A 288,358-nucleotide genomic window follows, 5' to 3' on the forward strand; every position below is an offset into this window, starting at 1 on the left:
CACACTAAACAGATAATTCGTGTCCGTGTCTAGTTCCTTTCATAACGCAGCAAAAATTAAACGTTGGCTAGCTAGCACAAATATATTGTATTTAGCTGCTACAGTACAGTTAGCTGGTCGTGTTGGCTAGCTAGCAATGGCTACTGTGTTGACTTTGTTTGAAAAAACGGCTAGCTAGCTAGCTTCGTGCTGCGGGCCTACCTACAATACCTAACTACAATCTAAATACATAATTAAGCCTTACTCGACGAAGCCCAAGCTATGTATAAAGCCAAACTTACCCGACGCCAGCTGACATTTGTCTTCTGCAATCAGTAGGTGTAATTAAGTACATTAGCTACTAACTACCTAACGTTGATGCATCAGATAATGAGGTTAGAAAAACGGCTGAATGGTAGGTAGCTAGCTGGCTTAATTACAGGTACTCTTAAGCGTGAAATAACATTGGAGACAACTATCCACCGTTGCTAAACGTTACCAGTAGCTACCCGCTAGCTAGCTAGCCTCGTGCTTCGCCGGGCTCCGCCGTAAACAATACTTACCTACAATAATTACCTACAGAAACCTACAATAACTACCTAAATAACTACCTAAATAAACTACCTACAATACCTAACTACAACTACCTACCTACAATCTAAATACATGGTTTAAGCTTTACTCAAGACCATATAAGAAGCCATCACTGCTCTAGAGGAGATCTGCATGGAGGAATGGGCCAAAATACCAGCAACAGTGTGTGAAAACCTTGTGAAGACTTACAGAAAACGTTTGACCTGTGTCATTGCCAACAAAGGGTATATAACAAAGTATTGAGAAACTTTTGTTATTGACCAAATACTTATTTTCCACCATAATTTGCAAATAAATTCATTAAAAATCCTACAATGTGATTTTCTGGATTTTTTTTTCTCATTTTGTCTGTCATAGTTGACATGTACCTATGATGACAATTACAGGCCTCTCTCATCATTTTAAGTGGGAGAACTTGCACAATTGGTGGCTGACTAAATACTTTTTCCCCCCACTGTATAAGCTGAAAGTAGAAGCCCAAGTGTTGTTGTCCATTAGTTTACTCCAATTAGGGGAGGGATGGTAGGCTTAGGGGGAAATAATAAAGGAAAAAATATATATATTTTTTAAGAGATTATATATATATATATATATACACAGTACCAGTCAAACGTTTGGACACACCTACTCATTCAAGGGTTTTTCTTTATTTTTACTTTAAAAAATTACATTGTAGAATAATAGTGAAGACATCAAAACTATGAAATAACACATATGGAATCATGTAGTAACCCAAAAAGTGTTAAACAAATGAAAATATATTTTATATTTGAGATTCTTCAAATAGCCACCCTTTGCCTTGACAGCTTTGCACACTCATTCTCTCAACCAGCTTCACTTGGAATGCATTTCAATTAACATATGTACCTTCTTAAAAGTTAATTTGTGGAATTTCTTTACTTCTTAATGCGTTTAAGCCAATCAGTTGTGTTGTGACAAGGTAGGGGTGGTACGACAGTCCTTCATTACTTTAAGACATGAAGGTCAGTCAATCCGGAACATTTCAAGAACTTTGAAAGTTTCTTCAAGTGCAATCGCAAATACCATCAAGCGCTATGATGAAACTGGCTCTCATGAGGACCGCCACAGGAATGGAAGACCCAGAGTTACCTCTGCTGCAGAGGATAAGTTCATTAAAGTTACCAGCCTCAGAAATTGCAGCCCAAATAAATGCTTCACAGTGTTCAAGTAACAGACACATCTCAACATCAACTGTTCAGAGGAGACTGTGTGAATCAGGCCTTCGTGGTTGAATTCCTGCAAAGAAACCACAACTAAAGGACACCAATAATAAGAGAGTTGCTTGGGACAAGAATCATGAGCAATAGACATTAGACAGGTGGAAATGTGTCCTTTGTTCTGGAGTCCAAATTTGAGATTTTTGGTTCCAACCGCTGTGTCTTTGTGAGACGCGGTGTGGATGAACGGATGATCTCTGCATGTGTATTTCCCACCGTAAAGCATGGAGTAGGAGGTGTTATGGTGTGGGGGTGCTTTGCTGGTGACACTGTCTGTAATTTACTTAGAATTCAAGGCACACTTGGCTACCAGCATTCTGCAGCGATACACCATCCCATCTGGTTTGGGCTTAGTGGGACTATCATTTGTTTTTCAACAGGACAATGACCCAACACACCTCCAGGCTGTGTAAGGGCTATTTTACCATTAAGGAGAGTGGTGGAGTGCTGCATCAGAGGACCTGGCCTCCACAAACCCCCGACCTCAACCCAATTGAGATGGTTTAGGATGAGTCGGACCGCAGAGTGAAGGAAAAGCAGCCAACAAGTGCTCAGCATATTGGAAAAGCATTCCAGGTGAAGCTGGTTGAGACAAATGCCAAGCGTGTGCAAAGCTGTCATCAAGGCAAAGGGTGGCTATTTGAAGAATCTCAAATATAACATATAATTTTGATTTGTTTAACACTTTTTTGGTTACTACATGATTCCATATGTGTTATTTCATAGTTTTGATGTCTTCACTATTATTCTACAATGTAAAAAATAGTAAAAAGAAAGAAAAACCCTTGAATGCGTAGGTGTGTCCAAACTTTGACTGGTACTGTATGTATGTATGTATGTATGTGTGTATATATATATATATATATATATATATATATTTACAAAAATATATATGGGGATTGGAAATGATGCAGACAATTACATTGATGGAAGCCACAATCTATCTGCAAAAGCTGATCTACCCCCCTATAAAAATACAAAATACAAAAAATAAAAATATGTCCCTCCACTTCTAAAACCAAAGTTGCGACCCTGACTGAATGTCACGTTTCCCCAAAACGGTGCACACTGTTCTTCAACCGCCATAGTGGTACATTTGCTCCCGTTTGGTGGGTGTGGCCTGATCAATATAGGTGTGACCAACACCTTACCACTGCTACACCTGGCTATCAGTGGAGCCTTGTCTGGCAGCAAAACAGTTAATTCAGCCTAATTTACTGCCTTAAAAAAAAACATAGCTGATATGGCTGACTTGCTTAAACAAATGTGGTTTCTACTGACAATTGAGATGTACAAACTATGGCATAAGGGGATGACGGGCGGATAAGAGGCAATCTGTATTTTCGATTAAGATATTACAAAAATTGTCAAAGACTCCAGTCACCCAAGTCATAGACTGTTCTCTCTGCTACCGCAGGGCACGCGGTACTAGAGCGCCAAGTCTAGGACCAAAAGGCTCCTTAACAGCTTCTACCCCCAAGCCATAAGACTGCTGAACAATTAATCAAATGGCCACCCGGACTATTTACATTGACACCCCCCTTTGTTTTTACACTGCTGCTACTCGCTGTTTATTATCAATGCATAGTCACTTTACCCCTACCCACATGTACAAATTACCTCGACTAGCCTGCACATTGACTCGATACTGGTACCCCATGTATATAGCCTCATTATTGTTATTTTATTGTTTTACTTTTTATTTATTTTTACTTTAATTTATTTAGTAAATATCTTCTTAACTCTTTCTTTAACTGCATTGTTGGTTAAGGGCTTGTAAGTAAGCGTTTCAAGGTAAGGTCTACCTACACCTGTTGTATTCGGCGCATGTGACAAATAAAATGGGATTTTACTTGAATTCCGTTGTTTCCAGCCAATTGTTCATTTTGGTACAGCGCCTCCCCTCAGCTGATTGTCATACACGTGGGTCTCGAAAGACGATTCTCTTCCTCAATAGTGTGCTGCAAAATTCTACTAGATGAAAAACCCGAAATTAGTATGAAATCCTAGAATTTAAAGCATACAACATTTTCACATACTATAAAAAATTATTTTTTCGCATACCCAAAATGCCTATTTAAAACGCAAGTACGATTTTTTGGACAAGGCCACGGTCTAACTAATGGGCTCCTGAAACGCTGTAGCCGCAGATATTCTAATGGATTGGCAGTGCATTGAATCTGCTTATTTTAACTACCCAGCGGCTATTGTCCTCCTACCTCCACCGCAGCAAATGAGCTACCTACTACCAAGTGCCAACACAACAGCAGCACGTCCTAATCAATGTTGTTGAGGGGTGGCGTTTTCATCTCACTCACCAACTTTCACGGTTTCGTGACTCGTCGTGAGGGATAGAAGTCATGGAACTTTTGAATTGAATCGCCTTTGAGGACTGTTTACCTCGAGTTACCACTACATTTGCCTACAGTTTTGGTAAGTTATGCACATTTTCTCGGAGATGTAGCTAAATATTGGCTAAATGAAGAGAAAGCAAGTGGGAGCGCTGCGCGCACATGCATACACGTGCCAACTTTGCAAAACAAGGCACACTTCAGAGGACTAGTGATTCCTTACTCCCTTTGTAATGATTTTCATAGTGTTTATGGCTACAGACTTATCAGGCTGCTCTACTCTTGTATGCCTCATCTTGGTGATTGAAGTCCATTCATTGAAATTAATTTGATAAAGGAACCTCAATCTGCACAGATGAGTTATGTACGCCCAATTGTATGATTTCATTGTTTGCTCAGAAATGAATCATTTGCTCAGGACAGGGTGTCACAGCCAATGCTATCCATGTTTGAATTCACCTAGACTTCAAATCTAATCAAAGTTTATTGGTCCATACACAGTTTAGCAGATGTTATAGGTGGTGCATCAAAATGCTTATGTTACTAACTCCTAACAATGCAGTGAAATGTCTATATATATATATATATATATATATATATATATATATATATATATATATATATATATTTTTAAAGAAATGTCGGAAAAAATCTAACAACCCAAATATCACTAACATTAATCCAAATGCAATCTATACTGAAAACGGATGAATTTACACTAGTTACAGATTGTAACACCAGATAATGTGATTTAACCCAAAACATTTGGTATCCATTATACTGGGAGTTACAGGTTAGGTCAGCGGTTCCCAAACTAGGTGGTCGCGGGAGAATTGGCAAAATCCAGGAAAAATATATATCTCGTCTTTGTATCGCAATCATTGTAATGTGGTTATCCTTCAAAATCTAAATGGAAAGTATTCAAATCTAAAAGGTCAAATTCAACCAGAGAGCACCCTTAGATCAAGGGAAAAGGCTGTACTTGACCGTTACACTTGAATTATTCCCACAGTGAATGGCTCTCTATGCTATGAAACCAAACACTATTGCAGAGACTTTGATATTACCGGCCGCAATTGATATGGTGAAAACAATGTGTGGGGTGACAAATGCACAGAAACTCACATCATACCTTTGTCAGATAACAATGTTAAATGAAGAGTTTATGCTATTGCTAGCAATCAAGATGAAACTGATTGAACGACTCAAACTCCCCAGCTTCCTCGCCAAATGGACATTAGCTATGAGGTCCAAGATGCGCATGCATTGACTTTTGCTCGCTATACATGTTGGGGGATGCTATTCACAAGGACATTGTTTTGTCTCACGATTACCGAGCATGAAACGGCACAGGGGATGTTCAGTGTGCTGCGTGGCTATATTGACGAGAAACAGATTCCATGGGATCGAATGGTGGGCTTTTGCACATATTGGGCTCCATCTATGGCGGGCAGTCCGCTACACTCTTGTTATGAATGTGTCCCTCTGCCATATGGACGCATTGTATGATACACTGAGGGCAACTGCCGGCAAAGCACTAAACACATACCTCGGAAATATACTGCAGCAGTTAACTTCGATTATAAACTACCTCAAACCACATCCACTGCGCACACGCCTGTTCGCAAAACTATGTGGAGATATGGGATCAGAGCATGACAATGTTCCATTTCACACCGAGGCTTGGTGGTTATCGAGGGGGAGTGTTGGAAAGATGTTTCGCATTGAGCGAGGAACTGTTGTCAATCACAATGGATGTAAAAAAAATAATTTAAAAAATGACTTGGTTGACTTTCTGTATAATTAAAAGAAAATGTCTCCTTGCCTATGTAACAGACATATTTGGGGAACTGAATGCAAGCAGGCAGGGGAAATACAAAAACTTTCTACGGATGAGTGACCGAATCAGTTTTTTCAGAGGAAATCATTCTTATTGGGGAGAGAGTCTTTCAAAAGCGAACCATGCCCCTTTCCCTCGGCTGTGCATGTTTCTAAAAGAAAACCGCATCAGTAAGTGTCCCCCACAAGTGATGACTGCTCACTTCCAATGCTTGCAAGAGCACTTTGGGACCTACTTCCCAATCCATTTGACTGTGATTCTGGCTCAGTTGACATGCCTGTAAGTGAAATCGAACAGCTGATTGATCTGTCATGTGACCAAATGCTGCAGACAACGCATTCACGGGTCACTACGGAGGAGTTTTGGTTCCTGACTCAAACGGAATACCCTGCTGTCTCCCTCTGAGCATTACAACTCATGGTACCCTTCGCCGGCTCATATCTGTCTGAAGCTGGATTCAGTGCTATCTTCTGCATTAAAACCAAATATCGATCCAGGTTGGATGTGACAGCAGTGATGAAGAGCGTACTGTCGACCACGCCCCCTGACTTTGAGAAGCTCGGATGCAACATTCATCAAGCACACCCATCTCATTAGTGGTGGTGAGATAAGAGACGTTATGTCAGACTGATTTGCAATTGACTGCCATAGCCCCAAATAAAAGTAAACATTGGCTGTTTAATTAAATAATTTGTTTCACATGGTTGGGGTCATGAGAATTTTCAGATATCAAATAGGGTCTGCCAAAAAGTTTGGGAACCCATGGGTTAGCTACTGCTTGGTGTAATACAGAGAATTTTCGACCAAACTTAGCTTGGCGATACTGTCTTCGTCCTCGATTCGTGGAAACGGGAGACTCATAAAACGTCTGTGTCCACAGTCCCCAAGTCCAGAACAGGCAATGGGAGGCGCACATGACTACATGGAACTCTATTCTACATCAAGGAACTCATGCAAGCAGTAAAATTAGATTAAAAAAACAGATAAATATACACCTTATGGAACTGAGGGGACTGGGAGGCAACACAAACATAGGCACAGACCCATGCATACAAACACACGATAATATACGCACTATATACACATACACATGGATTTTGTGTTGTAGATATGTGGTAGTAGAGTAGGGGCCTGTTGTGAATGTATTGTAATGTTTTAAAAATTGTATAACTGCCTTTTAATTTTGCTGGACCCCAGGAAGAGTAGCTGCTGCCTTGGCAGCAGCTAATGGGGATCCATAATAAATACAAATACGGGGGTTCGTTTGAGTTTAGACAGGGCTCTACAGTGCGACCTTTTTACTCTCATATCCTAAATACAAGTATTTTCCTGTGCGACCTGGAATTTTTATTTAGGAGCACCAGTGCGTCGAGAAAAATGTAAGCTACACTATGCAGAAATTGCTCCGCAATTTCCTGGTTGCTAAAATTCTAATAGTTCGCCTAGTAGAGTACCAAAGTATGAGTCATAATACCCATAAAACCTAGCAGTCAAACAAGGAAATGGTTCCAATTGTTTTTCCACCACTCATTTTTCCCAAAGGGAATTTTAAAAACCCTTAAAATAAGGGCTGTGTTTAATGTAGGCTTACCCCGGCGTGACGTTTTGATAACCATGCAAATCTCTCTAGGACAAGCTGACTTTTATCAATATATTTGCCTGTATTTACCACCCAAAAATGAAATGCTGATTAGCTGCTAATGTGGCTATCATAAAGAACTACAAATGCCAAGATGATCTGGACGAGACTGCCAAATCGAGGCAAAGGTAAGAATCGCTGGATTAACTATCTGTTAGCTACATTTAGTAATGAATTGACAATTTTGTGAACTATCTTGTGCAAGTTTTAAATTGACACAATACCTGTTAGCTAAGGTGCCAGCTAGAGATGACGTGCAGGAGCTTGCAGGGATTTGTAGTCTTGCATGATGTCTACTTTGATGCTAATTAGCATTTTTGAATCTGAGTAAATGGAGCCGAATATATTGATGTGACCTTGCCCAAGAGAGATTTACATGGTTATAAAATCTTCACGCCAATGTAAGCCTCCACAAAACACAGCCCTTATTGTAGGCCCTGTGTAGCTCAGTTGGTAGAGCATGGCACTTGCAACGCCAGGGTTGTGGGTTCGTTTCCCACAGGGGGCCAGTATGAAAATGTATGCACTCACTAACTGTAAGTCGCTCTGGATAAGAGCGTCTGCTAAATGACTGAAATGTAAGTGTTTCTAAAATATCCTATGGGAAAAATGAATGGAACCATTTCCTTGTTTGACCGCCAGGTTTTATGGGTATTATCACACCTCCACAGTGGGGCTCTATTTCAGTTTGTGACAAAACAAGCAAGTATAGTGTAGAGAACCATCTAAACCACTGTGAATATATATTTTCCATCACAAAAATATTGTATTTATTTTCAGTCAAGCTTCATCAGCCGTATTTGAATCTTTCTGCCTGTCAGTTGTCCATATTGTAGCGATCCTCGCTATATGAGCCCTATTGGTGCGATGCGTAGGGTGTTTGTCTTTCACGCCAGCGACCTGGGTTCACTTCTCTGCCCCGCCGTTCACTACATTGGTGTCAGAAGGGGGATGGCATCTGTGAGGCCATCGGAATGCACTGCCTGGACATGTGAGAGGCTGAGTAGTTGAAGCATTGGTGACTTCCCGTTCAGAGGGGGCAGTGTAGCGATCTTTTCTATATGAGCCACATTACAATTCCCACCAAGTGAGTTAACCCTATTGGAGCGATGCGTAGGGTGTTTGCCTTTTCATACAAGGTTTGCATCCCTGCCCCGCCGTTCACTACACTATAATCACCAGCAGCACTCTATCCGGAAAGGCATGTATTTGGGGTATTGGCACAAGTATGGTTAAATGGTTGGTTGTTTGAAACCATGGTGTGGTTGGAGAGGAATGCATTGAAAGTGAAATCCACTGCATTTAGTCAGACGATTATTCCAGCCTCCAAATCAGCAGTCTTCGTGCTTGAACTAACCCAGTGAGTCATCACTTGGATTAATTGAGAAAAATCACCAGTGAATTAGCCCAACGGGTCGTTCCATTTGATTTCAATCACTTTTTGACCGCACCCCTTTTTGATTTTAACAAAACTTCCCATACATGTTTGCCCATGGTAGAAGTGGTCAGAAAGTGACATTTTGGACCTGAATGGCAAAATATTTAGGAGTTGGAGGTGCTCAAAGTTGACCCATTTTGCATACCCCACCCTACCATGAGACATTAATGTCTTCATCACTGGGAATAAGAAACAGTTGAGTTTGATATAATTTAAAAGCTTACAAACAGGTTTGTAAACTATATATTAAAAAAAAAAAAATTGTCAATGTTTTGTCCTAAAATCTATCTAAACTCGTATTTTTCATTTTCACATATGTTGTAGCTTAGACCATATTTTACATCATCTGAGGTGTTTGTGTTGTGCCCGCCAATGGTTGAGACGCAGCATACTATTGAATACAGGGTGGGTGTCATTTCAATCAGTTAGAATTCATAGAATGAACATATCCCTTCATATCACTGCAATTTAGCTGGTACATCATTGAAATTGATTTGACATTTTTACTTCCAATTACTACCACAAAGATGGCTGCCGTTCCACCCACTGTCGAATGTCAACTTAAATGGGAATGTCTATTCTATTATCTACAGTGCCTTCAGAAAGTATTCACACCCCTTGACTTTTTCCAAATTTTGTGTTACAGCCTGAATAAAAAATAAAATAATTGAGATTTTGTGTCACTGGCCTACACACAGTACCCCATAATGCTGTAGAGGTGCGTGGGTAAAATCACTGGGGAAGCCTATGTGTTGTGATAATTGTGTTGTTTACTCTATAACTTGTTAATTCATATGCCTTGCGATGGTGATATAGGCCTAAACATTTACATTTTAGTCATTTAGCAGACGCTCTTATCCAGAGCGACTTACAGTTAGCACATACATTATTTTATCGAACCCACAACCCTGGCGTTGCAAACGCCATGCTCTACCAACTGAGCTACATCCCCTGCCGGCCATTCCCTCCCCTACCCTGGACGACGCTGGGCCAATTGTGCGCCGCCCCATGGGTCTCCCGGTCACGGCCGGCTACGACAGAGCCTGGATTCGAACCAGGATCTCTAGTGGCACAGCTAGCACTGCGATGCAGTGCCTTAGACCACTGCGCCACTCAGGAGATACAAGGCAGACAATAAGACACAGTGGCAGAATAAATTCAACCACACCTTTTTGCACAAAACCGGATAGCAACCTCTGTCCAGTGAAGTCCACAAAGCATATTGCATGTACAGTAACAGACAGTTACATGACCTACAGCATGGTTAAGCAAGTTAATGTTTCCGACATTTTCGGACTACTAAACAACTATTGATTTACTGCACGTCGCAAAGAAAACAGGAGCTGCCTCCACTATTCCAGCACCATTTCAACTTAAAAATGTCATCAAATCACCTCTGCTTAGTCTAATACGGTGACAACTAAAAGATACCAAAAACAATTTAGTCCGATCAACGTAAGCTAAATATGTGGCTGTCCATGGTTCTTATTTCTGTGCGTGTGTGCTTGCGCGTTAGTGCAAGTAGAAAAACATGTTGACTCACCCTACTTGTAGAGAAATGCCAATGCCATCCTCTCTTTCATGTTGAAAAAACATTCTATCACTCTGTCATACAGTACACACTTTTATTTTTTGTTGTCCTAGGCTACCTGGCTAACATGCTTGCTCGCTAGTGTCCATTCATGGGCAATGTTAGCTAGTTAACATTAGCCTCTACATCTAGCTACATATTGAACTTCCATCCTCTCAGGCCAGGGGCACAACAATGTATGAATTAATGGTTGGATCAGAATCGCCGTTATAATCATTGGCCAGTACAAAGAATTAAGTAAAACCACAAGTCCAAATCCCTATCTCCATCCATGGCTAATTTAGGAAAGGGACAATTTTAGCTAGCTAGCTAGACACCGGAGGACGACAACAACACAACGAGATGAAACAATTCAAGTCTTTCTGCCAATGACGTATGCTCTCAATGGGATTTGATAGGAGAGACACCAGAATCCAAGCTGGCTTCATTTTACATTTTTGTAAAAAAAGAAATTGGTGTGCCAGAACCATTCACAGTTGAGCTCGCTCAGTTTAGCTCAACGCTGATTGGCTAATTTCTCATACTTTTTTAAAATCAATTGAGGCCAAATGCTCGCTGGCTTTCCTTGCCTTCAATGGTACGGGTGGGAACAACGTCATACTCGTTTGGACCAGCCCGCATCAGATGGCCTACACGTAGAGAGAAAGAGGGGCACTGTTTCGCTCGCTCGAATGCTTTCTCCTGTGAGATACATTCAGCTTCTTGTGAATTGAAGGAAAATTATTAAACACAGAGACAAAATAAATAATACTTTTTTATTGGTCAATTCTTTGGGGAAGCCTGGCTTCCCTTGGTATCCATGAATACACCACTGCCATAATGTAAATCCCTTTGTTGTGGTAAGCCTAAAGAAGTTCAGGAGTAAAAATGTGCTTAACAACTCGCATAATAAGTTGCATGGACTCACTTTGTGTGCAATAATAGTGTTTAACATGATTTTTGAATGACTACCTTATCTCTGTACCACACACAATTATCTGTAAGGTCCTGTAGTCAAGCAGTGAATTTCAAACACAGATTCAACAAACACCAGGCAGGTTTTCCAAGATATTGAATATCCCTTTGAGCATGGTGAAGTTAATAATTACACTTTGGATGGTGTATCAATACACCCAGTCACTACATAGATATATTTTTTTTCACCTTTATTTAACCAGGTAAGCCAGTCATTTACAACTGCGACCTGGCCAAGATAAAGCAAAGCAGTGCGGAAAAAACAACAACACAGAGTTACATATGGAATAAACAAAACGTACAGTCAATAACACAATAGAAAATCTATATACAGTGTGTGCAAATGTAGTAAGTTATGGAGGTAAGGCAATAAATAGGCCATAGTGCAAAATAATTACAATTATAATTTAGTATTAACACTGGAGTGATAGATGTGCAGAAGATGATGTGCAAATAGAGATACTGGGGTGCAAATGAGCAAAATAAATAACAATGTAAATAACAATATGGGGATGAGGTAGTTGGGTGGGCTAATTACAGATGGGCTGTGTACAGGTGCAGAGATCGGTAAGCTGCTCTGACAACTGATGCTTAAAGATAGTGAGGGAGATAAGTGTCTCCAGCTTCAGAGATTTTTGCAGTTCGTTCCAGTCATTTGCAGCAGAGAACTGGAAGGAATGGCGACCAAAGGAGGTGTTGGTTTTCGGGATGACCAGTGAGATATACCTGCTGGAACGCATACTACGGGTGGGTGTTGCTATGGTGACCAATGATCTAAGATAAGGCGGGTATTTGCCTAGAAGGGATTTATAGATGACCTGGAGCCAGTGGGTTTGGCGACTAATATGTAGTGAGGGCCAGCCAACGAGAGCGTACAGGTCACAATGGTGGGTAGTATATGGGGCTTTGGTGACAAAACGGATGTCACTGTGACATCATTGATATACACAGAGAATAGAGTCGGCCCGAGAATTGAACCCTGTGGCACCCCCAGAGACTGCCATAGGTCCAGACAACAGGCCCTCCGATTTGACACAATAACTCTATCTGAGAAGTAGTTGATGAACCAGGCGAGGCAGTCATTTGAGAAACCAAGGCTATTTAGTCTGCCAATAAGAATGCGGTGATTGACAGTCAAAAGCCTTGGCCAGGTCAATGAAAACGGCTGCACAGTTCTTTCTTTTATCGATCACGGTTATTATATCGTTTAGGACCTTGAGCGTGGCTGAGGTACAACCATGACCAGCTCGGAAACCAGATTGCATAGCGGAGAAGGTACGGTGGGATTCTAAATGGTCGGTGATCTGTTTGTTAACTTGGCTTTCAAATACTTTCGAAAGGCAGGGCAGGATGGATATAGGTCTGTAACAGTTTGGATCTAGAGTGTCACCCCCTTTTGAAGAGGGGGATGACCGCGGCAGCTTTCCATACAGGCGTCCTTCTTAACTCTGTTGCCGGAGAGGAAGGAAACCACTCAGGGATTTCACTATGAGGCCAATGGTGACTTTAAAACAGTTATAGAGTTTGGTTGTGATAGGAGAACTTAGGATGGATCAACAACGTTGTAGTTACTCCACAATACTAACATAATTCAAATATTACAAAACCTGCATCCTGTTTGCAATAAGGCACTAAATTAAAACTGCAAAAAATGTGGCAAAGAAATTAACTTTATGTCCTGAATACAAAGCGTTATGTTTGGGGCAAATCCAACATAACACATCACTGAGTACCACTCTCCATATTTTCAAACATAGTGGTGGCTGCATCATGTTATGGGTATGCTTGTCATCGGCAAAGACTAGGGAGTTTTTTAGGATAAAAAAATATATATATGCATTAGAGCTAAGCTCAGGCAATATCCTAGAGAAAAACCTGGTTAAGTCTGCTTTGCAATAGACACTGGGAGACAAAATCACCTTTCAGTAGGACAATAACATTTACATTTTACATTTTAGTCATTTAGCAGACGCTCTTATCCAGAGTTAGTGAGTGCATAATATATATATTTTTTTCATAGATGCCAAACTTTGGGTCGGATTCCCGGACATCTCCATTGAACATGCTTTTTAGTCTAGGACTAGGCTTAATCTGTGTCCGGGAAACCGGCCCATATAGTTCAAGTAAGTAATGCTACCTGTTCCATGCCACTGAGGAAAATTACATTGAGACAGAGAACCAATTGAGAAAACATTTCAATGGTTCTGAATGACAATCAACCAACATACATTAACAGCACACATCATGATTAATGTAAATGTAGACTAAAACATTGCATTTGATAAAAATACGTTAAGTTTTAATTAAACTCTGAAGATTAAATCAGTCAGACAAAAATAATTGTACAGAAAAACAGAGCATTATATCTGGGGACCATCACCACCAGCATGACTAGTATCTATGTGGACCCTACTACAGTTTAACCAGCTCAGCTATAGACTACACCAGCATGACTAGTATCTATGTGGACCCTACTACAATTTAACCAGCTCAGCTATAGACTACACCAGCATGACTAGTATCTATGTGGACCCTACTACAGTTTAACCAGCTCAGCAGTACTGTTATAGAGAGAGAACCCAGGATAGAGGGGCTGAGTGATTGTTGTCTGGACTCTGTGGAGGAGGGTCATTGTGTCAGAGACACTGTAGAAGGACAGAGTACCTGCCTTGTGATCTAGGTACACTCCTACTCTGGAGTACTGAGGGCCTGATACTTTAGTCCCAACACTATTGTGTCTGAACCAATAACCAACACTAGAGCACACTAAATTCAAGGACTTGTCATCGTCTCCAAATGCACCATCTGTCTATGTTCTGCTGATGTCTTTATATGAGACTGCTGTAATCCAGTGTGAGCTGACAGGAATATTGTAAGAACTGTTCTCTGGTCTTGGGCTCTGGAGGCAGTACAACATCCACTGTATTCACTGTAGTGAAGATCTTGGTCCATTCTCCTTTAAGGAAGTCTTCTAGTTTCTCTCTCAGTTCAGACACAGTCTTACTCATCTCCAAAGTACTGAAGAGGACGGACAACAATGCTGGAGAGTGGTACTGGAGAGAGACTGATAACTCTGGAGGAAATGGATGTGATCCTCAGTGTGTGAGAGCTGCTCCAGCTCAGTGCTTCTCTTCCTCCGCTCAGCTATCTCATGCTCCAGTTGCTCCAGGAGTCCTTCAGCTTGACTCACTTGAACCTTTTCTTGGGCTCTGATCAGCTCCTTCACCTCAGAGCGCCTTCTCTCAATGGAGTGGATCAGCTCAGTAAAGATCTTATCACTGTCCTCCACTGCTGCCTGTGCAGAGCGCATCACTGAGCCTCTTCTGACTGGAATGATCCTTAGAATTCAATTTTCCCTAAATGGCACGAAAAAATGTCAACCTTTTTTATTTTACCACCACAAAATATACACTGGAATTGCTTACCAAGACGACATTGAATGTTCCTGAGTGGCCTAGTTACAGATTTGACTTAAATCGGCTTGAAAATCTCTGGCAAGACTTGGAAGTGGCTGTCTAGCAATGATTGACAGAGCTTGAACATTAAAAAAAATAATAATGTGCAAATATTGTACAATCCAGGTGTGTAAAGCTCTTAGACTACCCAGAAAGACTCACAGCAGTAATTGCTGCCAAAGGTGATTCTAACATGTATTGACTCAGGGGTTTGAATACTTATGTAAATGAGATATTTCTGTATTTCATTTTCAATAAACGTGAAAAAAAATTGTAATCTATAAGTATTTTGACTTTGTCATTATGGGTTATTGTGTGTAGATGGGTGAGGGGAAAAATAGATAGATATTTAATCAATTTTGAATTCAGGCTGTAACACAACAAAATGTGGAATAAGCTAAGGGCTATTAATACTTTCTGAAGGCACTTTACAGTGCATTTTAGGGGCATTTTCAGCTTCCAGGAATTGTGTACAGATCCTAGCGACATGGGGCCGTGCATTATCATGCTGAAACATGAGGTGATGGCGACGGATGAATGGCACGACAATGGGCCTCAGGATCTTGCCATGGTATCTCTGTGCATTCAAATTACCATCGATAAAATGCAATTGTGTTCGTTGTCTGTAGCTTATGCCTGCCCATACCATATCCCCACTGTCACCATGGGACATCTGTTGACATAATCAAGCTGCTCGCCCACACGACGCTGTCTGCTATCTGCCCGGTACTGTTGAAACCGGGATTTGTCCGTGAAGAGCACGCTTCTCCAGCGTGCTAGTGGCCATCAAAGGTGAGCATTTTCCCATTGAAGTCTGTTACGAAACCGAACTGCAGTCCGGTCAAGACCCTGGTGAGGATGACGAGCACGCAAATGAGCTTCCCTGAGACGGTTTCCAACAGTTTGTGCAGAAGCTCTTAGGTTGTGCAAACCCACAGTTTCCTCAGCTGTCTTGGGTGGCTTATCTCAGACGATCCCGCAGATGAAGAAGCCGGATGTGGAAGTCCTGGGCTGGCATGGTTACACGTGGTCTGCGTTTGTGAGGCCGGTTGGACGTACTGCCAAATTCTCTAAAATGACATTGGAGGTGGCTTATGGTAGAGATATTAACATTAAATTCTCTGGCAACAGCTCTTTTGGACGTTCCTGCAGTCAATTGCACGCTCCCTCAACTTGAGACACAACTGCACATTTTAAAGTGGCCTTTTATTGTCCCCAGCACAAGGTGCACCTGTGTAATGATCAGCTTTTTGATATGCCACACCTATCAGGTGGATGGATTATTTTGGCAAATGAGAAATGCTCTCTAACAGGGATGTAAACAAATTTGTGCACAAAATTTGAGAGAAATAAGCTTGTTATCCATATTTTCAGCGATATTTTATTTCAGGTCATGAAACAGGGGACCAACACTTGACATGCTTCCAATTCTATCATTCCTCTCCCCGGTAACTATTCCCCAGGTCATTGCTGTAAATGAGAATGTGTTCTAAGTCAACTTACCTGGGAAAATGAGAGTTAAATAGAAACGTTTAGTTTATATTTTTGTTCAGTGTAAAATGCATTACTTCTAAACATAACTCTCTTTTCCACTGTAATGCAGTGATATTCGATGGCGTGAATAAACAATATTCAATATCATTCCAGTAGCCTATTCAATGTTTTCCAGCACAATAACCCATCCTGTTACACCTGTATAACTTTGCCACATATGGCACTTTCGAAAGGGTGTCTGAATCAAAAGGATTCTTATATGGGTACTCCTGAAACATGTCACTAACATACAGTACCAGTCAAAAGTTTGGACACTTACTCATTCAAGGGTTTTTCTTTATTTTCATTATTTTCTACATTATAGAATAATAGTGAAGATATCAAAACCATGAAATAACACACATGGAATCATGTAGTAACCAAAGAAGTGTTAAACAAAACAAAATATATTTTAGATTCTTCAAAGTAGCCACCCTTTGCCTTGATGATAGCTTTGCACACTCTTGTCATTCTCTCAACCAGCTTCATGAGGTAGTCAACTGGAATGCATTTAAATTAACAGGTGTGCCTTCTTAAAAGTTTATTTGTGGAATTTCTTTACTTAATGCGTTTGAGCCAATCAGTTGTGTTGTGACAAGGTAGGGCTGGTATACAGAAGATAGCCCTATTTGGTAAAAGACCAAGTCCATATTATGGCAAGAAGAGCTCAAATAAGCAAAGAGAAACGACAGTCCATAATTACTTTAAGACATGAAGGTCAGTCAATCCAGAACATTTCAAGAACATTTGAAAGTTTCTTCAAGTGCAGTCGCAAAAACCATAAAGTGCTATGATGAAACTGGCTCTCATGAGGACCGCCACCTATTCCCCCTAAGGAGACTGAACAGATTTGGCATGGGTCCTCAGATCCTCAAAAGGTTCTACAGCTGCACCATCGAGTGCATACTGACTGGTTGCATCACTGGCTGGGATGGCAACAGCTCGGGCCTCCGACCGCAAGGCACTATAGAGGGTAGTGCGTACGGCCCAGTACATCACTGGGGCCAAGCTTCCTGCCATCCAGGACCTCCTATACCAGGCGGTGTCAGAGGAAGGCCCTAAAAATTGTCAAAGACTCCAGCCACCCTAGTCATAGACTGTTCTCTCTGCTACCGCACGGCAAGCGGTACCGGAGCGCCAAGTCTAGGTCTAAGAGGCTTCTAAACAGATTCTACCCCCAAGCCGTAAGATCAAACATCTAATCAAATGGCTACCCAGACTATTTCCATTGCCCCCCCACACCCTCTTTTACGCTGCTGCTACTCTATGTATAGTCACTTTAATAACTCTACATATTACTTCAACTAACCGGTGCCCCCGCACATTGACTCTGCACCGGTACCCACTGTATATAGCCTCGCTATTGTTATTTTACTGCTGCTCTTTAATTATTTGTTACTTTTATTTCTTATTATTTTTAATTTAATGTTTTATTTTTGTTTTTGTATTTATATATATTTTAAATTGCATTGTTGGTTAAGGCCTTGTAAGTAAGCATTACACTGTAAGGTCTACACGGTTATATTCGGTGCATGCACATTTGATTTGAAAGGAAGACCCAGAGTTACCTCTGCTGCAGAGGATAAGTTCATTAGAGTTAACTGCACCTCAGATTGCAGCCCAAATAAATACTTCACAGAGTTCAAGTAACACACGTCTCAACATCAACTGTTCAGAGGAGACTGCGTGAATCAGGCCTTCATGGTTGAATTGCTGCAAAGAAACCACTACTAAAGGACACCAATAATAAGAAGATACTTGCTTGGGCAAAGAAACACGAGCAATGGAAATTAGACCAGTGGAAATATGTCATTTGGACTGATGAGTCCAAATTAGAGATTTTTGGTTCCAACCGCCGTGTCTTTGTGAGACGCAGTGTAGGTGAATGGATGATCTCCGCATGTGTGGTTCCCACCGTGAAGCATGGAGGAGGAGGTGTGATGGTGTGGGGGTGCTTTGCTGGTGACACTGTCAGTGATTTATTTAGACACCTCCAGGCTCTACCTAATTTCTACCAGCATGTTAAATATGCAACCAGAGGAAAAAAAACTCTAGACCACCTTTACTCCACACACAGAGACGCATACAAAGCTCTCCCTCGCCCTCCATTTGGCAAATCTGACCATAACTATATCCTCCTGATTCCTGCTTATAAGCAAAAACTAAAGCAGGAAGCACCAGTGACTCGGTTAATAAAAAAGTGGTCAGATGACGCAGATGCTAAGCTACAGGACTGTTTTGCTAGCACAGACTGGAACATGTTCCGGGATTCTTCAGACAGCATTGAGGAGTACACCACCTCAGTCACTGGCTTCATCAATAAGTGCATCGATGATGTCGTCCCCACAGTGACCGTACGTACATACCCCAACCAGAAGCCATGGATTACAGGAAACATCCGCACTGAGCTAAAGGGTAGAGCTGCCGCTTTCAAGGAACGGGACTCTAACCCGGACGCTTATAAGAAATCCCGCTATCCCCTCCGACGAACCATCAAACAGGCAAAGAGTCAATACAGGGCTAAGATTGAATCGTACTACACTGGCTCTGACGCTCGTCGGATGTGGCAGGGCTTGAAAACTATTACAGACTACAAAGGGAAGCACAGCCGCGAGCTGCCCAGTGACACAAGCCTACCAGACGAGCTAAACCACTTCTATGCTCGCTTCGAGGCAAGCAACACTGAAGCATGCATGAGAGCACCAGCTGTTCCGGATGACCATGTGATCACGCTCTCCGTAGCCGATGTGAGTAAGACTTTTTTAAGCAGGTCAACATTCACAAGGCCGCAGGGCCAGACGGATTACCAGGACGTGTACTCTGTAATACCAACATGTTTCAAGCAGACCACCATAGTCCCCGTGCCCAAGGACTCTAAGATAACCTGCCTAAATGACTACCGACCCGTAGCACTGACGTCTGTAGCCATGAAGTGCTTTGAAAGGCTGGTCATGGCTCACATCAACAGCATTATCCCAGAAACCCTAGACCCACTCCAATTTGCATACCGCCCCAACAGATCCACAGATGATGCAATCTCTATTGCACTCCACACTGCCCTTTCCCACCTGGAAAAGAGGAACACCTACGTGAGAATGCTATTCATTGACTACAGCTCAGCATTCAACACCATAGTGCCCTCTAAGCTCATCACTAAGCTAAGGATCCTGGGACTAAACACCTCCCTCTGCAACTGGTTCCTGGACTTCCTGACGGGCCGCCCCCAGGTGGTAAGGGTAGGTAACAACACATCTGCCACACTGATCCTCAACACGGGGGCCCCTCAGGGGTGCGTGCTCAGTCCCCTCCTGTACTCTCTGTTCACCCATGACTGCATGGCCAAGCACGACTCCAACACCATCATTAAGTTTGCCGACGACACAACAGTGGTAGGCCTGATCACCGACAACGATGAGACAGCCTATAGGGAGGAGGTCAGAGACCTGGCCGTGTGGTGCCAGGACAACAACCTCTCCCTCAACGTGACCAAGACAAAGGAGATGATTGGGGACTACAGGAAAAAAAAAAAGAGGACTGAGCACGCCCCCATTCTCATCGACGGGGCTGTAGTGGAACAGGTTGAGAGCTTCAAGTTCCTTGGTGTCCACATCACCAACGAACTATCATGGTCCAAACACACCAAGACAGTCGTGAAGAGGGCACGACAAAGCCTATTCCCCCTCAGGAGACTGAATAGATTTGGCATGGGTCCTCAGATCCTCAAAAAATTCTACAGCTGCACCATCGAGAGCATCCTGACTGGTTGCATCACCGCCTGGTATGGAAGGCCCTCAAAATTGTCAAAGACTCCAGCCACCCTAGTCATAGACTGTTCTCCCTGCTACCGCACGGCAAGCGGTACCGGAGTGCCAAGTCTAGGTCCAAAAGACTTATCAACAGCTTCAACCCCCAAGCCATAAGACAGCTAATCATGGCTACCCGGACTATTTGCACTGCCCCCCCCACCCCATCCTTTTTACGCTGCTGCTACTCTGTTAATTATTTATTATCACTTTAACTCTACCCACATGTACATATTACTTCAACTAGCCGGTGCCCCCGTACATTGACTCTGCACCGGTACCCCCCTGTGTATATAGCCTCCCTACTGTTATTTTATTTTACTTCTGCAATTTTTTTCTCAACACTTTTTTTGTTGTTGTTTTTATTTTTATGCACTGTTGGTTAAGGGCTGTAAGTAAGCATTTCACTGTAATGTCTGCACCTGTTGTATTCGGCTATGTGACCAATAAAATGTGATTTGATTGTAAGGGCTATTTGACCCAGGAGAGAGATGGAGTGCTGCATCAGATGACCTGGCCTTCACAATCACCCGACCTCAACCCAATTGAGATGGTTTGGGATGAGTTGGACTGCAGTGTGATGGAAAAGCAGCCAACAAGTGCTCTGCATATGTGGAAACTCCTTCAAGACTGTTGCAAAAGCGTGCAAAGCTGTCATCAAGGCAAAGGGTGGCTACTTTGAAGAATCTCAAATATAACATTTATTTTGATTTGTTTAACACTCTTTTTTGGTTCCTACATGATTCCATATGTGTTATTTCATAGATTTGATGTCTTCACTATTATTCTACAATGTAGAAAATAGTAATAATAAAGAAAAACCCTGGAATGAGTAGGTGTGTCCAAACCTTTGACTGGTACTGTAAGTAGACTCTTATATGATATGCTTGTGTATGAATGTGGCCTAATACAGAACTATATGTTTGACAGTATATATTGTCACATGAGAAACAGGAATTGTATAAGATTGGTCTAATAATTTTCATATGGGACTTTCTTATTTTTTATTTTTTGGATTATGTGTGTATTGCTAGGTATTACTGCACTGTTGGAGCTAGAAACAAAAGCGTTTCACTGCACCTGGGATAACATCTACAAATCTGTGTACATGAGCAATACACATTTGAGTTGATATTACAAGGTTATTGGAGCTTACTGCAGCCATAGCTTTATAGAAGTCTAGGTGTCTTATGAAAACCCATGTTGACATTTGTTTATGTGAATTGATTTGTTAGTCATCTTAGTCTCTTACCTTTCGACCTATCTTTAGCATTACATGCTGACTAGACCGGGCGCGAGCGTCCGCCAGCCATCGCGCGCATGTTGATTTTCTACACCCACACCAGACTTGATCAGGACATGCAGGTTGAAATATCAAAACGAACTCTGAACCAACTATATTAATTTGGGGACAGGTTTGAAAAGCATTAAACATTAATGGCAATTTAGCTAGCTAGCTTTCTGTTGCTAGCTAATTTGTCCTGGGATACAAACATTGGGTTGTTAATTAACCTGAAATGCACAAGGTCCTCTACTCCGACAATTAATCCACAGATAACAGGGTAAACAGAGTATGTTTCTAGTAATCTCTCCTCCGTCAGGCTTCTTCTTTGGACTTTATATGGCGGTTGGCAACTAATTTCAATGTGCATTACCACCACCAACTGGACTGGAGTGTGGACCTCAGTTCATCTTTCAATCACCCACGTGAGGTGGGACTTACAGTGCGTCAAGCAGCACAAATAGAACCAAGTTCTATTTTAGCGCCTGGGCTACGCAGAAGCTCGCGAACGGTGTGGGTGCAATGATTGAATAACATGTATGTGTACATTTATTTTGCGACGTGAGCGGTGTGGTCAGCATGGTTATAAGAAATAATGTTGATATTTTATTCAGTGAGAAGCCTATTTTGAGCGTTTGTCAGCATGATACTACCGCCCAAAGTAATTAGACCGCCGTTGATAACCGATGATGGGAGTGTATCATCTTTATCTTCATCGTTCAGGTTATTTGAACTCAATCATGAAGTTTTTGATTTGATTTTCCATTTCTTTTGCGTTGATATCAGTGATTTGAGGGACAATAGAGCGCTGAGTACCAGGCCATTGGCGACTTGTTAAGCTTATTGCTTTGTGTCAACTCCATGTCTTTCTTCATAACGTTATCTGTCACAAAGGTTGACAGTCTTTGTTGACACTAACAAAGTCACTTTATGGAGGAAGAGGTGAAGCGAATTATCTATATATTATTAGTAAATACATTAAAATTGGTAAAGGCGATATAGTCCTATGTCTGCTCTGGTTGGCTGCTGTATTGTCCTGACTACTTAACCCCTCAAGTCAGATATAATGTGTTTATGCCTTCCAGCGGTGCGCTTAACCCTGAATACCACAAAAGAGGGAGAAGTCTGGCTCTACGTTACCGTTGGCTCTACAATAGTTCAATCGCATACCATTCTAAACAGAAACCTATACCCTTAACAGACATACTTTACGGTATGTTGCCTGTAAAAAAATAAAAAATAATAATCAGGCAATGTTTTTGTGAATACAATTCATACAGTCCCATTTTTACCACATGCTTTGGCTGGGATAAGCCTTTTATACCTCCCGTGCATTTGCCGGCAAGTTAAGCAGTGGGAATAGGTGTAGGCCGATGTGGGTGCATGTCTATTTTATTAAATCCATTTAATATACACCATCACAAAGAAATCCATTATTTATTCATTTGTTTAGGCAAGTCCTAAAACATAAGACTAATGTGTTTTCAAAAGAATAGAAGAGCATATTTTGAGTTTAATTATGTTAGGGTACTAGGGGGTAACTAGCAACCCCCTCTCCCTAAGAACAAAGTATAATTACTGACACAAAAAAGCAACATTTGGAAAAATTATGGTATGTGAATGAAGGTCATGCTTAGGCAAATTAACTATAAAGGGAAATAAATGGCTACAGTTTACACTTTTTTTTGTTATTTCATGAAATTTAGTTTTTTTAGAAAAGGGGCGTTTTTTTTTAAAGTACCGGGGTAACTGCCTCCCCCCATTTAATCATTTTTATTTATAATTTCTTTAGTAAGTAATGCTTAAAAGCGAAGTTGTCTTATTTTAATGATTCAAATAAAATATGGGGTTAATGGTGTTGCACATGTCACCATTAATATCAGCACTATGAAGACATTTTATGTAAAGTCCCTCTTTTTAACTCACCTGCACATTCATTTTCTTTGTTCTTTCTTTGTTGTTCCTTTTCCATACAATCCATTATATACAATTGCATTAAATATTATTTGAATAATGCAAGATTTTAAATCCCAGCAGGCTTTATAATGACATTCAGGAGCAAAAGGTTTTCAATAGTTGTTTTTAATTCATAAAACAAATATTCATTTAAATATAATATTGGAATGGAATATATATAATATTAAATAACATTGGAATTTAACATTTAATAACCATAACAAATTAACTCAGTGTGACATTGATGTGGCAACTCTCTTATGCTCTGCTATTGCACAATTCTAATTTATACCTGACGGTCACAAATAAAGCTATCCCCAGTAAAATTGGAGCACAACTCATGAGCCTACCTCCTGCACTGCTCACACCTAATCCAGTCCCCACCTGTGACTGATAAGAGGGGGAGAGATGCCAATTGAAAAGCTCTCTCTCCAGCTACAGTTGAAGTCGGAAGTTTACATATACTTAGGTTGGAGTCATTAACTTGTTTTTCAACCACTCCACAAATGTCTTGTTAACAAACTATAGTTTTGGCAAGTCTGTTAGGACATCTACTTTGCATGACACAAGTAATTTTTCCAACAATTTGTATACAGACAGATTATTTCACTTATAATTCACTGTATCACAATTCCAGTAGGTCAGAAGTTTACATACACTAAGTTGACTGTGCCTTTAAACAGCTTGGAAAATTCCAGAAAATGATGTCATGGCTTTAGAAATGTCTGATAAGCTAATTGACATAATTTGAGTCATTTGGAGGTGTACCTGTGGATGTATTTCAAGGCCTACCTTCAAACTCAGTGTCTCTTTGCTTGACATCATGGGAAAATAAAAATAAATCAGCCAAGACCTCAGAAAAAAATTGTAGACCTCCACAAGTCTGTTTCATCCTTGAGAGCAATTTCCAAATGCCTGAAGGTACCACGTTCATCAGTACAAACAATAGTACGCAAGTATAAACACCATGGGACCATGCAGCCGTCATACCGCTCAGGAAGAAGACTCGTTCTGTCTCCTAGAGATGAACGGACTTTGGTGCGAAAAGTGCAAATCAATCCCAGAACAACAGCAAAGGACCTTGTGAAGATGCTGGAGGAAACAGGTACAAAAGTATCTATAGCCACAGTAAAATGAGTCCTATATTGACATCACCTGAAAGGCCGCTCAGCAAGGAAGAAGCCACTGCTCCAAAACCACCATAAAATAGCCAGACTACGGTTTGCAACTGCACATGGGGACAAAGATCTTAGTTTTTGGAGAAATGTCCGATGGTCTGATGAAACAAAACAAAAATAGAACTTTTAGGCCATAATGACCATCGTTATGTTTGGAGGAAAAAGGGGGTCGCTTGCAAGCCGAAGAACACCTTCCCAACCATGAAGCACAGGGGTGGCAGCATCGTGCTATGGGGGTGCTTTGCTGCAGGAGGGACTGGTGCACTTCTCAAAATAGATGGCATCATGAGGAAGGAAAATTATGTGGATATATTGAAGCAACATCTCAAGACATCAGTCAGGAAGTTAAAGCTTGGTCACAAATGGGTCTTCCAAATGGACAATGACCCCAAGCATACTTCCAAAGTTGTGGCAAAATGGCTTAAGGACAACAAAGTCAAGGTATTGGAGTGGCCATCACAAAGCCCTGACCTCAATCCTATAGAAAATGTGTAGGCAGAACTGAAAAAGCGTGTGCGAGCAAGGAGGCCTACAAACCTGACTGTTACACCAGCTCTGTCAGGAGGAATGGGCCACAATTCACCCAACTTATTGTGAGAAGCTTGTGGAAGGCTACCTGAAACGTTTGACCCAAGTTAACAATTTTAAAGGCAATGCTACCAAATACTAATTGAATGTATGTAAACATCTGACCCACGGGGAATGTGATGAAATAAATAAAAGCTGAAATAAATCATTCTCTCTACTATTGTTCTGACATTTCACATTCTTAAAATAAAGTGGTGATCCTAACTGATCTAAGACAGGGAATGTTTACTAGGATTAAATGTCAGGAATTGTGAAAAAATTAGTTTACATACACCTTAGCCAAATACATTTAAACTTCCGACTTCAACTGTATATGACATAAAATGCTGTGTAAAATAGCTAAAAGGCTATAAAGTTGCATTAACTGTAAAGCTATCAGTCACTAGTTTAAACAATTACAACTGAAATTAAGTTACGTTGATCTTTATGTGATTTACTGGGGGGGGGGAGGCTAGTTACCCCCTTCTACCCTACTGGTTTGTGCAGGCTATGTGCTACATGGCTGTGCCATGCACATGAAGTCAATAATTATTTTAACAGACAATACACCTACCCTGATCACAGACAACACACACAGCCTATATTTTATAGTAGGCTAAGAATATAATGGAATATAGCAGAATAAAGTACAAGTATTTTTCCCACACAACTTTTGTCAAGGGAACGTGTAAAAAAAAAAAAGGTGATATTTTGAAATGGAGCCAAAACCCATGCTTTTTAAAAATCCATATTCTGTCTTTCCTACCCTCACTCCTCTGTTAGGGAGCAGGCGTATGGTCTTACATTGAGAGTATCTTCATCATGGTACCGATTTTAGAAAATAATAGCTATCTATTTTCAAAAGCATGTCTCGTTTAGCACTAATTATTGTAGCGGTAAGGACCGAAATTGACTATTTATAGGCTATAGAAAGTACAGTGTTGAATAGGTTCGCGTCTGCTGTCTCTGCACTGTCTTCTCTGTGACCTGACCTGATTTTCCCCCCTTCTATTGCACCAAGCTGTGATTTGCTGTTCAAGACCTCTGTATAGTCATGATTGCAACTGAGCCGATAACAAAGGAACTTTGATCAGTTGACGTGTGGACTGGGGTGGTTGAGTCCCAAACTCTGCAAGTTATATTAGAATTTAAGCTAGTAGTGCTTCACTATTGCAACATTCTGAATGGGGGCCCAATGCTCATTTCCAGTGAGGGTGTTAAAGGAGTGGTTCACTATTGTACAACTTGATGTTCGATGGTTCCTCACCCTGAAAGTAGTCTATGGACCAAGCTAAACTGTAATCCATGGTTGAGTTTTCTTTAAACAGCCACCACAAACTTAAGCTAACCTTAGCCATGTGAGCATGTTTAAAAATAATAATATCCAAATCACCTGAAATCAACTCCATATTTGGTTTGATGTTTCTTAAAGGTGATTTGGCCATTTAAAAAAATGTTGGCTCAGCTTTCCTTTGCTTTCAAGATTGTTTTTCTTCATCTGACCTGTTTAGTTTAGTGTGATTCATGGATCATAGGAGTTTCCAGTGGATATTAATTATTTAAACTAATTTCTGAATGACCTTACTCCTTGTCATAATTATATTGTCACACAAAGTCAGTGCCTTTTACCATGGAACAACAACAAACTGCCTTTTGTTAAAGGAGCAATCTGCAGTTGCTACATCCATTTTTAGACCTATTTTATTAATGATATCCATTGATTCTTGAAGAGTTATAACCTATACATGCTTCATGAGCTTAGTTTAACGGTCAAACGCCATCAGAACCCAAAATATATTCCACTCAATGACCACTGAATTTAGGTCTAAGCTTGTTTTACTCCAATGTTTGTAAACATAATATAAATAAACTCTGTATAGCCTTGAAATAGGCTTTATTGTTTAAATTTTAGGATTGCCCCTTTAATAAAGACATTTAAACTATCACTTGGTACTTGTTTTCTGTCATCATGATTGCAGATGATGACAGCTTTTTATTAAAGGGCACAGACAGTCAGGCAGTCAACTGAATTCAATTGTATTAAGAATTGCTGCAACTTCCAAACTAATGAATTCATGGATTTTGTCTTTCTCCATTGGCCTAAGTTCTTTTAATTTCCCGCAGAATGTTACATTGAGCCTTAAAACGAGGCTGCTTGCTCTTCAGACACCTTGATTTACTGTGTGTGTGTCTGCTGTGTGGGAAGTTGGCGGGTCACTAGGCCTTGACTACTAGATAAATTGACCCAGAATCAATGGACCCAATTCTTCTCCATCACCATTCACCTGACGACCGAGGTCAGCCTGCAGGCGCCGGGCCTGCCACAAGGAGTCGCTAGAGCGTGATGAGCCAAGTAAAGCCCCCCGGCCAAACCCTCCCCTAAACCGGAGGACTCCCGATAACGGCCGGTTGTGATACAGCCCGGGATCGAACATGGGTCTGTAGTGACGCCTCTAGCACTGCGATGCATTGCCTTAAACCGCTGTGCCACTTGGGAGGCCCCACAGCAGGATTTTCTGCTGCCATCCGCACCTGTGGTTGTGGACATCAGTGGTCAGCTTTTTGCCCACCCGCAACCGCCCGTCTATACAGTGAGCTCAAAGTATTGGGACAGTGACACCTTTTTTGTTGTTTTGGCTCTGTACTCCAGCACTTTGGATTTGAAATGATACAATGACTGAAGTTAAAGTGCAGACTGTCAGATTTCATTTTAGGGTATTTTCATATCGGGTGAACCGTTTAGAATTATTTTTACGTAGTCCACCAATATTAGGGGACCAAAAGAATTGGGACAAATTCACTTATGTATTAAAGTAGTCAAAAGTGTAGTATTTGGTCCCATATTCCTAGCACACAATGATTTCATCAAGCTTTTGACTCTACAAACGTGTTGGATGCATTTGCTGTTTGTTTTGGTTGCGTTTCAAATTATTTTGTGCCCAATAGAAATGAACGGTAAAAAAATTTTATTGTGGCAATTTGGCACACATAAAGTTAGGCCCTAAAGCTTAGGCTTACACACTAATGTCAGATAGCCTAAAAAGAATGATAGAAAAACTTCAATGTAGCCTAAAGATATAAATTGCACAAGAATGATACATTTATGGATTTTATGGATTATTTTCTTTATTCAACACGACAGCTATCCACCCGTCTTCATCATACAATATTTCATGACATGGCCAGCCTAGTCCTCATTGTTTTCCCAGATTAGGTGGCCTGTATCTAATATCCCATAGTAAGTGGGGTATTTCTGTTGATGAGAAAGAGGAAGTCAAATAAACTTTGCTTATGTGACTGAGTCTGTTCTGGTGCTAATCTGTGTTTCCCTCTTGTCTTCTGCTTTTCTCAGATCCAGAAAGCAGGCATGACAGTTGGACTGGGGAGGAGCGAGCCAAGGCGTCAGTAACTTCCTTGTTGTCACACACCCCACTCTGAAGAAGGGATATGCAAACTCTCAACTCTGGACAGTTCTGTCAGGAAATTCCTCATTTTGCCAAGAGTTACCCTTTCTCTAGGCTGGTTTGTACAGCTGGAAAAGCTTCTGTTTCCACAACTGTCCGGAGGAGCATGACTGGCTGTGTATGTTCCTGATAAAGACCATCCCATCCTCCACCTTTTTAAATGGTCTGTGATCTGAAGCTCCGTGCCAGGAAGGGACAGCGGGGACATTCTGAGTGTCACTATGACATCTGAGGACATAGAAGCTGCTGTGGGTCGTGGGACAGTGCTAGAGTCTGCCTTGTCAGCCGAGACCAGAAATAACCATGTCACTTCAGACTACAGCATGTCTCGGAGTCAAAGCAAAGCACGCCCACATTCTCACCAGCCAGAAGTTAGCCACCAGGACAGCAGAGGCTTCTGCTCACCCCTCCCTCTGTATCTGAAGTTATCTTATGACAGAGGGCAGGGGATGTTTTTGGATGCAGGATGCAAATGCTGGGATCACTCTAACCCTAAACATGCTAGTGCCGTAGACCAGCTCAGCGCCACATCTCTGGGGGAGCGTGGGATGGGAGGGTTGGGTTATAGGGCCTGGGAGGCTGATTGCAGAAGGACCTGGCACCCCAGTGAGAGACCCATCGTATCAGTCAGAGGGCACAGCGCAGAGCTTCTGGCCATCAGCCTGCGGGTCTGCAGGGGGCTGCTCGGCTATTCCGGGGTCAGACTCTCTGAGGTAAGCATGTTTGTTCTTAACACACAGGCTACAGAACCCTCTGTTATCAGAGCTCTGTCCAGCTGCAGGGGCTTTCTGTTATGAAAGTGTTGGTTTAGCTCCCACACACAAAAAATCTACTCCATCAAATAGTGTTACAATCTTGATACATTCTGCAAATATTTTTGTAGTGTGCAGTATTTTGCTCATTATTGGGCTTCAGCAATTCAATCCCTCCCAACTAAAACACAACAAATCATTGGTTCATTTGATTTAAATGTTCTGCCTGTTATACTCTGCAGGAAGAGTGAACGGAACCACACAGTCACAATGTATTTTTGTCCACCGCAGTCCGCAGCAGTGGAAAAATGATTTGGGCCCAGTTAGTTCTGATCCCAATATTACTGAGAGCCTGAGCTACTGTTCCATTTGAAGTTATAGCCATGGAAATCAGTAATATCCACAGAGCGAGAGAGGCCCAGTTCCGTGTTATGGTTAATTTCCTATGGAACACGTGCCAAATGTGGTGTGAGGATTTATTACGGAACCGAGAGGATCTGTCACCGAGCGTTTACAGTTGAAGTCGGAAGTTTACATACACCTTAGCCAAATACATTTAAACTCAGTTTTTCACAATTCCTGACATTTAATCCTAGTAAAAAAAATTTTTTTATTTTTTTATTTCACCTTTATTTAACCAGGTAAGCCAGTTGAGAACAAGTTCTCATTTACAACAGCGACCTGGCCAAGATAAAGCAAAGCAGTGCGATTAAAAACAACAACACAGAGTTACATATGGGGTAAAACAAAACATAAAGTCAAAAATACAACAGAAAATATATATATACAGTGTGTGCAAATGTAGCAAGCTATGGAGGTAAGGCAATAAATAGGCTATAGTGCAAAATAATTACAATTAGTATTAACACTGGAATGATAGATGTGCAAGAGATGATGTGCAAATAGAGATACTGGGGTGCAAATGAGCAAAATAAATAACAATATAGGGATGAGGTAGTTGGGCGGGCTAATTTTAGATGGGCTGTGTACAGGTGCAGTGATCAGTAAGGTGCTCTGACAACTGATGCTTAAAGTTAGTGAGGGAGATAAGTGTCTCCAGCTTCAGAGATTTTTGCAATTTGTTCCAGTCATTGGCAGCAGAGAACTGGAAGGAATGGCGGCCAAAGGAGGTGTTGGCTTTGGGGATGACCAGTGAGATATACCTGCTGGAGCGCATACTACGGGTGGGTGTTGCTATGGTGACCAATGAGCTAAGATAAGGCGGGGATTTTCCTAGCAGTGATTTATAGATGGCCTGGAGCCAGTGGGTTTGGCGACAAATATGTAGTGAGGACCAGCCAACAAGAGAAGTACAGGTCACAGTGGTGGGTAGTATATGGGGCTTTGGAGACAAAACGGATGGCACTGTGATAGACTACATCCAATTTGCTGAATAGAGTGTTGGAGGCTATTTTATAAATGACATCGCTGAAGTCAAGGATCGGTAGGATAGTCAGTTTTACGAGGGCATGTTTGGCAGCATGAGTGAAGGAGGCTTTGTTGCGAAATAGGTCAGTTAGGATCACCACTTTATTTTAAGAATGTGAAATGTCAGAATAATAGTAGAGTGATTTTATTTCAGCTTTTATTTATTTCATCACATTCCCAGGGGGTCAGAAGTTTACATACACTCAATTAGTATTTGGTAGCATTGCCTTTAAATTGTTTAACTTGGGTTAAACGTTTCGGGTAGCCTTCCACAAGCTTCCCACAATAAGTTGGATGAATTTTGGCCCATTCCTCTTGACAGAGCTGGTGTAACTGAGGCAGGTTTGTAGGCCTCCTTGCTCGCACACACTTTCAGTTCTGCCCACATATTTTCTATAGGATTGAGGTCAGGGCTTTGTGATGGCCACTCCAATACCTTGACTTTGTTGTCCTTAAGCCATTTTGCCACAACTTTGGAAGTATGCTTGGGGTCATTGTCCATTTGGAAGACCCATTTGCGACCAAGCTTTAACTTCCTGACTGATGTCTTGAGATGTTGCTTCAATATATCCACATAATTTTCCTTCCTCATGATGCCATCTATTTTGTGAAGTGCACCAGTCCCTCCTGCAGCAAAGCACCCCCACATCATGATGCTGCCACCCCCGTGCTTCACGGTTGGGATGGTGTTCTTCGGCTTGCAAGCGTCCCCCTTTTCCTCCAAACATAACGATGGTCATTATGGCCAAACAGTTCTATTTTTGTTTCATCAGACCAGAGGATATTTCTCCAAAAAGTACGATCTTTGTCCCCATGTGCAGCTGCAAACCGTAGTCTGGCTTTTTTTATGGCGGTTTTGGAGCAGTGGCTTCTTCCTTGCTGAGCAGCCTTTCAGGTGATGTCGATATAGGACTTGTTTTACAGTGGATATAGATACTTTTGTACCTGTTTCCTCCAGCATCTTCACAAGGTCCTTTGCTGATGTTCTGGGATTGATCTGCGCTTTTCGCACCAAAGTACGTTCATCTCTAGGAGACAGAACGCGTCTCCTTCCTGAGCGGTATGATGGCTGCGTGGTCCCATGGTGTTTATACTTAAGTACTATTGTTTGTACAGATGAACGTGGTTTCTTCAGGCATTTGGAAATTGCTCCCAAGGATGAACCAGACTTGTGGAGGTCTACACATTTTTTTCTGAGGTCTTGGCTGATTTCTTTTGAATTTCCCATGATGTCAAGCAGAGAGGCACTGAGTTTGAAGGTAGGCCTTGAAATACATCCACAGGTGGTACTCCAATTGAATCAAATGATGTCGATTAGCCTATCAGAAGCTTCTAAAGCCATGACATCATTTTGTGGATTTTTGCAAGCTGTTTAAAGGCACAGTCAATTTAGTGTATGTAAACTTCTGACCCACTGGAATTGTGATACAGTGAATTATAAGTGAAATAATCTGTCGGTAAACAATTGTTGGAAAAATTACTTTTGTCATGCACAAACTATAGTTTGTTTACAAGACATTTGTGGAGTGGTTGAAAAACGAGTTTTAATGACTCCAACCTAAGTGTATGTAAACTTCGGACTTCAACTGTAGATTGTATGTTTTAAATATTCAGTACAAATAAAAATGTAAAATAATAATAAAAAAGGTCACAAGTTGCATGGACTCACTCTGTGTGCAATAATCGTGTTTAACATGATTTTTGATTGACTACCTCATCGCTGTACCCCACACATAGTTATTGGTAAGGTCCCTCAGTCGAGCAGTGAATTTCGAACACAGATTCAACCACAAACACCAGGCAGGGCAGCTATTGGTACATTGAATGTCCCTTTTGAGCTTGGTGAAGTTGTTCATTACACTTTGGATGGTGTATCAATACACACAGTCACTACAGAGATACAGGCGTCCTTCCTAACACAGTTACCGGAGAGGAAGGAAACCGCTCAGGGATTTCACTGTGAGGCCAATGGTGACTTTAAAACATTTACAGAGTTGAATGGCTGTGATGGGAGAGAACTGAGGATAGATCAACAACATTGTAGTTACTCCATAATACTAACCTAATTGACACAGTTAAAAGAAGGAAGGTAGCCTGTACAGAATAAATATTCCAAATCATGCATCCTATTTGCAACAAGGCACTAAAGTAGTACAGCAAAAAATGTGGGAAAGCGAATTAATTTTAAGCAAATTAACTTTGGCAGTGATTACAGCTGTTAAAGGTGATTCTAACTATCAGTTCATTGTAACAGTAGATTTTAGGCTCCTTTATTCAGGGGGTTGAATACTTACGTAATCAAGACACGAGTGTTTTTATTTTTCATGAATTTTTTACAAATATTACAAATGTTCTTCCACTTTTTGACATTATAGTATTTTGTGTAGATCGTTGTCAAAAAAGGACAAATCAATTTTAAACCCACTTTGTAACACAACAAAATGTGGAGAAAGTCAATGGGTGTGAATACTCTCTGAAGGCACTGTAACAATCGCCCACCAGTGTTAGGGTTTTACTAGAGAGATTTTACAGGTCATTTGATTATCATCAGTCTAGTAAATTTATTTTAGTTCGTTTTGAATTGTTGGTTGTTTACATGATCACAGGTTTTGGGTGCGATCTAGTGACCACAAGCAGTATTTTTGGAGGACTTCTCAAGTTTTGCTGGCATTTGAAAACTTAGATTGTGAATGAACTGGCCCCAAGCCAAATTTCTTGGTCGTTATGCAATTGGGATATCCGGTTAGGTATCAGCTATATCCTGTCCTTCCTTGACCTGGATAAACGTGGTTTTGTGTGCCTGTGTGTGTGAACAGTGAACACCGTTAGGGTGAGGCTGTATACTGTAAGTATTGCCTCAGCCTGATACTTTTTCCTTATACTTTATCAGTTCATTGTAACAGTAGATCTTAGGCTCCTTTATTTAACATTGTGATCTAGTATGTTAGCGTACTTCCATGACTCACCACATGGAGGCAGTACTTATATCATCTGAACCTCGGTCCCTCAATCGCTCAATGGAAGCTAAAGGAATACCTCCCCTCCGAAAATGATTACATGAATAGTCTATATCGTCACCATATCAAGGGAAAACTGTGTTCAGCGTATTGAAGCGTGTTGTACCTAATATAATTACAGTAGTGCAGTGCATTTAATTTGACAAAGTATTGATCAAAGGCCTTGATGTGTAAGCAAGTCCTTTGTTCATGGGATCACTTTGGTGCTTACAAGGCATGGAATGGATGAATATTCCCACTTGAATGAAATGGATGGACTAAAGGTCTGTGTTTAGGTAAATGTCTTCACCTCCTGCCACACAGCTACTGATGATAGAGGTTGCCGGACAAAAACACAAGTGAAAAATATGAAAATAGGTTCATTTGGGGTCAGGGTTAGTATTTTGAATTCTGAAAAGCTGAAATGTAATGGCTTATGGTGGACATTGTGTGACATTCTGTGTTGCAGTGTGAACAAGGTGGTAGAAAGCGTTTCAACAGAAAGAAAGCTGACATTTTTAAGGGTATTTTCTAAAGGGTTCTCATGCCAATGGCGTGCAGTGCTGGCTAATGACCAGGATCAAGTGGTCCGGCATCCCAGGGTGACATGTTCATCAGCTTCCCACAGACTCAGGGAACATTAGTGGGCAGCCATATTGCATGGGTGGAGAGATGATTGGCCCACACACTTATTATCAGAGACTTGATTTAATCAGACTAATTAGACATACCAAGTAGGTTACTAAATAAACATAGAATAGATACTGTGAACAATCTGTTAACTTTGTGCCAAGTGCTGACCGGCGTACATCGCAGGCCCCGCAGGGCAGGTATGCAACATTTTCTCTTTGCTTCATTGCAAAATGTGTAGAATTGTAGGAAGTTAGCGGTACGCCACTGCAAGTGCTTATCCCTGTGATTTTCAGGAAGGTGCATCTCTAACATCAGTGTTATATAACAGCTTGTTTTGATCCCTCATCTGTTAAAGGAAACTGAGATTCTGGCATTTAAAACATTGTTCTACTTACCTAGAGTCAGATGAACTTGTGGATACCATTTTTATGTCTCTGCGTGCAGTATGATGGATGTTAGTGGTAGGTTCGCGAGCCGATGCTAACTAGCATTAGTGCAATGACTGGAAGTCTACAGGTACAGTAGCAATGAAGCCAAATAGGGCAGGATAGAGGCCAAACAGAGCAGGGTTTGTTGTGTCATAGCCTGCGGGAATAGTTATTTATACATTTGTGGCCAATGTAGAAAAACAAAACATATTTCCCCCATATCAGTGTGATATAGATAGAATACATAATTAGTGTAGAGCTTTGCAGGTTTCAAAGGTTGTTGTTATTAGTGCAAAGATCAAAAACAAGAACTGGTGGAAAACATTTTGATAGAACAATTTTTTGTATTTATATCTTGATCAATTAAAACATGTAGAATTGGTCTCCTTGCGGAAATTTGGATGACTTTACAATTAGGCCTTTATGAATGATGTCCCTGCATGAAGCAAGGCTCCACCTTTATAAAATGGAGGCTTCTTAAATCATGTTCTTGCATTAATCAGGCTACTATCTTAAAATCGATTTGAATAGGAAGTTAATGTAATTCCGACCACTCTGTCACAGTCTGTTTAAAATCAGCTCTTCAGTTTCTGATAAGATCTCTCATTTTAAATGGGGTATTTGCCTGATAGCCAAATAAGGGGTGCCCTCATCCCTCCCAAAGGCAAAGCTCACTGAGTGGTTGCGCCTTCCTTCCCCGGTGTAGGTCTCCCGCTCTCTCTTTCTCTCCTCTTACTCTGGGATCTCCTCACTGACTGGGAAGGATTTTATATCATTTGTCTGATTTTTCTCCTCTAGCCTACTCTTCATTGACAGTCTGAGTCACAGTAAGTATACAAATTACTGATGTTGAAACTTTAAGGTTGAGTAAGTTAGAATTTGGACCACAAACGTACCCACATTTCGATTATATGTAAATACACTGAACAAAAATATAAATGCAACATGCAACAATTTCTAAAACTTTACTGAGTTACAGTTCATATAAGGAAATCAGTCAATTGAAATAAATTAAGTGGGCCTTTTAATTTATGGATTTCACATGAATGGGAATACAGATATGCATCTGTTGGTCACAGATACCATTTTAAAAAAAAGTAGGGAGGTGGATCAGAAAACCAATCAGTATCTGGTGTGACCACCATTTGCCTCATGCAGCGTGACACATCTCCTTCGCATAGAGTTGATCAGGCTGTTGACTGGCCTGTGGAATGTTGTCCCACTCCTCTTCAGTTGCTGTGCGAAGTTGCTGGAACTGGAACACACTGTCATATACGTCGATCCAGAGCATCCAAAACATGCTCAATGGGTGACATGTCTGGTGAGTAATTATGCAGGCCATGGAAGAATTGGGACATTTTTAGATTCCAGGAATCAACAATAGCTTGTAGTTTGAAAAGACCACCTGAAATGTCTGCCTGTTTTGGTGGGATGGAGTTTTGGCCAGCCTGGTTAATTAGTTATTAGACCCATAAAGAGTTCCAAACCTCTCTGTCAATAACAGCTAGTTTTCAGTTTTCCCCTCCCCACTCAGACCACTCCCAGACAATCCTAGCAAAACATTTTTTTTGAGAAATTGCTCTTTGCTAAGAAGCTATTTTTGTTTCTGCTACATTTTAATTGAAAACAGTCACAGTTAAGAGACTTAATTGTTAGTCAGTAATTATTTGATATTGAGATCAAAACTGCTGCATTGGGCCTTTAAGTCGCCTCGCTCCCGCTCACTCTCACACGCACTCTCACAACATGCACACACACGCCAATTAAGCCTGAACTTGATCAAACGTGTACAGTGGTGTTGGTATGGGCAGTGGTGTAAAGTACTTAGGTAAAAATACTTTAAAGTACTACTGATGTAGTTTTTTGGGGTATCTGTACTTTACTATTTATGTTTTTGACAACTTTTACCTCACTACATTCCTAAAGAAAATAATGTACTTTTTACTCCAAACATTTTCCATGACACCCAAAAGTACTCATTACATTTTGATTGCTTAGCAGGACAGAAAATGGTTCAATTCACACACTTATCAAGAGAACATCCCTGGTCATCCCGACTGCCTCTGATCTGGCGGACTCACTAAACACAAATGCTTTGTTTGTAGATTATGTCTGAGTGTTGGAGTGTGCCCCTGGCTATCCGTAAATTTAAAAAACAAGAACATTGTGCCATCTGGTTTGCTTAATATAAGGAATGTTTAATTATTTGTACTTTTACTTTTGATACTTAAGTATATTTAAAAACAAAGACTTTTACTCAAGTAGAATGTTACTGGGTGACTTTCACTTTTACTTGAGTCATTTCCTATTAAGGTATCTTTACTCAATAATGACAATTGTGTACTAATTCCACCACTGGGTAGGGGAGGGTCTGCCCGTGGATTGGTTAAAAACAGCTCCTTGTGAAATTCAACAGGGGATTATGATCTATCCTAGAGGATAAGAGCAGTAAAAGTTGTTCATAGTTTCCATTTGGTTTCCAGGAGCCGAAATTGTACATTCCTCTGGATATTTCACTGAGCCTTTTACATAACCTAGTTACCTAGTTCTGTTTTAATAAAAACATCACTCCTTTATTAGGAAAGGTATTCAGCCTTTTTGTATTTTACTTAGCTACAGTGAGGGGAAAAAAGTATTTGATCCCCTGCTATTTTGTACGTTTGCCCACTGACAAAGAAATTATCAGTCTATAATTTTAATGGTAGATTTATTTGAACAGTGAGAGACAGAATAACAACAAAAAAATCCAGAAAAACGCATGTCAAAAATGTTATAAATTGATTTGCATTTTAATGAGGGAAATAAGTATTTGACCCCTCTACAAAACATGACTTAGTACTTGGTGACAAAACCCTTGTTGGCAATCACAGAGGTCAGGTGTTTCTTGTAGTTGGCCACCAGGTTTGCACACATCTCAGGAGGGATTTTGTCCCACTCCTCTTTGCAGATCTTCTCCAAGTCATTAAGGTTTCGAGGCTGACGTTTGGCAACTCGAACCTTCAGCTCCCTCCAGATTTTCTATGGGATTAAGGTCTGGAGACTGGCTAGGCCACTCCAGGACCTTAATGTGCTTCTTCTTGAGCCACTCCTTTGTTGCCTTAGCCGTGTGTTTTGGGTCATTGTCATGCTGGAATACCCATCCACGACCCATTTTCAATGCCCTGGCTGAGGGAAGGAGGTTCTCACCCAAGATTTGACGGTACATGGCCCCGTCCATCGTCCCTTTGATGCGGTGAAGTTGTCCTGTCCCCTTAGCAGAAAAACACCCCCAAAGCATAATGTTTCCACCTCCATGTTTGACGGTGGGGATGGTGTTCTTGGGGTCATAGGCAGCATTCCTCCTCCTCCAAACACGGCGAGTTGAGTTGATGCCAAAGAGCTCCATTTTGGTCTCATCTGACCACAACACTCCTCTGAATCATTCAGATGTTCATTGGCAAACTTCAGACGGGCCTGTATATGTGCTTTCTTGAGCAGGGGGATCTTGCGGGCGCTGCAGGATTTCAGTCCTTCACGGCGTAGTGTGTTACCAATTGTTTACAAGCTAATATTAGGAGCACTCCCTTTAAGAGTGTGCTCCTAATCTCAGCTCGTTACCTGTATAAAAGACACCTGGGAGCCAGAAATCTTTCTGATTGAGAGGGGGTCAAATACTTATTTCCCTCATTTAAAATGCAAATCAATTTATAACATTTTTGACATGTGTTTTTCTGGATTTGTTGTTGTTATTCTGTCTCTCACGGTTCAAATGAACCTACCATTAAAATTATAGACTGATCATTTCTTTGTCAGTGGGCAAACGTACAAAATCAGCAGGGGATCAAATACTTTTTCCCCTCACTGTAGTTGACCCCCTCTCAATCAGAAAGATTTCTGGCTCCCAGGTGTCTTTTATACAGGTAACGAGCTGAGATTAGGAGCACACTCTTAAAGGGAGTGCTCCTAATCTCAGCTTGTTACCTGTATGTAAGACACCTGTCCACAGAAGCAATCAATCAATCATATTCCAAACTCTCCACCATGGCCAAGACCAAAGAGCTCTCCAAGGATGTCAGGGACAAGATTGTATTAGTATTTGGTAGCATTGCCTTTAAATTGTTTAACTTGGGTCAAACGTTTTGGGTAGTCTTCCACAAGCTTCCCACAATAAATTGGGTGAATCTTGGGCCATTCCTCCTGACAGAGCTGGTGTAACTGAGTCAGGTTTGTAGGCCTCCTTGCTCTCACGCTTTTTCAGTTCTGCCTACACATTTTCCATAGGATTGAGGTCAGGGCTTTGAGATGGCCACTCCAACACATTGAGTTTGTTGTCATTAAGCCATTTTGCCACAACTTTGGAAGTATGCTTGGGGTCTTTGTCCATTTGAAAGACCCATTTGCGACCAAGCTTTAACTTCCTGACTGATGTCTTGAGATGTTGCTTCAGTAAATCCACATAATTTTCCTTCCTCATGATGCCATCTATTTTGTGAAGTGCATCAGTCCCTCCTGCAGCAAAGCACCCCCACAGCATGATGCAGCCACCCCTGTGCTTCATGGTTGGGATGGGGTTCTTCAGCTTGCAAGCTACCCCCTTTTTCCCTCCAAACATAATGGTCATTATGGCCAAACAGTTCTATTTTTGTTTAATCTGACCAGAGGACATTTCTCCAAAAAGTACGATCTTTGTCCCCATGTGCAGTTGCAAACCGTGGCTTCTTCCTTGCTGAGCGGCCTTTCAGGTTATGTCGATATAGGACTTGTTTTACAGTGGATATAGATACTTTTGTACCTGTTTCCTCCAGCATTTTCACAAGGTCCTTTGCTGTTGTTCTGGGATTGATCTGCACTTTTCACACAAGTACATTCATCTCTAGGAGACAGAATGCGTCTCCTTCCTGAGCGGTATGACGGCTGCGTGGTCCCATGGTGTTTATACTTGCGTACTATTGTTTTTTCTGAGGTCTTGGCTGATTTCTTTTGATTTTCCCATGATGTCAAGCAAAGAGGCACTGAGTTTGAAGGTAGGCCTTGAAATACATCCACAGGTGGTACTCCATTTGAGTCAAATGATGTCAATTAGCCTATCAGAAGCTTCTAAAGCCATGACATCATTTTCTGGAATTTTCCAAGCTGTTTCAAGGCACAGTCAACTTAGTGTATGTAAACTTCTGACCCACTGGAATTGTGATACAGTGAATTATAAGTGAAAGAATCTGTCTGTAAACAATTGTTGGAAAAATTACTTTTGTCATGCACAAAGTAGATGTCCTAACCGACTTGCCAAAACTAGACATTTGTGGAGTGGTTGAAAAACAAGTTTTAATGACTCCAACCTAAATGTATGTAAACTTCGGACTTCAACTGTAGATTGTATGTTTTAAATATTCAGTACAAATAAAAATGTAAAATAATAATAAAAAAGGTCACAAGTTGCATGGACTCACTCTGTGTGCAATAATCGTGTTTAACATGATTTTTGATTGACTACCTCATCGCTGTACCCCACACATAGTTATTGGTAAGGTCCCTCAGTCGAGCAGTGAATTTCAAACACAGATTCAACCACAAACACCAGGCAGGGCAGATATTGTTACATAGGTAAAAAAAAAGGCAGACATTGAATGTCCCTTTTGAGCTTGGTGAAGTTGTTCATTACACTTTGGATGGTGTATCAATACACCCAGTCACTACAAAGATACAGGCGTCCTTCCTAACTCAGTTACCGGAGAGGAAGGAAACCGCTCAGGGATTTCACCGTGAGGCCAATGGTGACTTTAAAACATTTACAGAGTTGAATGGCTGTGATGGGAGAAAACTGAGGATAGATCAACAACATTGTAGTTAACTACACAATAATAACCTAATTGACAGAGTGAAAAGAAAAAAGCCTGTACAGAATAAAAATATTCCAAATCATGCATCCTATTTGCAACAAGGCACTAAAGTAGTACTGCAAAAAATGTGGTAAAGCGAATAAATTTTAAGCGAATTAACTTTGGTAGCGATTACAGCTGTTAAAGGTGATTCTAACTATCAGTTCATTGTAACAGTAGATTTTAGGCTCCTTTATTCAGGGTGTTGAATACTTACCTAATCAAGACAAGTGTTTATTTTCCATTATTTTTTTACAAATACTAAAAATGTTCTTCTACTTTTTGACATTATAGTATTTTGTGTAGATCGATGTCAAAAAAGGACAAATCAATTTTAAACCCACTTTGTAACATAACGAAATGTTGACAAAGTCAAAGGGTGTGAATACTCTCTGAAGGCACTGTAACAATCGCCCACCAGTGTTAGGGTTTTACTAGAGAGATTTTACAGGTCATTTGATTATCATCAGTCTAGTAAATGAATTTTAGTTCGTATTGAATTGTTGGTTGTTTACATGATCACAGGCTGTGGAAACTGAGTTCTCGTAAGCAAGCAGCATGGCTGCTATTGGGTGCGATCTAGTGAACACAGGCAGTATTTTTGGAGGACTTCTCAAGTGTTGCTGGCATTTGAAAACTTAGATTGTTAATGAACTGGCCCCAAGCCAAATTTCTTGGTCGTTATGCAATTGGGATATCCGGTTAGGTATCAGCTATTTCCTGTCCTTCCTTGACCTGGATAAACGTAGGTTTGTGTGCCTGTGTGTGTGAACAGTGAACACCGTTAGGGTGAGGCTGTATACTGTAAGTATTGCCTCAGCCTGATACTTTTTCCTTATACTTTATCAGTTCATTGTAACAGTAGATCTTAGGCTCCTTTATTTAACATTGTGATCTAGTATGTTAGCGTACTTCCATGACTCACCACATGGAGGCAGTACTTATATCATCTGAACCAGAACCTCGGTCCCTCAATCGCTCCATGGAAGCTAAAGGAATACCTCCCCTCCGAAAATTATTACATGAATAGTCTATATCGTCACCATATCAAGGGAAAACGGTGTTCAGTGTATTGAAGCATGTTGTACCTAATATAATTACAGTAGTGCAGTGCATTTAATTTGACAAAGTATTGATCAAAGGCCTTGATGTGTAAGCAAGTCCTTTGTTCATGGGATCACTTTGGTGCTTACAAGGCATGGAATGGATGAATATTCCCACTTGAATGAAATGGATGGACTAAGGGTCTGTGTTTAGGTAAATGTCTTCACCTCCTGCCACACAGCTACTGATGATAGAGGTTGCCGGACAAAAACACAAGTGGAAAAACATGAAAGTAGGTTCATTTGGGGTCAGGGTTAGTATTTTGAATTCTGAAAAGCTGAAATGTAATGGCTTATGGTGGACATTGTGTGACATTCTGTGTTGCAGTGTGAACAAGGTGTTAGAAAGCGTTTCAACAGAAAGAAAGCTGACATTTTTAAGGGTATTTTCTAAAGGGTTCTCATGCCAATGGCGGGCAGTTCTGGCTAATGACCAGGATCAAGTGGTCTGGCGTCCCAGGGTGACATGTTCATCAGCTTCCCACAGACTCGGGACATTAGTGGGCAGCCATATTGCATGGGTGAAGAGATGATTGGCCCACACACTTATTTTCAGAGACTTGATTTAATCAGACTAATTAGACATACCAAGTAGGTTACTAAATAAACATAGAATAGATACTGTGAACAATCTGTTAACTTTGTGCCAAGTGCTGACCGGCGTACATCGCAGGTCCCGCAGGGCAGGTATGGCAACATTTTCTCTTTGCTTCATTGCAAAATGTGTAGAATTGTAGGAAGTTAGCGGTACGCCACTGCAAGTGCTTATCCCTGTGATTTTCAGGAAGGTGCATCTCTAACATCAGTGTTATATAACAGCTTGTTTTGATCCCTCATCTGTTAAAGGAAAACTGAGATTCTGTCATTTTAAGCTTGTTCTACTTACCTAGAGTCAGATGAACTTGTGGATACCATTTTTATGTCTCTGCGTGCAGTATGATGGATGTTAGTGGTAGGTTCGTGAGCCGACACTAACTAGCATTAGCGCAATGACTGGAAGTCTACAGGTACAGTAGCAATGAAGCCAAATAGGGCAGGATAGAGGCCAAACAGAGCAGGGTTTGTTGTGTCATAGCCTGCGGGAATAGTTATTTATACACTTAGTGGCCAATGTAGAAAAACAAAACATATTTCCCCCATATCAGTGTGATATAGATAGAATACATAATTAGTGTAGAGCTTTGCAGGTTTCAGAGGTTGTTGTTATTAGTGCAAAGATCAAAAACAAGAACTGGTGGAAAACATTTTGATAGAAAACAATTTTTTGTATTTATATCTTGATCACTTAAAACATGTAGAATTGGTCTCCTTGCGGAAATTTGGATGACTTTACAATTAGGCCTTTATGAATGATGTCCCTGCATGAAGCAAGGCTCCACCTTATAAAATGGAGGCCTCTCCAATCATGTTCTTGCATTAAACAGGCTACTATCTTAAAATCGATTTGAATAGGAAGTTAATGTAATTCCGACCACTCTGTCACAGTCTGTTTAAAATCAGCTCTTCAGTTTCTGATAAGATCTCTCATTTTAAATGGGGTATTTGCCTGATAGCCAAATAAGGGGTGCCCTCATCCCTCCCAAAGGCAAAGCTCACTGAGTGGTTGCGCCTTCCTTCCCCGGTGTAGGTCTCCCGCTCTCTCTTTCTCTCCTCTTACTCTGGGATCTCCTCACTGACTGGGAAGGATTTTACATAATTGTTCTGATTTTTCTCCTCTAGCATACTCTTCATTGACAGTCTGAGTCACAGTAAGTATACAAATTACTGATGTTGAAACTTTAAGGTTGAGTAAGTTAGAATTTGGACCACAAACGTACACTGATACACTGAACAAAAATATAAACGCAACATGCAACAATTTCTAAAACTTTACTGAGTTACAGTTCATATAAGGAAATCAGTCAATTGAAATAAATAAATTAGGCCTTAATTTATGGATTTCACATGAATGGGAATACAGATATGCATCTGTTGGATCTCGTCAAGGTTTCTCTATGCATTCAAATTGCCATCGATAAAATGCAATTGTGTTCGTTGTCCTTAGCTTATGCATGCCCATACCATAACCCCAAAGCCACCATGGGGCACTCTGTTCGCAATGTTGACATCAGCAAACCGCTCTCCCACACGACGCCATTCATGCAGTCTGACATCTGCCCGGTACAGTTTAAACCGGGATTCATCCGTGAAGTGCACACTTCTCCAGCATGCCAGTGGCCATCGAAGGTGAGCATTTGCATTGGGGCTTGTCTTCCCCAGTAGTTTTAGCAAATGATGTGGCTGAAATAGCCAAATTCACTAATTTGGAGGGGTGTCCACATACTATTGTGTGTATAATGTGGCAGATATATTTGTGACATTTTAAAAGGGCAATAACAGTTACATTGCTCATTAGAAGATAGCAGACTAGGCCTCCCGAGTGGCGCAGCGGTATAAGGTACTACATCACAGTGCTTGAGGCATCACTACAGACCCGGGTTCGTTCCCAGGCTGTGTCACAACCAGCCGTGACCGGGAATCCCATAGGGCGGTGCACAATTGGCCCAGCGTCGTCCGGGTTAGGGGATGGTTTGGCCGGGGGGCTTTACTTGGCTCAGTGCTCTAGCGACTCCTTGTGGTGGGCCGGGCACCTGCAGGCTGACTTCGGTCGTCGTTTGAACGGTGTTTCCTCCAACACATTGGTGCGGCTGGCTTCCGGGTTAAGCTGAAGGGTCAGTACTATGTGTCTGTGCTATGTGTTGTCAATGTGTATTATAGTGTTTGTGAAGTAAATATGTTGGCTATCAGCCTCTCTAAACAGCATTCATTGCTGCTTTCGATAGGCCCAAGCCAGCTCTGCTTTCCTAGATAAGAGGACAAGGCCTGGCCACAAAATATTTAGTCAACGCTGGAAAAAGTCTAGACATCCAGTTAAGGAAATACAAACATTACCTTGTGAAGACACAGGAAGCGTGGTGGACAGGAGTTTGGGAGAGGCTCTCTGTCACCCTGAAAGACAATACAAAATAGGCTTGTCAGTCATTGACTTTGACTAGAGTGGATGAGTGCACCGCATTCTCTGATTGTCCTCATGTTCTAACCTCTATAGTAGGAGAATGATCCTTGGCATTCTCGTCTGTGTTTATATCTCTGGATCGGTTGGTTTACACTGTCTGAATGGACGGCTTATTTATCTTTATGCTGAGATACTGTAGCTGACTAGCTGTAGTATAGAGCAGGCTGATGCTTTAATATAGACCAGGCTCTCTATATAATGTAACAGGGAGGGTCATTCTTGAGGGTGGTCTTGTCTGCAAGGGGTGACATGGGGACCCTCAAAATTGTCAAAGACTCCAGCCACCCTAGTCATAGACTGTTCTCTCTGCTACCACACGGCAAGCGGTACCGGAGCGCCAAGTCTAGGTACAAAAAGCTTCTCAACAGCTTCTACCCCCAAGCCATAAGACTCCTGAACAGCTAATCATGGCTACCCAGACTATTTGCACCCCCACCCCATCTTTTTATGCTGCTGCTACTCTGTTAATTATTTATGCATAGTCACTTTAACGCTACCCACATGTACATATTACCTCAACTAGCCGGAGCCCCCGCACATTGACTCTGCACCGGTACCCCCCTGTATATAGCCTCCCTACTGTTATTTTATTTTACTTCTGTTCTTTTTTTTCTCAACACTTTGTTGTTGTTTTATTTTACTTTTTTTATTAAGTAATAAATGCATTGTTGGTTAAGGGCTGTAAGTAAGCATTTCACTGTATTGTCTACACCTGTTGCATTCGGAGCATGTGGCAAATAAAATTTGATTTGATTTGGTACTGGAGCATATGTGTGGGCGCTGTTTCTTTAACCCTGCTTTAAAGAGTTAGCTGATCTGAGATCTGGCACTAGAGGATCCAAAAGTTTCTGTTCCAACTCCTGTGGAGTTGGAAGTATCTGCCTAACTGGATCCTGACTGGCAGTTTTATGCAGCAAAAACTTCATCTCTAAGGGTTTTATTGGCTCTTTTATTGCTTTTTTAGAGGCAGTTTACTCGCTCATTGTCGGATCCTTACAAGGCACCCCGACCTACATCCACGATATCTCTGTCTCTTTCTCCTGCAAATGACAGGGATTTGGGCCTTGTCGGGTGTCTGTAGGATATCTTTCTTCGTCCCATACGAGGTGAGTAATCTCTGTCCTGATATCCAGAAGCTATTTTTGGTTATAAGAGACGATGGCAGAAACATTATGTACATAATAAATTACAAATAACACGAAAAACACACATAATAGTACAATTGGTTAGAGGGCTGTAAAACGGCAGCCATCTTCTCCGGCGCCATCCACAAGTTGGATGGGTTCCGCTGGTGTACAGCAATCTATAAGTCATACCACAGATTCTCAATTGGATTGAGGTCTGGCCTTTGATTAGGCCATTCCAAGACATTTAAATGTTTCCCCTTAAACCACTCAAGTGTTGCTTTAGCAGTATGCTTAGGGTCATTGTCCTGCTGGAAGGTGAACCTCAGTCCCAGTCTCAAATCTCTGGAAGACTGAAACAGGTTTTCCTCAAGAATTTCCCTGTATTTAGCGCCATCCATCATTCCTTCAATTCTGACAGCTTAAAGTGGTCCTATGGACAGATACTCCAATCTCCGCTGTGGAGCTTTGCAGTTCCTTCAGGGTAGGGTTATCTTTTGTTCTCTTTGTTGCCTCTCTGATTAATGCCCTCCTTGCCTGGTCCGTGAGTTTTGGTGGGTGGCCCTCTCTTGGCAGGTTTGTTGTGGTGCCATATTCTTTCAATTTTTTAATAATGGATTTAATGGTGATCCGTAGGATGTTCAAAGTTTCAGATATTTTTTTATAACCCAACCCTGATCTGTACTTCTCCACAACTTTGTGCCTGACCTGTTTGGAGAGCTCCTTGGTCTTCATGGTGCCGCTTGCTTGGTGGTGCCCCTTGCTTAGTGGTGTTGCAGACTCTGGGGCCTTTCAGATCATGTGACAGATCATGTGACACTTAGATTGCACACAGGTGGACTTTATTTAACAAATTATGTGACTTCTGAAGGTAATTGGTTGCACCAGATCTTATTTAGGGGCTTCATAGCAAAGGGGGTGAATACATATGCACGCACCACCTTTTTGTTATTTATTGTGTATAATTTTTTGAAACAAGTAATTTTTTTCATTTCACTTCACCAATTTGGACAATTTTGTGTATGTCCGTTACATGAAATCCAAATAAAAATCCATTTAAATTACAGGTTGTAATGCAACAAAATAGGAAAAACGTCAATGGGGATGAATACTTTTGCACTGTATGTATGGGAATACTTCGGAACATATTTTCTAAATTAAAATCACTTTCAGCTGATTTCTTAGTGATTTTAGTCTTTTATGTCCAACAATGAAAACATTGTATACATTTTCTTTTGCTCATAAACATTTTGGGGCCAAATAAAATCACCAGGCCACCTATTGGAGAACCCTGTTATAGAGGGTCTTCTTATCCTGGGTGCTGTGGCTTTAACAAGGCAAGTATGGTGTTATTGCACTAATGATATTGAAACATGATCTACCTAATGATTTTAGGATTTATGTTATGAATTTTATTTATTCAGCCCTTGGAAGATACATTTACCATAACTGGATGAATAATTCTGAATAATTTCTTAATACATTCAAAACCAACATGCAGTTCATAAAATCAAAAGTATTCAGTGCTGCTCTGACTTCAAAGTCTGTGAACTGACCTAACAGAGTACAATGTTCCATTCCCTTTTATCATGCTGTCTCCAGAGTTGACAACCTCTAAACTACAGTCTGGCAATAGTGCAGTTGAATAACTGTGCTGGGGGGTGAGCTCCTGTTCAGGTCCTTCATTCAAACCATTGGATCCAGTCCAACCTCTTTCATATTCAGTCGCCACCTGAGTATGCTGTAGGTCTTGTGAAGAGCAGGGACAAAGTAGCAGGTTCATTCTGCTCAGAGGAAGGGCCTGGCAGAATAGTGGTCCGTGGTCACTAATGGCTGAATAATGGCAGCTGGTTTCACAGAAGAGTTTTCAGAGTGAGATGAAATGCTCTTGGAGGATACTGAAATGAATTTGGTGGTGGTGGCCGGCCAATAAGGTCAAGCTGTTGCTTTAGACGTTTTCCTCAGATGCAAAATTGGTTTTGGACATCACAAGGAGGACATTATAAAAACATCCTCTGATCTTTACACATTTTACATGACTCTAGGTCGATTTAAGGTGTGTTAAAGTTAGTGTGTTACTTGAACACCTTGTTTATACCAAATTCTCGATCAGCCTGCCCTTAATTTTGAGGCTGCAGACAAGAAGCTGTGGGGTAATAATATACTGGCAGTAAAAGTGTCCAAGCTGTATAAATGGATCATATGTTAAACATGCATGCTATGCAAAACCTCCAAGGATAAGGGGATTCCTCGATAGACAAATAGACGATAGTAGCTAGAGGAGCTTCACGTTAACTGGTCTCCCTAACCAGGGTTAACTGGTCTCCCTAACCAGGGTTAACCAGGTCGTTATTGTAAAAGACAATTTGTTCTGAATTACTTGCCTGTATCTGGCTAATTAAATAATTGTTATAAATACATTTATTCTCTTCTGTCCACAGATCCACCATGCGCTGAGTGTTGAGGACAACCTAGTCCACCCATGCAGGAAGCTCCTAGCCTTTGCTGGATGTGTGTGTCTTAGGGTGGAATGGCCTCCATACCGCTGCCCGGCTCAGCCTAGGTACGGGTACCGTGCCAGCTCCCAGAAGACCTCGGTGTATGCCCGTCTGACTGGGGCCCTGCTGGAGGCCACCGCCGCCATCGGGGCCCGCAGTGCTCTGCCCAGAGTCACCGTGGGCTCCACTGGCCACGCCATGCTCAAAGGTAAGAGGGTGTGCATTATTGGAGGCTAGTGTGGGTTGGTGTGTGTGTTATACAGCAGGCTAGGTTGTGTGTGTGTGTGACCATCCAATGTGCTGTTTAATCTGAGAAGTCCCTCTGTGGTTTTTATTCTCATGAGAATGCAGTAAACCGATTTACTATAACTATACTGTAAACATTTTCAGATTCAATTTGTACCACACAGTTTATTGCATCTTAACAGGAAATGGTTTGAACTTCAGATGACCTATGTAGAAATTCAATTGTCTTTATTTTCATCTGACTTCACTCTGCGTCCCTGGCTCGTGTTCCTGTAGGTCGTTCCTGATATTTGAACTGCAGTTTAATAGAATATAAAACATTCTCATTAGTTCTGTATTCCCCTGTGGCCTGCTGTCATTTTCCCACATACTGGCTAGCTCAGCTCCGGACAGGTCACATTGGGCCATGTGAGAGAGGAGAGGAGGGAGCTGGCTGTCTAACCTAGGCTAGGCACTCGGCATGTTGGGCCCTGTGGTCACACATACTTTGTGTTTTAGACTTTCACAGGTTTCACAAGTATTGGGTATCATTAAAAATAGAATAATTGATTAGTTATTTTGAGAACCTTAACTCCCTGCTTTCAGAACTGTTCATAAATTATGTTCTCTAAAGTTAGAAAATGTATCTTATTGTCATTCTGGCTTCTCAAACTAACGTGGACAATTACTGAGACTTGCTTAAAAAAGTATGTGCCAGACTCTGATGTGTGTCTGAAATGGTTTTAAATTTTATAGAGCTGGCAGAGGTGGGGGTGTCATCATATTCATAAAGAACAACTTGAATGTTGCTGTGTTTATTAACACCTCTGTCCCCAATTTGAATGTCTTGTCCTAAATGTGGGCCTTGTTAATAATCCCCAACTAACGTTAGTGGGAGTTTATCGCCCTCCCTCTGCCCTCCCAATTGCTATTAGCAAATTGTCTGACTTGATGTCGAACTATGCTAAATCTGAATTATTTATATTGGGTGATCTTAACCTGGATTGGTTGATACCAGCATCAGATAGACTGAAAGATATTGGTACTGAACTAAATTGAACTCAACTGATAACTAAACCAGCCTGCCCCAATATAAAACACCCTGAAAAGTCTACTCTTTTGGATATCATTCTGACAAACGCCCCTCATAAGTATACAGCCAATGGAATCTTTAGTAAGAGCTCAGTTGACCATTGTCACGTTGCCTGCATTAGAGATAAAAAGCTACCTAAATCGTGTCCACGCATTATTACAAAGACATTTTAGAACTTTCAATGAGAAACATATCCTGTATGTCCTGGGGTTGTATGATTGGGAGGGTTTTTCCTCCATCTTTGATTTGGATCAGGCCCTTAAATGTTTTACCTCTCTGTTTAACTCTGTTGCAGATAAGCATGCCCCATATAAGACATTAAAGGGTAAAGGACAGATCAAACCCATGGCTCACGCATTAATTGTCTGAAAGATTTCATGAAAGAAACTTGGCTTGAGCTAAGGCTAGATTGACTGATTCTACCTCTGACTGGCGGTCCTTCAAACATTTGAGAAATAGATGTCTTACCGTGGTTAGAAAAGCAAAGTCAACATACTTCTTGAATTGTGTATCTGAGAGTGGTGTAAATCCAGCTAAATTCTAGAAAGGGGTGATATCTTCGGGGGGAAAAACTCTGCCCACGCATTGCCCAAGCAGGTTATGACAGCCTCTGGTCCCATAAGACACAAATTACATTTGTGGTGCTTTTAATAACCATTTTGCCTCAGCTGGCCATCTATTTAAAAGAATGGTTTCTGAAAACACCTCAAGTTCCACTAGAGGGAGTCCTTTATTCACCTCTAAACAGATGGCAGAGAATGATGCACTTCCAGGCACTCACTCTTAAATGTTGCTTTGTACTCTTCTGAATAGGGAGTGACTGAGCTTTATCCAAATATACAGTGGGGTCCCGAATTATGTACACCCTTGATAAAGATGAGCAATAATGACTGAAAAAAAAATTATAATACAGAGCTAGATTGTATGCTCAAACAAATTGGGAAATTATAGTATTTTATACTAATACAATTGCTCAGAGAAGAGATTTTGTTTAACAAGTAATACAAACAAATCTCAAAAAGGTAGGGGTTAAAATTGACACCCCTAAAGATTCTTATAAATAAAGTAGTCAAAAGTAAAGTATTTGGTCCCATATGATGAGTGAGGAAGTTAGAGGGTCAAAGATCATACCCCCAAGACATGCTAACCTCTCACCATTACCAATAACAGGGGAGGTTAACATGTCTTGGGTAGGATCCTTGACCCTCTAACTTCTCACTCATCATTATTCACGATTAATTCAGGATTATCCAGAATCATGGTAGCATCCACGTTCATGTAGAAACATATTCTACTCTTATTTACAATAAAAGTGACTCCAAAATGACACACTACGTTTTTTACCATTCATTTCTATTGGGCAATAAATCATTTGAAACACAACCAAAATTAACTGCAAATGCACCCAACAAGTTTGGAGAGTCACAAGCTTGATGTAGTCATTGCGTGCTAGGAATATGAGACCAAATACTATATTTACTTTATTTATACAAATCCATAGGGGTGTCAATAATTGTGAGAAAAAAACTTGTTAAACAAAATCTATTTTTCTGAACAATTGTATTAGTATAAAATAATAATACTTTTTTTGGAGCATACAATATAGCTCACTATTTGAATGTATTTTATACAGACATTATTGCTCATCTTTAAGAAGGGTGTCAATAATTTCATACCCCACTATATATCTGAAAACCATGCTTGCACATGGTTGTGAGGTATGTAGCGTGTCACCTCGGGGATCAGCAGAGCAATGAGAGCTGGAGAGGAGCTGCTGCCCCTGGGCTGCTTAAATGTGGACAAGTGCACATCGCCGGTGCGGTGTGAACAACCACAGAGCTAACAGTAACGACCGCGCTGCTCCCGCCAGTCGCGGCTCAGCCATGAAGGACTCCCGCAGGATGGACTTCAAGCTGATCAGTAAGAGTGCTTTAAATTAAATTGTGCTTTAGTCTTATGGAATTTACTTTACTATGAGTGGGTGGACTATACGGTGATTGTGTGGAGGCTCTCTTCACTTAACTATCTGCCTGCCCCTGTACCTTAGCAGCCTGCTCAAGTGTGTGTGAGATTTCTTCAGTTTCAATAGGCTACTCCTGTGGGTTGTCACTTGCCTGTGTGTAGTCTCCACAGGCTGATTTCTGTCTCCGGTACTGTCACTGACTGTTGCTACTCCTGTCGGTCTGTCTGGGTTTTTTTTAGAATCATGGGATGTTTTATTTTGGGCTCCAACGACCTTCTGTTGTAATGTTGTTTTGAAAGATCTGGATTTGTTGATTGGAAACAGTATTTTCCTGTCATGAATTTGTTGTGTAACTTGAGCTTTAGAGAGAAACTCTGGTCAGGTGACGTGGTTATCGTCTGTATCTGCTGATGTACTGAGTCATCGCCTAGTTGTGATTGTCATCAGGGCCTTATTAATGCAGGGGCTTAAGCCCGTAGGGGGCCCTTGAGGCAGAGAAAAATGGAAATGTATATATTTTTACTTTTTTTTTACTGCATCCGCCAACCAGAGGAGCCCGCTCTCAATGAGTGTAGATAGCCTGCTGCCGCTCTGCTAATCATCAGATGGGGGGAGGAGATGAGGTAGGGGGCCCACGTGGGTAACTGGGGCACCCTGCCTTGCTTTGGGAACTGATTCAGGGCCGACCCTAACCTTTTGGGGCCCACACCTCGCGGGCAAAACATTTTGGTCGCCCCCCTCTTGACGGCAGAGAGAAATTCACACATTTGCCATGTGGCGTAGAGAAAATGGTTTTAGAAATGTTTGCTAATTTATTGAAAATATAATACAGATATCTCATTTACGTAAGTGTTCACACCCCTGTACATGTTAGAATCACCTTTGGCAGTGGTTATAGTACCAATTATTCTCAGCCTCAGTGCTCGTGCACGATCTTGGCTATTTGCATTGCATATATGGTCAGTCATCCCTTTAAAGCCTGTGGGGAATATACAGCGCCGTACCATGAAATACAACGTCGAAACCCAAAAAACACGATGACTGAAAAAGAGGCGCTAGTGTCAGAGATTGAGTACAACCAAAGGGTTTGGCTTCTCAGTTGTGGCTTGACCAGTAAAAATAAAAACATAGCTACAAAGAAAAGACCATTAAGACGATTAGTTGCTTTAGTAATGGCAAATATACTTCAAATGAGTAGGCAACACTCACCAATAAGCCATCCATCCTCAACAGCTCCCTCCTGTAGGCATATAGACCAACATTGCTGTTCTGCGAGTTGTGCGTACCACCTAGCCACCTTGCCACCACATTCAGCAACGTCTTTTGCGCATCACATAACCTATCACCTGCACATTAAGAGTGGAAGCCTTTTCTGTTCACATAGTTTAACTCGTTTTGGGATGGTGCTTTTATGTTCGTATTTGGGAACGCATTGATGGCAAAGAAACCCCTCTTGACTTCAACCTGTTGTGCGATGATGTATGGAAATTGTATGTTAGTTCGTTTTGCTGATGATTGCATCCAAAGCATTGGCTCATCGAGGGCTGTAAGATGCCAATCTGCAAGCTCCCGCTGAAAAGTGCTGTTGCCAAAAACCTGAGGGTGGATAGCACTTGGATGTGCACTGGAATGGCATGTGTATGCTTTTTTAAATGTATGTCTTAAATCCTTGAAAATATCCTATAAGATTGGTTTTGGGAAACGATATCTGATGAGCCAATCTGTACTTTCTGCAAAAAAGTCCCACCTGTCTCTAAAAACACGCTCTCTGCAAAATGCAGCATGTGCCAAATCTTCCAACAGAGCAAGATCAGTCAAAACTGTAACTAAGCCACTCAGGAATGTTCTTGGTAAGCAACTCCAATGTATATTTGGCCTTGTGTTTGAGGTTATTGTCCTGCTGAAAGGGGAAATTTGTCTCCCATTGTCTGTTGGAAAGCAGAATGAACCAGGTTTTCATCTAGGATTTTGTCTGTGCTCATCTCTATTCCGTTTATTTTTATCCTAAAAAACTCCCTAGTCCTTGCTGATGACAAGCATACCCATAACATGATGCAGCCACCACCATGCTTGAAAATATGAAGTGAAACTCTGATGTGTTGGATTTGCCCCAAACATAACACTTTATAATCAGGACATAAAGTTAATTTCTTTGCCACATTTTTTGCAGTTTTACTTTAGTTCCTTATTGCAAACAGAACGCATGTTTTAGAATATTTTTTATTCTGTACAGACTTCCTTCTTTTCACTCTGTCATTTAGGTTAGTATTGTGGAGTAACTACAATGTTGTTGATCCATCCTCAGTTTTCTCCTATCACAGCCATTAAACTCTGGAACTGTTTTAAAGTCACAATTGGCCTCATGGGGAAATCCCTGAGCGGTTTCCTTCCTCTCTGGCAACTGAGTTAGGTAGGATGCCTGTGTCTTTGTAGTGACTGGGTTTATTGATACACCATCCAAAGTGTAATTAATAACTTTACCATGCTCAAAGGGATATTTTTATTTTTACCCATATTCTAATAGGTGCCCTTCTTTGCAAGGCATTGGAAAACCTCCCTTGTCTTTGTGGTTGAATCTGTGTTTGGAATTCACTGTTCGATTGAAGGGACCTTACAGATAATTGGATGTTTGGGATACAGAGATGAGGTAGTCATTCAAAAAATCATGTTAAACACTATTATTGCACACAGAGTAAATCCATGCAACTTATTATTTTACTTGTTAAGCACATTTTTACTCCTGAACTTTAGGCTTGCCATAACAAAGGGGTTGAATACTTATTGACTCGACATTTCAGCTTTTCATTTTTTATTAATTTGTAAACATTTGAAAAACACAAGTCCACTTTGACATTATGGGGTATTGTGTGTAGGCCAGTAAAAAAAGTAATAATCCAATCCATTTTAAATTCAGGCTGTAACAGAGCAAAATGTGGAAAAAGTAAAGTGGTGTGAATACTTTCTGAAGGCACTGTAATTACCTGCAATTCTACACATTTTGCCATGACTTATGCCATGTAAATGATATCTGAGTGCTAGTGACTAAGAAAATCAATGGGGGCCCCTTGGAGGTCAGGGCCCCTTGGCACATGCCTTGCGTGCCTGGTCGGTATTCGGCCATGGTTACTACAAGTTTAGATAGCTGGCTAGACTAATTGACCAATCTAAAAATGGTTTTCTGACATGGCTAATTGAGTGACTGTCATAACAAGAGAAACTGCTGATGCACAACATTTCGAAATTGCACCTGTATCCCACTATTCTAACTCTCAACGGGTGGGGGGGTGGCACTGTGATTTATTAATCCGGCCCTGATTGTCATCACAGCAGCAGTGAGTAACATGTTCAAGGTTCTGTGCTCTGCTCGGGTCAATATACTGTAAATAGCCAGGTGATTCATCATACCATGGTTCATGCTACGGTAATTGAAAGCTTCTCTTGACCAGCCTTTGTAATGGTTTACATTCTGTTATTCTCCTGCGTCATGCTATTAAGCGTCCCCCGATTTGCTCCTCTGACTCTACACAGAGAAGATACCAAAGAGAGGCAAAGGGAAAGAGCTTGATTTTCTTCACTGAGGTCTGGTTTCTGGCTTTAAAACACCCTGTCCTGAATATAGCTCTGAAGTCTATTGTCGGCTTACAGACTCTGACACTCCACTCCATTTAATCAACCTCCACCAGTGAGTCATCGTGATCGATTTCACTTTTCTCTAAAGAAGGAGGAACACAATCTCAGTCAGTCTCAGAAGGAAGCAGAGATAGTGGTAAACAAGGTTTGGCCCCTGCAGGGCTCCAGTCTAACATATTTTCCTCTGGTGGCACTGGTGCCATTAACTTTTTCAGTTGGTGGCACCAACACATTATTTGATAGCACCCCAAAAAATGTGTGCCGTCACGCAATAGAAAAAGAGTAATCATCTTATAAAGTCATTCAGTGCTTTTATTGAGGGTTAATAGACTTCTGATATGGTATTCGATAAATTAGTTGTTTAAACTAACCTGTCTATGCAGGAATGCATGGCTCAAGATATTTTGATGTGCAATATAATCCATTGATTGACATTAATTTTAGGTTGACAAATAGGCAATTTTTATTTAATTGATAGCCATGGCTATCCAGAATTTTCTGAATTTTCCTTTGTTCAATAGAAATGAATTTGCCTACATCTTTATGTGCACTAATATCATAAGCTAATTTATTTTGGGCTAATTCACCACCTGAGTAAGTGGAACCTTAAAACACATTAGCTAGATCGCTAATTCTAAACTTAATATCCACTGCAGGTAGCCATGTATTAATCTAACAGTAACTTAAATGTCCTAATAAACTAGCCTAGGCTACATAAAAACAACAACATTTTTAGTCATTTAGCAGACGCTCTTATCCAGAGCGACTTACAAGAACAATTAGGGTTAAGTGCCTTGCTCAAGGGCACATCGGCAGATTTTTCACCTAGTCGGCTCGGGGATTAGAACCAGTGACCTTTCGGTTACTGGCACAACGCTCTTAACCACTAAGCTACCTGCCGCCCCTACCCAATGAGGCCTTCACTCACAATGGCCGATGCACATTTTACACGCTCCATATCTCAAAGCCATATCAAATATCTTGGTTGTAGAATAGTTGCTATGAGCTCAATATAAAGCATTGTGAAATATATTTTTTGAAAAAATAGGATGTTTGGAGTGAGGTGAGCATGTGGAATGTGCAGCTCGCATCGATGTGACCAATTAAAAATGTTTACACACACAGCTAAGTCAAAGGGTTGCAAAATGCAACTAAATGGTCGCAGTTTGGAGCCCTGGGCCCCTGTGTACTAGTGTTCATCAACAGGCTCACAGAAAGACACAAAGGGACAGAGAGCCAGAGTGGGAGTGCGATCACAGAGGACATTGGCTTCTCAGCAGGATTTTATTGTATTTTTATTTTACCTTTATTTAACTAGGCAAGTCAGTTAAGAACAAATTCTTATTTACAATGACGGCCTACACCGGCCAAACACGGACGACGCCAATTGTGCGCCGCCCTATGGGACTCCCAATCACGGCCGGTTGTGATACAACCTGGATGTAAGCTACAGCCTGGGCCAGCCAGCTAGGCAGCCTGGGGATGCATCCCAAATGGCACCCTATTCCCTATATAGTGCACTACATTTGGCCAGAGCCCTATTGGGCCTGGCCAAAAGTAGTGCCCTACTATATAGGAATAGGGTGCCATTTGGGATGCATCCCGGGTCTATTCTAAAGCAGGATATTTGCAGACACTCAACAATAAGCCCTGCTTACCAGGCTTTTATGCAAGCCTTATGCAGTGCATTGAGTAGGGCATGCATCATACATAAAGATTAGGGAGAGGGACACAAGGCTTCCACATGCTTCGGTTTGGCTGGCAAAATGAACGAGTGTGCTTGCATACTCCCTTTAAGACTTTCACTTGAAAAACAAGAAAAAGCGGCAGTACTACGGTTTGTCTATCTTCAGATGTCGTAGCCAGAATACACTTTATCAAAATAGTCAGAATTTATCTACGATAACTCAACAAATCGGTCATTAATTTTGATGTTTTTGCTGAGGAGAGCTTAGTTGTGCAATTTTACATCTTACTAAGATGTTTGGTGCATAATCACAACTTGTATCTCGTTATGTTAAGTGGTAAAATAAGTATAGCTAGCAGATAATAACAAAAGACATTCCGTTTTTACCTGGCTAAAAGGGAAGGAATATAATGTCTATTGTTTATAGGAAACTCATTCTACAAGGTGTGATATTAATTAACAATAATTTTGATCCAAATGTGTAAACTGTTCAAACAGATCCGGAAGGAAGGTGGGTCATTTTAAATATGCTATTGGGCCATAAACAGATTTGGCTCAGTAATCTATATGATCCAAATAATGATGAACCGTGCTTCTTTTAAAATACAGTGCATTCGGAAAGTATTCAGACCCCTTGACTATTTCCACATTTTGTTACGTTACAGCCTTATTCTAAAATGGATTAAATAAAACACATTAGCTAGATCCTGATCAATATACCCCATAATAAGAAAGCAGAAACTGGTTTTTAGAAATGTTTCTAATTTATTAATAATAAAAACAGACCCTTTGCTATGAGACTCAGAATTGACCTCAGGTGCATCCTGTTTCCATTGAGCATCCTTGAGATGTTTCTACAACTTGATTGGAGTCCACCTGTGGTAAATTCAATTGATTGGACATGATTTGGAAAGGCACACACCTGTCTATATAAGGTCCCACAGTTGACAGTGCATGTCAGTGCAAAAACCAAGCCATAAGGTTGAAGGAATTGTCTGCAGAGCTCCGAGACAAGATTGTGTCGATGCACAGATCTGGGGAAGGGTACCAAAAAATTTCTGCAGCATTGAAGGTCCCCAAGAACACAGTGGCCTCCATCATTCTTAAATGGAAGAAGTTTGAAACCACCAAGACTCTTCCTAGAGCTGGCCACCCGGCTAAACTGAGCAATCGCGGGAGAAGGGCCTTGGTCAGGGAAGTGACCAAGAACCCGATGGTCACTCTGCCAGAGCTCTAGAGTTCCTCTGTGGAGATAGGAGAACCTTCCAGAAGGACAACCATCTCTGCAGAACTCCACCAATCAGGCCTTTATGGTAGAGCGACCAGACAGAAGACACTCCTCAGTAAAAGGCATATGACAGCCCACTTGGAGTTTGCCAAAAGGCACCTAAAGGACTCTCAGACCATGAGAAACAAGATTCTCTGGTCTGATGAAACCAAGATTGAACTCTTTGGCCTGAATGCCAAGCGTCACGTCTGGAGGAAACCAGGCACCGTCCACACAGTGAAGCATGGTGGTGGCAGCATGGGGGTGGGGATGTTTTTGAGCGGCAGGGACTGGGAGACTAGTCAGGTTTGAGGGAAAGATGAACGGAGAAAAGTACAGAGATCCTTAATGAAAATCTGCTCCAGAGCGCTCCGGACCTCAGACTGGGGCGACGGTTCACCTTCCAACAGGACAACGACCCTAAGCACACAGCTAAGACAACACAGGAGTAGCTTTGGGACAAGTCTCTGAATGTCCTTGAGTGGCCCATCTCTGGAGAGACCTGAAAATAGCTGTGCAGCGACGCTCCCCATCCAACCTGACAGAGCATGAGAGGATCTGCAGAGAAAAATGGGAGAAACTCCCCAAATACAGGTGTGCCAAGTAAATGTGATATTTCAGTTTATTTTTAATACATTTGCAAAAATTTCTAAAAACCTTTTTTTGCTTTGTCATTATGGGGTATTGTGTGTAAATTGATGAGGGTAAAAAACTATTTAATCCATTTTTTAAAAAAGGCTGTAATGTAACAAAATGTGGAAAAAGTCAAGGGGTCTAAATACTTTCCGAATGCACTGTACTTTTGGCCATGTAGTGTATCGAATATTGAACATTTAATTAAAAAAACTTTGTTGCATATGGTCCTGGAAATATTTTTTACAAATGACGTTTTTTGATTTGTCATTATGGGGTATTGTGTGTGTGTGTGTGTGTGTGTGTGTGTGTGTGTGTGTGTGTATATTCCCCATATATATATATATATATATATATATTTTTTATATATATATATTTTTTTAAATCCATTTTAGAATAAGTCTGTAACGTAACAAAATGTGGAAAAAGTGAATGGGTCTGAATACTTTCTGAATGCACTGTATGTGGAAACCCCTTCAAATTAGTAGATTCTGCAATTTCAGCTACACCCGTTGCTGACAGGTGTATAAAATCAAGCACACAGCCATGCAATCTCCATAGACAACATTGGCAGTAGAATGGCCCGTACTGAAGAGCTCATTGACTTTCAACGTGGTACCATCATAAGATGCCACCTTTCCAACAAGTCAGTTCGTCAAATTTCTGCCCTGTTAGAGCTGCCCTGGTCAACTGTAAGTGCTGTTATTGTGAAGTGGAAATGTCTAGGAGCAACAACGGCTCAGCCGTGAAGTGGTAGGCCACACAAGCTCACAAAACGGAACCGCTGAGTGCTGAAGCGCGTAGCGGGTAAACATAGTCTGTCCTCGGTTGGAACACTCACTACCGAGTTCCAACTGCTCTGAAAGCAACGTCAGCACAAGAACTGTTCGTCGGGAGCTTCATGAAATGGGTTTCCATGGCCGAGCAGCCGCACACAAGCCTAAGATCACCATGCGCAATGCCAAGCGTCAGCTGGAGTGGTGTAAAGCTTGCCGCCATTGGACTCTGGAGCAGTGGAAACGTGTTCAACTGTAAAGTTTGATGGAGGAATAATGGTCTGGGGCTGTCTGTTTCTCATGGTTTGGGCTAGGCCCCTTAAGATTTCCCTTCACTGGAACTAACACTACAGCATACAATGACATTCTAGACATTTCTGTGCTTCCAACTTTGTGGCAACAGTTTGCTGTTTCAGCATGACAATGCCCCTGTGCACAAAGTGAGGTCCATACAGAAATGGTTTGTTGACATCGGTGTGGAAGAACTTGACTGGCCTGCACAGAGACCTGACCTCAACCCCATCGAACACCTTTGGGATGAATTGGAACGCTGACTGCGAGCCAGGCCTAATCGCTCAAGATCAGTGCCCGACCTCGGTAATGCTTTTGTGGCTGAATGGAAGCAAATCCCTTCAGCAAAGTTCCAGCATCTAGTGGAAACCCTTCCCAGAAGAGTGGAGGCTGTTATAGCAGCAAGGGGGGGACCAACTTTATATTCATGCCCATGAGCAGGTGTCCACATACTTTTGGTCATGTAGTGTATAAAATGTTGCCCCATTTATCAAGTTTGTCAAAAATAAGAAAGAATCAAATAGTTGTTTTTTCTGTTTTCTGGCTATAAAGCTGTGCTATTACTTATGCCACCCACTTCAGTATCATTTAAGTCAAGGACCATTTTTAACCCCAAGGCCTAATGTACTCGGCAGGATGCTGTTTAGTTCGACTGAACTTTAGACCACAGCATGATGGAGCACCTCAATCTCACAATGTAAACTGCGCAGAAATCCACACTCGCACACAATGTTCTTTACCGAGAGCAGTTGAGAGACCGCTCCGGATGCACAAATCAACTAATAAAAATAGGAGAAAAAAAATTGCAGCCAGTTATTGCGATAGTCATGGCTACCTGTCGCATGTCTCGAGGGTTACCTAGGACATCCAGCGGTAGTGTGCGACGACTGATGATGTCCAGAGGAGCATGTAATTCCCTTTCTTTATTGTATTTCTCCACCATTACCCCTGCGCACAATACCAACCGAACACGCTGCCATTTATCCCTATGAGCAGAGAGAGCAGAGCTGTGGTGTGTGTTCTCAGGGTGTGCAAGCACACGAGACACAGAGCTAATGGCTTCTGAACGGAAACCCAAACGCATACCCGGACGGTCAGGTGTTCAGTCTGCTCACTCTTTCTACCACTCAGGTGTAAAGTCTACACACCCCTTGCACAGTTTTCAAATTTTGCTGCCTTAAAATTACATCTTAAAAGGGATGCATTACATTAGATTTTTGTCCTACTGATCTACACAACCTGTTCCACGTTTAAGTACATTTAAGTAAAAAAAACAATTAGAGAAAATGTTTTACAAACATATTTTTTAAAAATTAACTTGAAGATTTCTTGATTGTGGATGTCGTCACACCCCAGAGTTAATACTGAATGGAAGTACCTTTGGCAGCAATTACAGCTGTGAATAATTTTGAATAGTATTTTTACCAACTGTGCACTACTGTCAGGGCAACATACAGTACCAGTCAAAAGTTTGGACACACCTACTCATTCCAGGGTTTTTCTTTATTTTTTACTATTTTCTACACTGTAGAATAATAGTGAAGACATCAAAACTATGAAATAACACATACAGAATCATGTAGTAACCAAAAAAGTGTTAAACAAATCAAAATATATTTGAGATTCTTCAAAGTAGCCACCCTTTGCCTTGATGACAGCTTTGCACACTCTTGGCATTCTCTCAACCAGCTTTGAGGTAGTCACCTGGAATGCATTTCAATTAACAGGTGTGCCTTGTTAAAAGTTAATTTGTGGAATTTCTTTCCTCCTTAATGCGTTTGAGCCAATCAGTTGTGTTGTGACAAGGTAGGGGTGGTATACAGAAGATAGCCCTATTTGGTAAAAGACCAAGTCCATATTATGGCAAGAACAGTTCAAATAAGCAAAGAGAAACGACAGTCCATAATTACTTTAAGACATGAAGGTTAGTCAATTCGGAAAATTTCAAGAACTTTGAAAGTTTCTTCAAGTGCAGTCGCAAAAGCCATCAAGCGCTATGATGAAACTGGCTCTCATGAGGACCGCCGCAGGAAAGGAAGACCCAGAGTTACCTGTGCTGCAGAGGATAAGTTCATTAGAGTTACCAGCCTCAGAAATTACAGCCCAAAAGTAACAACATCAACTGTTCAGAGGAGACTGCGTGAATCAGGCCTTTATGGTCGAATTGCTGCAAAGAAACCACTACTAAAGGACACCAATAATAAGAAGAGACTTGCTTGGGCCACACAACACGAGCAATGGACATTAGACCAGTGGAAATCTGTCCTTTGGTCTGATGAGTCCAAATGTGCGATTTTTGGTTCCAACCGCCGTGTCTTTGTGAGACGCAGAGTAGGTGAATGGATGATCGCCGCATGTGTGGTTCCCACCGTTAAGCATGGAGGAGGTGGTGTGGGGGTGCTTTGCTGGTGACACTGTCGGTGATTTATTTAGAATTTAAGGCACACTTAACCAGTATGGATACCACAGCATTCTGCAGCGATACGCCATCCCATCTGGTTTGCGCTTAGTGGGATTATCATTTGTTTTTCAACAGGACAATGACCCAACACACCTCCAGGCTGTTTAAGGGCTATTTGACCAAGAAGGAGAGTGATGGAGTGCTGCATCAGATGACCTGGCCTCCACAATCACCCGACCTCAACCCAATTGACATTGTTTGGGATGAGTTGGACCGCAGAGTGAATCAAAAGCAGCCAACAAGTGCTCAGCATATGTGGGAACTCCTTCAAGACTGTTGGAAAAGCATTCCTCATGAAGCTGATTGAGAGAATGCCAATAGTGTTCAAAGCTGACATCAAGGCAAAGGGTGGCTACTTTGAAGAATATAAAATGTATTTTGATTTGTTTAATACTTTTGGTTACTACATGAATCCAAATGTGTTATTTCATAGTTTTGTTGTCTTCACTATTATTCTACAATGTAGAAAATAGTACAAATAAAGAAAAACCCTGGAATAAGTAGATGTGTCCAAACTTTTGACTGGTACTGTATATCCATTGTTTTTGTCAACATTGCTCAAGCTTAGTACATTTTGTTTGGGAATTATTGGTGGACAGCAATATTTAAACCTTGTCTCAAATTTTCAAGCAGATTTAAGTTAGGACTGAGACTGGATCACTCAGGAACCCTCAACACCTCTTGGAAAGCCATTCTTGTATGTCTTTGGCATTAAAAGGCGACTGCACTTCCTGATTTGGCCTTGTTGTTCATCAATGCTCATTAAGAAATACTAGCGAAAATTGGGAAAATTACCCAGATTAATTCCCTAGTGATATTGCAGTTTACATGTCTATTCATGGCTATACCGACTCCAGGATAATCTTTTTTCAAGTCGTGAGCAAAAAATATGTAATTTTATTTGGAATGGCAAACCAGAAAGTTAAATGGGTATATTTATATAATGAATATGAGTTTGGAGGGCTAAAATGATTAAATATCAAGGCATTAAACCTCTCTCTTAGTTTATATTATACCGAAACTGTATCTAAATCCAAACTGGTTTTCCAGTAGGCTACTAAGAGATGCACATCCAATGTTTAAAATGGGGCTTTTTGCTGTTATACAGATGAAAACCATCAATTTCCCGTGGATTGACAATTGAACCCTGTTTAAAGTATTCCCTCCTTTTTAAATGAAGCCATACAGATTTGTCTACAATTCCAATTATATCCTCCAAAAGAGGCAGAACATATATTACAGCAAATAATATGGCTAAACTTCAATGTACTGATAGAGGATAAACCAATTATCTTGGAGAAGGTATCATTGTAAACAATTATGGTAAAATTGTTACACAAGCAATTCATTAAGGTGTAGGGAGATGTATGCTCAATACAAAATTATAACCAACTCATCGCAGCTCTGCCACAAAAATGGAAGAGGCAATTACTTAAGAGAAAGGAATGAATTAGTTAAAAATCATAAATGGCTTAAAATGACCAATATATATCGTAAAATGTATCAGTTTCACTTACGGTCAAGAGGGTTGACAATGATGCCGCATAAAATTCTAGCTATTTGGGAAAGTATTATCGATGTTCCAGTACCATGGCATCGGGTTGATGAACTGATATACAAAACAACAATTGACGCATCAATCCGTTTTCAATTTAAGCTATTATATAAAATTCTTGCTACAAAAAGAATGTTCAGTATATGCGGCATTGAACAGTCTGCACAGGGCTGAGGAATATAATGGAGAAGAATGTAGCTGTAAACAGGGAGTACCAGAACCAGATCAATGTGCAGGGGGTAAGAGTTATTTAAGATAAATATGTACATGAAGGCAGGGTAAAGTGACTAGGCATCAGGATAAATAATAATAAGAGTAAAATAAAGAAGAGTAGCAGCAGCATATGAGTGTAAAAGTGTGTTGGAGTCATTAAAACTCATTTTTCAACCACTCCACAAATTTCTTGTTAACAAACTATAGTTTTGGCAAGTCAGTTAGGACATCTACTTTGTGCAAAACACAAAACATTTTTCCAACAATTGTTTACAGACAGATTATTTCACTTATAATTCACTGTATCACAATTCCAGTGGGTCAGAAGTTTACATACACTAAGTTGACTGTGCCTTTTAAACAGCTTGGAAAATTCCATAAAATGATGTCATGGCTTTAGAAGCTTCTGATAGGCTAATTGACATCATTTGAGTCAATTGGAGGTGTACCTGTGGATGTATTTCAAGGCCTACCTTCAAACTCAGTGTCTCTTTGCTTGACATCATGGGAAAATCAAAATAAATCAGCCAAGACCTCCGAAAAAAATGTGTAGACCTCCACAAGTCTGGTTCATCCTTGGGAGCAATTTTCAAACGCCTGAAGGTACCACGTTAACATGTACAAACAATAGTACGCAAGTATAAACACCATGGGACCACACAGGCGTCATACCGCTCAGGAAGGAGACGTGTTCTTTGGTGCGAAAAGTGCAAATAAATCCCAGAACAACAGCAAAGGACCTTGTGAAGATGCTGGAGGAAACCGGTACAAAAGTATATATATCCACAGTAAAACGAGTCCTATATCGACATAACCTGAAAGGCCGCTCAGCAAGGAAGAAGCCACTGCTCCAAAACCGCCATAAAAAAAGCCAGACAACGGTTTGCAACTGCACATGGGGACAAAGATCGTTCTTTTTGGAGAAATGTCCTCTGGTCTGATGAAGCAAAAATAGAACTGTTTGGCCATAATGACCATCGTTATGTTTGGAGGAAAAAGGGGATAGCTTGCAAGCCGAAGAACACCATCCCAACCGTGAAGCACGGGGGTGGCAGCATCATGCTGTGGGGGTGCTTTGCTGCAGGAGGGACTGGTGCACTTCACAAAATAGATGGCATCATGAGGAAGGAAAATTATGTGGATATATATTGAAGCAACATCTTAAGATATCAGTCAGGAAGTTAATGTTTGGTCGCAAATGGGTCTTCCAAATGGACAAACCTGACTCAGTTCCACCAGCACTGTCAGGAGGAATGGGCCAAAATTCACCTAACTTATTGTGGGAAGCTTGTGGAAGGCTACCCGAAACGTTTGACCCAAGTTAAACAATTTAAAGGCAATGCTACCAAATACTAATTGAGTGTATGTAAACTTCTGACCCACATGGAATGTGATGAAATAAATAAAAGCTGAAATAAATCATTCTCTACTATTTTTTATTTTTTGGGGGGTGTAGATCAGCTTTAATGTTTCAGATAGATTGTAACTCCCATCAATGTAACTGTCTGCATCACTTCCAATCCCCCATATGTTGTTTTTTTTCTCGCAAATATACACTGCTCAAAAAAATAAAGGGAACACTTAAACAACACAATGTAACTCCAAGTCAATCACACTTCTGTGAAATCAAAGTGTCCACTTAGGAAGCAACACTGATTGACAATATATTTCACATGCTGTTGTGCAAATGGATAGACAACAGGTGGAAATTATAGGCAATTAGCAAGACACCCCCAATAAAGGACTGGTTTTGCAGGTGGTGACCACAGACCACTTCTCAGTTCCTATGCTTCCTGGCTGATGTTTTGGGCACTTTTGAATGCTGGCGGTGCTTTCACTCTAGTGGTAGCATGAGACGGAGTCTACAACCCACACAAGTGGCTCAGGTAGTGCAGCTCATCCAGGATGGCACATCAATGCGAGCTGTGGCAAGAAGGTTTGCTGTGTCTGTCAGCGTAGTGTCTAGAGCATGGAGGCGCTACCAGGAGACAGGCCAGTACGTCAGGAGACGTGGAGGAGGCCGTAGGAGGGCAACAACCCAGCAGCAGGACTGCTACCTCCGCCTATGTGCAAGGAGGAGCAGGAGGAGCACTGCCAGAGCCCTGCAAAATGACCTCCAGCAGGCCACAAATGTGCATGTGTCTGCTCAAACGGTCAGAAACAGACTCCATGAGGGTGGTATGAGGGCCCGACGTCCACAGGTGGGGGTTGTGCTTACAGCCCAACACCGTGCAGGACGTTTGGCATTTGCCAGAGAACACCAGGATTGGCAAATTCGCCACTGGCGCCCTGTGCTCTTCACAGATGAAAGCAGGTTCACACTGAGCACATGTGACAGACGTGACAGCATCTGGAGACGCCGTGGAGAACGTTCTGCTGCCTGCAACATCCTCCAGCATGACCGGTTTGGCGGTGGGTCAGTCATGGTGTGGGGTGGCATTTCTTTGGGGGGCCGCACAGCCCTCCATGTGCTCGCCAGAGGTAGCCTGACTGCCATTAGGTACCAAGATGAGATCCTCAGACCCCTTGTGAGACCATATGCTGGTGCGGTTGGCCCTGGGTTCCTCCTAATTCAAGACAATGCTAGACCTCATGTGGCTGGAGTGTGTCAGCAGTTCCTGCAAGAGGAAGGCATTGATGCTATGGACTGGCCCACCCGTTCCCCAGACCTGAATCAAATTGAGCACATCTGGGACATCATGTCTCGCTCCATCCACCAACGCCACGTTGCACCACAGACTGTCCAGGAGTTGGCGGATGCTTTAGTCCAGGTCTGGGAGGAGATCCCTCAGGAGACCATCCGCCACCTCATCAGGAGCATGCCCAGGCGTTGTAGGGAGGTCATACAGGCACGTGGAGGCCACACACACTACTGAGCTTTATTTTGACTTGTTTTAAGAACATTACATCAAAGTTGGATCAGCCTGTAGTGTGGTTTTCCACTTTAATTTTGAGGGTGACTCCAAATCCAGATCTCAATGGGTTGATACATTTGATTTCCATTGATCATTTTTGTGTGATTTTGTTGTCAGCACATTCAACTATGTAAAGAAAAAAGTATTTAATAAGATTATTTCATTCATTCAGATCTAGGATGTGTTATTTTAGTGTTCCCTTTATTTTTTTGGAGCTGTGTATATATACTATTATTCTGACATTTCACATTCTTAAAATAAAGTGGTCATCCTAGCTGACCTAAGGCAGGGAATTTTTACTAGGATTAAATGTCAGGAATTGTGAAAAACGGAGTTTAAATGTATTTGGCTAAGGTGTATGTAAACTTCTGACTTCAACTGTATGTTTTTGTCGGTATGCGTATGTAGTGTATGTGAACGTGTGTGGTTTTCGTGTGAGAGTAAGTTTAGTGTGTGTGTATATATAGTCTTGCGTGTGCATAGTCAGTGCAAGATAGGGTCAGTGCGGATCCTCCAGGTAATCATTTAATTAACTATTTAGCAGTCTTTTGGCTATTTCGAAGTCTTATGGCTTAGGGGTAGAAGCTGCCTCTGAGCATGTTGATCCGAGAGTCGATGCGCCAGTACCATTTGCCAGACGGTAGCAGAGTGAATAGTCTATGGCTTGGGTGGCTTGAGTTTGGCAATTTTTGGGGCCTTCCTCTGACACTGCCTGATATAGAGGTTCTGGATGGCAGGGAGCTCGGCCCCAGTGATGTACTGGGCTGTCCGCACCACTTTCTGTAGCGCTTTGCAGTCGAGAGCGATGCATTTGCCATACTAAGCGGTGATGCGGCCAGTCAAGATGCTCTCGATGGTGCAGCTGTAGAATTTGAGGATCTGAGGGCCCATGCCAAATCTTTTTCAGCCTCCTGAGGGGGAGGAGGTGCGGTCATACCCTCTTCACGACTGTGCGGGTGTGTGTGGAGCATGTTATGCCTTTAATGATGTGGACGCCAACAAACTTAAAGCTGTCGACCCACTAAATTGCAGCCCCATCGATGTGGATGGGAGCTTGCTCTCTCCTCTTTCTCCTGTAGTCCACGATCAGCTCCTTCGTCTTACTGACGTTGAGGAAGAGGTTGTTGTCCTTGCACAACACTGCCAAGTCTCTGACCACCTCCCTGTAGGCTGTCTCATCGCCGTCGATGATCAGGCCTACCGCAGTGATGAACTTGGAGGGGACTATGGGGTTGAACGCTGAGTTGTACTCTATGAACAGCATTCTCACATAGTTATTTTAACTTTATGGAAGGCCATTTTCACTCCTATTTGCTGAGCGAAATGTGTGTGCGTTGCACCCATATGCAGACTTGACAACAAATGTCCACATGGCAGCTGGGGGCGGACCACAGCGTGTTGTCTCTGGGCAATTGGGCATCATTGGCAAAATTTAGCATATAAGTACTCCATACCCAACTCTCCAGTAAGTTGTGACGAGCTCACTTACAAATACAACACTGAAGAATGCATGAGAGCACCAGCTGTTCCAGATGACTGTGTGATCACGCTCGCCGTAGCCAATGTGAGTAAGACCTTTTAAACAGGTCAACATTCACAAGGCTGCAGGGCCAGATGGATTACCAGGACGTGTAGTCCGGGCATGCGCTAACCAACTGGCAAGTGTCTTTAATTACATTTTCAACCTGTCCCTGGCCGAGTCTGTAATACCTACATCTTTCAAGCAGACCACCATAGTCCCTGTGCCCAAGAACACCAAGGTAACCTGCCTAAATGACTACCGACCCGTAGCACTCACGTCTGAAGCCATGAAGTGCTTTGAAAGGCTGGTCATGGCTCACATCAACACCATCATCCCAGAAACCCTAGACCCACTCCAATTTGCATACCGCCCCAACAGATCCACAGATTACACAATCTCTATTGCACTCAACACTGCCCTTTCCCACCTGGACAAAAGGAACACCTACGTGAGAATGCTGTTAATTGACTACAGCTCAGCGTTCAACACCATAGTGCCATCAACGCTCATCACTAAGCTAAGGACCCTGGGACTGAACACCTCCCTCTGCAATTGGATCCTGTACTTCCTGATGGGCCGCGCCCAGGCGGTAAGGGTAGGCAACAACCTAACAATCTACCACACTGATCCTCAACACGGGGGCCCCTCAGGGGTGCGTGCTTAGTCCCATCCTGTTCTCCCCGTTCACCCACGACTGCATGGCCAAGCACGACTCCAACACCATCATTACGTTTGCCCACGACACCGGTGGTAGGCCTGATCACTGACAACAATGAGACAGCCTATAAGGAGGAGGTCAGAGACCTGGCAGTGTGGTGCCAGGACATCAACCTCTCCCTCAACGTGATCAAGACAAAGGAGATGATTGTGGACTACAGGAAAAGGAGGGCAGAGCACGCCCCCATTCTCATCGACGGAGCTGTAGTGGAGCAGGTTGAGAGTTTCAAGTTCCTTGGTGTCCACATCACCAACAAACTCTCATGGTCCAAACACACCAAGACAGTCGTGAAGAGGGCACGACAACGCCTATTCCCCCTCAGGAGACTGAAAAGATTTGGCATGGGTCCTCAGATCCTCAAAAGTATCTACAGCTGCACCATCGAGAGCATCGTGGTCCTCTGTAGCTCAGCTGGTAGAGCACGGCGCTTGTAACGCCAAGGTAGTGGGTTCGATCCCCGGGACCACCCATACACAAAAATGTATGCACGCATGACTGTAAGTCGCTTTGGATAAAAGCGTCTGCTAAATGGCATATTATTATTTATCCTGACTGGTTGCATCACCACCTGGTATGGCAACTGCTCGGCCTCCGACCGCATTGTGCTACAAAGGGTAGTGCTTCCTGCCATCCAAGACCTCTATACCAGCCGGTGTCAGTGGAAGGCCCTAAAAATTGCCAGCTGTCCTAGTCATAGACTGTTCTCTCTGGTCCTGCACGGCAAGCGGTACCGGAGCGCCAAGTCTAGGTCCAAAAGGCTTATTAACAGCTTCTACCCCCAAGCCATAAGACTGCTGAACAGCTAATCAAATGGCTACCCGGACTATTTGCATTACCTCCCCTGCTCTTTTATTTTTACTTTTGTTTATTTAGTCAATATTTTTCTTAACCCTTATTTTTCTTAAAACTGCATTGTTGGTTAAGGGCTTGTAAGCATTTCACGGTAAGGTCTACATCTGTTGTATTCGGCGCATGTGACAAATAAAATTTGATTAGAAAACTCCTATTTACACTTAATCAATTATGACACTAAAATTCATGTTTCTGACTCATATCGATGACACATAGGCCGTTTTAAAACCAGATAAGTTGATTCTAATGGGCAATTGACCTTTAAGATTTGTGTACAGTAGGCCTAATTGTCTCACTTTAAAATAATATCCCAGAGTTGGGTATTAAACTTTTTACCTGGGCTTTGCTCCCTCATATGTATTTTTATCCTGACAAATTCCCCAGTCCCTGTTTCACTCTATGATGAGTTGTATTGGATTTGACCCAAACCTGAAGTTTTTAATTTAGGCCAAAAACGTTATTTCTTTGCCATTTTGTCTTGCAGTATTATTCAACAGCCTTGTTGCAAACAGAATGGATGATTTTGAATGGATTTTTTAACACAGGCTTCCTTCTTTTCACTTTGTCATACAGACCAGTAATGTGGAGTGAATAAATGTTGTTAATCCATGCACAGTTTTTATCAGCTCAGCCAATTAATTCAGTGGCTGTTTTAAATCATCTTAACCCTTGTAGTGATGGCCTTGAGCAGTTTCCATTTTTTCTCCAAGCTCAGTTAGGATGGATGGCCAGATATTTGCAGTGTCTGGGTGATATGATACACCATCCATAGATTAATTACCATACTTGACCATACTAAAAGGTATTTCTTAATCTCCCCTGATCTACACCTGACATGCTTTTAAAGCTCATTGGTGGCTCTGAGGTTGAATTATTGTTTCATTGTCCAATTGAGGGACCTTACAGAGACAGGGAAAGTTGTTCTAAAATCACAAGAACCACTACTTTTGCAAACAGATGTTGTGTAGATCAATGGAGAAAGAATCACAATTGAATCCCTTTTTAGATTGAAATTTAAGGCAGCAAAATGTGAAAACTGTGCAAGGGTGAACTTTCACTATAAATGTGGGATGCTGAGGGCACTGAAGTTTGTCTGAACTACAGAGTTTAAGACATGTTTGTCTTATGAAAGACAGTGGTGTTCAGCTTTCTTACCATGTTTAATAATACCTGGGCATTGACATTGAAGGTAACATTTTAGGTGACTGTGTACATCTCTTTGTCTATGTCTCTCTCTCAGAGCGTCAGCTGTGGAGCAACATGTCGGTGTCCAGCGCCCTTCCGCCCAACGTGATTGGCATCAGCAAGGAGCTGGCCGAGCTGTGCCACCTGATCCAGTTCCCCGAGGAGATTGCTAGGATCCTGACGGAGCAGGAGCAGCAGCTGTACCGACGCATCTTCCCACTGGACTACCTCTGCTTCCTCACCAGGGACCTGGGCAGCCCCGACTGTAGCAAGTGCCTGCACCCCAACCTCAAGGCCTCGCTGTCGGGTCCGGCCTTGCCCACGCAGACCCAGAGGAACTCTGTGGAGAACCTGGTCACACGATTCAATGAGGTGAGGCTAGTGTAGAGAGTATGGGCTAATGTTACTATGCTTTGAGTGGTCAATAACAATCCTTGTCCTAAATATCTAGTGGATGGGCTTCAAATAATGAAGGTCTTGATGATTAATTAAGTTGGGTCAGGTGTGTTAGTGATGGGCTAGAACAAAAGCCTGCACACATTGTTGCTCTCCGGGACCAGGATTGGTGATCACTGCTGTACTAGATTATCAAAGATCTTACTTAACAGTAATGTTAGTTATAATTTTTTTGCCTTGTGGAATTGACCACCTCGTTGTATAGTGCATCTTATTCTGCCAGTTTGTTTCTCATACTTGCATTGATTACGCTCATAAATGGAGCCCTTTGAGCTCCCCTCTACACTGATTGACATATCAGCCACATCAGAATGAGGTCAATCCCAAGCACAGAATACCGAGCGGAGGAGTGGAAATGATGTCATCTTTAAGTTGCATGCCTTAACATCAGCTCGTTTTCATTAAGTGAACAAAGCATAGGGATAAAAATAATTATATTTCCCCAAATGTGCATCCTAACAATTTTTGGGCATGTGGCAGAGCTAGAATCAAATGAGTGACTCTTCCCAACAGAGACAAACCAAGTCTGACAACCTCCACAGCATGATCAGATGGACTCACTGTGTGCGTGGTTACCTGCTGTGCCCCAGTTCCCCGAACTGGAGCAGATAAACTGGGGAAGTTGTTGGGCCGTTTGAGTCGAAGTAGCTGTCTGGAGCGGTTAACGCTGACAAACACAATATGGTCCTATGGTGAGTTTGTAATAACTCTCTGTCAACCTTGATTATGTAATAGTTCCATCATGGGAACACTGAACCCTCATAGTGCAATAGCACACACAACAAAGGAAACAAGTTTGTAAGTACGTTGTGTACGTGTTTGATCTCAGGTCAAATGGTGTTGTTGACACTCACACCAAAATTAGAATTCCATTCCATTGTTATTGTGTAGCCTGTTTGACGCCAATATGATGTACTATAAATCAGAGTGCCGCTCAGTTTTCAGTCCAGTGGATTTGGGTTGTCATTCTGATGTAACTCCTGTGTTGTTATCAAAGGGACACAACATAACAGCTAAAGTCTATTTTAGATCACCACCGACTGATCTCCCACCATTAATACTGACTTATCCATGGGAAGACAGGAGTTGTGCTATCTGGAATATCAGCTGCTCTGCAAAGTATGTGCCTGCCTCTAATCTACTTGGCCTACCAGCACTTTCATGTCCACCACCAACAATGTTTATAACGCTGAGAAACATAACTGTAATGTAATGCAGTCCGTTTGGATTCAAATAGTTCTATAATGTACTGCAGACACTTGGAGAGGGAGAAGAGGAATGTTTTTGCTTCTCTATCACTTTGGTACTGTCTCTCAGTGACGGTCGTTCCTGGAAACGAGGGAGGAGGAGGATGGGTGGTTGATGTCTGTGATGGGGCTGTAACTTTATTTAGTGTTTCTGAAGTTTTCTCTCTGGGGGAAATCAAACTGCAACCCCGGTTCTCCAAACCCATGGTTCGGTATGTATTGCGGTTTTGGGGTAACGGTTCGGTTTCGGTACAGCCGGAAAATAAAATGCCATTCACAATGTTCAGCATTTACAATGTTTCTTGCATTGTCTGTTGTGACTGGATTGTAATGTTGGGCCTCAAGTTTCCACTCAGATGCTGCGTTTGTATCCATGTGGGAGGTGGGAATTTACCAGTTGTGAAGACATAAATACCAGTTGGATGCATTCATGTGATTTGAACTTGTGTCAACCATAAACTAAAAGTACAGCCGTCATGCTTGTAAACAAATTATAGAGTTCAAAAACACATTAATAGATTGCTTTTTATAAATAACTTTTTGTTGCATTTAACTGTTGAAAATGCTGTTTGAGACGCCATTTCATTAGTAGGTGACATCAGAGGTCACCATGTGGGAGAAGTGCTTGCTCAGGATGATAGACGATTTTCCCAGTAGCGCTTACCAGTTTGAGGGACGTTCAAGTGGATTTATGTCGTATGTGGTAAATTCCCTCTTCCAACTTGGTTACGAACGCACCATGACAATGCCTCCTTCAGTGCCAGAGGCGCACTTGTGACTCATAAAGCGGGGGTTTCTATAGCACGGTACATCTCCCACTCTAGGGTAATGTAATGGGTTGTCACTGAAGGAGTTATTTTACGCTGGCTGGGTTGAACCTGCAAAGGCCCGTCACATCATCGGGCGAAAGCGGGGAGGGGTGAGTGCCCTTCTGAAATCAAACGTTCCATTCCACCCGAACAGGCTGAAATTCCAGCCATTTTTTTCAAACAGCTCTTACACAAAAAGGGCATTATCATTTTCACAATTTCAGAATGTTCTTTCGACCTCATAGTAGGGCTGGGACGATATCAGTATTGCGATACCCGTTTGTATCGTAGCAAGGAAGCAAAACACTTTGCAGATTTAACTTCTTTAGGAATATAGCCCTAATGTTGGAAACAAACATAATTATAATCGAGTCACATGTATTTATTTTCCAAACTATAGCACACTATTTTACATACAGCAGGATTTTAAAGGACCAAAGAGTTTGGTCTGCTTCGTGTGTTCAAATTTGCCATGGAAATAATATCGCCATACTGATATCGTCCCGGCCCTATCTCATAGTGTGTGTGGAAATATTTTTTTTAAAAACAGGGAAATCACGTTTTTAACTGCACTGCCCTTTTAAAAAATGTAGACAATGCCTGACTGACTGCACTACCATAATACCCATGGCCTATCCAGAAACAACCCCTAGCCCCTACTGCCCAGAGTCTAGTCACTTGTGGAGATCTGAGAGGGATTAATGGGTGGTGACATGGTGAGAGCACCACCTTACCCTCTGAAAGGCTTGGTGGAATTTTGGCGGTATTGCTTACACCTGTCTAATCCAAGTGTCTAGGGGTAGGGGCTAGGGGTTGCTTTTGTACAGAACCCCACAACCCTTTGTGTGTGTTGTGGACCTACAGCACGACTTGAGGCATTGGTTGGATTAGGGCTGATACAGTGACCATATTACTGCGACACCGGCGGTCACGAGTGATGATTGCAGTGAAATTCCACGTGACCTTTTAGTCACGGTAATTAGGCTTCTCCATGATCTGATGCTGCTGATGTTCATTAGTAGCCTACCAAACTTGCTAACTACCTGGTACTCCACACTCTATTGTCCCTCTAATCACTTTGACATCAATGCAAATGTATCGAAAATCTAATCAAACAATGTTGTGCAACATTTCTATAGGCTATGCGATTGCATGAGAAAACAGAGTGATGGCCTCTATTAAAAAGAGGAGGATCCCATCACCTTTCTATAGGCTAGGCCTACTATATTTCTCAACTTTCTTAATATTAAGTACATTGCTTCTCTTTAAAACAGGAGTATAGCCTACCTGGCTGGCATGAACTTGAACCACGGGAAAAGCATCCTCCATTCGCTATTTAAGTGCATAGTTGACATGTATTTTTTTCCGCTGCCCCTGTTTCGAGACAGGTGCATGATAATGGTCCATTCTAAATCAAAACAAATTTTACACATACAGTACCAGTCAAAGGTTTGGACACACCTACTCATTCCAGGGTTTTTCTTTATTTTTACTATTTTCCACATTGTAGAATAATAGTGAATACATAAAACTATGAAACAACACATATGGAATCATGTAGTAACCAAAAAAGTGTTAAACAAATCAAAATATATTTTATATTTGAGATTCTTCAAAGTAGCCACCCTTTGCCTTGATGACAGCTTTGCACACTCTTGGCATTCTCTCAACCAGCTTCATGAGGTAGTCACATGGAATGCATTTCAATTAACAGGTGTGCCTTGTTAAACGTTAATTTGTGGAATTTCTTTCCTCCTTAATACGTTTGAGCCAATCAGTTGTGTTGTGACAAGGTAGGGGTGGTATACAGAAGATAGCCCTATTTGGTAAAAGACCAAATCCATATTATGGCAAGAACAGCTCAAATAAGCAAAGAGAAACGGCAGTCCATCATTACTTTAAGACATGAAGGTCACTAAATCCGGAAAATTTCAAGAACTTGCAGTCGCAAAAACCATCAAGCGCTATGATGAAACTGGCCATCACAGGAGAGTGATGGAGTGCTGCATCAGATGACCTGGCCTCCACAATCACCCGACCTCAACCCAATTGAGATGGTTTGGGATGAGTTGGACCGCAGAGTGAAGGAAAAGCAGCCAACAAGTGCTTAGCATATGTGGGATCTCCTTCTAGACTGTTGCAAAAGCGTTCCAGGTGAAGCTGGTTGAGAGAATGAGGTGATGGGATAGTTCACTCGACTTGGAAAACTACAAGGTCAAATCATGACATGCGTGATCTTCAGGTCGGAAAGTCGGAGCTCTAGAAAGAGGCCCGAGTTGGATTCCGAGTTGGTTGACCATTCAAAAATATTTTTCCCAGTCTGAGCTCATTTTTTTCCGAGTTCCCAGTTGTCTTGAACGCACTGAAGTCTGACATTTCCGAGTTCCCAGTTGTTTTGAACGTGGCATCAGATTGTAAAAATGGTACCTCAGGGTTGCCAGCTCAGACCACCCTTTCCAGGGGTTTTATTTGTATTTAGCATATAAACTTCTCCTTTGTTTGCCCCCCATTTATTGATAAATCACCTATCATAGTAATATTTGCTGCATCATATCCCCACACGATACCTTCCCCCATGGAATTGAACCCCCACCAACCCGCCTAAAATGGTTTCATCCCTGTTTAGCTTTCACGCTACGGTTAGGCTAGGCAGAAGGCTTGTATTTGGTGTGATGATCTGTGAGGTGTGCTTTGTGATTTGTCAAAAATGGTAAACAACTTGTCAAGTCATGTGCTCCGGTTCTTGTATACACTGTAACAAGTACATTGAAGATTTGTAATATGCTGAGAAGTGGCCAAACAAAATATTTTTCAGGCAATGGGCGCAGCCATCTTTGACTTTGTTTATTTGCGTCTTATAGTGAATGGCATTCTGGGATTAGCGAGTTTTTGCTTGTCAAACATAAACAAACATGGCTGCCATCCTAAAGAATTTAGATGCTGTTAGCTTAGTTAACACGCATCTCTTTTCTAAACAATATTACATTTCTCCCTTGTGCTCACCAGAGATGTGGTACATTGTAAACTAGTCTAGATGTTAGGTCGCTAACTTATGTTTTTTTTTTTTGTCAGCGCAACATGTTATTTAGACTGGTTTATGGAATGAGTTTGGCTGTGGATGTGTTCCGTGTGATGTTTGGATGATTAAGTTTGCGTTTATCTTTTACAATAAAAGGTGAAATTGAGGAATAAAGTTGTGAAGACCTATTTCCCATCAGTACAAAACCTTGTTTAGATGCTTTTCAGACAATGTTGTTTAGATGTGTTTGTTGCATCATACGTTCTGTTGCTACTGTTCCAATCACATATTTGTGATGGTACTCTGCAAGGATCACTCAACAATGATCACAAATATGTGATCGTACGCGTCAAAGGGTTACCCAATGACAGGCATTCCACATTTAACCCCATCCTCATGTGAAAATCGAAATATCAAGTAGTTTTTTTGGTTTTATATGCAAAAACGAATTAACCAGCCATTTTCAGTTTTTTTTCTATTCAAAAACAAATAAATAAGCAATTTTCACGTTCCGGATTGCTCCATTTTAACTAAGAAAACAAATTATCTAAAGGTACAATGACCATAATCTTATCTCAGGAATCTTGACATAAAGTTGTCCAGGACGTAGGCTAATTATCTTGATCGCAGTAACAACATAGACACCAAAATGTTCTGTCAATTCTCCAGATCAACAATAATTCCAGCACTTTGGCTGTTGTTCAATCGCGTGCAGTATCACACCCGCTCTTTATCACTTGACTGTCATTAGGGCCGTAGCGGTCATGAAATGTTGTCTGCCGGTTATTGTCATGCAAAAGTCTTCCGGTCTCAGTCCCCTGTAGCTCAGTTGGTAGAGCATGGCGCTTGCAACGCCAGGGTTGTGGGTTCATTTCCCACGGGGGGCCAGTATGAAAATGTATGCACTATTTTATAGTATGCACTATTGTATGCACTACATAAGCTTCTGATGTGCCCATTTTGGAACATCAACATTTAAAAAAGTCTAATAAATCAATTTAATATACACCATCACAATCAATACATTATTTATTTGAGTCAGGTCTAATGAAACATGATATGAAGAAAATGTATTTCAGAAGAACAGAGTGAGTTGTAGGCCTATGTTATCTGGCTATACTCCATGCCGTAGGCTGGCTTGTTCATTTAGCTGACAAGATATGCTTTTATTTTATGGTATATGATTTTACAGTAAGATTAATATAAATAGAAAGGATATTTTTCCCATTCCGGAGCGAGAGCATGTACAGTGAGGGGAAAAAAGTATTTGTTCCTCTGCTGATTTTGTACGTTTGCCCACTGACAAAGAAATGATCAGTCTATAATTTTAATGGTAGGTTTATTTGAACAGTGAGAGACAGAATAACAACAAAAAAATCCAGAAAAACGCATGTCAAACATTTTATAAATTGATTTGCATTTTAATGAGGGAAATAAGTATTTGACCCCCTCTCAATCAGAAAGGTTTTTCTGGCTCCCAGGTGTCTTTTGTACAGGTAACGAGCTGAGATTAGGAGCACACTCTTAAAGGGAGTGCTCCTAATCTCAGCTTGTTACCTGTATAAAAGAAACCTGTCCACAGAAGCAATCAATCAATCAGATTCCAAACTCTCCACCATGGCCAAGACCAAAGAGCTCTCCAAGGATGTCAGGGACAAGATTGGAGACCTACACAAGGCTGGAATGGGCTACAAGACCACCGCCAAGTAGCTTGGTGAGAAGGTGACAACAGTTGGTGCGATTATTCGCAAATGGAAAAAACACAAAAGAACTGTCAATCTCCCTCGGCCTGGGGCTCCATGCAAGATCCCACCTCGTGGAGTTGCAATGATCATGAGAACGGTGAGGAATCAGCCCAGAACTACACGGGAGGATCTTGTCAATGATCTCAAGGCAGCTGGGACCATAGTCACTAAGAAAACAATTGGTAACACACTACGCCGCGAAGGACTGAAATCCTGCAGTGCCCGCAAGGTCCCCCTGCTCAAGAAAGCACATATACAGGGCCGTCTGAAGTTTGCCAATGAACGTCTGAATGATTCAGAGGAGAACTGGGTGAACGTGTTGTGGTCAGATGAGACCAAAATGGAGCTCTTTGGCATCAACTCAACTCGCCTTGTTAGGAGGAGGAGGAATGCTGCCTATGACCCCAAGAACACCATCCCCACCGTCAAACATGGAGGTGGAAACATTATGCTTTGGGGGTGTTTTTCTGCTAAGGGGACAGGACAACTTCACCGAATGGACGGGGCCATGTACCGTCAAATCTTGGGTGAGAACCTCCTTCCCTCAGCCAGGGCATTGAAAATGGGTCGTGGATGGGTATTCCAGCATGACAATGACCCAAAACACACGGACAAGGCAACAAAGGAGTGGCTCAAGAAGAAGCACATTAAGGTCCTGGAGTGGCCTAGCCAGTCTCCAGACCTTAATCCCATAGAAAATCTGTTGAGGGAGCTGAAGGGTCGAGTTGCCTAATGTCAGCCTCGAAACCTTTATGACTTGGAGAAGATCTGCAAAGAGGAGTGGGAAAAAATCCCTCCTGAGATGTGTGCAAACCTGGTGGCCAACTAAAAGAAACGTCTGACCTCTGTGATTGCCAACAAGGGTTTTGCCACCAAGTACTAAGTCATGTTTTGCTGAGGGGTCAAATACTTATTTCCCTCATTAAAATGCAAATCAATTTATAAAATTTTTGACATGCGTTTGTCTGTATTTTGTTGTTGTTATTCTGTCTCTCATTGTTCAAATAAACCTACCATTAAAATTATAGACTGATCATTTCTTTGTCAGTGGGCAAACAAAATCAGCAGGGGATCAAATACTTTTTTCCCTCACTGTATGAAGTGGCTATGTTGAGCTTAAAAGTGATCATTTGAAACAGGTCCTATTTGCTAGATTTAGAGTTATTTGGCAACTTTAGTTGTGAATATGATACAGACCTTAGAATGTCTAAGAAATCCAAACATGGTGGGACAGGCTTTTGATGATTTGAGAAAGTATCAAAAAAAAGCATACTCTCTGTTCCTTCCTCTGGCTGCACAGCTGTTCTCTCATCAAGTGATCATATTTTCACATCAGACTATTCTCAATTTAATCTTGTCTTTATCAATATGTAAAATTAGTTGTGATTTAGAAAGGCCAATTATCAAATTGACAGGAACAGGGGGAGGGGAAAAAATACATGTTATATGTATGCACTCGAATAGCGACCAAGTGCTTTCCCACCTGTCCGTTTTGTAGGCTACTTCGGTTTTTATAGCGGAGCATGTGCTTAATATGAGCAGCTGAGAAATACATACAAGAACACTTATTTCACTGCACGGATCAACCACTGGTTGAGGAGCATGCTCTCGCTGCCGGACAGTTGATATTTTGCCCAAATGCTGTATGCCATGGGTTCTCCAACCTGGTTCTTGCAGCTACCCAAAGCTAAATTTGGGAAACCAAGTGAAATCTGTTCGGGAACATCGATAGTAACATGTTTTCGCAACTAAACATATTTCACTAAACTGTTGACAGCCCATCTGCAGGCTCGAGAAAGGAATAAAGGAGAGAGAGGAGGAGATGGAAATGCATAGTGGTGAGATATTCTGTAAAGCTGAAGGTAATGTCACCCAATTAATTATGAAAATATCTTTTTTTATGTGGACCAAACCGAGGTCCCTGTACAGAATGGTACAAATACATGTACCATTACAGCCCTGGTCAGGAGCCTGCCTGTGGAACTGTTTATCTAACCGTCATTGTTTCGGGGGAGGTGGGGTTTAGCTGCAACATGACACCTGGCAAAACTTTGCTCCAACTGTTATTTCCAGGCCAGGGTTTCTGCCAGTACTTGGATAAAGCTGATATAGCTTTTGCCTTAGGCCTACTATTTTTGGTTTGATTTATATGCTAGTGCAACAAACAAGACCTGGTGCAATCAGGAGTTTCATGACTTGTTGTGGAGCCAACTACCAACATCTTTTTGTATTCAGTTGGAGATGGTGACAGCGGAACATGGGTTGAATTTAGGCTTATTTCCGTTTCAATGAGTTCACCATGGTTCATCATAAATCGTGCTGATGTAGATGCTGTGTAGAACATTAACCTGCACAGTGAGAAACTAATCCTCGTCCTTGGTCTTTCACTCTAGGGGTATGTCCAAAATGGCACCTTATTCCCTGTATAGTGCACTACTTTTGACCAGAGCCCTATGGGCCCTATAAAAGTAGTGCACTATATAGGGACTTGAAGTGCAGCCTGGCTTTCAAGGATCATTGGCAGGCCATGAAGTAGTCTCTTTTAACACTGAGAGGTGCTCCAGAGGTGAGATGTGAGCTTGTGGGGTCCATGTTCTATGTTCTAACTGTGAGATTTGCTGCATCTAATAGGTGAGCTTGTGGGTGACCTGGTTGATCCTGACTGCGGGTACCATGGAGAAGAAGAGAGAGGTGTTCTCCTACCTGGTCCATGTAGCCAAGTGCTGCTGGAACATGGGCAACTACAACGCTGTCATGGAGTTCCTGGCTGGACTACGGTATTTATGACTGACTACACTATAGTACAAATACGTTTATTACATATCTCACTTAGTCTTTCTACAGCATCTGTCAATTTTCATATTCAGAACGCACCTATTGAAAGTCGTTCTGGATAAGTGTCTTCTACAATGTACATAACACATTTTTTTTTAAACATAATGTAGATAAGATGTGGTTAGATCGATATAGAATTATTCTCTGCTCCAGGTCTCGTAAAGTACTGAAGATGTGGCAGTTCATGGACCAGTCAGACATTGAGACCATGCGCAGCCTGAAAGATGCCATGGCGCAGTCTTCGTCCGAGTACAAGAAGGTGGTGAACCGTGCACTTAACATCCCAGGGTGCAAGGTGGTGCCTTTCTGTGGCATCTTCTTTAAAGAACTGAGTGACGCGCTGGACGGGGCTGCCAGCATTATCAGCCTGTGCCACTCACCGCACGACTCACCAGAGGACTCACTAGAGGTAAAGAAGTGGGCCAGGCCCAGGCTTGCATACCAGGCTTGTAGCGTAGTCTGTGAATAAAGCTAGGTGGACAGACAACATCTGCTATCACCCTAAAGCTCTTAACACTACTTTGATTGCTCTTCCAAAACAAGCAGTTTTGACTATCAAAACAAGCAGTTTGGCTATGTACACTTTACATTTAATTGCTGTTATACCTGTGTAGTAACACTGTTATTACTACAGTAACAGGTTCACTTTACCCTGTGTTTCTCTTTCTGTGTAGTTTGTGACGGACTACGGCGGGCAGGAGCACTTCCTGCAGAGGGCGGGGCCAGACGGACTGCACAGCCAGGAGAAGGAGGCCACGGTCAGCAACATCCTGCAGATCATCCGCTCCTGCAACCGCAGTCTGGAGACGGAGAAAGGGGGCCACCACGAAGGCTTCTCTACCTCCCACAAAAACTCTTTCATGGACAGGAACACGAACCAGTAAGTGACAGGATCAGGAAGGCTCTGATCCCCAAATCCTAACCTTAACCTGGAGGGGGAAAACACAAAACGGACCCAAGATCAGGGCAAATCCTAAATTGTCAGGAAAGATCTAGAGTCAATCCATTCCTCTCTCCATTATACTGTGATGGCCTTCATCTAGGCTTTCCCTCTACTTGACTACACCACTCTACTGTATATTTACATGTTTGATTTAAAGGTTATTTACACATGGATTTTCTATGAATGTTTCACATTCTAAAGCAGAATTCCATGGATGATAAGTTTAGATTTCTACTTTGTGTTTAAGTGCCCTTTAACCTGAGAAAGTCGAGAATAACGTCTTCCACTTTAAATCGTTTAATGTAGCTCTTATTTGAGTGTGACTCATTTTAGATGTTATTCTGTGGAAGGAATGGTGACCCTGTCTGTTAGTTGAGGTCTCCCTTTAATGTCAACTCCTTTTTCTACTCGTCCTTTGACAGAGCGACACAAGGTCATAAGAAAAATTGACAGCTTTTATACTGTTCTGTTAGAGCCATAAGAGCCACTATAGCTCTGCAGACATTGTCCATGGACCACCTCAGTTCAGACTGCCATTGTTGCAGCTTGACCTATTTTGTAAATGTGTGAGCACAACTGAATGTTCTGTCCAGCAGAAGTGTAGTTATTATGAAATATAATTGTTGGGCTTTCTATCCTTATGAAACATGCTGAACGCATAGTAACTGCAAGACAAAGAATTATATTTTAAGACTGGATATCTGACATAAGACAACATGCAACAGTACAGCATAGATTATAATTAAGTAATAATGCACGAGGGGGTGTGGTATATTGCCAATATACCACGGCTAAGGGCTGTTCTTAAGCACGAAGCAACGCGGAGTGCCTGGATACAGCCCTTAGCCGTGGTATATTGAGCATATACCACAAACCCCTAAGGTGCCTTATTTCTATTATAAACTGGTTACAAATGTAACTAGAACAGTAAAAATAAATGTTTTGTCATACCCGTGGGATACTGTCTCATATATCAGCATTCAGGGCTCAAACCACCCAGTTTATAAAACTGTATAATCAAGTACAAGTGTTACTTGACAAGAAGCAGAATACTGCCCTAATTTTCAAGAAGTTGAAGAATCATATTTAATGTCAGTTTATCTGGGGACTGATTGTTTCGATGTGAATTCTTTGTTGAGATGGCACTTTCACAACTTTCCAGTTTCCTTTTGGCTTTACAAAGCTAATTACCAGATAATGTTTTTTTAAAAGAGCATAAATTATTGATACAAATCTAAAGAGTTCCCGGTACGTGTACGACACTGGAAGAGGAGAGCAGGTTTCCAGTGCCTTCCATACTGAACAAAAATATAAATGCAAGCAACAATTTCAAAGATTTTACTGAGTTACAGTTCATATAAGGAAATCAGTCAATTGAAATAAATACATTAGGCCCTAATCTATGGATTTCACATGACTGGGAATACAGATATGCATCTGTTGGTCACAGATAACTTTTAAAAAAAAGTAGGGGGGTGGATCAGAAAACCAGTTAGTATCTGGTGTGACCACTTATTTCCTCATGCAGCACGACACCTCTCCTTCGCATAGAGTTGATCAGGCTGTTGATTGTGGCCTGTGGAATGTTGTCCCACTACTCTTCAATGGCTGTGCGAAATTCCTGGATATTGGCAGGAACTGGAACATGCTGTCGTACACGTCGATCCAGAGCATCCCAAACATGCTCAATGGGTGACATGTCTGGTGAATATGCAGTCCATGGAAGAACAGGGACATTTTCAGCTTCCAGGAATTGTGTACAGATCTTTGCGACATGGGGCCGTGCATTATCATGCTGAAACATGAGATGATGGGGCAGGATGATTGGTACAACAATGGGCCTCAGGATCTCGTCACGGTATCTCTGTGCATTCAAATTGCCATCGATAAAATGCAATTGTGTTCGTTGTCCATAACTTAACGTCCATGCCTGCCTGCCCATACCATAACCCCACCGCCAACATGGGGCACTCTGTTGACAACATTGACATCAGCAAACCACTCGCCCACACAACACCATACACGTGGTCTGCGGTTGTGAGGCTGCTTGGACGTACTGCCAAATTCTCTAAAACGACATTGGAGGCGGTTTATGGTAGAGAAATTAACATTCAATTCTCTTGCAACAGCTCTGCTGGACATTCCTGCAGTCAGCATGCCAATTGCATGCTCCCTCAAAACTTGACATCTGTGGCATTGTGTTGTGTGACAAAACTGCACATTTTAAAGGGGAATGTTATTGTTCCCAGCACAAAGTGCACCTGTGTAATAATTATGCTGTTTAATCAGCTTCTTGATATGCCACACCTGTCAGGTGGATAGATTATCTTCGCAAAGGAGAAATGCTCACTAACAGGAATGTAAACAAATTTGTGCACAAAATTTGAGAGAAATAAGCTTTTTGTACGTATGGAAAATGTCTGGGATCTTTTATTTCAGCTCATGAAACATTGGACCAAGACTTTACACGTTGCATTTACAGTGCATTCGGAAAGTATTCAGACCGCTTGACTTTTTCCACATTCTGTTACGTTACAGCCTTATTCTAAAATGGATAAAATAAAATAAAATCCTCATCAATCTACACACAATACCCCATAATGACAAAGCAAAAACAGGCTTTTAGAATTTTTTGCAAATGTATAAAGAATAAAAAAACTGAAATACCTTATTTACATAAGTATTCAGACCCTTTGCTATGAGACTTGAAATTGAGCTCAGGTGCATCCTGTTTCCATTGATCATCCTTGAGATGTCTCTACAACTTGATTGGAGTCCACCTGTGGTAAATTCAATTGCTTGGACATGATTTGAAAAGGCACACACCTGTCTGTATAAGGTCCCACAGTTGACAGTACATGTCAGAGCAAAAACCAAGCTATGAGGTCAAAGGAATTGTCCATAGAGCTCCGAGACAGGATTGTGTCGAGGCACAGATCTGGGGAAGGGTACCAAAAAATGTCTGCAGCATTGAAGGTCCCCAAGAACACAGTGGCCTCCATCATTCTTAAATGGAAGACGTTTGGAACCACCAAGACTCTTCCTAGAGCTGGCCGCCCGGCCAAACTGAGCAATCTGGGGAGAAGGAGCCTTGGTCAGGGAGGTGACCAAGAACCCGATGGTCACTCTGACAGAGCTCCAGAGTGGTAGAGTGGCCAGACGGAAGCCACTACTCAATAAAATGCCCTCTTGGAGTTTGCCAAAAGGCACCTAGACTCTCAGACCATGAGAAACAAGATTCTCTGGATTTAACTATTTGGCCTGAATGCCAAGCGTCACGTGTCGAGGAAACCTGGCACCATCCCTACGGTGAAGGATGGTGGGGGCAGCATCATGCTGTGGGGATGTTTTTCAGCGGCAGGGACTGGGAGACTAGTCAGGATCGAGGGAAAGATTAATGAAGCAAAGTACAGAGAGATCCTTGATGAAAACCTGCTCCAGAGCGCTCAAGACCTCAGACTGGGGTGAAGGTTCACCTTCCAACAGGACAACAACCCTAAGCACACATCCAAGACAACGGAGGAGTGGCTTCGGGACAAGTCTGTGAATGTCCTTGAGTGGCCCAGCCAAAGCCCGGACTTGAACCCGATCGAACATCTCTAAGGAGACCTGAGAATAGCTGTGCAGCGACGCTCCCCATCCAACCTGACAGAGCTTGAGAGGATCTGCAGAGAAGAATGGGAGAAACTCCCCAAATACAGGTGTGCCAAGCTTGTAGCGTCATACCCAAGAAGACTCAAGGCTGTAATCGCTGCCAAAGGTGCTTCAACAATGTACTGAGTAAAGGGTCTGAATACTTATGTAAATGTAATATTTCATAAATTAGCAACATTTTCTAAAAACCTGTTTTTGCTTTGTCATTATGGGGTATTGTGTGTAGATTGATGAGGGGGGAAAAAACGATGTAATCAATTTTAGAGTAAGTCTGTAACGTAACAAAATGTGGAAAAAGTCAAGGTGTCTGAATACTTTCCGAATGCACTGTATATTTTGGTTCAGTGTGGTTTCCTGACCCTGATGGGAGATCTGTTTGTCCTCGGACTGGGTGGAAAAGGTCTCCGATGTATGACTCCATTTAGTGTCCAGTGGGGCCTCTGGATCCAGTCAATGGTTTTCTGTGGAAGTCCTCTCAACCAGGCTGATTGGAGGAAAGATGAGGGCGAATGTGACACCTCTCATCCTTCTTTCACTCCTCTGTTTTACTATTTGTAGCTAGACACTTCCTGTCTTTTTCTCTCTTCTTCCTCCCTCATTCCTCCCTCCACCTTAGCTCTTCCAGGAGCAGGTCTGATTCGAACCATGTCTTGTAAGTTAGTAGACTGCTGTTTTTAGAGGTTTCCCACTAACTGACTTTGCTTTAATTGTATGTGTAGAATTTGCTATTACAATTGCATGGTGCTTTTTATGCTTGTGCAACTGTGCTAAATATTTAAAATACAGTTTAACTGTTTGAGACTGGGTTGCATTCAATGGATTTGCTATCCTCAAAGTGATGTTCTTTAGGTAGATAACATGGCTGGGATGTGTTACACTCATTGAATAGAAGGTGGTGATGAGACAATCATTTCCTCTTTATATGTGCTAGAGAAGAGGCAGATGATTGAAGTGTTGTTGACAACTATTAACTGTTCTACAAATATCTACTGTTTGATCTGCTCCTCTATTTCACCTCCTCTCCCGACTCCTTCTCCCATCAGGTTTGTGGTGGGGGACCTGTCAGACTTTGAGGGCGACCCGTCTGAGCAGGCTAAGGAGGTGGCGTTCCAGGGCACCGAGGAGACCCACCGGGCCTTTAGCCACGGCACGGAGCTCATCCCCTGGTACATGCTCTCCCTCCAGCCTGACGTCCACCAGTTCCTCCTACAGGGATCCACCGTCATCCACTACGACCAGGAGAGCCACCTCACTGCTCGCTGCTTCCTCCGCCTGCAGCCCGACAACTGCTTTCTGACCTGGGCTAATCCCCAGAGCGGCAGCCCCCCCGCAGATCCCCCAGGCCTGGGTCAACACGTAGTGAGCGGCCTGGCGGAGGGCCTGCTGGACCTCTCTGTGGTCAAGGCTGTGTTCATGGGCCACCAGGGGGTGGACGTGTACGCTGTGTGTCTGCAGAACAAGCTGTGTAACACCATGAGGGCCGAGGAGAATGGGGTCAGTCTGCTCTACGGGCTCCATACTACAGACAACAGGTTGCTGCACTTTGTGGCCCCCAAGCACACAGCCTGCATACTGTATGAGGGCCTGGTGGAGCTGGTCAACACCATGAGGAAGCTGAAGAAGTTCCCTGATAAGAGACTGCATTGGCTCAGGAGGCAGTACGTCAGCCTCTATCAGGTAAAACACTACTTCATTTAGATTGTGTAGTGGATAATATGGGATGGCAGGTATATTGAATCAGTCTAGAATACACAAGGATGTAGAATTCACTTGTTATGTCTAATGTCCTGTGAATCAATAGTCAAAAGGGAAACAGTGAGCCTCTGTAACATGAGCACAGATGCAAGGAAGATTATTTTGACTCACTTAATGCCAATAAGCCTTGAGTGAGCGATCTCCTCAGACTGCTGTGTGGTGTGTGTTTTTGTCGTCTCCCATCTACAATAGGAAGAGGGCAGGTACGAGGGTCCCACCCTAGTTCAGGCCATCGAGCTGTTTGGGGGGCGGCGCTGGAACATGGGCACAGAGGGCACAGAGAAGCCCAGCGTGCAGAAGAACATCTCCACCACCAAGAAGAAAAAGAATGCTCCTGTCAGGGTTAGGAGAAATATAAAAACAATAGTCTTAGTTTGAGAAATGTAGTCTTCATTTTGTCTGGGTTTGTGAAGATTTGTGTCACTGACAAGTGTGTTTCATAAATCACACAGAAATACAGCGGGGATGCTACCGATGACGAGACGAGCCATCGTAAAACCAAGAGCTGCAAGGACAACCTGTGCAGAAACGGGCAGGAGCTATATGACAGCGTGGACCAGGAAGAGTTAGGTAACCTGTCTATTAGTATTTTATTAGGATCTCCATTAGCTGTTGCCAAGACAGCAGCTACTCTTCCTGGGGTCCAAACATAAATAAAACATTACATCATACAAAAACATTGTGCATCATTTACATTGCTCCATTATTACTTTACAATTTTACAAAACTACATTACTAAGAATGTGTGTGTGTGTCTCTTCACAGTCCGTGTTGTGCCGTGAGGTGTTTTATCTGTTTAAATTTTATCGCTAGCTTGAGTGGGAGAGAGGTCAATGTAGTCATTGCTTTATATAGTACTGTGTGTTTCTTAGCCTCTGTTCTGGACTTGGGGCTGTGAAGAAACCCCTGGTGGCATGTCATGTGGGGTATGAGTTTCTGAGCAGTGTTAACTGATTGAACAGACAGGTTGGTACTTTCAATACGTCGATATCGCTCACAAAGACCAGGGCCCTATACTACTAATGTAGTTTGAGGAGTTAGCGAGGTAACTTTGGTCAACTCTGAGTTCAACTTGGGATAACTGGTACCACGAAATTGGCTCACCTTTTAGCCAGGTACATTTCTATGGCAACGAATCCTTCAGATCTAACCTGCTCCGTGGCAGGCTAACTCGGGGCTAACTATTGCCTGGAAGCCCGACATTGAATTGCATAGAATTCTACGTCGGGCAGAAATGAGCGTTTGAATCAGGAAAGTTTCCTCTCACGACCTCTACTAGCCAAAATGTTGAATAAAATGATTTTTTAACATACTTTACCGGTTGTCCGTGCGGTTGGTCCTTTTGGTGGAAAGTATCATTACATCAACTTTTCAAAGCGCTGGTAGTGCATTCAGAGTTCTATCACCTGAACCAAATGTTTTTCTATATCTAAAATTCTAAATCAAATAGCTAAATTATCCTTGGTAATTCCATATATCAGCTTAGCAGAACCCCCACCCGCGCTGCTCTGATTTGGGCACCAACTGTAATTTGCCCATGTTGTTCATTGCAGCACTTGACCATATAACTGGGCAGTAGTCCTAGGGGTGATAAAACTAGGGCCTGTAGGATTTGTTTGGTCGATTGTGATGTAAAGAAAGCAGAGCAGTGCTTTATCAAGGACGGACCTTACAATCTAGGGTTACATCAAGCAGTTTAGTCTCCTCAACTTGCTCAATCGCCACATTATTCATCACTAGATTTAGATTAGGTTTATTACACCACATCTCTCAATTCTTCAGAGACATGCAACTGTCCTCACATACACTCCCCTATGTATTTATTTGGACAGTGACGCTAAAATGTTTAATTTGGCTTTATGCTCCAGCATTTTATGAGGCGACGGTAAAGAATGTCACCTTTCATTTGAGGGTATTTTCATACATATCTGTTTTACCTAGGGCTGTGACAGTCATGGACTTTTGGATGATGGTAATTGGCCAGCCAGATGGCCACGGTCTCCGTAATAACGGTTTGAATAGTAAAAAAATATACATATATAATCGAGTGAGAAAGTTACAGATGCAAAAAAAACATGCTAACCTCTCACCATTGGCATTGTTTTGTATGATTTTTGTGCCTCTAACTTTTTTCACTCATCATTAGTCAAGATTCATTTATGATTATCTGTAATCATGGTAGCATCCACTTGAATGTAGAAGTGTTCAGAAACATATTCTATTCTTATTTACAATCGAATTGACTCCAAAATGACACTACCTTATTTACCATTCGTTTATATTGGGCACAACATAATCCGAAAACACAACCAAAACAAACTGCAAATGCATCCAACATGGTTGTAGAGTCACAAGCTTGATGTGTCATTGTGTACTAGGAATATGGGACCAAATACTAAACTTTTGACTAAATGTAATACACTATAAGTGAATTTGTTCAAATACTTATGTCACCTTCAAATGGGGTGACTAGATATATAAAGTGCTTTAATTTACAAATGGTAAAACACAGTGCCTTCAGAAAGTATTCACACCCCTCGACTTTTCCCTAATTTTGTTGTTACAGCCTGAATTTAAAATGGATTACATTTTAGATTTTTGCTCAATGGCCCACACCCAATGCCCCATAATGTCAAAATGGAATTATGTTTTTCAAAATGTTTACAAATTAATACAAAATGAAAATCTGAAATGTCTTGAGTCAATAAGTATTCAACTCCTTTGTTATGGCAAGCCTAAATGAGTTCAGGAGTAAAAATGTGCTTAACAAGTCACATAATAAGTTGCATGGACTCACTCTGTGTGCAATAATAGTGTTTAACATGATTTTTGAATGACTACCTCATCTCTGTACCCCACACATCCAATTATCTGTAAGGTCCCTTCAGTCAAACAGTGAATTTCAAAAACAGATTCAACCACAAAGACAAGGGAGGTTTTCCAATGGCTCGCAAAGAAGGGCACCTATTGGTAGATGGGTACAAATAAAAAAAGCAGACATTGAATATCCCTTTGAGCATGGTGAAGTTATTAATTACACTTTGGGTTTATCAATACACCCAGTCACTACAAAGATACAGGCATCCTTCCTAACTCATTTGCCGGAGCGGAAGGAAACCGCTCAGGGATTTCACTATGAGGCCAATGGTGACTTTAAAACAGTTAGAGTTTAATGACTGTGATAGGAGAAAGCTGTGGATGGATCAACAATATAGTTTCTCCACAATACTAACCTAATTGACAGAGTGAAAAGGAAGCCTGTACAGAATAAAAATATTCCAAAACATGCATCCTGTTTGCAACAAGGCACTAAAGTAATACTGCCAAGCAAAGCAATTCACTTAATGTCCTGAATACAAAGTGTTATTTTTGGGGCAAATCCAATACAACACATTACTGAGTGCTACTCTCCATATTTTCAAGCATAGTGGTGGTTGCATCATGTTATGGGTATGCTTGTAATCGTTAAGGACTGGGGAGTGGAGCTAAGCACAGGCAAAATCCTAGAGGAAAATCTTGTTCAGTCTGCTTTCCACCAGACACTGGGAGATGTGTCAACAGGACAATAACCTAAAACACAAGGCCAAATCTACACTGGAGTTTCTTACCAAGAAGACAGTAAGTGTTCCTGAATGGCCGAGTTACAGTTTTGACTTAAATCTACTTGAAAATCTATGGCAAGACCTGAAAATGGTTTAGCAATGATCAACAACCAATTTGACAGAGCTTGAAGAATTTTGAAAAGAATAATGGGCAAATGTTGCACAATCCAAGTGTGGAACACTCTTAGACTTACCTGGAAAGACTCACTGCTGTAATCGCTGCCAAAAGTGTTTCTACAAAGTATTGACTTAGGGGTGTGCGTTTTTATGTAAATTAGTTATTTTTGTTTCAATACATTTGCAAAAATTTCTAAAAACATGTTTTCACTTCGTCATTATGGTGTATTGTGTGAGAAAAACATATATTTAATCAATTTTGAATTCAGGCTGTACCACAACAAAATGTGGAATAAGTCAAGGGGTATGAATACCTTCTGAAGGCACTGTATGTATGAAAATACCCTCAAATAAAAGGTGACATTCTGTACTGTTGCCTCACATAAATCATTTGATCTCAAATCCAAAATGCTGGAGTATAGAGCCAAATTAAACATTTTAGCTTCACTGTCCAAATAAATACGTAGGAGAGTGTACCATCCCTGCTGATGTTTTATAGGGAGGGACACTTGCAGAAATGGGAATATTTGAGATTTTAAATAGTGTCAGATTTTGTTTCCTTTGGAATGCTCTTGTTCACTGTGTTTGACCATTTATACGTTGCGTGGAACCCTGTACTTTATTGATTCCATAGAGGACGGCTTCCCTGGACCTTTCCCCCCACCAAGCTGTAAGAGCCCTGGTTCACTGGCCTCTGGTTTCCTGGCCTCCTCCCCCGTCCTCTCAGGCAGCACCAAGGCCCAGCCAGGGTAAGACACAAAACCTGACCCCAGACCTGTTCCTAAGGGGAAACACTACCTTTCTATCACTTTATCGTTGATAATTCATCCGTAAACCTAGTGTCAAATACTTACATGGAAACCTACTCTTACAGTAAACCTTGTACCAAACACCTTATTTAATCATCTTTATCTACAATATAAAATACACACAAGAAAATCATTTTTAAATCTAGTGTTTTTAACTATAACAGTCACCAATCCCACTCCTCTTGTCCCTGTGCAGTGTGTGGAGCAGCAAGAGCTGGCATGGCCTAGGGAAGAGCTACTTCAAGGGCTTCCAGAACCTCATGAGCTCTGACAGCACCATGAGCTTCATCGAGTTCGTCGAGCTCTTCAAGTCTTTCAGGTGCTCCATCCAACTTCCAACCTCCTCTCTTTATAGGATACAGTAACTATAGTCTATATAGGAACAGTAACTATACGAGTCTAAGGTAGTGATTAAATTCAATACGCCTCTGTTATTCACTCCTACTGGGAATGCAGAAAGAATTCTCAATGCACAAGAGCACAATTATGTGCTGTGTATATCTTCCCCACCCTATACAACACATAGGCCTGCTACTTTCATAATACGTACAGGATATAGAAATTGTATTCCATTCAAACATTCAGAAGAAGCTTTGACATATCCAACCAAACTTTCCCAAGGTTATTTTGTCAAAGACACACTGGGTTTTTCTGAGATATCTTTCAACTGAAAACAAAGACTAAGGCTACTACACGCCGAAACATGTAATAATTACAAACCCATACCATTGTCCACTTCCATTGTCCTCCAAGAGTGGCTAAATATTTCCCTCTTGTCAGTTGAATGTAAAAGCCCCTGGTCTTGTTTTGATGTGCAGCATTCGGAGCCGTAAAGACCTGAAGGAGCTGTTTGACACCTACGCCGTTCCTTGTAGTAGCTCCGGCCCAGAGTCTGCCCCCCTCTACACCAACCTGAGGATCGACGACAAGACACGGGACTGCAGCCTGACCTAGGTATGTCTCTCAAATTGTTTTACTGTAACCCTATGTGTTTGTCTGTGACTGTGTGTATGGTTTGTATTTGGTACTGTTCGGTCATTGTTTAAAAGTAAAAATATATATATAATAATTGCAAAAATATAAGCTCAGAACGTATATACAGTACCAGTCAAAAGTTTGGACACACCTACTCATTCAAGGGTTTTTCTTTATTTTTTACTATTTTCTACATTGTAGACTAATAGTGAAGACATCAAAATTATGAAATAACACATATGGAATCATGTAGTAACCAAAAAAGTGTTAAACAAATCAAATAGCCACCCTTTGCCTTGATGACAGCTTTGTACACTCTTGGCATTCTCTCAACCAGCTTCACCTGGAATGCTTTTCCAACAGTCTTGAAGAAGTTCCCACATATGTTGGCTGCTTTTCCTTCACTCTGCGGTCCGACTCCTCCCAAACCATCTCAATTGGGTTGAGGTCGGGGGATTGTGGAGGCCAGATCATCTGATGCAGCACTCCATCACTCTCCTTCTTGGTAAAATAGCCCTTACACAGGGTCATTGTCCTGTTGAAAAACAAATGATAGTCCCACTAAGCCCAAAACCAGATGGGATGGCGTATCGCTGCAGAATGCTGTGGTAGCCATGCTGGTTAAGTGTGCCTTGAATTCTAAATAAATCACTGACAGGGTCACCAGCAAAGCACCCCCACACCATAACACCACCTTCTTCATGCTTTATAGTGGGAACTACACATGCGGAGATCATCCGTTCATCCACACCGCATCTCACAAAGACAAGGCGGTTGGAACCAAAAATCACCAATTTCGACTCAAGACCAAAGGACAGATTTCCACCGGTCTAATGTCCATTGCTTGTGTTTCTTGGCCCAAGCAGGTCTCTTCTTATTATTGTTGTCCTTTAGTAGTGGTTTCTTTGCAGCAATTCGACCATGAAGGCCTGGTTCACACAGTCCCCTCTGAACAGTTGATGTTGAGATGTGTCTGTGACTTGAACTCTGTGAAGCATTTATTTGGGCTGCAATTTCTGAGGCTGGTAGAGTGGCTTGCAAAAGTATTCACCCCCCTTGGCATTTTTCCTATTTTGTTGCCTTACAACCTGGAATTAAAATTGATTTTTGGGGGGTTTGTATCATTTGATTTACAAAACATGCCTACCACTTTGAAGATGCAAAATATGTTTTATTGTGAAACAAACAACAAATAAGACAAAAATACAGAACTTGAGCATACATAACTATTCACCCCCCCCCAAAGTCAATACTTTGTAGAGCCACCTTTTGCAGCAATTACAGCTGCAAATCTCTTGGGGTATGTCTCTATAAGCTTGGCACATCTAGCCACTGGGATTTTTGCCCATTCTTCAAGGCAAAACTGCTCCAGCTCCTTCAAGTTGGATGGGTTCCGCTGGTGTGCAGCAATCTTTAAGTCATACCACAGATTCTCAATTGGATTGAGGTCTGGGCTTTGACTAGGCCATTCCAAGACATTTAAATGTTTCCCACTATAGTGTTGCTTTAGCAGTATGCTTAGGGTCATTGTTCTGCTGAAAGGTGAACCTCCGTCCCAGTCTCAAATCTCTGGAAGACTGAAACAGGTTTCCTTCAATCATTTCCCTGTATTTAGCACCATCCATCATTCCTTCAATTCTGACCAGTTTCCCAGTCCCTGCTGATGAAAAACATGGTGTTCTCGGGGTGATGAGAGGTGTTGGGTTTGCGCCAGACATAGCGTTTTCCTTTGATGGCCAAAAAGCTCAATTTTAGTCTCATCTGACCAGAGTACCTTCTTCCATAAGTTTGAGGAGTCTCCCACATGCCTTTTGGTGAACACCAAACGTGTTTTCTTATTTTTGTCTTTAAGCAATGGCTTTTTTCTGGCCACTCTTCCATAAAGCCCAGCTCTGTGGAGTGTACGGCTTAAAGTGGTCCTATGGACAGATACTCAAATCTCAGCTGTGGAGCTTTGCAGCTCCTTCAGGGTTATCTTTGATCTCTTTGTTGACTCTCTGATTAATGCCCTCCTTGCCTGGTCCGTGAGTTTAGGTGGGCGGCCCTCTCTTGGCAGGTTTGTTGTGGTGCCATATTCTTTCAATTTTTTAATAATAGATTTAATGGTGCTCTGTGGGATGTTCAAAGTTTCAGATATTTTTTTGATCTGTACTTCTCCACAACTTTGTCCCTGACCTGTTTGGAGAGCTCCTTGGTCTTCATGGTGCCGCTTGCTTAGTGGTGTTGCAGACTCTGAGGCCTTTCAGAACAGGTGTATATATACTGACATCATGTGACAGATCATGTGACACTTAAATAAAGTCCACCTGTGTGCAATTTAACTAATTAGGTGACTTCTGAAGGTAATTGGTTGCACCAGATCTTATTTAGGGGCTTCATAGCAAATGGGGTGAATACATATGCACGCACCACTTTTCCGTAATTTATTTTTTTGAATTTTTTGAAACTGATTTGGACTATTTTGTGTATGTCCATTACATGATATCCAAATAAAAATCAATTTAAATTAAAGGTTGTAATGCAACAAAATAGGAAAAACGCCAAGGGGGATGAATACTTTTGCAAGGCACTGTATCTCTAATGAACTTATCCCTCTGCAGCAGAGGTAACTCTGGGTCTTCCATTCCTGTGGTGGTCCTCATGAGAGCCAGTTTATCATAGCGCTTGATGATTTTTGCGACTGCGCTTCCTTGAAATGTTCCATATTGACTGACCTTTATGTCTTAAAGTAATGATGGACTGTCGTTTCTCTTTGCTTATTTGAGCTGTTCTTGCCATAATATGGACTTGGTCTTTTACCAAATAGTGCTATCTTCTGTATACCCCTCCCTACCTTGTCACAAAACAGCTGATTGGCTCAAATAAATTCCACAAATTAACTTTTAAGAAGGCACACCTGTTAATTGAAATGCATTCCAGATGACTACCTCATGAAGCTGGTTGTGAGAATGCCAAGAGTGTGCAAAGCTGTCAAAGCTGTCATCAAGGCAACGGGTGGCTATTTGAAGAATCTAACACATTTTTGGTTACTACATGATTCTATATGTGTTATTTCATAGTTTTGATGTCTTCACTATTATTCTACAATGTAAAAATAAAGAAAAACCCTTGAATGTGTAGGGCGTGTTCAAACTTTTGATTGTTAGTGTATATATTTTTATATACATGAGAGAACTGGATTGGGCTTCTTGTTGAAGGTAAAGTCTTTCAGTGCTCAATCTCTGTCTAATCATGGTGAATGGGGCCCGATGGAGCTCCTTGATTGGTTCATAAGGACTCTAACAGTGGAATTACAGTCATTCATATCAACACCCTGCTATCTGTATAGTGTAGGGCTGTCCCTGACCAAAAAAATTGTGGTCGACGAGAGTCGTCTGTTCAATCGATTGGTCGAAATTTTCTAAAGTGTATTTTTCCATTTATAGACACATCGTATATGTTTTAATTAAATCAACTATATGCGGTGAGCTTGTCTGATGCTTTAAGCACACTGTTTGATGAAATAATTAAGAGACACAAATGCCTAGAGGGAATCCGACAGCAATAGATTTGATTGTGCCGGGTTCAGACTTGCTGCGCTGTGTTAAAGAAAAAATGACAGCGAGTGACTGTGTGACTAGCATCCGTTCTCTCTCTCCTCCCTGCTGAGGAGGGAGAGAGAGAGACACCACATAACATCAACAGTGTTTATTGCGCTGTCTGTGTTGCTGAAGCTGCAACATAATTACAGCCATTTCTGACTGAAAAGTTCTGTTACCGAAATCCCTCATTTGTTTTGGAAAAACATTCCCTATTCCCTCAACCCTTGCTCTCTTTACGTGACACATAATATAATAATAATAATATGCCATTTAGCAGACGCTTTTATCCAAAGCAACTTAGTCATGTGTGCAGACATTTTTACGTATGGGTGGTCCCGGGGATCGAACCCACTACCATGGCGTTACAAGCGCCATGCTCTACCAATTGAGCTACAGAGGACCACACATTTATTTAGTGTTTACATTGTTCCAAACGGTATCGCATGCAGGTCCTGACCTACAGCATATCATAATCACATCAATAAATTGTTTATAACAAACTCCGAACACCATAACACATGTGACAGCAAAATGGATGCAGAGGACGTGGAAAATAAACTTGAAATGGGGGAATGTTTACTGGTTGCTCAGGAGGTAAAGGGGAAGTCAGATGTGTGGAATAAACTTGATTAGTTGTGGAAAATACTGGAGATCAAGAAAAAGAAGGTAAGGAGCAAGCGCTGCGTGCATATTATGTGTGCCAAACAGGCACTGTTAGAATACTATAAAAATGTCTCTGACCGTTTGGAACCGTGTAAACAACACTAAATAAATTATAAGCGTACCAGAGTCTGTAACGTTTTTTTTTTTTTTTGTAAATCTTTTATTACAGCAAAGACTAAAACCAGTCGCATTAATTCGTGAGTGCAATTTCCAAAATGGAACGCTTTATTTAATGTTTACGCACATTTTTCAAGGGTTGCTTTATTTTATTTAAAAACTAAAATGCATTTCAAATCGTGAATGACTCATATGCTGTGTGATGACATGAACAAATGAATGATGGATTGATACAGTACTGTAGCTTGTATAAGTATTGAAATATAGGCCTGAGTAAGTATTAAGACTAAACAGGATGCAGTCTTAGGCCTACAGCTCAAAAGTGTTTATAAGGCTGCTATACTAAGCCTACTAATGATAATGACATTACTTATAGTAATAATAACAATAAGGAGATCAAGAAAAAAGGAGGGTTGTTATTATTATTATTATTAAAAATATATATTTTCTGACAATTTGGAACTACACTAAATAAATTATCAATAATACCAGAGGCTGTTCTAACAAAAATAATTGTCAAGCCTTTATTACAGCATAGCAAAAACAGCCGAATTTATGAAATTGTTTGTCCGACATGTTGTGGTTGGTGCTCACGGAGGCTTGGCACTCACAGACTCAGGAGGCTATTAAACAAACACTAAAATAGGCAACAGAAGCAGGATCTGTCTTATTTTTGTAGATACACTATATATACAAAAGTATGAGGACACGCATTCAAATGAGTGGTTTCGGATATTTCACCCACACCCATTGCTGACAGGTGTATAAAATCGAGCACACAGCAATGCAATCTCCAAAGAGGTCATAGGATGCCACCTTTCCAACAAGTCAGTTCGTCAAATTTCTGCCCTACTAGAGCTGCCCCGGTCAACTGTAAGTGCTGTTATTGTGAAGTGGAAACGTCTAGGAGCAACAACGGCCCAGCCGCGAAGTGGTAGGCCACACAAGCTCAAAGAACGGGACCACCGAGTGCTGAAGGGCGTAGCGCGTAAAAATCGTCTGTCCTTGGTTGCAACACTCACTACCGAGTTTCAAATTGCCTCTGGAAGCAACATCAGCACAAGTACTCTTCGTCGGGAGCTTCATGAAATGGGTTTCCATGGCCAAGCAGCTGCACACAAGCCTAAGATTACCATGCGCAATGCCAAGCATCGGCTGGAGTGGTGTAAAGCTTGCCGCCATTGGACTCTGGAGCAGTGGAAACGTGTTCTCTGGAGTGATGAATTGCGCTTCACCATCTCGTAGTCCAACGGACGAATCTGGGTTTGGTGGATGCCAGGAGAACGCTACCTTCCCCAATGCATAGTGCCAACTGTAAAGTTTGGTGGAGGAGGAATAATGTTCTGGGGCTGTTTTTTATGGTTCGGTCTAGGCCCCTTAGTTCCAGTGAAGGGAAGTCTTGACGCTACAGCATACAATGACATTCTAGAGGATTCTGTGCTTCCAACTTTGTGGCAACAGTTTGGGGAAGGCCCTTTCCTGTTTCAGCATGACAATGCCGCCGTGCACAAAGCGAGGTCCATACAGAAATGGTTTGTCGAGATCCGTGTGGAAGAACAACTGGCCTGGACAGAGCCCTGACCTCAACCCCATCGAACACCTTTGGGAGGAATTGAAACGCTGACTGCGAGCCAGGCCTAATCTCCCAACATCAGTGCCCGACCTCACTAATGCTCTTGTAGCTGAATGGAAGCAAGTCCCCGCAGCAATGTTCCAACATCTAGTGGAAAGCCTTCCCAGAAGAGTGGAGGCTGTTATAGCAGCAAATGGGGGACCAACTCCATATTAATGCCTATGATTTTGGAATGAGATGTTTGACGAGCAGGTGTCCACATACTTCTGGTCATGTAGTGTATATATGGATGATTTATAAAACCAGGACATATGGCTCGGGACTCTATGTTGGAGGTAGATAAATTTAAAATGATCGTGACACACATTTAAGTTAGGCTACTTTTCTTAGACAATTAAGGCAAAGGCTGTTTTCTCATCTCCTAACTCCGCTGCTGCCTCCACCGCATTGTTCTCAACACCAATATGCGGGTTAAGTTTGCTATTATGCACATGGCAACAAGGTCTAGGAAAAGGCACCAATTCAACAGCGCACTGATGTGTTTCAGAACCGCAGACAGCGACCGCTATCCAACGCGGGAGAAATCGCAACTGTTATAAAATAATAAAATTTTTTATCAGTGTTGCACCATTGTTCCTACTTAATATAAACCATATACAATTTCAGTAGCACATGTCTTAGTGATGGAATGTGCCATCCCCACGGCCTCCACAAAGGATTAGTCCACTCAGACTCGAATCAGACAGGTGTCTTGTACACCATGATTATATTTGTTTATGTGCTACTGCTTGATTAAATAAATCTTGGTCGACCAACAGCCTATCGAACAAACAATCGACCAGTCGACTAAATGGGGTCAGCCCTAGCATAATGTTAAATATGAGATGTTACATGCAGATCTAGATTAGTAAGCCCAACTGTGGTGTAGGAGTATTGGACGTTAATATCTTAGTTAGAGAATTACTTCTTAAGATGCCATTTTCCTGTCCTCCTCCACAGACTTGCTGACCCGTAATGGTTCGGACCTGGGCCTCTTCATCCAAACACGCCAGCAGATGTCTGAAAACCAGAAGCAGATCTCGGACGCCATTGCGGCAGCCAGCATCGTGACCAATGGGACGGGCGTGGAGAACGCCTCTCTAGGGGTGCTTGGGCTGGCCATCCCACAGCTCAACAATTTCCTGGTCAACTGCCAGCGGGAACACCTGACCTACGACGAAATCCTCAGCATCATCCAGGTGGGTCTCATGACTGGTACAGCAGGCTAAACTTAGATGTCTCTTACAGTCTGAAAACATCTGACATAATTTGATTTCGGAATGTAATGTCCCTTCAACTTGGCAGATGTGTAACTCGATGCATTGTGATGTTATAAACAGATATAGCTCATTAATCTATACAGTCCAAATAATGATGATGCACGCGTCTTTGAAAATATATATAATAATTTATCGAACCTACAAGCAATACAAGACTATTATTATGGTGGGAGATTATAATACGGTTTTAAATACCTTCGTGAAACGTAAAGGAAATCACACTACAAACTATCACCCTCATGCACTTAAGGAAATCACAAATGTCATGGAGGCTTAAATATCCTGACCTAGTGATATACAGTTGAAGTCGGAAGTTTACATACACTTATGTTGGAGTCATTAAAACTTGTTTTTCAACCACTTCACACATTTCTTGTTAATAAACTATAGTTTTGGCAAGTCGGTTAGGACATCTACTTTGTGCATGACACAAGTCATTTTTCCAATAATTGTTTACAGACAGATTATTTCACTTATAATTCACTGTATCACAATTCCAGTGGGTCAGAAGTTTACATACACTAAGTTGACTGTGCCTTTTAAACAGCTTGGAAAATTCTATAAAATGATGTCATGGCTTTAGAAGCTTCTGATAGGCTAATTGACATAATTTGAGTCAATTCGAGATGTACCTGTGGATGTATTTCAAGGCCTACCTTCAAATTCAGTGCCTCTTTGCTTGACATCTGGGAAAATCAAAAGAAATCAGCCAAGACCTCAGAAAAAAAATTGTAGACCTCCACAAGTCTGGTTCATCCTTGGGAGCAATTTCCAAACGCCTGAAGGTACCACGTTCATCTGTACAAACAATAATATGCAAGTATAAACACCATGGGACCACGCAGCCATCAGACTGCTCAGAAAGGAGACGTGTTCTGTCTCCTAGAGATGAACATACTTTGGTGCGAAAAGTGCAAATCAATCCCAGAACAACCGCAAAGGACCTTGTGAAGATGCTGGAGGAAACAGGTACAAAAGTATCTATATCCACAGTAAAACGAGTCCTATATCGACATAACCTGAAAGACCACTCAGCAAGGAAGAAGCCACTTCTCCAAAACCGCCATAAAAAAGCCAGACTACGGTTTGCAACTGCACATGGGGACAAAGATCGTACTTTTTGGAGAAATGTCCTCTGGTCTGATGAAACAAAAATAGAACTGTTTGACCCATGATGACCATCGTTATGTTTGGAGGAAAAAGGGGGTGCTTGCAAGCCGAAGAACACCATCCCAACCGTGAAGCACGGGGGTGGCAGCATCGTGCTGTGGGGGTGCTTTGCTGCAGGAGGGACTGGTGGACTTCACAAAATAGATGGCATCATCAGGAAGGAAAATGATGTGGATATATTGAAGCAACATCTCAAGACATCAGTCAGGAAGTTAAAGCTTGGTCGCAAATGGGTCTTCCAAATGGACAATGACCCCAAGCATACTTCCAAAGGTGTGGCAAAATGGCTTAAGGACAACAAAGTCAAGGTATTGGAGTGGCCATCACAAAGCCCTGACCTCAATCCTATACAAAATCTGTGGGCAGAACTGAAAAAGCATGTGCGAACAAGGAGGCCTGCAAACCTGACTCAGTTACATCAGCTCTGTCAGGAGGAATGGGCCAAAATTCATCCAACTTATTGTGGGAAGCTTGTGGAAGGCTACCCAAAACATTTCACCCAAGTTAAACAATTTGGATGGATTTCATGTAATGGACATACACAAAATAGTCCAAATTGGTGAGGTGGAATGAAAAAAATAACTTGTTTCAAAAAAATATACAAAAATAAATTACGGAAAAGTGGTGCGTGCATATGTATTCACCCCCTTTGCTATGAAGCCCCTAAATAAGATCTGGTGCAACCAATTACCTTCAGAAGTCACATAATTAGGTAAATAAAGTCCACCTGTGTGCAATCTAAGTGTCACATGATCTGTCACATGATCTCAGTATATATACACCTGTTTTGAAAGGCCCCAGAGTCTGCAACACCACTAAGCAAGGGGCACCACCAAGCAAGCGGCACCATGAAGACCAAGGAGCTCTCCAAACAGGTCAGGGACAAAGTTGTGGAGAAGTACAGATCAGGGTTGGGTTATAAAAAAATATCAAACTTTGACAAACTTTGAACATCCCACAGAGCACCATTAAATCCATTATAAAAAAATGGAAAGAATATGGCACCACAACAAACCTGCCAAGAGAGGGCCGCCCACCAAAACTCACGGACCAGGCAAGGAGGGCATTAATCAGAGAGGCAACAAAGAGATCAAAGATAACCCTGAAGGAGCTGCAAAACTCCAAAGCGGAGATTGGAGTATCTGTCCATAGGACCTCTTTAAGCCGTACACTCCACAGAGCTGGGCTTTACGTAAGAGTGGCCAGAAAAAAACCATTGCTTAAAGAAAAGAATAAGCAAACACGTTTGGTGTTTGCCATAAGGTATGTGGTAGACTCCTCAAACATATGGAAGAAGGTACTCTGGTCCTCTGTAGCTCAGCTGGTAGAGCACGGCGCTTGTAACGCCAAGGTAGTGGGTTCGATCCCCGGGACCACCCATACACCAAAAAAAATTTATGCACGCATGACTGTAAGTTGCTTTGGATAAAAGCGTCTGCTAAATGGCATATTATTATTATTATTATTATTATTATTACTAAAATTGAGCTTTTTGGCCATCAAGCAGGACAATGACACTAAGCATACTGCTAAAGCAACACTTGAGTGGTTTAAGGGGAAACATTTAAATGTCTTGGAATGGCCTAGTCAAAGCCCAGACCTCAATCCAATTGAGAATCTGTGGTATGACTTAAAGATTGCTGTACACCAGCGGAACCCATCCAACTTGAAGGAGCTGGAGCAGTTTTGCCTTGAAGAATGGGCAAAACTCCCAGTGGCTAGATGTGTCAAGCTCATAGAGACATACACCAAGAGACTTGCAGTTGTAATTGCTGCAAAAGGTGGCTCTACAAAGTATTGACTCTACAAAGTATTGAGACTGGGGGGTGAACAGTTATGCACGCTCAAGTTTTCTGTATTTTTTTATTTATTTTTTGTTTGTTTCACAATATGGTAGGCATGTTGTGTAAATCAAATTACACAAACCCCCCCCAAAATAAATTTTAATTCCAGGTTGTAAGGCAACAAAATAGGAAAAATGCCAAGGGGGGTGAATACTTTCGCAAGCCACTGTATACTGTACAGAACACATAGACATGATAGAAGTAAGACCTGGAGTATTATATTCCTGTGATATATTGTTAAATTGTTTTCCTTTGTCTCCCTCAGAAATTTGAGCCTTGTGTAAGCATACGTCAGATGGGTTGGATGTCCTTTGAAGGTTTTGCCAGGTACCTTAATTTCCCATGAAAAATGACATTAATTAACTCAAGAAATTTGTCTAAGTAATATTGAAATGACATTCATCACCAGTTTAATTAAAGTGACCTTTTCCTCAAATCCTCCCTAGGTTTTTGATGGACAAAGAGAACTTTGCGTCTAAGAACGAGGAGTCTCAGGTGAATACGGAGGAGCTCCAGTACCCCATGTCTTACTACTACATAGAGTCCTCTCACAACACGTACCTCACTGGACACCAGCTCAAAGGAGAGTCCTCTGTGGAGCTTTACAGCCAGGTGAGATCACCATTATCATCCTTTAGATAATTGACGCAAGTGTATGTATTTTCTTCCGGAAATTGACCTTTTCTAGTTTAGTTTTGGAGGGGATTTCTAAGCATCGGATCAGTTTGTCAACTTCAGTTTACCATAAGCAGGGCCAGGAGTTTTTCCAGACAGTGACCTGACCAGGAAAAACTCTGGGCTCCTACTGTACTATAAGATTAATTCTGTTTTGGTGTCTGTCTTATTATTATGCGTTGTTATGTTGTCTAGGTGCTGCTGCAGGGCTGCAGGAGTGTGGAGCTGGACTGTTGGGATGGAGACGACGGATCACCCATTATTTACCACGGATACACCCTGACCACCAAGATCCCCTTCAAGGTTAGTCTATAACCCTGCCACAACCTTGTCAGAACCCTGCCACAACCCTGTCACGCCCCTGCCACAACCCTGTCACGCCCCTGCCACAACCCTGTCACGCTGCCGCTATTGACCTTATGTCACTGTTTGGCCAAGATCCAGTACAATAATGGCATACCTCTTTTATAGCTTGAGTAATACTGCTTGGATGCTGGAATCTTAAGGTTGTATTATTGAATAAATAAGACTATAGTCATGTATGTTATGCCTCATGTACTGTAACCCATGTTCTTCTAGGATGTGGTGGAGGCGGTCAATCGCACTGCTTTTGTCAACTCAGACATGCCGGTCATCCTGTCCATTGAGAACCACTGCTCTCTGCCCCAGCAACGCAAAATGGCTGAAATCTTCAAGGTATCTCCTTCTGGCTCCAATGGACATTATCTGTACGGATTCTAGCTGACATGTCATGTGTTTTATCCCTAAGAACCTTGTTACTACATTTCCTTCCTCCTTTGGAGATCACTCTGATAGTGCTTTGATGAAACACCTTTGATTTTAGCGTGTCTGTGAGGATTCCTTTGATCAGCACACTTAATCTGTTTATTTGTCTTTGAAGGCAGTGTTCGGAGACAAGCTGGTGACCAAATTCCTGTTCAAAAGTGATTTCTCTGATGACCCACTGCTCCCCTCCCCCATGCAACTGAAGGGAAAGATCCTCCTCAAGAACAAGAAGCTGAAAGCACACCAGGCTCCTGTTGACATTCTCAAACAGAAGGTGAGACTGTAGGCTCGGCCCTAACTTATGTGCTCTCCGTCACCTCTGGGTCTGCATGGCAAATGGCCCAGGAACACAAGGAAAATACTCAAGAGGCAGCCAGGCCTTCCCCCGTCAAGAGGCCAAAATGCATCTCTCTCACACAGTATCCAGCGGACTGACTATTGAAATTAGTGTTAGTAACCAGGTGTCCATCCAATCTTTTTAATGCCAGTAAAGTACGTCGGATAAAACATTTCACAACAGGGCTGATGGAAACAGCAAATGTGTTAGAAAACTTTCCAAATGCAGACAAAACAAAATACACTAGACAAGGTGGGATCTTTTTGTGTCTGTATAGTTAATTATGCGAGAAATGGCGGTGGAAATGCCTTTATGTGCAAATATTGATATAATAACCATCTTATCGAAGTAAACTTGGAATCACGCAATGATATGTTGTGTGGTCCTCCCACTACGACTCGGGAAAGAATGCTGTTTATTATGCTACAGATTAAATAAGTTACGATGAACTTCACAGGTTGGTGAAAGTGCACAGTGATGAGCTTGATTCTCCTTTCTATTAAATATCAAGGGTTTTATTCTGGTGACATGATGATCGATGCTTGGCTGCTGTTTGACAAATAAAAATGATTTTGTCCATAATAATCTAATGTAGGCTATATGGTTGGCTGGAGCGCACGTGCCAAGACCAGAGTGGGGACATTCGCTATATAACATTTTTATTGACAAAACCGTTAGTAGAGTTGAAAATGCGATGGAAACACATTTAACTTGTATTTTTATGTGCACTACGTCATCACGCACAGCCTTTTATCCGCAATAAGTCAATTGGATGCAAACACATCTCTGGTGGGAAAATGTGCAGATTTTTTAATGTTCGTATGCAAAACTGTCACCAATTGGATGGAAACCTGGTGGGGGTTATGGTATGGGCAGGCTTAAGCTATGGACAACGAACACAATTGCATTTTATCGATGGCAATATGAATGCACATAAATACCGTGACGAGATCCTGAGGCCCATTTCTTTTAAGGTATCTGTGACCAACAGATGCATATCTGTATTCCAGTCATGTGAAATCCATGGATAAGGGCCTAATTCATTAATTTGTTGCGTTTATATTTTAGTTCATTATACAGTGCATTCGGAAAGTATTCAGACCCCTTGACTTTTTCCACATTTTGTTACATTACAGCCTTATTCTCAAATGAATGAAATTGTTTTTTCCCCTCATCAATCTACACACAATACCCCATAATGACAAAGCAAAAACAGGTTTGTAATGTTTTTTGCAAATGTATTAAAAATAAAAAACTGAAATATCACATTTACATAAGTATTCTGACCCTTTACTCAATACTTTGTTGAAGAACCTTTGGCAGCGATTACAGCCTCGAGTCTTCTTGGGTATGACGCTTTCAAGCTTGGCACACCTGTATTTGGGGAGTTTCTCCCATTCTTCTCTGCAGATCCCCTCAAGCTCTGGCAGGTTGGATGGGGAGCGTCTCTGCACAGCTATTCTCAGGTCTCTCCAGAGATGTTCGATCAGGTTCAAGTCCGGGCTCTGGCTGGGCCACTCAAGGACATTTAGACCTGTCCAGAAGCCACTCCTGTGTTGTCTTGGCTGTGTTCTTAGGGTCATGGTCTTGTTGGAAGGTGAACCTTCGCCCCAGTCTGAGGTCCTGAGCGCTCTGGAGCAGGTTTTTATCAAGGATCTCTCTGTACTTGGACCGTTCATCTTTCCCTCGATCCTGACTAGTCTCCCAGTCACTGCCGCTGAAAAACATCCCCACAGCATGATGATGCCACCACCATGCTTCACCGTAGGGATGGTGCCAGATTTCCTCCAGACGTGACGCTTGGCATTCTGGCCAAAGAGTTCAATCTTGGTTTCATCAGACCAGAGAATATTGTTTCTCATGGTCTGAGAGTCCTTTAGGTGCCTTTTGGCAAACTCCAAGCGGGCTGTCATGTGCCTTTTACTGAGGAGTGTCTCCGTCTGGCCACTCTACCATAAAGGCCTGATTGGTAGAGTGCTGCAGAGATGGTTGTCCTTCTGGAAGGTTCTCCCATCTCCACAGAGGAACTCTGTAACTCTGTCAGAGTGACCATCGGGTTCTTGGTCACCTCCCTGACCAAGGCCCTTCTCCCCAGAAGAGTCTTGGTGGTTCCAAACTTCTTCCATTTAAGAATGATGGAGGCCACTGTGTTCTTGGGGACCTTCAATGCTGCAGAAATGTTTTTGGTACCCTTCCCCAGATCTGTGCCTCGACACAATCCTGTCTCGGAGCTCTACAGACAATTCCTTCGACCTCATGGCTTGGTTTTTGCTCTGACATGTACTGTCAACTGTGGGACCTTATATAGGCAGGTGTGTGCCTTTCCAAATCATGCCCAAGCAATTGAATGTACCACAGGTGGACTGTAATCAAGTTGTAGAAATATCTCAAGGATGATCAATGGAAACAGGATGCACCTGAGCTCAATTTTTTGTCTCATAGAAAAGGATCTGAATACTTATATAAATAAGGTATTTCTGTTTTTGTTTTTTGATACATTTGCGAAAAATTCTAAAAACCTGTTTTCGCTTTGTCAATATAGGGTATTGTGTGTAGATTGATGAGGAAAATGTTTTATTTAATCCATTTTAGAATAAGGCTGTAATGTAACAAAATGTGGAAGAATGGAAGGGGTCTGAATACTTTCCGAATGCACTGTTTATTAAACTTCGATGCCATACATATGGATGTATGATCTCTGTGGTTACTTGTAGTTGTTCGGAGTGAACTCTGATGTCGCTGTATGCAAGGATCTCTTTTGTCCTCTCAGGACTTCTGTCTTAACTCTATAGTACCCAGCACACCCCCTCAGGCCGTCACACATACAGTACCTTCAAAAAGTATTCACACCCCTTAACTTTTTTCACATTTCGTTGTGTTACAGCCTGAATTTAAAATGGATTACATTTAGATTTTGTGTCACTGGCCTACACACAATACCCCACAATGTCAGTGGAATTATGTTTATCGATTTAAAGATTCAACCACAAAGACAAGGGAGATTTTCCAATGCCTCGCAAAGAAGGGCACCTATTGGTAGATGGGTCGAAATAAGAGAAGCAGACATTGAATATCCGTTTGAACATGGTGAAGTTATGAATTACACTTTGGATGGTGTATCAATACAAACAGTCACTACAAAGATACAGGCGTCCTTCCTAACTCAGTTGCCGGAGAGGAAGGAAACCACTCAGGGATTTCACCATGAGGCCAATGGTGACTTAAAACAGAGTTTAATGGATGTGATAGGAGAAAACTGAGGATGGATCAACAACATTGTAGTTACTCCACAATACTAACCTAGTTGACAGAGTGAAAAGAAGGAAGCCTGTACAGAATGAAAATATTACAAACATGGATCCTGTTTGCAACAAGGCACTAAAGTAATACTGCAAAAAAATGTGGCAAAGAAATGAACTTTATGTCCTGAATACAAAGTGTTATGTTTGGGGCAAATCCAATACAACACATTACTGACTACCATTCTCCATATTTTCAAACATAGTGGTGGCTGCATCATGTTATGGGTATGCTTGTAATCGTTAAGGACTGGGGAGTTTTTCAAGATAAAAATAAATGGAATGGAGCTCGTAGAGGAAAACATGGTTCAGTCTGCTTTCCACCAGACACTGGGAGATTAATTCACCTTTCAGCAGGACAATAACCTAAAACACAAGGCCAAGTCTACACTGGAGTTGCTTACCAAGAAGACAATGAATGTTCCTGAGTAGTTTTGAGTTAAATTTACTTGAAAATCTATGGCAAGACCTGAAAATGGTTGTCTAGCAATGATCAACAAGCAATTTGACAGAGCTTGAACAATTTTGAAAAGAATAATGGGCAAATGTTGCACAATCCAGGTGTGGAAAGCTCTTAGAGACTTTACCCAGAAAGACTCACAGCTATAATCGCTGTCAAAGGTGCTTCTACAACGTATTGCCTCGGGTGTGAATACTTACAGTATGTAAGTGAGATTTCTGTATTTCATTTCCAATACATTTGCAATCATTTCTAAAAACATGTTTCACTTTGTTCATTATGGGGTAATGCGTGTAGATGGGTGAATACACTTATTATTCCATTCTCAGTCCTTTCTTGCTAGTTTATTCATTTAACTCATCAATAGTCCTGTTTGTACATTGCTAAATCATCTTTATGGAGTCAGATAAACATTTTTATAGGCTAATTGTATAGTCTAATCGGTTGCATGTGAGGTGTATATACAGTGGGGGAAAAAAGTATTTAGTCAGCCACCAATTGTGCAAGTTCTCCCACTTAAAAAGATGAGAGGCCTGTAATTTTCATCATAGGTACACGTCAACTATGACAGACAAATTGAGGGAAAAAAATCCAGAAAATCACATTGTAGGATTTTTAATGAATTTATTTGCAAATTATGGTGGAAAATAAGTATTTGGTCACCTACAAACAAGCAAGATTTCTGGCTCTCACAGACCTGTAACTTCTTCTTTAAGAGGCTCCTCTGTCCTCCACTCGTTACCTGTATTAATGGCACCTGTTTGAACTTGTTATCAGTATAAAAGACACCTGTCCACAACCTCAAACAGTCACACTCCAAACTCCACTATGGCCAAGACCAAAGAGCTGTCAAAGGACACCAGAAACAAAATTGTAGACCTGCACCAGGCTGGGAAGACTGAATCTGCAATAGGTAAGCAGCTTGGTTTGAAGAAATCAACTGTGGGAGCAATTATTAGGAAATGGAAGACATACAAGACCACTGATAATCTCCCTCGATCTGGGGCTCCACGCAAGATCTCACCCCGTGGGGTCAAAATGATCACAAGAACGGTGAGCAAAAATCCCAGAACCACATGGGGGGACCTAGTGAATGACCTGCAGAGAGCTGGGACCAAAGTAACAAAGCCTACCATCAGTAACACACTACGCCCTGCCAGGGACTCAAATCCTGCAGTGCCAGACGTGTCCCCCTGCTTAAGCCAGTACATGTCCAGGCCCGTCTGAAGTTTGCTAGAGTGCATTTGGATGATCCAGAAGAGGATTGGGAGAATGTCATATGGTCAGATGAAACCAAAATAGAACTTTTTGGTAAAAACTCAACTCGTCGTGTTTGGAGGACAAAGAATGCTGAGTTGCATCCAAAGAACACCATACCTACTGTGAAGCATGGGGGTGGAAACATCATGCTTTGGGGCTGTTTTTTTGCAAAGGGACCAGGACGACTGATCCGTGTAAAGGAAAGAATGAATGGGGCCATGTATCGTGAGATTTTGAGTGAAAACCTCCTTCCATCAGCAAGGGCATTGAAGATGAAACGTGGCTGGGTCTTTCAGCATGACAATGATCCCAAACACACCGCCCGGGCAACAAAGGAGTGGCTTCGTAAGAAGCATTTCAAGGTCCTGGAGTGGCCTAGCCAGTCTCCAGATCTCAACCCCATAGAAAATCTTTGGAGGGAGTTGAATGTCCGTGTTGCCCAGCGACAGCCCCAAAACATCACTGCTCTAGAGGAGATCTGCATGGAGGAATGGGCCAAAATACCAGCAACAGTGTGTGAAAACCTTGTGAAGACTTACATAAATCGTTTGACCTGTGTCATTGCCAACAAAGGGTATATAACAAAGTATTGAGAAACTTTTGTTATTGACCAAATACTTATTTTCCACCATAATTTGCAAATAAATTCATAAAAAATCCTACAATGTGATTTTCTGGAGAAAAAAAATCTCATTTTGTCTGTCATAGTTGATGTGTACCTATGATGAAAATTACAGGCCTCTCTCATCTTTTTAAGTGGGAGAACTTGCACAATTGGTGGCTGACTAAATACTTTTTTTCCCCACTGTATAATATGCATGTATATCAAATATTACCCCACTGCAAGACCTTATACAGTGTGAACGCATGCACACAGTATATACACACGGTCCCTCGCAGTCGAGGATGACATCAGTCAAGCTGTGTGTCTTCGGAGGTGACTGAGGAGCCTAGTCCTGGAAGCACACAGACACATTATGGCCCCATGTAAAAACAAGCTTTTATGTCTGTTGACATGGTGCAATGGCTACAGGACTTCCACTAATCATGCCATACTCTCTTCCCTCAGACTCACCAGCTGGCCCACATAAAGGCACAGGCCAGCAACGGGGCCCCGGGAGGAAGCTCACCTGGTAACCAAAATGATGATGATGATGAAGAGGAAGAAGACGAGTACGACGATGACTGTGAATCCTTGTCTGATGGTGAGAGAGACTCGCTTTCACTGTAGATAAACACTCTGTAACAATGTATACAACATATAGCCTTGAAGGTAAACTGAACAACATAACCTTCCTCCCTGTCTCCCTGCATATACAGTATGGTTCCTACTGTAGCACTCCGTCTGTGCAGTGAGCTTGTGCTGTGTGCCTGGGTACTGTGTGCCTGGGTACTGTGTGCCTGGGTACTGTGCGCTGTGCATGTCTCCATTGCTTGCCTGCTTGCAGGGGTGAAATCAAGGCTTTTACTGTACCAATGGGGGGTACTGGGTAGGTTAGAAGTCTGGAACTTGACATTGTGATTGGGGGTAATTGTAGTATTAAACTGCAGAGGGAATAAGGTTAAAGCAGCAGAGCGTGTGGTTTGTGGGTTAATGTCTGATTATTTGTTTGGTTCTGTGTTGTCAGTACACACAGGGCCAGTGTAGTGTAAATACATCACCCCCCATCCGCACTGCTGTGTCTTGATATGTTGCTAGTGACGATGGCTGATCGGATTGAGAAAACAAAGACATCTGGTTTCTCAGGCCCCTGCGCGCCCCTGTCAAACATGGAGCAGTGTGGGTGAAAATCCCTAGCCCACTCCACTACTGTTAGGACCTCTGCGGATAGGCTATGCTCTCAGCAGCCACCACATGTAACCAGAGCAATATGAGACAGACAGACAACACTACACTGTAACTGCACTGAACCAGTGTGATTCCCGCTGTAAAATAACTGTCAGGATGCATTTTGGTGAAAATCATCTTTGTGTGATACATGGCTTACATGAATTGTGTGTTTACAGTAGTGTACTGTATCCTGCTGTGTGTGGGCGAAAGAAGAAGGCTCAAACTCCCAGCTCTTTGTTTACAGACACTGCATTGCATTTTGGGATTTGTGGAGGGACACTGTTTTTGTCTGAATGACATTTCCCCAATTCCCAGCATTGCAAGCATGTGGAATGTGTTATGGTATGGAATTCATATCTCAGTTTACCAGTAATGGTTTCACAGGCTCTGTCGTAGCCGGCCGTGACCGGGAGACCCATGGGGCGGCGCACAATTGGCCCAGCGTCGTCCAGGGTAGGGGAGGGAATGGCCGGCAGGGATGTTGGTAGAGCATGGTGTTTGCAACGCCAGGGTTGTGGGTTCGATTCCCGCGGGGGGCCAGTAAGAAAAATAAATACAAATATGTATGTACTCACTAACTGTAAGTCGCTCTGGATAAGAGCGTCTGCTAAATGACTAAAATGTAAAATGTAAATGTAAGGAAGATTAAATGTGAAGCCAGTGAATAACATTACATTGGAAGCACAGTTGAGTAATTCAAGCTGTTCTGTCTGACTCCCTATTTCTCAGATAACATCCTGAATGATAAACCAGAAGGGAAGTCATCAGGTGACAAGGAAGACCATCCCATCATTGATGAGATGGCCAAGAGGATGAAGAAAGCAGACAATGCTGTAACCAAGAACAAAGGGAAGGTGGGTTTCACCTCTGACCTCTAGTCTCTGAGCCAGGAGAGACCATAGAGATAAAACTGATCTAAATGATTAACTATGAGACACCAGACCTACAGTATATAAACACTTGACAAATGCACCCTAAATGTCTTTATTCCTAGAAATAATCCCAGATCTGAATCACTGACTCTGCTCCTACCCCAGGTATTTGACATAGAGCTGGAAGAAGAGTTATATCCCCCCCAGAACAAGAAGGAGAGTCGACAGATCGCTCAGGAGCTCTCTGACCTCATCATCTACTGCCAGGCCGTCAAGTTCCCTGGTAGTCCTCCTTTACTTTACTTTAATTGACTTTACTATATGGCTCATTCCAGTATAGAAATGGTTTATGTTCAGAATGTAGTGCATTTACTATTCCTAGTGTTTTTATTCTGCCTGGTGATTTTCCAATCGTGAGAGATAACAATTAAAGTTCACAAAGGAACAAAACCAGGGCTATGAATTGATTGTACATTAGAATCAAGTGTACATGTTCTAGGGGCATAATTCTCCAGAGCACAGCCAGAATAAACAAGCAACATTAAACCAGCGCGAGAAAGGGAAAGGAGTGGAGGAAGCGAGATGGTGCCCTTAAGCCATGGCCTTGTCTTACACTCTCGTCTGGGGCTCTCTCTCTGTGTGTGTGTGTGGGAAACAGGCCTCTCCACCCTCTCTCATTCGGCCTCTGGCAGAAGAAAAGACAGAAAGAACAGGAAGTCCATCTTTGCCATGGATCCTGGTCGTAGCGGAGGCAGCCCCAGGGAGGCAGTACCGGGGAAGGGTACGTATGGCCAAGCCTTTCCCTTTGACCCAGACCCCTAGACCTGGAGCTGGGGACGGGATGTGAAGGGACAGGGAAGGATACCCACATACAGACTCAATCAGATTACCCCCCATGGGAACCAGCCTGTTAAAGGGATAGTTACCCCCCCTCCACATACTAACATTTAGCATTTGTGGCACAAATTTGATTGAAGTCATGGGACCGATATAAGCATTTTTCGCTCATCATTTAAAAATCCATCTATGAAAAATGTATGCACTCTAACTAAGTCGCTCTGGATAAGAGCGTCTGCTAAATGACTAAAATGTAAAATGTATAAGTGTCTTTGTTGAGTTTCACAGTCAATTTGAGATACTTTCATATGATTTGGACATGCTGCGCAAAAAATGCTAATATCGGTCCCATGACTTGAATGGGATTTGTGCCACAAATGCTCAAATGTAGGCATGTGGAAACAGTGCCAGGGAAACTAAACCAAAGCATGGATTGCTGTCATACCTTGTCCAAAGAATGCTTACAAGGTAAGGAAACCAATGTGTCATTATGTAAATTGGGTGAACTATCCCTTTAACTTTTCCATACTTAAAATGGCACTCTTAAAGTGTGTGCACGCTGAATTAGAGAGTATAGTGAAAGATGCTGAGAGAAGCTGTCGTGGAGTTTTTAAAGGGTTTGTAAAATGGGATTGTTAGAGACGGGATATCTTGGAGGCACATGTTTTTTCTGGCGCTGCAAATTCCTCAAGAATTTCCCTGGATTTAGCGCCATCCATCATTCCTTCAATTCTGACCAGTTTCCCAGTCGCTGCCGATGGAAAAACATCCCCTCAGCATGATGCTGCCACCACCATGCTTCACTGTGGGGATGGTGTTCTCGGGGTGATGAGAGGTGTTGGGTTTGCGCCAGACATAGCGTTTTCCTTGATGGCCAAAAAGGTCAATTTTAGTCTCATCTGACCAGAGTACCTTCTTCCATATGTTTGGGGAGTCTCCCACATGCCTTTTGGCGAACACCAAACGTGTTTTCTTATTTTTGTCTTTAAGCAATGGCTTTTTTCTGGCCACTCTTCCGTAAAGCCCAGCTCTGTGGAGTGTAAGGCTTAAAGTGGTCCTATGGACAGATACTCCAATCTCCGCTGTGGAGCTTTGCAGCTCCTTCAGGGTTATCTTTGGTCTCTTTGTTGCCTCTCTGATTAATGCCCTCCTTGCCTGGTCCGTGAGTTTTGGTGGGTGGCCCTCTCTTGGCAGGTTTGTTGTGGAGCCATATTCTTCAAATTTTTTTATAATGGATTTAATGGTGCTCTGTGGGATGTTCAATGTTTCTGATATTTTTTTTATAACCCAACCCTGATCTGTACTTCTCCACAACTTTGTCCCTGACCTGTTTGGAGAGCTCCTTGGTCTTCATGGTGCCGCTTGCTTGGTGTTGCAGACTCTGGGGCCTTTCAGAACAGGTGTATATATACTGAGATCATGTGACAGATCATGTGACACTTAGATTGCACACAGGTGGACTTTATTTAACTAATTATGTGACTTCTGAAGGTAATTGGTTGCACCAGATCTTATTTAGGGGCTTCATAGCAAAGCGGGTGAATACATATGCACGCACCACTTTTCCGTTATTTATTTTTTAGAATTTTTTGAAACAAGTTATTCTTTTCATTTCACTTCACCAATTTGGACTATTTTGTGTATGTGAAATGAAATCCAAATAAAAATCCATTTAAATTACAGGTTGTAATGCAACAAAATAGGAAAAACGCCAAGGGGGATGAATATTTTTGCAAGGCACTGCAGTGTCTTACTAGGGCTTTGGCCCGCCACCAGAACAGCTACAGTGCAACTTGGCATAGATTATATTAAGTGTCTGTAACTATTGGAGGGATGCGACACCATTCTTCCACAAGAAATTCCATCATTTGGTGTTTTGTTGATGGTGGTGGAAAATGCTGTCTCAGGCGCCGCTCCAGAATCTCCCACAAGTGTTCAATTGGGTTGAGATCTGGTGACTGAGACGCCCATGGCATATGGTTTACATCATTTTCATGTTCATCAAACTATTCAGTTACCGCCCTGTGGATGGGGGGGGGAATTGTCATCTAGGGGTGTGAACGTTTAAACGTTTATTTGCAACAGATACACAGCACTCCGCACATCATCGTTGTTAACATGGCATAGTGTGAGACAGGGAAGCGACAGCAGCGAAGTCCTGTATGGCAATACTTTGAGAAGTTAAATGAGAAGGTGGTGAAATAAATGCAAACTTTGCTAGGTGGAATTGAGCTACAGTGGCAGTACAGGTGCAATGCTTAACCATCTGAAAGGGAGACCCAACCTGTTGCTGGCAGTAGTAATCACAGCACTGATTACAGAAATAATTGCAGTTGATATGCAGCCATTGCCAATGGTAGAGGGATGTTGGCTTCAATGCCTTGATGGCATATTTTTATATTTTAGTCATTAGCAGATGCTCTTATCCAGGCATATCTAGAACCAGACCACAAGATGCTGTGACGGCCCGGATGGAGAAATTGTACAATGACTGCTCTGCAAGTAGGCCTACAAAGCGCGAACTCTCAAACACTATACGTTGCGCAACAGATTGTTGGATGTCTATGAACATGCTGTCATACATCACTGCAACGACCCATCACATTGATGAGAAGTGGGACATGAAGTCCCATGTACTACTGACAACTGAGAACATGGAGGAGAGGCACACAGCAGAGAACCTCAAACTGCATTACCTACCATCGTTGCTGAGTGGGTGGGGGACAGCAGTAAGGTGAGCGCCGTCTGGTAGGTAGCCAGGACTGCAGTAGATTGAACTGCATTGCCCCCTACCAGTCATCTGAAATCGTGAATTCACGTCATTTTATGATTTTTGTCAAACTCATTCCATGGAGGGCCGAGTGTCTGCGGGTTTTCAGTCCTCCCTTGTACTTGATTTATGAAATAAGATCACTAATTAGTAAAGAACTCTCTTCACCTGGTTGTCGGTCTTAAGTTTTTTTTAGATGGCAGTTTAAATGTTAAGAAATATTTTACATTTGCCACATCCCAAATGTAAAATGTAATCCTATAGGGCCATACCAAAGTTAGCCAAAATAATGGCCTGACTAGCATTTTTATACATGACCCTAAGCATGATGGGATGGATGTTAATTGCTTAATTAACTCAGGAACCACACCTGTGTGGAAGTACCTGCTTTCAATATACTTTGTATCTCTCATTTACTCAAGTGTTTCCATTTATTTTGGCAGTTACCTGTACTATTTGTGTTATTTAAATGTTAGTGTTACATTGTCTTAATACCCTGGAAAAAAGCTTTTTTGAAATGTGTTCAAATCGTTATTTGATCGGTCCTTGTTTCTGCTTCCTTTTCACTGCCATCACTCTGGATAAACGTATCCGCTAAATGTCTAGATTGTAAATGTCTAACTGTTGCCCCCTCTAGGTGGCGTGGAGGGCATGCGTCTGAGCTGGGAAGAGCAGACATCGCCCATATTCAGCCCCAGCGCCTCAATGAGTGCCATCCTCCGCACTCCCAAGTGCTACCACATCTCCTCGGTCAACGAGAACACTGCCAAGCGCCTTTGCCGCCGCAACTCCCAGAAGCTGATCCAGCACACCACTTGCCAGCTGTTAAGGACCTACCCGGCCGCAACGCGCATCGACTCAGCCAACCCCAACCCTCTGCCCTTCTGGCTACACGGCATACAAGTGGTGGCTCTCAATTATCAGACTGACGGTAAGGACAGTCTTACTGATACGGTTGGTCCAGTTTAGTCCCTGGATGTTACTATGCTCAATGGAGATTCTTCATTGAAAGTCCAGGACAAGGCTGGGACTTTATCTGTGTATAGGGAAATAACCCTATAATAAAATAATATATACTGAACAAAAATATAAACCCAACATGCAACAATTTCAAAGATCTTACTGAGTTACAGTTCATATGAGGAAATCAGTCAAATGAAATAAATTAGGCCCTAATCTATGGATTTCACATGACTGGGAATACAGATATGCATCTGTTGGTCACAGATACCTTAAAAAAATGGGCCTCACAATGGGCCTCAGGATATCTTCAAGGTATTTCTGTGCATTCAAATTGCCATCGATAAAATACAATTGTGTTCGTTGTCCGTAGCTTATGCCTGCCCATACCATAACCCCGCCGCCACCATGAGGCACTCTGTTTATAACATTGACATAAGCAAACCGCTCGCCCACATGACGCCATACACGTGGTCTGTGGTTGTGATGCCGGTTGGATGTACTGCCAAATTCTCTAAAACAACATTGGAGGTGGCTTATGGTAGAGAAATGAACATTAAATTATCTGGCAACAGCTCTGGTGGACATTCCTGCAGTCAGCTAATTTCTCTGTAAGGGGGTGCTCTGACCTGGGCAGCAGTGAGTCAACTCCGTACACTGGACATGGTCGTGATATTGATAGGCCTGATGTATTTTATTGGCTTGTCTGTTTTACACATTTATCAAGCTTAGATGCAGATTTGCAAGCTATGTTTCTCCACTCACCTATGCCATTTTTCGAAACTAAAATTAGGATAAGTGATGCTTGTGAAACAATGGACATTTAGAGTGGATGGTCTGCTGTTGTCTGAGTTTTCTAACTCATTCTCCCCCCCCCCTTCTTTCACTCTCTCCATCTCCACCTCTGGTCTCTCTCTCTAGACCTGCCCATGCAGTTGAATACAGCTCTGTTTGAGGCAAATGGTCATTGTGGATATGTCCTGAAACCTCCAATGCTGTGGGATCGCTGCTGTCCCCTCTACCAGCAACTCTGCTCCCTGGAGAGAGACGTGGAGAGCATGAGCCCAACACACTACTCTCTGACTGTGAGTACACACAAACACACACACACACACACACTCCCCTCCATATGTATTTGGACAGTACAACTTTTTTTTGTCTCTATACTTCATAGGCTCTATACTACTTTTGGATTTGAGATCAAATGTTTCATATGAGGTGACAATACAGAATGGCACCTTTTATGTGAGGATATTTTCATACAAATCTGTTTGACCGTTAAGAAATGAAAGCACTGTATCTAGTCCCCCCATTTTGAAGAAGTTGGAAGTATTTGGAATTCACTTATAAGTTTAGTATTTGGTCCCATATTCCTTGCACGCAATGACTACATCAAGCTTGTGACTACAAACTTTTTGGATGCATTTCCAGTTTGTTTTGGTTGTGTTTTGGATTTTATTTTGTCCAATAGGAACATATGGAGGGGAGTGTACATGGATGCACACAAGCAAGCATGCAAACACACACACACACTTTGTATTTTTTATTTTACCCATATTTTACCAAGTAAGTTGACTGAGAACACATTCTCATTTACAGCAATGTCCTGGGGAAAAGTTACAGGGGAGATGAATGAGTCAATTAGAAGCTGGGGATGATTAGGTGGCCATGATGGTATGAGGAGCCAGATGGGGAATTTAGCCAGGACACCGGGGTTAACACCCCTACGCAAAGTGCCATGGGATCTTTAGTGACCACAGAGAGTCAGGACACCTGTTTAACGTCCCATCCGAAAGACGGCACCCTACACAGGGCAGTGTGCCCTGGGGCATTGGGATCTTTTTTTTTTCAATTTTAGACAGATGAAAGAGTGCCTCCTATTGGCCCTCCAACACCACTTCCAGCAGCATCTGGTCTCCCATCCAGGGACCATCACTGCTTAGCTTCAGAGGCAAGCCAGCAATGGGATGCAGGGTGGTATGCTGCTGGGAGGACACATACACAATCTCTCCCCCTCTAGGGATACACAGACACTCAACCCAACAAAAACTGATTTTAGAATGTAGTCAAACACACTTCAATATGACCCATATACTGGTCTCTCCCACTAATTACCCTCCTGGGTATACACACACTTACCCAAAGCACTCCCATCGGGCTCTTCAACATGGTTTTGATGGGTTTATTGGAGCTATTTGCACCATATATACAGTATGATTTCTCTAGTTGAGACAGGGACACCACCCAATAAACCTTCTGCAATAGTGAATGGGAAAAGAGGTCATAAAACTAGTTACAGTTGAAGTCGGAAGTCATTCAAACTCGTTTTTCAACCACTCCACACATTTCTTGTTAACAAACTATAGTTTTGGCAAGTCGATTAGGACATCTACTTTGTGCATCACACAAGTAATTTTTCCAACAATTGTTTACAGACAGATTATTTAACTTATAATTCACTGTATCACAATTCCAGTGGGTCAGAAGTTTACATACACTAAGTTGACTGTGCATTTAAACAGCTTGGAAAATTCCAGAAAATGATGTCATGGCTTTAGAAGCGTCTGATAGGCTAATTGACATCATTTGAGTCAATTGGAGGTGTACCTGTGGATGTATTTCAAGGCCTACCTTCAAACTCAGTGCCTCTTTGCTTGACCTCATGGGAAAATCTAAAGAAATCAGACCTCCACAAGTCTGGTTCATCCTTGGGAGCAATTTCCAAAAGCCTGAATGTACCACGTTCATCTGTACAAACAATAGTACGCAAGTATAAACACCATGGGACCACGCAGCCGTCATACCGCTCAGGAAGGAGACGCGTTCTGTCTTCTAGAGATGAACGTACTTTGGTTCGAAACGTGCAAATCAATCCCAGAACATCAGCAAAGGACCTTGTGAAGATGCTGGAGGAAACAGGTACCAAAGTATCTAAAGTGAGGGAAAAAAGTATTTGATCCCCTGCTGATGTTGTACGTTTGCCCACTGACAAAGAAATGATCAGTCTATAATTTTAATGGTAGGTTTATTTGAACAGTGAGAGACAGAATAACAACAAAAAAATCCAGAAAAACGCATGTCAAAAATGTTATATAAATTGATTTGCATTTTAATGAGGGAAATAAGTATTTGACCCCCTCTCAATTTGAAAGATTTCTGGCTCCCAGGTGTCTTTTATACAGGTAACAAGCTGAGATTAGGAGCACACTCTTAAAGGGAGTGCTCCTAATCTCAGTTTGTTACCTGTATAAAAGACACCTGTCCACAGAAGCAATCAATCAATCAGATTCCATACTCTCCACCATGGCCAAGACCAAAGAGCTCTCCAAGGATGTCAGGGACAAGATTGTAGACCTACACAAGGCTGGAATGGGCTACAAGACCATCGCCAAGCAGCTTGGTGAGAAGGTGACAACAGTTGGTGCGATTATTCGCAAATGGAAGAAACACAAAATAACTGTCAATCTCCCTCGGCCTGGGGCTCCATGCAAGATCTCACCTCGTGGAGTTGCAATGATCACGAGAACGGTGAGGAATCAGCCCAGAACTACACGGGAGGATCTTGTCAATGATCTCAAGGCAGCTGGGACCATAGTCACCAAGAAAACAATTGGTAACACACTACGCCGTGAAGGACTGAAATCCTGCAGCGCCCGCAAGGTCCCCCTGCTCAAGAAAGCACATATACAGGGCCGTCTGAAGTTTGCCAATGAACATCTGAATGATTCAGAGGAGAACTGGGTGAAAGTGTTGTGGTTAGATGAGACCAAAATCGAGCTCTTTGGCATCAACTCAACTCGCCGTGTTTGGAGGAGGAGGAATGCTGCCTATGACCCCAAGAACACCATCCCCACGTCAAACATGGAGGTTGAAACATTATGCTTTGGGGGTGTTTTTCTGCTAAGGGGACAGGACAACTTCACCGCATCAAATGGACGATTGACGGGGCCATGTACTGTCAAATCTTGGGTGAGAACCTCCTTCCCTCAGCCAGGGCATTGAAAATGGGTCGTGGATGGGTATTCCAGCATGACAATGATCCAAAACACACGGCCAAGGCAACAAAGGAGTGGCTCAAGAAGAAGCACATTAAGGTCCTGGATTGGCCTAGCCAGTCTCCAGACCTTAATCCCATAGAAAATCTGTGGAGGGAGCTGAAGGTTTGAGTTGCCAAACGTCAGCCTCGAAACCTTAATGACTTGGAGAAGATCTGCAAAGAGGAGTGAGACAAAATCCCTCCTGAAATGTGTGCAAACCTGGTGGCCAACTACAAGAAACGTCTGACCTCTGTGATTGCCAACAAGGGTTTTGCCACCAAGTACTAAGTCATGTTTTGCAGATGGGTCAAATACTTATTTCCCTCATTAAAATGCAAATAAATTTTTTAACATGAGTTTTTCTGGATTTTGTTGTTATTCTGTCTCTCATTGTTCAAATTAACCTACCATTAAAATTATAGACTGATCATGTCGTTGTCAGTGGGCAAACGTACAAAATCAGCAGGGGATCAAATACGTTTTTCCCTCACTGTATATCCACAGTAAAACGAGTCCTATATCGACATAACCTGAAAGGCCGCTCAGCAAGGAAGAAGCCACTGCTCCAAAACCGCCATAAAAAAGACAGTCTACGGTTTGCAACTGCACATGGGGACAAAGATCATACTTTTTGGAGAAATGTCCTCTGGTCTGATGAAACAAAAATATAACTGTTTGGCCATAATGACCATCGTTATGTTTGGAGGAAAAAGGGGGTCGCTTGCAAGCCGAAGAACACCATCTCAACCGTGAAGCACGGGGGTGGCAGCATCATGCTGTGGGGGTGCTTTGCTGCAGGAGGTACTGGTGCACTTCACAAAATAGATGGCATCATGAGGAAGGAAAATTATGTGGATATATTGAAGCAACATCTCAAGACATCAGTCAGGAAGTTAAAGCTTGGTCAAATGGGTCTTCCAAATGGACAATGACCGCAAGCATACTTCCAAAGCTGTTGCAAAATGGCTTAAGTGTCCATCACAAAGCCCTGACCTCAATCCTATAGAAAATCTTTGGGCAGAACTGAAAAAGTGTGTGCGAGCAAGGAGGCCTACAAACCTGACTCAGTTACAACAGCTCTGTCAGGAGGAATGGACCAACATTCACCCAGCTTGTGGAAGGCTACCTGAAACGTTTGGCCCAAGTTAAACAATTTAAAGGCAATGCTACCAAATACTAATTGAGTGTATGTAAACTTCTGACCCACTGGGAATGTGATGAAAGAAATAAAAGCTGAAATAAATCATTCTCTCTACTATTATTCTGACATTTCACATTCTTAAAATAAAGTGGTTACTGACTTAAGACAGGGAATATTTACTAGGATTAAATGTCAGGAATTGTGAAAAACTGAGTTAAAATGTATTTGGCTAAGGTGTATGTAAACTTCCGACTTCAACTGTATGTGTAAACAGATGTTTAATTTCTCATAAAATCTGGCAGGAATATGATATACAGTAAGTATGATAAAGTATTAAGTAAATCAAAGAATAATGTAATTACACTTGTAATGCCAAGTATCTGTATTATAGTGGATTGAGATGATTAAATTCACTTTTGATATACAGTATATAATGAATTAAAGGTGTCCTTTCCGTCTCTGTCAGATTGTGTCTGGGCAGAACGTGTGCCCTGCCAACAGCGCGTGCAGCCCCTGTGTGGAGGTGGAAGTGATGGGCATGCCCGTGGACAGCTTCCAATTCCGCACCAAGCCCATCCACCGCAACACACTCAACCCCATGTGGTCAGAGCACTTCCTGTTCCCCGTGCACTTTGAGGACGCCTGCTTCCTGCGCATCGCTGTGGTTGAGAACAACAGCTACCAGACCACTGCTCAAAGGATTCTGCCCCTACGGGCCCTCAAACCAGGTGAGGGAGAAGGGGAGGGGTGGAGAGGAAAAGAGGAGGAAGAAAGTAATGACTTTAAACTTCCATTTTCAATTTTATGACCTCTTTTCCCATTCACTATTGCAGAAGATTTATTGGGTGATGTCCCTGTCTCAAGTTCACACATCAATAGCATGTAACCTATTAATAGATCATTTAACAATGATATTTAGCAACATGCTATGTACAGAGGTTGCTAGCAGCTACAGCATGGCATTTGGCCAGGTTAATACACTTCTACTCCTAGTTCTTAATGTCGGTGGTTGGATGTCTGTTGTTTCAGGCTACAGACACATCCAGCTGAGGACACAGCACAACGAGCCCCTGGAGGTGTCCAGTCTGTTCATCTACAGCCGCAGAGTAGAGGAGAGCCCCACCGGCACAGCCCTGCCTGCTGCCATGGTAACACACACACACACCCCTGAGGAGCAGCTAGGGATTACTTATATTATTGTATCTCTTCGAACAGCATCTGATGAGCTAATTAGCTAGCAACCTTAAAGTACATGTAAGGACTATGTAAATATCTATCTACAACACTGTATTTCCCTTGCAGCTGATTAGTTCTGAGGAGCGGAGGGCAGCCCAGCAGCACAAAGTGACTGTCCATGGGGTGCCAGGTCCAGAGCCTTTCACTGTAATGTCTGTGAACGAGCAGACCACCGCCAGACAGCTACTGGACATGGTCAGTCCCAGTGCACCCACCCATAGACAAATGTACACACACAAACACACACCAGACCCGCCACTCTCAGTGCATAGTGGCTTATCTATTTCTCGTCTCCCGATTTTAGTTACCGATGTCCACAGATGGTGCCAGTGAGTACTTCCTGTGTGAGGAGAAGGTGCTCCTGGCGAAGGAGCGCAGTGACAGTAAGAGGTGTCCTCAGCAGCGCCCCCTAGCCCCCGAGGAGGAGATCATCAGGTTAATCAACAGCTGGCAGCCCGAAGAGGGATATGTGGGCAGAATCTGCCTTAAAACCAAGGAAGAGGTACTACTTTTTTTATTCAACAGAAATTTCCCATGGCAAGCTATTTTAATGAGAAATAGGTCAAGCAAATACTGTATTTTTTAAATCAATTTCTTCATTCTAAGTGCCCCCTTCTGGGGTCGTCATATGAAATACACACTACTTTACTTTCATATACAGTAGACGGGCTAGCTGACAACGTCACGAAAATGACACGTGCGCGTCGATGAGGTTATGATTCTGGACAGTCAGATAGCTAGCAACAATGACAAGAAGCTGCCATGTGGCAATTTTAGGTGGCTCGTTTCAGCTCGTTGCATCTTGTTATTGATACCATGACTTGTTTTGAAGTGTTTTGACTCTTGTCACTTCTACTGTATGCTAATATGGCAAAGAAATAGCTAGCTAGCTAAGAAACAACTGTATCGATTTGAGACAACAAGTGCTCGTTGTGATATTTCTTTTGTTTTTTTTTCAATAAAGATTTGGAGAGGAAATATAGATTACATGTTGTCAACCATCATTTGATTCTAAGCCAACCCCGCCTGTTTTGCTCCACAGTTGCACACGCATTGGTTTTGTTGCCTATAGGGAAAATAAGTGGTGGGCCAAACCGGAAAAACGTAATGTTGATCAATCCGCGTCAAGGGAGGAGCTGATGTTTTTGTATATACAGTGAGGGAAAAAAGTATTTGATCCCCTGCTGATTTTGTAAGTTTGCCCACTGACAACGACATGATCAGTCTATAATTTTAATGGTAGGTTTATTTGAACAGTGCGAGACAGAATAACAACAAAAAAATCCAGAAAAATGTATGTCAAAAATGTTATAAATTGATTTGCATTTTAATGAGGGAAATAAGTATTTGACCCCTCTGCAAAATATGACTTAGTACTTGGTGGCAAAACCCTTGTTGTCAATCAGAGGTCAGACGTTTCTTGTAGTTGGCCACCAGGTTTGCACACATATCAGGAGGGATTTTGTTCCACTCCTCTTTGCAGATCTTCTCCAAGTCATTAAGGTTTCGAGGCTGACGTTTGGCAACTCGAACATTCAGCTCCCTCCACAGATTTTCTATGGGATTAAGGTCTGGAGACTGGCTAGGCCATTCCAGGACCTTAATGTGCTTCTTCTTGAGCCACTCCTTTGTTGCCTTGGCCGTGTGTTTTGGGTCATTGTCATGCTGGATTACCCATTCGCGACCCATTTTCAATGCCCTGGCTGAGGGAAGGAGGTTCTCACCCAAGATTTGACGGTACATGGCCCCGTCAATCATCCATTTGATGCGGTGAAGTTGTCCTGTCCCCTTAGCAGAAAAACACCCCCAAAGCATAATGTTTCCATCTCCATGTTTGACGGTGGGGATGGTGTTCTTGGGGTCATAGGCAGCATTCCTCCTCCTCCAAACACGGCGAGTTGAGTTGATGCCAAAGAGCTCGATTTTGGTCTCATCTGACCACAACACTTTCACCCAGTTCTCCTCTGAATCATTCAGGCGAACTTCAGACGGCCCTGTATATGTGCTTTCTTGAGCAGGGGGACCTTGCGGGCGCTACAGGATTTCAGTCCTTCATGGCGTAGTGTGTTACCAATTGTTTTCTTGGTGACTATGGTCCCAGCTGCCTTGAGATCATTGACAAGATCCTCCTGTGTAGTTCTGGGCTGATTCCTCGCCGTTCTCATGATCATTGAAACTCCACGAGGTGAGATCTTGAATGGAGCCCCAGGCCGAGGGAGATTGACAGTTATTTTGTGTTTCTTCCATTTGCGAATAATCGCACCAACTGTTGTCACCTTCTCATTAAGCTGCTTGGCGATGGTCTTGTAGCCCATTCCAGCCTTGTGTAGGTCTACAATCTTGTCCCTGACATCCTTGGAGAGCTCTTTGGTCTTGGCCATGGTGGAGAGTTTGGAATCTGATTGATTGATTGCTTCTGTGGACAGGTGTCTTTTATACAGGTAACAAACTGAGATTAGGAGCACTCCCTTTAAGAGTGTGCTCCTAATCTCAGTTTGTTACCTGTATAAAAGACACCTGGGAGCCAGAAATCTTTCTGATTGAGAGGGGGTCAAAGTAATAGGCCTACACATTATTATGATTTTTTTTATGTATCTTTATATGAGGAATTATACGAGGAGCAGTGTTAATCTGCTTGGTATCTCTAATACATGCAATAGGACAGTGATCACTGAGATCATTAGCAAAGACACCACTGGACAAGTACTTGTGGGGGCTATTTGTCAGAATTAGGTCAATCAGCGAGGAGTTTGCTGTATTTTTTATATTAATTTGTGTGGGTTCTGCAATCAGTTGTCAGATTAAATTCAAGACAAATATTATTTAAATGGTCTGAGGCTGGGGTAAGACATCAAGTTAAAATCCCCTAAGACGACTAATTCAGATGACAGAATAGGTTTTAAATAGTCCGAAATAGTACCAACAGCATCTGCCAGTGCCAGCATCTGCCCCGCAACAGATAAATGCGTATTTTGGCTTATGGCCACTTCTATAACCAAAAGAAGGGGGAAAAAATGTGGATAGAGATATTTAGAGAACATGATGCCACGAGTTGATTTCACATACAGTGTATAGCTACTCCTCCCCTTGTTCAGTCTGTCATACCTGAGGATGTTGTAATCAGCAATGGCAATGTCCCTATCTGGGATCTAACCATTTAGCCAAGTCTTTGTGAGAACCAGAGTATCCGGGCTCGTGTCATGTACCAATATATCAAGAAGGTCCATCTTTGACATCGAACTTAGCACGTTTTATAGGTAACAGCCCAAGCTCTCTACGTGATTTGAAAACAGCGGGGGGTGTCCATATGTATTTGAAATAATAGCAGTGGACGAGCTGATCAGTGGGCTTCCCATTTGGTCTAACTGTAACAGAGCGAACAGTGGAATTCAAGTGTATGGGCACAAGATTATTACTGACAATACCCCTGGGAATATGATTATCTGTAGCAGTACGATGATAACGATGTGGGAATGCGAAGAATTACCTGAGCAGGGGTTGGGCTGTTGTTGAGTCAATGATTTATAAGAGCCTCCTCGATGTTGGGCGAGAACTTTTGCCCCTCTCCTATTTGAATGCAAGCCATCCTTCTTGTAAAACTGGGGCCTCTCCCAGAAGTGGTCAAAATTGTCAATGTACTTTAAGCCAGTAGTGTAGCCAGAGTACATGACTAAAGTGTTCCATTCCACAACCTATTGTTGGTAGAGGCCCGGAAATTAGAACCTGCTTGTCTGTCTCCTTTAGCCTGCCTATGAGCACTCTGAAGTCAGCTTTTAATTGCTCCGACTTATAAAGATTGATGTAGTTTGTACCAACATGAGTGACTACTGTGTGAGCATTCGGGTGTTCCTCCATCACAGCAAGGACCTGGTGATCTATGTCACGAACACAGCCTGCAGGGAAGCAACGAACACAGCCTGCAGGGAAGCAGAGGGTCCTTGCTACCGCGAACACCCTAACTATGGAGCTTCCTATAACAACTACCACTGGAGGACGAGAGGGTCGCTGCGAGCCTGTGGAACGTGCTCTGGGGACTGCTCCAGCGGATGGCCGGCTCAGTAAACCAGGACCAGATCCAGAGGAGCTTGCGCTGGGTACTGATTTGGAATGGGAAGGACGGGGGGAGTGGCAGAGGTCCATGTTGGAGGGCCCCGGTGGAGACGGAGCTCAGAGCCTTGAAACTGTTAGATAGCCACAGGTCTGGATGAGAGGGCAAAGAGAAGATACGTTGAGATTTTCTTCCACTTCTACCTCTGTCGACTCCACCTTGTCTCCGATGGTGTAGAGCAAGACGCAGTAGTTCTCTGGTTCTCGTCGGTGGGATGTGTTAATACAGGAACGTGGTCCATGCTAGTATCCACAGTAGCTACTGTAGAGCACCCTGGATTATCCCCTCGATCATTTCGAATTGCCGCATCAAAAACAGCATGCAGCCTTGAAGTCTCCTTGGCCAGAGCAAGATGTTTATTTAGGACCCTGTTCAATGATCCAGTCTTTTGAGGCAACGAGCTGTTTACACTTATCACAAGTGTATAAGTCAGTAAATGTATCCTCTTTCACTACGGTGAACATTTCACACGTCTCACATTTCAAGGTTTTAGTGGCCATCTCCAGATCCGACTCCAAATCAGAGGAGGCCGAAAGGCTCATACTCGGGTCAGGAACAGCAGTCCCAACTACAAGAGCCATCCGCAAAGCGACACAAGCTTTGCCGGTGACAGCAAGGTAGCCTAGCTAGTCGGGGCTAGCCCTAGCAGTTCATTCAGGAGACAGTAAAATCCCACCCAAAAACTGTGTTAAGAACAGCACTAACAAATAGGTTCCAAAATAAAATGTGTCACCACTCAAACTTTCTGCTTCCTGGTCATGTGACATGAATTAACCACTCCTGTACGGGGACACACTCCAGCAGAGACGTTAGGAAAAGGGTTAGGGTTAAGCTACAGTTGTCACGTCGGTGACGAGTTGTTGACAACTAGATGGAGCTGTACTCCATCTAGCCACAACCGTACAAACCATCAGTCCCGACAAACCATCAGTGTCATAACACCGGAACTACTGCTGCTCGTTATCCCACGCATCCCATTCCTTCCCGACAGATTCTATGGTGCAAGTTAGGTTTACGTAGATCTGTCCACAAGGAATTAATTGAGATACAAGGTTTTCTCATGGAGAATGATAGTCTGCAGGATTATAGAAAGCAGATTGGTAATTAATGTTTGAATTTCGAGTGGCGCAGTGGTCTAAGGCACTGCATCGCAGTGATAGCTGTGCCACTAGAGATCCTGGTCCGAATCCAGGCTCTGTCGTAGCTGGCCGCGACCGGGAGACCCACAATTGCCGTCGTCCAGGGTAGGGGAGGGAATGGCCGGCAGGGATGTAGCTCAGTTGGTAGAGCATGCCGTTTGCAACGCCAGGGTTGTGGGTTCGATTCCCACGGGAGGCCAGTATGAAAAAATTAAAATAATGTATGCACTAACTAACTGTAAGTCGCTCTGGATAAGAGCGTCTGCTAAATGACTAAAGTCAAGTAAATACTTATCATTCAGTGAATGTGAATAAATTGAAGTGGTTTAAATTAACTTTCCTCCTAACCTTCTAAAAAGTTGAAGGTGCCAAAATCTTGCCAATTAATTATTCTACTAACTATGACTGAGTGTGAGACATGTTTTACATAATGTCTTGCATATGCAGTGGGGTCCGAAATGATTGACACCCACTGGCGTACTGGACATCCCCGCAGCCCACAAGCTCTGGGGGCCCATGCGCCTGTCATCAATGACTATTTTTATTTTATTTCCATATGTATACTGAACAGAAATATAAATGCAACAATTTCAAAGATTTTACTGAGTTACAGTTTATATAAGGAAATCAGTCAATTGAAATAAATAAATTAGGCCCTAATCTATGTATTTCACATGACTGGGAATAGAGATATGCATCTGTTGGTCACCATTCCACAGGACACCATTTGCCTCATGCAGCTCGACACATCTCCTTCGCATAGAGCTGATCAGGCTGTTGATTGTGGCCTATGGAATGTTGTCCCAGTCCTTTTCAATGGCTGTGCAAAGTTGTTGTATATTGGCGGGAACTGGAACAGTCTGTCGTACACGTCGATCCAGAGCATCCCAAACATGCTCAATGGGTGACATGTCTGGTGAGTATGCAGGCCTGGGACATTTTCAGCTTCCAGAAATTGTGTACAGGTCTTTGTGACATCGGGCAGGGCATTATCATGTTGAAACATGAGGTGATGGAGGCGGATGAATGGCACGACAATGGGCCTCAGGATCTCGTCACGGTATCTCTGTGCATTCAAATTGCCATCGATAAAATGCAATTGTGTTTGTTGTCCGTAGCTTATGCCTGCCCATACCATAACCCCACCACCACCATGGGGCACTCTGTTCACAATGTTGACTTCGGCAAACCGCTCGCCCACACATCGCCATACACGTGGTCTGCATTGTGAGGCCGGTTGGACGTACTGCCAAATTCTCTAAAACGATGTTGGAGGCAGCTTATGGTAGAGAAATGAACATTCAATTATCTGGCAACAGCTCTGGTGGACATTCCTGCAGTCAGCATGCCAATTGCACGCTGCCTCAAAACTTTAGACATCTGTGGAATTGTGTTGTTTGACAAAACTGCACATTTTATTGGCCTTTTATTGTCCCCAGCACAAGGTGCACCTGTGTAATGATCATGCTGTTTCATCAACTTCTTGATATGCCACACCTGGCAGGTGGATGGATTATCTTGGCAAAGGAGAAATGCTCACTAACAGGGACGTAAACAAATTTGTGCACAACATTTGAGAGAAATACGCTTTTTGTATGTATGGAACATATCTGAGATGTTTTATTTCAGCTCATGAAACATGGGACCAACACTTTACATGTTGCATTTATATTTTTGTTCAGTAATATACGAACAGTTCACACCCACATCAAACCACACCCCCAAAACAAACTCTTGTTTGGCTTCAGTATGCATTTCTTAATGAACAATCTTCAAAACGAGCCTAAATCAGGAAGTGCAGTCGCCCTTTTAAATACAAATACAGTACCTCAAACTTTTGTGTAAATCATGTCAATGTTTGAGTTGCCCACGCATCGGCTCAAGTTCTTATGAGCAACAATAATCATTCTCGCTTTTATCAGTAATAACTCTGACTGTTGGTGTGTGTGTGCATTCAGATGGCCGGTGAGGACAAGAGGAAAGGCATCTCGTTTGCCAGCGAGCTCAAGAAACTGACGAGTCGCAGCCAGAGCGTCATTGCCCCAGCCACACAAGAGCATAGCCACTGTAAGGATGAAAGCAGCAGGGCAGCAGACAGTGTTGCCTCTGACTGAGACCCATGAGTGAGATGCTCGGTCTGCAGTGTGTGGCTGGAGTCCCCAGAAGGTATGGAAGTCACTACAGTTTCCTGTTGTCTTTACAGTTATGGCTTGATCAAAGGCCCTAGTAGCCGCTCTCTTTTTCTTCTCATTCTTCTTCTGGCCGTGCCTATAAATCTGTCTTCCATAGTCAGTCTTCCTTTTTCAATTTCTTAACTTTTCACATCTTCATTTATTTATACCCCATTTATATAATGCCATATATTTAATGAGATGATTCATCACCTCATTAATTAGGATAAACGAGTCACTCAGGGACAATGTCTAAATGTATTTTTATCTGCAGTGTTTCAAACATGCATCTTGGTTACGTTCTTTATTTTAATATTGTATGTGTATTATTCTATTATTATTATTATTATTGATACTGTAACAACTAACATAACAAAACAATGGCATCTACAGATTGATATGCACATTAGTATGTTTGAGTGGACAATGACATGGGCAATTGTGTATTGCATCATGCATCTGAGGTCCTGTATACTCCAGATATGTCTGTAGTGCTGTTGTCCATGACTTCCCTCTCCCTTTGCAGGGTCTCTCTCTGCAGGACTCAAGGCCTGGATGGTGGAGGGCTGGGCAGAGGCAGAGAGGCTCCTCCTGGGGGGCGGTGACCATCCTGTCCTTGGGGGCAGGGCCCACAACGGCTATCTGACCACCCCTACCTGGTTCCTCCCTCTGATGAGGAACTGGAAGATCCACAAATGAAGCCAGGCCCCCCTCCACCAACCTAGAGAGCACCAGTATTCCTGAACACACCATGATGAGTTGAGTTAGTCCCTCCCATGAGTAAAGAGGTTCCCCCAGAAAGTCCCACCCTGGCTGGCTGGTTGAGTTGGATGGCGGCTCCAGGATGACGGTTCTGAGTGAAGGAAGGCTGTGTAATCTGCAGGGTCGTTAGCTGCCCCTTCCTCTAACTGTATTAATTAGGGTACACCGTAGCAAAACATTTTGCAACGGAAAACGAAACAAGTGTTTCTTATTGGACAAGTTTAGGTAGTTCCTCCTTGTTTCAGTCCATTTTATTATTGTTTGGTGCCTAATGAATACATCCCTAAAGTGGCGCAGAGGGACGAGGTGGCCGTGTTGAGAGAGGATTTGGATGGATTTGAAATGATACAATGATTATGAGGTTATTAAAGTGCAGACTGTCAGCTTTAATTTGAGGGTAATATAAATTAAGGATGAGTGAGAAAGTTAGACGCACAAATATCATACCCCCAAAAAATACTAACCTCCCCTGTTATTGTAATGGTGAGAGGTTAGCATGTCTTGGCGGTATGATATTTGTGCATCTGTACATTTCCCACACATCATTATTCATTATCCGTAATCATGGTAGCATCCACATTAATGTAGAAGTGTTAGGAAACATATTATATTCTTATTTACAATAAAAGTGACACTAAAATGACACACTACATGATTTACCATTCATTTTTATTGGGTTCAAAATAATCTGAAACACAACCAAAACAAACAGCAAATCCATCCAACAAGTTTGTGGAGTCTCAAGCTGGAAGTAATCATTGCGTGCTAGGAATATAGGACCAAATACTAAACGTTTGACTACTTTAATACACATATAAGTGAATTTGTCCCAATACTTTTGGTCCACTAAAATGGGGGCATTATGTACACAAAATGCTGTAATTTCTTAAAGGTTCACCCGATATGGATGAAAATACCCTCAAATTAAAGATGACAGTCTGCATTGTAACCTCATAGCCATTTCAAATCCAAAATGCTGGAGTACAGAGCAAAAACAACAAAAACTTGGTCACTGTCGCAATACTTTTGGAGCTCACTGTATGATGGTGTATCTTGTGTTTGGTATGATATTTGAAACCAAAACGAGATTTTGGTTTCAAATTCAACTCCTCATTGCAGCATATCATCACTTGAGAAGCACCATCACCCCTTGATGTCAAACGCAAGAGAGGTTTTCGAATCCCCAGATATAATTATTTTTGTAAAACATAAAATCAAAAGTACATTTTTAAAGGGGCAATCAGCAATTGCTACATCCATTTTTGGACTAATAAATTGATATGTACCCATTGATTCTTGAAGAATATAACTTATAAATACCTCATGAGCTTAGTTCAACTGTCGTATTCCATCAGAACCCAAAATATAAGCTTGTTTTACTCCAATGTTTGTAAACAATGAAAATTTAAACAAACTATATAGCCTCAAAACATGGTTAAAACTTTAATTTTGATATCATGGTTGGTAAATCCTTGCATCCATAGCTATGTCTATGAATTTGAGTGATTACATTTCTCCAGCCCCATCCCTCAGCTTTTAACCGAACCAGTGGGGAGGCCGCTTTGCTATTGTTTTTACTGTTGATTGCCGCTTTAAAGTAATGTTCTTGATTTCTATTGGAGCACACATAACTATCATAATGTCAATACAGGGTTTTACGATTTCTGATTTGTTCCCAATTTATTGGCATATTGATTATGCAGACCCTCTGCATTAGCTTGTAACATTTGTTTGCATTGTTTATTGATGAAATTGATTATAGTAGTATACTGAGTAGTCTGCTAGGTGTTTTAACCTATGCCCATTTCAGTCTGTTGTCAGAAACTTGATTCAATGGGGGCCATGTTGTTTCCCTCCTTACTTTAGAATGTGGATCACTAAGTGTGAGATTTGTATATCAAAGTCATTGTCTGTAGTTTTTTTCAACTTAGTTAATGTTTTAAAGAACTATGAAGGTTTGGTATTTCTAATTAATTATTATATTGTATTTGGTGTCTGATCATTGGTACTACCAAAATTTCAACTTCCTTATAGATCTAGATACACATTTCAGCCTCTCCCCCTGGGTCCATACAATCTCACAGCAGACAAAATGTTGGGCTTTAATGCAGCCTCTGTATGAGATGTATAGATACCACAGTAGTTATAATACATAGCCCTTTACACTCATGCCCGTATACGGGTTGAAAATGGCAGATTTGGCCACTGATAAGCGCCTAAATTGGAATGCAATGGCTGTACAGTAACATGCTATAAATTACGTCAAAGCTCTAGTGTTGTATGGGTTTTGATTGACAGCCGTTCTGAACTTGAGCACAGCATGCGACAAGAAGTTGCCCCCATCCCTCCTGATAACTGGGCAACTTTTGCTAATGTTTTGTTGTCTGAGTGAGGGAAATGCTGTAGATTAAGAGGACTCAGTGTATTTTGAAAGATGAGACATTGATGATTATAATAAATACCACTTTGATGTCATACAAGCAAGCCAATGTGCACTTCACATTTCCATATCATAAAACTCATGTAATATACATTAACATTAATGATCACTATGTTTGATGTACAGTTACAAGATGACATGTCGTCATACCCTGGGTTGTTCTGAACAGAATTAACCGATGTTTGTCTATTGTGAAGAAAATTCGCAGCGGAACATGCACCTGAGTACACGCATGACTCCTTACTTTGCGCACCAAAATTACGATCTGTTTCTCTGAATTGCCCTGTGAAAGCCTAACACTTTAAAATCGTATTTGATAACTTAGCTAGTCATGTTGGCAATAGAACAAGCTTATAAATGATGCCAACCTGACCCAGATAGCGAATTATAATGGGCCGTTTTTGGATTTCGTAAACAACAAAAGTAATTGTGTGGTGGCGGGGATGCAGGGTTGTGTTCCTTAACGGCACAGCTTGGAGAGCTCAAAAAAAGCACCTTATAGTTGAAGACTCTTCTTTGAGTCATTCATTGGACAGTGACAATTGTTTTGTTATTTTGGTTCTGTACTCTAGCACTTTGAGTTTGAAAGGATACAATGACAATGAGGGTGAAGTGCAGACTGTCAGCTTTAATTTGAGGGTATATTCATACATATCGGATGAACCGTTTAGAAATTATAGAAGCTTTTGTACATGGTCCCCCCCTTTTTCGGGCATCAAAAAACATTGGACAGTTTAACATAATGTAGAATAAAGTAATCATTGTTAATATTTGGTCGCATATCCTTTGCATGCAATGACTGCTTGAAGTCTGCGATGCATTGACATCACCAGACGCTGGGTATCTTCCCTGGTGATGCTCTGCCAGGCCTGTACTGCAGCCATCTTCAGTTCCTGCTTATTTTGGGGACTTATTGCCTTCAGTCTCCTCTTCAGCATGTAAAATGCATGTTCAATTGGATTCAGATCCGGTGATTGACTCGGCCAGTCAAGGATTTTCCACTTTTTGGCCATCAAAAACCCCTTTGTTGCTCTAGCAGTATGTTTAGGGTCATTGTCTTGTTGCATGATGAAGTGCCGTCCAATGAGTTTGGAGGCATTTGGTTTTATCTGAGCAGATAAAATATTTCTATAGACTTCAGAATTCATTGTTCTACTTCTGTCTGCAGTCACATCATCGATGAAGACAAGTGAGCCTGTTCCACTGGCAGCCATACAGGCCCAAGCCATAACACCCCCTCCACCATGTTTCACGGATGAGGTGGTATGCTTTGGATCATGGGCATTTCTTTTTTTCTCCACACTTTCCTCTTTCCATCACTCTGGTACATGTTAATCTTTGTCTCATCTGTCCACAATACTTTTTTCCAGAACTCTTGGGGCTCTTTTAGGTGCTTTTTAGCAAACTGTAATCTCGCCTTTCTGTTCTTCAGGCTTATCAGTGGTTTGCATCTTGTAGTGTACCCTCTGTAGTCCTGCTGGTGTAGTCTTCTACGTATGGTAGACTTTGACACATCTACACCTGCATCCAGGAGAGTGTTTTTGATCTGTTGGGCTGTTGTCAGGGGGTTTTCTTCACCATAGAGAGTATTCTCCGGTCATCCACTACAGTGGTCTTCCTCGGTCTACCGGGTCTTTTGACATAATTGAGTTCACCGGTTGTTTTTTTCTTGTTAATGATGAACCAAACTGTTGACTTGGGCATGGCCAGGGTTTTTGCAATGTTCCTGATTGATTGATTTTCATTTCTGAGCCTTATGACGGCCAGCTTCATTTGCATCGACACTGCTGTCTTCCTCATGTTGTCACACCACAACAACAACCTCCAAAGGCAATAGCAAAGTCTAGAATCAATGCTATTCATCAACAGCTCTCCTGCATTCACTAACGACACAAATGAATACACCTGCCTAATGACACACATCTGTGAAGCCAATTTAACAAATACTTGTAGTACCTTAAAATGGGGGGACCATGTATAAAAGGTGCTATCATTTCTAAACAGTTCATCCGATATATATGAAAATACCCTCAAATTAAAGCTGACAGTCTGCACTTCACCCTCATTGTCATTGTATCCTTTCAAACTCAAAGTGCTAGAGTACAGAACCAAAATAACAAAAAAATTGTCACTGTCCAATGAATTATGGAGCTCACTGTACATAAGTATCAAAACCCAAATGTATTCAAATGTGTTTTTTCCCTGCCAAGAAGTTTCCTTTCTTTTAGGACTGAGCAATCGGGGGAAAAGGGCCTTGGTCAGGGAGGTGACCAAGATTCTAATGGTCACTCTGACAGAGCTCCAGAGTTCCTCTGTGGAGATGGAAGAACCTTCCAGAAGGACAACCATCTCTGCAGCACTCTACCAATCAGGCCTTTATGGTAAAGTAAAGGCACATGACAGCCCGCTTGGAGTTTACCAAAAGGCACCTAAAGGACTCTCAGACCATGAGAAACAAGATTCTCTGATCTGATGAAACCAAGATTGAACTCTTTGGCCTGAATGCCAAGCGTCACGTCTGGAGGAAACCAGGCACCATCCCTACAGTTAAGCATGGTGGTGGCTGCATCATTGCTGTGGGGATGTTTTTCAGCATCAGGGACTGGGAGACTAGTCAGGATCGAGGGAAAGATGAACAGCGCAAAGTTCAGAGAGATCCTTGATGAAAATCTGCTCCAGAGTACTCAGGACCTCAGACTGGGGTGAAGGCTCACCTTCCAACAGGACAACGACCCTAAGCACACACCAAGACAGCACAGGAGTGGCTTCGGGACAAGTCTCAATGTCCTTGAGTGGCCCAGCCAGAGCCCAGACTTGAACCCGATCGAACATCTCTGGAGAGACCTGAAAATAGCTGTGCAGCGACGCTTCCCATCCAACCTGACAGAGCGTGAGAGGATCTGCAGAGAAGAATGGGAGAAACTCCCCAAATACAGGTGTTCCAAGCATGTAGCGTCATACCCAAGAAGACTCGAGGCTGTAATCGCTGACAAAGGTGCTTCAACAAAGTACTGAGTGAAGGGTCTGAATACTTATGTAAATTAATACAATACTAAAATTTATAAAATACTTATATTTCCTGGGTTTTTTTGTTGTTAAATTTGCAAACATTTTTAAACCTGTTTTTGCTTTGTCATTATGGGTTGTTGTGTGTAGATTGATGAGGGGAAAAAAACGATTTAATACATTTTAGAATAAGGCTGTAACGTAACAAAATGTGGAAAAAGTCAAGTGGTCTGAATACTTTCTGAATGCACTGTCACAACAGGTCTAAATATGTGCCATGACAGTGTTATGACAATATTAGGACAGATTATGACATGGTTATGACCATGTCATAACATGTTATGATACTGGGTGTCAAGTAAAGTGTTACCCACTGACATCCCAAAACACACATACTACATACGCCCACATGCATACTGTCGCCACACACACATTCTCACACACACATCACATACGCTGCTGATACTGTCTTATCTATCCTGTTGCCTAATCACTTTAAAAGGCTCTGCATGGTCAATTCGGCGTCTGTATTGGCCGTACTGCATTTATGGTGATACGGCCTCTGCAGAAGTCAGGGTATTCATACTTCTTGCGCTTCGCGTAGCAGAGCTATTGTGAAGGAAGTTTGTGTTTATACGGAACCTCACTCCTCAACCTACCGTCAACCAATCATATAAATGCGGATCTATACGGAGCCCTCCGCATTGTTACAACATTTGGGAGGCGTAGAGCATGACCGTATGGAGCTCGATTTGGCCTCCGCAAGCCTCCGGAGGCTCCGCAATTGTCTCACACCCTCCGTATGGAGCTTCCGGACCGCATTTCCGGAACAAGCATAAATCTGATTTTATCCTACGTATATGTACATAGCTACCTCAATTACCTCGTCCCCTGCACATTGACTCGGTACTCGTTATTGTTATTTACAGTGTATTTATTCCTGGTGTCACTATTTATATTTTTTATCTTTCACTCTGCATTGTTGGAAACTTTGTATTGTTTTGACCCATGCTCTACCAAGGTTTTCCAGCACACAGCTTTGACCTACTACAGTAGCTACAGTGAGGGAAAAAAGTATTTGATCCCCTGCTGATTTTGTACGTTTGCCCACTGACAAAGACATGATCAGTCTATAATTGTAATGGTAGGTTTATTTGAACAATGAGAGACAGAATAACAACAACAAAATCCAGAAAAACGCATGTCCACATTTTTATGAATTGATTTGCATTTTAATGAGGGAAATAAGTATTTGACCCCTCTGCAAAACATGACTTAGTACTTGGTGGCAAAACCCTTGTTGGAAATCAGAGGTCAGACGTTTCTTGTAGTTGGCCATCAGGTTTGCACACATCTCAGGAGGGATTTTGTCCCACTCCTCTTTGCAGATCTTCTCCAAGTCATTAAGGTTTTGAGGCTGACGTTTGGCAACTCGAACCTTCAGCTCCATCCACAGATTTTCTATGGGATTAAGGTCTGGAGACTGGCTAGGCCACTCCAGGACCTTAATGTGCCTCTTCTTGAGCCACTCCTTTGTTGCCTTGGCCGTGTGTTTTGGGTCATTATCATGCTGGAATACCCATCCACGACCCATTTTCAATGCCCTGGCTGAGGGAAGGAGGTTCTCACCCAAGATTTGACGGTACATGGCCCCGTCCTTCGTCCCTTTGATGCAGTGAAGTTGTCCTGTCCCTTTAGCAGAAAAACACCCCCAAAGCATAATGTTTCCACCTCCATGTTTGATGGTGGGGATGGTGTTCTTGGGGTCATAGGCAGCATTCCTCCTCCTCCAAACACGGCGAGTTGAGTTGATGCCAAAGAGCTCAATTTTGGTCTCATCTGACCACAACACTTTCACCCAGTTCTCCTCTGAATCATTCAGATGTTCATTGGCAAACTTCAGACGGGCATGTATATGTGCTTTCTTGAGCAGTAGGACCTAGCGGGCGCTTCAGCATTTCAGTCCTTCACGGCGTAGTGTGTTACCAATTGTTTTCTTGGTGACTATGGTCCCGGCTGCCTTGAGATCATTGACAAGATCCTCCCGTGTAGTTCTGGGCTGATTCCTCGCCGTTCTCATGATCATTGCAACTCCACGAGGTGAGATCTTGCATGAAGCCCCAGGCCGAGGGAGATTGACAGTTCTTTTGTGTTTTTTCCATTTGCGAATAATCGCACCAAATGTTGTCACCTTCTCACCAAGCTGCTTGGCGATGGTCTTCTAGCCCATTCCAGCCTTGTGTAGGTCTACAATCTTGTCCCTGACATCCTTAGAGAGCTCTTTGGTCTTGGCCATGGTGGAGAGTTTGGAATCTGATTGATTGATTGCTTCTGTGGACAGGTGTCTTTTATACAGGTAACAAACTGAGATTAGGAGCACTCCCTTTAAGAGTGTGCTCCTAATCTCAGCTCGTTACCTGTATAAAAGACACCTGGTAGCCAGAAATCTTTCTGATTGAGAGGGGGTCATACTTATTTCCCTCATTAAAATGCAAATCAATTTATAACATTTTTGACATGCGTTTATCTGGATTGTTTTGTTGTTATTCTGTCTCTCACTGTTCAAATAAACCTACCATTAAAATTAGACTGATATAGACTGATCATTTCTTTGTCAGTGGGCAAACTTACAAAATCAGCAGGGGATCAAATACTTTTTTCCCTCACTGTATGTTGGTCTATTGTACTTCAAACAATGTGTAAACAGGTTTCTTAGGATTCAAACCTTCTCAAAGAACCCAATTCATACTATTGAAGGTAAAGTATTGGATTATTCACACACCACACTAAGACATTATCCCATTCCACTAACCTTTCAAGCTTTTATGTATTATATGAAAGCAAGCTTTTATACTTACAAGACCATCAGGCTCGACTGAGTGAGCTGTTCTGTATTGTAGTAATGTGGTGCCTGCCTATATTTCCTTAAACCTTTATTTCAGCAATACATGTAATTGAGAAAAATAAGTGCCAAACATAACAGGTGGTGGTGTGTTGGACACATTCACTATAAATGTCTATAGAGCATGTATGCATTCCTGATTTTATGTAATCATTAGCTTACCTGTGTGATAGTGACAAGCTCAGAACCACTTGTTTTGCAAACTTGGTCCTGTTTTATCAATGGACAGTTCATTACCTCTGTCAAATGAATATGTAGCTTAAAGGTATGTTAATTCCTTTTTGGGTAACACTTGACAACCAGTGTCATAACGGCTGACATAACTTGTCATAACACTGTCATGACCCATATATTTACAACTGTTGTGACATATTGAGTTATTTTATGGCTGGTATTGACACCTATATAAGTTTCAACCCACAATTATTAAAATATTTTTTTCCTGCCAAGAAGTTTCCTTTCATTCTTAAATCCTTTGTTGTTGTTGTGTCATAGGGTGCTGAAGGTGGGTGTGGTGTATGAATCAGGCGCAGGACGCAGAGGCTCAGTCCAAAGGCTTTAGTGCAAAATACACACAAAACAAAAGCACAATAAGCCTGAAGGCGAATACAAGGCGCACACAGGCGACAAAATAAACGGCGCACAAAACATGTGCAAAGTAACCACTCCAAAACACTGGAGGGAAATAGTAGCTCCAACACGTAACAGAAGCGCAATCACACACAAACACAGACACACACAACGAGAACTAAATAGAACACTAACGAGGACTAACTAGACACAGGTGTACAACATTAAGACCAAACCAAACGAACATGAAACATGGATCGGTGGCAGCTAGTACTCCGGGGACGACGACCGCCGAAGCCTGCCCGAACCAGGAGGAGGAGCAGCCTCGGCCGAAACCATGACAGTACCCCCCCCTTGACGCGCGGAGCCAGCCGTGCGCCGACCCCGGCCTCGGGGACGACCAGGAGGACGCGGAGCAGGGCGCGCGGGATGGTCCCGGTGGAACTCCGACAGGAGAGATGGGTCCAGGATGTCCCTCCCGCGGCCCCAGGCACCGCTCCCCCGGGCCGTACCCCTCCACCCCCACGAGTACTGGGAGACCCCCATCCGGCGTCTGGAGTCCAAGATGGACCGAACGGTGTACGCCGGAGCCCCCTCGATGTCCAATGGGGGCGGAGGAGTCTCTCCTATCTCATTGTCCTGGAGTGGACCAGCTACCACCGGCCTGAGAAGAGACACATGGAACGAGGGGTTAATATTCTTATATTCAACAGGTAGATGTAACTTATAACACACCTCGTTCAATCTTCTCAGGACTTTAAAGGGCCCCACAAACCGCCGACCCAGCTTCCGGCAGGGCAGGCGGAGGGGTAGGTTTCTGGTAGAGAGCCAGACTCGATCTCCGGGTGCGTACACCGGCCCATCACTGCGGTGGAGATCGGCGCTCGCCTTGTGACGACAGACGGCCCGCTGCAGGTGGACGTGGGCAGCGTTCCACGTCTCTTCCGAGCGCCTCATCCAATCATCCACCGCAGGGGCCTCGATCTGGCTCTGCTGCCACGGTGCCAGAACCGGCTGGTAACCTAATACACATTGGAAAGGGGTTAGGTTGGTAGAGGAGTGGCGGAGAGAATTCTGGGCCATCTCGGCCCAGGGAATGTAACGCGCCCACTCCTCAGGCCGGTCCTGGCAATACGACCTCAGAAACCTACCCACATCCTGGTTGACACGTTCTACCTGCCCGTTACTCTCCAGGTGGTACCCCGAGGTAAGGCTAACCGAGACCCCCAAACGCTCCATAAACGCTCTCCACACCCGGGAGGTAAACTGGGGGCCTCGATCAGACACTATATCCTCGGGGACCCCGTAATGCCGGAAGACGTGGGTAAATAGGGCCTCAGCAGTCTGTAGGGCAGTAGGAAGACCCGACATAGGGAGAAGACGACAGGCCTTAGAGAACCGGTCCACAACGACCAGGATGGTGGTATTCCCCTGAGAGAGGGGAAGGTCTGTTACAAAATCCACCGAGAGGTGGGACCATGGTCGTTGTGGAACGGGTAGGGGCTGTAACTTACCCCTGGGCAGATGTCGGGGCGCCTTACACTGGGCGCACACCGAGCAGGAGGAGACATAAACCCTCACGTCCCTAGCCAAAGTGGGCCACCAGTATTTAGTGCTAAGGCAATGCACTGTCCGGCCGATACCCGGATGTCCAGAGGAGGGTGACGTGTGAGCCCAGTAAATGAGTCGATCCCGAATCTCGAGCGGAACGTACTTCCGACCCTCAGGACACTGTGGAGGGCTGGGGTCGGTACGCAACGCTCGCTCGATTTCGGCATCGACCTCCCACACCACCGGTGCCACAAGGAAAGACTCCGGTAGTATGGGAGTGGGCTCAACGGACCTCTCCTCCGTGTCATACCGCCGGGACAGCGCATCTGCCTTACCATTCTGGGACCCAGGGATGTACGTGATTTTTAAATACGAACCTGGTGAGAAACATACTCCATCGAGCCTGGCGAGGGTTCAGTCTCCTCGCTGCCCGGATGTACTCCAGGTTCCGATGGTCAGTCAAAATGAGGAAAGGGTGTTGAGCCCCCTCAAGCCAATGCCTCCACACCTTAAGGGCTTGAACTACAGCTAACAGCTCCCTGTCCCCAACGTCATAGTTACGCTCCGCCGGGCTGAGGCTTCTTAGAGTAAAAGCACAGGGGCGGAGTTTAGGTGGCGTGCCGGACCGTTGAGAGAACGGCCCCTATACCAGCCTCAGACGCGTCTACCTCAACCTGAAAGGGTAATCGGGATCCGGATGCGCCAGCACCGGAGCCGACGTAAACAGGTCCTTAAGTCTCCTAAAGGCCCTGTCCGCATCGGCTGACCACTGCAGTCGCACGGACCCCCCTTCAGAAGGGACGTGATGGGAGCTGCCACCTGTCCAAAACCCCGGATAAACCTCCGGTAGTAATTCGCAAAGCCCAAAAACTGCTGCACCTCTTTTACAGTAGTTGGGGTTTGCCAATTACGCACAGCGGACACACGATCCACCTCCATTCTCACCCCTGACGCGGACAACCGATAACCCAAAAAGGAGACTGACTCCTGGAAAAACAGACATTTCTCTGCCTTGACATATAGGTCGTGTTCCAACAGCCTCCTCTATACACGACGCACCAGGGTTATATGCTCGGCTCGGGTAGACGAGTACACCAGAATGTCATCAATGTACACGACCACCCCTTGTCCCTGCATATCCCGGAAAATGTCATCTACGAAGGATTGGAAGACTGATGGAGCATTCATCAACCCATATGGCATGACGAGATATTCGAAATGACCTGACGTGGTACTAAACGCTGTCTTCCATTCGTCACCCTTCCTAATGCGCACCAAGTTATACGCGCTCCTGAGATCCAGTTTTGTGAAAAACCGCGCTCCATGCAATGACTCCGTCATGGTCGCAATCAGAGGGAGTGGATAACTGTATTTCACAGTAATCTGATTGAGACCACGGTAATCAATGCACGGGGCGCAACCCTCCATCTTTCTTTTTCACAAAAAGAAGCTCGAGGAGGCGGGAGAAGTGGAGTGCCGAATGTATCCCTGTCTCAAAGATTCGGCTATGTAAGTCTCCATAGCTTTTCTCTCCTCTTGAGACAAAGGATACACATGGCTCCGTGGGAGCGCTGCTCCTGCCTGGAGATCAATCGCACAATCCCCCTGTCTATGAGGAGGCAACTGCGTCGCCCTAGTTTTGCTAAACACGAGAGCTAAATCCCCATATTCAGGCGGAATGTGCAGTGCGGGCACTTGGTTTGGACTCTCCACCGAAGTCGCCCCCACGGAAACACCCAGACATCGCCCCTCGCACTGAGCAGACCACCCATCGAGAGCCCTCTGTTGCCACGAAATAGCAGGGTTGTGGGTGCTTAACCAGGAATCCCCAGCACCACTGGGTACGCAGGAGAGTCGATCAGATACAGCTGTATAGTCTCCTCATGACCCCCCTGCGCACACATCCGAAGTGGCGCTGTGATCTCCCCTGATCAACCCCCGACCCCAACGGGCGGCTATCTAAGGCATGAACGGGAAAAGGTTTGTCAACAGGTAGGAGAGGGATCCCTAACTCAAAACAAAACTTCCGATCAACAAAATTCCCAGCTGCGCCTGAATCTACGAGCGCCTTATGCTGGGAATGAGGTGCAACCTGTGGAAAACAAACAGGTATACAAAAGTGCGCAACAGAAAGCTCTGGGTAAGTGGGACGTCTACTCACCTGGGAGGCCCCCCCAGTGCGTGGCCTGTTGTCTTCTCCCCGGAGAACCCTCCCCAGCACCTGGCCGCAGTGTGCCCTCCACGACCGCACTTGGTGCAGGAGACAGGCCCCCTCGGGCTCCTCCTACTCCGTTCTCTAGCGCCGGCACCCCCGAGCTCCATAGGGCTCGGCTCGGAGGCGCCGGAGGGCGGAATGGACGGACTCCCCTCGGGACGTCCACGGGTGGCCAGCAGGGTGTCCAGACGGATGGACATATCGACCAACTGGTCGAAGGTAAGATGGGTATCCCTGCAGGCCAACTCACGTTGAACGTCCTCTCGTAGGCTACATCGAAAATGGACGATGAGAGCCCGTTCATTCCACCCTGCATCCGCCGCTAGAGTCCGGTACTCTAGAGCGAACGCCTGCGCGCTCCTCCTCCCCTGTCTCAAATGGACTAGACGCTCCCCCCGCCGCTTTGCCCTCAGGTGGATGGTCGAACACGGCCTTGAAGCGGCGGGAGAACTCTGCGTAGGTAATGGTGTTGGCGTCCATTCTCCTCCACTCGGCGTTAGCCCACTCCAACGCCTTGCCCGTGAGACAGGAGATGAGGGCGGAAACGCTCTCGTGTCCCGAGGGCACCGGGTGTACAGTGGCCAGGTAGAGCTCCACCTGCAGGAGGAACCCCTGACACCCGGCAGCTGTTCCGTCATACGCCCTCGGGAGCGAGAGCCGAATCCCCCTGGGTTCCGAACCTAGGACTGGTGGACCGACCGATGGGGTGTGCAGGGTAGGTGGAGGTGTGGGTACCCGGCTGGCCTCGCATCGGTGCAAGGTGTAGATTACCTCCTGTAGAGCGGTCTCCAGTTGTTTAATCTGGCCATCTTGCCCACGGATATGCTCCTCGAGCGACACAGGCGTCTCTGCCGATCCTGCTGATTCCATTATGGTGTGTGATTCTGTCATAGGGTGCTGAAGGTGGGTGTGGTGTATGAATCAGGCGCAGGACGCAGAGGCTCAGTCCAAAGGCTTTAGTGCAAAATATAAATGTCTATAGAGCATGTATGCATTCCTGATTTTATGTAATCATTAGCTTACCTGTGTGATAGTGACAAGCTCAGAACCACTTGTTTTGCAAACTTGGTCCTGTTTTATCAATGGACAGTTCATTACCTCTGTCAAATGAATATGTAGCTTAAAGGTATGTTAATTCCTTTTTGGGTAACACTTGACAACCAGTGTCATAACAGCTGACATAACTTGTCATAACACTGTCATGACCCATATATTTACAACTGTTGTGACATATTGAGTTATTTTATGGCTGGTATTGACACCTATATAAGTGTCAACCCACAATTATTAAAATATTTTTTTCCTGCCAAGAAGTTTCCTTTCATTCTTAAATCCTTTGTTGTTGTTGTGTCATAGGGTGCTGAAGGTGGGTGTGGTGTATGAATCAGGCGCAGGACGCAGAGGCTCAGTCCAAAGGCTTTAGTGCAAAATACACACAAAACAAAAGCACAATAAGCCTGAAGGCGAATACAAGGCGCACACAGGCGACAAAATAAACGGCGCACAAAACATGTGCAAAGTAACCACTCCAAAACACTGGAGGGAAATAGTAGCTCCAACACGTAACAGAAGCGCAATCACACACAAACACAGACACACACAACGAGAACTAAATAGAACACTAACGAGGACTAACTAGACACAGGTGTACAACATTAAGACCAAACCAAACGAACATGAAACATGGATCGGTGGCAGCTAGTACTCCGGGGACGACGACCGCCGAAGCCTGCCCGAACCAGGAGGAGGAGCAGCCTCGGCCGAAACCGTGACATGTTGTAATGAATTCTTTACAATCATGTTTTTTTCTTCATATTTTAAATACACTGTCAATAAGCATTATGACAATCATAATCATATAAGCCAGATAGGCCTATCACGTACCTGCCCTTATATCAGTCATCAGTCAAAAAGAGGGTGTCTTGTTCTGCTCCTGAAATCTGCTTTGTGGTAGGTTCATGTCTCACATTAATGTGTACGCTCTTACAATGATAATTTTATATGGTCAACAACAAAACAATATATAACATAGCCTACGTGTCAACAGAATGTTTATGGTGTAATGTTATGTTCTGCGTTGTGTGGTAGGTTTTGTGGGATTTGACACTTATGTAGGTGTCATAACCAGCCATAAAATAATGGAATATATATCACAACAGGTGTTATGACAACTTATGTCAGCTGTTATGACATGGTTATGACCGTGTCACAGATACCTTAAAAAAAGGTAGGGGCATAGATCAGAAAACCAGTCAGTATCTGGTGTGACCACCATTTGCCTCATGCAGCACGACACATCTTCACATAAGAGTTTATCAGGCTGTTGATTGTGGCCTGTGGAATGTTGTCCCACTCTTCAATGGCTGTGCAAAGTTCTGGATATTGGCGGGAACTGGAACACGCTGTCGAACACGCCGATCCAGAGCATCCCAAACATGCTCAATGGGTGACATGTTTGAGTATCCAGGCCATGGAAGAACTGGGACATTACAGCTTCCAGGAATTGTGTACAGATCCTTGCGACATGGGGCTGTGCATTATCATGCTGAAACATGAGGTGATGGCGGCGGATGAATGGCACGACAATGGGCCTCAGGATCTCGTCACAGTATCTCTGTGCATTCAAATTGCCATCGCTAAAAGGCAATTGTGTTCATTGTCCGTAGCTTATGCCTGCCCATACCATAACCCCACCCCCACCATGGGGAATTCTGTTCACAATGTTGACATTTGCAAACCGCTCGCCCACACGACACCATACACACTGTCCGCAATCTGCCCGGTACAGTTGAAACCGGGATTCATCCGTGAAGAGCACACTTCTCCAGCGTGCCAGTGGCCATCGAAGGTGAGCATTTGTCCACTGAAGTCGGTCATGACGCATAACTGCAGTCAGGTCAAGACCCTGGTGAGGACGATGAGCACGCAGTTGAGCTTCCCTGAGACGATTTCTGACAGTTTGTTTGGAAATTCTTTGCTTGTGCAAACCCAGTTTCATTAGCTGTCCGGGTGGCTTGTCTCAGACCATCCCGCAGGTGAAGAAGCCGGATGTGGAGGTCCTGGGCTGGCGTGGTTACACGTGGTCTGCGGTTGTGAGGCCGGTTGGACGTACTGCCAAATTCTCTAAAATTACATTGGAAGCGGCTTATGGTAGAGAAATGAACATTAAATTCTCTGGCAACAGCTCTGGTGGACATTCCTGCAGTCAGATTGCCAATTCCACGCTCCCTCAACTTGAGACATCTGTGGCATTGTGTTTTGACAAAACTGCACATTTTAGTGGCCTTTTATTGTCCCGAGCACAAGGTGCACCTGTGTAATTTCCATGCTGTACAATCAGCTTCTTGATATGCCACACCTGTCAGGTGGATGGATTATCTTGACAAAGGATAAAATGCTCACGAACAAGGATGTAAACAAATTTGTGCACAACATTTTAGAGAAATTATATTTTTGTCCGTACAGTACATTTCTGGGATCTTTTATTTCAGCTCATGAAACATGGGACCAGTTTATATTTTTCACACACACACACACACACCCTTCAGAAAGTATTCATACCCATGGACTTATTCCAAATGTTGTTACAGCCTGAATTCAAAATGGATTAAATCAATTTTTTTTCTCACCCATTTACACACAATACCCATAATGACAAAGTGAATTCTTTTTTAAAAATTCACATTTATTGAAAATAAAATACAGATATCTAAGTTACATAAGTATTCACATCCCTGATTCAACACATGATAGAATAACCTTTGGCAGTGATTAAAACGGTGTCTTTCTGGGTAAGTCTCAAAGAGCTTTCCACACCTGGATTGTACAATATTTGCACATTATTCTTTTTTAAATTCTTCAAGCTCTGTCAAGTTGGTTGTTGATCATTGCTAGACAGCCATTTTCAAGTCTTGCCATAGATTTTCAAGCCGAATTAAGTCAAAACTGTAACTTGGTCACTCAGGAACATTCAATGTCGTCTTGGTAAGCAACTCGTGTATATTTGGCCTTGTGTTTTAGGTTATTGTCCTACTGAAAGGTGTCGGTTGGAAAGCAGACAGTTTTCCTCTAAGATTTTGCCTGTGCTTAGCTCTATTCAGTTTATTTTTATCCTAAAAAAAAACTCCCTAGTCCTTGTCGATGACAAGCATACCCATAACATGATGCAGCCACCACCATGCTTGAAAATATGATGAGTGGTACTCAGCGAAGGGTTGTTGGATTTGCCCCAAACATGACGCTTTGTATTCAGGACAAAAAGTTACATTCTTTGCAGTTTTTCTTAAGGTCTGCTTTAAAAAAAAAATCTTACCAATCTACCAATAGGTGCCCTTCTTTGCGAGGCATTGGAAAACCTCACTGGTCTGTTTTTGAAATTCACTGCTCAACTGAGGGACCTTACAGCTAATTGTATGTGTGATATGAGGTAGTCATTCAAAAATCATGCTACAGAGTGAGTCCATGCAATTTATGTGAGTTAAGCACATTTCTACTCAATTTAATTAGGCTTGCCATAACAAAGGGGTTGAATACTTATTGACTCAAGACATAATTCCACTTTCACATTATGGGACATTGTGTGTAGGCCAGTGACACAATCTTAATTTAATCAGGTTGTAACAAAACGTGGAAAAAGTCAAGGGGTGTGACAACTTTCTGAAGGCAATGTAGGTCAGGGATATGAGTAATCAATGAGGCAGGTGGTTTAACTCAACAATACTTTAATGTTCTTTAACACTTAACTGTATCCATTATTTTGTACATTCTTGTCAAAAATGTCAACCGCAAAGACAATGATCAAACAGCACTGTCACAAACAGAAACTAGTCAACGGTTGATTGTTTATTACAGTCCACTTAGATCTAAAATACAGGCATGGGCACAAAGGAAAGGGGGTGTTTTTCCGGTGGGGTCTGAAGTATTATGAGCTGTTGGTCTGTGGTAGAATTGCAGAGAAATCCAGCGACATAGGATCCTCTTCCTCCGCTGAGAGAACACGATCAATCTGTTGCTTTAATTTATCATCCAGCAGGGCAGTGCCTATCGTGAAATAATCCTGCAACACAATACAAAGTGTTTGGAGATAAGATTAGCACAAAGACAATTCAGTAAAGTGGGCCTAATAAAATTCTGGAATATATATGGACAAAGAGGGAAGTGTACTACTGTACCTTCTTCTTTGTGTTAGGCGCTGCCACTGGAGGATTGAATGTCATGTCTTTAGCTCTGTAGTCCTCAAACAGCTCCACTGGGTGCCTGAGAGGGGTTAAAAGTGAAGCTAGCACTTTTTTCATACTGCACATGCACACATCTTTGGTTAATATCTCATGCACCGTTGAGAATTACTTTAGTCTTCAGGGTTCATACACATTTTGAAAGATGGAATTTCATGACTTTTAACCAAATTTCCATGACCAACAACTGGCGGCGTCTCTATGTACGTATAACAAATTAAGCGTAATATGGTCGACACTGGGAGGCTGCTCTCTGATCGCACGTACCATGTCCTGTCGTTGTGCAAGGAACTTAACCCCCCCCAAGTACCTGTTAGGGAACTGTATAAAACACATGTGGTCAACCCTCATTCCGTAGAGCTACTGGGTGACCACCCTTGATGTATAAAATTACAACCAAATACGTTTTATGGCATTTGAAATAATTAGCTTGAAACAAGTGCATTCGGAAAGTCTTCAGACCCCTTGACTTTTTCCACATTTTCTTTACGTTACAGCCTAATTCTAAAATGGATTAAGTAGTTTTTTCCCCTCATCAACCTACAAACAATACCCCATAATGACAAAGCAAAAACTGTTTCATAACTTTTTGCAAATGTATTACATAAAAAACAAATATCACATTTACATAAGTATTCAGACCCTTTCCTCAGTACTTTGTTGAAGCACCTGACAAGTCTTCTTGGGTATGACGCTACAAGCTTGGCACACCTGTATTTGGGGAGTTTCTCCCATTCTTCTCTGCAGATCCTCTCAAGCTCTGTCATGTTAGATGGGGAGCGTCGCTGCACAGCTATTTTCAGGTCTCTCCAGAGATGTTCGATTGGGTTCAAGTCCGGGCTCTGGCTGGACCACTCAAGGACATTCAGAGACTTGTCCAGAAGCCACTCCTGCGTTGTCTTGGTTGTGTGCTTAAGGTCGTTGTCCTGTCGTAAGGTGAACCTTCGCCCCGGTCTTGAGCGCTCTGGAGCAGGTTTTCATCAAGTATCTCTCTGTACTTTGCTCCGTTCATCTTTCCCTCGAGCCTGACTAGTCTCCCAGTCCCTGCCACTGAAAAACATCCCCACAGCATGATGCTGCCACCACTATGCTTCACCGTAGGGATGGTGCCAGGTTTCCTCCAGACGTGACGCTTGGCATTTAGGCCAAAGAGTTCAATCTTGGTTTCATCAGAACAGAGAATCTTGTTTCTCATGGTCTGAGAGTCTTTAGGTGCCTTTTGGCAAACTCCAAGAGGGCTGTCGTGCCTTTTACTGAGGAGTGGCTTCCGTCTGGCCACTCTACCATAAAGGCCTGATTGGTGGAGTGCTGCAGAGATGGTTGTCCTTCTGGAAGGTTTTCCCATCTCCACAGAGGAACTCTGGAGCTCTGTCAGAGTGACCATCGGGTTCTTGGTCACCTCCCTGACCAAGGCCCTTCTCCCCTGATTGCTCAGTTTGGCCAGGCGGCCAGTTCTAGGAAGAGTCTAGGTGCTTCCAAACTTCTTCCATTTAAGAATGATGGCGGCCACTGTTCTTGGGGACCATCAATGCTGCAGACATTTTTTGGTACCCTTCCCCAGATCTGTGCCTCGACAATCCTGTCCAATCAATTTAATTTACCACATGTGGACTCCAATCAGGTTGTAGAAACATCAAGGATGATCAATGGGAACAGGATGCACCTGAGCTCAATTTCGAGTCTCATAGCAAAGGGTTTGAATACCTATGTCAATAAAGTATGTTTTTTTATTTTTTATACATTTGCAAAACTTTCTAAAAACCTGTTTTCGCGTTGTCATTATGGGGTATTGTGTGTAGATGGATGAGGATTTGTATTTATTTAATCCATTTTAGAATAAGGTTGTAACGTAACAAAATGTGGAAAAAGTCAAGGGGTCTGAATACTTTCCGAATGCACTTTTTCAAAGTTCAAATGGCTATGGTAGGCTACAAATATTTTTATTCAGCTGAAGCAAGCCCACAAATTTTCTTCAGGAAATGTACCTTTTTCTAGTGTAGTCATATTTAGCAATCTTAGAAGTGTTTACTTTGCAGGGTGACTAGCATCTATTAAGTTGCCATGTCCCATACATTGGATGGCCAAATGAACTGGAAGTATCTACAAAACAAGTTCTGAAGCCACATAATCCAAAAGAAAGGCTACATCTAATATTTTTTCCTAAAATTACTGTTTGCGATTCAAATCCCAACTAATACAATGGTGAAGTGAATCATTTGTTGTCAAAAATAATTGTTTTAATGAATCGTTCCAAAAAGTAAATCAACTTTGTATGGCCTTCGCGGCTAGGGTGACCACATTTAAAAATGCGGGACAGTGTAGCCTACATTAATACAGAAATTGGGCAGAAGCAACCCCCCCTCCAAAATCCCCCTCCCACTCATGGTGCAGATACATTTTTAGGCGCCGGAGCGCAATAAAAATGTAAATGCCATCATAATTTCTCGAAGTTTGTACTGACAGATGTAGTCTTTTGAATATTATTATAGAATAGGCCTGTGCATAAAATTCATCCTCCAATTGCAACGTCTGCGTATGCCCACACATTGTCTCAAGAAAACGTTATTTTTTTTATACCCTCAAACACCAAGTTAGGTATACCTAATTTCAAAATAGGCCATCACTGTCAACTGTGAATGATAATTTTTCACGTTTTACTGGTGAAACATCTAAACTGCATCTGCATGCCAATAATTTGACCTCAATCAATTTCATGGGAATATGCATTTAGATATTCTTGAATTACTGTTTTGTGAGCAAATTAGAGCAGATGGTGTTAATTATATAGCCTTCCTGTATTTTGTTTAAATCAAAGTACATTCTGCCCAGTGGTGCTCGCTGTTGCGTTTTGGCCGCATTCATTTTTCTTTTTTACTTTCAGCTAACCATCCTAAAATCTCATTAAATTAGGTGTTTTTGGGGGGTGTAACTAACGTTATACTATGCTACTATATTTGGTTCTGTTATGTAGAATACTAATTAATCATTGTGATATTCCAAGACATCTTTTCAATTTTCAACTTTACTAAATCAGCACCATTGTGTGAGAAGTGGCAGAACCACGCTCTTCGTCATTAGGACGCTTTTTGTAAGTTACAGTTAGGCCTAACTCCTCTCATAGTTTAGCTGGAATTTAGCCCGAAAGGATTTGATAAATGTTATTGGTTGACATGACATTGGCCCGTCTCTTGTCTTGCGCTGCATAGAATATCAGATCTCAACAACGATTGGAGAAGTGTTTAACGTCACCAGTACCACATCCTTATGGTATATATCTTTTCATAAGCGCAACGTGACTGCAAGAGACAGGTTGGAATGTCTTACTGCAAAGGGGACAAATCAATGTTTTTTTCTAAATTAGTGGTGCTTGAATTTGTTAATCAAACGCGGGTGAGATGAGGGCAGTGGGAAGGTAGACCATTAAATGTCGGGTAATCCAAGAAAGAAGGCCAGCACATTTCAATAAACTTTTGTAAATATATTCTGTTAATAGTTCACTAAAGAATATATATATATAGTGGGGGGAAAAAAAGTATTTAGTCAGCCACCAATTGTGCAAGTTCTCCCACTTAAAAAGATGAGAGAGGCCTGTAATTTTCATCATAGGTACACGTCAACTATGACAGACAAAATGAGAAAAGAAATCCAGAAAATCACATTGTAGGATTTTTAATGAATTTATTTGCAAATTATGGTGGAAAATAAGTATTTGGTCAATAACAAAAGTTTCTCAATACTTTGTTATATACCCTTTGTTGGCAATGACACAGGTCAAACGTTTTCTGTAAGTCTTCACAAGGTTTTCACACACTGTTGCTGGTATTTTGGCCCATTCCTCCATGCAGATCTCCTCTAGAGCAGTGATGTTTTGGGGCTGTCGCTGGGCAACACGGACTTTCAACTCCCTCCAAAGATTTTCTATGGGGTTGAGATCTGGAGACTGGCTAGGCCCGGGCGGTGTGTTTGGGATCATTGTCATGCTGAAAGACCCAGCCACGTTTCATCTTCAATGCCCTTGCTGATGGAAGGAGGTTTTCACTCAAAATCTCACGATACATGGCCCCATTCATTCTTTCCTTTACACGGATCAGTCGTCCTGGTCCCTTTGCAGAAAAACAGCCCCAAAGCATGATGTTTCCACCCCCATGCTTCACAGTAGGTATGGTGTTCTTTGGATGCAACTCAGCATTCTTTGTCCTCCAAACACGACGAGTTGAGTTTTTACCAAAAAGTTCTATTTTGGTTTCATCTGACCATATGACATTCTCCCAATCCTCTTCTGGATTATCCAAATGCACTCTAGCAAACTTCAGACGGGCTGGACATGTACTGGCTTAAGCAGGGGGACACGTCTGGCACTGCAGGATTTGAGTCCCTGGTGGCGTAGTGTGTTACTGATGGTAGGCTTTGTTACTTTGGTCCCAGCTCTCTGCAGGTCATTCACTAGGTCCCCCCGTGTGGTTCTGGGATTTTTGCTCACCGTTCTTGTGATCATTTTGACCCCACGGGGTGAGATCTTGCGTGGACCCCCAGATCGAGGGAGATTATCAGTGGTCTTGTATGTCTTCCATTTCCTAATAATTGCTCCCACAGTTGATTTCTTCAAACCAAGCTGCTTACCTATTGCAGATTCAGTCTTCCCAGCCTGGTGCAGGTCTACAATTTTGTTTCTGGTGTCCTTTGACAGCTCTTTGGTCTTGGCCATAGTGGAGTTTGGAGTGTGACTGTTTGAGGTTGTGGACAGGTGTCTTTTATACTGATAACAAGTTCAAACAGGTGCCATTAATACAGGTAACGAGTGGAGGACAGAGGAGCCTCTTAAAGAAGAAGTTACAGGTCTGTGAGAGCCAGAAATCTTGCTTGTTTGTAGGTGACCAAATACTTATTTTCCACCATAATTTGCAAATAAATTCATAAAAAATCCTACAATGTGATTTTCTGGAGAAAAAAATTCTCATTTTGTCTGTCATAGTTGACGTGTACCTATGATGAAAATTACAGGCCTCTCTCATCTTTTTAAGTGGGAGAACTTGCACAATTGGTGGCTGACTAAATAAAAAATTTCCCCACTGTAGGAGCAGTCAGCATTGTAAATCAGGACGCTAAACTGCAACACGTTTCGACTACTCAAGTCTTCCTCAGGCAGCATTGTGGACAGAAGCAGATGTCTATAGAAATAAAGGTGGGGACAAGTAAATGTCACATGACAGGTAAATAACTACACAAAAGTATGTGGACACCCCTTCAAATTAGTGGATTCGGCTATTTCAGCCACACCCGTTGCTAACAGGTGTATAAAATCGAGCACACAGCCATGTAATCTCCATAGACAAACATTGGCAGTAGAATGGCCTTACTGAAGAGCTCAGTGACTTTCAAAGTGGCACCGTCATAGGATGCCACCTTTCCAACAAGTCTGTTCGTCAAATTTCTGCCCTGCTTCCCCGGTCAACTGTAAGTGCTGTTATTGTGAAGTGGAAACATCTAGGAGCAACAACGGCTCAGCCGTGAAGTGGTAGGCCACACAAGCTCACAGAACGGGACCGTCAAGTGCAGAAGCGTGTAGTGCGTAACAATCGTCTGGCCTGGGTTGCAACATTCACTACGAGTTCCAAACTGCCTCTGGAAGCAATGTCAGCACAATAACTGTTCGTCGAGAACACCATTTTAAAATTCCATGACTTTTCCAGGATTTTCATGACCATACGAACCATGGGTCTTGTATGAGTATTTGTTAGAGAACTGGAGGAGCAGCAAATGGCTTTTGATAGAGGATGAATTAAATGTGAGATTTGAAGTTACGGGATCCTCTTGTTCTTACCTTCTAGCGAGTTGAACGATTAGCGCTCCAGATCCTTCACTAGGAGCCCCTGCACAGAGGTGAGTGGCAAACCTCCTGACCACTGGGTGGTAATGTCTCTGCAACACAACAACAGCAACGCCATCAGCTATACCGGTGTGTGTATTATTTATTTTTTGTGTGTGTGTGCTTTCTGCGTATTTACCCTAAGTGTGTGTAGCTCCCACAGGGCAGTGTTCTGAGGGTTGCAGTACTCTGGCTCATCCAGCTCAGGAAGGAACACCCCACTACCCTGAGCCTCATTGTCTAGGAGGATGTCACACTTGGGGAAGGTCTGCGGAGAGAGATGGGGAGCACAGCTTTCTTAAATCACACACATATGCTCTCACACACTCATGACTCAATCTTACACACTTCATGCACTCTCTCTCTCACAATCTCTCTCCATAATACACGCAGATGCACACACGATAAACACTTACATGTATCAACGTCCTGTTGGATGCCAGGATGCCCACCGTAGCGTTGGGCAGTGTGTGCAGACTGAGCGTGCTCAGTCTCTTGACAAAGGCCAGGGCGCGCTGCAGGGTCACCTGTTTCCTGCGCTTGGTCAGCATCACGTCGAGACAACGCAGCACGATGCTGATGTCATCATTAGATGCACCTGGGAAAAGCATCCACATTTTTTAAATGCCCAGTGCAGTCACAAATGAGATTTTCTGGTGCTTTATATACATTTCCACACTATGAGGTTGGAATAATACTGTGAAATTGTGAAAATGATACTGCCCTTTTAGTGTAAGAGGTGTTTGAAAATACCTCCTGGAATTTCAGCCTGTTTTGGGGGGGATGGAGTTTTGGCCTTCCATGGTGATATCACCATGCGGTAAATTAATTAACAGACCAATAAGAAAGAGAGTTCCAAAGCTCTCTACCAATAACTGCACATTTTCCCCACTCTGACCACTCCCAGACAGTCCTAAGAAAATTATTGCTTGAGAAATTGCTAAGAAGCTATTTGTTTATTTTTGACCATTTTAATTCACAGTAAGGTACTTAATATTTACCCTGAAATTATTTGATATTGAGATACAAACAGCTGCATTGACCTTTAAGACTTATGAACAGTCACTCCAGGTACAGGTGGACCTTCAGAGCACAATGGATCTGGTGTCAAAGAGCCAGACATGGGTTTGAATAAGCTATAGGGTAGTTTGACTTACCAGCATTGAGTTTGAGCAGTGTCTTGTACAGATGGGTGTAGAACTTCAGTGGGTCAATATTGAGGACATCACCTGTTCACAGAGGGAAATTAATTAAAGGAATAGTATACTACATAAAAACTAATGTTTTCATCGTTTGCGATCCGTGACTGAGAAAAATGTGTTGTTTATGTTCTAAGTGGTCCGTCTACTAAATCAGCATTTTTTGTGTCTAACATCACGCACCATATTGCCGCAGCATTGCATTAGTGGAAACCAAGACTGTTCTTAGGGCAGACCTGGTTGTACCTAGATATGATTGAGTCACGTCTGGGACAATTTTAGCATTTTAGCTAACCCTAAACCTTTCCCTAACCTTATGCTAATTCTCCTAACCTACCACGTTAATTATCCTATTGACCCTCCCGGAGATTGCCGCTAACATTGATACAAATGTTTTAACAATTTGAAAAAATACCTTGACCCCCGATTCGCCATGTGACCCTAATACGATGTAAGCATATTGTGTCTAGAACACAATCAGCCATTTATATTAACATGATGAAGTATATATTCCACTGACGTACTCAAACTAACAGTGGACCAAATTGTACCACTGCGTTTTTCCTTAAACTACTATCACGCAAAGCGATTCTTCCTCCTTGGCCCTCTGTCTGTGTGGTGTGAGGAGGGGGCCGTTGCAAAGAGCAACCTCGCAGTTTGAGACACAGAGTTTGAGATGTGGCGATCTAGCTGCAGCTTGAACATGGTGAGATTTTAGACTCCTAAATTGATAGTGCAGTTATTTCCGGGGATTTTACAGCTTACTAGCTAGATCACATGCTGACATTGGTATTACAACCAGCATGCCCTGAGAGCGCATTTAATTGGGTTTTGTAGTCGACTTGAGCTCCAACAGATTTCCACAACAACATTTTGTCGGACTCGAGCGATACTTTTCTGTGTGCGCATGCGCGAGCTACATATCGCTAGAGTACAACAAAATGGAATATAACGTTGCGGATAAAGTTCGAATGACAATGTTTCATGTGTACAACATCTAAAGACCTAAATCACTATACTGGGAGTGTTGCTGTTTGTAAAAGGACGTATATGGGTGTTTTTGGAGTCTTTGTTAATGTTTTATCTGTGCCCATGCAACTGCAAACGAGCATGAGGAAGTATATCGCTGAAGGGGTAAGTTTCTCAAAACCAAGTGAAATCGCAAAAGAAGTGTCTGGACATTTACATTCAAAATACTGATTTGGTTAAAAAAGTGAACCTATCCTTTAAGCACAAACAGTATGTTATATACACAGTATTCAGTGAGGTTTTTAATCATGTTTATTATTGAAGTCATCATAAACCATCACTGACCTTGACCAGAGAGAATGTTGAAAGCTGTCTGAATGCAGTGAAGGCTTTCCCGATAGGTCAGATCCTACGGAGAGAAAAGTCATTAGGCAATCATACAAGATGATGTGAATAGCATTTTGATAGGATTGGTAGAATATGTATACTCACTCCTGATTGGATAAGATGTTGGAGAACGTTCAACAAGTCATCAAAGAACTCCAGGTTGATCAGATGGGCAAACCTTAGGAGAAAAATATTTGTCTTAAAAGAAAGGCTCCATATTTCAATTTGTCAGAAAGTGACTCATGTCTCTGGAAACAGGTAGTCTCTCTTACTTTGCTAGACCTTCTAAAACGGAGGGAAGCAGGATCGACTTTTGAGCTTTCTTCAGTACTCTGAAGTATATCAAGAACACTATGTTCAAAGTCTCTGTGTGCTAGGAGAGAGAGAACAATTGGAATGATGTTAGACCTTTTGTCGTGAGAAGTGTAAAAGTGTTTTCACAAAAACAAATTGAGTCGTTTCAGGTCTGTTGTAACTTTGGAGAATAAACACTCACCAGTTTGAGCTTCTTGTCTTTGCTCTCTGATGCCTCAGCCTCTAGCAGCTCTTTCTCTAGTTTCTCTTCAGCCTTCTTCCACTGTAAGGATGACAGGACACATACATTACACTCTTTTCACAGACACATAAAAAATGTACAGATTGTACACAGGCAGACACACAATAGGCAAGGCAAACCGGTTTATGTGATTTCTGCTAAAACATCAAAATAAATCACAGCATGTTTTTGGACTCATTCAGCAGTTCAATACCATTGGAAATGATTGTTGAAATTTCAATTTATGTTCCTAAAACATAAGTTAAATGATGCTGTCGCTGCTTCCAGTTGACAAAACATTTTGATAAATAGCTCAATGTCAAAACATATTTTTAACATGTCAGAATCCATAACTGATTCGCAGAAACAGTTCATGATATATAGAAAATCTAAACATAAAATGTACTCTCTACACATACATGTGCAACAATAGTATTCATATTATCGCCTTAGAAGCTGCACACGCACCAAAAACGGAATCTGAGAATGATTTTTACATCACTGGTTAAACGAGAATTTGTTGAAGACTCATCTAAATTCAAAACTGGTGGATAGAGATTTTGGGAGGCTGCCAAAACAGTAAAGGAAACAAATCAGTTGCGTTGTTATTTAACTTCAACGAAGTACATTTGGGGCCATAGGATATCTACATTGACAAGGGTTGGCTGTAGTTTAAGCGATAGTTTAGGGCCCTATCAAATCTGTTATCTTTTTGCCTGATTCCATTGTTTCCCAAATTCCGTTTTCTCCGTTTCGTATTTCCAGGTTTTAGCTCTCAAAAATCACACTTTTTGTAATACATTTACATCCAGGCCATTCCCTCCCCTACCCTGGACGACGCTGGGCCAATTGCACGCCGCCCCATGGGTCTCCCGGTCGCGGCCAGCTACGACAGAGCCTGGATTCGAACCAGGATCTCTAGTGGCACAGATAGCACTGCGATGCAGTGCCTTAGACCACTGTGCCACTCGGGAGACTAATAGAAAAACTAAATTGGATGTTATAAATTGGATGTTATAAGTCGACAACAATGCTTAACCCACATCAAGAGACCACTTTTGTGGTCTGGGTAAAATCGAAGCATTTTTTATATTTTGGGTGTAGTTACCCTTTAATGCAATGGGCACCAGCCAGAGACCATTGTTTAGTTAGTGTAGTTTCTGTAGCGCTCATATGATTGCAGGGTGTGCAGAACAAATGGCCACTGGAGTGATGCAAATAATCATGATATCATTCTGCCAGGTAGCATAGGCTAGTTTGTAGTTAACATTTAATTGATACGTTTTTTGGGAAAGCCTTTCCATCTACCAGCAGACGGTTATCATTATCGCTAACAGCTACACAAAATGTAGACTAGACATACAGTGCCTTCGGAAAGTATTCAGACCCCTCGACTTTTTCCACATTTTGTTATGTTACAGCCTTATTCTAAAATGGACAAAAAATTATAATAATCCTAAATCTACATACAATACCCCATAATGACAAACAAACCAGTTTTTGCTATGAGACTCGAAATTGCGCTCAGGTGCATCCTGTTTCCATTGATCATCCTTGAGATGTTTCTACAACTTGGGAGTTCACCTGTGGTAAAATCAATTGATTGGACATGATTTGGAAAGGCACACACCAGTATATATATATATATATATATATATATATATATATAAGGTCCCACAGTTGACAGTGCATGTCAGAGCAAAAACCAAGCAATGAGGTCGAAGGAATTGTCCGTAGAGCTCCGAGACAGGATTGTGTCAAGGCACAGATCTGGGGAAGGGTCTGATGAAACCAAGATTGAACTCTTTGGCCTGAATGCCAAGCGTCACGTCTGGAAGAAACCTGGCACCATCCCTACGGTGAAGCACGGTGGTGGCAGCATCATGCTGTGGGGATGTTTTTCAGCGGCAGGGACTGGGAGACTAGTCAGGATTGAGGGAAAGATGAACGGAGCAAAGTACAGAGAGATCCTTGATGAAAACCTGCTCCAGAGCGCTCAGGACCTCAGACTGGGGCGAAGGTTCACCTTCCAACAGGACAATGACCCTAAGCACACAGCCAAGACAACGCAGGAGTGGCTTCGGGACAAGTCTCTGAATGTCCTTGAGTGGCCCAGCCAGAGCCTGGACTTGAACCCGATCGAACATCTCTGGAGAGATCTGAAAATAGCTGTGCATCGACGCTCCCCATCCAACCTGACAGAGCTTGAGAGGATCTGCAGAGAAGAATGGGAGAAATTCCCAAATACAAGTTTGCCAAGCTTGTAGCGTCATACCCAAGAAGACGTGAGGCTGTAATCGCTGCCAAAAGGTGCTTCAACAAAGTACTGAGTAAAGGGTCTGTATACTTACATAAATATCAAATCATTTTATTTGTAAAAATGTGCTAAAATGTCAAAAAACCTGTTTTTGCTTTGTCATTGTGGGGTATTGTGTGTAGATTGACGAGGGAAAAAAATGTTTTAATCCATTTTAGAGTAAGGCTGTAAAGTAAAAAAAATAAATGTGGAAAAGTCAAGGGGTCTGAATACTTTCCAAATGCACTGTACGGACACAGCGCACAAAACACACAGATGGGCATTCCTGTCCCGTTTCAGAAAGCTGCAGAAAAAAAAACGAATTACTGATGCATTTTATGATCCACTTGGGCAAATTAATAAATGTTCTAATAAGTTCAATACGTTTACTTGATTTCATACTAAGTTGAATTTCGTTTTAATGTCTGGATTGTGTGATTCTCTGTCTGCATTTTCCACAACGCAGATTTTATAGGGCACTGATAGTTTGACTCTCAAAATCAATGTATTGGTGTGGCCAGCAATTTTTGTACAAATTGTTCATGTCATTTGAATTCGTAAATGACAGAGTTCTAAGTCCTGCGAACCCCAGCGCATATGACAAAATCAAAATGGTACAAAAAAAGCTTGGGTATATACCGTATACAGAGGTATTTGGAAAAAGCCACGGTAGGATTTTTTTTTTTTTTAGGGGGTAGATGAGCTTTAATATTGCAGATAGATTGTAACTTCCATCAATGTAATTGTCTGCATCACTTCCAATCCCCCATGTTTTTTCTTCTTCTAGCAAATATACATACATACATACATACATACATATATATATATATACACAGTGAGGGAAAAAAGTATTTGATCCCCTGCTGATTTTGTACGTTTGCCCACTGACAAAGACATGATCAGTCTATAATTTTAATGGTAGGTTTATTTGAATAGTGAGAGACAGAATAACAACAAAAAAAATCCTGAAAAACGCATGTCAAAAATGTAATGAATTGATTTGCATTTTAATGAGGAAAATAAGTATTTGACCCCTCTGCAAAATATGACTTAGTACTTGGTGGCAAAACCCTTGTTGGCAATCACAGAGGTCAGACGTTTCTTGTAGTTGGCCACCAGGTTTGCACACATCTCAGGAGGGGTTTTGTTCCACTCCTCTTTGCAGATCTTTTCCAAGTCATTAAGGTTTCGAGGCTGACGTTTGGCAACTCGAACCTTCAGCTCCCTCCACAGATGTTCTATGGGATTAAGGTCTGGAGACTGGTTAGGCCACTCCAGGACCTTAATGTGCTTCTTCTTGAGCCACTCCTTTGTTGCCTTGGCCGTGTGTTTTGGGTCATTGTCATGCTGGAATACCCATCCACGACCCATTTTCAATGCCCTGGCTGAGGGAAGGAGGTTCTCACCCAAGAGTTGACTGTATATGGCCCCGTCCATTGTCCCTTTGATGCGGTGAAGTTGTCCTGTCCCCTTAGCAGAAAAACACCCCCAAAGCATAATGGTTCCACCTCCATGTTTGACGGTGGGGATGGTGTTCTTTGGGTCATAGGCAGCATTCCTCCTCCTTCAAACACGGCGACTTGAGTTAATGCCAAAGAGCTCGATTTTGGTCTCATCTTACCACAACACTTTCACCCAGTTCTCCTCTGAATCATTCAGATGTTCATTGGCAAACTTCAGACGGCCCTGTATATGTGCTTTCTTGAGCAGGGGGACCTTGTGGGCGCTGCAGGATTTCGGTCCTTCACGGCGTAGTGTTACCAATTGTTTTCTTGGTGACTATGGTCCCAGCTGCCTTGAGATCATTGACAAGATCCTCCCGTGTAGTTCTGGGCTGATTCCTCACCGTTCTCATGATCATTGCAACTCCACGAGGTGAGATCTAGCATGGAGCTCCAGGCCGAGGGAGATTGACAGTTATTTTGTGTTTCTTCCATTTGCGAATAATCGCACCAACTGTTGTCACCTTCTCACCAAGCTGCTTGGCGATGGTCTTGTAGCCCATTCCAGCCTTGTGTAGGTCTACAATCTTGTCCCTGACATCCTTGGAGAGCCCTTTGGTCTTGGCCATGGTGGAGAGTTTGGAATCTGATTGATTGATTGCTTCTGTGGACAGGTGTCTTTTATACAGGTAACAAGCTGAGATTAGGAGCACTCCCTTTAAGTGTGCTCCTAATCTCAGCTCGTTACCTGTATAAAAGACACCTGGGAGCCAGAAATCTTTCTGATTGAGAGGGGGTCAAATACTTATTTCCCTCATTAAAATGCAAATCAATTTATAACATTTTTGACATGCGTTTTTCTGGAATGTTTTGTTGTTATTCTGCCTCTCACTGTTCAAATAAACCTACCATTAAAGTTAAAGACTGATCATTTATTTGTCAGTGGGCAAACGTACAAAATCAGCAGGGGATCAAATACTTTTTTCCCTCACTGTACACACACACACATATATAGATATCCTTTTTAAAAAATATATTTCCCTTTATTACTTTTCAACCCCACCACCCCTTACCTAATTGGAGTAAACTGGTGAACAACAATGCTTAGGCCTCTACTTCCAGCTTATACATACATTTTATGGACACAGTTAATTTTACAATAATTGTAAGAATTAATTACAATAAAAGCTCCCAACCTATAGCCTATATACTTATTATGGACACAGTATGCTTACATTATTAGTTATCTTGTTGTTATTAGTTGTTGTTAGTTGTTATTAGTCCCATCCTTCAGCTCCATTCAACACCTTCCATCTATCCCTTAACACCGTCCATATTGGATTTCTATTTGCCATATATTTTTCAACTGTACTGTGATGTTTCACAAAAGTTCTGAACCCTTCTATTCTCATTGTTTCTACAGATTGTGAATTGAAAAGAAACATTTTTGCTAAAAGTATTATTATTATTGATTGAATGACTATGACTTTTCAGATCACCCAGTAATGCTATCTGCAGGGTTAGCTCCAGGTAAATATTGCAATCCTTTAGCCATTCCTGGACCTGTGTCCAAAAACAAGCTACAAATGGACAGTACCAAAACAAATGATCTAATGATTCTGTCTCTTTGCAGCAAAATCTGCAGAGCTGAGAAGATTGTATATCCCATATAAATAACATTCTATTGGTAGCAAAAATTTATATAATAATTTACATTTTAGTCATTTAGCAGACGCTCTTATCCAGAGCGACTTACAATTTAAATTGAAAAATTCTAAGTTTTGAATCCGGCGTCGTTTTGCGTATCAGTTCATAAACACTATGCCATGGGATTGGTACGTCAAAAATCTTTTCCCAACTATTTTGGGACGGCTGTCAATCCTTTGGTCCTTAAATGAAACTGGTATACTTTTTTTTATTTATCACAGTTTTCTTTAACCAATTATGTTCTATAATGCAAGGCCGACAGACAAGTTCCTTACTTTTTCCCCCTTCCACTTTCCTCTTCCATTTTTGCGGTAATGCTGCAATTATTTGGTTGTAATTTTGGGTAGAGCAGACATTTTCATATGTTTTTGTTAGCTACATGTGCGACATAACTCCACCTGTCCTACCGATGATAGAAGAAGGTTTTTTAATCAATTAGTATATTTGAGTTTAACCACAATATTTGTTGCATTATTTGTTCTGTCGTTTCTGGAGGATTAAATTGAAATTGCAACCAACTTTCTATGGATTGTTTTAGAAATAGTGATATTTGGGAGATGATTTCCTTTTCAAATAACTGAAAGTGAGAGGTTGTAATCTGAATAAAGGGAAAAAGGCCATTCTTGAACATTGGGTGAGACAATCTTACTAATTTGCTAGAGAACCAGTTCAGATTTAAGTATAACTTTTGTATGACTGAAGCTTTTAGTGATAGGTCTAATGCTTTAATATTTAATCATTTCTGTTCCCCCGAAATCATATTCATTATATAAATAGGCCCGTTTAATTTTGTCTGGCTTGCCGTTCCAAATAAAATTGAATAATTAAAAAAAAACTATTTCTTAATAAATGTGAATATTTGTAGGTACTTTAAGTAAATACCTCCAGTCAACTTGTGCAATACGTTAGGAAATAAAGAACATTGTGTTCTTCATTTCACCTGCCACATTATTATGAAGCTTGCGGTAGTCTCCAGTCACGTGTCACATGGTATTTGTTTACAAGCACACAACGATGAGAGGCTAGAGTCTTTAGTCACTCACTATTGTGCAGCATGCACCAGGTGGTCTAATTACAGTATGGAATTCAAAACTAAATGTTTGCCAGCTAGATATCTTATAACTATTAAGTTAACTGTCTAAAATGTGCTAAATTCTCTACAGTTGTGTTGTTTGGTTTGCTAATTTAGTAGCTAGTTAGCTATCTAGCTAGCTCGGGCTCCCGAGTGGCGCAGCGGTCTAAGGCACTGCATCTCAGTGCTCAACGCTTGAGGTGTCGAGTCCAGGCTGTATCACAACCGGCCGTGATTGGGAGTCCCATAGGGTGGCGCACAATTGGCACAGCGTCGTCCGGGTTTGGCCGGTGTAGGCCGTCATTGTAAATAAGAATTTGTTCTTAACTGACTTGCCTAGTTAAATAAAGGTAAAATAAAATAAAAATCTAGCTAGCCAAGTGGTTAGCTTCTTCCAAAACCAAGGATTCACTTGGTAACAGCAGAGAATCCCCTCCTGGATCAAGAGCCTTGCTGGCGCTAATATTTGTTTTGTGCATGCAGCGAACTGTGAGTAACAATGCTCTCGTTAGCATTCTCTTTGTGAATTTACATGTACTTGTTAGCATTGCTAACCTTCGGATTACAGAGTATCAGTGGGGTTTTGTGGTCAGTGCCGGTATTACCAACCAACCCGGTATGGCACAAGGGCTGTATGAAGGTATGACAATCTGGATATCGCCCAAGCCTAGTACAAAACCAAAGATATTGATCGGTTTTAAGTCATCGATTTTGTGTAATCGAGATGACTACAAACTTTTACAGTATCATCACCAATCTGAGCTAAACACACTTTAACCAGGTGCTGTAGACTAGAGTGTCCATAGGGCTTTGCAACAGGCTGAATGTTTGACGTCCCTACACACAGGTGCTTGGGCTACTGACCTTCCTTTGCATCCTGGACAGATTCTTCTTTTTGTCTTTATAGTTCATGAACTTCTTTTTGGGAGCTGTGTCATCTGTATCTTTCTTCACCTCCACCTCCTTTATCCTCAGGCAGAGGAGAACCTTGAGTAGCTGTGGGGTGAAGAAGTGGGAACATTTTAAATTTTTTACATTTTTAGTCATTTAGCAGACGCTCTTATCCAGAGCGACTTACAGTTAGTGAGTGCATACATTTTTCATAATGGCCCCCCGTGGGAAACGAACCCACAACCCTGGCGTTGCAAGCGCCATGCACTACCAACTGAGCTACAGGGGGCCTTTGATGCATTTCTTTAAGAGCCATGTCATCAAAACGACTTGAATAGTAGGTGAATAGTACCTCTGGTCTGACATCATAGTTTCTGCTTTTGACCAGTCCGGAGATAACTTTGACTGTCCCTAGTGAGGCCTGGCCCTGTTTGTCCTGCTTCAGTAGCTTCTTGACTGCTTCACAGCACATGTCAGACACCTGGATAAACAAGATAACATCAACTCAGTTAACACAGTCAGACAAGAGACAAACCCACCCCTCATACATCTAAGATAAAACCACTGCTTTTGATTGATAGTCAAAGTAATCCTAATTAAGAGAAACTAGTCTCTACAGAGCCCATTCCCATTGTAGTCTATAGCTACAAAGTCTAAAGCTAATATTGTAGTGAATATCACGTTACAAGATTTAGAACTATGGGCCTGAAATGGGCCTCCCAGACTCACCCGCTTGATAGTGTCGTTCATCAGGGGCACCACCATGACGATGATGTTGTTGTGGAAGTTGAAGTGTGGCAGGGCCACCAGCAGCTCACAGATACAGCGGATGGCCACCTCAGCCAGGCCCTTATAAGACTGCAGAGACACCGCCTCGCTCCTCTTTCTCTTCTTCTGCTTCCAGTCTACAGGGCAGCAAATGGTTACAACCAACAGCAGCCAGTAATTAATATCAACTAGTCAAAATAAGAACAATGAACCAGTCACAACAAGTCATCAATATCAACCAGTCATAACAAATAGACGGGTTGGCTGACATCAGGAAAATGATGCGCGGGCATTGATGTGGCCGGAAGGTGTGCGTTTTTATGATTCTGAAAAGTCAGATAGCTAGCAACAATGACAAGAAGCTGCCATGTGGGGAATCGTAGGTGGCTTGTTTCCATCTTGTTATTGATACCATGTCTTGTTTTGAGGTGTTTTGACTGATGTCATGTCTATGCTAATATGGCTTGCTAGCTAAACATTTGGAGACTAAATATATAGCTTACATTTCAACAGTCTAAGCCAACCCTGTCTGTTTTGCCCCATTGTTGCGCACGCATTTCTTTTGTTGCTAAACAACCAACCCGTCTATATGAACTAGTCACAAGCCATCAACATCAGCCAGTCACAGCAGACATCAGCCAGTCACAGCAGACATCAGCCAGTCACAGCAGACATCAGCCAGTCACAGCAGACATCAGCCAGTCACAGCAGACATCAGCCAGTCACAGCAGACATCAGCCAGTCACAGCAGACACCAGCCAGTCACAGCAGACATCAGCCAGTCACAGCAGACATCAGCCAGTCACAGCAGACATCAGCCAGTCACAGCAGACATCAGCCAGTCACAGCAGACACCAGCCAGTCACAGCAGACACCAGCCAGTCACAGCAGACACCAGCCAGTCACAGCAGACACCAGCCAGTCATAACAAGTCATCAATATCAACAAATAAATATATTAGTGGGTTACCTTTGACAGTCTGCTCCAGGTTCTCCAGGTAGAACTTGTACTGGCTCACCAAGCCCTCCTCAAACTCCCTCAGCTGCTGGGTCTCTTTCTTCACCTTTGAGGCTTTCTCTGTCTCTGTCAGGGGTCTAATTCTGTACGACGGAACGATATCCTTGAAGACCTCCATCAGAGAGACCATGACCAGCTTTCTGACCGTCACAGCCACATAGGGGTCTGTCTCCATCAGCATGGCTCGCAGCTCTTTCAGCTTCTTGATCTGAACACAGACAGAAAGTTCATACATTGGTTTTATACAGAAAACATAAATACCAAGGACAGTCAAACAAAACATTTCCCAAGTCTCTTTCTCTCTGCTATGTGATTATTGGTATCAAATCAAATCAAATCAAATCAAATCAAATCAAATTTTATTGGTCACATGCGCCGAATACAACAAGTGCAGACATTACAGTGAAATGCTTACTTACAGCCCTTAACCAACAGTGCGTTTATTTTAAACAAAAAAGTAAGAATAAAACAACAACAACAAAAAAAAAAAAAAGTGTTGAGAAAAACAAAGAGCAGAAGTAAAATAAAGTGACAGTAGGGAGGCTATATACAGGGGGTAACGGTGCAGAGTCAATGTGCGGGGGGCACCGGCTAGTTGAGGTAGTTGAGGTAATATGTACATGTGGGTAGAGTTAAAGTGACTATGCATAAATACTTAACAGAGTAGCAGCAGCGTAAAAAGGATGGGGTGGGGGGGCAGTGCAAATAGTCCGGGTAGCCATGATTAGCTGTTCAGGAGTCTTATGGCTATGTGACATAAAATAATACTATTTTGCCAAGGGGACTAGGAAGCAACAGTAGCCCGAGGAGTCTAACGCACAGTTCAGACGCCTAACTTATGGTGTCCAACTGAATAGAAATAAAAAGCGGGCTGGCTTTTCTTGACGTATCGATTGGTTTCATACAACTGCTCTCAACACTGCAGACTTCCTTGTTAGTTTCGGGTCGAATTCAGGCATAACAGCGACCTCTTCTGTGTTAAAGAAAGCACAAAGTTTATTGCACTAAAAAGGCAAAGAAAGACGATTCACACACCTGTGCGGCGCAGAAGTTAATGTTTGAAACCGTGAATATGATCAGTTTAATGTGTATCGGTAAATGTAAAGTGTCTTCAGATTTCATAACTCCCTTTTACTAAGGAATCCCGAAGTCTCCTCATCCCTAAAATAAACCATGAGATAGATATGTTAGCATAGCGATATTATGTGCAACGCAAACGTTCTATTTTCTCCTGAGATTGCAAAACAATTTGCATGTTGATATATTGCCCATCGGTTATGAACGTGTTGAGAAGTTGTTTTTTTACTGTCAGTTGCTGGTTTCAAAAACCAGCATAAACTACACTAACCATGAGCCTATTAGCATTTCTGCCGCCACAGAAACAGACCCTGGGTCTGTTCTAACGCGTCCACCTGCGAATCCGAGGCCATGATTGTGCTTCTGTTGTGGGTGTGGTAGCGAAGCAACCTTTTTTTGCATGCAATTTACACTATATTAATATATGCATCACCATTTCTCCCGACAGTGGAAGAACTGCTCTGGCGCGCTGCATGAAACAGAGGCGTGCTTCACATGCACTGTGCCTCAAGAGCAGCAGAGGCTCCCAAACTATCGTCAGAAGTCCGACAAGGCGCACTGCGTGGTTTCAGATGGCACTCTATCCCCGCTCTTCCAAAGAGAAAGTGATGTCTTTTTTGGTTCGGTGCTGAGATGCAGCGTTGTATGAACCAGGGCTTACGTTGGTGGTGGGGTCTGAGAGGATGTCTGATCCCAGACTAGCGATGCGTAGTTTCCTGTCGGTCAGCTTCTGTGTGCGGAGCTTCAGCTGCTCTTGAGGGGTCAGGGCCGGCCCGGTCACAGCCTCATCCTCTGTGGAAAAATACCAGCAACATCAGAGAGAAGCACCTAATCTACTGACTAGGACTGGGCTACCAATAGTTGGTGTAACAATACATCCTTCACAGAGAGGATGGCTGACTCAATTCAAAAAGGTGTTCATGATGCTGGTACCGTTTTCAAATTGCTCCAAGCCAGTTGGGACATCTCCTTCCTCCTCCTCAGCCTTTTTTGGTACAACTAAAAAAGACAAAACAATACAACTCAATTGTATCAATAGAGCTGTAAATTCTAAAACTTTTTAACAATATGACTTAGGTGAAAATGTAAACTTAGAGGTGAAGATGTTCAGGGGTAACACACATATGAATAATCCTACCAGGTTTCTCCATGCTTTGAGGGATGAGGCCTCTAATCTTGTCTTTGATTGGCAGGAGGTGAATGACCTCCTTTTCCTCTGTTAGCTGCATCTTTCTGGGCATCTTCTCATAACTCTCTGGCCCCTGCTGCTCCCCCTTGCGCTTTTTGGCATGCACTGGACCACTGCAGGTATTCAAGTAGAAACAAGTAAGGTTAAGTGAGGAGATAAGTTACAGACATACACTACCGGTCAAAAGTTTTAGAACACCTACTCATTGAAGGGTTTTTCTTTATTTTTAGTATTTTCTACATTGTAGAATAATAGTGAAGACATCAAAACTATGAAATAACACATATGGAATCATGTAGTAACCAAAAAAGTGTTAAACAAATAAAAATATATTTTATATTTGAGATTCTTCAAAATAGCCACCCTTTGCCTTGATGACAGCTTTGCACACTCTTGGCATTCTCTCAACCAGCTTCACCTGGAATGCTTTTCCAACAGTCTTGAAGGAGTTTTCACACATGTATGGATTTCCCCGAGCTCTTGTAATTACCTTGATGACAGGTCTCTGGTGAGGAAGGAGGCTTTCTGAGCCATTGCCTTGATCTGCTCCAGGTCATCTTCATCCATCATGTCCATTGGCAGGGACTCCACAAACTCCTCCTCCTCTTCATCCTCTGTAACAGACCCCAGACAGGGACATGTAATCAATGCCACCAAACAGGTCTAACAAAAACAATAGATGATGATAATGATAACTTTATATAGGTTACGTAATTATTTTGATGCCATAGTGTGGAAGAGTGCATGGATTGTAAACCAAACCATGTTACTGACTACAGGACAGACATCATTCAGCTTGAGTGCTAGATGTCAGGGCCTAGATGTTAGCCTATACTACTGTATGGATGGGTAGTCATGCTGCACACACCTGGCCTCTTCTTGTAGCGCTCCAGAGGGAGGGGGGTCTTCAAGGCAGCATCTTTGATAGCTGCCCGGAGCTTCTTCTGCTCCTTGCGGTGTTTCTTGTCAGTGCTCTCCTTCTTGAACTGACGATTCTTTAGCTTGTTGTCAAGCTTCACATTGCTTGTCTTCAGTAGCCTGCGAAAGCTCGGCTTCCTCTTCTTACTCCTTGGCTGTTGGTGAGAAAAGGTTGTCACTGCTTTGTATTCATAAGGACAACCTGGGTGATGATTTGGGGTTGAATAGTCACTAGCTAGTACAGCTAGATTTGACTGACTAGGTTATGAAATGAATGCATGTCAAGCAATGTGAAGTCTTATATAAGCCAACAACACATAGCTAGGGTTCCTCTCTGCAAATCACACTGTCAGAACTGCAAGCAGGACCACCCATACGTAAAAATGTATGCACACATGACTGTAAGTCGCTTTGGATAAAAGCGTCTGCTAAATAGAATATTATTATTATTATTATATTATTATTACATAACTAGTTAGCTAATAGTTAGTGTATTTCTAGTTGAAGCAATGATGACAGGCTGTTTACAATAGAGCAATTTCGCGAAAATATGTCGATAAGTGTCCACTATAATAATGGTGAGTAACAGTAGTTGACAAAATGTTCAGCGTAAATTCCAGCCATTGCCTGCTGACAAAATGAAAAAGTACATAGCTAGACATCAGCTAGCTAGCTATGTAGCTAAAGCAATTCAGCTACCGTTAGCAGCGTTACTAGCTACTTAGCTAGCTATAACACGATGTACTTACCGGAGCCATCGTAAAATACTTATTTTAATGATGGAGCACTTGTTTAAATCGATACATTATAATAAAAGTTAGCTATAAACTGTAAAATGTTTCCACACGTGTTTCTTTCCTATTCCGGAAGTATTTTTTTCTCTACTAGGTAAAGATCATGGAAGTAAAACTTAAGTGTGATCTCTTCATAGATAAAAATGTTTTATAATAATGCCACCTAGTGGTTGGGAAGACTGGTTTGCTTGGGTGTGTTCTGTGGCAGTCAAGAAAAACTGGCTGTCTGGGAATAAATAGACATTTAAAATGTAATGATCATCTCTTTGATTTATTCACATAATTCATAACTTCTGGTCTGATACAGTATCACAGAGGTACTTTTTAATTAATTTCAAATATATTTACAATTGTTCTACCTTAGTAGTATGAAAACTGTACAATAAAGAGCATAGAAAAAATGCAAAAGAAACAATATACAACTTTTTTTATATCCAATATATAAGATATGAAAAATGTCCTGTAGAACCATGAACTACAGCATTGATGAAAAAATATGTTGCATCAACATATAAGCATTTGGTCAAATGTAAAGTAACAAAAGATGTGAACAACATCACAAACGAGACCAGGTTTTAAAAGTAAATTATGTTTCATGAATAGGTGCTTTGAATGAGAGTCTCATTGCTCTTTCATTCACAACAATATATGAGCTTCACTGTGGATTCATTCAGCACAAAAGCAAAACACCAAAGCCTCATGTGCCACACGTTCTCTTTTGCACTTTCTATAGGTCTTTCAGAAACAAGTACTTACTGCTCACTGTAATGAAAACCTACTACTGTTAGTTTAGTTGAGCAGAAACTATTCAATGTCAGGCTTCAGAGACTTAAGAAATGGAAGGGCTGTGTCACTGTTATCATTTTGTTCTATGTTGTTATATTGGCTTGGTCCATTAAGTCATATACTGTAAATGTATGCTTGGAGGTGCATTCTCATTAAATATCTTGTCATGTTAGTGAGAAAATCCACAGGTGTAACTAAGGGCCTCACTCAATCTAAGAAACTCCAGACCTTTCTGATGGGACTAGACAGACCCAATACATTACATCTAACTTCAGTATGTCATCATATATTCATGATATACTACCATAAATACTCTCAATTCAATAAAACTGCCAATGGTGCTCAAGGCCTCCATCTTCAAGTATGACATCATTCTTTAAGGTCCATTTACCATGGTCAATCTAAGGTGATCAAAGCCTCTCAATTAAAGAGAGGAACATGATCATTAAAATGTTCCACTGCTGAATCATGAACTCTTAAGTGCTGGGTTGCAATTCCTGTCCAGGTCCTTGTTGTCCTTTATCAATGCATTAAATACCTGGAGAGGAGAGAGCAAATCTTAGCATAAAACTGCAACCGATCATTATTTTTAGGCACACACAAATAAATACCTGTAGGTGGTGCTGTGTAGCTACATTTCCACAAATAAAGCAGACTATCATACTGGTTCTTTCTTATGTATTTCTGTAATTGACATACACAGAGTATACAAAACATTAAGAACACCTGCTCTTTCCATAACATAGACTGACCTGGTGAATCCAGGTGAAAGCTATGATCCCTTATTGATGTAATTTGTTAAATCCACTTCAATCAGTGTAGATGAAGGGGAGGAGACAGGTTAAATAATTATTTTTAAGCCTTGAGACATGGATTGTGTATGTGTGCCATTCAGAGGGTGAATGGGCAAGCCAAAAGATTTAAGTGCCTTTGAATGGGGTATGGTAGTAGGTGCCAGGCGCACCGGTTTGTGTCAAAAACTGCAAAACTGCTGTGTTTTTCACACTCAACAGTTTCCCGTGTGTATCAAGAATGGTCCACCACCCAAATGACATCCATCTAACTTGACACAACTGTGGGAAGCATTGGAGTCAACATGGGCCAGCATTCCTGTGGAACGCTTTCGACACCTTGTAGAGTCCATGATCCGACTAATTGAGGCTGTTCTAAGGGCCAAAAAGGAAGGTGTTCCTAATGTTTGTGTACTCAATGTACATTCACCTGTAGGTGCTGTAGTATATGAATTGTAGGACCCAACAAGTGTGAATCTATGATAAAGATGTCTTCTATATTGCATTGGCTGAGTGATGTGTCATTCCTAAACCGCTCCTGGCCACACCAGTGTCACGCGTGACGGATGGGCAGACCAGGGACTGGACATAATTACAGGCTATTTTTGAGGAATTCTGGGAGCATGTCCCAGTTCACACAATAGGCTACATAAATAGCTTCAACCTAACCACATAATAACATTCTTGTATGTTTATTGCCACTCCGTGCAAACGTGTCCATTTTCCCACATTCATGTCTTCTCATGTTTAGAGGAACTGACCTGGGACCACTTTTTGTTTCCATTGAGCATGGGCGCGGCCGCAATGCAGGTGAACAGCCTATCTGAGCCTATATCCTCAGGGAGGCGTGTCAGAAACTGGGCGCTGTGGATGAAATCCATCTGTAGGAGCACGTCCTCGTACAGACGCAGGATCCCTAGACCCGTCCGGAACAGGAACTCCTCGCCGTCACGACAGAATACGTCCCACACGCGACACGCCACGTCCAATGGCAACGACTTACTGTACAGAGTGAAAATCCTGTACACAGACACAGAAGCATGCATGCACGATCGAACGCACGCACACACACACACACACACACACACACACACACACACATACACACACACACACACACACACACACACACAAAGGCCAATAATGGCAGTTAGCGGAATGGGGAAAGCAGATAAGTTAATCTAGAGCATTCAGTAGCTGTGCTCTTATAACTGTGAATACTGAGCTGATAGCATGACTGGAACTAAAAGTGTGAGATAACAGCTTGAAGGCCACACTACAGAGAGCTGCTACATACTTTCAAATTTTCATAGAGATCCCATAGCTACTTACCAGTCTATGAGATAGAGATCTGGGGTGAGTTTGGAGCTCTGGAAGTGGTTAAATAGTTTTGGGAGGTTCTCTTCAAAGAACACCTCGAACGCAGCAAAGTATTTCAGCATCTAGAGAAGAATTAAAGGGTAGGGAGAGATTCAGTGACGACTAATTCAGTACTGTTAAAGTCGTTTTAGAGAGAGGACAATTTCCCACTGTGGGCCCTGTGGAAGTGCGCCTCACCAGATCATGGTCCACTCTGAAAAAGGCCAGCTGGCAGGGCTTGTTGAGCAGGTTAGCGAACGCGATGAAGGCATCAGCTTCCTCCAGGTTGAGGATTAATACTGCAGCTATGAAGGACATTCCCTGGACCTGAAAGAGAAGAGAACCGCCATTTCACTTTACAACCACCGCATGTACAGTATGGGAGAAAATAAGGACTGAGACTGCTGTTTTGAAGTGTTACTCACATATCCCACGTCAGGTCTGTAACAGGTGTAGGCCCCCAGCACACTGTGGAGGAGATCATGATATGGCCCACCCTGTGGTGGAAGACAATCAGAGGATGAGAACTGACATGGAGCACGCGCGCACACACACACACACACACACACACACACGTGGGGTAAGAGATGTACTGTACCTTCTGGAAGATAAAAAGAGGGGGGAATGTGCGGGATATGTCCAGCTTGATCAGGTCCAGACTGGACTCTCTGTCTGCTAAGGATGCCCCATCTAGTATCGAAACACAAACAGATTATGTTAAAAACATTATAAGAGAAAGGACAAACGTAACCATTTCAGTTTCCTAAAATAAACTGATCTCCAGCTTGTTTGATCTCTCTGTATCGTTGTTTGTGCATGATAGACCAAGTAACTCAGCAATCAATGACAGATACAGAGACACAGCTGCAGTGCCAATATTTTGTAACCTAAAATGATGCCAAGAGGAGACATGCTGCAAATCTCTCTGTTCAGCTCTATTAAATCCTGTTGGATCCATCTCCTAAGGCTCTCGTTGGCAAAAACACAGTCTTTCTGATGCGCTACAGATGTTAGAGCTTTGAATGTGTCACTATTGACTCTCAGTATTGGACCAAAGGGTAGATAGTCTGACATAATGGTAGAAACAGACGCTTTACAGATCAATGGAGGAAAAACAACAAGCCTGCAAATTGCTGCTGAGTGAGCGGGATTTGTGCAGTAATGTGACGCCAATATGCCGGCAGCACTGCTAGGTTTTTGTGCCATAATGCGTCAAGGACCTCAGATGTAAAGCAACGAGAGGAAATAGCTTTGTCTCAAAGAGAGAGAGAGGAGAATGGATGTGTGTGTGTCTGAGGCTGAGATTCACAGTCTTGCCCCCTGAGGGCTCCCCCCCGCCTCAGACCAACCATCTGCCTCTGTCTCTGAACCCGTCTCACTGAAACTCCTCCATCTCTCCTTGGCTCTGGAGAGGAAGATTTCATACAGCTCTGTAGAAAAGGGAGGAAAGGAAAGAAGATCACTCTCTCAATGAGTCAGGTGGTGGGTTCTCCAACTGAGACGTCTATTATGCATTTTTCTGTAAACCACAAAGGCACTTCCTGGCAGTAAAACAAGTAGGCCATCCAGACATTCCTATCACTAAATACACAACAGGCTGAATGTGGTGAAAGTGCTTGTTTAGTTAGAAAACAAACAATACCTTGGCACTACATTTTTAGATGTATAACCTTGGCTATTTTAATACATTTCAATGTACTTTGTTATGTGTATTGACACATAACTTCCTTCACTTTGTATTGCTTTTTCTGAAGGCAAATCTGATCATATTTTGCCAATGGGAATACTGAATTATGATGGGAGTTCTATGAGTTATGACTATTGAAACACCATACATACCTGGGGTGATGTTGAGCTCGTTGCCGATGGCCAGGCTCCAGACCTTTCCTCTGACATTGGGGGGCAAGCCCTGCCACCAGAGCTCTCTCACCCGTCGAGTGTTACGCCTACAGAGGGACACAAACAGACTGGCATGGGTCTACTGCACATGGGAGCCCTGACTGCTGCCTACTGACTGACTGCCTGACTGACTGGTTTACTGACCGTCTGGTTTACTGACTAACTGACTGAGTTATTGACTGGCTGATTAAGCCGACTGGTTCACTGGCTGATTGGCTGGCTAATTGAATGGCTGACTGGCTGAATAACTGACTGGCTGAGTCACAGACTGAATACTGTACCAGTGGAGGCTCCTTAGAGGAGGAAGGGGAGGACCATCCTCCTCAGTGAATTTCATAAAAATAAAAATAGTGAAACATTATAAAAGTTATCTTTTTTAGATAAAACTATACTACATATATTCACATGTCACCAAATAATTGATTAAAACACACTGTTTTGCAATGAAGGTCTACAGTAACATCAGCAGCACTCTGTAGGGTAGCGCCATGGTGTAGCCTGAGGACAGCTAGCTTCTGTCCTCCTCTGGGTACATTGACTTCAATACAAAACCTAGGAGGCTCTTGGTTCTCACCCCCTACCAAAGACTTACACAGTAATTATGACAACTTCCGGAGGATGTCCTCCAACCTATCAGAGCTCTTGCAGCATGAACTGACATGTTGTCCACCCAATCAAAGGATCAGATAATGAATCTAGTACTGAAAGCATAAGCTACAGCTAGCTAGCACTGCAGTGCATAAAATGTGGTGAGTAGTTGACTCAAAGAGAGAGAAAGACAATAGTTAAACTGTTTTTAACAAATTAATATCTTCCAAAATTAAGGAGAAGCAAGAGAGAGAGAGCGAGAGATGAGATATTTGGTAGGATGTTTTTACTTTCACTTTTCTAGTGAATGCAGCTAGCTAGCTAGTTTAGCCTACTCAAACACCCGGCTCAAACAGAGAGGGATGCTATGTTAGCTAGCTGGCTATGGCTATCCAACACTGGAACTCTTCCAAGTCAAGGTAAGCTTTTGGTTTTATTCATTTATTGCCACTGGGGCCCACCGGTGTAACTGAGAAACTGCTTTCTGACTGTACACTGTACTGCGTGATTGTAGCGGGTTTACTAACGCGTTAGTTCTAGTATGTTGACTATGACGTGCAACGATGTAGGCTGCGGTTAGCGTTCAATGGTCATGATTTGAAGGTTTGGCTTGGAAAGGTTTTTTTGACTGGTCACAGACAGCTGATGTGTTGTGCACTGAAGTCCACAAGCGAAGGGAAAATGTGAGAGGAGGAGAGCACGTAGATAGTTGCGAGAAGGAATTATATATACAACGAGCAAAGTGATCATGCTGTTTTCTATGTGGCTGCTATGAAAGTGAACTGTGTTTGCGTGTGATCAGGGGTGTATTCATTCTGCCGATTCTGTTGAAAAACGTTTCTTAAATGGAAGCAAACTGAATAAAACGGGGATAAACATACCTCAATTTATCCCATAGAAACTCTCATTTGCAACTGTTGGACTAATGATTACATCCTAGATCAGCTAGATGCAAACAAGAGTGTGCAAGGCGGTATTGAATGTGTCACTGTCTGTCATCTTGATTACTCAAAATTATCTTTATCTGTGCACCTACGTTGTAAACTTTCATTCATAGGCTAGGTTGTAGCAACCTCATGATGGGTAAAGGGGAAATTAGAGTATCATGTAGTAGCCTAAACCTATCGATGTTACATTGAGCAGGGTGAATGGAATTTGAATGACAGTCATCCAATTTGCTGGAATAGAAATAAACCATGCTCCTAAAAAAAATTAGCATCCTCCCTCACCTTAAACGGCACTGACTTCCACTGTACTGTACTGACTGGATACGGTACATGGCTGCTCCATGCCAGTTGAGAGTTGTTTAGCAGGAAGTGACTAACTAGCTAACTCACGTGTTTTCCCAGTTGGGCAGGATGTCGTTGTTCCAGACCACCATGGCGTTGGCGATGCTTTCCTCCTGCTTAAACCTCTCCTTTATCTCTTTCCTTTTCCTCTGGGCCTCCTTCAATTCTGTGGGGAGGAGGGCACACATCCTTTGGTTACACTTTATAATAACTTTTAATGAATAAGCCATTATAAATGCTTATAAATGTTAACAGATGCTTATAAATGCTTTAAAAATCTCTAATTTATTTTCCTTCTGCTTTACTATTTTTATCATGATGTAAAGTGGCAAAAGTATGTACAAGGTCTGGCTTTAGCAACAGCTACAACTGACAGAATGAGCTAAGTAACATCTGGAGGTCTATACAGTGGACAGGTTAAATGCTGCTGACCTCCATTACACAGCCCTGAAAAGACAGTGAAAGTGAAGGGGTGAGAGAGGAATACATTAACAGTACCTCTCTTCTTGGCCTCGGCCACCATCTCGTCATACTCCTGGCGGTGACGCTGGGCCTCCTCCACAGACTTGGCAGGAAGGTTCCTGCAGAGAAAGCAGAGGAGAGGAGACACAGTGTCAGTGTCTATCAGTGTCAGTTTCACCGTAATCAGTGCATATCACAGCAAATGAGGACACAAAATGGTTACTTTTAGTCAAGTTCAACACATTGAGGATTAAAGAGAGAGAAACACCTACAAAGAGAGACTGACTTTGCCATGGTTCAGACAACACACTCAGATTTCATACATCTATTCTTAATGAGGGCCTGAGGTCTTGGAACAGAGAGAGCAACTGAGTTGACCAAGGAGACCCACAGACAGAGAAACACAACACCACCTGTCTTTGGACGCTGTGTTTCTCACTGTGTTTTTAATAGACACCACAGCCTGGCCTGAGCCTAGTTGAAAATAATGTAATGTGTGTAATCTAGACCCAGATCACACTGTGATCTACAAGGACTGGAGGGCATAATAAACAAGAACAGAGGAATAGAGGAACAGACAAAGAAATGGAAAGACGGGACAGAAATAAAGCAGAGAGAGAGATTGTGGACTTACGCAGGCCTGTCCTCCAGTATAAGAGCTGTGGTGGACAGTGGCTCAAACTCCAGGTTCTTCCTCCGGCTCTGTTGAGGCTGAGTAGGGGACAGCCCAGCTGGCGTTCCCCCAGGCCCAGCCTTGCCCACCCTGGCCTCAAACTCCTGCAGATACATATAAAACCTGAATCCCCATAGGTCCTAGAAAACACAGCCCAAATACAGGTAAACTAGCCTCTTGGGTTTACATTTGAAAGGGAGGAAAGATAGTGGCTTTAGCCGCGAGGGGTGACAGGATCAGCTGACAGGCTTGTGGAGATCACGGGGCCCATGCAGGCAGCAGCCTATGGGGCAGGGGGGAGAGAGAGAGAGAGAAAATGGAGGGACTGAGGAGTGTGTGATGGTTGTTGATGACTGTGGAGAGAGAGAGAGAGAGAGAGAGAGAGAGAGAGAGAGAGAGAGAGAGAAAATGGTGGGACTGAGGAGTGTGTGATGGTTGTTGATGACTGTGGAGAGAGGAGAGAGAGAGAGAGAGAGAGAGAGAGAGAGAGAGAGAGAGAGAGAAAATGGTGGGACTGAGGAGTGTGTGATGGTTGTTGATGACTGTGGGAGAGAGAGAGAGAGAGAGAGAGAGAGAGAGAGAGAGAGAGAGAGAGAGAGAGAGAGAGAGAGAGAGAGAGAGAGAGAGAGAGAGAGAGAGAGAGAGAAAATGGTGGGACTGAGAAGTGTGTGATGGTTGTTGATGACTGTGGAGAGAGAGATCTGAGAGAGAGAGAGAGAGAGAGAGAGAGAGAGAGAGAGAGAGAGAGAGAGAGAGAGAGAGAGAGAGAGAGAGAATCCTCAGGGTGTACATCATGAGTCATGTCTAGGGGTCAATAAATGCCACTGATATCCAATGCGTTTGTCTCGTGCAAGTTGGTGCAATGACCATCTAATAGATCAAGTGACTAGTATCACCATACATCCCTCAGCTCCACTACACAATACAAGGCTCACCGTTGACCTTTCACGATGCATGAAACGGCTACTGTATGGATGTCAATGGCTACATTGTCTTGTGTTGTGGGTAGAAGGATTACTTTATACTATCATATATAAATCACAAAGTATATACCAGAAAAGCATATAGAGCTCTGGGAACACTTGTAATGTCAAAGTGTATATAAAATCATAATGTAATCAACAGTGTATTCATAAACAACAAGTCAAATATATAAATGTAAGGTAAACCAAAAATCGTAACATTTGCAGATAAGGTTAGCCAGGACAAAATAATTTTCAGGATTTCACTAATATCATCAAAATCAAGCACGTTTTTGGACTCATGCAGTAGTATTTACCTAAATAGGTAGAATCTTGTTGAAAAATCATGTTAAAAGTAACTTCTATATTCTTAAGACATAAGTTGAAAATGATACTGTTGCTGCTTCCTGTCATGTATTTTTAATTTATAGCCTAGTGTCAAAACACTGGTTTTAAATGTCCAAATTCATAATCAATATGCTGAAATAAGTTGTGATACTGCATGTTGAAGACCAAGACATAAAAATGACTCCCTACACCCGTGTCATGCTTGTGTTCAGATTACTTGTATTTTGCTAAATTAGTTCCTTAAAAACTGCTCACACATCAACATTTACCAAGCAGTCACTCCAGGCTGAAATTGATTAGCTTGTTCTACTGTAATCAATAGCGTGCACAGATTAATCACTCACATCGATATTGTATGGAAATCAATGGTACTGGGACAATTCGCTGCCGCTACATGTGCCATTTGCGCTCTTCTGAAAGACAACAACGAACTTGTGTATACTACATTTACCAGTCAATAGATGAGAACCTGTAGTAGCCATTTATCAACTCATCTCCTTGTGGCACAAAGTTTACGGTAGATGGCAATACGAAAAAGGAACCTGGATCATTTCAACAAATAATTTCTCCACAGGTAGTTCTACACAGTGACAGGGGTTGGCTCTCATTTGATTGATAGCTTGACTATCAAATATGTGTATTTGTGTATTGTTTGTGTATTTGTTTGTGGCTTTTATAAAGAGAGCGCCCCGATTTTCCCTTGCCATTTGAGTTTGAAAATGACAACTGCGTTCTAAGACCTGCAACGGAAAGGCGCGTATGATAAAATCAATGGTACCAAACCAAAGATATTAATCTATTTAAATCAATCGATTTAGTGCCATCTTGATTCCTATAAATGTTTATATTAAGATCACCTATCTGAGGTTAAAATTATATGTAATTTCACTTCATTGCATGAGGTGAAAATGCGAGTTTATTTAAAGTAGTAACACAAACTGTCCACATTAGGGAAATTAGCGTATTATTAAATAATTGAATACGGCAAAACAATTCAACATGTCAACTTCAGACGATAGTACAGTGGGGAAAAAAAGTATTTAGTCAGCCACCAATTGTGCAAGTTCTCCCACTTAAAAAGATGAGAGAGGCCTGTAATTTTCATCATAGGTACACGTCAACTATGACAGACAAAATTAGAAAAAAAAATTCCAGAAAATCACATTGTAGGATTTTTAATGAATTTATTTGCAAATTATGGTGGAAAATAAGTATTTGGTCAATAACAAAAGTTTCTCAATACTTTGTTATATACCCTTTGTTGGCAATGACACAGGTCAAACGTTTTCTGTAAGTCTTCACAAGGTTTTCACACTGTTGCTGGTATATTGGCCCATTCCTCCATGCAGATCTCCTCTAGAGCAGTGATGTTTTGGGGCTGTCGCTGGGCAACACAGACTTTCAACTCCCTCCAAAGATTTTCTATGGGGATGAGATCTGGAGACTGGCTAGGCCACTCCAGGACCTTGAAATGCTTCTTACGAAGCCACTCCTTCGTTGCCCGGGAGGTGTGTTTGGGATCATTGTCATGCTGAAAGACCCAGCCACGTTTCATCTTCAATGCCCTTGCTGATGGAAGGAGGTTTTCACTCAAAATCTCACGATACATGGCCCCATTCATTCTTTCCTTTACACGGATCAGTCGTCCTGGTCCCTTTGCAGAAAAAACAGCCCCAAAGCATGATGTTTCCACCCCCATGCTTCACAGTAGGTATGGTGTTCTTTGGATGCAACTCAGCATTCTTTGTCCTCCAAACACGACGAGTTGAGTTTTTACCAAAAAGTTCTATTTTGGTTTCATCTGACCATATGACATTCTCCCAATCCTCTTCTGGATCATCCAAATGCACTCTAGCAAACTTCAGACGGGCCTGGACATGTACTGGCTTAAGCAGGGGGACACGTCTTGCACTGCAGGATTTGAGTCCCTGGCGGCGTAGTGTGTTACTGATGGTAGGCTTTGTTACTTTGGTCCCAGCTCTCTGCAGGTCATTCACTAGGTCCCCCCGTGTGGTTCTGGGATTTTTGCTCACCGTTCTTGTGATCATTTTGACCCCACGGGGTGAGATCTTGCGTGGAGCCATCTTCCATTTCCTAATAATTGCTCCCAAAGTTGATTTCTTCAAACCAAGCTGCTTACCTATTGCAGATTCAGTCTTCCCAGCCTGGTGCAGGTCTACAATTTTGTTTCTGGTGTCCTTTGACAGCTCTTTGGTCTTGGCCATAGTGGAGTTTGGAGTGTGACTGTTTGAGGTTCTGGACAGGTGTATTTTATACTGATAACAAGTTCAAACAGGTGCCATTAATACAGGTAACGAGTAGAGGACAGAATAAGTTACAGGTCTGTGAGAGCCAGAAATCTTGCTTGTTTGTAGGTGACCAAATACTTATTTTCCACCATATTTTGCAAATAAATTCATTAAAAATCCTACAATGTGATTTTCTGGAAAAAAAATTCTCAATTTGTCTGTCATAGTTGACGTGTACCTATGATGAAAATTACAGGCCTCTCTCATCTTTTTAAGTGGGAGAATTTGCACAATTGGTGGCTGACTAAATACTTTTTTCCCCCACTGTATATGTTGCCCACTCAAACTATTGCAACAATGGACATCTATTTCTCACTAATTTAACCATTTAGAGAGTTAAAAAATGCTCTCAAGCACAATTTAACTGGGAGCTCTAGACTAGTTTCCATAGTGTCTGTGTAGCTGCCTGAACGTTTGCTGTCTATAATAAGGAATACAGGCAAATCTAATAGATCTATTACACTAGATGTATGTAAGGAAAACTGGATTACAACACTCTGGATTACAACATTTTGATCCACAGAGTCTATGAGCTGCTGGAGCTATGGCAAGCGTCTCAGAGACCTTGGGATTGTTGAAGATTACTTGATACTGTGTTTAATTATGTTTTTTTTTCCTAGCATACATTTCCCTCTCCCCTGTCAGTGCTAGGGTGGGAATGGACATGAGTTGGATGGTCAATGGAAATGGTTGCTTGGCAGCCCCATGCAGATAGGAGATTGAGAAGATGACTGAAAAGGAAACTCGAGAAAGTCCATACCCCTGCGCTTAAGAGATTTGGTGTGGACACAGACGTGAGACCATCTGGAATACTCTCCTGATGAAAGAAGAACAAAGTTTACACTCAGTTCAACCCCTCCAAAGTCCAAAGTGTCTATCAAACAAAAAATAACATGTCAAGTAATTCAAGGTAACCACTTTATTTGGATAGTCCATCTGTAGATGCTCTACAGACTAATCAGTAACATTTCATCTAACTATCTATTAACTCTATCCCTAAACCTTATTCTAAACCTAACCCTAACGTAACCTTAGCAAGAGGTTGCTTTTCAACAGATACGTTTGTTGATAGTATGACCATCTGTACAGCATCTACAGATGGACTATTCGGACTATCCAAATACAGTGTGACCCTTCAATACACATCCAATCCACATAAGCATCTTTACCCTTTGGCCAAGGTAAGGAAGATAGTCAACTTTATTGAAAGGGCCTCTGTTGGAGATGCAATTCAATCCCTACCCCTGCATGTAGGAAAACTGCATGAAAGATCAACCCATCATCTGAGCTTCTATACTAGAATACATTACGGATGGAACCTCTGACACCTAGATCCCTGCTCTAACCTCTGTAGCTCACTCTAGATGAGCTCACTTTCTTCTAGTCATAATCTCAGTAGCACAGTAGTGAGGCTTATAAACGCTCTCATCTCCGTCTGCAGCTGTCTGTACTAGAGTTGAGTGCATTACTAATCCAGTGAAGGGAAACATTTAATTGGCTTTGGTGTCTGTTTCCATCCAGGCATGAAAACATGCATTAGTGCCTCCAACGAGTGTGGAGACGGATTTGTACCTGCTTGGCAGAGTAGGGGAAGTAGAGAGGGAGACAGGGAGTGAGGAGAAGAGGGAGAGAGAGGGAGAGGAAGGACAGAGCCAGCGGCTGAGGGCATGAGACGGCTGAGGCTAGGAGATTGGCATAATTCAAGCTCAGCCGAGGCTCAACGTTCCAGGAAGTAGGCAAGAGGCATACACCTTGTGTAAGACCTACTCCTTACCCAGGCAGCTAGCCAGCCCCAGAGCCAACTGGAGTATACACCCTCAATAACTGCAGTGGCAGACGGGCCTGCCAGCCTCCAACCTGGATGACCTGAACCCTACCATGCCCTACTCTCTCTTGTCGGTGTTGGGAAGGAGTAGGCCAAGTACAGGCTGACTAAAGCCTTTATCACACTACTATATTTAAGCTCTGATGCCATTATTACCAGGCACTCTATTATAGGATTCTCAGAAGGAATGATATCTGTGAGTGTGAGATGCTATCAGTTTGCTACCTGGTCAGACAGGTATAGGTGAGTTCTTGTGAGAATAGGGCGTAGGGATTGATTGTTATGCTGTGTCATTGCATATTGCACAAGGCTGCAATTTTACTGTGTCTGTTTCAAGTGACAACTAGTGAATCATGTGATACAAAACAAAGGGCTGCAATGAAATGTATCATAGGTGAAGGAGTTGAACAGAAGGGGTGTAAATGACTTGATTGGAGATCAAACAGTTGTAGTCCTTTACTTGTTACTATGTTAACAAATTGAGGTTAGGTACGTACGGCTGACATAACCCAGATAAATAGGGATTAAGTCCTGACTAGCGCGTGGAAAAAAAGATCTAGGCTAAATATTGAGCTCATGGCATCCACCTCGACTTTACTAGTACATTCCTAGATGACGCACTTGCTGGATTCACTCCAGGCAGGGTCAGATAGCTTTCTCTCCCATACACAATACTGTACAGGCAGTTAGAAGGTCAGTTAATAGGAAGTTAATAGGTCTGTGAATAACTACTGTAGATGTAGTAGCACAGTGACATCAGGGCCTGCATTCAAAAAGCTTCTCGGAATAGGAGTGTGGATCTAGGATCAGTTTTGTCTTTCAAATAATAATGAATAAGATTATATGGACATGGATGACCTGATCCTAGATCAGCACTGTAACTCTGAGATGCTTTATGTATACGGGCCCATGGCCTCCATGTCCATGAAATCCTATTCATTATGATCTAAAAGACAAAACTGATCCTAGATCAACACTCCTAATCTGACATGCTTTAAGAATAAGGGCCTGGGACACCAACCTGCTGTATGGTCCTGGAGTCCTTGGGAGCGCTCTCTCTAGCGGGGACTTTTCCAAACAGCTTCCAACCAGGGACATTCTGAGACGGACCTTTCGGCTCTCTCTGCTTCTTGGAAAATAAACTCCTGACCAGACAGAAAAGCCAGGACAATGAGTGGGCAATTATGAATGATGACACGCTTATTTTAATCCCTGTCAGCTAAACGGTTTTGATGAGTCGACGTACTGAGAAATCAGGGATATTAATGTCTCTCTGAATCATTTCCTAGATCGGACATATGTCATACTGATATGGTCAGTTCAGTTGACACTGAGTGAGTGATATGCTGCCACTCTTATTTCATCAATTAGATCAATTTCACCTGAGCCTATGTGGGATCATAAACCTAGGGGTTAACACTTTACATGAAGGTATGCTCAAAAGGGTTTATAAAGGAGTTATTAGTAGTTCATAAACTGTTAATTACTATATTATAGATACCAATCATGTTCTAAGTATTTATTACAGATTTATAAATTATCTATAATTAATAATTAACCGTTTCTAATTAATTGATACCTAATGTAAAGTGTAACAACCTAGAGGATGTCTGTGTGTGGGAACACCATTACTACAGCATTCACTGCAGCTGGCTCCATTTCCACCAGGTCTCTGCCTGCTCTAAATGTTGAATGAGGCAGAGGCATAGTTCTAGTTCTAGCTTTGTTCATTATGTCCTGGTGTGCTGTTACAGGACCAAGACACAGTTTTGCTAGGAGAGCAAGATTAATGGCAGTGACTGCTGTTGTAAAGGGTTTAAATTACAGCATTAATATGGCTATACAGAGCATAAAGGCAAACATTGATGTGAAGAGAAGTAAGCAGACTGTGACAAAGTTTGTACCTCTCTTGTCCTTGCAAAACATGCACTTGTCACCATGCAAATAATCTCAGCCAACAAATACAACAACTCATTTACCTGCCAAAATACTCAGCAATGCCGGGTCTTTTGGACTGTAAAGCCAGTTCAGAGGGGTCTACCGAGACTACACTCAGGCCCTCTGGTATATCTCCTGGGGCGGACTGACGTCTGCTGGACTCAAAGGTGTTCCTGGAGCTCAGACTGACGTCCATGAACCTGAGGTCACTGTGGCCCTGGGCCCCCAGCTCCACGAATGTCTCCCCGTCCTCATCCCCTGGGCTGAGAAAGGTGGAGGAGTCATAGCTCAGACTGTTGGGTACAGTCCTGGTCCTGAGGGCCTGAGGATGGGGTCTGGAGGATGGATCATCTCCTAGGTGACCAGATGCTGACGGTTCCTCTCCCTGACAGGTGTCTGGTTTAACACTGACCCCACAGGGGTCTTTCGTTGGTGCTGGGCTTGATGGTAAACCCTGAGAGGTGAGATTTGAAGTAGCACCATCAGACAGATCTCCTGCCACGTTAGCTTGTGTCCTAGGCTGGGCCCCGGCTTCGTCAGGTTCCTCTCTGATATTGCAGGATTCGTCATGGCCTTCCCTTGCACTCACTGCAATTGAGGAGGGGTTTTCACACTTTGTGTTAGAGAGACCGGTTGCAGCACCATCCAAAATAATTGTTACAACTGTCTCTGTGTGTAACTTGGCGCTGCTGGGTCCTATAAATAATCCACCGTTTGCCATTTTGGCCTCCTTGTCAGGGGTCGTACTCCAGTTAATCTGTGGCCTACTAACAGCATCACTGCTGAGGGTGCTCTGTATAACACTGTCTGTGTCCCAATTCGAGAGCCCCTGTGGACCAGTCCGGGAGGCAGCTGTGCAGCTCAGTTCAAGCTGTCCATTGCAGGAGTGTGTCAATGACTCCACAGTCTCAGCTGCTGTCACAAAGTTCAATGGTGGATGACAGGCATCTAGTTCTTCTGCAGAGGAATCCTTGTTCTTCTCAGCCAGTGAGATCCCCTGGAGAGCATTCCTGTCCATTTCCTCTCGATTCACTGCAGTGATAGCAGAGCAGTTCCCTGCCTTGGAGCCTACCATTGTTGACCCAGTAAACCCGTTTGTAGCAGAGTCGCTACCTGGCTCAGGAATAACACAATTGCTTACAGTGCCACCGGATGGGCTGTCAGTAACTAAAACTGTGGAACGGCCAATATCCTCTCCTGCTTCACCCGACTCTCTGCTGTCACTGCAACCCGTTTCATCCCTGCTGACATGTTTAGAGAGACGAGCTGCCGCGTCGGCGGTACCGTCTGACAGTGGCTGGGTGAGAGATGTGCTGCTGGTTCCCTTTTCGTTCACATCAACAGAGAAAGCCGGTGGAGAAGAGCCATTATATGCCTTTTCCATGTCATTCACATTCCCCACACCACCGCTCCATAACAAAAACGCTGTGGTGGCTGGTTCAGCTCTGCTTGCACGGTCCCCGTTGTTCCTTGTCTAGCTATTATGCCTATCATGATCTCAGAGAGTATCCCTCATTACATAATGACGCAAATCAAAATACGGTTGCTATTCCGAGCGACAGCGGCAGGAAAGGGGAGAATATCAGTCGCCTGGTCGTGTATCCTTTCTGTTATTAGAAAAACCGGCAGCCGCCCCCATTTCGGCCGTGAGCAGGAGCCATTTTGAGATTCCAATGACGTAGGAGGGGAAAGCAAATCCAGACGGAAAATATGGGATGAGGGGCCATCTGCTGTCCGTACGGAGCTATAACACGCCTGGTTTATCCGACACTAGTTTTTTTTTAAGCACAACGCGCAGATATTCAGGCTTCGTTTATTCAGCATAAGTATCCCGTCTTCTGTAAAGGGACTCACAACAATGGTGGTAGCCTAAGGTCTGGAAAGAGTTGATCACACAATAGGCTACAGTTTAATTTGGTTCACTTCATATACACAGGCAACCTGTAGAGCCCAGTTTAGTTTCAGCACCACGGACAGCGCCAATGAAAATAACCACTTGGGCAGTGGGCACTGATTCGTCTCATTTACCAGTAGATGCTTAGAGGCATCTAAATAAGATGCCTAGGGGCATCACACGTTCAGCCTGCTGCACAGACGACAGACCCTATAGTCCGGGTCCTTCGCGTCAAAAAGTGATGAGACCGTGACGTGACGGATACAAACGTTAATTTACAGTGGAATGTATTCATGGGACCAAGAAAAAAATTATATATAATGTATCTTTCATCTCTGTGTTTCATAATTTTCCATCAATTTGTAAGAGGCTGAATCTCACCGGAGAAAGCATCTGAGTGAGCGAAACAGCGACCTCTGTCTCTGTGTCTGATGCTGTTTGGTCAAGTATGACATTGTTGCCGCCCCTAGCATTGAATGCAAGGGAAGCTAGCGAGCACTTGGCCTCCCTTGATAAAAAACCGTATAAAATAATAGCCAATCAGACTTGAGCTAAACTGAGCGAGCTCAACTGTGAATGGTCCTGGAGCACCAAAAAAGAAGTGTAAAGGGTAGCCAGTTTGGCATTGGCTTCACTCCAATCACATCACATCAAGAGAAATAGGTCAACTTGAATTGTTGCATCTACTTGTGTTGTTGTCCTAAAATTGTCTATTTCCTAAATTAACCATGGGATGGAGATAGGGATTTGGACTTGTAGTTTTACTTAATTCTCCGTACTAGCCAATGACTATAACGGCAATTCTGATCCAACCATAAATTCATAAATTGTGCCCCTGGACTGAGAGGATGGAAGTTCAATATGTAGCATGTAGAAGGCTAATGTTAACTAGCTAACGTTGCCCATGAAAGGAAGTTAGGCTAGCGGGCAACCATTTTAGCCAGGTAGGGACAACAAAAAATAAAAGCATGTACTGTATGACAGAGTGATAGACCGTTTCGTCAACATGAAAGAGAGGATGGCATTGGCGTTTCTCCACAAGTAGGGTGAGTCAACATGTTTTTTCTACATGCACTAACGCGCAAGCACACACACACACACAAATCAGAACCATGGCCAGCCACATCATATTTAGCTTATGTTGATTGGACTAAATTGTTTCTGGTATCTTTTAGTTGTCACTGTATTAGACTAAGCATAAGTGATTTGATGATGTTGAAATGTTGAAGTTGAAATGGTGCTAGAATAGTGGCGGCAGCTCATGTATTCTTTGCGACGTGGTAACTCTCTGTGGTTCTAAATCAATAGTTGTTTACTAGTCAAAAAATGTCCAAAACATTAACTTGCTTGACCATGCTGTAGGTCATGTAACTGTTTGTTACATGCAATATGCTTTGTAGACTTCACCGGACAGAGGTTGCTCTCCAGTTTTGTGATGAAAAAAAGGTGTGGTTGAATTTATTCTGCCACTGTGTCTTCTTATTGTCTCGGCCTTAGGCCTATATATCAAGGTTGCAAAGCATATGAACAAACAGGTTATAGAGCAAACAACGCAATTATCACAACACAGGTTGTAAAATGGCATTTTTCTTCTGGCTTCCCAAGTGATTTTACCCACACGTTGCTACTGGCGCAAAATTTGGTAGAGATGCTCTTTGGGATGTACAGTGCCTTCAGAAAGTATTCATACCCCTTGACTTATTCCACATTTTGTTGTGTTACAGCCTGAATTCAAAATGGATTAACCCATCTACAGTTGAAGTCGGAAGTTTACATACACTTAGGTTGGAGTCATTAAAACTGGTTTTTCAACCACTCCACACATTTCTTGTTAACAAACTACCGTTTTGGCAAGTCAGTTAGGACATCTACTTTGTGCATGACACAAGTAATTTTTCCAACAATTGTTACAGACAGATTATTTCACTTATAATTGTCACGCCCTGGCTCTGGGGACTCTTAAATGTTGACCCAGGGTGTGGAGTTTCTATATATTATTTTCTATGTTCGTTTCTAGATCGTGTGGATCTATGTTGGCCAGGGTGGTTCCCAATCAGAGGCAGCTGTAACTCGTTGTCTCTGATTGGGGACCATACTTAGGCAGCCTGTTTGGCACTAGTCGGTGTGGGATCTTGTTCTGTAAAGGTTTGTTTTGTGTAACCTAGGACTTCACGTATCGTTTGTTTGTTGTTTTGTCGTGTGTTAAGTACTTAAATAAAATGTACGCTTATCACGCTGCGCCTTGGTCCGTCTCGTACGTAAACGATCGTGACAGAAGATCCCACCAACTAAGGACCAAGCAGCGTGTCCAGGAACAGACAGCCTGGACGTGGGAGGAGATCCTGGACGGGAAGGGATCCTGGACTTGGGAGGAGATTCAGGCCGGAATGGATCGCCGTCCTTGGGAGGAGACTGTGGAGGCGCGCTATAGAGAGGAGCAGCGGCAACGCAGGAGGTGCCGGCCGAGGAGGAAGCCCGAGAGACAGCCCCAATAAATGTTCCTGTCCCTCGCGCCAAGCCAGTGGTGCACGTCGCCAGCCCGGTCCGGCCTGTTCCTGTCCCTCGCGCCAAGCCAGTGGTGCGCGTCGCCAGCCCGGTCCGGCCTGTTCCTGTCCCTCGCGCCAAGCCAGTGGTGCGCGTCGCCAGCCCGATCCGGCCTGTTCCTGCCCCTCGCACCAAGCCAGTGGTGCGCGTCGTCAGCCCGGTCCGGCCTGTTCCTGCCCTTGCACCAAGACAGTGGTGCGCGTCGTCAGCCCGGTCCGGCCCGTTCCTGCTCCCCGCACCAAGCCAGTGGTGCGCGTCGTCAGCCCGGTCCGGCCCGTTCCTGCTCCCCGCACCAAGCCAGTGGTGCGCGTCATCAGCCCGGTGCGGCCCGTTCCTGCTCCCCACACCAAGCCTGTGGTGCGCGTCGTCAGCCTGGTCTGGCCCGCTCCTGCTCCCCGCACCAAGCCAGTGGTGCGTGTCGTCAGCCCGGTCCGGCCCGCTCCTGCTCCCCGCACCAAGCCAGTGGTGCGTGTGTCCAGTCCGGCACGGCCCGTGCCTGTTCCACCGGTGCCTGGTCCGGCACCAGTCAGCTGCTCCACTCCGGAGCCAGAGCAATCCGCTCCACCGGGGTCCGGTCCAACTCCTGTCAGCGGATCCACTCCGGAGCCAGAGGAATCCGCTCCACCGGTGCCCAATCCAGCTCCGGCCAGCGGCTCCAGTCCGGAGCCTGTACAGATCGATCCACCGTCGTCGGGTCCAGCTCCAGTCAGCGGTGCCAGACCAGACCAGGGGCGCAACGGGGAGGTGGAGAGAAAGTAATTTTTCCAACAATTGTTACAGACAGATTATTTCACTTATAATTGTCACGCCCTGGCTCTGGGGACTCTTAAATGTTGAGCCAGGGTGTGGAGTTTCTATATATTATTTTCTATGTTTGTTTCTAGATCGTGTGGATCTATGTTGGCCAGGGTGGTTCCCAATCAGAGGCAGCTGTAACTCGTTGTCTCTGATTGGGGACCATACTTAGGCAGCCTGTTTGGCACTAGTCGTGTGGGATCTTGTTCCGTAAAGGTTTGTTTTGTGTAACCTAGGACTTCACGTATCGTTTGTTTTTTGTTTTGTCGTGTGTTAAGTACTTAAATAAAATGTACGCTTATCACGCTGCGCCTTGGTCCGTCTCGTACGTAAACGATCGTGACAATAATTCACTGTATCACAATTCCAGTGGGTCAGAAGTTTACATACACTAAGTTGACTGTGCCTTTAAACAGCTTGGAAAATTCCAGAAAATGATGTCATGACTTTAGAAACTTCTGATAGGCTAATTGACATCATATGAGTCAATTGGAGGTGTACCTGTGGATGTATTTCAGGCCTACCTTCAAACTCAGTGCCTCTCTGCTTGACATCATGGGAAAATCAAAAGAAATCTGCCAAGACCTCAGAAAAAAATTTGTAGACCTACACAAGTCTGGTTCATCCTTGGGAGCAATTTCCAAATGCCTGAAGGTACCACGCTGCCGTCATACCGCTCAAGAAGGAGACGCCTTCTGTCTCCTAGAGATGAACGTACTTTGGTGCGAAAAGTGCAACTCAATCCCAGAACAACAGCAAAGGACCTTGTGAAGATGCTGGAGGAAACAGGTACAAAATTATCTATATCCACAGTAAAACGAGTCCTATATCGACATAACCTGAAAGGCTGTTCAGCAAGGAAGAAGCCACTGCTCCAAAACCGCCATAGAAAAACTGCGGTTTGCAACTGCACATGGGGACAAAGATCGTACTTTTTTGGAGAAATGTCCTCTGGTCTGATGAAACAAAAATAGAACTGTTTGACTATAATGACCATCGTTATGTTTGGAGGAAAAACGGGGTAGCTTGCAAGCCGAAGAACACCATCCCAACCGTGAAGCACGGGGGTGGCAGCATCATGCTGTGGGGGTGCTTTGCTGCAGGAGGGACTGGTGCACTTCACAAAATAGATGGCATCATGAGGAAGGAAAATTATGTGAATATATTGAAGCAACATCTCAAGACATCAGTCAGGAAGTTAAAGCTTGGTCGCAAATGGGTCTTCCAAATGGACAATGACCCCAAGCATACTTCCAAAGTTGTGGCAAAATGGCTTAAGGACAACAAAGTCAAGGTATTGGAGTGGCCTTCTCAAAGCCCTGACCCTAATCCTATAGAACATTTGTGGGCAGAACTGTAAAAGCGTGTGCGAGCAAGGAGGCCTACAAACCTGACTCAGTTACACCAGCTCTGTCAGGAGGAATGGGCCAAAATTCACCCAACTTATTGTGGGAAGCTTGTGGAAGGCTACCCGAAACGTTTGACAAAAGTTACCAAATATGTCAAATTTCGACTCCAGACCAAAGGACAAATTTCCACCGGTCTAATGTCCATTGCTCGTGTTTCTTGGCCCAAGCAAGTCTCTTCTTCTTAATGGTGTCCTTTAGTAGTGGTTTCTTTGTAGCAATTTGACCATGAAGGCCTGATTCACACAGTCCCCTCTGAACAGTTGATGTTGAGATGTGTCTGTGACTTGAACTCTGTGAAGCATTTATTTGGGCTGCAATTTCTGAGGCTGGTAACTCTAATGAACTTATCCTCTGCAGCAGAGGTAACTCTGGGTCTTCCATTCCTGTGGCGGTCCTCATGAGAGCCAGTTTCATCATAGTGCTTGATGGTTTTTGCGACTGCACTTGAAGAAACATTCAAAGTTCTTGAAATTTTCCGGATTGACTGACCTTCATGTCATAAAGTAATGATGGACTGTCGTTTCTCTTTGCTTATTTGAGCTGTTCTTGCCATAATATCGACTTGGTCTTATTACCAAATAGGGCTGTCTTCTGTATACCCCCCTAACTTGTCACAACACAACTGATTGGCTCAAACGCATTAAGAACGAAATAAATTCCACAAATTAACTTTTAAGAAGGCACACCTGTTAATTTAAATGCATTCCAGGTGACTACCTCATGAAGCTGGTTGAAAGAATGCCAAGAGTGTGCAAAGCTGTCATCAAGTCAAAGGGTGGCTATTTGAAGAATCTCAAATATATTTTGATTTGTTTAACACTTTTTTGGTTACTACATGATTCCTTATGTGCTTTTTTCATAGTTTTGATGTCTTCACTATTATTCTACAATGTAAAAAATAAAGAAAAACCCTTGAATGAGTAGGTGTGTCCAAACTTTTGACTGGTAGTATATAGTACTGGTGTGTGTATATATATATATATATATATATATACACAGTGGGGAGAACAAGTATTTGATACACTGCAGATTTTGCAGGTTTTCCTACTTACAAAGCATGTAGAGGTCTGTAATTTGTATCATAGGTACACTTCAACTGTGAGAGACGGAATCTAAAACAAAAATCCAGAAAATCACATTATATGATTTTTAAGTAATTAATTTGCTTTTTATTGCATGACATAAGTATTTGATACATCAGAAAAGCAGGACTTAATATTTGGTACAGAAACCTTTGTTTGCAATTATAGAGATCATACGTTTCCTGTAGGTCTTGACCAGGTTTGCACACACTGCAGCAGGGATTTTGGCCCACTCCTCCATACAGACCTTCTCCAGATCCTTCAGGTTTCGGGGCTGTCGCTGGGCAATAGGGACTTTCAGCTCCCTCCAAAGATTTTCTATTGGGTTCAGGTCTGGAGACTGGCTAGGCCACTCCAGGACCTTGAGATGCTTCTTACGGAACCACTCCTTAGTTGCCCTGGCTGTGTGTTTCGGGTCATTGTCATGCTGGAAGACCCAGCCACGACCCATCTTCAATGCTCTTACTGAGGGAAGGAGGTTGTTGGCCAAGATCTCGGGATACATGGCCCCATCCATCCTCCCCCTCAATACGGTGCAGTCGTCCTGTCCCCTTTGCAGAAAAAGCATCCCCAAAGAATGATGTTTCCACCTTCATGCTTCACGGTTGGGATGGTGTTCTTGGGGTTGTACTCATCCTTCTTCTTCCTTCAAACACGGCGAGTGGAGTTTAGACCAAAAGCTCTATTTTTGTCTCATCAGACCACATGACCTTCTCCCATTCCTCCTCTGGATCATCCAGATGGTCATTGGCAAACTTCAGACGGGCCTGGACATGCGCTGGCTTGAGCAGGGGGACCTTGCGTGCGCTGCAGGATTTTAATCCATGACGGCGTAGTGTGTTACTAATGGTTTTCTTTGAGACTGTGGTCCCAGCTCTCTTCAGGTCATTGACCAGGTCCTGCTGTGTAGTTCTGGGCTGACCCCTCACCTTCCTCATGATCATTGATGCCCCACGAGGTGAGATCTTGCATGGAGCCCCAGACCGAGGGTGATTGACCATCATCTTGAACTTCTTCCATTTTCTAATAATTGCGCCAACAGTTATTGCCTTCTCACCAAGCTGCTTGCCTATTGTCCTGTAGCCCATCCCAGCCTTGTGCAGGTCTACAATTTTATCCCTGATGTCCTTACACAGCTCACTGGTCTTGGCCATTGTGGAGAGGTTGGAGTCTGTTTGATTGAGTGTGTGGACAGGTGTCTTTTATACAGGTAACGAGTTCAAACAGGTGCAGTTAATACAGGTAATGAGTGGAGAACAGGAGGGCTTCTTAAAGAAAAACTAACAGGTCTGTGAGAGCCAGAATTCTTACTGGTTGGTAGGTGATCAAATACTTATGTCATGCAATAAAATGCAAATTAATTACTTAAAAATCATACAAATGTGATTTTCTGGATTTTTGTTTTAGTCTCTCACAGTTGAAGTGTACCTATGATAAATATTATAGACCTCTACATGCTTTGCAAGTAGGAAAACCTGCAAAATCGGCAGTGTATCAAATACTTGTTCTCCCCACTGTATATTATTATAAACATCTTTATTCCCTTCACAAATGGCAAACTCATCATGCTTATCACACTTCCATGGCTTGATATAAGGTAATTGACCTCGAGAATCATAAAATATATATTTAACCACCAAGTGAATTGATTAAGGCATAATTCTAATGTCATAATTTTCAAACATTCAGTCACTTGTTGATATTTTGCTAACATAATAAACGCAATATGAACTAGAGGAGACAATGGCCTGTGCTTAAACTTTATTTTATTCGAGGTCATCAGTTTATATTGTTACTTTCGTCCCACCCATCTGTCCTGTAACTTCCCCCAGGCTAACTAACACCCAAGACTAGCTAGCATTATACTTGAAAGCAATGCTGTCATTTAGTCACTAGATGGGTTAAGAAAATGACATATGTTTGGAACCTTTAACAACTAAACACACCTCTTACAACCGAAAAACAATTCCATCGTTTTTGTTTTTTTACTTCCATCGCTCAAAACCACGTTTTGTTTAATTTGGTGGAACATGGTTGGACTGAACTGTTTTTTTTGCAGGTAAGTCGACCTCCACATTAGGAACGCGCTGACTCCACTGGATCATTGTACCTTCTGTGTTATGAGAAAATGGGCATGTTACTTTTGCCCGACTCTCCCCTGCCTGGCTAAAAGGTGAGCCACCTTCTTGTCAATGGTTATCCCAAGTTGAACTCAGAATTGACCAAAGTTGTCTCACTAATTCTGCTATCCCGCTTTGTAGTGTATATCTCAGTTCAGAAAGGACAAAATGTTCCACTACATTAAACTGTAACAAGCCCACTCCTATGGCCCTTAATGTCTTCTCTTGCATGTCAAAACATCTTGAACTGAAGAGTGATACGGTGCCATCTATTGGACACTCAGTGGCTCATAAAAACAGCGCGGCAGGAGAGCGGTAGCCTAGGTAGGAAGGAAGACAGTGGCTGTATATATAATATCCATACTAGCGTACTAAATAGTATGCGAAAAAATAAAGTTTATAGTAGGCCATGTGACATTTCGAAAATAGTACTCCGAATACGTCATCTAATGCGTGATTGCGTTGATTCCCGCGATTCGTTCATTTTGGTACAGCGCATCATTTTTTATCAGCTGTTGTCAAACATGTGTCGGAAAAGACGAGCGAATTCTACTAGATCTAACACCAAAATGAGTGCAGTTAAGCGGTTTAAGGGTAATCGGACATAGCCACTATCTTGGGAGACGTCATACTGACAAGTGAAAAATGAGTAATTAACAATGATAGTTTACAAAAACAGACACAGCTAGGTTTGGTACATAAGTGATTACATGCAACTACAAAAAATGATTTACAGTAGGCTGCAAACAATTTACAACCAAGGATTCACAAATAGCTCATTTATTTTGATGTGGCTGTTTGTGTGGAGATTATTCCCACTCAGATCCAGCCATGATACATCCAAGTAGCACTAAACAAACACTGTTTAAACATGACTTACAACTCTGTAATGAGAGTTAACCAGACAGGAATACCATGCAAAAGGAACAAAGTGCTGCAAGAACATTATGCAACCACAGCATATTAGTGTAAATTAACTTCACATTATTTTAAATGACAGACAAGGTTCACACAGCGCATCCAAACACTGACAGAGGGAAATTGACAAACGACATTTTTTGTTTTCTCTGCATAGTCTCATCACCCTTGTGTGTTGTGTAAAACAAACAGATTTCAAAGCAACATACTTTGTAGAGGGGCTTGAGATTATGACAATTTAGGAGTCCTCAAATTTGAAGACTTCGCTGCGGCCACCATTACTGAATGAAAGGACACTGATCCTGATCTTTTAACTCTCACTATGTAGCCCAAACAATCCATCCTCTAACTGGATAATGATCAAAAATTGTGTACAGCTGCTGATTTACAATACTGGATAAATAAGCCATTAGGCAACAGGCACCAATGGAAGAAAACTGACAGAAACAGCGAGTGACCATCTAGGCTTGTCCAATAAGAAATGTTCATTTCCCATTGCACAGCCTTTGAAACGTTTTGCTACGATGTGTCCTAATGAAGATGACTCAGACATCCCCACAAGGCAGACTTTGAAAACACAGATTTTGACTAGTGGTTTCGATGAAATACATATTCTATACGTAATTCACTGACAATAACTTGGGCATACACATTTTAAATAAATTAACATGCTAGTACAAAAGTATATACAATGTCTTCATAAAATAACTACTTAAACTTTTTGCAATGTGCCCTAATGTAACACAGATTTTTTTATTTTATTACACTGTTAGACTTTAACCAGTTGTAGTTGTCCTACACAGCATTTGTTAGAACGGCTACAGTACCCCCGCCACCCAAAAAAACAAGTGCTTCAAATAAAAAATAAAAAACATGTTTGTGCATGCATTTAGTAAAGCTGTTGCTGCACGGAACATAACAGAAAGAGGCTGAGATGTTCTTCTGTACAATTAACTTGTTTTCCCTCCTCCGTTCCACTTCTATCCATCCGCAGAGGCATCAGGCTTTAATATCTGATAGGTGATCAAATACTCTGGATAGGCCTAGAGGAGTAAATTACAGAGGTGTCAGATCAAGCCAATTTTAACTGCTTGGTAGTCCTAAGGGCATGTTACCATACAATTAACACATTCGATCCAAGAGGAGCAGTATTACACATGTAATGTAAGGTTGATGACAAAGTATGACAATCCAGTGACACTTGTGACTTCAGTTGTTGACTCAGTGTCAAAATGAAAGGCGCACACTAATGCAGTTGCCAAAGCCACTAGTTACCATACCTGCTCTCCTCTGTAGATGACATACTCTGCCAGTGCCAGTCCGTTGACACTGGGCCTCCCTGTGACAGAGTGGTGTCCTGGAGGGGAGTGGGCCATCTTCATGGCACTGAACTGCAGGAAGGACTTGCCCAGGGTCACCCTGCAGAACAGCAGGTGCCTGAAGACCCATAGAACAACACCACAGACAATCAGATATCATGCCACATGTGATGCCAGGAAGGAACCTCCATTCAATCAATCCACTTGATACATTTGAGCCATTCTTAACCATGTGAAACTCTCATTTGTGTGTTATTTGTGCCCAGCTATGGCTTGGTTTAGATGAACTGTGGTGACTAAGACCTCAGCTTTGATATGGTTTACTATGGTAGAGAAACATCAAAAGGACTGGATGGCTGGTTTACCTTTGGCACACGTAGCAGGACCTGTCTTTGTGCAGAGGGCAGCCTGTGCCGCCTCCTATCCCGTAGAAGTACTGGTTACTCTTAGAAGAGTTCTCAGCAAAGTAGATGCCAGCTCCGAACATGCCGCCTATGTAAGCATGCCTCTCATCGAAACCCTTGTGGATGATGGCGTTCACAAACGGCGAACCTGTTGGGTCAAGAGCGGAATCAATGCTGGAATGAGCTGTTGTAAATAGGATTTCTGAGTGTCCAAAACACTTGTGAAAGCAAACAACATGCAGACAAGAAAATATCAACCTGGAACACATGACCCAAGTGGTTTCTGGAGTGTCATGGATGATGGGTTCTCATTGGAATGTGCTATTCTGTGTATTATTCTCTTACCGTGGAACAACATCCGTTCATTGGAGTGATTGTGATTCTCCTCGGAGACCTCCTTCCTTCGATGGGTGTACCTCTCCCAAAGCTTCTTGTTGCACACTTTCTGGATCTGCAGTTCAAGAGGGGAAAAGTGTGAATTAACAGTACTCTTCCAATCGTGGTTAATAAAGTTGTAATAACATGAACTGAATGTACGGTTGTATAATGACTTCCATTAACTGGACTTTGATTGAATTGGTCTAGGATTGGAATTGGATTAAAGTGGACATGATAAAACAGAGCTTGCCTTCCTAATGTGGATAGAAACCAGCAAACTGTACCTTAGCAATGTTGTATCTGTTGAAAACCCCTCCGGCAAGGCCTCCATCTCTGTGCTCTCTGATCGTACTCTGTAGCTGTTCAAAAACAAGACTCAAAATCGAGTCAACTTTTTCTAATTTACAACAAGATATAAAAATAAGATGCAAGACTTTGATAGAGAGTCATCTTGTTGGTTGTACCTCCTCCTCCACCAACTGAAACTCCTTGTCGTCCGATGCCAGATCGATAAGTATGGTCCCACTGTTTGCAGTGTTCAACGTAAGGTACGGGTTCAAATCTGCATCACATGAACGTGAACTTCTTTTAGTATTGCAGTAGTTAAAAACTTCATTCAGGATGTGAACCTCAATCGAAGCATGCTGTTCTTTCATACATAAAGATCAAGTAAAAATCTAAATCTTTGAGGGTTGCATTCACTAACAGCCCTTTGAAACACTTTGAAAAGGCTAAATACATTAACATACATTTGAAGTGAACCCCTGTGTTATGGACAACAGCATGGATCCTATAGTCTGTAAACGTACTTTGAGGTCCGCTAATGAGTCTCTCCACTCCTTTAATAATCTTGTGTCTGTGTCCGTAGGCGTTGATACCGATCTCTTTCAGCTCCTTGTGTCCCATCTCTACCAGGACATCCAGAGTTATCTTCAAAAAGGGAAAACTGTGAACTTTAAATAATGTCAGATCTCACCTTCAGCATCTTAAGCAATGCTTCATAGGCCTATTGTGGAACATCAGATGCTGAAGACATCCTTGAAGTTTTTTATATAGGAGGTTTATCTAAGTTATCAGACATAAGCAAGCTGCGTTTTGGAGTTCAGCTTACCTGCTCTCTGTCAAAGATCTCAAGTAGGTGTTCCAGTCCAAGGTTGTTGAGGAACTGTCCGATACTCAGATCCACACCTGGACCCTCCTTCTTGTCCGTGCCCACAGCCCCAGAGGGCCCCAGGAGAGCAGGTAGCTCAGGGAAGGCAGTGCAGGTGGAGGCAGTGGCCTGGTTGTCCAGACTGCTGCTGGAGGCCAGGGTGGACAGAGGTGTGGAGTTGGCTGAGAGGCTGGGGGGGACTACCACCCCTACAGGGGCAGGCATACTGATTACCTGGGGTTTATAGCAACCGGGTAGGGCTGAAGGTGGCATGGCCGCTGTCAACAAGGCACGAACATCGTCCACCTGTAGAAAGTAAAGAAAGGATAAAGAGGCATTGTCACTAATTTACCAAGTCGTGGAGGAGAAATGAAGAATGACACAAAATATTGAAGACTCAATCACAGTACAACCATGCAGAGGAACACGATTAGACTGCATTAGCGATCGTTGCCAACACATCAATAACCCATAAGAGCATAGCAAGTATGAATAAGGCTACATGCCCCTATATGAGCAAACCCTTGACATGCATACAGTCCATTCAAGTCATTTAGCAATGTATGATGAGAGTGAGAGAGCTTTCCAGGCATTTCATTGCCAGAGACAGATCCTCTCTTCTATTTAGAAAGAGGTAATGTCCTCCAGTGGGTGCTGGTGAAGGTCAGGCCATGTGGGAGTGGAGAAACAAGCATTGAGAGACATTGAATCTCCTCAACAACAGCAAAACTCTGGGAAGAATTCCAAAGACTCTATATAGGTGATGTTTAACATGCTGTTAACACGAATCACAAACACAATATACAATATGTCAGGGTGTTGTTGTGATTTGAGGGATTTAATGTATCCAAAAGCAGTAGACATGACAAACAGGTGAGTGTGGTGGATGTGAGGATGACAGATTGTCACCCCTTCCCACACACTCCTGTGTTGGGGAGGGGTTGTCAGCTCAGAGACAGGATAGCGAGTGTGTGTGGATGGATACCGTAACGAGGTCCAGCGGTGATTGGCCTTCCTGGTTGCGGAGCGCGGGGTCAGCCCCGTGAGCCAATAGCAGGGCACACAGCTGGGTCCTCCCTTTCTGCGCTGCCTCGTGCAGTGGGGTGAACGCCCACTTATCTGTGGCGTTCACGCATGCGTCGTACTTGATGAGCAAAGCAGCCACATCCACATGCTGCAAATGAGAACACATTGGACTCCACTTGGCTCTTGGTTCGTGTCTTGTAACTTTCTCTCATTCTTTTGGTCGACTCAGATATAGGACTTCTACTGGGCATGACTTCTACAAGTCAATTCACCCTTTCTCTTCTACTCTCTAGGTTGAGATGGAAACCCAACCAACACAGACTTAGGAAACAAAGCAAACAAAAGCGGGAGAAACATCTATAGGGAAAGAAAGGGTTACTAATATTGGTTTCAAAAAAATCTCATCACCCTACGTTAAACAAATCTCAACTGCATTGCTTTCTCTGGCCACAGCTTATATCTGTAATGCAATTCTACATTGCACTACTTTCTACCACAGTGATGTGAATGTAATGCATGAGATTATCCAGACGAAACCCCCTTATTTGAGAGGATCCAATCTGTGTGTGGCGTTAGAGCAAGCACCAGGCGGCGGGGGAGGACTGTGGTGTGATGAGCTCCTCGTTTCTCAAGGGTCTGATCAAAGCAATCTACTGGCCTTTTGTGTCAGAGACATGAGTGCTAATCATTTGGCAAACATACATACTTCACCCCTCGCCTCATCACTGAAACCAATTCATGATTACATTCTTTTTAAAAGGAGCTTGTTCTAGAGGCCGCAGAAGACTCCTTTTTCGATCAATGCACAGAGGTATGCGTCATCTCTGAAACCTATTCATGGTAAAACATTTAAAGAAGCCTTTGACAAGGAACTTGGTGAGTGTTTGGTATGCCAAGAATGAGACACTGACTTTTTCATTAAAAAACCTAGGCACATCAATCAAGTCTCTATACATCCTGTTTACTTTTGTGACTCTGAGAAATCATACCGTACAGGTAGTAGGAAGACTCAATGGACACCTTTAGAGCGTGATTGTACTGTGAGTGTGTACAGTAGATTAGGGTAACTGGGACTCACTCCGTAGGAGGCAGCATTGTGCAGGGGGATGAGCCCTCCCTTGTCCTGGGAGTTGACCTCCGCTCCATGCTGAAGCAGGTACTCTGCTACCTCCAGGTTGTTGTAGCCAGCTGACACAATAGACACATAATTAGTTTAATCAGAAACTGCAGTTCCCTGAAAATGTTATTCTCCTAAATCCATAGTCCATTCCTGATCCTGAAGGGCAGCTTTTCAGCCGTTAATGATAAGTTAGTTGAATCAATCAAATTCAGGAGAGAAGACCAGACTTGAATGTAACATTTTAACTAATTGCCTTGAACACAGCTCCCTAGTAACTGAACAAGCGCCAGCTGCTACTAATTGCCAATCAGCATCCATGCTCGTTTGCAACACCATAACTAGTTGCCTTGAACGCAGCTCTGCAACAAGCATCAGCTGCAACTCATTGCTAATCAGCCTCCACACCTGTCCTCACTCTCCTTAATCACCACTGCCACCCTACTTAAACCTGACCAAACTAATATTCCTCCTCTTTTTTTTGGTTCTGCAGTACATGTCACACAACTCTGTGCATTACTAGCCTTATCACATTTTGCACCCCCTCTCCTTATATCTAGTATATGTTAAGTTCTTCTAAGGATCTCCTGGGGGCCTGCCATCACCACAGCAGCCTAACTACCACAGCCTGATGATGAGGTCTATCTGGGACTCCAAGCCAAACTCTACAGAGTCCACCCCCCTGGATCCTTCATCTACAGCCCTCTGCTTCACACGGTCCATTCTTATTCCCCTCCTGAATCCATCGATTCTCACATCCATTCCATTTCCTCAATAAATATTCTAAACCCTGGTCCTTAAACTTATCCTTAAACTTATGAATGTTTGGTTGGAACAATGGCTTGTACACCCTGAAGCGCTCAATGACTAGGGTTCAAGATCACTGTCCTTACAGAAAGCTCCAGTGCGCTGACTGACCTGCCAGGTGTAGCGGTGTCGAGTGCCGTCCCTGTGCGTCTCTACAGTTAACATTATCAGGGCTGCAGAGCTTCTCGACCTGGGCCAGACAGCCCTTCTTGGCTGCGTCCAGCAAGGCAGCGTCTCCTCTTAGCAGGTCCTGGATGTCAGTATCCCCGTCCTTCACCAGGTCCAGTGGAGTGCTCCCATCTCGGTTCTTCTTGGTCGGGTCTGCACCGTGCTGGGAGGGGAGAGATAGCGGTGTGTGTTTAGAACAGGAAGCTAGAACAGGAAGGCTCTGTATTATTTATGTTCTACAGCATAGGATCAGGATGTATCTGGTCTCTCAAAATTCAAACGTAATCGTTTTCAGGATAAGTGATGACTCAATCATTCAAATCCAAGTGGCACTGCAGATGGTCCAACACAGTTGAAAAGAAACTAACTCCTTACCTGCAGCAGCAGTTTGCAGATCTCGTATTTTCCCTTGGCAGCGGCCTCGTGCAGAGGGGTAAACTTCCACAGGTCAGCTACGTTGACCACAGCCCCGTGGATGACCAGCAATTCAGCCACCTCATAGTGACCATAGGAGCAGGCGTTGTGCAGGGGGACCAGGCCACTGCAGGACACAGAGCGAGAGAGACGCACACGCATTATCCTTCTGAGTGACGAGTCGAACTCAGGCCCATTGGAGAATAGGTAGAGCCTTGCGTTTTTCCTGACCAAATGACCTGACCAGGAAAAGCTCCTGGCCCAAGTCAAGACCTGTGCTCACCCTTTGTCTTTGGCATGGACATCAGCCCCATGCAGTAGAAGGTACTCCACCACAGACACGCGGTTATACCCCGCCGCAAAGTGGAGCGGGGTGGATTGACGGCCCTCTACATCCCTACAGTTCACATTCTGCATGGTGCACAGCTTCTGCACACATAGACAGCAGACATGCTGTTACCATTTGAAACAAATCAGTTGTAATATGAGTGTTAACATTATGACATTGGTTGACAGATTTTGCCTAAATGTACTGGAGTTAGTTACTTTAACAATTTCCAAATCGCCAGACTTGGAGGCTTCTAGCAACTGCCGGTCAACATCAGAGTTTCCAATCAGAGTTCCCTCTGAAAGACAAATAAGAAATGTATTGACACTTGAAATGGGAACAAATATTTCAACCCTGAATGATCATCACAAACCAGGTTCCTGTCTGTTTGTGTAACATGTAACATACTCCTAGCTGTTTCCAGCCTACCATGCAGTATCTCCTGCACGCGCTCATTGCCCATTTGGGATGGAGAGAAGCCCTGTAGAGACATGATGAGGGGGTCGCAGCCTGAGTTCAGCAGCAGACGGCAGGTCTGGAGGTGGCCACAGTGGGCTGCACGGTGCAGGGCTGTCTGGCCCAGGTTGTCCAGGGCATTGACCTATAGGGAGATAATAGTAATTCATTTATTTGATAGGGACAGATACAATTAAAATATTGACAATTTGTATTATCAAGAATCACATGCATTGCACCCAGCGCTCTGAAGTGTGACCATTTTGGTTGCATATGCTCCTTGATATTTCCTGTGTGACCTGACATTTTATTTTGGGAGCACCAGTGCGACCAGGGGGAGAAAAAAAAAATTCACCCAGGGCCTCCCGAGTGGCGCAGCGGTCTAAGGCACTGCAGTGCTTGAGGCGTCACTACAGATCCGGGTTTGATCCCGGGCTGTGTCGCATTCGGCTGTGACCGGGAGACCCATGAGGTGACGCACAATTGGCCCAGCGTCTTCCAGGTTAGAAGGGTTTGGCCGGCCGGGATGTCCTTGTCCCATCGCGCTCTAGCGACTCCTGTGGCGGGCCGGGCGCATGCACGCTGAGACGGTCGCCAGTTGTACGGCGTTTCCTCCGACACATTGGTGCGGCTGACTTCCGGGTTAAGCAAGCAGTGTGTCAAGAAGCAGTGCAGCTTGGCAGGGTCGTGTTTCGGAGGACGCATGGCTCTCAACCTTCGCCTCTCCCGAGTCCGTATGGGAGTTGCAGCGATGGGACAAGACTGTAACCACCAATTGGATATCACGAAATTGGGGAGAAAAAGGGGTACAAAAAAAGAATAATAAAGAAATCACCCAGATAATAACTGTCGTAATGATAGTTGTTTCCGAGTGCCTGACCAAAAATATCATTTTAGGCCCTGTTCATAAACCATGTTGCGGGTCGTTCCAAAACCACTCACGGGCATTTGTTTACACCTTGTTCAGTCATGTTTACCTCATTAGCTAGCTAGCTAGCTAACAGCCCAGTATATCTAAACATTTGGGGGCACAGAAAGAAAGGAAAATGGATAGCTTCTTTAGAAGATCAATGATCGTAGCATGAATGACTGAATGAATGACTGATCTCTTGCTTTATTTAAAGCAATACAAAAATATATATACAGCTCTGGAAAAAATTAAGAGACCACTGCAAATTTTTCTTAAATCAGCATCTCTACATGTATGACAGCCATTCCATTCCAGTGTCTGTTGAATTCCAACACAGGCACACCTCATTCTACTGAATTAGGTACTGATTAGGTGATCACATGAACCAAATCTTATTTAACGAGGAAAGTATAAAAACCACTGTTGTGGTCATCACTATCCTCTTGCAATAGGACCTGCTGGATGGCTAAAACAGTGCTAATAGTACCTCAAAAGTAATATTAATTAAAAAATAACTATTGACCATGCCAAAAGAGTTGAAAAGGAAAGTTTTGAGTGAGGAAAAGAAGGGTTCAATTCTGGCTTTACTGGCAGAGGGATACAGTGAGCGTCAGGTTGCTTCCATCCTTAAAATGTAAAAGACGGCGGTTCATAACAACAAGATCAAGCAGCAGACATTGGGGACAACAAAGCTACAGACCGGCAGAGGGCGAAAACAACTCTACTGAGCGGGATGACCGCCAACTCATTCGAATGTCACTCAACAACCATAGGATGACATCAAGTGACCTACAAAAAGAATGGCAAACGGCAGCTGGGGTGAAGTGCACGGCGAGGACGGTTCGAAACAGGCTCCTAGGGGCAGGGCTGAAGTCGTGCAAAGCTAGAAAAAAGCCCTTCATCAATGAGAAGCAAAGAAGAGCCAGGCTGAGGTTTGCAAAATACCATTAGGATTGGACCGTAGAGGACTGGAGTAAGGTAATCTTCTCTGATGAGTCCAATTTTCAGCTTTGCCCAACACCTGGTCGTCTAATGGTTAGACAGAGACCTGGAGAGGCCTACAAGCCACAGTGTCTCGCACCCACTGTGAAATTTGGTGTAGGATCGGTGATGATCTGGGGATGCTTCAGCAATGCTGGAATCGGGCAGATGTGTCTTTGTGAAGGACGCATGAATCAAGCCACGTACAAGGTTGTCCTGGAAGAAAACTTGCTTCCTTTTGCTCTGACATTGTTCCCCAACTCTGAGGATTGGTTTTTCCAGCAGGACAATGCGCCATGCCACACAGCCAGGTCAATCAAGGTGTGGATGGAGGACCACCAGATCAAGACCCTGTCATGGCCAGCCCAATCTCCAGACCTGAACCCCATTGAAAACTTCTGGAATGTGATCAAGAGGAAGATGGATGGTCACAAGCCATCAAACAAAGCAGAGCTGCTTGAATTTTTGCGCCAGGAGTGGCATAAAGTCACCCAACATCAATGTGAAAGACTGGTGGAGAGCATGCCAAGACACATGAAAGCTGTGATTGAAAATCAGGGTTATTCCACCAAATATTGATTTCTGAACTCTTCCTTAGTTAAAACATTAGTATTGTGTTGTTTAAAAATGAACATATTTTCTTTGCATTATTCTCTTTGCATTATTTTCTTATTTTCTTTGCATTATTCGAGGTCTGACAACACTGCATATTTTTTGTTATTTTGACCAGTTGTCATTTTCTGCAAATAAATGCTCTAAATGACAATATTTTTATTTGGAATTTGGTAGAAATGTTGTCAGTTGTTTATAGAATAAAACAAAAATGTTCATTTCAACACATACCTATAAATAGTAAAACCAGAGAAACTTATATTTTTGCAGTGGTCTCTTAATTTTTTCCAGAGTTGTATATATTCTGGTGTTCCTAGATTTTATTTTGTGCTCCTAACTTTAAGTTGGGAGCACTAGTGCTACCAATGATCTTTTTTACATTTAAAGTCCTGATGCACCATTTTCACACACCGTGATTACACACACACACTCGCTGAATCACAGGCCATAGAGCAAATACACACGTTGGCTTGATCTTTATGCTATTAATAACACTATGATAACACCTGAACTTACCTTTGCCTCATGTTTCACCAACACCTCGATTATGTCGTTGTGTGACTTTTCAGAAGCTAGGTGCAAGGGTGTCAGGAAGCTTTGACAAATTACATCACAAACAAGTTAAAGTGGTTGTAATTCTATTTCTATGGGTTGCACAATGGAAAAACAATCAACCTTTACTTCAGAGTCTTATCGGAGCATTCAGACTAATTTATATCTGTCATTTCAACAAGGATAAGAGTAAAGTGACTGTTAATTGCTTGTGGGATAAGGGTCACAGAAAACACTTTGCAGTACTCACTCTTTAGTCTTCTCATTCACGTTTGCCCCTTTTCTCAGCAGTAACTCACACACTTGTTTTCTCTTGGGATAGGGAGATGTCGCTGCACAATGCTGTTAAAAACATATCTTAGATCTTAAAACACTACTTAGATGAAAGGCAAGCAGAGTAACAGAGTAACCCAGGGAAATAAAACAATCTATGTGATACTAGCACTGCAATACATTGACTGTATAATCTGCAGCACGTTGGCGACTCAGTAGTGAGGTGTCTTACCAGTGCAGTTTCATGGGTAAACGGATGCTTAAAGGTCATGGTCTCCAGTGACAGGTGCTTCTTTAGGCGGGGCAGGTCAGCTTCACGTGCTGCCTGGAGCAAGGCATGACCTCTGAACTCATCTGTCACAGACACAAGAGGTCAGTTGAGAGAGCGTTTCAACTATTACATAAGGAGAACAGGGCTCATCATCAAGATGTTGCCCCCTGCCTAAAATCATTTGTTTCCTTAAGTTTTATTAGAGTATTGTAGGTGACCTCTAAGCAAAAAAAATAAGGTTCATAAAGAATAGGAACAATACAAAATAGGAAAAAATAAACATGGCTTACAGGCCAGGCGTTCTTTGAGCTGCAAGGTGGGAGACAGGTCAATGGCGCTCTTGTTGTGGCAGTTTAGGAAAGTGGGGTCGGCTCCGTAGCTGACTAGCAGGGAGCACACGTCCACCCTATTCTTAGAGGCAGCCTCGTGCAGGGGGGTGAACTGCCACAGGTCCATGGCATTCACACAGGCACCATGCTGCATTACCAAGGGAGGAGCGATGGAGAGTCAGGGGGTCAAACGAGACTTGTACAATGAGCATTTGAATGTTCAATGGGCCTCTGGGTTAAGAAATGTAGATTTGATACACAGTGACACAAAAATGCATAAGCTACATACAGGAAGAATGTGTTATAGACAAACCTTTACTAAAATTTCAGTGACTTCGTAATGTCCATAGGAACAGGCGTTATGAAGAGGCACCAGATCACTGAAATGTCAGAGAGAGTCATCCATCAGAGAAATTGCTGGCACAGTATTGGAAAGACATACAATGGCTTCATGCAGCATACAATAATGATTCAACGAGGATGACGAAAGCATAGAGGCCAAGTCGTACCCTTTGTCTTTAGCATGGACGTCAGCCCCATGCTGTAACAGCAGCTTCACTGTCTTCACACGGTTGTAGCCAGCAGCCAGATGCAGAGGGGAGGACTGAAAGATGCACCACAAAGGACCATTTAAAATGGATTTGTTTGTTTGTCCAGACTGACACACTCTTTGTTGGTAACATGTTTTGGGCACAAATATCTGTCTTTTGCCTCATTTTAGTGCATTTGGAATGTTAGAGAGGTGATGAAAAATGTAGTCTCTTCATGAATAGTTTAGGAGAGCATGTGACTTACCTTCCGACCGTCACTGGCATGACAGTTCACATTCAATGGTGTTAGAAGGGCCATCAACTTGTCTTCATTCCCACTCCTATGAAAGCATCACATGTATTAGAAAATGTAGAGCACAATAATGGTCACGGTCGATTACAAGGCATCTGAATGGTGGTCATTTAAAAATCTGAGATATACTCCACCTTGCACTTTCAAGCAGGTCATCTTTTCTATATTCACCTGTGATTAGGAAAGTGTGGAAACATATTAGCCCATGTATTCCAAGATAACTTTTGTGCTTCATTGTTTTGATTCATTCAGCTACCTGTTCTGTCACTCTTGGTTCCCAGAGGAACAGTTTTATTCTGTTCCCATGCCCAAAATAAATGCAATTAGTGCAAACTAACTCAATCATGAAAGTAGTGCTTATAAAGTGCTTGTGAGGAACATGTTCCTCCCACTCACCGGTCAGCACTGCTTTAGTGGACGCTTCAGCCAGGTCCAGCGCTGTCCTCCCATCTGTGTTACGAATCGTTGGCTCTGCTCCATGTTGCAGCAGCACTAAAACACCAAATTCACCCATATCAGCATTTACAATACATCAACAAATAGCTTATGTTCAACACCAACAATATGAAGAGGGCACACCAAAGTTGCCATACTTGGCTCTTACAAAAGTGTATCTATGACTGAGTCTTCTGGAGATGTGACCATGATACTTGAAGCCATAAGAGAACAGTCAGTCACTGTGCTTAAACAATGTATATTTTCCAACTGTACCTATGCAGACATCGCTCTTCCCCTTTATGGCAGCCTCATGGAGGGGTGTGTAGTTCCAGTTGTCCCTGGAGTTGGCATCAGCCCCGTGGTGCAGGAGCAGGTTGACCACCTCAGCATGGCCGAAGGAGCAGGCGTTGTGGAGGGATACGAGGCCTCCCTCATCCCGGGCATGCACGTTGGCTCCATTTTGTAGTAGGTAGTCCACCACATCCCTGCGGCCAAATCCTGAATAAGAGAGATTGTATGGATTTATAGGTGCACCTGGTCCACAAAGAGGCATAAGCTGACCTACTCAGTGATTATGCTTTGATTCATTTTCATAATTGGAAAATGACTGTTACTGCTTATTAATAAATACATTGATAAATCAAATAGCAGGTATAATAACACAAGATAATAACATTATACATCCTCAAAATAAGTCCTTTATTAATCAATTTATTCAGTGGGTGCATATTGTGGGTGCACATTGTACAGACGCCTTTGTGTCTGGATTATTCTGTTACAATAAACTATTAACTGTACAGCGTTTATTGTTACATTGTCTGCTATACATGTTACATTCGCAGTGTGAAACATTGTAGCGAGATGTTTCCTGCGCCTAGCAACATTGTATCAACTGTTCTTACCAGCGGCGAAATGCAGCGGGGTGGATTTCCTGCCAGCAGTGTCTCTACTGTTTACATTCTCCAGTGTGACAAGCCTCCTCACACGCTCCACATCTCCGTTTCTGCAGGCCTCGAAGATCTCCCTGTTAGGCTCGCCGGACACGGGTGTATGTACTCCCGGGGAGACAGCATCACCCAAGCCCAATACCCTTGAACACTGTCGGGTGGACATAAATGGTGTGGTATTTTCGTAACCGTAGGGCTTGGAATTTGTGTATGCAGACATCCAAAATCGTGCCACCGAGGCCATAAAAAGGAAGAGTTTCTGCGAATTTATCGCATATCGTTGCAAAACATGAAATGCGCGATGAATTCTATGATATCGACAATAAATATGACTGTCAGAGTCAAATCATTGATGGCAACGAGAACATCAGTGCGCTGTCAAATAAGCATCCCATACACAGTCCACATTAAAATCAGCCTGTAGGCGGCGGCTTGAAGCTTCTCTCATGTTGCAGATGCGTCACCTGCAAAAATATCGATTAATACCGAACTCCATTATGATTGCACAAAGCAATACATTAATTAAGTAATATTTAAAGCCTAACTAAAGGTGGTTGTACGCCCAAAATAACAGAACCGCTATTCTGCAAGTAGCACTAACGATAACGTCACTTTACTATGGTAATGAGGAAACCTTCAAAATAAAATCCCGCATTTCAAAACATTGCAAGGTGGATAACTAATTCAAAATATATTACATTTTAATCAATGCCGATTTTTATTGTGCTTATAAGCAAATGCAAGAGGGAATTAATGGATACATTATTTTTATTTTGTAATTTTTTTGTAACATTATTTTAAGACCACTAATGAAAAATACAATGTTCTGAGTGGTATGTTGACAATATTGGGCTTATATTGAAAAAACTACTATTTGTGCCAATGTAAAAGTGGGGTTGGGAGTACTCAGTAGGGTCTGTAGAATCTATGTATGGTGTAATTTCATGGGGCACTAAATAATACGGAGTGTTGCTGGCCTTTTACTACACCCATTCCATAGGCCGCAACGCAAATCACTGTATATGAAAAACATATTGGCTTATAGTGAAACAAATATTATTTGTGCCAACATAAAAGTGGGGTTGGGAGTACTCCGTAGGGTTTGTAGAATCTACATATGGTGTCATTTCATGGGGCACTGAATAATACAGATTATAAACCGGGTGGTTCAAGCCCTGCATGCTGATTGGCTGAAAGGCGTGGTATATCAGACCATATACAGTACCAAGGGTATGACCAAAAATTAATTTTTACTGTTCTAATTATGTTGGTAAAGAAAAGGAGAGCAGCACACTCTAGGAGCTCAGATGCAATAATTGAATAACCAACGTTTCGACAGACAAGCACTGCATCACTAGTTTCTATAGTGTCGAAGGACACAGCAGGAGTCTGTAATCATGGCCGGGTGTGGCCTGATATCATTGGTTAATTCACAGATAAACAGAACATGCAAAAAATGTGAATGGACAGCATACGATCATTGGTACAATTTGGCTACATAGGCCTACAAACATTTACAATGTACAGCAAAATCACAATAATTACAAGAATGGCTTCAGATCAAAGTCTACATTGAGACCAAGGGAGCAAGGGTCTTTAAATTAAAGATCCAGGCAGCCTCTGTTTTAACAATAAAATGTTCGATGCCGATATAATTTAGGGACGAAATGGAGTGGTTGACTTCAAAAAAATGGGCTGCGACTGGGTGTGTCGAGTTTTTGCACCTAATTATGCTAAGATGCTCCGAGATTCATACTTTTAAATCGCGCTTTTCCCCCCCCCCCACAAGGACAAGTCATAACATAAATAACTGCCTTAGTGGAGCATGTGATAACACCGTTGATTGGGATCTGTTCAGTGGCGGCTGGCCGATAGAGGGCGCTAGGGCGCCGCCCCCTTAAATAAAATTATTTAAAAAAATAAAATAAAAAATTAATAAAAATAATAATAATAATAATAAAAACATCAGTATGTCAATATTTGTGTGTTTGAAATATGGAATGCACACAGTAATATGTGTAAGATATGATAGAAAATCATATTCGCAACCTTTCCTCTGCCTGTCAAACGCCTCGTCAGCTCTGGGCGATACAGAAAGTGCCCCGAGGAGGCGGGTCTACGTAGCAGTTAAGCCAATTGCTAATTTAAGATATGAATGTATGACATAAAATGTAGCTAATCAGCGATTTTAATTCGAATCCAAGGAGGGCGATTATTTTATCGCCCCAAGCTCGCCCCTGATAAAATAAGGACCGGGCTCCAGTGGCGCCATTTTTACTAGACGACAATGGCGAGCGCAAACGTTACTCCTCCAAGACCCAACCCTAACTCGGTGAAATCTCTCCTCCAAGATCCGTTTGAGAGGAGAACTTTGTCAGAGAAAGTTCGGGTGAAAGAGCTGGGCCCAGATCAACCTGACCTCTCAATCAGACAGCAGGCTAGCGAGAAAGGGAAGCAGTATATGCGCGGCTTCTCCCGTAGCTGGTACACCAGGAAGGCTTGGCTAGCTGGGTGCACTGATGCTAATGCTTTATTTTGCTTTCCGTGCTTGCTTTTTTAAAACGACGGGGTCAGATTCAGCATGGACAGGTACCGGAGTGAGGGATATGAAGCACCTGTCAGAGAAGGTAAAGAAACATGAGAACACCAGGGCACACATGGACAACTCTGTAAAGCTAGCTGTATTAGGAAGGGTGAACATTGCTACGCAGCTGGATGACGGCCACAGGATTGCGGTGAGGAAACACAATGAGGAGGTGGATAAAAACAGGCACATTCTATCCAAAATTATCGATTGTGTGAAGTTCTGTGGGGCTTTTGAGTTGGCCTTGCGTGGGCACGAGGAGACTGACTCCTCGGACAACCTCGACATTTTCCGGGGCTTAGTGGATTTTGTTGCCTCCCTCGACAGTGTGCTGGAGGAGCACCTGAAGACAGCTACCGTTTTTAAGGGCACGTCAAAGACGATACAGAACGAGCTGTTGGACTGTATGCTGTCAGTGCTTAAGGATTACATCCTGGAGGAAGTAAAGAGTGCTGATTTTATCGCCATTCAAGCTGACGAGACGACTGACGCTTTCCACCCACTGCCAGTTGGTGCTTGTGATACGCTACATCGATGCTAAAAAGTAACGTCCAAGAGCGTTTTTTTCGAGTTCATTTTGATCGAGAACGCAACCGGCCGACACCATCGCTACAGCGCTGCTGGAGAGGCTCAGCACCATACTCTCACATGGACAAAAGGCCAAACTTATTGCCCAGGCTTACGACGGAGCAAGTGTGATGAGGGGAGCCACCGGCGGAGTGCAGCGTAAAATAGTGGATGTGTACGAAAATGCGCACTACGTCCACTGCTATGCACATCAGCTGAACCTCATCATGCAGTAGGCTACTTCACGCATCCCCAGGATCGGCACTTTCTTTTCCGACCTTGCAGGATTTTCTGCTTTCTTCTCCAGGTCTCCCAAGCGAACCACCGTGCTTGACGAAGTGGTTGCGCATAGACTCCCCAGAGCCTCTACAACACGGTGGAACTTCAACAGTCGCGCTGTAAACACTGTGTACGAGTACAGGGATGACCTCCTAACGTGTTTCCAGACCATCAGAGACTCTGGGAACTTTCATGCCCCGACTGTCAGAGAGGCGGGGGGCTTTGTGAGGATGCTCGAAGATGAGGCTTTCTGTTTTTTCCTGGCACTGTTCCACAAGATCATGCCAAATGTGGACATGCTTTTCAGCCAGCTGCAGAAGAGGAACATCGACCCTGTCTTCATTAAAGCACTTGTCCAGAGGTTCACAGACAGCATGCTAACAATCAGGTAAATAACTATATTTACTATTGGCTGATAAAGATGTTGTTAGAAAGATGAATAGTTCACTTACAACAGTTTAAAAGCCTAAATGTGTCTGGTCATCAAAGTGAGTGATTATCATAGAGCCGTCACAATTATATTTGTTTTAGTATTTTAAAAGGAAAGAGAAGACACAATCAGACGTTGATAATAATGCAGGAAAGTACTACACAGTTTGTAATAATTATTCAGGTGTCCACCAGGTCAATTTCTAGAAGAGGCCTAGTTGTTATTGAAGATTAACTTTATTGCTAAGTGCACAGCAGAACAAAATGATGTTGCATCCCTCTCACAAATGTAATAGAAAAAGGCTTTAAAACGTAATAACATCAGTTAATTATGTACATCACAGGTTAAAAGCAGTTACTAGACATAGTTTGTGTGTATATACACACTATCTGTCTGTCTGTCTGTCTATATATATATATATATATATATATATATATATATATATATATAAAAGTCACTGGTTGTGTGTTGAGGGGGAATTACAGTGAGTTAAGAAGTCTGATTGCAAGTTATCAAATTAAACTTTATTTTTTGGACCCAGGGCCTCAATTCCCTCTTTGTGTGGGGACAGCGCATCTGACGAGCAGCAACAGCCCATCAAGCGACGGAGGATGCTGGGACCAGGAGAACAACAGAGGTTGGCTATAGAGGTAAGTTGTGATGTAATTGTCAGTGTTTCCCCCTAGAACTTTTTTCAGGCCTGGTAGTATGTAGCCAAAACCCTGAACAATCAGCACCTTGGTAATCATATACTTGAGTTGGACATAGGCATATGTCAGTCAGGATCACTTGCATCAAAATAGCTTAATTGCAAATTAAAGCTGATGATGTATCTTTTACAGGTATGTGATACCATCCTGAGTCATGCCAAAGAGAGGTTCTCCTTCACCCAGCACCTCATCAGCGCAACACTATTGCACGGAGAGTTGTTCCCACAACACAGTGTGAAGTTCCCGATACAGCGCTTGGAAACAACCGTGGAGGCGTACCCCATGTTGAACAAGGCCAAGCTCAAAACCGAACTGTCCCTCATCTATGAGAACAGTGAGTTCAAGGCTTGTAGTGGTGCAGTGCCCCTGTACCAGTTCTTCATGGAGAACAACCTTCAGAGCACTTTCACAGAGACTGCCAGCCTCCTCAAGATCCTCATCACCACACCCATGACAACTGCTGAGTCAGAAAGGTGCTTCTCTACACTGAAAAGGATCAAGACCTTCCTGAGAAACAGCATGACACAGGATCGCCTGAACGCTCTGGCCATGCTCTCCATGGAGAAGAAACTTGTCAGGGACATTCCTGACTTTAATCAAAGGGTCATTGAGAGGTTTGCCACTCAGAAGGACAGACGGGCAAAATTCCTGTACAAATAAGATGACAGACACACACACACAGAGCAGCTCTGGCCGCATGTTTCTTTGTATATAGTTGACCTTAGCATAAAAAAATCCAGTTATAAATGGTACTCTAGAAAGTCTTAATAGTGTCTTTGCTAATATTACTGTATATATGTTGTTTTGTATCAATTAATTGTTGCAGTTCTGGAGCACATTAACAATTAGTCACATTTAGTATGATCATAAAATACTGTATGCTATTCTTCCAGTCAAAGGTTTGAGTTCATCCACTTGATATCCATTTCTATATTATACATCCTTTTATACAGTGTAAGATTTCCTATAAACTTTATAATAATTTCATGTTATTGTCCACTTTCCACTCTGTTCTGACAGCATGCCTGTTGCGTTGCCTGTTTACTACCAATGGTGAAAAGTTCACTTTAAATGCAAATGAAAGGCTTGGGTTTGTGTAATATGTTTTTGTGTAAGAATGCCTCAACTTTTTAATATTGGCATTAAATAATTACTGAATGTTTCACTGAGCACTGCTGTCCTGCAGTTAGTGTTAAAATATATCGCGATGGTTACAGGAAAAAAAAAGTATGGCACAGCCCCACCGAGAATATTTTTCACCAGCCGCCACTGGATCTGTTTCCCTGTTTGGGGGTGTTAGAAGGATCTACATTTGTAAGTGCCATTGCATTGAACGCAGCCATTACACTTGTAGTTTCCATCCCGTAGAGGCGCAAATAGACGTTGTGCAGGGATGTTTTGGGGTGGTAAATCAGAGTTTACCAATTGATCTCGTGTAGTTAGAACGCAAGAATGCTTCTTTTTGCGAGACAGTCCTTGAAAGATCATGTCTCGATTTGTTTTGAATTTTCTCAATGGCAGTATTAATCTGACCATTGGCATTATTAATCTGACCTGAATTTTCTTTGCGTCTCAACCATATTTCTTTCGAAATCTGATAGTTTATTGCTAATTCTTTTGATTCGACAGAATTGGCTGTAGGGAAAACTGTTTTTCAAGGGAAGCGGGTGACAACTGTCAGCCCTCAACAAATTATTATGATCAGTAGGCATCCTGTAAAGATCAGTGTATAGAACATTATCCTCACACAAAATCAGAAGATCAAGGAAATTGATATGACCTGTGTCAGATTGCATAGTAAATCTCAGGTACTCAGAACAAGAGTTAAGAGAAAAGCATGGAATGCCTGGAGCTGTTTTGAATCACCCCTCCGTAGAACAAAAATACAATCAATCTACCGTTTCCAAATAATAATGTTAGGCAAGACAACATTTTTGAGAGGGTTGAAAATTGACTGTTTCTCCATGTAACCCACATAGAAATTAGCATAGTTAGGAGCCATAGGGGATCCCATAGCAGTACCCTTCGTCTGAATAAATAAATAATTTAGAAACATGATGTAGTTGTGTGTGAGTACTATTTCAGCCAATGTTATAATGTATGCACTGGAAGGTAGTTCATTAGGGTCACATTGCAGAAGAAAATGTTCCATGGCTTCAATACTGCCCTCGTGTGGAATATTCGTGTATAACGACTCAACATCAAAAGTAACAAACAAAGTAGAATCAGGGAGAGGATGAAGAGATTCAATAATAGAGATCATACTGCTGGTGTCCTTTACAAAGGAGTGGAGCTGTTTTGCGAGTGGTCTAATGAAAAAGTCAACAAAAGTCGATAAAGGGGATGTTACTGCATCAATGCCCGCTACAATAGGGCGCCCTGGAGCTTTTGTAACATTCTTCTGAAATTTCGGCAAAGTATAGAAAGTGGCAATTTTAGGGTGTTGAATAGCCAAAAAGTCGTGTTCTTTTTTGGTGATTTGACCAGAACTTAAATACACATCTAGAACAGTAAAGATAGTGTACTGAAATTGGGAAGTGGGGTCACTTCTGAGTTTCTTGTAAAAGGTGTTGATGTCAAGCAGTTGTCTATGACACTCATTTACATAAACTGTCCTATCCATGAGTACAACCGACCCACCCTTATCAGCAGGGCGTTGGTAACCAGTTTATAATAGTAATAAGGCACCTCAGGGGTTTGTGGTATATGGCCAATATACCATGGCTAAAGGCTGTATCCAGCACTCTGCGTTGCAATGTGCCTAAGAACAGCACTTAGCTGTGGTATATTGGGCATATACCGCACCCCTCCATGCCATATTGCTTAATTATACCACGGGATTGTTAACTTGTTTCTGATTGGCTTGTAGAGCATTCTAGAACGTGCATTATTTCCCTATAATGCACTATATTTGCACAGTAGAATTCAATGGATATAGTTCATTCTTACATGTTCAATGTTTGAGCTGCTTTTGAAAGCAAAAGTCGAATTGAAAATATTATTGGCATTGTTGAATTTGATTTTCATAATGGCAAGCTAGGACTGATGGTTTTGTTAGCTAAACTAGCAAGTCTGTTTGTTTGGTTACCATGACAACTACTGTAGCTATCTAGTAAACTTATAATAATAATAATATAGCTAGCTACTTCAGTGGATGTTGACACATTTCTACCGGCAAATGAACACATTTCTAGCAGCAAATGTATTACATTATAGCCATGGTATTAAAGGGATAATCCACTCAGTGTTCTCTGGAAAATAATGCAACTCCTTGGAAGGTCAGTTACAGTACACTCCACTAGTGTGGTGGAACACACCTTCCACGTCGTTCATTATTTTCCATAGAACTCATAGCCCCTTGTTGATTATCCCTTATTTATACAATGGGTGGGTCTAATCCTAAATGCTAATTGGTTCAAACCGAATTCCAGCTGGTATCTATTCCACAAGTTACCACCGGCTAAATCTATGACGTTAAATTGCCTATTTACTCTGTTCCATCTGACTGCGCAATCCACTGTCTCATCAGCCCAGCCAGGCAATTTATAAACTTGATCTCCACTATAAAAAACATCTAGACATTATCTCACATTTCTTTTAGAATAACATTTAGTTTTCAACAGCGGAGATTTGTATAAACCTTGCTGTCTGTCTTTCCGACATTTGCAACATTGTTTCAATATTTAAATTCGATCTCCAGCTGTCCCATAGTCATGAATGTGTCTGGAGTCGGGATGAGACAGAGAGGCAGGCAGCTTTTCTCAGCCAGTCGAAATCATGAATCAGCATCATTTTTATGGATGTACAGTTGAAGTCGGAAGTTTACATACACTTAGGTTGGAGTCATTAAAACTCGTTTTTCAACCACTCCACACATTTCTTGTTAACAAACTATAGTTTTAGCAAGTCAGTTAGGACATCTACTTTGTGCATGACACAAGTAATTTTTCCAACAATTGTTTACAGACAGATTATTTCACTTATAATTCACTGTATCACAATTCAAGTGGGTCAGAAGGTTACATACACTAAGTTGACTGTGCCTTTAAACAGCTTGGAAAATTCCAGAAAATGATGTCATGGCTTTAGAAGCTTCTGATAGGCTAATTGACATCATTTGAGTCAATTGGAGGTGTACCTGTGGATGTATTTCAAGGCCTACCTTCAAACTCAGTGCCTCTTTGCTTGACATCATGGGAAAATCAAAAGAAATAAGGCAAGACCTCAGAAAAGTTTTTGTAGACCTCCACAAGTCTGGTTCATCCTTGGGAGCAATTTCCAAACGCCTGAAGGTACCATGTTCATCTGTACAAACAATAGTACGCAAGTATAAACACCATGGGACCACGCAGCTGTCATACCGCTCAGGAAGGAGACGCTTTCTGTCTCCTAGAGATGAACGTACTTTGGTGCGAAAAGTGCAAATCAATCCCAGAACAACAGCAAAGGACATTGTGAAGATGCTGGAGGAAACAGGTACAAAAGTATCTATATCCACAGTAAAACAAGTCTTATATCGACATAATCTGAAAGGCCCCTCAGCAAGGAAGAAGCCACTGCTCCAAAACCGCCATAAAAAAGCCAGACTACGGTTTGCAACTGCACAAGGGGACAAATATCATACTTTTTGGAGAAATGTCCTCTGGTCTGATGAAACAAAAATAGAACTGAAGAACACCATCCCAACCGTGAAGCACGGGGGAGGCAGCATCATGCTGTGGGGGTGCTTTGCTGCAGGAGGGACTGGTGCACTTCACAAAATAGATGACATCATGAGGAAGGAAAATTATGTGGATATATTGAAGCAACATCTCAAGACATCAGTCAGGAAGTTAAAGCTTGGTCGCAAATGAGTCTTCCAAATGGACAATGACCCCAATCATACTTTACCCATACATAAAATGGCTTAAGGACAACAAAGTCAAGGTATTGGAGTGGCCATCACAAAGCCCTGACCTCAATCCTATAGAAAATGTGTAGGCAGAACTGAAAAAGCGTGTGCGAGCAAGGAGGCCTACAAACCTGACTCCGTTAAACCAGCTCTGTCAGGAGGAATGGGCCAAAATTCACCCAACTTATTGTGGGAAGCTTGTGGAAGGCTACCTGAAACGTTTGGCCCAAGTTAAACAATTTAAAGGCAATGCTACCAAATACTAATAGAGTGTATGTAAACTTCTGACCCACTGGGAATGTGATTAAAGAAATAGAAGCTGAAATAAATCATTCTCTCTACTATTATTCTGACATTTCACATTCTTAAAATAAAGTGGTGATCCTAACTGACTTAAGACAGGGAATTTTTACTAGGATTAAATGTCAGGAGTTGTGAAAAACTGAGTTTAAATGTATTTGGCTAAGGTGTATGTAAACTTCCGACTTCAACTGTACGTATACAAAGAACTATCAATAGAAAACAGGTCAAATGAAACAAAGTGCAGCTAGTTTGCTGTCTTTCCAGCTTCAGTTTGAAGGGATTGTGTTAGTTGTGTTGTTGGCTAGCTCCTCTGAACAACAGTATCCTGATGAGAGAGCACATTAGCTCATTGTTATGGATGTATCCAAATAAATGTCACTAGAAAACAGCGTAAACAAACGCAAATGCAGCTACTTTGCTTTTATTCTGGCTGCACTGTTTGACGTGACTGTAAGATAGGATAAGAACGTTGCCAGTCAGTATGGCAATGGAACATTTAGAACAAACGACTGGGTCGCGTCCATAGATACAGAACAAAAAGACTGAACGACTGGGTCGTGTCTCTGCCAACCGAACCAATAAAACGAACGACCAGCTGACTTGGGTAGCAACCCTAGATTTGTGTCGGGATTATATCTTGTGCAAGGAAGAAATAGTATGAAAAAATTAATAAAAATATATTTTTAATGAAAATATGTCTATCATTATTTTAATATGTTGGTAACCCGTTGTATAAAAGTGATAAACTGGTGTTTGGAGGATATATTGACACGGTTTTCTGGCCCTCGACTTGATGTCGGGCCTAACAACCCCCGTGCCAATATATCCTCCAAACACTGGCTTCTCGGGCATTATCACTTAAGTGTTGAAGGCCTTTTACCACACCCATTCCATAGGCCACAATGCATTCGGAAAGTATTCAGACATCTTCCCTTTTTCCACATTTTGTTACATTACAGCCTTATTATAAAATGGATTACATTAATATGAAAAAGTATGAAAGTATGAAAAATGTATGCACTGGATAAGAGCGTCTGCTAAATGACTAAAATGTAAAAAAATAAATCCCTCATCAATCTACACACAGTACCCCATAATGACAAAGCAGAAACAAACAGGTTTTTAGAAATTTTTGCACATTTATAAAAACTATAAAACAGAAATACCTTATTTACATAAGTATTCAGATGCTTTGCTATGAGACTCGAAATTGTGCTCAGGTGCATCCTGTTTCCATTGATCATCATTGAGATGTTTCTACAACTTGATTGGAGTCCACCTGTGGTAAATTCAATTGATTGGACATGATTTGGAAAGGCACACACCTGTCTAAATAAGGTCCCACAATTGACAGTGCATGTCAGAGCAAAAACCAAGCCATGAGGTCGAAGGAATTGTCCGTAGAGCTCTGAGACAGGATTGTGTCGAGGCACAGATCTAGGGAAGGGTACAAAAAAATTCTGCAGCATTGAAGGTCCCCATGAACAAAGTGGCCTGCATCATTCTTAAATGAAAGAAGTTTAGAACCACCAGGACTCTTCCTAGAGCTGGCCAAACTGAGCAATCTGGGGAGAAGGGCCTTGGTCAGGGAGGTGACCAAAAACCAGATTGTCAATCTGACAGAGCTCCAGGGTTCCTCTGTGGAGATGGGAGAACCTTCCAGAAGGATAACCATCTCTGTAGCACTCCACAAATCAGGCCTTTATGGTAGAGTGGCCAGACAGAAGCCACTCCTCAGTAAAGGCATATGACAGCCCGCTTGGAATTAGCCGAAAGGCACCTAAAGGACTCTCAGACCATGAGAAACAAGATTCTCTGATCTGTTGAAACCAAGATTGAACTCTTTCGCCTGAATGCCAAGAGTCACGTCTGGAGGAAACCAGGCACAATCCCTACGGTGAAGCATAGTGGTGGCAGCATCATGCTGTAGGGATGTTTTTCAGCGGCAGGGACTGGGAGACTAGTCAGGATCAAGGGAAAGATGAACGGAGCAAAGTACAGAGAGATCCTTCATGAAAACCTGCTCCAGAGCTAAGGTTCACTTTCCAACAGGACAACGACCCTAAGGACACAGCCAAGACAACGCAGAAGTGGCTTCGGGACAAGTCTCTGAATGTTCTTGAGTGGCCCAGCCAGAGCCCAGAATTGAACCCGATCTAACATCTCTGGAGAGACCTGAAAATAGCTGTGCAGCGACGCTCCCTTTCCAACCTGACAGAGCTTGAGAGGATCTGCAGAGAAAAATAGGAGAAACTCTATTGTGTAAATTACCACTAAAGACTCCAAGTCAAAGTTAAATGAGCAAATCTTCTTTTTCACGGCCGGAGAGGTTACGACAAACTTAATACTCAAAGTACAAGTCTGTCAGAAGTAGCACAAACTAGGCATCTCTGCTCTCAGGGTGCAATAAGCTGATCAGGCGTTTCTAGACTTTGGTCCAAAGTAACAATTTGTTCCCTTCTTTCTGTTCTCCTTCTTCAGTTCCCTCCCTGAGAGCAAAGTCACAGAACATCCTAACACAATAACCAGGAAACAACATGCCACATGTAGTCACGCATTTGCAGAGACACAGAGGACACAAAAATATCCACTACACTCCCTCCTTTTATCACTATATGTGATAACATAAATGTATTTTACTTCTTAACATACATTCAGTCTATCAACAGGAGTGTATTTAGTAAATATTGATTCTTACATACAATAGGCATAACAATAGGGAAAAATCCATCTTCATATTTGATCCTTTTTCCGTTACCCTTTATATTATAAGGTTGCTGTCATTTAACAACCTAACTTAAAACCTTCAGGTACTTAATCAAACATGGATACTAAGTCATTCTTGTATATTATCATCCATTATAGGGCGAAAGGGGAGTTCCTGGAGAGACAGCAAGTTATTAGTATCACCTTTAGTAGCATTGAACATGATAGTTGCTGAGACTCGAGTTGCCAGGGAAGTACAAATGGCCTTACAACAAGAAAGCAAAATGATCAAACACATTAAACAAAGGATTCCAGCTTTCACCCACTGAGCTATCTGGGAGCCCCAAGCTCCAAAGAGGCCTTTCAGCCAACCAGTAAACACCCACTCTGATTCCCTGGAATGAGATTTTGCAACTGTAGCAATGTAGTTAGCAAGAGCAGTCACATTTGATGACACATCTGGGACAAAAGTGCAGCCCTTGTCACCAATGAATGCACAAGTACCCCCTTGACCAGCCAATAAGTATTCAGAGCAACCAAGGTGTCTCTAGCATTTCCCATTTTCTCAACTTTAATAGCCAAATCTCAAATTTGATCTAAGGCACATGCAACTCCATATTGGGGCAGCAAAACACCAGCGAATCGGGAGAAGAAGGTCTGCACCTGAGTGACATCTGCAAGGGATTGCTTATTAAAATGAGGGTTCGGCTGATGATAGTCCCTGAACAGATCCCTCAATTCTGTTTCAGTGTTTCCAAGGACTTTCATGGCCGGTACCACAAACCCCAACAGTATACGTCCCTCCCCAATTAGGTGGTAAACTATAATAAGCAAATCGGCCACATTACATTTGACATTTTAGTCATTTAGCAGACGCTCTTATCCAGAGCGACTTACAGGAGCAATTAGGGTTAAGTGCCTTGCTCAAGGGCACATCGACAGATTTTTCACCTAGTCGGCTCGGGGATTAGAACCAGTGACCTTTCGGTTACTGGCACAACGCTCTTAACCACTAAGCTACCTGCCGCCCCGGCCACACAACCAATAGGTACCATTTCGGGCTCCTTTCAGTGCGATAGACTTATTGTAGACAGAAATTGTATAACTCACATTTCCTGGTCAATATTCTTTGGTGGGGAATTGGCCAATGACAATATTGAGGACAGTTGAATAGTTAAGTTCACCCCCAAAGGAATCCCTACATATGGGAGACCCTTACCTACTCCCACATGACCCAACCCACATACCCAACAAGAAGTCTTATATGAGGTGACATTTGCCACCATTCCAGCTCGAGAGAGGAACAGATTCCCTCCCTCATCTTGACCTTTTCCTCCTCTTTTTCTTTGGCTGACTTCTCCTTCTGGACCACTGCTCCGGGTCTGTGGTGGTCCCTTTGGCTCGGGACTTTCCTCTTCACCTGAACGGTCACCCACTGGAGGGCAACCAACTGTTCCAATCAACACAATGGTGCAGATCCAGACAGGCAGTCCACACAGCCTAAGGGATGGGACTCACGCCATCCTCCTCAGGTGCAGGAACTCATCTGCAGTGCAAGATGTGAATCCAGGTGCCCCTCTCAGCTACCTTTACCGCAGTCGGGCTGGTCAGCCAGCAAAACCTGATATGGTCCTCTCCAACAAGGATCCTTCCAGCTCTTCCTTCTGTAGTCTTTTACCACCACAAAGTCTCCAGGGCGTAGACAATGCTCAGTTCCTCCTGATAGGTTGGGCAGAGAAGCCTTCACCTGTGGGAAGAGAGTCTTAAGAACATTGTTAAGTGAGACACAATATGCTACCATGTCTTCTTCCATTCCCTGCAGTGTCAACCTGTTTTGAGGAAATGGCATGTTAGGTCGCCCTGTCAGCACCTCATGGGGAGAGAGACCAGTCACTGTGTGGGATCTCTCTCAGAAGAGCCCTGGCCACAGCTGCTGCTGTAGCTCTCCTGCAAGGAAAAGCTTCAATCCATTTAGAAAATATGTCAACAATCACCAAACAATACTTGTTCCCCTTACAAGGGGTCAACTCAATGAAGTTCATCATCAAGTGCTCAAAGGGGCTTGTCATGCCAAAAGTGTCCCCCACCTGCGTCACAATGGGATTCAATGAGTTCTAGCTTCTGTTGCTAGGCTGTTGCTAAAATTTGTAAAATTCTGACCGGATTACGTAATGAACCAAAGTGTCCGTTGCTGCTGGTTGCTCGGCTCTATTTTACCTCGTAGCGGTCGTGAAGGAAGGAGGACGCGGGCAGTTCTAGTTCTATTTCACCTCATAAGCGCTTGCTCAGTCCGCGCAAAATGATTACCTCAGAATTGCTCTCCATGGACGGTGGTTTTGACGGTGACAACCTGCTGACTACCTGCTGCTTCAGAGGACCGAAAAGACTGGAAAAATAACACTCTTTCTTTACCATTTTGTCTTTATATAAGAAAATATTGTTAAATAGGAAGAAATAATTTAAGCTGTTTTTAGATTGACGTTGCTAGCTACTGTACAGTGGGGGTGGGAGGGGAGAGAGAGGAAGAAAGTGAGAGAGGTGGGAAGAGAGTGGAAGACAGACAGGGAGAGAGATGGAGAGAGAAACAGAGAGAGAAAGACAGCAGTGAAAATGTACAAAGACTTGAGTATTTCAACAACTCTTCTCTTCCAACTTGTAAGGCAATCATATGTACCAACGGGGGAAGGATGGCCAGCCACACAGGAGGGTGATTTTTACTAAGGAGGAGAAAGAGGCCGTGCTGACGGAGATGCATGCTGGCCATTTCGGAGTGAAGTGCATGATTGCCAAAATCAACCTATGCTTCTTCTGATGGGGAATTGTCAAGGAGGTGGACAGCTGGGCAAGTGAAATAACCTTTTGTTTATCAATCACATTCTATTATATCTGAAATTATTATAATTTCAATGAATGTCATATCAGAGAGCACACAATGTTTCAATTTGTCACTTTTTGCTTAAAGGTCAGTACCCTGTCTAGCCTGCCAGAAGTTTGAGAGGGCGAAGACTGTGGCGCCGGAGTTGAAGCCCATCAAAGTTGTTTCACCATGGCACATGATCGGTAAGTGTGCCAATTCAAATTTTTCCCTGATAAGTTGTTTTGTAATGGTTGCTTTATTTGACCACAGCAGAGTTCAATATTATAGAATGTGTGTGTGTCAGTATCCTTACAAATATGAAAATCTGCATACTGTATGACACAGATACAGGTAAGAATAAAGTAATCTTCTCTCTAACACTTCAAATGTTAGGGGTGGACCTCATTGGACCCTTCACGAAATCCAGGAAGGGCAACAGCTGGTGTCTGACGGCGACGATCACTTGGAGGGAGGCGATACCCATTAAGGTCAGTAAAGGCAGAGTACGTGCTTAACTCTAAATTATCTTCTGTAACCCATTAAAAAGGGTGCTTGGAACCAAAAATAGATTTTCGTTTTGTATGATACCCATCAAGGACGAGACAGGCGAGGCCACCTCCAAGGCGATGATGGACATCTTCAACACCCATGGTTCTCCTGAGGTCATCTTGAGTGACCAAGTTCATGAACGCTGGAACAAGGGGCAAGTCCCTTGATTGGCACCAGGAAGGGTGGGAGAACAACCTGAAGGTAATTCTCTTTGCACACAACAGCAGCATCCAGGCCTCCACCGAGTACGGACGGGAGCCGCAGCTGTTGACTGAGGTAAACAATGCAATTGTATATACAATTATTGTATATACTGTCGTCTTTCAAATTTGTGATTGACTTAGTGTTGTTGTTTGTCAATTGCTATTTTTGTATAACATACTTTCAGATCACTGAAATCCCACCTGATGTGGTGGAAGTTGTCGAACCAGATCAGAACGCCTTCAAAGATGTGGAGGTTTTTGACCAGGTAAAAATGTCCTCTGTCAATGTATTTTCTGGCCCTCCAAGAGATATGTAAGAAATGTATTTGTAATATGAAATATAATTGCATTTATTCCTGTTATCAATCAAGGTGAGACTGAACATCGACAAGGCGCAGGAGAAACAGAAGGAGAGCTACCGGAGCAGAATCAAGAAGGGGACCAAGTGCTACGACATCCGGGCGAATTACTTGGTTTGGAAGAAGGACGAAAGGAAGGCGAGACCTGGGAAACCTCACTGCTCTTTTGCTCCTAGCTGGGGTCACCACCTGTTAAGGTGAATAGAAAACATCTCAGATAATAACCATTTGCATTTGCACACAAAATAACCTGAAGCTAGTTTTAGTTTCCCTAACACTGATATTTTTAACTTTGTCTTCCTAGGGTTACCTCGGTGGAAGCCAACAATCTTCTCCAGTTGGAGCAGTTGGATGGTTGACCACTGAAAGCACTGACTCCCTACACTTCGGTGATGCCCAATAGACAAAGTATGTTAAGCTTTGGTTGACATTTGAGAAAGCAAGAAATGGTAGTTATGCTGAGCTTATAAAAATATACCTCTTCAATTTACTTCTCCAAATGACTTTAGGACCATCGACTGTCCGAGCCCCCCAGGAGGTATCCCATCCAACAGAACCAGTGAGTTCGGATCAGTCTGATTCTCTGTGCTCTGAGTTGGAGGGGGACCAGCTTGAGGTAGGCTATACCTTCCAAAAGTGTTGAAAAGTACATATCTCCCATTTATAACACTGCACTAATCTATCAAAGTTTCTCACAGTAAAGTGTAACCAGTGTGTTTGCTTGTTTACGTCTCTGTCTCCTACCCTGTTCCCTTTAACTCTGCTCCTGTTCTCCAGGACCTAGGGGTTCTGCCCAACACACAGACGTGGATCCACCTGATGTCCTCCATTACCAACCACCCTCCAACTTTTCACTACATCATCTACAGCTACTGTTATTGTCATGTTGTCATTATCTGCTAAGAAAGTTATTGCTCTATCATACCGGGCACATAATATGTGAGATATACAGATTAACTAAAAACACTAGCACTGCAAACACACAGAACAACGAGAGCAGCAGTGCCTGGACTTTGCAGTCTCCCTCTTCAAGTCCCCCTTCCGAGACTGGCTGCCTGTTGAGAACAAGTGACAGGCAGAACCTCCCACCCACACAGCAACCACCTCCTCAATATTCCACACACCAGAATTCAGTATTTTGATGATTGATTGACATGTGAGTGTACATAAAATCTGAAAATAAATTAATGACACAACTGTACCAAAGAATATCAATCTTAAATATTGCTAGGTTGGTTTTCACAGCAGTTTTTAAAAAAATATTTTTTATTTCATTTATTTCACCTTTATTTAACCAGGTAAGCCAGTTGAGAACAGGTTCTCATTTACAACTGCGACCTGGCCAAGATAAAGCAAAGTAGTGCAATAAAAACAACACAGAGTTACATATGGGGTAAAAAAACATAAAGTCAGAAATACAACAGAAAATATATATACAGTGTGTGCAAATGTAGCAAGTTATGGAGGTAAGGCAATAAATAGGCTATAGTGCAGAATAATTACAATAGTATTAACACTGGAATGCTAGATGTGCAAGAGATGATGTGCAAATAGAGATACTGGGGTGCAAAAGAGCAAAATAGATAACAATATAGGGATGAGGTAGTTGGGTGGGCTAATTTCAGATGGGCTGTGTACAGGTGCAGTGATCGGTAAGGTGCTCTGACAACTGATGCTTAAAGTTATTGAGGGAGATAAGAGTCTCCAGCTTCAGAGATTTTTGCAATTCGTTCCAGTCATTGGCAGCAGAGAACTGGAAGGAATGGCGGCCAAAGGAGGTGTTGGCTTTGGGAATGACCAGTGAGATATACCTGCTGGAGCGCAGACTACGGGTGGGTGCTGCTATGGTGACCAATGAGCTTAGATAAGGCGGGGATTTGCCTAGCAGTGATTTATAGATGGCCTGGAGCCAGTGGGTTTGACGACGAACATGTAGTGAGGACCAGCCAACAAGAGCGTACAGGTCACAGTGGTGGGTAGTGTATGGGGCTTTGGAGACAAAACGGATGGCACTGTGATAGACTACATCCAATTTGCTGAGTAGAGTGTTGGAGGCTATTTTGTAAATGACATCGCCGAAGTCAAGGATCGGTAGGATAGTCAGTTTTACGAGGGCATGTTTGGCAGCATGAGTGAAGGAGGCTTTGTTGCGAAATAGGAAGCCGATTCTAGATTTAACTTTGGATTGGAGATTCTTTATGTGAGTCTGGAAGTTGAGTTTACAGTCTAACCAGACACCTAGATATTTGTAGTTGTCCACATACTCTAGGTCAGACCCGTCGAGAGTGGTGATTCTAGTCGGATGGGCGGGTGCTAGCAGCGTTCGATTGAAAAGCATGCATTTAGTTTTACTAGTGTTTAAGAGCAGTTGAAGGCTACTGAAGGATTGTTGTATGGCATTGAAGCTCGTTTGGAGGTTTGTTAACACAGTGTCCAATGAAGGGCCAGATGCATACAAAATGGTGTCGTCTGCGTAGAGGTGGATCTGAGAGTCACCAGCAGCAAGAGCGACATCATTGATATACACGGAGAAAAGTGTCGGCCCAAGAATTGAACCCTGTGGCACCCCCATAGAGACTGCCATAGGTCCAGACAACAGGCCCTCCGATTTGACACACTGAACTCTATCTGAGAAGTAGTTGGTGAACCAGGCGAGGCAGTCATTTGAGAAACCAAGGCTATTTAGTCTGCCAATAAGAATGCGGTGGTTGACAGAGTCGAAAGCCTTGGCCAGGTCGATGAAGACGGCTGCACAGTACTGTCTATTATCAATCGTGGTTATAATATCGTTTAGGACCTTGAGCGTGGCTGAAGTGCACCCGTGACCAGCTCGGAAACCGGATTGCATAGCGGAGAAGGTACGGTGGTATTCGAAATGGTCGATGATCTGTTTGTTAACTTGGCTTTCGAATACTTTCGAAAGGCAGGGCAGGATGGATATAGGTCTGTAGCAGTTTGGATCTAGAGTGTCACCCCCCTTTGAAGAGGGGGATGACCGCGGCAGCTTTCCAATCTCTGGGGATCTCAGACGTTATGAAAGAGAGGTTGAACAGACTAGTAATAGGGGTTGCGACAATTTCGGCGGCTAGTTTTAGAAAGAAAGGGTCCAGATTGTCTAGCCCAGCTGATTTGTAGGGGTCCAGATTTTGCAGCGCTTTCAAAACATCAGCTGTCTGAATTTGTGTGAAGGAGAAGCGGGGGGCATGGGCAAGTTGCAGCAGAGGGTGCAGAGTTGGTGGCCGGGTTAGTGGTAGCCAGATGGAAAGCATGGCCAGCTGTAGCAAAATGCTTGTTGAAATTCTCGATTATTGTAGATTTATCGGTGGTGATAGTGTTTCCTAGCCTCAGTGCAGTGGGCAGCTGGGAGGAAGTGCTCTTATTCTCCATGGACTTTACAGTGTCCCAAAACTTTTTGGAGTTAGTGCTACAGGATGCAAATTTCTGTTTGAAAAAGTTAGCCTTTGCTTTCCTGACTGCTTGTGTATATTGGTTCCTAACTTCCCTGAAAAGTTGCATATCGCGGGGGCTATTTGATGCTAATGCTGTACGCCACAGGATGTTTTTGTGCTGGTCAAGGGCAGTCAAGTCTGAGGAGAACCAGGGGCTATATCGGTTCTTAGTTCTGTATTTTTGAATGGGGCATGTTTATTTAAGATTGAGAGGAAATTACTTTTAAGGAACAACCAGGCATCCTCTACTGACGGAATGAGATCTATATCCATCCAGGATACCTGGGCCAGGTCAATTAGGAAGGCCTCCTCGCTAAAGTGTTTTAGGGAGCGTTTGACAGTGATGAGGGGTGGTCGTTTGACCGCAGACCCGTTACGGACGCAGGCAATAAGGCAGTGATCGCTGAGATCCTGGTTGAAGACAGCTGAGGTGTATTTAGAGGGTATGTTAGTCAGGATGATATCTATGAGGGTACCCATGTTTAAGGATTTAGGGTTGTACCTGGTAGGTTCGTTGATAATTTGCGTGAGGTTGAGGGCATCTAGCTTGGATTGTAGGATGGCTGGGGTATTAAGCATATCCCAATTTAGGTCACCAAGCAGTACAAACTCAGAGGATAAATGGGGGGCAATCAATTCACATATGGTGTCCAGGGCACAGCTGGGGGCTGAGGGGGGTCTGTAGCAAGCGGCAACAGTGAGAGACTTATTTCTGGAAAGGTGGATTTTTAGAAGTAGAAGCTCAAACTGTTTGGGCACAGACCTGGATAGTATGATAGAGCTCTGCAGGCTATCTCTACAGTAGATTGCAACTCCACCCCCTTTGGCAGTTCTATCTAGACGGAAAATGTTATAGTTGGGGATGGAAATTTCAGAATTTTTGGTGGCCTTCCTGAGCCAGGATTCAGACACTGCTAGAACATCAGGGTTGGCAGAGTGTGCTAACGCAGTGAATAACTCAAACTTAGGAAGTAGACTTCTGATATTTATGTGCAAGAAACCAAGACTTTTGCGATTACAGAAGTCATCAAATGATAGCTCCTGGGGAGTAGGAGTGATACTGGGGGCTACAGGGCCTGGGTTAGCCTCTACATCACCAGAGGAACAGAGGAGGACTAGAATAAGGATACGGCTAAAGGCTTTAAGAACTGGTCTTCTAGTGCGTTGGGTACATAGAATAAAGGGGACAGATTTCCGGGTGTTATAGAAAAGATTCAGGGCATTATGTACAGACAAGGATATGGAAGGATATGAGTAAAGTGGAGGTAAACCTAAGCGTTGGGTAACAATGAAAGAGATAGTATCTCTAGAGGCATCAATTGAGTCGGTCTCTGAGTGTATGGGCGGAGGGACAAAGGAGCTAACTAAGGCAGGTTTAGCTAGGCTGGGGGTCTACAGTGATATAGTACAATTAGAAATAACCGAAACAACAATAAACTAACCATGTTTGGGCTGAGGCTAAACATAAACAGTATGTAGTACCGTAAAAAGGAACAGTCCAGCAGATATCAGCTGTATAGCTGAGTTATCATAAGGTCCGGTGGTGAAGCGCTAGTGAGTAAGAGGCCACGGCTAGCGTGTGCTACGTCCGTTTTGTTGTAGCCAGCTGGTAGCGATGAATCCGGAGTTAAAGGTCCAGTGATTCAGTGATTCCGGCGGAAAAACTGATATGTTCTGGGTCGATAACGCTGTGCAGACTGGCCGAATATCCGGTGATCAATGTCCAGTGATTAAAAAATTAATCCCGCGGAAAAAAATCCAATATTCTGGGTGCAACACCGCTAGCTGTGGCTAATAGCAAGTAGCTAGTTCAGTAGCTAGTTCAGTTTAGTGAGTAAGAGGCCACGGATAACGTGTGCTAACGGGCCAGGGCTAGCAGATGGATGGAATCTTCGTGGTTAACGTCGTAACCACATCAGACGATTTCAGTCGGCAGACCAGTCGTGTAGGATCGGCGGGGCTCCGTGTCAACACTAGGTGGTCCCGTCCGGTTGATAGAGAGGTAGATAGCCGGGAGATGGGCCTAGCTCGGGATGATTAGCCAGACCACAGCGTCCGTTTTGTTGTTGTTGTAGCCAGCTGGTAGCGATGAATCCGGAGTTAAAGGTCCAGTGAATCAGTGATTCCGGCAGAAAAACTGATATGTTCTGGGTCGATAACGCGCTGTGCAGACTGGCCGAATATCCGGTGATCAATGTCCAGTGATTAAAATTAATCCCGCGGAAAAATCCAATGATCTGGGTGAAACACCGCTAGCTGTGGCTAGTTAGCTGGCTAGCTAGTTTCAACTGGAGATTCTAGATTCTAGATAAAAGGTAAGTCAATAATAGAATCCGTTCCACATTGAGTGAGGCGGGTTGCAGGAAAGTATATTTTGTAGAAGGATGAAAAGTCTGATAGGGAAATATGTACGAAAAATACAAAAAAAAACAGGGTATTTACAGGCTATTTACAGACACACGACAAAAACAGGACTGCACTACTTCGCCATCTTGGAGTTTCACAAGGTGTTCATTATTGTAAGTTGTAAGGTATCCTTTGATGGTATTTATTTGTTCCACATTATTCATTGTTGTGTCCTAGAACCTACAATAGATAGATAGATATTCGACCACAAGGGTGTACTAATGAGCTATGCGAGATAGAAAAAAATGAATCATAATAGAGGACTACTGAAATTATATTCAGTGTAGATAAGGGAAGGGCTGGTTAAAATAAAAACATGACAGCCAGACAAGCCAGTGAATGAATCAAACGGATTTGCATATAAATGGAGTGGAAATTAGCTGACTTTGTGATCTGTAAGGTAACATAGCAACGTTTAAGACATGGATTTCATGTTGTAATGTTAACAAGGTACCCAAAAGTACACTGCTCAAAAAAATAAAGGGAACACTAAAATAACATATAACAATAACATCCTAGATCTGAATGAATGAAATAATCTTATTAAATACTTTTTTCTTTACATAGTTGAATGTGCTGACAACAAAATCACACAAAAATGATCAATGGAAATCAAATTTATCAACCCATGGAGGTCTGGATTTGGAGTCACCCTCAAAATTAAAGTGGAAAACCACACTACAGGCTGATCCAACTTTGATGTAATGTCCTTAAAACAAGTCAAAATTAGGCTCAGTATAAAGCATCCCAGATGTGCTCAATTGGATTCAGGTCTGGGGAACGGGCGGGCCAGTCCATAGCATCAATGCCTTCCTCTTGCAGGAACTGCTGACACGCTCCAGCCACATGAGGTCTAGAATTGTCTTGCGTTAGAAGGAACCCAGGGCCAACCGCACCAGCATATGGTCTCACAAGGGGTCTGAGGATCTCATCTCGGTACCTAATGGCAGTCAGGCTACCTCTGGCGAGCACATGGAAGGCTGTGCGGCCCCCCCAAAAAATGCCACCCCACACCATGACTGACCCACCGCCGAACCGGTCATGCTGGAGGATGTTGCAGGCAGCAGAACGTTCTCCACGGCGTCTCCAGATTCTGTCACGTCTGTCACGTGCTCAGTGTGAACCTGCTTTCATCTGTGAAGAGCACAGGGCGCCAGTGGCGAATTTGCCAATCTTGCTGTTCTCTGGCAAATGCCAAACGTCCTGCACGGTGTTGGGCTGTAAGCACAACCCCCACCTGTGGACGTCTGGCCCTCATACCACCCTCATGGAGTCTGTTTCTGACCGTTTGAGCAGACACATGCACATTTGTGGCCTGCTGGAGGTCATTTTGCAGGGCTCTGGCAGTGCTCCTCCTGCTCCTCCTTGCACAAAGGTGGAGGTAGCAGTCCTGCTGCTGGGTTGTTGCACTCCTACGGCCTTTCCACGTCTCCTGATGTACTGGCCTGTCTCCTGGTAGCGCCTCCATGCTCTGGACACTACGCTGACAGACACAGCAAACCTTCTTGCCACAGCTCGCATTGATGTACCATCCTGGATGAGCTGCACTACCTGAGCCACTTGTGTGGGTTGTAGACTCATGCTACCACTAGAGTGAAAGCACTGCCAGCATTCAAAAGTGACCAAAACATCAGCCAGGAAGCATAGGAACTGAGAAGTGGTCTGAGGTCACCACCTGCAAAACCAGTCCTTTATTGGGGGTGTCTTGCTAATTGCCTATAATTTCCACCTGTTGTCTATTCCATTTGCACAACAGCATGTGAAATGTATTGTCAATCAGTGTTGCTTCCTAAGTGGACAGTTTGATTTCACAGAAGTGTGATTGACTTGGAGTTACATTGTGTTGTTTAAGTGTTCCCTTTATTTTTTTGAGCAGTGTAGTTCGAAGTAATGTTTTCATTTTATTAGCTAAACAAAACTTGTTTCAACAGTGAAATTGTCCCGTAAATCAGCCTTGTTTGCATAGCGATTATGAAAATAATGTAATTTAGGCTGTAATGATCCCCAAAATTCTAATCATTAGGTCATCACACCGTTGATATAGCAACGGACGCTAATAGTTTATCGAATCACATTGTGATGCAGTTGGGGACACTTTTTGGCAAGACATGCCCTCTGGCCTGAGATGGGACGCGGGGATGCTGAAATGCAGCATCCAACATTATTAGTCATACATTTCTTACCAACATTTTCAGCAAACACAGTAAATCCTACTGTACTCAAATATTTATTTACAAGATCCACCATCCCTCTTTTTGACACATGGTCTTGACCATGTGACAATTTATCAAGGTATTGAAAAGTACAACGGGGCATGGCAGGTCTATTAGAATCATCAAGCCATACACCCGAGGTGTCCTTGAGACAGTGTTCAGCCCACCGCCTTTTCTCAGTTGCATCAGCTGCTGCCTGCAAAACAACAACATCATTAGGAGAGAAGGGGTTAGTGGGAACAGGAACTGCTGCCATATGTAGAAGGGGGGAAACAGAAGAGGAAGCGGCCAACTTGGCTGCGCAGTCAGCTTTAGCGTTCCCTTGAGAAACACTGTCCTTTGCAGAAAAGTGTGTGCTTGGCACATAACCACTGCTATAGATGAGGGGAGCTGAATGGCTACCAGCAAAGAGGAGACAAGATCACCGTGAGCAATAGTTTTTCCAGACGAAGTAAAAAAAATCCTCTATTCTTCCACAACGTGCCAAAATCGTGTACAACACCAAATGCATATCCACTATCAGTGTAGATATTAACAGAGCAATCCTTAGCCAAAATACATGCTCTGGTTAAACCAAATAACTCTGCTGCCTGAGCAGACAAGCGAGGGGGAAAGTCTAGCACTTTCTACAGTTTGAACAGCGGTGACAACAGCATAGCCTATTAAAAGTTCACCCTTGTCGTTTCGCTGGGCAGAGCCATCCACAAAAAAATCAAAGTCCGAATTCAAAAGAGGAACGTCTTTTAGGTCAAGCCTAGGGCTACACTCAATCTTAATTGTCAATTCACAGTCATGTTCTTCACCGGCATCAGCTGTAGGGAGAAGAGTAGATGGGTTAAGCACAGTACATCTTTTCAGGGTAACGTGAGACATTGTCAACAGAATGTTCTGATAATCCAGCAATGGCAGGAGTAAAATGGGCAGTTTTAGCCTGTGAATAATGGCATGAACCGCATGGGGAACATGCACCGTCATCTCAGTCATTGCTACAATATCAGAGCATGCCAAAACCGCCTCAGTTGCCGCAGCAACAGAGAGGAGGCAGGAAACCATACCTCGAATAACAGTGTCTAAACGCTTAGAGTAGTACCCCACAAGCCTATAGCGAACTCCATGGTACTGTGTCAACACAGCAGACATAAGCCCATGATTCTCAGAGACAAAAAGATGGAATGGTTTGGTGTGGTCAGGCAAACCCAAACAGGGGGTCGACATTAGAGCCTGCTTTAACTTAATCAAGGCTAATTCAGCCTTAGGTGTCATTTCCACCACTTCAGACATTTCCATCTTTCTGCCATAAAAACAATCCTGGCTGTACTGCAGGGGTCGGCAACCTAAGGTACACGTGCCGGCCTTGGCACGCCAAGGCTTGACAAGCGACCCCAAAAAAATACCCTAAATAAATAAATAAATATGTATATATCACTTATTTTTGCCAGTATAATTTTTTTTATAAACTGGAGAAAATAATTGAAATTGCATGCATTGGTTTCGAAATTGCATTGCTATTCACTGCAACATTGTAGTTCCCAAGGTATGTCAATCCTGATTAGCCAATGGGCTTTCATGATTTTGCAGGAGTTTCATATTATTAGTTCAGCGCAAGACGACCCGCCTCGCCTCTCCCGCCAAATTCAAAACCAAGGCAGCACTATTCGTTTTCACATGGCTAGCAGCTAGAAAGCCTTCTTTTGTTATTTAAAAAAGTTCAGGGCGCAAAATGTCATCAGCAATGAAAAATAAGGCAGATGTCCGCTCATTTATTGCCTCTTGGACAAAGGAATATGGATTTTTTATTTTACTAGGCAAGTCAGTTAAGAACAAATTCTTATTTACAATGACCGCCTACACCGGCTAAACCCGGACGACGCTGGGCCAAATGTGCGCCGCCCTATGGGACTCCCAATCACGGCCGGTTGTGAAACAGCCTGGAATCGAACCAGGGGGTCTGTAGTGACACCTCAAGCACTGAGATGCAGTGCCTTAGACCACTGCGCCACTCGGGAGCCCATTTTACTGCAGGACCGGCCTGTTTGCGCTCTCTGTTGTAAAACTGTTGTTTGTCGGACATGAAGTGTAACGTTTCGGCATTATTTTGAAACAAGACATCAAGGATGAGGCAGACAAGTCTGAAGGAATCAAGTGGGCCGTGTCCAGGTATGAAAAGCAAAGCAGTGTCTTTACAAATCTACATGCAGTCAAAAATCAAGCTATAGAGGGGAGCTACAAAGTTGCGCAGTGCATTGCTAAACATGGAAAACCCTTTACTAATGGGGAATATAACAAGGAGGCTTTCCTCAGTAGTTCGCAGGCTTTATTTGATGGATTGCCTAACAAAGACAAACATCTCAAAGATAAAATATATGCCTGTGTCTGCCAGAACTGTTGAAAGGTACGTTTCCGAGATGGTTGAAAATGTAAAGGAGCAGCAAACTGTAGCGTTTAAAGATGCACCTGTGTTTAGTGTGGCTGTTGATGAGAGTGTGGATGTGAATGACTTTCCACGTCTGGCAGTTGATGCAAGATACTGTGACTCAGAGCAGGTACGTGAGGAGCTGCTTTGTCTAAAACCCATGTATGGTACTACTAAAGGGGAAGATGTAGCAAAAGCCTTCACTGATCATTTTGAGGAGAGTGGTGTCGATATTAAATACATATTCACTATTACATCTGACGGTGCCCCCGCTATGGTGGAGAAACATCAAGGATTTGCAAAGCTGATTGAAGATAAGATTGGCCACCCTGTGGTTAAATGTCACTGTATCATTCACCAAGAGAATCTGTGTTCCAAGATCAAGCCTGTGATGCTAATGGACATCGCCTCTGGATAGCGAGCTATGGAATTCTTCAGTTTGTGGGCAATTAGATATTCAATAGACACAATTAGTTGCAATGCACATATTTAAAAAATAAAACTGTGCAGCTTGTAGTTTAGCACCAGTCTTGGAGTTCTTTCACCTGATCTGTCTTTCTGCATGGGTGATGTGAGGTTTGACATCAGCAAGGGTCTTTGTCTCCTACCCAATGCATGTAGTGGTCACAGCTTTCTTCAGGTCTTGTCGCAGGCCAGTAACCACGGCATGGCACTGCAGGCTGCCCTATGATTCTTGGTCAGGGGTCAGACCGGAGTACTGGAGGAAGTTTTTTTCCATTCGTTCATGATAGTCTTCAAAGCTCTCGTCGGCCTTCATCATTGATAAAAAGCAACATTGTGCTGCACTGTTTGTTGATTTATCAAAGGCATTTGATTCAGTTGACCATGTATTTTTGCTAGCTAGACTCAGTAACATTGGTCTCAGTGAAGGGGCAGTAAATTGTTTAGGAACTATCTTTCTGACAGAACACAATCTGTATATGCTGACAATCACAAGTCTAGCTTTCTTGAGATTAATAGAAGTGTGCCCTAGGGTTCCATTTTAGCTCCTGTGTTCTCAACGTTGCATCTATATGCAGATAATACAGTCATATATTAATGTGCTCCTTCTCTGTTTCAGGCTGTTGAAGAGCTCCAGACTGCTTTTCAGTCACTGCAGGCCTCCCTTTATGGTCTTAAACTGGACTTGAATGTACAAAAAACTAAATTCATGACCTTTACCAGAGCTTGCACTCAGCCAGAGAAGGTTAGCATTGTCACATCTGGTGGCTTATCCATTGAAAAAGTGTCATCCTACAAATACCTATAGTTGAAGTCGGAAGTTTACAAACACTTAGGTTGGAGTCATTAAAACTCGTTTTTCAACCACTCCACAAATTTCTTGTTAACAAACTATAGTTTTGGCAAGTCGGTTAGGACATCTACTTTGTGCATGACACAAGTAATTTTTCTAACAATTGTTTACAGACAGATTATTTCACTTATAATTCACTGTATCACAATTCCAGTGGGTCAGAAGTTTACATACACTAAGTTGACTGTGCCTTGAAACAGCTTGGAAAATTCCAGAAAATGATGTCATGGCTTTAGAAGCTTCTGATAGGCTAACAGACATCATTTGAGTCAATTGGAGGTGTACCTGTGGATGTATTTCAAGTCCTACCTTCAAACTCAGTGCCTCTTTGCTTGACATCATGGGAATATCAAAAGAAATCAGCCAAGACCTCACAAAAAAAATTGTAGACCTCCACAAGTCTGGTTCATACTTGAGAGCAATTTCCAAACTCCTGAAGGTACCACGTTCATCTGTACAAACAATAGTACGCAAGTATAAACACCATGGGACCACGCAGCCGTCATACCGCTCAGGAAGGAGACGCGTTCTGTCTCCTAGAGATGAATGTACTTTAGTGTGAAAAGTGCAAATCAATTCCAGAACAACAGCAAAGGACCTTGTGAAGATGCTGGAGGAAACCGGTACAAAAGTATCTATATCCACAGTAAAACGAGTCCTAAATCGACATAACCTGAAAGGTCGCTCAGCAAGGAAGAAGCCACTGTTCCAAAACCGCCATAAAAAAAGCCAGACTACGGTTTGCAACTGCACATGGGGACAAAGATCGTACTTTTTGGAGAAATGTCCTCTGGTCTGATGAAACAAAAATAGAACTGTTTGGCCATAATGACCATCGTTATGTTTAGAGGAAAAAGGGGATAGCTTGCAAGCCGAAGAACACCATCCCAACCGTGAAGCACAGGGGTGGCGGTATCATGCTTTGGGTGTGCTTTGCTGCAGGAGGGACTGGTGCACTTCACAAAATAGATGGCATCATGAGGAAGGAAAATTATGTGGATATATTGAAGCAACATCTCAAGACATCAGTCAGGAAGTTAAAGCTTGGTCGCAAATGGGTCTTCCAAATGGACAATGACCCCATGCATACTTCCAAAGTTGTGGCAAAATGGCTTAAGGACAACAAAGTCAAGGTATTGGAGTGGCCATCACAAAGCCCTGACCTCAATCCTATAGAAAATTTGTGGGCAGAACTGAAAAAGCGTGTGCGAGCAAGGAGGCCTACAAACCTGACTCAGTTACACCAGCTCTGTCAGGAGGAATGGGCCAAAATTCACCCAACTTATTGTGGGAAGCTTGTGGAAGGCTACCTGAAACGTTTGACCCAAGTTAAACAATTTAAAGGCAATGCTACCAAATACTAATTAAGTGTATGTAAACTTCTGACCCAATGGGAATGTGATGAAATAAATAAAAGCTGAAAGAAATAATTATCTCTACTATTATTCTGACATTTCACATTCTTAAAATAAAGTGGTGATCCTAACTGACCTAAAACAGGTAATTGTTACTAGGATTAAATGTCAGGAATTGTGAGAAAATGAGTTTAAATGTATTTGGCCAAGGTGTATGTAAACTTCCGACTTCAACTGTAGGTGGATGACAAGTTGTCCTTTATAGTTCAAATGGATAATCTTGTGAGGAAGCTTAAATTGAAATCTGTTTTGTTTTTTCGTAATAAGGCTTGCTTCCCGCGTATGGCTAGAAAGAAGCTTGTTCAGGCCACTTCCCTCTGTAATTGACTATGGTGACTTGTTGTATGTGCATGCAGCCTCCTCTGTCTTACAGAGTCTGGACTCTGTTTATCATGCATCCTTGTGCTTTATTACAAATGCCAAGTCACTCATCCACCATTGCACCTTGTACCAAATGGTGGGTTCGACCTCACCTTATATGCGCAGAAAGCTACATTTGTATGTGTTAATCTACAAAGCCCTTTTGGGTAAACTCCCTCTTTACCTCTGTAGTCTGGTCTCCTTCACCACCAGCAGTTACCATACCCAGTCTGCTAGGTGGTTGCTACTTAAAGTCCCCAGGACATTTACAGTATTAGGCAAGACTGCCTTCTCGTCTCGTCAACAGAGATATGGAATAGTCTACAATCCATGTTTCATCTAGATATGTTAGTGCCACTGAATGAATTAACATTTTTGATGGGAGACTCTGTTACAGAGGAGTGTAAATGCTTTTTTAGGCTGGTTCATGTTGTTGAATTGTATTGTATTGTTGTATGTTTTAATTCTGTAATGTATCGATTGTTGCTGCCTTCTTGGCCAGGTCTCCCTTGAAAAAGAGACTCTGGGTCTCAATGGGCTTTTTCTGGTTAAATAAAGGTTACATTTAAAATTTAAAAAACATTGTGGAATGTATTTTCTGCCAGTCTGTGTGCTTTGGGTATGTTATCTTCACAATATCAAACACGGCAGTGAGTTGGTCAGCACGGTTATCTCTGCTTGCATCACTGTTCCAACCTCCATTAGACTGGTTCCACTTAAACTTCAAACACAGACAGAGTATTTCCTAAATTTCACGGGTGGTGGGGTTATACATGGCAATGATTGCTCTCACCTCTTCTTCAAACTTCACAGCATCTTTCGCGGGGTCAGTCACGTCCTTTCCAATGGCTTTCACTTCATCCACGTCCCAGAGTCGATCCACAGTCATAGCAGCTCCCCCCTGAGGGTTTGGATATGATATCAGGGGGAAGAGCTTCTTGAGGGGGGGCCGCTCGTCTCCTTTGCAGTTTTTATCATCACCATCAGAGCTGGATTCTGGAGGGCTGTTGGCTTTGTCCCTTCGTCTTTTGTCTAAGGTTGTAGTCAGTGTTTGGTTTTGGCCTTGGGTTTTTCATCTCTTTTGGATTTCACCTCTTCTACTTCGGCTCCCGCCTCCTGCCCATAATAGGCTGGGGGTGGCTGCGGTGCGGGCAAGTTCCATGGTTGTGGAACTGGCCCGTACCCGGGGTTCACTGGTCCGGCAGCCAGGGGTTGGTTTTGGCCTGGCTGTTGGTCACCCCACCAAGAGGTCCTCCCAGAGGAACCGGTGGTGGCGGTGGCAGTACTGTTGCCAAGATTGGATACAGTCGGACGAACTCTTCTCTCAGCCTTCTTCTACTTCTCTCGTCTTCCTTTTGTTTGTCTTCGTCTTTGTCTTGCACTTGCTTGACCATCAGTCATTTTACTGTTTTCTCTTTCAGAGAATCTGCTTCTCTCTCCCACTTTCTAAAATCATCCTAGTTCACTTTAATATTTGTATTACTTTTCTCTTTCTTTTCCAGCTGCTTTCTTATTTCCTCCAATTTGTCAGAGCTCAGGGTGCCATCCTCAGGGAAACCACCATCAGTCCATGCTGTCCAATCTTCTGTCTGGCACAGTACCCCCTTACAAAACTTTTTTGGTTCCCTTTGGTGCCTAATCTGGGTCTTCATATCTACTTTTACTGTTCCCATTCCCCATTATTACTTTTAATGATACCTTATTCATTTACTTTCCTCTAACAATTATCACACTCATACTTCAATCATTCTGGGAACTAATTTCCCTTTTTCAGCAAATTAGTAAATCATACAAAAATAATTTCACTTAATATTCTCTAAATCCAAAAGTTCCCATAAATTCCATGTAGTTCCCAGAACTACTTGATATTCTTAAATCCCTTAAAATGGAGTTCCCAGAACTACGTAAGTATTCCCTGAATACCTACAGACAGTGTTGCCGACAGGGTCTCTTTACCCCTGCCTAGTCCCCTCTTGGGACTCTGGATACTTTTCTAAGCTTCTCAAAACAGTTATTGTTGTTCAAAATTCATTTAAATTGACTTACTAAAGTTCAGTTGTCAGTCCTTCTAGGTTTCATAGATGATGTGTTTTCTCCCGGACAGCCCACAGTGAGTGTCTGGTCTGGGCGGGTCCTCGTCGTCTTTGGTCAGTCATGCATTTGTAGAGACACAGAGGACACAAACATTTCCACTACAACTTCCCAAATACAGGTGTGCCAAGCTTGTAGCGTCATACTCAAGAAGACTCAAGGCTGTAATCGCTGCCAAAGGTGCTTCAACAAAGTACTGAGTAAAGGGTCTGAATATTTATGTAAATTTGATATTTCCTTTAAAAAAAAAAAAATGTGGTCTAAAAACCTGTTTTTGCTTTGTCATTATGGGGTATTGTGTGTATTGAATCAATTTTAGAATAAGGCTGTAACGTAACAAAGTGGAAAAAGTGAAAGGGTCTGAATACTTTCTGAATGCATTGCGTATTGGCTTATAGATAAAATACGTATTTGTGCCGATGTAAAAGTGAGGTTGGGAGTACTCAGTAAGGTCTGTAGAATCTATATATGGTGTCATTTCATGGGGCACTAAATAATACGTAGAACAGTTTTTTCTATATTAGCCAATATGCAGTGATTATTGTGGCCAATGTAATGGGCGGAGTAAAAGGCCAGCAACACTGTATTATTCAGTGACCCATGAAATGACACCATATATAGATTCTACAGACCCTACTGAGTACTCCCAACCCCACTTTTAATTTGGCACATAGTTTTTTATTTTTATTCTATAAAACAATATGTAATTTACAGTGCATTCGGAAAGTATTCAGACCCATTGACTTTTTCCACAGCCTTATTCAAAAATTGATTAAATTGTTTTTTTCCCTCATCAATCTACACACAATACTCCATAATGACAAAGCAAAAACGGGTTTTTAGAAATTGTTGCAAATATATTTAAAAAAACCCTGAAATATCACATTTACATAAGTATTCAGACCCTTTACTCAATACTTTGTTGAAGCACCTTTGGCAGTGATTACAGCCTTGAGTCTTCTTGGGTATGACGCTACAAGCTTGGCACACCTGTATTTGGGAAGTTTCTCCTATTCTTCTCTGCAGATCCTCTCAAGCTCTGTCAGTTTGGATGGGGAGCGTTGCTGCACAGCTATTTTCAGGTCTCTCCAGAGATGTTCGATCGGGTTCAAGTCTGGGCTCTGGCTGGGCCACTCAAGGACGTTCACAGACTTGTCCCGAAGCCACTCCTGCATTCTCTTGGCTGTGTGCTTAGGGGCATTGTCCTGTTGAAAGGTGAACCTTCACCCCAGTCTGAGGTCCTGAGCGCTCTGGAGTAGGTTTTCATCAAGGATCTCTCTGTACTCGCCGTCTCCCAGTCCCTGCCGCTGAAAAACATCCCCACAGCAATGATGCAGCCACCACCATGCTTAACCGTAGGGATGGTGCCAGGTTTCCTCCAGATGTGACTCTTGGCATTCAGGCCAAATAGTTCAATCTTGGTTTCATCAGACCAGAGAATCTTGTTTCTCATGGTCTGAGAGTCGTTAGGTGCCTTTTGGCAAACTCCAAGCGGGCTGTCATGTGCCTTTTACTGAGGAGTGGCTTCCGTCTGGTCACTCTACCGTAAAGACCTGATTTGTGGAGTGCTGCAGAGATGGTTGTCCTTCTGGAAGGTTCTCCCATCTCCACAGAGGAACTCTAGAGCTCTGTTAGAGTGACCATCGGTGTCACGTTCGTTGAAGGACGGGTCAGACCAAGGCGCAGCGTGAAATGCATACATGTTTATTATTAAATAAACACACGAACAAAACAACAAAACAACATAACGTGAAGTCCTCAGGCTAAACACAATACAAGCCTCTACACGGAACAAGATCCCACAACTAAGGATTGCAAACAGGCTACTTAAGTATGATCCCCAATCAGAGACAACGAGTGACAGCTGCCTCTGATTGGGAATCACACCCGGCCAAACATAGAACCACAATAACTAGAATGTGAACATATAAATAATAACATGGAACTCCACACCCTGACTCAACATACAAGAGTCCCATAAGTCAGGGCGTGACAGTACCCCCAAAGGTGCGGACTCCGACCGCACAAACCTGACATAACAGGGTAGGGTCCGGGAGGGCATTCCGCCTCGGAGGCGGATCCGGCTCCGGGCGTGACGACCACATTCTCTCAGCCTCCCCGTTGCGCCCCTGGTCTGGACTAGGCACTGGTGGAGCGGACTGCTCTGGCTCCGGAGTGGAGCTGCTGACCGGAGCTGGACTGTGCACCGGTGGAGGGGACTGCTCTGGCTCCGGAGTGGAGCTGCTGACCGGAGCTGGAGTTGACCCCGGTGGAGCGGACTGCTCTGGCTCCGGAGTGGAGCACCTGACCGGAGCTGGATCAGACACCGGTGGAGCGGCCTACTCTGGCTCCGGAGTGGAGCAGCTGACGGGCACGGGCTGTGCCGGACTGGACACACGCACCACTGGTCTGGTGCGAGGAGCAGGCACGGGCCGGACCGGACTGGCGACACGCACCACTGGCTTGGTGCGGGGAGCTGGCACGGACCGGACTGGGAACACACACCACTGGTCTGGTGCGAGGAGCAGGAACGGGCCGGGCCGGACTGGCGACACGCACCACTGGCCTGGTGCGAGGAACAGGAACGGGCTGGGCCGGACTGGAAACACGCACCACTGGCTTGGTGCGGGGAGCAGGCACGGGCCGGGCCGGACTGGCGACACGCACCACTGGCCTGGTGCGAGGAACAGGAACGGGCCGGGCCAGACTGGCGACACGCACCACTGGCTTGGTGCGGGGAGCAGGCACGGGCCTGATCGGACTGGGAACACGCACCACTGGTCTGGTGCGAGGAACAGGAACGGGCCGGGCCGGACTGGGAACACGCACCACTAGTCTGGTGCGAGGAGCAGGAACGGGCCGGGCCGGACTGGCGACACGCACCACTGGCTTGGTGTGAGGAACAGGAACGGGCCGGGCTGGACTGGAAACACGCACCACTGGCTTGGTGCAAGGAACAGGAACGGGCCGGGCCGGACTGGCGACACGCACCACTGGCTTGGTGCGGGGAGCAGGCACGGGCCGTACCGGACTGGGAACATGCACCACTGGCTTGGTGCGAGGAACAGGAATGGGCCGGGCCGGACTGGCGACACGCACCACTGGCTTGGTGCGGGGAGTAGGCACGGGCCGGACCGGACTGGGAACACGCACCACTGGTCTGGTGCGAGGAGCAGAAACGGGCTGGGCCGGACTGGGAACACGCACCAAGCCCTGTCTGGACCCTGGTGTGGGAGACCCCGAACCTGGAGAGGTGCTGACGTCTGGGTCTGGACTGGAGCCGCTGACCGGAGCTGGGCTGGGCACCGGTGGAGCGGACTACTCTGGCTCCGGAGTGGAGCTGCTGACCGGAGCTGGACTGTGCACCGGTGGAGGGGACTGCTCTGGCTCCGGAGTGGAGCTGCTGACCGGAGCTGGATCAGGCACCGTTGGAGCGGACTGCTCTGGCTCCGGAGTGGAGCAGCTGACGGCACGGGCCGTGCCGGACTGGACACACGCACCACTGGTCTGGTGCGAGGAGCAGGCACGGGCCGGACCGGACTGGGAACACGCACCACTGGTCTGGTGCGAGGAACAGGAACGGGCCGGGCCGGACTGGGAACACGCACCACTAGTCTCGTGCGAGGAACAGGAACGGGCCGGGCCGGACTGGGAACATGCACCACAAGTCTGGTGCGAGGAGCAGGAACGGGCCGGGCCGGACTGGCGACACGCACCACTGGCTTGGTGCGAGGAACAGGAACGGGCCGGGCCGGACTGGAAACACGCACCACTGGCTTGGTGCGAGGAACAGGAACGGGCCGGGCCGGACTGGCGACACGCACCACTGGCTTGGTGCGGGGAGCAGGCACGGGCCGTACCGGACTGGGAACACGCACCACTAGTCTTGTGCGAGGAGCAGGAACGGGCCGGGCCGGACTGGCGACACGTACCACTGGCTTGGTGCGGGGAGCAGGCACGGGCCGTACCGGACTGGGAACACGCACCACTGGCCTGGTGCGAGGAACAGGAACAGGCCGGGCCGGACTGTGAACACGCACCACTGGTCTGGTGCGAGGAGCAGGAACGGGCCGGGCCGGACTGGCGACACGCACCACTGGCTTGGTGCGGAGAGCAGGCACAGGCCGTACCGGACTAGAAATAATAACATAGAACTCCACACCCTGACTCAACATACAAGAGTCCCATAAATCAGGGCGCGACAATCGGGTTCTTGGTCATCTCCCTAACCAAGGCCCTTCTACCCTGATTGCCCAGTTTGGTCGGTCGGCCAGCTCTAGGAAGAGCCTTGGTGGTTCCAAAACTGTGTTCTTGGGGACCTTCAATGTTGCAGAAATGTTTTGGTACCCTTCCCCAGATCTGTGCCTCGACACAATCCTGTCTTGGAGCTCTACGGACAATTCCTTTGACCTCATGGCTTGGTTTTTGCTCTGACATGCACTGTCAACTGTGGGACCTTATATAGACAGGTGTGTGTGCCTTTCCAAATCATGTCCAATCAATTTAATTTACCACAGGTGGACTCCAATTAAGTTGCAGAAACATCTCAAGGATGATCAATGGAAACAGGATGCACCTGAGCTCAATTTCGAGTCTCATAGCAAAGGGAATGAATACTTATGTAAATAAGGTATTTCTGTTTTTTATTTTTAATACATTTGCAAGAAAATTAACCTGTTTTCGCTTTGTTATTATGGGGTATTGTGTGTAGATTGCTGAGGTGTTTTTTATTTATTTAATCAATTTTAGAATAAGGCTGTAACGTAATAAAATGTGGAAAAAGTCAAGGGGTCTGAATACTTTCCGAAGGCACTGTATAGGCCTACAGTCTACTGCATTGGGACCAATGGAATGGGTGAACTAAAAAGTGTTGCTGGGTATGTAGAACTCAGTCCCCCAAGAAATAACACCATATATAGATTCTACAGACCCTACTGAGTAATCCCAACCCCAATTTTACATCAGCACAAATAATAGTTTTTTCTATATAAGCCAATATGTAATTCATATGCAGTGTATTGCATTGCAGTGCATGGAGTAGGTGGAGTAAGGAGTCACCAGCACTCTGTATTAATCCCGTGGCCCAGCACAATAGACCAATTTACTGAGTAATGTCAATTACATATATTTGTATTTTATTTAAAGTGGATTTCTTTACACTACACTATATTTCAACATACCAGTATTGGGGTAAACTTTCTAAAGAAATGCTGGTATAAATAATACAATATTAAAAAGTACGTCAAATCATCCTTTTTAAAAGGGTGGTTCAATGCTGTGAAAACAATTGTACAGCACGAGAGTTTAAAAATAATCGATGTTTCCAAACTCTTATTTTGAGAAGAAGAAAATCAGCGATCGTGCTGCCAGCATAATATCCTGCTGCCAGGAGAACGGTCATTAAAAAAACGAGGTATTTTCACACATCACGTGATGAGATGCTGAAAATCCAGTCGTGCTGCTGTGCTGAGCATCGCCTCTGGTCGGCAGTCGTGATTTGTGACTCCTTTTTGTAATACATCCACTTATGAAGCATTATGCACTGACTGGAAATCGATTTGTGTATGAAATATTGGTCACACTGACTTAAAAAACATAATTTCATTATTATGAAGAAGAATATGATAATACAATTGTCTCTCCACTGTAGTCTTCTCGTCTTAATTTGTCACTAGATGGTGCTTGTGATCACATTTTTGCAGCAGCAGGCCTATATATATATATGTCTCTTACATTCTTACATTCTTACAATCTATACAACCCTACAAAAAAATTGTCCAAAATTGTTTATATTTCAGGCAGGAAGAAATATGGGAAATAATTTGATTCAATATTATTATCAAGTTATTATCCCATACTGTCGGATTAATGTAATATAAGTCTACGCTAGTTTCATGGTAGGCTGAGCCTACTCTTGCCATAGATCTCACCTCTTGTATCTGTCCAGTGGCTTACCACCAGTTTTCCCAAGTCTGTTTTTAAAAGTGAGCTTGACCTTGAATTGTCTGTGAAATGCTGGTGTATCGTTGACATTGGCACCATTTCAAGTGGTCTGGACAACTGAGCAGAGTCCGATTTATCACAGATCAGATAGCCAGTTGTGCCATCCCAAAACCTGCACATGAAATGAATCATGTGTTTTCTATGATAAATATTTAAGGAGGATAATTGAACCGTTCAACCAAAGAACCATATACTGTATGTGTTTTTCATTTTCTGATAATTGATTTTGTATCTTATTCTAAATTCACTGAGATGCAAATGTATAGTACATGTTGTCTATTTATGGTAATATCAAGACTCTGGATTATTCATATTGACTATACAACTAGAAATATACCATATCACCAACATTTTCCAAAACAGAAATATATAGTTCTTCGGTTGAAGGGTTCCATTTTCAACACAAAAAATCTAATGAAATGGATGATATGAAGTTACTTCTATGGCCAATGACCTATGTAACTGCAGTCTGGTGATGACATGGCAAAAGCATCTGAACTTGGTGTGCTAAAAATACTTCTCTCAGTAGCTGTAAGTCGCTCTGGATAAGAGAGTCTGCTAAATGACTAAAATGTAAATGTAAATGTAGCTGCCGGGCCCCTGTCTCTGGCCCTCCATTCATATCACTGACTGCGGAGTATACTTTTTCAGCACCCCCTATAGGCTGTTGGGAGAGTACTTAAATGTGGGAAGATCTGAATGTGGGAAGGACTCCATGTTCTATGATGTCATTTCATATGGTCGTATGAATCAGCAGCATATTGGTTGATACTGTATATGAACCAAATAAGCTACATTCTAAAAGATACCCACAAATACCTCAGTACACTATACTTATCAAAAGTTGTGATACATGTCTACAAAGGAATAATCACCTAGTTTGTTGGCTCTATACAGTATGGATTATATCATTATATTTTTAAAGGGACGACGAGGATGCATTTAAAAAATATGTCCCTACTCCCTAAGAATAATTTCTGTCATTTTCCACTGGGTGTCTCTAAGTACATTTACACTTTAGTCATTTAGCAGACACTCTTATCCAGAGCGACTCACAGTTTTAGTGAGTGCATACATTTTTCATACTGGCCCCCCGTGGGAATCGAACCCACAACCATGGCGTTGCAAGCACCATGCTCTACCAACTGAGCTACAGGAGGCCCTGTAGTCTGAAACATATTTTTCTTCTCTGGTGGGTTGTTAGGCAGACTGCCAGATTAAACACTGTAGAGTAAATCATTCAGGTAGGCCTACCATCTGACCAGTCAGTTATGGAATTGAAATTCTTTAAATTTTCCCACTGCAATGATTTAAGAGTCATGTATAGCACCTTATCTTCCCATAGAGACAAGAGCAGAATCTCAGTCACGTCTGAGTAATAAGGCTTCTGATGCTGGACATTTCACTTGACACCCTCTTTCACACTGCCCTCTCCACAGCCTCTCTTCTGTCTACCACATTCATGATAGTGGTGAGAACACTCCTCCAGCCCTTTACAAGCTAAAAAGAGCTACAGTAATCTGCACTGCTCTAAAGCCAGCATGACACACAGAGATATATAAACAGTTTCCCCAGGACGCTTCTGTACAGAAGTTGTCCTTGCTAGCTTGAAATGGCATCTAGCAGATGATCATACAATCCCTATGATGAACTGATACTCTGCTCAGACAAGTTAAAATAGATTTGCTGTGTCAGGGTGGAGGTATTTCAAAGCCTACAGCTGCCTGAGATCTCAAAGAAATGTCTCCCAGCCCAGGCTACCACTTTGGAATAGTTATATTTCGATTATGATTCCCTAATTTCCCATACAACAAGAGTCAATTAGACCTGGAATTTCACAAATCGGCTAATGGAACGGTATAAAATGCCTCAGGTCTATTTTCAAAATATGAGATATGGTATTATAGATATTGATTACAAACTATGTGTTATTGACATGCACGTATTTAGTTGCTAAACATAAAAACAACCAGTAGAGGTCTATTATGACTCAAAATTGAAATCTTCTTCTCCACTCCCCATCCAGCAACGTAACCCGAACCGACTAGACATTTCAGCACCTCGGGTAGGACTGTAGACGCGCAACGCTGAGCTGGTCGCTGATTGCTCGAGCGCTCCGGCGTTCGGCTTTTCCATTGGCTATCATCCGGGGTTCATTTGAAGCAGTATGCGAATCGTCCCGATGTACGGATGGAGACTGGAGAGCGCATAAGCCATTGTCAGTACAGCTGGACTGCAGAGGTGAAGTGGGCGTGCCACGCATTCAGGATCCTCAACCTTAATTGGAATGCAAAATAAAAAATAACACAATTCTGTTTTTATAAAGTTAGTCCGTTTATTCATCAGCAACATTTCAAGTTTTTGGCTGTTTCAACGCTTTCCAATGAATTGCACAAGGTAAGCTCACAGTGCTTCAAATATGAAGTGCTTCGATCGAACTACTGTCATTGGATGGGGCATGAATTTTGAACTGCGCAATGAATAAAAACTAAACGTTTCTTAAATATAAAAGTTTTTCAATGCCAGGTGAGATTACATCTGTGGCTGAAATATCATAAATCCACTCACTGACCAGTTTTCTTTTGCCTTGGATACTTTTTATTACATTTTCATTGACTGGCCATTATTGTTGCATAAAGCTAAATAAAAGGTCACCTATTTATACCCAAGCCTACTGCCCCCATCATCTATATGAAAGACTACAGGTTTTAAGTTATGTGGTACAGCCATTATCGTGTGAGCAAGGACTTGAAAGTTGGATAGCTGTTTATCTTCTGGACTTTTGTAGGCTATTGCTTATTATTTTATTGAAAACAAGTAGGCCTGTTTGAATTGTAAAAGTATGCAATATACTGTAGCTCCCTACATACGATTATTATAGCCTGCTATAAACTATTTTGAGTATTATTATCAGTGTAGATTTTCAAACTGTTCCAGGAACAAATTAATTGAAAATTTCACACATCTGTGTTGGATTAATTTAGATTTTTTATTTTTTTATTTCACCTTTATTTAACCAGGTAAGCCAGTTGAGAACAAGTTCTCATTTACAACTGCGACCTGGCTGAGATGACAGGTCTCTTTCAAAAAGAATGAAAGCATTTCTGCATACAATATTACTATGAAAGTGTGGTTTGAGTAGGCCTAAAATATTGTTACCTTTTACACAGCATAGCCTGTGTACAGACTTCTAACATGAGTTATATTACTTTCTTTGACCACATCCTACTTGGGCGTACTATTTTCAGTTTCACCTATAACCTTGCTGTCCTCTGGTGCTTTCTTCTTTTTCAACAGGGTCCTACACATGTTGAACCCCAGGCCGATGCCAGGTCCTATCATGCCAGTAGATGTAGCCATGAGGATCTGCCTAGCAAGCTCTCCACCCCTCCGCAGCTTCTTCAGCACGTACGAGGACTACCGATCGCGAAACCTGGTCAACCACTACAAACCACTGAGGCCATGTATCAGCTCCAAGCAGGAGGTAGAGGCCTCCAGCCTGGGATGGAAGAGTCCCAAGACCAAGGGGATGAAGCGGGTGGTCTTCGCTGATTCAAAAGGCATGTCCCTAACGGCCATCCACGTGTTCAAGGAGTTTGAGGAGGACCCAATGTCTGACCTGCAATTTGACCTGTCGGACCTGGCTAATGCCACCACCGGCCTAAAGGTCAACATGGAGAAAAGTTTTACTCTGGACTTCCCTCAGCCTGCTGGAGATTACCTTGACTTCAGGAACCGGCTTAATAAGAACCAAGTGTGTCTGGAGAACTGCACACTCCAGGAACAGTCACTCACTGGCACTGTGAAAGTTAGGAATTTAAGCGTTGAGAAATCGGTCTCAATACGGATAACGTTTGACTCATGGAAAACCCACACGGACGTTGCATGTACGTACCTGAACAATGTGTATGGTTGTTTGGACACTGACACCTTCGCTTTCACCGTCGACCTGCCAAGTTCTGTGCCCTCACAGGAGCGTATAGAGTTCTGCATATGCTTCACTACCCAGGATCAGACGTACTGGGACAACAACGATGACAAGAACTACAAGTTGCTCCACAACGACACAGATGCTGACCAGACCAGCAATCCCATCATACAGACCACCATACCAGTTGAGTTCAAGAGAGATGGCAAGATGCCGGAGATGGAGTTTGACCAGTTCGGGAGCCCAAGGACGTCCAGTGGATTCTTCCCTGAATGGCAGAGCCGGGGACGCATAGAGACCACGGCCCCATACTGGTGAAGCAACAACAGGGCTTTTATGAGAAATCCACAAGATGCTCTTACAACATCAACTCCATTTTAGTGACAACAGAAAATTGAACAGTGTGTTCATATGAGAGTGCTGGCTGACCCCCTTCAACAATTAAGATATAACCACAATCTGAACCCTTAAGATGTTCAAGATCTGCGACTCACTCATCAACAGTTGAGGTCATTGTGGGGCCCTAGAATGGACATATTTGTTTTGTCACTACAATGGAAAGGTTCAGAATGTGCTGTCTCTTCATGTTTGGGGGTATATGTGAAGATACAGAAATCTATAAACAACCATTTGAGCCTGTAACCACCTGTTGTCCTCCAGTTAACCCTCTAATCACTGTGACCAGTACACAACATAAAGCATTGTGGTAAAATGTAATCATAGCCACACAAATATTATGATTGAAATTGCCTAGAATGAATGACAAATTGCAAAGGGCAGATATAATAGTGTACTCAATTTTTACAGTGAACTAAAGCATGTTATAGACTTGAGATGTGTTAAATTATGATTTGTCGTAACATAGATGCCTTTTTTTGTAATTGTTACTTTGATTGTCCGTTAAACAGTTTGTAATACAATGGCATTACTTCACCACCTGGATACACAGCTTTTTCAAAAACATTGAGAGCCTGCACTTTAATTAATATTTTCAAAGGAGGTTTAGCATTTTGTACATGGAGAGCTGTTTTGCTGAGTTTATATCAACATAATTAGCTTTACTTGCCCTATAATAGCTGGAACTATGCCCTGGTGTGAGATGTACGGTAAGCAACCAGAATGTCAGTATAATCTAAGTAAGTCACCCGAATGTTGCCAGACATTGTTGCCAGAGCAGACGACTTTGCACTGACCAAAATATGGTATGCCTTTTAAATGTGAGAATGTGAAAGAATAAGAAATTGAAAGTGGAATCATTTGGTTCAACATAAAGTACTTCATATTGAAGTTGTCTCAAATGCCATGGTACCATTTGATTGAAGACTTTCAGGTGAAAAAACAAAAAGCAATACAGGTAAATATGCATGACGATACCCCAGCAGATGATCAATTAGGTGTAGGCCTAAATGGAGCACCTTCCTTTTTTTCACTTAAAAGTTTTCCTACGTCCATTGATTTGTGAAAATCCATCACAGGCAAACACATTCAATGTGCTCTTCCTAACCTTCTCTTCTAAATGTCTGCTGCTACTGTACGTATGTGCTGTTCTATCTTCAATGTGTTTCATGGACCCATGCTATGTGAATTGTCTCATATGGGAAATAGGGTGAAGAGAGTGAGGGGAATGTGGATGTTATTTAAGGAATGAATGAGTAAGTAAGGAAAGTGTTTTAAAAGGGAAATGAATGGAAAAGAGGTCAGTGTTATGCTTGGGACTGAGGATTCAGAGTTTACCAGACAGTGGTGAACATTGTTAGCTACTTGGTTTTTGAAGTGTAAATAAGGCAGAATGTAAAGGGCTATGACACAAGCCATGGTGTCTAACCGCCAGCATCTTTTTCTACTGCAAGGAAAGGTCTCTGTGTGTGACAAATGGTTGACTGTTTTCTGTGTTCCTTTCAGAAATAAAAATCTAATGTTTATAGTGTGAAAGACTCCTGACTTTTCAATCAGGATTTTATGTAGGAAATTATTATGTTATCTAAGCAGTATTATCCAGCTGGGATCACCGTATGTGCAATACCATTGTCTAAAACTCAAGTACAACATTCTTAATGACATTTTGTGACTAAACAGGGTGCACAAATTATAAATGTGGTGTGACTCTAACTACAAAGCATACTTATACAGGGGTGACCCATTCAAACAATCAAGCAATTGAGAGCAGACACAAACAGCCATAGTGCCCTATGGATAACCTAAACCTGGGGACTGTCCATAAATGCATGCATCATAAATCGAGGAGAGCAGTAGGTCAGGGTCTGGTCCATTGCTCAATGGTATGTTTCCAGTGTCGCATGTGACGCGCGTCTCTCAGAAAGAGCAGAGAGCCTCACTTAAGAATGCTGAAGAAACAAATAGCCATGCAGGCAAGGTTAACAGACTGCTGTAGAGCACTGGACAGACAGAGAGCATGTCTCATTAGCCAAGATTTATGAGCTGCCAGATGTATGAGCGTAGACCGGACAGGTCGGTGCTATTATTAGAGACAGAGAGAAGAGCAGAAGATAACACAGACTGTGTGAGCATAATGATAGCACTGCCTGCTAACCAGCATGTACAGCCATTTGCTGCAAAAGCTGTTTAGAAATTAAGTTTTCTTCAGGATTCACTGACCCGGAATAACTTGGCATGTTTGAATTTGCATCAATCAGAGTGTAGAAGAGAGAGAATTCTGTTGAGTCACAGAGATGAAAGGAAAGAAGAGTTCTCCCAGATAGGTTGAGTGAGGAGACTTCTGTGTTTACTGTTTGAACGTCAGAGTTGAATTGAGCGAGTCAGTGACTATCAGGTTTAGATTGATTAAAGCAAGGAGATTGATCCGATTTAAGTAACTAAGACGCATTGTCTTGATAGCATTCAGTGGTCTGTCCCCTGGTTGAGGCTTATCACTTGTTTTTGGTCTCGTCTTGTTCTGCTTCTGTCTGCCTGTCTGATACAGGGACAGATGGTCAGAGATTGAGCGTCAATACACTCATCACATGCATGAATCGATCAGCACGTGAACAGTTGTACAAATATCACAAACCTAATAATACTATTTTCAGCTAGTTCAAATAAATTGTATCAATAGAGTACAATTTGTTTTGTTTTTACAGTGTATGTATGTGCTTATTCTTTGGACATGTCAAAATGTTTTGACAAACCAATGACTGGAGTCTTTGTCAACTGACATTATTGCATACTATTTCTGGTAGAGGTCAGAGAGATCAAATGAAATAATCCATCTCTATGAACTTGAACTTCGTCTCAAGTCCATGGAACTATGGTGATTAGTCAAATGTCAGTCTTGTGTAAATATAGCATGTCCTTACAAGGGTTTTCTGTGGTTTCACTTGGCCACTTAGCACACGTCACACTACAATGTGTCAGAAGATGCATCACAGCCATTTCACCACCTTGGAAAGAAACATATAAAACACTTGCCCTCTCCCACGCTCTCTCTTCTTAGTATTTGGATTTACTTTGGAATTACTTCATGTGGTTTTGATACATGCTACTCTGATGTGAAAGCATTGTAGCTGTGATTGTCTAATGAGACATGACATATTGGCAGACAAATACATGATTCAAATTCTGTCCATTATTTCTTCATTATCAAATTGTCTACTGCAGAACGTTTGTAGAGTTGACACTTGTCTCTTCATTTGATACAGAGTTCTGATTTACAAAAATAGTTGAAAATACATTGATGCAGTCGTTTTGGTCTTTGGTTTGTTGGTCAATGGTAAACCCAGACAACATCCGGCCCTGAGGGACTACTCTCGTTTGTCTTCTATCTAGAGAAACTAGGGACATAAGTGGCTTGTTTAGAAGTACATCTGAAGCTTGAATATACCTATAGGGCACAAAATAATGAGAGTGACTGACTCTTTTATGTGTCAGTCAGAATTCACTTGGGGGAAACAACATCTAAAGAAGTCCTACTAAACCCCATAGAGATAAAACATGGCATCTATAGTGAATTCTAGTAACTCCTGATCAATCATCAAGTGTATCTGTGTGTGTGAGATTGTAATGTCTATTACTTAATGGACCAACTTTGTTACTAGTGATATGGGTGACATTGGGCAGGTTAGTGGGCCCCAACATCTCCCAAGGTGTCCCTGTACTGTACATCATCGGAAGAGGTGAAAACTCAATGTGTAACACATACTTCGTCCTAAAGTCACATGCTGTGACCAGATCATGTTAACATCCTCCTCTTATATTTTGTCCTGTCAAGCCCTCACGTAGAATGTAATGACATCATAGGGGGCAAGAGGTGACATCACTAGTGATTCATAGAGCACAGCACACAAATAATGATGTGATTCACTTAAAAAGTACTTTTCAATGTTTTAAATATGAGCTTTTTTCCAAGCTTTCTTCCTAGTCTCCGTTCCTTCATTGCAAATTGACCCTATTCTTGGCGCATGACTCAGCTACCTGGCATGGTGGTAGAATAATCAAAATGTCAACCGTCACTCACACAGAGTCCTGGACTGCAGAGTACGTAACTGCTCATAGTTGTACAGAGAGACATTGTTATACAAAAGCAAAAGGGTGAAGATACACTTGCACAGTTGGATATTATTTTATGCAGTTTACCATGATACATTATGTATGCTCACCATTTGTATGCTCACATTGGACAGAGTTGTCCACATTAATATAAAGTAGTAGCAAGACCAAAGAAAATTACTTTGTGCAATGTCTCTTCCTTGTACTTTCAAATCTTCTTTATTTCAAAGTATTGACTATAAGTGTAGCCTATTTCCTATTACAATGTTCATAAACTAAAACTGTACTGAAAGTACAGAACAAACCAAACCTCTACAACTCTCACAGGGCTACATAACATCTGTCTGGTCTAGTGGGACCCTGGAATGTCGAAATCTCATGAGGAAATAGAATGTAAACAAACAGTATGATGTTAACCATGCAGAAAGAGCTACAGAGCTCTTGAGCAAGAATGCTGTATTATTGCTTAAAATTAATACAGGAGACAGAGGAGTATTTAAGCTTAAAATGACCAATCATCAATGAGAGTGAGCTTTGATTTCAAATCGACATGCCATAAGCATTAACCCCCCTATAGTCAATGTCCGCGCATCCACATAAATCGAATTCGCATAATAAAAAAAATCCCCTTAAAAATCTGTCTTTTTAAGCTAGAGATATCTGTGCATGGGCTGCATCTCAATCAACCGCATCCGGCGATGTCGGCCATCCGCATCTGCGGTGGAAGGTGGCAGAGCTACAGCGGTGTTTGTCAGACCAGGAGACATCCCGAACGGTTTGGCCTGCAAAACTAATATGACCCCTCTATGGAAAGATGAGACTCTCACAAACACATTGATTTGCTGAAGGTAGCCCGGTAACCGTTTAAAAAATGAATGGGAGTACAGTGCCTTCAAAGTATTCACACCCCTTGACTTTTTCCACATTTTGTTGTGTTGCAGACTGAATTTGAAATGGATTAAATTGAGATTTTTTTGTCACTGGCTTACACACAATACCCCATAATGTCAAAGTGGAATTATGTATTTTTTTATTATTTTTTATTATTATTAATTAAAAATGAAAAGCTGAAATGTCTTGAGTCAATAAGTATTCAACCCCTTTGTTATGGCAAGCCTACATAAGTTCAGGAGTAAAAATGTGCTTAACAAGTCACATAATAAGTTGCATGGACTCACTCTGTGTGCAATATACAGCTGGTAGAGCACGGCGCTTGTAACGCCAAGGTTGTGGGTTCGATCCCCGGGACCACCCATACACAAATAAATGTATGCACGCATGACTGTAAGTCGCTTTGGATAAAAGCGTCTGCTAAATGGCATATTATTATTATTATTATTTTAGAATGACTGCCTCATCTACTGTATGTACCCCACACATACAATTATCTGTAAGGTCCCTTAGTCGATCAGTGAACAGATTCAACCACATAGACCAGGGAGGTTTTCCAATGCCTTGCAAAGAAGGGCACCTATTGGTAGATGGGTAAAAAATTAAGATGCAGGCGTCCTTCCTAACTCAGTTGCCGGAGAGGAAGGAAACCGCTCAGGGATTTCACCATGAGGCCAATGGTGACTTTAAAACAGTTACAGAGTGAAAGGAGAAAACTGAGGATGGATCAACAACATTGTAGTTACTCCACAACACTAACCTAATTGACAGAGTGAAAAGAAGGAAGCCTGTACAGAATACAAATATTCCATAACATGCATCCTGTTTGCAACAAGTCACTAAAGTAATACTTTTAAAAATTGTGGCAAAGCAATTACATTTTTGTCCTGAATAGAAAGTGTTATGTTTGGGGCAAATCCAATACAACACATTACTGAGTACCACTCTCCATATTTTCAAGGTGGCTGCATTATGTTATGGGTATGCTTGTAATCGTTAAGGACTGGGGAGTTTTTCAGGAAACAGCATGGCGCTAAGCACAGGCAAAATCCTAGAGGAAAATCAAGTTCAGTCTGCTTTCCACCAGACACTGGGAGATGAATTCACCTTTCAGCAGGAAAATAACCTAATACACAAGGCCAAATCTACACTGGAGTTGCTTACCGAGTAGACAGTGAATGTTCCTGAGTAGCCGAGTTTCAGTTTTGACTTCAATCTGCTTGAAAATGTATGGCAAGACCTGAAAATGGTTGTCTAGCAATGATCACCTGCCAAAGGTGTATTGTATTGACTCAGGGGGTTGAGTACTTATCAAATCAAGATGATGTTTTTTATTTTTATTTTTACAAATGTTAGAATTTCTATTCCACTTTGACATTACAGTATTTTGTGTAGATCGTTGACAGAAAAAAAATGACAATTAAATCCATTTTAATCCCACTTTGTAACACAGCAAAATGTGGAAAAAGTCAAGGGGTGTGAATACTTTCTGAAAGCACTGTATAGATGGAAGTAGTTTAGTGCCAAAAAAAGGGGTTAAATATGAGTACAAAAATAATAATAATAATTTCCTGATCTTTCTTATATCTCTCAGATATATGACAGACAGACACTTCAAAACAAACTTCCTTGTATGAATCTGTTATTCTGTGCAATTCTATGGGCTAATATAAGTAACTCCAAATTCAATGTTTCATCAAATATTTTTATTTTCTATTTTTTTTGTGATACCAAAAGGAGTCCTACAATTCAAAATCAAATAGCTAAATGATCCTTGGTATGACCATCGTAAAAACAATTCCATATGTTAGCTTAGTAGAACCTCCCGCCCCCGCCCAATACACCCTGTGATTCCAGGTGAGAGAGAATAAAAGGAGTGAGTGTCAAACTGCTTAGTTCACAGTGACTTCTGATATAATTAGTTCTCACAGTGAGCCAGAAGTGTCTACTGTACTGCACATACCTGTTGCTTTCAGTTGGACATGACTGCACATTCTAAAAGGCAAGTCACATGTTCAATGAACAAGGAAATACTGAGAAAATAGAGCCTGCATCTCAGGGCTGTTGTAGATGAGCAAGGTAGTCATATGAGTTCCCCAAAATAACATTGTTAAGTAACACCTTGAGTTCTTTATCATACATTTCTTAAACACTCTTCTGTGGATATGGCATCGCCCCATATCATCCCTTTCACATGGACATTTTTTGTTTGTTTTTTGAAACTGATGGACTGACACAGGGATTAGTGTGTGCTGAATATCCCCTGGCTGTGATGTGCTTCAGAGTGTGTCGTGTGCTGCAAATCCACATCAGAATGGGCACGGAGAACAGGGAATTTATATCATCCAACAGGGACACCATTCTTCCCTGAGTTTAAAATGTGCTTATCTCACTGACAGTTATTGTTTGGCCCGGGCTCAGACAGGGAGACTCCAGGGCCACGCGCAGAGGTTTATCCTCATAGCTGCGATTTTTCATGACTGACGTGATGTGACCAGGAAAAACTCAGAGCCATAGTTACTACTTACTATAACTACGTTAAGTTATGGAAAGTGAAGTTAAGTAACTAAGGCCCAGTCTTCTGAATTATATACATTTAACTGGATCATATTCTCCAATATTTGAATGGGTGTGCAACATTTGAAAGCGCGTGCCAAACTTGAGCTTAGCTCCATCTGGCATCAACTCGGTTTAAAATAAGCCATCAGTCTTTATGTATATAGCGATATGTCACCCTAGACTAAAGCCTTATATATTTAATTGCAGCTTGTGATATAACCACATAGGCCTACTGTATTTGCTCTGAATATTACTATAAACCTATAGCCTATTCAAACAAAGATTGCATTCTTCAGCTCATTATCTACAAAATGAAGCTAAGCTAACATATGTTAGCCTGTTTCAATGAAAATGCTGCTCATACCCAATTTAAATTGCGATTATACAAAGCCTTAAGACCCTCAACAGCATATAGTGGATTTGACTTGTGGACTTTCGAATCTTGTGGACTTTCGAATCCAAGTTTGATATACACGCTAATATGACCTGGTTCAAGAGGTCAAACTTTCATTGCAGAGGCTATCATAAGATAGCTACAGTACTTTCATATTGATAGCAAGGTATGTCTGAATACTCTCTGGTCAGAGCCTTGAGCTTTGGCACAGACATGACAGGGAATCATATCAAATAAGGGGAAATTGAAAACTTATTTCCAAAGACTTCACTTGTTTCGCCTCAGCGTAACGGCATGCTCCACTCAATTCTTTCCAAATCCTCCCAGGACTTTCCGGTAATGAAAACATCAGGGCATAATAATCCCACCCCATCCCCCCATCCATCTATACCTCCATCCCTCCATCCTTAAATCTGGTTGACCAGGGGCTCGGCTACTGTAATTCACCAAATAACAACATTCTTCATCCTCTCATATGCTTTAATTTATTACTTTATGTTTACCCTAAGGGATGGATGGTCAGCTTTGAAAGCTACTGTAAGAGATGAAAATACAGTATCTTACAAGAATTGATCATCCAAATTTGTTTTATCCTTTAATGTGTGTCTTTCCCGATCTTGAGCCGATGTGCGATGGGGCAAACTGGTCTTAGGGTCTTCTTGACCTAGGTTACCTAAAGGCCAGTAAGGTACTCTGTGGCCTTTTATTAATTAGAGTTGCTCACCTCCTTTGTCCTCTCTCGCCTCCTTTTGAAAAAGGTCAAAGTTAATAGAGGAAAGTCAGCGAGGAGAGTGAACGTGGATGGAAATGCGCTTGCTTGAAATGAGACGCCCTTCTCCACTGATGCATCATTAGGTATAGGACGTTTACAGGGGTGGATCCCAAAATAAATGCGTAAAGTGATCAAAACAACTTAAGTTAGTTGTGCAAGATGTTTTATAGATAAAACAATAAGTAACATATTGTTTTTAAACCTGTACATTTTTTATCAGCTGCCAAAACAAAAGCTGATTCAAATGGGGTGTGGCAGATTTAAAAACTATTCCGCGGTAGAATACGCATGAGTATCCTCGATGAAAGATGGCTATCGAGGAGGGGAGGACACTCTTCCGTTTGCCTAATAACGAATTGACACACTCCTTGACCACTCAACTGCTTCTCAGTTTCCGGGTCACGGAGGAGAGAAGAGGGAGGAGAGAGTATTTTGACCAAACGAGAAAACCCCTGTGTCCTTGCCCAAGGTAGTAGGGGAGAGGATAAAGCTGACCTGGAACGTATTGAATTTTGGGGGTATAATCGTTCTCGGAAGAGTAGCATTGACACTTTAGAAGTTTAGATGGTGCTAGGCTGTTTATCTTTGATTGGGCATGATTCCAACCATGCAACTGTGAACCTGATCTGAAGTCTGATTATAGACCCGAGAATGGAATGTATCATGTGGGAAGTACTGCTGCTATGTACCATGTGTGGCATACAACATGTCATGATATCCTGAACTGTGTACTGAGTTTACCCAGTCACAAATGCTTCTGGCATAGCTTATAGGTCAAACATGAAGACAAAGGGAGAGGGTGGATCACAATGGCCACCCTTATTTAAAGGGGCCATCTGAAGTTGAAACAATAACAAAGCGGTCACCCTGTATTTTGGTAAAAAGCTGAGGGGTGGGCCTGGAGAAATGTAACCACTCTTAAATTCATAGACATAGCTATTGATGCAAGGACTGACCATCCAAGATATCCAAATCATAATTTTAGCATATTCTGAGGGTAGACAGTGTTTGTTTAGCAGCAATTTACAATGTTAACACACATTGGAGTAAAACAAGCTTAGATTTTGGGTTCTGATGGGGTACGACAGTTGAACTAAGCTCATGAGGCATTTATAAGTTATATTCTTCAAGAATCAATGAGTATATATCAATAATGTATAATGGATGTAGCAACTACGGATTGCCCCTTTAAGAATGATTGCCTTTTTAATAATTTTTTATTGAGATATTGTTGGTTTGAAATAGTCCCATTTTCTTGAATAGAAAGCAAAGCAAAAGCAAAAGACATAGCCTGTTTAATTTAGTGGGCTTTCATTTGCATTCAAAGAGGGAGTTCTTCTACATTCCACCTAGGTTTTTAACAGCACTTCCAAGCCCCAATTAGGTCAAGTAGGAGGAGAAGGTTATGTAAGGAAAGAGTGTTGTTTTACCCCTGTGTCTACTTGGATCTATCTGGGTTTTTTCTCCTTTATATTTATTAACAGGATGTTATTTTCCACATACAGTGATGACATACATTGAGTGCTAAACTCCCTAAAGTAGCTGCCTGTTGCAGGACATACATCCCACTGGGCACAGACAGCAGTTCAACGTCTAGTTTTGATTTTCATTTGGTTGAGTTGTCAACTAAAGTGAATTCAATGTGAAATCAACAAAAACAATTTACCATGTCATTGGATTTAGGTTAAAAGTTGGGTGAAAAAAATACGAAATTCCCTTACGTTGATTACTTTTTTCAAATCCAATCAGTTTTCCACGTTGATTCAACATCATCACATTGAATGTTTTGGTTGAAATGACATGGAAACAATGTTGATTAAACCAGTTTTTGCCCAGTGGGATAAAAAATTTTTTTTACGTGACTTGTAATGATAAACAGTTAACTGTAACATGTGTTCTGGGTATAAATAGTAGCCTACAGAGTACAGATTATGCAATTTTGATTTTACCATAGCGAAAGCTAACATATAGCCTTAGTGAAAAATATGGGTTGTTTATGAATTCGAAGGACCAATAAAAATGGATAAAAAACTTAGATCCTGGATTTTAGGCCGGTAGCAACCACCAAAGGGTGTCCGTTAAGGACACGAAGAAGCAGTAGTTGCAGTTCAAGGGTTTAATGAAGATCAACACACACATACAAAACACCACTCTCTCTGATACTAATTGTGGTTATTTACAGTGCATTTGGAAAGTATTCAGACCCCTTCACTTTTTCCACATTTTGTTACGTTACAGCCTTATTCTAAAATGGATTGAATAAATAAAACTACTCACCAATCTACACACAATACCCCATAATGACAAAGCAAAAACAGAAATACCTTATTTACATACAACACCGGTCAAAAGTTTTAGAACACCTACTCATTCAAGGGGTTTTCTTTATTTTTACTATTTTCTACATTGTAGAATAATAGTAAAGACATCAAAACTATGAAATAACACATATGGAATCATGTAGTAACCAAAAAAGTGGGATATATTTTATATTTGAGATTCTTCAAATAGCCACCCTTTGCCTTGATGACAGCTTTGCACACTCTTGGCATTCTCTCAACCAGCTTCATGAGGTAGTCACCTGGAATGGATTTCAATTAACAGGTGTGCCTTCTTAAAAGTTAATTTGTGGAATTTCTTTCTTTCTTTGAGCCAATCAGGTGTGTTGTGACAAGGTAGGGGGGGTATACTGAAGATAGCCCTATTTGGTAAAATACCAAGTCCATATTATGGCAAGAACAGCTCAAATAAGCAAAGAGAAACGACAGTCCATCATTACTTTAAGACATGAAGATGAGTCAACACAGAACATTTCTTCAAGTGCAGTCGCAAAAACAATCAAGCGCTATGATGAAACTGGCTCTTGTGAGGACCGCCACAGGAATGGAAGACCCAGAGTTACCTCTGCTGCAGATGATAAGTTCATTAGAGTTACCAGCCTCAGAAATTGCAGCCCAAATAAATGCTTCACAGTAACAGACACATCTCAACATCAACTGTTCAGAGGATACTGTGTGAATCAGGCCTTCATGGTCAAATTGCTGCAAAGAAACCACAACCAAAGGACACCAATATGAAGAAGAGACTTGCTTGGGCCAAGAAACACGAGCAATGGACATTAGACCAGTGGAAATGTGTCCTTTGGTCTGGAGTCCAAATTAGAGATTTTTGGTTCCAACCGCTGTGTCTTTGTGAAACGCGGTGGGGGTGAACAGATGATCTCCACATGTGTATTTCCCACCGTAAAGCATGGAGGAAGAGGTGTTATGGTGTGGGGGTGCTTTGCTGGTGACACTGTCAAAGATTTATTTAGAATTCTTAACCAGCATGGCTACCACAGCATTCTGCAGCGATACGCCATCCCATCTGGTTTGTGCTTAGTGGGACTGTCATTTGTTTTTCAACAGGACAATGACCCAATACACCTCCAGGCTGTGTAAGGGCTATTTTACCAAGAAGGAGAGTGATGGAGTGCTGCATCAGATGACCTGGCCTCCATAATCCCCCGACCTCAACCAAATTGAGATGTTTGGGAAGAGTCGAACCGCAAGGTAAAGGAAACGCAGCCAACAAGTGCTCAGCATGTGTGGGAACTTCTTCAAGACTGTTGGAAAAGCATTCCAGGTGAAGCTGGTTGAGAGAATGCCAAGAGTGTGCAAATCTGTCATCAAGGCAAAGGGTGGCTATTTGAAGAATCTCAAATATAAAATATATTTTGATTTGTTTAACACTTCTTTTGTTACTACATGATTCCATATGGTCTGGAGATGGTCTGCGTGCCAAGGGTGGTTTGCAGGTCAGTCTTGATGGATCTGATCTCCCTCTCCCAGCATCCTCCAAAATGTGGCGCACTTGGTGGGTTGAAGGCGAAGCAAATCTTCTGTCTTGCTAACTGTTCCTGGAGCTGTGGGTGGATAGCTGTGAAGGCCTCCTGTAGCTCTCACTCCCCTCCTTTCAAATGTGTTCCTCGATCGGACAAGATCTCAAAGGGCTTTCCTCTTCGAGTGATGAAGCATCTCAATGCCATCAGGAACGAATCGGTATCCATGTTCGTCAGCCCGGGTGGTCATGCACTTAAAGATGATCCCCCATCTCTTTTTATTTCTTTGGCCAATCTTGATGATATACGGTTCAAAGCAGTGCACGCCTGTAGAATAGAATGTGGGCTTGTGGAGCCGCAGTCGGGCTGAAGGCAGGTCAGCCATCCTAGGCACATCTGGCTGGCCTCGCCACCTGCATTCGATGCAACACAAGCTGAAAACGGCGAAAAGCTGCCCTCCCTCTCAGAATCCAGAACCTTCAATGTAACTCAGCAAACGCCCTCTCTGGGCCTGGGTGCCTCAGCTGCTCGTTATATTTCTTGATCAGCAACCTAGTGAGCGGATGACCTGGGTCCAGAACCACTGGCTGAAGAACGTCAGGGCCCAGCGGGTCACACCTCTGAAGGTGACCTCTAACACAAATCAGTCCGGTGTTGTTGTCGTACTCCGGTGCCAACGTCACCAGACGGCTGCTCGGAGGGACTGGCTAGCCTGCCTCTAGTAGGGAGAGGTCTTCTGGGAAGCTCTCAGACTGAGCATGTCTGAGAACTTCGAGTTCTGCTTGCTTGAAATCGTCGGCTGAGGGGCTGGTGGCACTACTGGCCACCCAGTGTAGCATCTGCACTGTGGCTTCCACCAGCTCCTGGAAAGTGTTGAACTGTGCAACATAAGGGAGAGACGACTTGGTGTCAGCTGACAGGAGTCCACAGAAGGTAGGCTTCTGCAGCTCCTCTGCTTCGTCAGGAGGTACTTCCTCTGGTTTTCTTGGCCAGGATGACTGGGCCTGCCACAGGAATGGATGACCTTGACTCCAATGGTTGTGTTCTGAAAGCTGAGACAGCGTCTTGCCGCGTGTGATATCGTCAGCCAGATTTCTCTTCGTGTCCACGTAACGCCAGGCCTGGGGGTCCGTGAGCTCCTACATTTCTGCGACTCTTGTGCCTACAAATACTTTGTACCTGCAGGAGTCTGACTGGAGCCAGGTTAGGACTCTTGTAGAATCTGACCAGTACGTGACATCATGGATTTCCAGGGTGAGTTCTCTTCTGATGACCACGGCCAGCTGGGCACTGGTGACTGCAGCTCAGAGCTTGAGTCTTCACATCGACTGTTGTCGTTTCGGGGCCACTCTTGATCTTGCTGCAAGGAATGCCACTTGGATCTGTCCATTGGTGTCTTCAGTAAGGAGGTACGCGACGGCACAGTACGCATGTTCTGAGGCATCACTGAAGACGTGAACACTTCTTGTACTAGTTGGGAGATCCATGTCGGTGCTGACATAACACATTGGCAGTGTGACCTGAGACAGCTGTGGAAGTTCGTTCTCCTAAATAAGCCACGCTTGGAGAAGATCTTCAGGTAGGTCTGGGTCAACCCACCCTCTTTTCTTATCCCACAACCTCTGGACCACAACCTTGGCTTGTGTGGTGTATCGGAAGATGAAGCAGAGTGGATTGTACTGGCTGGCACAATGACTGCTGGAAGGTTGCTGTCCCACTGGCGTAGATCGAATCCTGCCTCAGCAAGAAGGTGCTTCAGCTTGTCCACCAGTTTATTGGCTTCATCCACAGAGGGGAGGCTTTCTAGACAGTTGTCTACACAGAAACAGCATTATACAGAGAAGCGCACATCTTCTTTGGGCTCACTGTGGTCGAACACATGCTTCTGAAGAATGAACATGGTGCAGCAGGGGGTACATGTCATCCCAAAGGGAAGAACCTGCCACTCGTAGACATCAGGGTAATCATCGTGGTTTAGGTCTCGCCACAGAAACCGGAAAAGAGGCTGGTCTTCGGGTAGCAGGTGGACTTTATGTCACTGCTGATGGACCATATAATGGAGAATGTACCAACCTTGGTACTCTTTGACTGCTACTGGGGGTACCTTCTTGACGTGGCCGGACTCCACCAACTTGTGAACCTCTTGCGTTGTACACTGCTGCTTTCTCTGGATCCTTGGACAGACGCTTCTCTGTCCCTCGCAGATGAGCCCTCGCAGATGAGCCAGTACTGCCTCTTTCGGGCTTCCAAGGGAGGAAGGTTCTTCTTCCACAAGAGGGGAGTGGCGTACCTTTGAACACGGTCCACTTTGACCCTGACTGTCTTCTCCTCCAGTAGATGCATGGCTTTTACATCTTGTCTGGACCGTGTGACGAGCTTCTCACTCCTGCACGGTAGCATATCCAACTGCCAGAGCTTCTCTACATGGCGGAAGAGCTCTGCAGATGGAGAGACAAGGGATGTATGAAGGCACTGTTGTGGAGCAAGACTTTGCTGCAGGACCTTTGAAGGACCTTGAAGGGTCCATCCGAGCTGAGTCTTGATGGCGGAAGGTCCGCCAGGGGGACCCAAACGCATTGGCTCTGTCGGGGTGATCAGATGGGGATAGTCTAATCCGATGAGCAGTAGTGGCTGCGCCTGATCTATCAGTTGAAGGGAAAGGCCTTTGAGGTGCCGATACCTTTTCTGAAGGGCTTCGACAGGGTAGGTATGCAATGCAAGGCCCAACTCTTCAGCTGTGAAGGCTCTGAGGATGTCGAAGGACCTGTTTGGTTGAGTAACAGGGGCCACAGAGAATGACACAGAAGCTCCATGGATGACTCAGATATCTTGATGCACCGTATGAAGTCCCAAGTCCTCAGGATTACCTTGGAGACCTCTTTTGTGTAGAAGTATAGTGCAATCCGACCCGTCATCCAACTGGGCGTACGTGTCAAGTAACTTCTTGCCGCTCTGCAAGATGACCCGACTCATCTTCAGCAAAACCTTGCTGCTGCCGGAAGGTAGATCAACGTAGAGGGTCTCTGCAGTGGAGCTCATCAGGCAAGTGCTCTCTGCTGTCGCCTTTGTGCTGGCGGTCTTCATAGCGTTCGTGTTAGCATTCTTTGTAGGAGTCGGGCTAGTGTTGATCTCGTAGAGAATCTCAAGGTGCTTCTTGCTTTTAGCCTTGAGAGTACACTGAGCTGCTTGGTGTTCACGTCCACACTTCAAACATCTTTCATTTGTCTTGATCACAGATTATTTCTGTTCTTTGGAAAGGAGCTGGAAGTTGGTGCATTGATTCATGTAATGCTGCGTGGTGTTGCAGAACGGACAATACTTATTTGGCTTCTCCCGTGACCTTTCCTCTGGAGACTGGTTCTGTGCAGAGACTTTGGCTTTGTCCTTTCTCTGCTCACCTCTGTGGAGGATGGTGGTGGTCTTGGAGAAAGATTTTGTCTTTATGCTGATCTCGGTGTGAGCTAGGGTGGTCCCTGCATTGGTTACTGAACTGCGTGCCATCTACTTGCACTCTCACCTCGTACTCGAGCCACTCTGCCAGGTGAAGGAGGGTTGGAATGGGTGTCTTGATGGGGTTCACACATCTCTTGAAGCTGGCTCTTAGGTCGTGTGGTAACTTAGCTAAGAGGCTGGAGACGTATGAGCCACACCTCAGTTCTGTCTGTCCATTACTCCTTAGCTGATCCAACATGCCAACCAAGGCATGCACCCTCAGAACGAATCTTCGGAATGCCTTGGTGTCACCACTCTTGATGTTGGGGCCATCCATGAACCCTGCGAAGCGTTGGAGGGAAAGCTGGTGAGGCTGGGCATACAGTTCTGTGAGGGACTCCATGGTGTCACTGTATGTGTACCTGCTGTCGGCAATTAGCAAATCCTCTTCCAACTTCAGTTGGTCCACCAATATCTGAAACTTGAAACACTCTGTTGCATCTACAGGCAGTGGTGTGTTGGTGTGTTTGGTGTTGTCTGCCTTGACTCGTAGCTTACCTCATAGTCGACCAGACGATGTGGGGGGCGAGTCTGACGGTGGGGACGAACCACAACTTGTGGAGGATCTTCTCTGGTGACTGGCATCCTTGGGCTCTGGCAGTTACTGCATCCGGCTCGCAAGGACCATGAAAAATATGGATTGTTTATGAATTCGAAGGACCAATAAAAAGGGATAAAAACATAGGTGCTAGATTTTAGGCCGGTAGCAACCACCATAGGGTGTCCGTTCAGAACACGAGGAAGCAGTAGTTCCAGTTCAAGGGTTAATGAAGATCCACACACACACATACAACACCACTCTCTCTGATACTAACTGTGGTTATTTAGCTGCACGCACAATAAACATCAGAAAAGAAAAGCTATTTTTGTTAAGGAGGTAGAATAAGCAGGAGGGAAAACAGGTTGGTCATCGTAATGGAAACTACTGACGGACTGAGGCCCTGCCTTGGTCGGGTCCTACACTAAGTCCCGGGAAAAAAGGCTGCTTATTGGCTAATAAAATAATGATGATTGGCGTGACCTTAGTTCAATAAGAAAACCAAAAGAAAGTTGGGGTCTTGGAAAGGAGATGAGCTGGACGTTTTTACATTTAGCTACCCTATAATCTACACACATTTCATATCATAACAGCTATCAACTGAAAAAGGCATTTTATGGTGTACAGTATCAAAGGCCATCAAAAGCCATCACTATGTTACTGAGACCGAAAAAAACCGTATCCACAATGTTGTTTACATATCTACCAGTGGTGTGCAGAACAAGAGCTTCATGATTAAGCAAACACACATCAACGGAGTAGATGACAAGCTCAGACAGGAAAACAGCCTCTTTAACTGGGCCAGATTGAGAATCAGTGAAAGGGGTGGGCACTCTTGTACCCACAGCAGCAGTTGAATCTAGTGAGACAGAAACTGAGACAGCGGTAAAGAGAGAAACACACACAGAGCGCGAGAGAGCAAGAGAGAGAGAGAGAGCGAGAGCAAGAGAGAGCGAGAGAGAGAGAGTAGGATAGACCAGCCTTTCAGAGCAGAATCTGAGAGCACCCTCTGCTCTACCCTCAGGCCTGCACAGCACTTAAAGGGATGGGTGTGAGTGAATGACTGAGTGAGTGCATTCCCAGCGTGTGTGCTTCACTGAGCACTTTATCCAATCTGACTGTGCTACCCAGAGACAACGATGAATGTGGGATGACAGATATGCCTTGGAAACTTTCCCATTTCTAAAATGATTCATTCAGATGAGCAGTGACTTTCAAATTTCATTCAGTGTCTCAAACTGAATGAGTCTTGTTAAGGCATACTTCATGTCAAAGGCATGCTTAATGTCAAAAAAATGACAGAATGTCTAAATCATCCTTTCACCATCAAACTGTTTAATTAATGTAATCCATCCAACCATGTCAACGGTGTGATCTAGCTCAGACTCTGAAAGTGGGTGTGGATCTGATTTGTTTGTTTGGTTTTCAGGCTTTACCTGTCCTGAGAGATAGCAATTTTCAAATGTCCAAACAGGAAATGGGCTTTATAACTCCATCTCACTACAGGCAGATAACAACATTTGCCCGGAGTCATGCTTCGTTGGAATGTTGTGGTCTTGACTTTTGTGCATGCCTATTCTTTTCAATAAGCATTGGAAGCTACTGAATAATGTGGTAATTCTACAGTACCCTTTGTCGCTACCCCTTGACCATTTTATAATCTGTTGACTCACTCATACATTAGTATGGAAGCATTTACTCTAACCATGTACAGTCAGTTCCATAATTATTGGCACCCTTGATTAAGAGGAGCAAAAAAGACTGTATAAAACAAGTAATACAAATACTAAGCTATATTGTATGCTTTAAAAACATGAAAATTATACTATTTTATACTAATACAATTCCTCAGTGAAAGCGATTTTGTTTAACAACTAAATAAAACAAATCTCAAAAGGATAGGGGTCAAAATTATTGGCACCCCTATTTTCAATACCTTTTAATATCAATTTATCACATTTTATTTGTCACATGCTTGCTTTGTAGACAACAGGTTTAGAATAACAATGAAATACTTACTTACGGGTCCTTTTCCAACAATGCAGAGTTAAAGATAAGATAACAAATAAAATAAAACATAGAAAAAGTGACAGTGAATAACGAATACAAATAACTAGTAAAAATAACATGCCTATATATAGGGAATAGAAAATAATATGGCTATATACAGGGAGTACCAGTACCGAGGTGATGTGCAGGGGTACGAGGTAACTGAGGTAGATATGTACAGTACATACTGTATAGGTAGGGGTAAAGTGACTACCAGCAGCCTATATGGTGAAGGTGTGTGTGTGTATGTGGCATCAGTATACATGTGTGTGCATGTTATGTGTGTGTGTGTGTGTGTGTATATGTGTGTGTTGGGGTGTCAGTGTAAGTATGTGTGAGTATGTGAGTAGAGTCCAGTGTGTGTGCATAGAGTCATCGCAAGAGAGTTAGTGCAAAAAAGGGTCAATGCAGGTAGTCCTTGTAGCCATTTGAATGGCTATTTAGCAGTCTTGTTTAGCAGTCTCATCGCTTGGGAGTAGAAGCTGTTCAGGGTCCTGTTGGTTCCAGACTTGGTGGATTGGTACCGCTTGCCGTGCGGTAGCAGAGAGAATAGTCTGTGGCTTGGGTGGCTGGAGTTTTTGACAATTTTCCTTCCTCTGACAACGCCTGGTATAGAGGTCCTGGATGGCAGGGAGCTCGGCCCCAGTGCTGTACTGTGCCAAGCAGTTGCCATACCAAGCGGCGATTCAGCCAGTCAAGATGCTCTCGATGGTGGAGCTGTATAACTTTTTGAATGCCAAATCTTTTCAGCCTCCTGAGGGGGAAGAGGCATTGTCGTGCCCTCTTAATGACTGTGTTGGTGTGGGACCATGATAGATCCTTAGTGATGTGAACACCAATGAACTTGAAGCTGTCGACCCGCTCCACTACAGCCCTATCAACGTGAATAGGGGCGTGCTTGGCACTCCATTTTCTGTAGTCCACGATCAGCTCCTTTGCCTTACTGATGTTGAGAAAAAGGTTGTTGTCCTGGCACCACAATGGCAGGTCTCTGACCTACTCCCCATAGGCTGTCTCATCGTCGTCGGTGATCAGGCCTACCACCGTTGTGTCGCCGGCAAACTTAATGATGGTGTTTGAGTCGTTCACGGCTACGCAGTCGTGGGTGAACAGGGAGTACAGGAAGGGACTAAGCACGCACCCCTGCGGGGCCCCTATGTTGAGGGTCAGCGTGGCGGATGTGTTGTTGCCTACCCTCACCATCTGGGTGCGGCCCGTCATGAAGTCCAGGATCCAGTTGCCGAGGGAGATGTTCAGTCCCAGGGACCTTAGCTTAGTGATAAGCTTCGAGGGTACTATGGTGGTGAACGCTGAGCTGTAGTCAAATAACAGCATTCTCACGTAGGTGTTCCTTTTGTCCAAGTGGGAAAGGGAAGTGTGAAATGTAATAGAGATTGCGTAATCTGTGGATCTGTTGGGGCGGTATGCGAATTGGAGTGGGTCCGGGCTGTCTGGGATGATGTTGTTGATGTACGCCATGGCCAGCCTTTCAAATCATTTCATGGCTACAGATGTGAGTGCTAAGGGGGGATAGTCATTTAGACAGGTTAACTCACCTTGCTAGGATAATGGCACTGAGCCTTTTTCTAAAATGTTTTATGAGATTGAAGAACACATTGGGTGTGATCTTAGACCATTCCTCCATACAGAATATTTCCAGATCCTTAATATCCTTCATCTGCGCATATGGAAACTTGAAACTTTAAACCTGGACTGCCCTCTTCAATTCAAACCACAGGTTTTCAATGGGGTTCAAGTCTGGAGACTGAGATGGGCATTGCAAAATGCTGATATTCTGGTCAATTAACAATTTCTTTGTGGATTTTGATGTGTGCTTGGGGTTATTGTCTTGCTGGAAGATCCACTTGCAGCCAAGTTTCGGCCTACTTGCAGAGGCAACCATGTTTTTGACTAAAATGTCCTGGTACTGGGTAAGGATTCTAATGCCGTTGACCTTAACAAGGGCCCCAGGACCAGTGGAAGCAAAATAGCCCTATAACATCAAAGATCCACCACCATATTTTACAGTAGGTATGGGGTTCTTTTCTGCATATGCATCTTTCTTTCAACGCCAAACCCACCACTGGTGTGCATGGCCAAAGAGCTGTATTTTCATACCAGGAGGCTGAAACTTGGCCGTAACTCTTTCCAAATATGGTTTACATAACAACCTGCTATAAATAAGTCTCAAGCTTGCAGCGCTCTCTCTGGCCATTGGGGTGGAAGATTAAAATGTTGTTTATCTGATTATGATTTCCACCAACCAACCAGATGTGAGGGTGAAATTACTCAGAGTTTTCCCGCTTTTATTGGAAAAGGCCTTAGCTTATGTGTGCACCGAGAAAACATGCATGCCAGCATAGACATGCATACAGTGCCAAAAGCCATAACATCCATTTATGCACATTCAAAGCTTATACCATGAAATTAATCTGAGCCATAGCGCAATAACTCCTTCCACAAACAATACACAGGAAAGACACAAGAATGTCCTTCAATGATTTCATTGCACCTGACTCAGGCAGGCTGGGCTCTTGTGAGGAATTGGAGTGGAGTTGAGACCGTGCACAACCTACAGTACATTTGACTCCAGGGGATCGGGTACGCAGAGTTATGGCCAGGCACATGCTGTCAGGCCACAAATCAGGTACATGTGTTAGAGGGCTTTCACGTGCCAGAAAGAAGCGTAAATGTGATTGTGCTCAATGTCCACTCTAAAGATAGAGCCAGACAGGGTTGAATGGAGTTTGCCATATAGGAAGGTCCCTGAGTTTTCCATGACCACATGACCTGCCCAGAAGAAAACCTTGATGACCCTTTCTATGAAACTATGCATAATGCATTATAGAGCATTATAGTTGTATTCATAATGCACTATGATAGAGTAATAATGCAGTATAAGCATAGTTGTAGACATTATTTGGACTCATAATCCCGTATACCAATACTCCAAATGCATTATAAGTGTAATCATAATCACTTTCAATGTACAGCAACATAGTGCTTTATATTTGCTGGTCACTTTTTCCGGAAGGTTCATACAGCATTATAATGACCATCAGTGTGAGCTATTTCTAACGTTTTTGTCATTGAGCAGCACATCATTATTACTAAATCAAAATCTTGCGCCACTCAGGTGCGCCACTCAGGTGTCCTGAGTGGCGCAGTGGTCTAAGGCACTGCATCGCAGTGCTAACTGTGCCACTAGATCCTGGTTCGAATCCAGGCTCTGTCGCAGCCGGCCGCGACCGGGAGACTCATGGGCGGCGCACAATTGGCCCAGCGTCGTCCAGGGTAGGGGAGGGAATGGCCGGCAGGGATGTAGCTTAGTTGATAGAGCATGGCGTTTGCAACGCCAGGGTTGTGGGTTCGATTCCCACAGGGGGCCAGTATAAAAAAAATATGTATTCACTAACTGTAAGTCGCTCTGGATAAGAGCGTCTGCTAAATGACGTAAATGTAAAATGTAAAATACTTATAAGCCACTGTAAAGTCATATTTGATTGCTTTAGGTAAAGTGATGAAATGCCTAAGGCAGACAGAAATAATACACCATAAGCTGTTACTATACAATTATAAATTGGTAATTGTCTGCTTTCAGTAAGGGGAACTTTCTGCACATTTCATGATGACACAACACAAAGGTCTTCCTTCTTTCTCACTCTTCTTTATACAAAAAGTTGCATAACATAACATAGCATAACATAATATAACATAACAAAACATAACATAATATAACATAACAAAACATAACATAATATAACATTACAGAACATAATTTAAATTGCCTCAAAATCTTACAATTGGCAATTTCGCACTCCTGCACATTGTATGAACATAAAAAGTCCAAAAAGAGAACGGAAATGTTTTGTCCGGAGTGGTGCTTTGTTGGAATGTCGTGGTCTTGACTTTTGTGCGTGCCTCTTTTTTTCAATGAGCATAATGTGTTAATTCTACAGTACCCTTTGTCACTACCCCTTGACCACTGTCAAGGGAAGTGGGATGGTGGTATCTATTTTATAATATGTTGACTCACTTATACATCAGTATGGAAGCATTTACACCAGCCATGTACAGTCAGTTCCATAATTATTGGCACCCTTGATAAAGTTGAGCAAAAAAGACTGTATAAAATAAGTAATACAAATACTGAGCTATATTGTATGCTTAAAAAAGGGGAAATTATATTATTTTATTCTAATACAATTGCTCAGTGAAAGAGATTCTGTTTAACAAGTAATTTTTTTAAAGATAGGGGTCAAAATTATTTACACCCCTGTTTTCAATGCCTTTCCATATCAATCAATCAAACAAATGTTATTTGTCACATGCTTCGTAGACAACAGGTTTAGAATAACAGTGAAATACTTATTAACGGGTCCTTTTCCAACAATGCAGAGTTAAAAATAAGATTACAAAATATATATATATGGAAATAGTGACACAGTGAAAAAACGAATAAAAATAAAGAGTAAAAATATATAGGGAGTTGAAAATAACATGGTTATATACAGGGAGTACCAGTACCGAGTCGATGTGCAGGGGTATGAGGTAATTGAGGTACACAGTCGTGGGAGTACAGGAGGAGACTAAGCACGCACCCCTGAGGGGCCCCCGTGTTGAGGGTCAGCGTTGCGGACGGGTTGTTGCCTACCCTCACCACCTGGGGGCGGCCTGCAAGGAAGTCCAGGATCCAGTTGCAGAGGGAGGTGTTCAGTCCCAGGCTTCGAGGGCACTATGGTGTTGAACGCTGAGTTGTAGTCAGTGAACAGCATTCTCACGTACAGTGCCTTGCAAAGGTATTCACCCCCTTGGCGTTTTTCCTATATTGTTGCATTACAACCTGTAATTTAAATTGATTTTTATTTGGATTTCATGTAATGGACATACACAGAATAGTCCAAATTGGTGAAGTGAAATGAAAAAAATAACTTGTTTCAAAGAATTCTAAAAAATAAATAACGGAAAAGTGGTGCGTGCATATGTATTCACCCCCTTTGCTATGAAGCCCCTAAATAAGATCTGGTGCAACCAATTACCTTCAGAAGTCACATAATTAGTTAAATAAAGTCCACCTGTGTGCAATCTAAGTGTCATATGATCTCAGTATATATACACCTGTTCTGAAAGTCCCCAGAGTCTGCAACACCACTAAGCAAGGGGCACCATGAAGACCAAGGAGCTCTCCAAACAGGTCAGGGACAAAGTTGTGGAGAAGTACAGATCAGGGTTGGGTTATAAAAGAATATCAGAAACTTTGAACATCCCACGGAGCACCATTAAATCCATTATAAAAAAAATGGAAAGAATATGGTATCACAACAAACCTGCCAACAGAGGGCCGCCCACCAAAACTCACGGACCAGGCAAGGAGGGTATTACTCAGAGAGGCAACAAAGAGACCAAAGATAACCCTGAAGGAGCTACAAAGCTCCACAGCGGAGATGGGAGTTTCTGTCCACAGGACCACTTTAAGCCATACACTCCACAGAGCTGGGCTTTATGGAAGAGTGGCCAGAAAAAAAGCCATTGCTTGAAGAAAAGAATAAGCAAACACGTTTGGTGTTCGCCAAAAGGCATGTGGGAGACTCCCCAAACATATGGAAGAAGGTACTCTGGTAAGATGAGACTAAAATGTAGCTTTTTGACCATCAAGGAAAACGCTATGTCTGGCGCAAACCCAACACCTCTCATCACCCCGAGAACACCATCCTCACAGTGAAGCATGGTGGTGGCAGCATTTTCATCGGCAGGGACTGGGAAACTGGTCAGAATTGAAGGAATGATGGATGGCGCTAAATACAGGGAAATTCTTGAGGGAAACCTGTTTCAGTCTTTCAGAGATTTGAGACTGGGATGGAGGTTCACCTTCCAGCAGGACAATGACCCTAAGCATACTACTAAAGCAACACTCAAGTGGTTAACGGGGAAACATTTAAATGTCTTGGAATGGCCTAGTCAAAGCCCAGACCTCAATCCAATTGAGAATCTGTGGTATGACTTAAAGATTGCTGTACACCAGCGGAACCCATCCAACTTGAAGGAGCTGGAGCAGTTTTGCCTTGAAGAATGGGCAAAAATCCCAGTGGCTAGATGTGCCAAGCTTATAGAGACATACCCCAACAGACTTGCAGCTGTAATTGCTGCAAAGGGTTGCTCTACAAAGTAATGACTTTGGGGGTTGAATAGTTATGCATGCTCAAGTCTTATGTTTTTTTGTCTTTTTCTTGTTTGTTTCACAATAAAAAATATTTTGCATCTTCAAAGTGGTCGGCATGTTGTGTAAATCAAATTATACAAACCCCCCAAAAATCCATTTTAATTCCAGGTTGTAAGGCAACAAAATAGGAAAAATGCCAAGGGGGGTGAATACTTTCGCAAGCCACTGTTGGTGTTCCTTTGTCCAAGTGGGAAAGGGCAGTGTGGAGTGCAAAAGAGATTGCGTCATCTGTGGATCTGTTGGGGCGGTATGCGAATTGGAGTGGGTACAGGGTGTCTGGGATGATGGTGTTGATGTGAGCAATGACCAGCCTTTCAAAGCATTTCATGGCTACAGATGTGAGTGCTACGGAGCGATAGTCATTTAGACAGGTTACCTCACCTTGCGAGGACAATGGCACTGAGCCATTTTCTAAAATGTTTTGTGAGATTGGAGAACACATTGGGAGGGATCTTAGACCATTCCTCTATACAGAATCTTTCCAGATCCATAATATCCTTCGTCTGCGCATATGGAAACTCTAAACTTGAACTTGAAAGCTGGACTGCCCTGTTCAATTCAAACCACAGGTTTTCAATGGGGTTCAAGTCCGGAGATTGAGATGGCCATTGCAAAATGTTGATATTCTGGTCAATTAACCATTTCTTTGTGGATTTTGATGTTCATTTGGGGTTATTGTCTTGCTGGAAGATCCACTTGCGGCCAAGTTTCGGCAACCTGCCAGAGGCAACCATGTTTTTGGCTAAAATGTCTTAGTACTGGGTAAAGCTCCTGATGCTGTTGACCTTAACATGGGCACCAGGACCAGTGGAAGGAAAAGAGCCCCTAGGTGCCATTTTAGATTCTGAACTCAATTTCGAATCACACATTAGGTTTGTGACCAATGTAGCTTTTTACCACCTGAGGAATGTTGCCAAGGTGGGGCTGTTTCTATCTTAGGCTGATACAGAGAGACTCATCCATGCTTTTATTACAAGCAGGCTTGACTACTGTAATGCTCTACTGTCTGGTCTACCCAAGAAAGTCATTGCTCAACTGCAAAACATACAGAATGCTGCAGCAAAGGGTACTGACCAAGACCAGATGGAGAGCACACATTACACTGGTTTTAAAGTCTCTGCACTACCTGCCTGTGAGTTTTAGAATTCATTTAAAGGTAATTCTATTGGTTTTTAAATCAATTCACGATTGTGCACCCCATTACATATCAGACATGCATTTGAGTTTAGTACCCAGTAGATCCCTCAGGTCCTCTGGCACTGGCCTTTTAACTATCCCAAAGCCTAGGACCAAGAGGCATGGAGAGGCAGCCTTTAGTTACTATGCCCCCAGCCTATGGAATAGCCTGCCATAGAACCTGAGGGGGCTGAAACTGTGGACATATTTAAAAGAGATCTTAAAACACACCTTTTTAGCATTGCTTTTCCTTAGGGTGATTTTTTTTCTTCCGTTATTATTGGTATTCTTTTGTTTTTTATCCTCTTTTGTTTGTTGTGTAGTAAATACACCACATTAACAAGAGTATGTGGACACCTGCTCGTCAAACATCTCATTCCAAAATCATGGGCATTAATATGGAGTTGGTCCCCCTTTGCTGCTATTACAACCTCCACTCTTCTGGGAAAGCTTTCCACTAGATTTTGGAACATTGCTGCGGGGACTTGCTTCCATTCAGCCACAAGAGCATTAGTGAGGTCGGGCACTGATGTTGGGCGATTAGGCTTGGCTCGCAGTCGGCGTTCCAATTAATCCCAAAGGTGTTTGATGGGGTTGAGGTCAGGGCTCTGTGCAGGCCAGTCAAGTTCTTCCACACTGATCTCGACAAACCATTTCTGTATGGACCTCGCTTTGTGCACGGGGGCATTGTCATGCTGAAACAGTAAAGGGCCTTCCCCAAACTGTTGCCACAAAGTTGGAAGCACAGAATCGTCTAGAATATCATAGTATGCTGTAGCATTAAGATTTTCCTTCACTGGAAGTAAGGGGCCTAGCCCGAACCATGAAAAACAGCCCCATACCATTATTCTTCCTACACCAAACTTTACAGTTGGCACTATGCATTCAGGCTGGTAGCGTTCTCCTGGCATCTGCCAAATGGCGGCGAGTCCAATGGCGGCGAGCTTTACACCACTCTAGCCAACGCTTGGCATTGCGCATGGTGATCTTAGGCTTGTGTGCGGCTGCTCGGCCATGGAAATCCATTTCATGAATCTCCCAACGAACAGTTGTTGTGCTGACGTTGCTTCCAGAAGCAGTTTGGAACTCGGTAGTGAGTGTTGCAACCGAGGACAGGCGATTTTTACGCGCTTCAGCACTCGGCATCCCGTTCTGTGAGCTTGTGTGGCCCACTACTTCGCGGCTGAGCCATTTTTGCTTCTAGACATTTCCACTTCACAATAACAGCACTTACAGTTGACTGGGGCAGCTCTAGCAGGGCAGAAATTTGACAAACTGACTTGTTGGAAAGGTGGCATCCTATTTTGGTGCCATGTTGAAAGTCACTCAGCTCTTCAGTAAGGCCATTCTACTGCCAATGTTTGTCCATGGAGATTGCATGGCTGTGTGCTCGATTTTATACACCTGTCAGCAATGGGTGTGGGTGAAATAGCCGAAACCACTAATTTGAATGGGGTGTCCACATACTATATACAGTGAGGGAAAAAAGTATTTGATCCCCTGCTGATTTTGTACGTTTGCCCACTGACAAAGAGATGATCAGTCTATAATTTTAATGGTAGGTGTATTTGAACAGTGATAGACAGAATAACAACAAAAAAATCCAGAAAAACACATGTCAAAAATGTTAGAAATTGATTTGCATTTTAATGAAGGAAATAAGTATTTGACCCCTCTACAAAACATGACTTAGTACTTGGTGGCAAAACCCTTGTTGGCAATCACAGAGGTCAGACGTTTCTTGTAGTTGGCCACCAGGTTTGCACACATCTCAGGAGGGATTTTGTTCCACTCCTCTTTGCAGATCTTCTCCAAGTCATTAAGGTTTCGAGGCTGATGTTTGGCAACTCTAACCTTCAGCTCCCTCCACAGATTTTCTCTGGGATTAAGGTCTGGAGACTGGCTAGGCCACTCCAGGACCTTAATGTGCTTCTTCTTGAGCCACTCCTTTGTTGCCTTGGCCGTGTGTTTTGGGTCATTGTCATGCTGGAATACCCATCCACAACCCATTTTCAATGCCCTGGCTGAGGGAAGGAGGTTCTCACCCAAGATTTGACGGTACATGGCCCCGTCCATCGTCCCTTTGATGCGGTGAAGTTGTCCTGTCCCCTTAGCAGAAAAACACCCCCAAAGCATAATGTTTCCACCTCCATGTTTGATGGTGGGGATGGTGTTCTTGGGGTCATAGGCAGCATTCCTCCTCCTCCAAACACGGCGAGTTGAGTTGATGCCAAAGAGATCGATTTTGGTCTCATCTGACCACAACACTTTCACCCAGTTCTCCTCTGCATCATTCTGATGTTCATTGGCAAACTTCAGATGGGCCTGTATATGTGTTTTCTTGAGCAGGGGGAGCTTGCGGACGCTGCAGGATTTCAGTCCTTCACGGCGTAGTGTGTTACCAATTGTTTTCTTGGTGACTATGGTCCCAGCTGCCTTGAGATCATTGACAAGATCCTCCCGTGTAGTTCTGGGCTGATTCCTCACCGTTCTCATGATCATTGCAACTCATTTTACATTTACATTTTAGTCATTTAGCAGATGCTCTTATCCAGAGCGACTTACAGTTAGTGAATACATGTTTGTTTGTTTTATACTGGCCCCCCGTGGGAATCAAACCCACAACCCTGGCGTTGCAAACGCCATGCTCTATCAACTGAGCTACATCCCTGCCGGCCATTCCCTCCCCTACCCTGGACAACGCTGGGCCAATTGTGCGCCGCCCATGAGTCTCCCGGTCGCGACAGAGCCTGGATTCGAACCAGGATCTCTAGTGGCACAGTTAGCACTGCGATGCAGTGCCTTAGACCACTGCGCCACTCAGGAGGTGAGATCTTGCATGGAGCCCCAGGCCGAGGGAGATTGACAGTGATTTTGTGTTTCTTCCATTTGCGAATAATCGCACCAACTGTTGTCACCTTCTCACCAAGCTGCTTGGCGATGGTCTTGTAGACCATTCCAGCCTTGTGTAGGTCTACAATCTTGTCCCTTACATTCTTGGAGAGCTCTTTGGTCTTGGCCATGGTGGAGAGTTTGGAATCTGATTGATTGATTGCTTCTGTGGACAGGTGTCTTTTATACAGGTAACAAACTGAGATTAGGAGCACTCCCTTTAAGAGTGTGCTCCTAATCTCAGCTCGTTACCTGTATAAAAGACACCTGGGAGCCAGAAATCTTTCTGATTGAGCGGGGGTCAAATACTTATTTCCCTCATTAAAATGCAAATCAATTTATAACATTTTTGACATGCGTTTTTCTGGATTTTTTTGTTGTTATTCTGTCTCTCACTGTTCAAATAAACCTACCATTAAAATTATAGACTGATCATTTCTTTGTCAGTGGGCAAATGTACAAAATCAGCAGGGGATCAAATACTTTTTTCCCTCACTGTATAGTGTATTTCTGTTTTTATTTTCATTGTTTTTATTTCTGTTTTTTTCTTTGAAGCGCATTGCAATGCATTCATGTCTGAAATGTGCAATATAAATTAAGCTTGGTTTGGTTTGATTTGATGTGAGGATGAAATTACTCAGAGCTTTCCCGCTTTTATTGGAAAAGGCCAAAGTCACTGACACTCATGCACATTATATATTTTTTCAGTTGTGAATGAGATGGCCAAGATTGCTGTATCTGTGATTTCTTGCAAGCCAGTATTCCCAATCAACTATTCTCAGGTGTTCTTTTAAGAGTTTTGTGGTACGATTACCTCGATGGTGCCACCATCCACCTTGAAAGTCTGCCATGCTCACTCTAAATGCTGAATATGGGCTCTGCTGGTGGGATCTACAAAGTGCCTCTTGTGGCACACTGTGATGATCATAACATAACAGCTTATGATGTATTACAGGGGTCAACAACAGGCGGCCCGCGGGCCAAAACCATCCCCCAAATGATTTTTTTTGCCCCCAAAGTTTTTAGTTAAAAAAGACTGTGAAATTCTGAAATTCAGCAAAAAAACTAAAAATGTGTGCAAATCTTTTTTCTTGAATAAAAAGTAGAGACATATGTGATCATGCCTCAATGTAATCAAGGTACAAAATGATTGTCACACACACACAGCCAACGCTGCTGTCCCATGTATATAGAGATATCATACACTGGACCGTTTCTTTTATATAGGTTTCACACCGTGTATTCATATACTATATTCTTCACATAGCTCATTCTAATATATCTACTGCTGTAGCCTACATTGCATTTTGTTACACTGTTTATTTATACACTGGATTCTCGACATAGCTCACTGTATTATATATGCTGCTGTACATATCATTCTTAGTACTGTATATATTTTTGGTGTATATACGCATAGATCGCATTTGGATTACTGATACAGTGTGATTTGTTGTTTCTAGTTTTTGATTATTACTTGTGTACTTGTTTTTTGCTGCAGTGTTAGGAGCAAGCATTTATCTGTACCCGCTATAACATCTGCTAAACTGTCTACGCAACCAATAAACTTTGATTTGATTAGTATTTTTTTTCCAAATGCAATTTAATTTTGGGCTTAGTTGTGGTCAATTTGCAGTGTACAAATTATTATAATTATGTTCCGGCCCATGACCATCCACTCCGACAAAAATCGGCCCGCGGCTAAATCTAGTTGCCTACCTCTAATGTACAAAATTAGAACTGTCTGCCTTTGGCATTTCATCACTTTACCTAAAGCAATCAAATATGATTTTACAGTGGCTTATAAGTATGCTATAACACACCATAACAAAGATTGTGATGCAGTAACAATGATGTGTTGCTCATTGACAAAAATTTTAGAAATGCATCACACTGATGGTCATTATAATGCTGTATGAACCTTGAGGAAAAAGTGACCAGCAATTATGAAGCAATTCTGTTGCTGTATATTATAAGTGATTATGATTATACTTATACTTAATGCATTAAGAGTATTGGTATATGGAATTAAGAGTCTATGTGAGTCTTTATGTGTGTCTATAACTATGCTTATATTGCATTATTACTCTATCATTATGCAACGTGAGTACATGTATAATGCAGCATAATGCATTATGCATATGGCCTTCATAGAAAGTGTTACTAAAACCTCTAGGTCCTAGTTATGGGCTACATAGTCAGGGCCCAGAGTCTTTCCTGGTTAGGTCATGTGGTCAGATAAAAGCCCTAACCATACATATAGGACCAACCTACAGGTATCCTACAGTATGCCTTCATTACCATTTTTGTGTTTTGGTACAATAGCATAACCTTTTCAAGAGCACAACAAGTACCTCAAATGTAATCTGGTAAGGGAGGGTACAGTACCAGGCAAAAGTTTGGACACACCTACTCATGCAAGGGTTTTTCTTTATTTTTACTATTTTCTACATTGTAGAATAATAGTGAAGACATCAAAACTATGAAATAACACATATGGAATCATGTAGTAACCAAAAAAGTGTTAAACAAATGTTATATTTGAGATTCTTCAAATAGCCACCCTTTGCCTTGATGACAGCTTTGCACACTCTTGGCATTCTCTCAACCAGCTTCATGAGGTAGTCACCTGGAATGCATTTCAATTAACAGGTGTGCCTTGTTAAAAGTTAATTTGTGGAATTTCTTTCCTTCTTAATGCGTTTGAGCCAATCAGTTATGTTGTGACAAGGTAGGGGTGGTATACAGAAGATAACCCTATTTGGTAAAAGACCAAGTCCATATTATGGCAAGAACAGGTCAAATAAGCAAAGAGAAACGACAGTCCATCATTACTTTAAGACATGAAGGTCAGTCAATCCGGAAAATTTCAAGAACTTTGAAAGTTTCTTCAAGTGCAGTCACAAAAAACATCATGCGCTATGATGAAACTGGCTCTCATGAGGACCGCCACAGGAAAGGGAGACCCAGAGTTACCTTTGCTGCAGAGGTTAAGTTCATTAGAGTTACCAGCCTCAGAAATCGGCAATTAACTGCACCTCAGATTGCAGCCCAAATAAATGCTTCACAGAGTTCAAGTAACAGACACATCTCAACATGTTCAGAGGAGAATGCGTGAATCAGGCCTTCATGGTCAAATTGCTGCAAAGAAACCATTACTAAAGGACACCAATAAGAATAAAATACTTGCTTGGGCCAAGAAACACGAGCAATGGACATTAGATCGGTGGAATTCTGTCCTTTGGTCTAATGAGTGCAAATGTGAGATTTTTGGTTCCAACCGCCGTGTGTTTGTGAGACATTGAGTAGGTGAACGGATGATCTCCGCATGTGTATTTCCCACCGTGATGCATGGAGGGGGAGGTGTGATGGTGTGGGGGTGCTTTGCTGGTGACACTGTCTGTGATTTATTTAGAATTCAAGGCACACTTAACCAGCATGGCTACCACAGCATTCTGCAGCGATACGCCATCCCATCTGGTTTGTGCTTAGTGGGACTGTCATTTGTTTTTCAACAGCACAATGACCCAGAACACACCTCCAGGCTGTGTAAGGGCTATTTGACCAAGAAGGAGAGTGATGGAGTGCTGCATCAGATGACCTGGCCTCCACAATCACCCGACCTCAATCCAATTGAGATGGTTTGGGATGAGTTGGACTGCAGAGTGAAGGAAAAGCAGCTAACAAGTGCTCAACATATGTGGGAACTCCTTCAAGACTGTTGGAAAAGCATTCCAGTTAACTACCTCGTGAAGCTGGTTTAGAGAATGGTAAGTTTGCAAAGCTGTCATCAAGGCAAAGGGTGGCTTCTTTTTCAAATATAACATTTATTTTGATTTGTTTAACACTTATTTGGTTACTACATGATTCCATATGTGTTATTTCATAGTTTTGATGTCTTCACTATTATTCAACAATGTAGAAAATAGTAAAAATAAAGAAAAAACTCTTGAATGAGTAGGTGTGTCCAACCTTTTGACTGGTACTGTATGTTGTGGGTCATGTCATATTTTTCCAACAGTTCAAAAAGTCACATCTTGTTTATGAGGTGTCTCATATAAAGGCACATAACTCCCCAGGCTGTACATTACAATAGTAAGGCTGTTGCCCTGCCCTCCCAAAAGCTATAGATGTCACTGAAGAACACTTCATTCACACCCTGTTGATGTTGCAAGCCAAAATGTCACCGGAGAGAGAATTTATCGGACCACTTTGATATCAAGGAACATAGGTTTTTCCATTGGTCTGTGACAAGTGGCTGACCTTCTGGAGTCAAGTACAATACTGCCCTTTCAAGGCCTCAGGGTATTCCAGTCTTTATCACATATTTGCTCGTCTCGCATGTAAACGGTTTGCTCAATTATATTTTTGGTACCTCTGGGCATATGGGGTGTTTTACTTGAGTTTCATTTTTCAGAATTGCATCTATATTTCACAAAATAAACAAGTGCACAGTGTGCTGGAGCAACAAGTGTGCAGTGTGCAAAAGCGTACTTTCTTTGAAAAAACTGAACAGACTTCAGGCACCAGTGCTCATGATAAGCATCATGCACTGTAACATCATCACATCAGATAAGGCTGTTATAAACAATAGTCAACTAAAAAAGAACAAAACAATCATATGTTCT

At 42.8% G+C, this 288,358-nt stretch overlaps 5 protein-coding genes and 1 long non-coding RNA gene across 8 annotated transcripts; 3 read left to right on the plus strand and 3 right to left on the minus strand.

Moving 5' to 3' along the window:
• Window positions 1–3,840: 3,840 nt before the first annotated feature.
• On the plus strand, window positions 3,841–133,024 carry LOC121547314 (1-phosphatidylinositol 4,5-bisphosphate phosphodiesterase epsilon-1-like). Its single transcript, XM_041858510.2, is given in 32 exon segments — window positions 3,841–4,244; window positions 28,751–29,575; window positions 48,678–48,942; window positions 71,776–72,092; window positions 81,628–81,773; window positions 81,985–82,240; window positions 82,506–82,711; window positions 87,472–88,105; window positions 88,376–88,525; window positions 88,636–88,753; window positions 92,537–92,651; window positions 92,908–93,030; window positions 93,530–93,636; window positions 93,639–93,665; window positions 100,620–100,858; window positions 104,219–104,280; window positions 104,400–104,565; window positions 104,824–104,931; window positions 105,208–105,324; window positions 105,530–105,688; window positions 111,840–111,975; window positions 113,331–113,455; window positions 113,639–113,756; window positions 114,132–114,254; window positions 117,718–118,011; window positions 118,962–119,125; window positions 123,685–123,946; window positions 124,248–124,366; window positions 124,521–124,649; window positions 124,759–124,956; window positions 131,660–131,867; window positions 132,399–133,024. Coding segments are annotated over 30 exon segments (5,631 nt in total). The 5' UTR covers window positions 3,841–4,244; window positions 28,751–29,083; the 3' UTR covers window positions 131,816–131,867; window positions 132,399–133,024.
• A 16,995-nt stretch (window positions 133,025–150,019) lies between these two features.
• LOC121547315 (nucleolar complex protein 3 homolog) lies at window positions 150,020–172,773 on the minus strand. Its single transcript, XM_041858511.2, has 20 exons — window positions 172,635–172,773; window positions 171,836–172,040; window positions 171,458–171,581; window positions 170,917–171,080; window positions 170,712–170,777; window positions 170,440–170,570; window positions 168,654–168,909; window positions 167,646–167,821; window positions 167,269–167,397; window positions 166,890–167,021; window positions 159,470–159,550; window positions 159,246–159,346; window positions 159,079–159,151; window positions 158,932–158,995; window positions 157,576–157,647; window positions 156,835–157,016; window positions 156,558–156,686; window positions 156,374–156,471; window positions 150,490–150,574; window positions 150,020–150,374 (listed from the first exon to the last, which is right to left on the minus strand). The coding sequence occupies exons 1-20, from the start codon at window positions 172,641–172,643 to the stop codon at window positions 150,240–150,242; spliced, it is 2,412 nt and encodes an 803-aa protein (XP_041714445.1). The 5' UTR covers window positions 172,644–172,773; the 3' UTR covers window positions 150,020–150,239.
• Window positions 172,774–172,918: 145 nt separating this feature from the next.
• On the minus strand, window positions 172,919–189,567 carry LOC121547316 (TBC1 domain family member 12). 2 transcript variants are annotated; one of them, XM_041858512.2, is made up of 14 exons: window positions 187,950–189,567; window positions 186,992–187,115; window positions 184,906–184,962; window positions 180,488–180,630; window positions 179,890–179,972; window positions 179,440–179,557; window positions 177,455–177,561; window positions 176,965–177,045; window positions 176,214–176,305; window positions 176,041–176,112; window positions 175,814–175,942; window positions 175,589–175,698; window positions 175,018–175,276; window positions 172,919–174,003 (listed from the first exon to the last, which is right to left on the minus strand). In XM_041858512.2, exons 1-14 carry the CDS (start codon window positions 189,290–189,292, stop codon window positions 173,932–173,934), a joined length of 2,790 nt encoding a protein of 929 aa, XP_041714446.1. In that variant the 5' UTR covers window positions 189,293–189,567; the 3' UTR covers window positions 172,919–173,931. The 2 variants fall into 2 exon arrangements, with proteins under 2 accessions (XP_041714446.1, XP_041714447.1); XM_041858513.2 differs by lacking the exon at window positions 184,906–184,962.
• An 8,949-nt stretch (window positions 189,568–198,516) lies between these two features.
• LOC121547318 (poly [ADP-ribose] polymerase tankyrase-2) lies at window positions 198,517–212,992 on the minus strand. 2 transcript variants are annotated; one of them, XM_041858514.1, is made up of 26 exons: window positions 212,349–212,992; window positions 211,720–211,944; window positions 211,405–211,500; window positions 211,143–211,179; window positions 210,961–211,036; window positions 210,675–210,769; window positions 210,479–210,545; window positions 210,127–210,313; window positions 209,798–209,919; window positions 209,543–209,634; window positions 209,257–209,335; window positions 206,211–206,382; window positions 206,000–206,079; window positions 205,737–205,882; window positions 205,415–205,580; window positions 204,983–205,202; window positions 204,026–204,135; window positions 202,907–203,095; window positions 201,883–202,227; window positions 201,581–201,701; window positions 201,236–201,333; window positions 201,056–201,130; window positions 200,739–200,844; window positions 200,355–200,541; window positions 199,951–200,107; window positions 198,517–199,713 (listed from the first exon to the last, which is right to left on the minus strand). In XM_041858514.1, the coding sequence occupies exons 1-26, from the start codon at window positions 212,635–212,637 to the stop codon at window positions 199,651–199,653; spliced, it is 3,600 nt and encodes a 1,199-aa protein (XP_041714448.1). In that variant the 5' UTR covers window positions 212,638–212,992; the 3' UTR covers window positions 198,517–199,650. The 2 variants fall into 2 exon arrangements, with proteins under 2 accessions (XP_041714448.1, XP_041714449.1); XM_041858515.1 differs by lacking the exon at window positions 202,907–203,095.
• A 14,839-nt stretch (window positions 212,993–227,831) lies between these two features.
• Window positions 227,832–229,977, plus strand: LOC121547959. The gene is made up of 7 exons (XR_005996579.2): window positions 227,832–227,923; window positions 228,114–228,208; window positions 228,317–228,738; window positions 228,844–229,028; window positions 229,136–229,239; window positions 229,341–229,447; window positions 229,609–229,977. It is a non-coding gene; the product is annotated as an uncharacterized LOC121547959 (long non-coding RNA).
• Window positions 229,978–252,641: 22,664 nt separating this feature from the next.
• LOC121547319 (protein phosphatase 1 regulatory subunit 3C-B) lies at window positions 252,642–256,351 on the plus strand. The gene is made up of 2 exons (XM_041858516.2): window positions 252,642–252,893; window positions 253,794–256,351. The coding sequence occupies exons 1-2, from the start codon at window positions 252,880–252,882 to the stop codon at window positions 254,740–254,742; spliced, it is 963 nt and encodes a 320-aa protein (XP_041714450.1). The 5' UTR covers window positions 252,642–252,879; the 3' UTR covers window positions 254,743–256,351.
• Window positions 256,352–288,358: the final 32,007 nt, after the last annotated feature.

The sequence above is a fragment of the Coregonus clupeaformis genome, chromosome 31 (assembly GCF_020615455.1).
Source record: "Coregonus clupeaformis isolate EN_2021a chromosome 31, ASM2061545v1, whole genome shotgun sequence".
NCBI lineage: Eukaryota > Metazoa > Chordata > Actinopteri > Salmoniformes > Salmonidae > Coregonus > Coregonus clupeaformis.

Bases quoted from the DNA above. Each gene is read 5' to 3' on its own strand.
- LOC121547315 (XM_041858511.2), bottom strand. The intron at 156,687-156,834 runs GTAAGTGTTTAT...CTCTCTCCGCAG, and splicing joins CCAACAGGACGTTGATACAT to ACCTTCCCCAAGTGTGACAT. The intron at 156,472-156,557 runs GTAAATACGCAG...GTTGTGTTGCAG, and splicing joins GGGAGCTACACACACTTAGG to AGACATTACCACCCAGTGGT.
- LOC121547316 (XM_041858512.2), bottom strand. From the start codon at position 189,292: ATGGAAAAGGCATATAATGGCTCTTCTCCACCGGCTTTCTCTGTTGAT. The intron at 179,558-179,889 runs GTACTGTTAATG...TCCTCCCCACAG, and splicing joins GGCCGAGGCCAAGAAGAGAG to AATTGAAGGAGGCCCAGAGG. The intron at 176,113-176,213 runs GTACAGTACATC...CTTCCACCACAG, and splicing joins CTCTTTTTATCTTCCAGAAG to GGTGGGCCATATCATGATCT.
- LOC121547318 (XM_041858514.1), bottom strand. From the start codon at position 212,637: ATGGCCTCGGTGGCACGATTTTGGATGTCTGCATACACAAATTCCAAG. The intron at 204,136-204,982 runs GTCAGTCAGCGC...CTATTGTGTCAG, and splicing joins GACACCGCTACACCTGGCAG to CTGGCTACAACAACCTGGAG. The intron at 200,108-200,354 runs GTAAACCAGCCA...ATGGGTCTTCAG, and splicing joins TCCTGCTACGTGTGCCAAAG to GCACCTGCTGTTCTGCAGGG.